Here is a 256692-nt window from a genome sequence, read left to right as displayed (position 1 = left end):
GAGTGATGGCACTATTTTATATCCTGATTGTGGTGGTGACTACACAAGTCTACACATGTTAAAACTTATAGAACTGCACACCAAAAAGCCAATTTGACTATATGTTAGTTATCAAGAACATACAAATTAAAACCATTATGAAATACCACCTTACACCCACAAGAATGGCTAAAATTAAATATACGGTACAGACAAAACCAAATGTTGACAAGGGTATGGAGCAACTAGGACTCTCATACATTGCGTGGAAATCACTGTAGCAAATTTCTCATGAAGTTAAATGTAACCTATTCTAGGCTAGTATCCAAAATCTATAAAGAGCTCATCAAACTCCACACCCGAAAAACAAATAACCCAGTGAAGAAATGGGCAGAAAACATGAATAGACACTTCTCTAAAGAAGACATCCGGATGGCCAACAGGCACATGAAAAGATGTTCAACGTCGCTCCTTATCAGGGAAATACAAATCAAAACCACACTCAGATACCACCTCACGCCAGTCAGAGTGGCCAAAATGAAGAAATCAGGAGACTATAGATGCTGGAGAGGATGTGGAGAAACAGGAACCCTCTTGCACTGTTGGTGGGAATGCAAATTGGTGCAGCCGCTCTGGAAAGCAGTGTGGAGGTTCCTCAGAAAATTAAAAATAGACCTACCCTATGACCCAGCAATAGCACTGCTAGGAATTTATCCAAGGGATACAGGAGTACTGATGCATAGGGGCACCTGTACCCCAATGTTTATAGCGGCACTCTCAACAATAGCCAAATTATGGAAAGAGCCTAAATGTCCATCAACTGATGAATGGATAAAGAAATTGTGGTTTATATACACAATGGAATACTACGTGGCAATGAGAAAAAATGAAATATGGCCTTTTGTAGCAACATGGATGGAACTGGAGAGTGTGATGCTAAGTGAAATAAGCCATACAGAGAAAGACAGATACCATATGGTTTCACTCTTACGTGGATCCTGAGAAACGTAACAGAAACCCATGGGGGAGGGGAAAAAAAAAAAAAAAAAAAAAGAGGTTAGAGTGGGAGAGAGCCAAAGCATAAGAGACTGTTAAAAACTGAGAACAAACTGAGGGTTGATGGGGGGTGGGAGGGAGGGCAGGGTGGGAGGGAGGGCAGGGTGGGTGATGGGTATTGAGGAGGGCACCTTTTGGGATGAGCACTGGGTGTTGTATGGAAACCAATTTGACAGTAAATTTCATATATTAAAAAATAAAAAATTAAAAAAAAAAAATTAAAAAAAAAAAAATGTAACCTATTCTATGACCCAGCAATTTCACCTCTAGGTATTTACAAGAGAAATGAAAACATGAATGTTCATAGAATCTTTATTGATAATCACCTGAAACATAAAATATTGTGCAAAAGGAGCCAGGTACAGAAGAGTATTTACTCTATTATTCCATTTATATGAAGTTCAAGAGCAGTCAAAACTAATCTATGGTAATATCAGAACAATGGTTGGCTCTGGAACAGAACTAAAGAAAAGAAGAACTGACTAAAAAGGGGTGTGAAGGGACTTCCTGAGGTCCCGGAAATGTGGTGGTTACACAGGTACATACACTGTCAAAATTCATAGAACTGTTCACATTTAACATCTGTGATTTAACTAGATGTAAAATTTACCTCAATAAAAATTTTATCATGTATATGATGTGTATCATATATATGTATATCAGTTAGAAAGCTGCTATTTAGCTTAAATAAGAAACCTGAATTGTGAGATGGTCTTTACACTCATGTTTTGTTGAACATTCAATCAATTTTTAATTTTTGTTTTGATGGTCAGAAGTGTTGAAAATCCCCACTTATAGATTTATAAAGATCTATTGTTACAAATGGAATTAAAGTTTCTAGAGTGTTTTTTAAAATCAAGGCAAGGATAATCCTATCTCAAAGAATACCAGAATTCTTCAAGTATGTTTCAGTTAAACTTCAATTGTAATTTTTTGTTCTAAAAATCAATGGATTAATCTTCAGTTAGGTCAACATCTTAACATCTTTGATTCAGTTTATATAAGAAAGAAATGGATTACATATCTATAGTTCAATTTAGGAGCCATCAAGATAGAAATAACTTTTGAAGGACTTCTGAAGTGTTCCAGAACTTTGCAGATTTCTCCTTTCAAAGAAATTGACAGAATTTTGTATTACAACTCCATCTTAGACAAGCATATCCTCCAGTTTCTTCTTTATTGATCGCTTAACCAGGAATGTTCTAAATTTTTTAGGAAGCGTCTATAATGTTGACTTCATAACATTGAATTGAAAGGTTTAACTGATTCAACATGGTTAAAAGTATGTGCCAGGTAAGCCAATACATAGATAGAACTCTTTTTCTCATGACCCAAGGGTGGATTTCTTTCTTTCTTTCTTTCTTTTTAAAATTTCAGTTAAAGTAAAACTTCTGCCCTTAGTTTGAAAAAGCGCTTGAAGGCATATCTTCACGAAGGCCAGTGAATTTCTGTGTGGTAGAGAACGAATTCATATTTTGCTTTCATATCTTTACAACAAATTTTAAAATGCATTTGACTCAAAGATCTGCCTCTGGTGAAGTTGATGACATTTCTGGCTATTGACAAAACTTCTTTTTCAGGGTTGTTAGAAAAATCTTGTTGTCAGTGTATGTCTGTAAAAAGACAATGAGTGATGTGAAAAGTTTCCTTTCTCGTGAGAGTAGCGAAACTAGGTGCATTACCGAGCATCTCAGGGCCTCCATCAATGCAGAATCTGAAGGTTTTCTTTCCAAAGTTTTATTTGGCAAAAAATATTTTTACTATTCTCCAAATATCCATAGCCTTTTTAATTTCTCAAAGCATTCACAAAATAAGAATTCTTCCTTGATGGCACCAACATGTGTACAGGAAACACAAAAAGGAAGTTGGCTACATTGAGAGATATCTGTGGAGAGACATATCTTATTTAGATGCCTTTCAGGCTGGACAGATGTGAGAGGCTCTTTCAATTTTGCTGACATTATACTTCCATTCACATTAATTTTTATACATATACACATCCCACTCTGGCCTTTGTGTTCCATCACATTCAATGATGCACATAAAATAATATAATACATGGTCTTCATCATCTGTCCTTTTCTTTGACATTTCATTTTAAATTGGGTTTGTAAAAAAATATACAAAATAAAGCTAAAATAAAACATTTGATCCAATTTACTTAGTTTTTTTATTTTGAAATAATTTAAAACTTATAGAAAATTTCAAGAATAATACAAAGAATTCCCATATACCCTGGACTATATTCCCCAATTGTTAACATTTTACCACATTTACTTTATCATTTTCTCTCTCTATATATATATACCTATACCTCTCTCTCTCTCTCTCTCTCTCTCTCTATATATATATATATATATATATATATATATACACACACATATATAGAATATATATAAATATAATTTTCTATTTTATCATTTCATACAAACATAACACATTCATCTCTATGTAAATATGTATTGTTTTCATGAACCATTTGAAAGTAAATTGCAGACATGATAACTCTTTATTCCTAAATACTAATGTATTTGTTTCATAAGAACAAGGATATTCCTTTACTTAGCCATAGTATAAGGATCAAAATCAGGAAGTTAACATTGATATGCTACTGTAATCTACAGACCTTATTTATATTTTACCAACTGTCCCACAATACCCTTTATAGTAAATAATAATTTTTTTGATGAATAGAATTTTTTAAATGTGCTAGTCTCTCACACACACACACACACACACAGGAATAAGGAAATCCTGCCATTTGGAATGACATGGATGAACCTGGAGGGCATTATGCTAAATTAAATAAGCAAGGCAGAGAAAGGCAAATGCTGTATGGTTATCACTTATATGTGGAATCTGAAAAAAAAAAAAAAAAAAAAAAAGCTAATAAAACCAGAGAGTAGAAAAGTGATTGCCAAGGGCAGGGAGATACGGGAGCTAGGGAGACGTGGTAAAAGGGTAGAAATTGTCAGTTATAAGATGAATAAAATCTGATGATCTAATGTATAACATGGTGACTATACTGGCTAATACTGTATTGCATAATTACAATTTGCTAAAAGAGTAGAGCTTAAATGTTCTCACAAAATAAAAGGTAAATAAATGAGGTGATGGATGTGTTAATTAACTTGATGGGGGAATCCATTCACAATGTACACATATTTCAAATCATCACATTGTACACTTAAATATCTTATAATGTTATTTGTTAATTATACCTCAATAAAGCTGGGAAAAAAATTTCTGGTCCAATCCAGGATCATTTGTCAAATTATGTAATGTCACTTTAGTCCTCTTTAATCTGGAACAGTTCCTAAGTCTTTGTCATTCATAGCCTTGAGGTTTCTTTTTTTTCTGGGTCCTGAATCAGCTTTATTTTTCTCTGCGTAGGGAACCCTGCACAGGCAATTCAAATTAAGACAAAATAAACGTATGAATATTTATGTAAAACTGTCCTTTCTAATGAACAACGATACACAATGTACAACTTCATGTTCACTGGGTGGGTTTACAAAAATGTACCATTCCCAACTGATAACCTTGACATTTTTAAAAAGGCATTTTGTGGAATGCTCCTCAACTGGAATTTGTCTGTTTCATGATTGAATTGAGGTTATGTACTTTTTTCATTTTAATTGTTTTTAATGTTTATTTATTTTTGAGAGAGAGACAGAGTATGAGTGGGGGAGGGGCAGAGAGAGGGAGACACAGAATCTGAAGCAGGCTCGAGGCTCTGAGATGTCAGCACAGAGCCCAACGCGGGGCTCGAACACACAAACTGCAAGATCATGACCTGAGCTGCAGTCGCCCAACCAACTGAGCCACCCAGGCGCCCCTGGGATTATGTACTTTTGAAAAGGATACCATAGAAATGATACTGTGCTAACACCACCCCCCCCCAAAAAAAAACCCCAAATAATCTAGTGAATGGGCAAAAGACATGAACAGACACTTTTCCAAAGAACACATCCAGGTGGCTAACAGACATACGAAAAAATGCTCAACACCACTCATCATTAGGGAAATACAAATCAAAACCACAGTGAGGTACCACCTCACACTGGCTAAATGTGCTAAAATGGCTAAAATGTTAACAACAGATGTTGGTGGAGAAAGAGGAACCCTTTTGCATTGCTGGTGGGAATGCAAACTGGTGCAGATACTCTGGAAAACAGTTTTGAGGTTCCTCAAAAAATTAAAAATAGAACTACCCTATGACCCAGAAATTGCACTATTAGGTAATTATTCAAAGGATATAGGTGTGCTGTTTCGAAGGGGCACATGTACCCCGATGTTTACTTATAGCAGCACTATCGACAATAAAGTATGGAAAAAGCCTAAATGTCCATTGACAGACGAATAGAGAAAGAAGATGTGGTAGCCTCATGCCAGTCAGAGTGGCTAAAATGAACAAATCAGGAGATGCTGGCGAGGATGTGGAGAAACGGGAACCCTCTAGCACTGTTGGTGGGAATGCAAACTGGTGCAGCTGCTCTGGAAAACAGTGTGGAGGTTCCTCCAAAAATTAAAAATAGACCTACCCTATGACCCAGCAATAGCACTGCTAGGAATTTACCCAAGGGATACAGGAGTGCTGATGCATAGGGGCACTTGTACCCCAATGTTTATAGCAGCACTTTCAACAATAGCCAAATTATGGAAAGAGCCTAAATGTCCATCAACCGATGAATGGATAAAGAAATTGTGGTTTATATACACAATGGAATACCACGTGGCAATGAGAAAGAATGAAATATGGCCTTTTGTAGCAACGTGGATAGAACTGGAGAGTGTTATGCTAAGTGAAATAAGTCATACCGAGAAAGACAGATACTGTATGTTTTCACTCTTATGTGGATCCTGAGAAACTTAGCAGAAGACCATGGGGGAGGGGAAGGGAAAAAAAAAAAAAGGTTAGAGAGGGAGGGAGCCAAAACATAAGAGACTCTTAAAAACTGAGAACAAACTGAGGGTTGATGGGGGGTGGGAGGGAGTGGAGGGTGGGTGATGGGTATTGAGGAGGACACCTGTTGGGATGAGCACTGGGTGTTGTATGGAAACCAACTTGACAATAAATTTCATATTAAAAAAATAAATAAATAAAATAAAATAAATAAAAATGAAAAAAAGATGTGAGATATATATATACACATACACACAATGTAGTATTACTAGGCAATCAAAAAGAATGAAATCTTGCCATTTGCAACAACATGGATGGAACTAGAGTGTATTATGCTAAGCGAAATTAGTCAGAGAAAGACGAATATCATATGACTTCACTCATGTGGAATTTAAGATACAAAAGAGATGAACATAAGGGAAGGGAAGCAAAAATAACATAAAAACAGGGAGTGGGGCAAAACATAAGAGACTCAAATGTAGAAAACAAACTGAGGGGTGCTGGAGAGGTTGTGGGTGGAGGGATGGGCTACGTGGGCAAGGGGCATTAAGGAGGACACTTGTTGGCATGAGCACTGGGTGTTACATGTAGGGGATAAATCACTGGATTCTATTCCTGAAATCATTACTGCACTATATACTAACTTGGATATAAATTAAAAAATAATTAATTTTAAAAAAAGAAAAAGAAAGCTGAAGTAATGGGAAAAAAAAAATGATACTGTGCTCCTCTTATTGGGGGGTGACATGATGTCAGTTTGTACCATTACTGGCGATGGTAACTTTTATCACCTGTTTAAGGGGGTGTCTGTCAAGTTTCTCCACAGCAAAGTTACTATTTTTCCCTTTGCAATTAACAAGTATTTGGAGGTGCTGTATTCCTCCTCAAAATTTTACTAACTAGTTTTTAGCATCTGATGATGACTCTTGGCTAATCAATTTTGACTGTGAGATCTACAAATGGTGACTTTCTAACTATGTCATCCTTCTGACTTTAATGGCTGGCATTCTATTGTAAGAGGTTTTCCTTCTCTGTAATATATGTATGTACATATGCATGTATGAATGTATTTGGTTATAATAGCATTCACTTATTATACATTACTGTTATTTATTTTCAGGCTCCAAGTGACATTTTTGAGACTCAATTTTTGTATGATTTTTAAGCAAATTGTTTTTCATGAACCTAGAAAGAAATAATTTGTTAAGTCAAATGACGTTCAAAAGATATGTGTAAGCTATAAAACAAGGCAAATTTTATACTTTATCTAGTTTTATCACCTTTACTTTTTTTTTAATTTATTTTTTAACGTTTTTTTATTTATTTTTGAGACAGAGAGAGACAGAGCATGAACAGGGGAGGGTCAGCGAGAGGGAGACACAGAATCTGAAACAGGCTCCAGGCTCTGAGCTGTCAGCACAGAGCCCGACGCAGGGCTCGAACTCACGGACCGCGAGATCATGACCTGAGCTGAAGTCGGCCGCCCAACTGACTGAGCCACCCAGGCGCCCCTCACCTTTACTGACTTTTAATCCTTACAATGGATTATAGCAGCAGTAGCTCAAGAATTATATTTTTCCAAGAATCTGGTTTGTTGAACATGATGTTGAATGGCTTTCTGTGCCTTCCTAGAAATAATGGTTCTTGTTTTTTATATCATTTTTTTTGCAAAGTTTTTATCATACACACACACACACACATCTGTTGCGGTAATACAGTGTTATAATAATTGTCTTTTATAATCTGTTTTTTAAGATAGTTAAGGAAAAAAAATGAGGAGGGGTGACTGGGTGACTCAGTCAGTTAAGCATCTGACTCTCAATGTCATGATCTCATGGTTTGTGGGATTGAGCCCTGCATCAGGCTCTGTGCTGACAGCTCAGAGCCTGCTTGGGATTCTCTCTCTCTCAAAATAAATAAATATTTTCAAAAAAAAAAAAAAAAAAAGAGGGATGGGGCCTGGGTGGCTCAGTTGGTTAAGTGTCTGACTTCGGCTCTCAGGTCAGGATCTTGCATTTCATGAGTTCAAGCCCCACAATGGGCTCTGCATTGGTGGTGTGGAGCCTGCTTGGGGTTCTCGCTCACTTCCTCTCTCTCTGCCCCTCCCTCACTTGTGTTCTCTCTCTCTCAAAAATAAATAAGTAAAACTTCTAAAAAAATAAAGATTAAAAAAGAAAAGAAATGAGGAAAACTAAGAAATGAGGAAAATTATATTTCTAAAGTCTTTCATATCAATCCACGTATTTACCATTTGTGATGCTCCTAATTTCTTCCTGTGGATTTGAGTCATTTTTTGGTGTCATTTCCTTTCAGTCTAAATGAATTCCTTTAGTATATCTTAAAGGCAGCTCTGCCAGTAACCAATTTTCTGTCTTTATCTAGGAATGTCTTTATGTTACTTTCCTTTTGAAAGGGTAGTTTTGCTAGATAGAGAAATTTTCATTCAGCCCACTGAATATGTCATTCCACAGTCTTTTGGCCCCCATCATTTCAGATGAGAAGTCAGCCAACAGTATTTATGCTCCCTGTATGTGATGAGTCATTTTTCTCTTGCTGCTTTCAGATTTTTCTCTTTGTCTTTCAGCAGTTAGACTCTGATGTGTCTAAGTATGAATCTCTTTGTGTTAATCTGACTTGAGGTTTGCTACATTCTTGCATGTATAGATTCATGTTTTCATCACATATGTAAAGCTTTTGACCATTATTTCATTTAAAAAGTCTTCCCTTGGGGCGCCTGGGTGGCGCAGTCGGTTGAGCGTCCGACTTCAGCCAGGTCACGATCTTACGGTCTGTGAGTTCGAGCCCCGCGTCGGGCTCTGGGCTGACGGCTCAGAGCCTGGAGCCTGTTTCCGATTCTGTGTCTCCCTCTTTCTCTGTCCCTCCCCCGTTCATGCTCTGTCTCTCTCTGTCCCAAAAATAAATAAAAAAATTTATAAAAAAAAAATAAATCAATAAATAAATAAATAAATAAATAAATAAATAAAAAGTCTTCCCTTTTCTCTCCTCTCCATTTCTTCTTTGGATACAACCATTAGACATACATTGGCATTCTTGATGTTGCCCCACAGGTCTCTGAGCACTGTTTATTCTTCTTCAGTTTTTTTTCAATCTTCAGATTGGGTAATTTCTATTTTATTCAAGCTCATGGGTTCTTTCTTCTGCTATCTAGCATCTGCTGCTAAATCCCTCCACTGACAGCACGGAGCCTGACAGTGCAGAGCCTGCTTGGGATTCTCTCTTTCTCTCTCTTTGCACCTGCCCCACTTATTCCCTGTCTCTCTCTCCCTCTTTTTTTCTAAGTGAATAAAATAAGCATTTTCAAAAATAACTGGAATCAGGGGCGCCTGGTGGCTCAGTCGGTTGAGAGTCCGACTTCAGCTCAGGTCATGATCTCACAGCTCGTGAGCTTGAGCCCCACGTCAGGCTCTGTGCTGACAGCTTGGAGACTGGAGCCTGCTTCGGATTCTGTGCCTCCCTCTCTCTCTGCCCCAACCCACTCACATTCTGTCTCTGTCTCTCTCAAAAATAAATGAACATTTAAAAAAATTTAAAAAATAAGTGGAATCATACCATATTTACCCTTTCGTGACTGGCTTGTTTAGCAGAATGTCTTCAAGGTTCATCCATGTTTATAGCCTGTGTCAGAATCTTCTTTCTTTATAAGGTTGCATAATACTCCATTGTATGTGTATACCACATTTTGTTTATCCATTAATCCATCAATGAGCATTCAGATTGCTTCTACCTTTGGGGTATTATGAATAGATTTCTTTGAAAATGTGTGTACTTGTATCTGTTCATGGCCTTGCTTTCAATTCTTTTGGATATAAACCCAGAAATGAAATTACTGAATCATATAGTAATTCAATGTTTAATATTTTCAGGAACTGCCACACTGTTTTCCACAGCAGCTGCACCATCTGACATAAATCCCCATCAGCAGTGCACAATGTTTCCAATTTCTCCACATCCTCACTAACTACTAGTTATTTTCTGGAGAATTTTTTGTGTTTTTTTCTTCTTCTATACTAGCTATCTTAATAGGTATGAAGTTATATCCCAATCTCATAGTGCTTTTTATTTGCATTTCTTTAATGATTAGTGATGGTGAGCATCTTTTCACGTATTTCTTAGCCATTTGTATATTTTTTCTGGAGATATATCTATTCAAGTCCTTTGCTCATTTTTTAATTAGGTTGTTTGGGTTTTTGTTGTTGAATTTGTAGGAGTCCTTTATATATTCTGGATATTAATTATCAGATATATGATTTGCAAATATTTTCTGCCATTCCATAAGATGCCTTTTCATTCTGTTGGTAGTGTCCTTTTTTTAAAAAAAAATTTTTTAACGTTTATTTATTTTTGAGAGAGAGAGACACAGCACGAGCAGGCGAGGGGCGGGGGGGGGGGGGAGACAGAGGACCCAAAGCAGGCTCTGCACTAACAGCAGAGAGCCCGATGCAGGGCTCCAACCCATGAACTGTGAGATCACAAACCGAGCCAAAATTGGACGCTTAACCAACTGAGCCACCCAGGTGCCCCAGTAGTGTCCTTTGATGCACTAAGGTTTTTAATTTTGAGTAAGTATCTATTTTCTCTTTTGTTGCCTGTGTTTCAGTGTCATATTCAAGAAATCATTGCTAAATCCAGTGTAATGAAGATTCTCCTTTATATTTTCTCTAAAGAATTTAATAGTTTCCACTCTTACATTTAGGTCTTGAATCCACTTTGAGTTATTTTTTGTAGATGATGTAAGAGTTCAACTTTATTCTTTAGCACATGGATATCCAGTTTTTCCAACACAACTTGTTGAAAAGACAGTCCTTTCCCCATTGAATAATCTTTGAATCCTTGTCAAAAATCATTTGATCATATATGCAAGGGTTTATTTCTGGGCTCTCCGTTCCATTGATTTATATGTCTGTCTTTATGCCAGCACCAAACTGGTTTTTTGTTTGTTTTTGTGTTGATTATTTTTAGATTTTTTAAAGTTTTAATTTAAATTCCAGTTAGTTATTAGTTTCACATGTACAATATAGTGATTCAACACTTAAATAAGCACCACATTTTTTTGATTACTCTAGCTTTGTACTAAGTTTTGAAACCAGGAAGTATCAGACCTTCAGTTTGTTTTTCTTTTTCAACAATGTTTTAGCTATGGGGTCCCTTGAGATTTCACATGAGTTTTAAGATGGATTTCCTATTTCCACAAAAAAAATGTTTTTGGGATTTGGATAGGGATTGTATTGAACATACAAATTGCTTTCAGTAGTTACTGTATTCACCTCCAGAATATCCTTTCATTCTTTTTTTTTTTTTTTTAAACAATTTCTATCTATTAAGAAACTCCAATGGGGCTCCTGGGTGGCTCAGTGGTTGAGTGTCCAACTTCAGCTCAGGTCATGATTTTGCGGTTCATGAGTTTGAGCCTCACATTGGGCTCTCTTCTGTCAGCGCAGAGCCTGCTTCGGATCTTCTGTCTCCCTCCCTCTCTCTCAAAAATAAACATTTGGGAAAAAAAGAATCTCTAAGGGTGTCTGGGTGGCTCAGTCAGTTGAGCATCCAACTCTTGATTTCGGCCCAAGTCACGATCTCATAGTTGTGAGATTGAGCCCCATGTTGAGCTTTGCATTGAGTGTGGAGCCTGCTTGGGATTCTCTCTCCCCCTCTCTCTGCCCCTCTCCCTCATGTGCACACACACACACACTCTCTCTCTCTCTCAGAATAAATAAACATTAAAAGCAGAATCTCTATTTGTTGATTCATTAGTGTAATGCTTTAATTCTTTAAACATAATTTCCTTAGTTCTTTGAACATAATTATAATAACCTCTTTGAAGTCTTTGCTAAATTCTATATCTGTGGTCAGTCACGGAGAGTCAATTTATATTGACTGTTTTTTTTTCTCTTGAGTATGGGTCACACATTCCCATTTCTTTGTGTCTTATAATTTGTTGTTTTTATTGTTGAAAATGGGCATTATATATTTTTTTAATGTTTATTTATTTTTGAGAGAGAGACAGTGCGAGCAGAGGAAAGGCAGACAGAGAGGGAGACACGGAATTCGAAGCAGGCTTCAGGCTCCAAGCTGTCAGCACACAGCCTGATGAGGGGCTCAAACTCATGGACTGCTAGATCATGACTTGAGCTGAAGTCAGATGCTTAACCAACTTAGCCACCCAGGGCACCCCCAAAACTTGGCATTTTAGATAATACCCTGTATCAAGTCTGGATTCTAATTCCCCCACCACAGGTTACTGTTATTGATATTTTTGTTTGTTTTTTGTTTCCTTGCTTAATAATTTGGGCAAAACCCATTAAATCTGTCTCTCCTCCAGTATATAGCACTGACGTTTCTGTTCTGTTCTGTTGTTTTTTATTCTTATTTTTATTTCTGGCTTCCTAAGCATTGCCCCATGTCTGTGTAGTTTAGTAGTTAGCCACTGATCAGAAAAAGGTTATGCTTAAACACTTCAAGCAAGTGAGTCTTCTGTCCTCTACTGATAGATCTGTATACAGGTAGGGGAGTGAATTCAAAGTTGAAGTCATTTTCAAGTTTTATCCAGCTTTTACTTTCTGTTGGGCCCTTTTGTGTCTCCTCTGCACATACACATAACCTCAGGGCTGGTCCACAGTTTGTTGTTAACTTGGGCCCTCTCTGATCTTCTCTGCATGCATGCAGCCTCAGTCTAGAACATGCTTGCCCCAACCCAAGACTACAGCCTCAAGCTAGCAGAGCCAATGGCCCTCCTCACTTGCCTGCCTCTGAGATTGTCACTTTCACCAACAACACTGCTAGGTGTGGTAACTGTCCACTGCTCCAAACTGAGTAAGGCCCCAATGACCACAGCAGAGATGTTTCTGGTCCTGATTGCCCCCAAATTTTGAACTTCTGTGTCAAATAAACAGAGGAGAGTGATGGAACAGCCTCAGGCTAGAACTCCACAGATTCCCACTATTCTTGCTGAAGTTCAGCAATTTTTCAAGCATAAATGCTTCTCAGATTGTTGTATGATTTTGTTTGGTTTCTGGGGAACCAAAATGGTTGTTTCTCTCCATTTTTCTTGTTGTCAACTATTGCTTTTGTCACTAGTTTTGTTTTTCTTTTTCTTTCTTTTTTTTTTTTAATTTTAACGTTTATTTATTATTGAGAGACAGAACATAAGCGTGGGAGGGGCACAGAAGAGGAGGAGACACAGAATCTGAAGCAGGCTCCAGGCTCTGAACTGCTAGCACAGACAGAGCCCGACGTGGGGCTCGAACCCACAAACTGCGAGATCATGACCTGAGCCGAAGCCGGATGCTTAACCGACTGAGCCACCCAGGCACCCCTAGTTTTGTTTTTCTTTTTGTTGTTTTGGAGGAAATGATATGCTGATCTTTTCACTTGGCGAAGTCCTGCCTCTAGTTTTATTAGTTTAAATGCTCAGTATTTTAGGGAGAAACAAGATACAAATACCACCTGTACAATATACTGTGTGTTTATGCCTTTACTCCGAAACATAGGCAATCTACAAAAGGGAGTTTAAGGAGTAAAGTAAAAGAAAGAGCCTTTGCTACTCACAGAACTTATAACTGTATATACACCTATATCATGTGTTAGCAATAGTAAATTATCTCAAATAATATCCTGAGACAGTTACCTAAACTATTAGACATGCTTTAAACTGCCTAGTCCATACTTCTAGACTGCATTCTTGTTCACATTACAGAGGGTCAAGGTGCCTTTTGGAGAGTTAAGAATTTGAGCTGTCTGGTTTGCAGAAGTTGAACCAATAACAGAAACAACTGACTTCCTTTGTTTGTTTGGTCAACAAAACAATTTTTGATAGAAACTCCTAAAAAGCAACATAGATATCTGGGTTATCAATGGGAGGAAACATGTTAATCAACTAGGTGCAGAGTTGCCCCATGGCTGCTATACCCCACTATACCCCAAAGCTGCCCCATGGCAGCTATACCCCACTAATGTAAGTAGATGGCAGACTGTAATCATGTATTATCCAGTGGTATATCTAAAAATACTATACTTCTAAAGTAAAGATGAGTAGAAATATTATGAAATGTCTACATCAACTTTGATGTGATATGAAAATAGCTATGGTTTCAAGAAACAGACTCAACTACAGAGAGCAAATGATGGTTACCAGAGGGAAGGAAGGTAAGGGGATGGGTTAAATAAGTGACGGGGATTAAGGAGTGCACATGTTGCGATGAGCACTGGGTGATGTATGGAATTGTTGAATCACTATATCATATACTTGAAACTAATATTACACTGGGTTAGCTAACTGGAATTAAAAACTTAAAAAAAATAAACTAAAAACAAAAGAAAATAGCTATGGTTTCTATTGGTGATAAAGTCTTAGATAATTACTATTACTGGGGTTTGGTGCTTACTATATTAGTTTACCTACTGCTGTATAACAAATTTCCCCCAAATTTAGTAGCTTAAAACAACACTGATTATTTTAAACTATTTCTAGGGGTCAGGAATCTGAATTTAACCTGATAAACATTAAACACTATAATCTTAGAAATGTTATAAAGAAAAAGGAGGAATCTCAGAGCAGCTTAGCTCAGGGTTTGAGTCTCTCATGAAGTTGAAGTCTAGCAGTTGGCCAGGACTACAACCATCTAAAGGCTTGGGGCGCCTGGGTGGCTCAGTCTGTCAAGCCTCCAACTTCGGCTCAGGTCATGATCTCACAGTTTGTGAGTTCGAGCCCCACATCGGGCTCTGTGCTGACAGCTCAGAGCCTGGAGCCTGCTTCAGATTCTGTCTCCCTCTCTCTCTGCCCCTCCCCTGTTTATACGCGGTCTCTCTCTCTCATTCTTAAAAATAAATAAACACACAAAAAAAATTTTTTTAAAGGCTTGACTCGGCTGGAAGATCCACCTCCAAGCTCACTCATGTAGCTGTTGGCACAAACGTCACTTCCTCAATGAACCCTATTTCATTCTGGGTGGCAATTTGTCCAGCTGAAAAAAAAAAATTATAATGCTAGCCTCCCTTGCATCTAGGTATGACTATATACATTTTAGCCAATGATGTGTAAGTAGACGTTGTTGGGTAGAATTTCTAGGAAGTCTTAAAACTTCCCAGATGGTTGCTGTCTTGGACTATCAGTCAACCACTAATAAGAGTGAAGAAAAAAGAAAAGAGCCTTATTCCTTAATAACAATAGAGCCTTGGGGCACCTGGGTGGCTTAGTCGGTTAAGCATCCGACTCTTGGTTTCGGCTCAGGTCATGATCTCATGGTTTGTGAGTTTGAGCCCCACATCAGGCTCCATGCTGGGGGTGTGGAACCTGCTTGGGACTCTCTCTCTCTCCATCTCTCTCCCTCTCTCTCAAAATAAATAAATAAACTGAAAAACAAAAAAGAAAATATCTTCTTAAAAAAAATAGAGCTTTCCTTTAGCTTCTTTTATGTGGGTGGAAAATGGCTTGTTTAAGGCCCTGTATTAGCCTAACCTAACTCTGATATGTATGTGTAATCTCATTTCATCCTCACAAAAACCCTGGGAAGAAATATTTTATTATCCTCATTTTATGGGAAGTAAATCAGAAGACAGATTAGTTGACTAGCCCAAGCTCGTGTGCATAGTACAGGCTGTAGTGCTAAAATTCAAACTTAGGTGTGTCTGACTCCTTAGCTAGTGCTCATGACCTCCAGGCCGCACGGCTGTTTTGCAACATGGGCAATCTAAGTCCTCTGCAATAGCAATAATGGCAATAATAACAATACTTAACACCTGAGCTCTTGGCATGTACCAGGCATTATGCTACAGGCTGCATACTTATAATTTCATTTAATCTTCTACAACAACCCCTAGGAGATAGATACTGTTATCCCCATTTTACAGATGAGGAAACTGACACTTGGAAATTTTAAGTCATTTGCCCATGACTCAAGCAGAAACGTAGATGGCCAAGACATGATCTCACATGTACTTTAGAAAGCTACCTTGGGGGGCGCCTGGGTGGCGCAGTCGGTTAAGCGTCCGACTTCAGCCAGGTCACGATCTCACGGTCCGTGAGTTCGAGCCCCGCGTCAGGCTCTGGGCTGATGGCTCGGAGCCTGGAGCCTGTTTCCAATTCTGTGTTTCCCTCTCTCTCTGCCCCTCCCCCGTTCATGCTCTGTCTCTCTCTGTCCCAAAAAAATAAATAAAAAACGTTGAAAAAAAAAAATTAAAAAAAAAAAAGAAAGCTACCTTGGGATAAGGAGTAGAAAATGGACTGAAGAGGGAAAGAGCAAAGACCAGAGACTCATTTAGAAAGCTATCAAAAGATTTTGATGCCTGTCCCAGATACCAACTTCTAAGATGCTCAGTATGTATGCTCTAAGGAAGCTCCTTATAAGAAGCCACCTGTAAGAGGGTAGGGCCTAGGACATGTCTGTCTCTCTGTTCCCTGAGCTTTATTTTTTTTTTAAGTAATCTCTATGCCCAACATGGGGCCCAAACTCACAACCCCAAGATCAGGAGTTGCACGCTCTAACCAACCAAGCCCTCCAGGGGCCCCTCCCTGAGCTTATTTGGGGAGCTCCTTCCATTCCCTCTTGTCTCTCACTTCCTTTAGCTTCTGGAATGTCCACTCTCCCAGTCTCACAGAGTTTGTGAGGGAAGAAAATGGATGGAAGAGAAGAGGTGATAAACCTATTTGCTTCAGGATGTTATGAACTTAAAAGAGAACCTCGGTGGGTGGGGGGAAAAGAGGGAAGGAAGGGAACCATCAATCAACAGTTCAACCTGTTGCTCACTACTCAGTAGAGACCTTTGAGGAGCCATCCAAATTCTATAACCAGAACAGGTCAGAGTGGGAAGTGCCCTCTTATCTGTTAGAAGAGGTAGGGTAACTGGCTAAAGGTCATAGAGTAAATTAAAAAAATAGACTCGAAACTCATACTCTTTTCCTCATCACATTTGCTACCCAGACAAGTAATGGACCCTGATGCTGACTCAAATCAAAAGAAAATGATTTGGAAGGATATAGGCTAGCTCAGAGAATTGAGGCAAGGCTGAACCAGGCTATGTCAGCTTTCTGACTTAGTAGTAGAAATGGATTCTGGGCACACTACTTAGAGAAGGAATATATTGACAGGATTGAAAGAATATATCAGAAGAGGCTTGGCAGCTATGCAGCCAGGAATAATACCCCAAATTTGTACTACAGAACCAGTTTGGTGAAGTCACTTCTGCCCCTAGTACCTGGGCACACATACCAAAGTTTGCATGGCAAATGCCTTTGACCATGGATAATGCTGAGCACCACTGCCACAACTGTTTCTAGAAACTGGACTCATGAGCCACCGTCTTCACAGAACCATGATTCTGCTGGTCCCAGCTTTTTTGGATCACATTTCCCATTCACAGCTTGAATGTGTCCAATTAATGGATCCTTGTCATGTGTACAGCTCTAGCTGCAAAGGATTCTGGGAAAGTTAAGTATCTGGTATTTTCAGCTTCCTTGTGAAGAGGTGGGCTTTGCTTCATAAGGAAGAGAACTAGTTAAAAATAAGAAAGTAGTTCTGGTGCTAGATAGTCAAAGAAAGGACAAATGTAGGTGGAACAGTTGCAGGAAAAGGACAGGAACCAAAGATTTTTGTGACAGCATTTTAAAATAATGCTTGGGGCACCTGGGTGGTTCAGTTGGTTAAGTGTCTGACTGACTTCAGCTCAGATCGTGATCTCACAGTCCATGAGTTCGCTCTGTGCTGACAGCTCAAAGCCTGGAACCCACTTCTGATTCTGTGTCTCCCTCTCTCTCTGTTCCTCCCCAGCTTGTGCTCTGTCAATCTCTGTCTCTCAAAAATAAATGAATGCTAAAAAAAATTTTGTTTTAAATAAAATAATGCTTAATTTGTTCCTACTGTTGCAGCTGGAGATTGAGAAAGAATGGGAGATTAGGGGTCCATAAAGATATACTCAAAAATGAACAGTTCTTATAAATATATTTAATAACATTTTAAATTAATATACTATGAGAATATATACATAAGAACAGAACATTTATATATATATATATATATTAATACACATAATTTTTTTTCAATTAACATACAATGTTATACTCAGTGCTCATCATGGTAAGCATACTCTTAATCCCCTTTATCTGTATCAATCCCCCCATCCACCTCCCCTCTGGTAATGATCAGTTTGTTCTCTGTAGTTAAGGGTCCATTTTTTGGTTTGTCTCTTTTTTTTCCTTTGTTCTTTTTGTTTCTTAAATTCCACAGATGAATGAAATCATATCCTATTTGTCTTTCTCTGACTTATTTCACTTAGCATTATACTCTAGATCCACCCATGTTGTTGCAAATGACAAGATTTCATTCTTTTTTATGGCTAATATTCTATTGCTGAGTAATATTCTACACCACATATATTCATATACACCACATCTTCTTTATCTATTCATCTATCAATGGCTACTTGGGCTGCTTCCATAATTTGGCTATTGTAAATAATGCTGCAATAAACATAGGGGTACATATATCTTTTTGAATTAGCGTTTTTGTATTCTTTGGGTAAATACCCAGTAGCGAAATTATTGGATCATATGGTAATTCTATTTTTAACTTTTTGAGGACCTCCATGCTGTTTTCCACAGTGGCTGCAAACTTCCACAGTTTGCATTGCCACCAACAGTGCATGACGGTTCCCTTTTTTCTACATCCTTGCCAACACTTGTTTCTTGTTTTTAATTTTAGCCATTCTGACAGGTGTGAGGTGATATCTCACTGTGGTTTCAATTTGCATTTCCCTGATGGTGAGTGATGTTGAGCATCTTTTCACGCATCTGTTGGCCATCGTATCTCTTCTTTGGAAAAATATCTGTTCATGTCTTCTGCCCATTTTTAAATTGGATTACTTGTGGGGGGGTTTGGTGTTGACTTGTATAAGTTCTTTATATATTTTGGATGCTAACCCTTTATTGGATTTGTTATTTGCAAATATCTTCTCCCATTCAGTAGGCTGTCTTCTAGTTTTGTTGACTGTTTCCTTGCTGTGCAGCTTATTTTGATGCAGTCCCAACAGTTTATTTTTGCTTTTGTTTCCTTTACCTCAGAAGATATATCTAGAAAAATGTTGCTATGGCTGATGTCAGAGAAATTACTGCTTGCACTCTTTTCTAGGATTTTTATGGTTTCAGGTCTATCACATTTAGGCCCTTAATCCATTTGAATGTATTTTTGTGTATGGTGTAAGAAAGTGGTCCAGTTTTCCCAATACCATTTGTTGAAGAGACTTTTTCCCATTGCATATTCTTGCCTCCTTTGTCGAAGATTAATTGACCATATAATTCTGGGTTTATTTCTGGGCTTTCTATTCTGTCCCATTGATCTATGCATCTGTTTTTGTGCCAGTACCATACTGGCTTTGATTACTACAGCTTTGTAGTGTAACTTGAAATCTGGGGCTGTGATACCTCCAATTTTGCTCTTGTGTTTCAAGATTGCTATGGCTATTTGGGGTCTTTTGTGGTCCTATACAAATTTTAGGGTTATCTGTTCTTAAATGAATTTCTATGTCATAAATTATAAATTTCTTAATTATTAAATTTATTGTACACATATAATGGCAATAAACGATTTTATAAATAAAAATATTACATTTAAGAAAAGCGTCCAAGATTATTTCCATAAAGGAGAGTGCTCATAGGGCAAATCCCATCATTTCATTTTGGGATGAGGACATCCATGTTTGGTTGTAGAACTGTTCCCGCCTTTAAATATTAAATCCACACATCAGTTCTCTCACTTCTAGCTCTTTCCTTCACATCCAATTCCTTGACTTTGCAGATACCTACTCCGGGCTCTAAACTCATCTACTTTCTACATGCCACCTCCCTGCTTTCTTCATTTTCCACTCCAATCAGTCTTGAATCCAAGGTCATCCCCTCTTCATCCCCATGACACCCTCTTATCAAAATCCCAACCCTGAATCCATGCAGCTCCATTTTCTCCAGACAGAGGAAGCTGAGCCATGCCAGGCTAAAACCACACAAAAGTACCTACTGGTGCCACAAGACATCCAGGTACACGCCTTGTCCACACACAGCCCAGCAGTTATTTCAAATCTTCTCCATCTTCTTCCAATATCCAATCTCAACACTTCCCCTTTCCTTCACTCTAGTCAGAGATCCTTTCCAACTTCATGAAATACATCAAAACCATCATTAGAAAAAGCCCTCAACTTCTCTCTACCATATTTTCAGACTTTTCTCTCCAACTGCATCCTTTTTTCTTCTTCTTCCCTTGAAATATTTCTCACTCACTTCCTAATGCAGAGCAAATGGTTGTTTTGCCCCCACCACGTCACTAAAACTGCTCTTCCAATGACCTCCTAGTTGCTAAACCCATTGGTATTTTCAGTTCTTATCTTACTTGACCAACAGCAACCTTTAGCCCTGTTAACCACTCCCAAATTCCTGAAATGTTGCCTTGCTGTACTAGTCAGTGTTCTCCAGAGTAACAGAGCCAACAATAGGATATAGGGAGGTAGGTAGGCAGGCAGATAGATAAATTGATTGATTGATTGACTGAGTATAAGGAAATAGCTCATGTGATTATGGAGGCTGACAAATCCCAAGGTCTGCTGTTGGCAAGCTGGAGACTCAAGACAGCTGACAGTGTAATTCCAGTCTGAAGGCCTGCAGGCTAGAGACCCAGGAAGGGCTGATGTTTCAGTCTGAGTCCAAAGGCAGGAAAAGAAAACCCATGTCCCAGCTCAAGGAAGTACAGCAGGAGGAAAGTCCTTCTCACTTACCAGGTCGGCGTTTTGTTCTATTCAGCTGATTTGATGAGGATTCCCACATTGGACAGGGCAATCTGCTTTACTCAGTGCACTGATTCAAATGTTAACTTCATCCAGAAGCACTCTCACAGGCACTCAGAATAGCGTTTGACTGAATGTCTGGTACCTCGTGGCCCAATCAAGTTGACACACAAAATTAACCATCACGTTTGCCCTCTGAGATACGTCACCATTTACTTCTCCTACCTTTTGCCTACTACCCTTTCTTGGTCTCTGTAGGTGGCTCCCCTTGTATGTCAGTGGTCCTCAGCGTTCTGTTTGGGGTATTTTCCCCTTCAGCCTACTCTCCCTGGGGGATTTTATTCTCTCTTATGATCCCAGTAACCATCTGTACACATTTGTATTACTAGCCAGGTCTCACCTCTGAGCTCTCAGCTCTATGTTGAGAAGCCTTGAAGTCCTCATGAGTCACATCATGTTGTCCATCCCAGAGCAATAGCTGTCTCATGTCCTGATGTGGGTGGCAATTTCATAAGATCATTTGATGGGGCATTTTTGTCACAAGTGTCAACCACAATGCTTACTTGAGTACACTTAACACATGGATTTTTCCACAGCTGTGTGTGAAAGGTCTTAAATCAACAGCTCTTCTGCTCCAGCACTTATGGTTTCCCAGTTTGTAAATATTTATCTTGACAGCCAATTTAGTGGATGTTGGAATGGCTGTAGCTCTGATATCGTGTAGTATGCTTCTTGCCTTCGGGTATCATGATAAATTCTCAAATCCGCCTGATAACAGTTGAATTCCTCAAAGCAGCTATCGAGGCCTACTTTAATGACTTCCAACCATTGCTCTGGAAGATAATGTCCAGAAGATTATGTGGCAGAAAAATTTAAATGTGTGTGGTCCATGGAGGGGAGTATATAATTAGCATGTGTAGGGACTTTGTAGTCACTCCATGCAATTTTCTTTTCAGCATTTTCAAATTCAACAATCCCCAAAAATAAATTCACGCTTGACTAGTATCTTCCCCCAAATATTTTCCTCTTCCTGAGTTATTTCCAAGGCAGAAACCCAGTCATCACCCTTAACTCCAGGATCTCCCTCATCCCCACAACCAATCAATCAGAAGTCTTGCTCAATACACCTGCTAAATATCTGTGAAATCTTCCACTTCTCCCCACCCACACTACCAATGCCTTACTTAATTCAGGCCATCTAACCTCTTGTGTGGATTATTGGAATTGCTTAAATGGCCTCCCTGGATACCCTCTGTCTTCCCCACTCTAACCTACCCTCCACACAGCAACCAAACTGATCTTCCCAAGACAGAGGAAAATGTCACTCCCCCCAATTATAACCTCCAATGATTGCTCACTGTTCTTAGGATAAAACTCCATAATAGGGGCTGATCACTTCAGCCGCATTTTCTCCTTTCCACTAATTTGTGTGCCCTTGAGCAAGCGAGTTAACTTCTTATTGCCTCCATTTTCTCATCTATAACATGGAATCATAACAGATTTGTTACAAGAGTTAATTCCTCTAAAGTGATAGTAACAATGTTCAACACATGTTATTGAGATATTGTTAGCCTATATTATTACATCTCTTTAGGAACTCTACAATCCAGCCACACAGAATGCGTTTCACTTCCACAAGAAGGCCATGCTCTCTCTCACCTCCCTGGCTTCCCACTCTGGTCTACCCAGAACACTTCCTTCTCCACCCAACCCCCAGTCCTCTCCTCTCCTCACCCGTAACCTGGTGATCCCTAGTTGTCCTTCAGGTCTTAGCTTAGATATCTAATGCTCTAGAAAGCATTCTATGTCCTTAGTCTGAGCTGGCTGCTCCCTTTCTGTGTTCTCTTGGTTCCCAGTACTATTTCTACTTAAACCTTAACCACCTGTTACTGTCTGTTCTCTAGGACAAGTCCTATAAAGTCAGAGACTGTGGTAATGCTAGAATCTAGCACAGTGCCTGGCACGTAGTAGGTATTCAGTAAGTACTTGTGGAACGAATGAATGCTGAGAACTATCCCAGGGGTTCAGAAGCTAACTTCTTAGAAGGGGTTAGATAACTCCAAAAGGGCAGGGGAAAATGAAAAATCTGGCCCCTCATATTTAGGCAACTGAAGGGGAGGTAACAGAGATTCTGTTTTCCATTTCCCAAATTTCAGGACCTGTTGCAGAAGGGTGAGGAGGTTCTTCAAATGGAAGTAGGAAGATAGCCGTTGCTGCTCTGTGAGGGTTGCACACTTGGAGACAAGATCTCATGACTAGAGACGTTCATTGGGAAATCAGCCCGCTCACAAGGTCAGGCCTTAAGTCGTACCTGGTGGCCTGAGTCAAGGGCACTGCCATCTCCAAAGTCACACCATGCCTGGGAAGGATTCTTCCAAAAATCATTAGGATGCTACCTAGGACAACCTGTGCCCGTGCTGTAAGAAACCAAAGCTGGCTTATAATCCCAAGAGGGAGGACTAATATCCAGATTCGTGTGGCTCAGGATGAAGTGCAGTTCACACCACCCAGCAACAAGGCTCCAGCCCTGGAGAGATGCCCAGTACCCCAGCCACGGTGCCTATTCCCAATCACTGTTAAAGGACTCCTGTAGGAAGATGGTTTGAGTAAGCATGATGGGGCATACTGACTGATGGCCCTGCTGAGGACTGAGACTCTGCTGCTGTTGATTACATCCCTGTCCTCCACCAAGCATCCAACTGCATTCAATGGCTATGAGAACGCAGGTCATTAAAGAAGTGGGGATGCAGCGGGTGGTGTAGCCTCTGTCTTCTCCCTGGACCTCTGGGATTAGGCCTAGGCCCCTATGGTTACGGGACTGATGGTCAGCAGCCATTTTGTTGAGAAACTGGAGATTCTTAAAGTGTCAGTGATTCCAAAGATGACTAAGTGTGGCCTAGAGTAGTGGGGAGGGCCGTTCTGCCTCTGCACGCACACCACTACCCTCCTGGAGCAATTCTAGAGAACCAGGAAGGAGACAGCACCCTTGGCCTGACCAGTGGCTTTTTCACCAGAAACTGGGAAGACCTGGAGTGAGAAGGCCTTCGGAATCAACCATGTTGGGAGGTGCCAGTGACGTTTTGGTAAATATTTTAACTGGCTATGCCAGCGGGGGCGAGGGCTCTGATTTGTGGCATTTTGCCAATTTCCATGGTATAAATAATCCCACCGTGACTGATTTCAGACTACCAAACATGACGTCGCTGAATGCAGAATTAGGAACAGACGCACACAATCAGCTCCTGAGAGCCAGGGCAGCACAGGGAGAAGCCTGCGTAAGGAGGTGAGGAACCAAGAAGAGCTACAAGGTCAGGAGAGTCCTCACAGCTAGGCATAAACTCACAAAGGCACATGTCCTGAAAATCTGCCCACTATCACCCACCAACTAGGTTAAGTTTGGTGTCAATGCTCACTTCAGAAACATTTGGTTGTGCCTACCTGGGCTGAAGTAGTGTCACCTGAAGCTCCCTCAGTGGTCACCCAGGTGACTGCCTGCATAGAACTGTGGTCGTCTTAGGTAGTTCAGAGGGGGTTCTTCAGGGCCTGCCTTCCATGCTGTGAGGGCCCAAACTTGCCTAGAGATGCCCTTGAAGGCCCCTCGAAAGAGCTGGTCCCTACATCCTAAGGGGTGGTAAATAGATGGAGGACCCTCTGGTCCTCCCAGACCCCAGGTCCTCAAGGTGTGAAATTCCAGCTTCATATCTTGCAGTGGATCCAGTCCCGGCCTACAGGCTCTTTGAGGAAAATGAAAACACATCCAACATACTAGCTCCACAGGCAGCATTGCTGAATCTGGCAAAACCTTTGTGGGAAGGTTTTGACCTTTTGACCCCTCCCAGAACAGACTATAGGCTCACAGCAGCTTTTTTGCTTTTTCAGTGCCATAGCCCAAACACCTAGAACTGTGCCTAGTAAAAAAATGGGCATTCAGTAACTATTGCTGAATTTACTGAAAACATCCAGAATTCAAATGGCCACTCTATAACAAAAAAGTTACATCAGATTTAAGTATTCACAGAACCCAAAGGGAAGTGGGTAGCAGAAACAGTAGGTCTGGAAATTAGATCTGAGGTGGGGATCTGGGTTAGACTTTGGTAAAGCAACCACAAACAGAAAATAACGCCTGGAGATTACATTAGTGAGCTCTGGCAACCCACAATGGGTACATTGCTTGGGGATGCTGCAGACAAAAGAATTAGAGCCATGTATTTATTGAGCACCTACTACAGATTCAGCCCTTTCCTGGGATTCATATGCTCTTCTAAACATGACAAAAAATCAAAAAATAGGCTCAGTCAGTTGAGCATCTGACTCTTGATTTCGGCTCAGGTCATGATTCCAGGGTCATGGGATCAAGCCCCACATTGGGCTCCACACTGAGCATGGATTTTCTCTCTCTCTCTCTCTCTCTCTCTCTGTCTCTGTCTCTTTCTCTCCCCTTCTGCCCCTCACCCCCACTCGTGCTCTCTCTCTAAAAAAAAAAAAGAAAAAAATTTTAAAAACGCAATAAAATCAGTTGAACAAGACAGTTCATTACTTTTCATCATACAAGCTCAATACAACACACCAATCTTCTCCCCAGAAGCCCCTATTCTTACGGCCTCAACTCTCATTTATCAAAAAAGCTAAAAGAATTGACCAAGTGGGAAGTTCAGAACAAGCCCTCGGCCTACTGTTACCAGTGGCAGCATTCTGCTCAAATCAGGCCCTGCACCTGTTAACAAGATCGCATCTCTTAGATTAGGGACAGTGATTACATGATTCTCTTAACTTTCTTAATTCTTAGGTTAGGACCACAATGCAAATTAGATGTTCCTTCTCTTAATTTTTGTGTTGAATAGAGTTAATTGTAGGATTCTTTAGAGGCTTAGAATGTGTTGTTGCAAAGAACATACTTAGGGCATCCCTAAGTTTTTCTAGGTTATCTTTAGACGTCAAGTGGGGAGATTTTATCCAGAGTCAGGATGTTAAAAGCTAATGGGTGGCTGGAGAGAATTGTCCATTCCAGGCACTCTTGCAGCTATGATGACTGCCTGGATAGTCCAGAGGAAAAAAGCGGTGAGAGAGAAGGGCTGGAGATAAGGAGAGGATTTAGGTCTTTCTGTAAAAACAGCAGCTTCCAATCAGAGAAACAGATGACGAGTATCCAGCTACCTAACCCTGCCTGGGCAGTCGGATTGCTGAGATGAAGCATGCTTAGAGGTAGAGTAAGCCCTTTCCAGGTTAACATAATCAGATGTATATGGGACACCTGCCACTCATTGCAAAGTGCTTCGCAGAGCTAGCTGGCTGCATTCATCTGTGTAATAAAGCCAGAATCTGAAACAAACCCTTTACCCAGTTTCTCAGAGCCCTGTTGTCGAGAACATGCCTTTAATTAGAGCTAGACTACACAGTAATGGGGCTCAGCTATACTGTGGTTTGGTGCTGCAGGCAGAAAAGTCACCATGTGTTTTTCTAGGCAAGCAAAATGTAGATGATGTTTAGTATCAGATATCTCTCCAGGGGAAGAACATACTGTAGCTCAGAGAAATAATGCAAAAGTTTGGGTTAGTTTTTGGTTTGTCTTTTAAAAATAGAACATTCAGATTTTTGTTTATGAGCAGTGCAATAACTGGGATAATTATTTAGGCCTCACAATAGCACATCAGGACATTCAAGGGATGAAGAAACGGAGGCTCAGAGAGATTGACTAACTTGCTCAAGGTCACATAGTTAGTTACAAATGGCAGGACTGGGATTCAAACCCAGCTAGTCTGACTTCCAAATGTTAAGTTTTCTTTTTCTTAGGTCTGTATTTAAGAGCTTACTTTCTTAACCTGTGTTAAGAACATGGTTCTTGAGAAGAACATGGTGTTCTGAAGGGAGAGGCTGTAAGTCACCCTGTGTGCAGGCGGAGGAGGGAATGGTCAGTCTGTGAGATTAGTCTTTGGCAGATGGCCTTCAGGCTCTTCCAGTCAAGATGTTCCTTCTTCAAGGATCTTTGCTCTAATGATAAGAGTGTTCACTGCAGCATTGTTGTTGTTTTTATTTTTTTAGCATTGTTTTTTTAAGAGTAAAAAGTGGGATGCACTGATCCATAACAAGCCCAACAGCTCTTGGCAGTCCTACGGCTCATGTCGGTTACCATGGAATCTTGGAAGGTTGCCACCACCACCACTGGGGGCAAGGAGATACAAAAGTGTGAGAACCTCAAAATGAGACAACGTATTTGTAAATACCTAAACCAACCAACCAACCAACAATGCTGTGGTAAGAACCAGATAACTGTACAAACTACACAGTTCATGCTCTGTTTTCTAGCGCCCAAGACAACTTATAAGGATTTCTGTGGCAATGTGAAACATATTTTACTGGAAATGAGGTTGATTTTCTCAAGCTCCCAAATGTAAATGTAAATGGCTATTCATTCAAAGTAATAATTGCACTGTCTTTTCCTTGAATGGTTGGGAGACCAATTTTATCTTGGATAGTCTGCCTTAGGTTTACTTTTGTGCTGTAGTGTTTTGTGGAATTGAGAGCCTAATTGATTTCATTCTTATTTCAGCGCAGACTGTAGGAACTTCAGATGGAAGTAGTTATGTTATAGATTCTTATGGAACCAGACTTAAAAGACTATCACTAATGAAACATTTAGGAAAATAGTTACAACCATAAATTTATTTACTTATTTATTTAACCATAAATTTTTTAAAAAGAAACACTGACCTTCCTTGATTTTTAAATTTTTAAAATTAAAAATAATGTTTATTTTTGACAGAGAGAGAGTGAGCACAAGCAAGGGAGGGACAGAGAGGGAGACAGAGGATCTGAAGCGGGCTCTGCACTGAGAGTGGAGAGCCTGATGTGGGGCTTGAACTCGCTAACTGGGGGATCATGACTTGAGCTTAAGTCAGATCCTGAACCGACTGAGCCACCCAGAGGCCCCTAACCGCTTTGATTTTAAAAGAGAACTCCCAGTACGTGGATTTCCAAACTTTCCTTTTTTCCTTCCTTGCATAACATCTTATGGGTTCTATGGAATTTTTTGTTATTTTTGCTTTGTTGTTTTAAAGTATAGAGTCCGAGATTTATTTAATAGGATTTTGAGAGCTGTATGAAAAAAAAAGGAAGTAAAAGGTTTAAAGCAACCTAGACCAAAAACAGACTGGAAAAACAAACTATGGTACAAACACACAATGCAATAATGGGAAGATATAACTAAGAAACAGCAAGTTCCTCATGTTCTGATATGGAACCATCACAAAGATATATCTGAAAGAAGCAAGGTATACAGAGTGTAGAGTCTCTCTTAATTCACGTGAAAGAAGGGAAAAGACTATGTGTATGTTTGCTTGTACAGTCAGAGATGTCTCGAAAGGTACCTAAGAACTAGTAACACCCATCACCTCAGTGCCGGGAAGTGGTCACTGGGGGGGGCAAGGGTGACAGGCTTCTCACTTTAGGTCCTTCTGTGCCTTCTGATTTTAAGGTATGTGACCATATTACCTATTCAAAAAATGTATATCTGCACTCTTCTAAAAGTGAATGTGTGAGCTTAAAAAACCAAATATACAAAAATTTATACATGCTCACGCCATCATATAAACAGAACACATGTACACGGGAAAGTCAGTGTTGCAAATCCACCATCCCTAGAAAGCTGGTGAGGCAACAGTTACCAATCCTTAATGAAAACACAGGGGTATAAATAAAGCATACAAAGTATGATTCTCCAGGTAGACAGTAAAAAGGGAGAGGAAAATACCTTTCCATCTGGAAGCAAATTGCTGAACGACATAATGCGCAGTTTCATAATCTTACTAGAGAGCTCCTCGTTTCAAATGACTACTCTTCAGCTTCCTGCATCTTCCCTCATTCTCCTCACTGGTAACCAAGGAGACCACAGGTTTTCCTAAGCTTCTATCTCCCAAACATCAAACTAGTTTTCTTTCTGTTTAAAAAGGAGAAGCAGTAAAAGATAAATGATTTTTAATAACAAATAAATAAATAAATAAATAAATAAATAAATAAATAAATAAAAAAAATAATACCACGTAAACAGATAAACAGATAAAACAGATTTGGGAAGTGCCTGGCTGGCTCAGTTGGTGGAACATGTCATTCTTGAACTCAGGGTCATAAGTTTGAGCCCCATGTTGGGTGTGGGGTTTACTTAAAAAATATATATAATAATAATAATAATTAATAAATAAAATAGTTTGGAAACCACTTCTAAACCTCAGCTGAAAGAGGAAACCAACCCTGTCTCAAAACCAGGTAAACAGTGACCCACCTCTGGAATGAAAAGGAAAAACAACAGTCAGGGCCTTAACAGAGCCCGTCTGCGATGGTCATGATCTTGGGCTTGGCTTCTTATGCTGACATTCACTTGAGTCTATCATCTGATACAGTCACTTTCTTGGTTGCAATTTATGAGCTGCCAGTGTTTACTTGTGAGACTGTGTGGGAGCTGGAAGGGAAGAAGATAAATACACCAAAGCCCAGCTGCACAACTGATAGGCTTTACATTTTATTTCCAGGAAATGACATCTTGTTTTCACAAAGAGGTATGCCATCTTCTCCAAGAGAAGCTGTCTTAGCTTTTAGGGGCAGCCGTAAGGGTACACCCAACCTGTCCAAAACAAATGTCGACAGAGGTGCTTCTGAGGTACCAAAACAGTAACAACAACAATAAATTTAAAAAGCAGAACAGAAATACATAACCCATTCAACGTGCAGTGAAGCCAAGTCTATTGAGTACCCTGAAGCAGTCAGTGCGGTGAGGACCAGTGGCTCTTCAGACAATGGTGGCCGCAAGGCTGGCCGACATGGAGGCTCAGGAGGACTTCCTAACTCAGTCTCTGTCCCACGTGGCTCCATCCCATGCTCTATCTCAGAGCGGCCCAAGACCTGTCCACAGAGAATCCTCTAGACCATCCCAAGCTCCAAGCTCCAAGCTCCCACTGCCTGGCAGTCCTTCAAATGCCTCTGGAGCATGGTCTTCAGGACAGTCTCTTTGCTTTGAAGAGAAAGAAAAGAGAATTAAAGGAGGAGCCTGCATTTCCCTGGCCTGGTCTCCCTGCTGCCACGCTCCACCTCTTCCCCACACAGTGAACCAAGAAAACAGACCTCAGAGTACATCACTCTGTTCAGAGCCTGATCCTCATTCGTCCCAAGAGTAAGAGTTCAAGTCCCATTCCTTCCAAAGGCCCCTGAGGTCCTACAAAATCTGTGCTGCTCCACCTCCTAGTCCTCCCCCATCACACGCTCCATTCCAGCCACACCGACAGCTTCGCTGTCCCTCCACCTCCCCAAGTGCACTCCCCACGTGACACTCTTCCCCACGTGGCAACACGGCTGCTGCCTTCAGGGCTTTACTCTAGTACTGCCTTATTGGTGATGCCTTCCTAGGCTACCTTATCAAAAATGGCAATGCTCTTCCCATCACTCCCTGATCCCTTGCTTTGTTTTTCTCCATAGCACTAATCACATCACACTTATTAGATTTTCACTTCTCTTTCTATTTCTGGAACCTAGAGCAGCTTGGCACAAAGCTGGCCCTCAATGAACATGTGTTGGAGAATGAAGGAATTATATACACAGCACTAGGCAGGGAGAGGTGGGGACAGTGGGGGTGGGAGGGACAATTTACTGCTATTTACTGTTTCTGCTTCCTCAATTCGGGGAAGCAGGGATCCTGGCCTAAGGACACAACAAAGCCACCAAGGAGACTGTCCCCTTCCCTGAGACTGAGGTCCTAAAGACTTGGTAGGAGGACTGAAAGGATTGTAAAAGTTCCTTTTCTCCACTTGTGGGCAGCCTTAGAGAGCTGAGAGAGCCAAGCAAGACTCTCTTGCATGCAGCTAATGGCCTCACCTAGTAGCTCACAGAAAAATACAGAAGCCACAAAAAAGAAATTCTCTCAAGCAAATTTCCTTGCCCACCCTCCCACATGAAGCCCTTCTCTCTAGAAGACAGGATGTACCCTTTCACTTAAAAAAAACTTTTTTTAATGTTTTATTTATTTTTGAGAGAGAAAGAGCGCAAGCAGGGGGTGGGGGCCGAGAGACGGACACAGAATCCGAAGCAGGCTCCAGGCTTCAAGCTGTCAGCACAGAGACCAACATGGGGCTCAAAACCATGAACCGTGAGATCATGACCTGAGCCAAAGTTGGAAGCTTAACAGACCGAGCCACCCAGGCACCCTCCCACTTTTAAAGACTAATCCCCCCATCTGTGCTCTGCATTCCCTACCCTGCCTTCCAAAGAATCTGGCCCTACCCACCATCCCAGGTTCCCAGCATCTCCTTCACAGGCTCAGCAACTGAACACCACACAGAGCTCTCATTTCTTTAAAACAAAACAAAACAAAACAAAACAAAACAAAACAAAACAAAACAAAACCTTCCTCCTCCAACTACAGCCTTCTCTTCATGCTGTCCCTATGGTCTTAGTCGTAGCCAAATTTCTTAGAAGACCTGGTCTATCTTACTTTTCTGTTTTCTCTACTCCTTAATCTCACATTCATTCTCCCAATTCACTGAAAACTAGCTCTGACCCCACCATTCCTCAAACTTGTACTAAATAAAGTCATCAGTGTCCTACATTCCTGCTGCATCCAAAGGGCAATTTTTCATCCTTATGCCTGCTCACTTTTAGCCTCAGCACCTAGCACTTAGTAGAAACTAAGAAGGAAGGGCCGAGAAGAAAGGAAGCAAGGAAGAGATGTTTTTTGGGGGTTGGTTCTGGTTCAGGTTTCATGAGACAAAGGTAAAAGAGGTCCAAACTCTCCAGAGTAGGAAAGCAGAAAGCAGTTAAAGCAGAAGCCCTAGCCAGGAATAGGACATGACAGGACATGACAGGTCTTATCAGATTTTTTTCTTTTTTTTAATGTTTATTATTTTTGAGAGAGAGAGTGAGGAAGGGGCAGTGTGAGAGATGGGGACAGAGGATTGGAAGCTGGCTCTGTGCTGACAGCAGACAGTCTGGTGCGGGGCTCAAACTCAAGAATCATGAGATCATAACCTGAGTCGAAGTTGGACGCTTAGCCAGCTGAGTCACCCAGGTGTCCCTGGTCTTATCAGATTTCTTAAGAACGCAGTAGTAGGCAGTTGGGCAACATATATATCCAGCTAGTGCAGAGAAGCTTCAATGGTGATATACCTGATTCTATGATATTCTATGGGAGCGGGAGGAAGAGGCATATTCAGTGACCCCAGTCACTCTCCAAGATCAGTTCACTGAAATCTAAACATGTTCTGTGTTTGGGGCTCCTGGGTAGCTCAGTCAGCTGGGGCTGACTGACTCTTGGTCTCAGCTCAGGTCTTGATCTCAGGTCTTGATCTCAGGTCATGAGTTCAAACCTCATGTTGGGCTCTGCGCTGGGTGTGAAGCCTACTTAAAAACCAACCAACCAACCAACCAACCAACCAACCAACCAACACGCTCTGTGTTCATCTAGAGTTAAGTGTAGGAACCAAGAAACGCTAAAGGAAAATCTGTTTTGGTTAATGACACTACTCTGTATTTACACAGGTGGTCTATAATAAGAAGTCCCTGAAAGTATTTCTATATAAAGCAAATCATTAAGTTACATGTTCACGGGGAGGGAAGATCCATTTTTTCAGAACACCAAAATAACTCTATTTTATCATTAAGAAGACACAAAAGCCCAGGAGAAACTTCTGCTGAGGAAAACAGCAATGAATGATCTAAAGTACCTCCTGCTACACCCCTAGAGATGGCCAGAGCTGCTCAATACTTACTTCTTTTGATGCTATAGCGTGTGCTCATGTTCTTCCTCCAGACCCTTTTCCCCAGGTGGACAAGCGCTGGCCAGTAAGCATGTCAGGGGCTCACCAGAGTTCCTAACTCAGTGGGCAGGTAGTCAAGGTCTCTTTGCTCTGGTATGGTATGGTTCCCTCAAACCAGTCGTCTATACATTTGGGGTACAGTGAAGGATTTTTAATTGCATCCGGGAAGGCCACTCTCCTAAACTTTCCCAAGGTTCCTACAGTAAGGTGCTTTTGGTGAAGGGGAGAAGACACTCCATGACAGAGCACTAACGTCAGCAACAGGCTTTTGACCTCTAGAGGGAAGGACACTCAGAAGTCTAAAGGACCATATAGTCAGCAAAAAATCTGAGGTTCTAGGACTTCATGGGCTGCTATTCCACATATTCCAATTAATCCCATAGCTGACTTCTACTAAGATCACATTCCCTTCCCCAACTGGGCGGACAGTTCCTGTGCTGCCCTTGTTGTTTCCAACTATGCATTCAGAGATGCCAATAAGGGTGATGGGGGAGACACCCATCAAAGGACAAGGAGAGGAAAGACAACAGACAAAAGAAGGGAAGGAAAGGAAAAATAAGGGGCAAAAACGGGGGGTGGTGATGGAGAAATAAGAAAAAAGCTTCTAGTAATAATTCTAATTTTGTATCCCATGACAATTTTGCAAAGGGAGAATTTTTAAAAGTCAAAAATTTTAAGAGTTCAGTGTTACACACTATTTGAGTGCATGCATATGGACACCCCACCCCATGCCAACCTTGTTGAGAGCCGTTTCCCCTAGACAAACTGTTGTAAAGCCAGCCAGGCATGCTGACTACATGCACACGAGTCTCTAGTGGCAGGACTGGGTGGATTAAAAGTACTTGCTAACAAGTATTCTCTCTGGATGAGGTCAACTTGCCAGACACTGTTACTGCCATTCCCACATACTCCTGTATAAGGCTTTTCAGCAACGGGTGATGGGCAATATCAAGGAAAGCGTTCCAAATGGGCAGGCAGATACTGTCTTAAGCGGCTGCCAGTTTCTCCTGTCCTGGGTCTGGATCACCCTCCTCATAGCCTACGGGAAATTGGCAAGAGCCACAGGCCAAGTGGTATGACCTGAGTCTATCTTCCTAGAGACCCTTAACCTCTGGAGGGGCCTCTGTCTCACAGATTCAGGAAAGCTGTGGCCTATACACCTTTCTCCCCACCTCAACATACCTGAAGGCCATGGCGCACTCCCACCAGTAGCCTTGGTTCAATACAACAGCATCAAGGGAGTCAGGGAATTGTAGTCTGAAAAAGCCCCTAGACTGAAAATCACTATTTTAAAGGACCAACAAGATTTTATTTCTAGATAATTTGGTTTCTTCTTTTCTGAGCACAACCCAAAGAAACTGCAAGGGAAAGCTAAAAGTGAGAATGTTAACACTCTGTCAACCAACATTTAACGAGAACAGAACAAATGGAGGAAGGGGAGGAGCCGACAGAAGACTCTGCTCTAGCTCCTCACCAGCTCCAGAGGGAGATCCTCCATAGGGAATGTCAAAAAAATGTCTTCCTTTCAGAAAATCTCATGTCAATATCCCAGAGAGCCACAATTACTCACGTGACAAGCACTTACTAGATGTTTGTTATCTGCCCCAGCTTCAGAGCATCCTTTCTCTAACAGAGGATCTAGTATCCTAATACTCTCCTCATGTCCTCTGTATAATCTGGCCTCACAGAGTTTACAAGGGATCAATGGCTCATCAGTCATGAGGCATCACTTCTCCCATGGGGATATGGAACTAGAAGACAACAAGCAGCCAGGGAGGCCTGGAGTGGGGCTGCCTTGGTGGAATCAGCATACTACGCTGCCACAAGACAGACAGGTTTCCCTCCCTGAATTTGTGATAAGAGCAACCCTTGTCCAGGAGAAAAATAGCCCTACCACAGTGTCAGAACTCTGACAATTATAGGCTTGCCAATCCTGGTTCCCAGATCCTTAGTTTGGTCCTTTTCAAAATTCCCATCCACTGGAGATTAAAGCAGTTTTCAGTTGGTAAGGAAGGTTGGTATTTGAACTAAGAATTTCCTCTAACTCCTACACTGCAGACCAGTGAAGCCACTGATGGCTCTGGCACATATTTCCCTAAATCGGGACTCAGAGCCTTCTGTCAGTCTCTGGAGAAAACCTCAAAGCTGCACTCCCTGTGGAGGAAACTGAGCCTAGTGCCATAGAGTGCAACAGGGAGGCTGCTTCAGTTTACTGTGTAGGCTCCTAGGTTTACCAAAAAGGCAGACAGGCACCCTCTTTAGCCTTTGGAGGGAAAAGGAGGGTGTGATATAATTTAATGTGCAGAATTAACTCTGTGTGAGGGGAGCCAGAGGTGAACTTAGGACATAGGGCTCTTCTTTCCCTTTCTAGTACTACATGAAGCCATCTACTGTGCTTGCACTTGTGAGAAGAAACCCAATCACTGGTTTGGGGGAAGAAAGTAACATGGGTGTCCCCACCCTGACACAGACCCAAGCCAAAGGCTGACCTTGGTTAAATCTGGGTCCCAGGTCACTGCTCCTCTCAGAAAGGGAAGAAAAAAGAAAACTGAAGGCATCTACGACGCCTCGGCAGACACTTCCTAGGTCTTGGCTGTCCTCATGCTGCTCCAGCACCATGTAGCTATTCTGTCATGTATGGGCCACCAGGGGGGCACTGCTATGAACATGTCACTGCTTCTCATGCCTGTGCTTTGTTTGTGCTGAAGCCTCTGTTTGGAAAGCTACAGCCCTGGGAACCTCTAAGACTCAGTTCAAGTGACACTACTTCCATGCGGCTGTCTACTGTACCTCTACCTGCCCAGGCCAAACTGTCTGCACCTCTGCAGTGTCCTAGCACCCTCGTGGGGAAATTGTCACACTACCGACCTGCCTTTCTACCTCCTCCATAGACTGAGTGCTGTGAGAACTGAGACGATGCCTTATGTATCTCTTTATCTTGGTTCCTGTAAAAGTTGATGAAGTAAAAAGTGAGGAGAAGAACAACAGGACTCTGCCAGAATCAAGTGGCTCCTGGGAGGTAAAAGATCTATGAGAGCTCAGACTGGCCACAAAATCTATTAGCACACAGCTGTCAGAACAGTGGAAAACATCCTGGTTCCAAAGAACCACCTGAGGGCTGTCCCACTCTCCCACAGGTCACAAAGCCTTCCTTCGGCAGAACAGGCTCAAGCATACTTCCTGCTCAGCACCCGCTTTGCCTGGCTCTGCAACAGGCTTGCTGCCTCCACTCTGGCTGACCAGCTGAGGTCCAGTTTCACACCACAGCTGCTTGCACATCAGCATCAGATTCCTGGCCCTACTCAAGGTGGCTGACATCTGTTGAAGGGCTAGAAGAAAAGAAAGCAGTGGACAGAAGATCCTACTCTTAGCAGTGTAGCTGTTAGGCCTTCTGTTCCTCTGGACTTAGAGAAAGGTTTATCCAAAGACACATATGAATATGGGTTATCAATGGCCAGGTGGTGGGAAGCACGTGTAAAGGCAGTGAGCTTCTTGGTTGTCTTCTCTGCTCAGCCTTTTTGTGCAGCCAACTGACTTCATGGCACTTTGGCTCTGGTGACTTCCCAGAAGGTAGTGCTGTGCTGGATTCTTAGAGGTACTGAACATGATAACCAGATCCACCCTGCTTCTATGCACTGTCGTCCCTGGCCAATAACCAACCAGTCCTTCCTCCTATCCATTGGTTTCCTTGTGCCCGGCCTCAGGACACATCTTTTGCCACAAGGATATTTGAGTCTCAAGCGGAGAGGCTCTGTAACCCTCAACACAGCAAGCTCCAAGCATGAGGAGATCACTCGTTTGAATGAACAGATATTCACCAAGGAAGAATGGTTCATTAGGGGAACTCACCCACCCCCACTTCCCCAATCTCTTTATCCCAATTCTTTCCAACTAGGAGACTAGTTGGAAAACATATTAGGATCCCCAAAGATTAAATTTATCTCTCTAGTTTAACATTATGTCCACTTTGTGTAATTAAGCTGTGACTTATTATAAAACCTGTATGTGTTTTCTTCAAGCATTCTCCAATTTGTGAATCTCTGTTTACCTCCTATTTATAACTGATAGTGTACCCAACCCAAGGTTTTTCCAACACTTGGACAGCAATTGAACTGTCTTGAACAACAGCACCATCTAGTTATCAGCACAACAAACCATCTGACCTTGTGTTTTCTACGCACATCCATATACTTAAGCCTCCCCCTTCCCCACTGCTCAAATACATGCACCCATTCTCCCTCAACTCTTAATCACATACTTATTACCTTTAACTCTCTTTATTTTTTCCCATTTCTCCCTCCTCTTCTTTGGCCTAAGAATCATTTATCTGACTCTCTTCCCCAGCCAAAAAAATCTGCTTAAGTTTGTAAGTCTTTTGTTGAGGGGACTCACCTTCTTGTTCACACTGACTCACCTTTTCGTTCCCTAATGAGGACAATTCGTCGTTCTTTCACTTCTGAGCTCAGATTATCTACCATCTTATTAATGCAATTGTCCAGAACCAGGGAGTGGGTTTGGGATTTGATGTCCTTCCGACAAATGGGACATTCTACCTTTCGCTTCATCCATTCACTGATACAGTAGGAGCAGAAACTGTGGGCACAGTTCAAGGTGACAGCCTACAATGGGAATGTGAACACACATAACAGAACCGTCATGCTTACTTTCCCAGGGCAGTTGTGATCTCAATGCTAAGACAGGAGTTCATTCCCAAGGCCAAATGGAAATTTAACAATAATCCCATCTACAGGGCTTATGGAGGGTATCAGAGTCATTCCTGGGGATGAGAAATTTTAAGGTTTAAGTTAGATGATTCATTTTCTTTCTCAAAGGTAAGTTCGTAGACACAGGCTGATTTGTCTATCTCGTTCCACCAATTCAGATGACACTGTCAACGCAGATTAGCTACCTTGCAAACAAATGTCACTGGACACAAGTAGGACTAGGAAACGAGTGAATGTACAAATACACCACTAATTCCCTCATGGAAAATAAATATATATCCTGCTGATGGTGAATCAGAACTTCAATTTTAATATACGAAAGGAAGCACATTCTAAATACTCAGTACATAGAATGGTAGGAGGCATATCTCTACTCAAAAGAAACTTAAAAAAGTAAAATATATGTAAAAAATGACTAAAAAATCTGGGGAGAAAGGAACCAAGATAATAGAAAAAATGTAATGGGTTCACTGACAGTGACTGAACTCTTAAGTAAATAAACCTGTCAGAAGAGGGAAAGCAGAAGGAGTAATTCCAATGGTCAGATTTCTTCTAGGGTCCTTTTCACTTCTAAAAATATAAACCATCCTCTTCAATAGTCTTGTTTAGGTACATCTCCTAAGATACAAGTTTTTCTGAGGCTCAAAAGTCTTCATTCCTGCTTTTAGGATGGCAGCGGAAAATAACAGAAATTATGCAGTTTTCAAATGCCAAGTTGAGCACAGAAAGCCAACTAGGAGATATTTTGTTAACTGTATGAAATAAAGCCTCACAAATAGGACTAAAAACCTGTCTGATTAAAGTAAAACCTCTTTCCAATGCTGACTTTAAGAGGTGACCGTAGAAAAAGTCAGGCAGTGTGCTGTAAACAAAGCACAGGTCAGGTTGTCTCTTAGATGTCTGTGCAGATGCCCTAGGTTGGCTAACTCATCTCCAATCCCAACCCCCCTTTCCTTGCCTTCCTCTAGCAGAATCCTGTCAAAGCAACACAGAGTTTCTCCAAACTAGGGAATCAAATGACTAGAAACTATGGAGGGAAATTATGACCTGAAGTCAAATTGGATCCAGAGCAAAAGAAACAGATCTGCTTGAGAGGGATTTCTCAGGAGGCTAATAGACTCAACTTCCCAAAAGACTACCAGAAAGAAGGAACGAGTGTGTGCATGCATTTTCCTTTTTAACGAAACCCGAAAAGCACAGTCATTTAACAAAACTTGAGTTTAAGATCAGTGTAAGATGAACTAGCCACAAATGGTAGAATTTGTGAAAAATAAGGTCTATGCAAAAATATGACAGGATAACAAATGGTAACCTAGGAGATGTTTCATTTTCATAGGGAGCCTCAGAGTCCCTGAAATATGTTCCACTTGGCTGCTGAATTCCCCAAGTGACCACACATCAGTGACATTTACCACCCTGTTAAAGGCTGCACTATACGCCCACTCTCAGAACTGCGTCCATTCAGAGTAAAGAAAGAGAAGCTTTAGTGAGCAGCTTTACCGATACTTCAAAAATCTAATGCCATGTGTCCCTATTTTCTCTGAACAGCAAAGAAATAAAGGCTTCACTGCAGCTAAAAATAGTGATTGTACCAAATAAACACTCAACACCACATGAAATAAGAAAAAGGATCAGTGAAGGTAAAGATGACTACAAAAACAAATGAGACATGGCCATCTCTAGAGGTCACTTTGAAGTCAAATAACTACAACAGGTTCCTAGAATAAAAATCTCTTCAGAATGTTTCCCTATAACAGAACTGGCGTAGCCAAGGCTCCATTGAGGGTTGAGAGATCAAGAAGACATAAGCCACTGCTGATAATTACCTCAATGAAGTATTCTGAGCAAATAATACATTGGAGCTCATTTTCCAGCACATCATTCACGTGGCTAAGAACTTCCTCCTTCTGTGCTTGCACCTTCTCCTTCTCCTCCTGCAAAGACACATAACCCCACCTGTCATGTGGATGACCCAACAAGAATGCAAAACAGGACAGGGAACAGGGTTAATTGTCTGAAATAGGATTCAAGATTCTAAATTAAAAATTCAACCTGGCACAGTGTCTTGAGAATAAAAACCCTTTCTCTAAGGGTGACCGTTCCTCAGAACGGCTTTCTAATATAGGGCATGGTCTTCCTTTCTTTCCTCTCTCCACTTTTTCTGTATTTGCTCCGTAGCTTCTGTCTCCTTTCCCAGAGCTCACCAAATGAGAAAAACTGAAGGCAGCGTACTAACCCCAGCAGCCACCCAAAACCAGAATGAGGCATTAAGTATCCTATAACTAACAGCAGTTTAGAGGTGATATAAAATCATCCCAAACAACCAAGGACTCACTAGACATGAAAGAAAACAATCCATAGGGGCAGGAAGCCTGAATTAGTTTATAAGGTCCCCTGTGTTCCTTGCAGCTGCCTCTTCTATAAAATAAGGATAATACTTATACTCCCTGGAGACGGGAGGCTGAGAGATGGCCTCCTCAAGTACCTTCAGGATCCAAACTCTATGATGCTTGCCACCTCCTACTCCTGCAGAGGTCTGCAGTCCAATTTCCCTGTGCTTTCCCCAAGAGGTCAGACCACTTATAGACATACATTTTGGGGAGGACCCTAGGTGTGCTCTCTTGAAGACATTTGTTTAAATTAGCTCTCATCCCTAAAACTGAAAGTGCCAGGAGCCCCTGAGGGGAAAGAAAAGCTATTTAGGGCATATTTGAGTGGCTAATTTTTCATCTTTTATTGTCCCTTCTAATCAAAGCAAAGACTATAACACTGCTTAGGGCAGTGAAGAGAGTATGTATGTACCCATTTTCATTAAAGTCCAGTTCCCTGAAAACCTACAAATTGCTAGGTTTAAAAAGATATGGTGGCTTTTTGGAAGTTAAGAAAGGTACTATATGATTTAAACCAAGGATAAGGATAGCAAACCAAATGAAAACTGAGTCTTCTCCTTTCTGTATTCTGCTGCAGGTCTGTCTGTGGGGAAGGGTGGGCTGAGAGATACAGACAGTCTTGGACATCAATTTCAGGCCAGAGGTTCCAAACTGGTGGCCTGTGGACTGGATCTACCTGGCAGATTTGTTTAGTTTGGTCCTCAGGTATTAAAAAACAAAATAGAGGGGCGCCTGGGTGGCTTGTCGGTTAAGCGTCCGACTTCAGCTCAGGTCACGATCTCACGGTCCGTGAGTTCGAGCCCCGCGTCGGGCTCTGTGCTGAGAGCTCAGAGCCTGGAGCCTGTTTCAGATTCTGTGTCTCCCTCTCTCTCTGCTCCTCCCCTGTTCATGCTCTGTCTCTCTCTGTCTCAAAAATAAATAAACGTTAAAAAAATATTAAAAAAAAAAACAAAACAAAACAAAAAAAAAAAACCAAAATAGAATAAAACTGAACTTGTTGCTAATATTTGAAAATTGGGATAGTTCACACAAACATTTGGATTTCTATCTTCTGTGGAAAAGTCAAAGGATCTGACAACACTGAGCTTGCATTTCTGGGCAGCAACAAGTGGCTCAGCAAAGAAGGGCTGTCTCTTCGGGGTGGGGCTGGGGAGGGGTGGCAAGTGCCCTTTCTGGTGTGTCTCTGTCCCTGCAGCTGCCTACTGTGATCTTTTTTTTTTTTTTAATTAAAAAAATTTTTTTAATGTTTATTTATGACACAGAGAGAGACAGAGAGACAGAGCATGAGCGGGGAAGGGGCAGAAAGAGAGGGAGACACAGAATCCAAAGCAGGCTCCAGGCTCTGACCTGCCAGCACAGACCCAACACAGGGCTCGAACTCACAGACCGCGAGATCATGACCTGAGCCAAAGTCAGATGCTCAACCGACTGAGCCACCCAGGCACCCCTTCCTACTGTGATCTTGTATCCAGGCCACTTCACTCACTTCTATTACCACTCTAACCCTGGGGGGCACCTGAGTTTATAACCCCTAATTTAAGCATTCCACTGATTTGATGTGAGAAATAATTACCCAAATGCATCAGGATGAACGGTGTTTTGACTACACTACCCCTTAGCTTGTGTCAGTGGACCACTCTGAAGGAGCATCTACCACAGCCAATGGACTAGACTGCAGGACGTGAGTCTCATTCCCAGCATTTCACTTCTTAATGAGGGAAGGAAAAAAATATTGTCTTAGAGGCAGACCCTTCCATAGGCCTGAATCATTTTACAGATTATTTCCCCTAAGGCAGGGAACAGCCATAATCTCTCTCTTTATTCACCACAGCAACCCTTGCATCGTTGGAAATGCTGAGTTGCATGTATTGACCAAATTCTAAACCTTTATCTTCTTTCTAGTACCTTGGTCTGTTCCAATTCTTTGTTCTTGGCTTGAATAATTGCTTCAAAGTCCTTCTTGCTGCGGTTTAGCTCTTCCATTAGAGCCCGATGCTGCAGAAACATAGCAGATATGTATTCAAAATGGGCTACACTGCATATTTCCTTTTCTCCATACATGAGCCTGCTCCTTCCATCAGTAGCTTTGGTTCAAGGGATCAAGGGATTGGCAATTTCAAGATAGCCTTTGTTCCTTCAGGACATCCCACTTACCTGCTGCTTTTTTTTTAGAGAAGGGGGGGAGGTAGGGAGGAAGGTCATCAAATCCATTAACCCCTCTGAAAATAACCCAACCTCAATGGCCATCCAAATCAACTAAGCAACTTTACACTGCCTTCCAGATTCTGTAGGTTTGGCTGGGGGCTCAGGAATGTGCATTTTTTTTTTAAAGCCACCCAAGTGATTCTAGGAACTCAGGAACTCAAGAACAAGTAAGTAAATCTGAGGCTACCCAGCAATGGGAGTGGCTTTTAATAATCAGGGAGAAATGGGATTTCTAGATCATTTTCATTGAAATAAAAAAGACCTTTAACCTATTTATTCTACAAATCACATACTACATACTTGTGAGGCAGTACTGCCTGAACCCTGCCTGTGTCTTCTGGAAGCTGACAGTTCATTTATTGTGACTTACTGCCTACAATGCATGTCAAGAGATTCCACATCTATGAGAATTTCTGAGCACCCTCACGCTTAAGTATAGCTTACACTTTAAATCTCACCTCCAATCCTTTTTTAAAGAAGGTGGGATAAAGGTAAGTATTTCTGAAAAGATATTACTCAATTAACAAATTTTAAAATTTGTGGTCTCCCAAAAAAAGTTATATCAGATGGCCTGGGTATTCATCTTGACCACTGATTAGATGTATGTGCCTAACTTTCTCATCTATAAAATGGGAAAACAGGTGCCCCCTCCTACATCAGTGTTGATAAGAAAATAACAGATATGAAAGCATTCAGAAGTTTTAAAAATTGCCTAGTAAGTAAAAAAGAATTGTCACAGAGGGACCAACAAGGTGGACCAAGAAACAACCACTGTTTCAGTTGAGAAAGTGGTATGTCCCCCAGGCATGTTGTTAAAAACCATGACCTAAAAGTTTCCCATTTTAGGCTAATGAATGGAGACTGGCCAAGCACCTCATGCTAAATATTTTCCTGTCTCTGGGGAAAGGGTGAGGAGTCGTGGGTACAAGGTACTCAATGATCACTTGGCGATTTCCAAGCAGCAGAACCTTACTCTTTTCCAGCCAATTTCAAAACGGTATTTCAATACAATTTAATAAAGCTCTAAATGAGAAATATACCTACCTTCCCACCCTAGAAAATAAACAAGCTTAGAAAATAAAATTCAAAAAGACTGAATAAATTTTCATCTAATTCTTTTCAAGGCTATTTGTGCACCCCTCAAGGAAATCAAGGCAGACATCCCCACAAAGATTACAATAATACAGGGCTGTTGGCACTCTATGAAGGTTGTGAAGTAGATATGCAATAAAAGACCATAAGGATAAATTCACCTAAACAAATTCTAATGCAACTGATCAAGGAGATTTGAACCATCTCACTAACCTCCTGACAAAACTTGCATGAAACTACTAATCATAAACACATAAAGTTTAGAAGATAAAGTGGGTTTAAAAGATGCAAAAGAGCTTGTAAAAAAATAATCAGATGATAGTCAAGTTACATGAAATAAATTACAGGCAACCTTTTAGGGGAATTTTATTCCTGTGAGCCTTGCCCTTTCAGTAAATCGGTATGTTCTGCTGACTGTTAAACTACATTCTCAACCTGACCTAAAACGCTTAATTGGAACATTCTTGAATGGTTTCTGGATGGCTTCAGCTCAGGAACAGTGAGGTAATAAAGGCCCTTGCAGGCTCTGGTGGCCAAGTCATAGCTTGAAATTCCCCTCTGCTGCCCTCACCTTTCTGGAAGTGCAGACACTTCCCCAGAGAGCCTCCTAATTGCTACAGGCTCAGTTCCATCTTCACTAGAGCAACTTCTGCTCAGATGAAGATGTACGTTTTCATGCTGAGGTCTGGCATGTCTGTGAGGCCAAATCTCCGACCTGATGGTATGAGCAGCTGTTGTCTGCAGACTGGAGATGCCACAGAGGTGTGTGCTAAGCAGAAGAGGCAGCCAGTGGCCATGTGAGGTCTGGCTGCCCCCCACTCCCCAGCCCACTATAATCTCAGTACAGTGGCAAGAGGTAAGTTACCTCCTGTAGAGCCTGGGCCAGCTGTTGCTTCAGGTCCTCTTCTCCTTGTTCCTTCTCCAAATCCTGCAAAGCCAAAAACAAAATGGAAAATTTCCCTGCAGGGAGGGGGGGGGAAAAGAAACAAAATCTAGCAACAAGCAGAGCAGACTGGCTCTTGAGAGCATCTGGAAACGATAGGGGGCAGGGAGCAGGTGGAAAACCTCCCGTTTCACTTCAGGCTCTTGGCAGGAAGGGATCTGAGCAGAGTTAACTGCTCAAACACTGCACACCTGAGGGCTGTCACCTTCAAGCTGCCACTCAGGTCGTTCTGGAGAGAAACCCTGGGGTAAACACTCCAAGTGTCCTTCACTGGCTAATGTCATGACCCCCAGAAAGATGTAAACTGAGAGATTCTAAGCCACGAAATATCTAAACTCGGGATATAATCCCCCAGGTTGACACTCACAAGCTCCACCATGTTTCTTCGCTCAATTCTGGCCACGCTGTCTTAGTGTGAGTATCTCTTCTAGACTGCTTCTCCTCCTTGCCTGAGCTTATGCTGTTTTCTCTGTCAGCCCCCTGTGATGTGGATGTCTTCCACATCATCATTGCCCTACATTCAGCACCTTCTACAAGAACCTCTGAGCCTTTCCCTCGTTAAGAACTGCCTACCCATTTGATATGCCAACTGGAAATTGTTCTCTAGGGGCGCCTGGGTGGCTTGGTCGGTTAAGCGTCTGACTTCGGCTCAGGTCATGATCTCATGGTCCGTGAGTTCGAGCCCCGCGTTGGGCTCTGTGCTGACCGCTCAGAGCCTGGAGCCTGTTTCAGATTCTGTGTCTCCCTCTCTCTCTGCCCCTCCCCTGTTCATGCTCTGTCTCTGTCTCAAAAATAAATAAACGCTAAAAAAAAAAAAAAAAAGTTAAAAAAAAGAAATTGTTCTCTAATTTAAATATATTAACTTAAAACTGTTCTGATTATTATATTTCTTAATGGCAAGAACCATTTATTAAGCCTCTTAATAACCACCTGATGTCTAAGTATACTGCCATAGGTGCTAAAAAAAATCTGTGTGAAGTAGTAGGAGAAGACTAAATCCCTAGGGCTTGGTGGCAAAGGGAAATGCAGCTAATAAACAAAGGACTAGATACATTTCACCATGAGCCATTTCTATATGACCCTCTAATACCCACAGAAATTCTCTAAGCCAGTCCTTTTTGCCTTTCTCTACCATTCTGATACAGAAAAAGATTTTATAACTATATCCTGAAGCACACCCAGAGCAGCCACAAATATTAATTAATAATAACTCTTGTTCCTGAACACATTAGCCTTTAAAGAGGCTTCTGCTCTGGTGAAGGTGTCATACACTAAATATGTAGAGATAAGCCTCCCTCTATTAGCTTCAAGAACTAGTCCAGGCTGGGTAAGGGAAGCAAAAAGGTACACATAAACAAGCAATGAATATCCTGAGAAAGACCTATTTAATCCATGGCCTTTGCTAATGCTACCAGTTCAAGTGGAAAGCAGAGATTAGAATGAAATTTTTAAATTGTTCCAAATTTAGTCAACACTACTGGTTGTTCCTCGCCCTGAGCAAAGTAAACAAAACAGAAAAGCTTATTCACTTCAATCCTGATTGGTCCTTTTTATTTCTAAGTCAACAATGGGGAATTCTTGACATTCAATATTACCTGAGCAAAGAGATGGGAGTAAAATGTATGCCAGATTGGAACTGACATTTTCAGCAGGACCAGAAATCAGCTCTAGCCTAGAGGCTTTGTGCAAGAGCTTGTCATCTAAGCAAATGACTCAGGGATGGGGACACATTTGGTCTTACCTTGACACAGCTAAGACAATCATTCTGCCTCCCCGCTAAAGGCACTGTGGAAAGTGGCTTACCACTCAACCCAACAACTGAGTCACAGTATACTTGTCCCCTCCAATGCTAGTTGCTTAGGATAGAAACAAAAACATTTTCTGCCTTTCTAGGCTCCCACTTCCTAGGTTAGCTAGAGTTAACTAACCATCAGAGCTAGTAAGTTGCCAGGTACAACAAGGGCAGAGTAACCACCTGACTCATAGCTGCCTTGAGGCTAACTGGTTTGGCTTTGACACACCAAAGAAAGACAATTCATAGGGACAACCACTGGTTTAGTTGGAGTGTACTGTGGCTCTGTGGCATCCTGACCTTCATCCAACCCCCCTCTGAATCTGCCTCAGTTCTCAGGTGCCTCAGCTTTATATCCTGAGATCAATTGCATCCTGGCTGGCTCTCCCAGCCCCCTTCAGCCAACACAGCACCCAAACTCTGGCTCTTGGTCATTGTGCTGAAGCCTTAACCCTGCACTCAACTCCCTTCTCCCATCTAAGTCTTCTTCTCCCATTCTACCTCCTGTTCCTGGCACTCAGCATGTGGTCCTTGACCCAGAAACAGAGAGCTATGGCCAGAGGCCCACCAAAGGCCTACCCACCCCTGAGGAGCACTGGTGTCCCTTCCTCCTATGTCGTACCTGGAGATGCTGTTCCTCTTCCTGGAAAGTCTTCTCTAGCTGTTCCACTCTGGCCTGTTGCTGGGCCTGCTCTGCACATAGCTGGGACTGTAAGTCCTGCAGCTCCTGCTCCATTTTTACGATTTTCTTTGAGTTCCCTTTTTGGGTCTGTTTTTTCACATTCAGTACAGCTACCTGTTTTTCCTGCATTTGTGTTTTCAGCTTCAGAATCCTGGACATGGTCACCTTGAACAGTGCTAAGCTGCTGTGCGATGCTGAAGGGTTTGAGGCTTTCTGCTTCTTATGATGAAGCTCTATGACTTTCGTGGAGCCAGGGTAAACATGAACCTCTGTGGCCTTCTCACTTGGCTCAAGAGAAGTCAACTTAGGATCCAAATATTCAGAGGGCTGACTGGCCACTTCACCTTTCCCATGAGACTTCACTGGTTGACCAGATTCACAAGATACTTTACTTATTTTGGATTTCAAATTTGAGGGGCCTTCAGCTCCAGGGCCCTCTAATTCATCCAAACTAAATTTCCTTTTAGTTCTCAATCCCTTATTTTTTCCCGTCATCTGGTCATTCTTTGGGGCAAGACAAGGATACATCCTGTCCCACTCTTCTTCAGTAACTTCATATTCATACTCTGCATTCTCCTTATTTTCCAGAGGTACCCCAAGCTGGATGTGGTCTCCCTTATGGATAGAATAGACATTTAAAGGTTCTAGACGTTGTCTGTTCAGCCAAACACCATTCAGACTCTAGAGAAAGGGAAATAAAGACAAAATAAGCTTCATGATTTTCCTCCTCTTAATGGAACGTTTCTCCTGATGCTACAAAAACTTCTGCCTTTTCAGAAGGAAAACCCCTGGGAACAAATAGAAAAGGTTGATAAACCATCACCCTTAGAAATAGCATTCCTGAAACAGCTTTGGCTTTTTACCTGTATTTCACATCCATGCCTCCACAGAGAACTGCCTGTGTAACAGGCAGGAATTACCTTATTACTGGCAGATGAATTACTCAAATGCAGCAGCATTAAAAGAAACTGCAACTGAATAGCTCCTATTGACCTAAACTGGGGGCAATGGCCCAAGACTGGAAAAATGGCTATTAGCGAAGGAAGTAGTATCTAATGATGAGGTTCAAAAGATAGGCTTAGCCAGGAAAATCACACAAGCACTGTCTCTAAATGTGGTCCCTGAACACATTGGTGAATGAGCAAAGCACTTCCCAGCACACATACATAAACCTAAAGAGTGTATCAATACCTTGTACTGGGGTCAACCTGCAGGTGGGATCTGACCCAATTAATAGCACCAAAGGTCCAGGGGGTAATACAGCACAGTAGTTAAGAGCTGGAGCTTTGGCTCAGACAGACTTGAGTTCATAGCCCAAATGCACCACCTTGGGTTTATTAGTTGCATGGCCTTCAGTGATTTACTTAACCTCTGTGTCTCAGTTTTACCTGTAAAATAGGGATAGTACAGTTCCTAACTCATACTGTTCTGTGAAGAATGAAATAAAATACATGTAAAACACTAAGCACAGTGACTCACATATAATAAATGCTCAATATATATTTACTTTAATGACTTAAATTAAGCCATAGTGTAGGGGTTAAGAGCATGGACCCAGGAGTCGGACTGCCTGGATTTATAATCTGGCTCCATCACTTAATAGCTGTGTAACTTTGGGTAACTTTCTTAACCTCTCCATGCTCCAGTTATCACATCTATAAAATGGAGGATAATAATAGTCTCTCCCTCATGGAGTCTGTGTGGATTTAATGAGATGACACATGTAATGTACTCAGAAAAGTGCCTGGCACATGGTAAGTATTATATAAGTGTTCACTACTATTATTATGTTCTGGCTCAATTGACTTATCAACAGTTATTTCAATTCTATGCTCAGCATCTTGCAAGGTAAATATACTGAGCACAAAAGTAGAAGATATGAAAACAACTTTTAGCAGCTGACTATGGAAAGGAAAACATGAGGGCACACATAAGTAAATGTGGGATTACACAGCACAGCCTATAAATGCAAAGGAGTATCATATAGAGCTGGGCTAGAGAAGAGATGCTAAACAGAGATGAGCATTCTAAAACAGACTTGAAACAAATGTAGCATTTAAAGTTTAAAGAGACAAGTGGGAGTGTGCCTGGTTGGCTTGGTCAGAAGAGCATGTGACTCTTGATTTCGGGGCATGAGTTCAAGCCCCATGCTGGGGGTAGAGATCAGTTAAATAAATAAACTTGGATGGAAGGAAGGGAGGGAGGGAGGGAGAGGAGGGAGGAAGGAAAGAGAAAAAAGAAAAGAGACAAGTGGACATTTTAACCCATAGGAAGGAAGGAAGGAAGGAAGGAAGGAAGGAAGGAAGGAGGAAGGGAAGAAAGAGGAGAGGGAAGAGAAGGAAAGAGACAAGTGGACAATTTAACCCATAATAAGAACGTATCTTTGGGACACAGGCCAGAGATGAAGGTCACATATGAACTGGGACTAAGACTATATTCAAGTTGGTAACGATAGCTACCTCCTCGTGGCTAGAAAAAATACCTGATCAGCCCAAATATGAGGGATGGGAGGCTTGACCACAAGGCACAAAGGATGAAGACTAGAGATTGGATCTCAGCTCTGGATTGGTTTTAGGCCCTTGTTTCTGGTTTTGTGTTATCTGGCCAGACTGGGGAGAGGGAGAGAAAGACGAGCATAGATACATACAGAAAGACTGGCTTTAACTCACTGCCTTGGCCCTAACCTGGCTTATCTGACCAACCTTCTCCCAACTTTTCTACTCATATTCAGCCTGAGAAATTATGGAGAGTGATCAGTTCTGATTTCTGAAACAACATATGCAGGAATAAAAAGGAGGGGGAGGGAGGCCAAAAGAATGTATTTGAGAACAGTTCTATAGCAGAATAGTCAATTACAGATTATACATAGGAAAAAGGTTTCAGGAAAAGTAGTATGACACAGGAGGCCACCTATTGCCAAGGTATAGACATTTAAGAAGAATCTCAAAGACAAAGAGAAGGTTAAGAAGGCTATAGAAGCAACCTAAGACTAGAGTGAACAAAACCCTAAAAAGCTAGGGTGAACTTTCAAGACGTATTGCAACCCTCCGCGAGATCCTCTGCAGTAACCTGCCTCCTTGAGAGCCCTTTGAGATCTGGAAAATAAACTCTCAAAATTTTCCCATCACTTTTTATCCCTGGATCCCTCTGTTTATCCATTCGTCACTCCTTGGTGACATCTAGTGGTATACTTTGGACCACAGCCCCAACTCAGGTCTGTTCACAAGGCAACGGTAGAAAAGGATGAAATTACCACGGCTGTATAAGAACAATCATGTACTGCTCAGGATATGATCTCAAATGCAACAGCTTAAATAAATCAAACTGGGGGCACTTGGGTGGCTGTCAGTTGACCATCCAACTTCAGCTCAGGTCACGATCTCCCTGGTTTGTGAGTTCAAGCCCCGCCTCGGGCTCTGTGCTAACAGCTCAGAGCCTGGAGCCTGCTTCAGATTCTGTGTCTCCTGGGCTCTCTCTGCCCCTCCCCCACTCGCACTCTGCCCCTAAGAATAAACATTTAAATATATCTATCTCAAACTGTGTTTAAGCCTTTTTTTTTTTTTTAATGTTCATTTTTGAGAGAGAGAGAGCGTGAGAAGGGGAGAAGCAGAGAGAGAAGGAGACACAGAATCTGAAGTAGGCTCCAGGCTCTCACCTGTCAGCACAGAGTCCGATGCGGGGCTTGAATCCACAAACCATGAGATCATGGCCTGAGCCAAAGTTAAACACTTAAGCAACTGTGCCACCCAGACGCTGCCAAGCCTTTCTTGATAGTTTTCACAATCACCAGTTTGAGCACTGTCAGCAGCAGCAAAGTGATAACCAAAGAAAAGCCTGCCCAGTGACTCTCAGCCATCAATGGGAAAAAAGTGGGATCACCTGCACCCCCTTCAACACCAATTACTTCACTTGATGCTCAATCTCTGTCCAGCATTTTTAATCCATTTGAGTGGAAACCCAAAGCCAACGGGCAATGTTTTCATGCAGTTCATCAAATGATTTATGTAACCCAGTGGTTCTCAACCCTGATGTACAGTGAAATCACCTGAAAATGTTTACAAGAAATAGTGACTGGGTTAAATGGTCTGAGATGGGGACTATACATCAGAATTTTAAAAATCCAGTTTATATACAAACACAGAATATGCAATTTGTATCAAGACACAGTGCCCCTTTGCAGTCGACCCTTCCCTCATTCCCAGGCAACTACTCATCTATTCTCTGCCCTACGTAGGTTTGCCTTTTCCAGAATGTTGTATAAATGGAACCACACCAGTATGTATCCTTTTGAATCTGGCTTCTTTCACCTAGCATAATGACTTTAAGATTTATCTACTTTGTTGCATTAACAGCAGTTTGACATTTTTACTGCTGAATAATATCCTAGGTCATGGGTGTTACCAGTTTGTTTATCCAGTCCCTAGTTGTTTCTTCCAGTTTCTGGTGACTATGAATGAAGCCACAAGAACATTCACATACAAGTTTCTGTAAGAACATAAGTTTTTATTAATTTGGGACAGGAAAAGGAATGTTGGATAAGTACATGTTTAACTGGAATAAACTGCCAAACTGGTTTTCAAAGTGCTGATATCATTTTGTATTCTCACTTGCAATTGTTAAGAGTTCCAGTTACTCTGCATCCTTACCAGCACTTGGCATTAGGAATTCTTTACTAAAATATAACATACAAACATAAAAGTGCACAAATCATAAATGTATAACTAGATGAATAATCACAAAGTGAACATCTCAGTGTAACTACCACAAGGTTAAAAAAAAAAAAAAATTACACATTCTCAGCATCCCAGAGACCCCCTGGGCTTCCTTCTAGTCACTAAGCCCTTCCCCCTCCATACATAAGGGGACTGTCAGCCTGGCTTGATGTCACATATTAGTTTTGCCTGGTTTTGACAATTATATAAACGGCATCATATAATATGTATTCTTTTGTGTCTGTCTTCTCTAACTCAATATTGTTTGTGACATTTATCCATGCTGCTGGATATAGTGGTAGCTCATTCACATTCATTCTAGTATAGTGTTTCATTTTAAGATTCTACCATTGATAAACACTTGGGTTGTTTCCTTGGGAGTGAAAATATTGTTGTGAGGTGTGTGTGTGTGTATACATACATACATATATATATATATATATATATATATATATATATATACACATATATATATGCAACTTTAATAAATAATGCCAAATAATTTTCCAAATTTGTTATGCCAATCTATACCTCTACCAAAAGACAACTTGATAATACCTGGCATCATCAGTATTTAATTTTAGCCACTCTGGTGGATATGTAGTGGTATTCCACTGTGGTTTTAATTTGCATTTCCCTTATCATTAATGAGGCTGAACAACTTCTCATGAACACTGAACATTTGGATATAATCTTTTGTGAAGTGTCTGGCTCTTGCCCATTTTTAAAACTGGATTATCTTTCTTTTTCTTATTGATTTGCAGTTATGTACATATTCAAATATAAAGTCCTTCATTGGTTATGTGCAGCAAATATCTTCCACTCTGAGTTTGCCTTTCACTTTCTTAATGGTGTCTTTTGATGAATGGAAGTTCTCCATTTTAATATGATACCACGAGTATTTTTTAAAAGAACCCCAGGTAAGCACAAAAACTGGAAACAGGGTTGACAATCACTGCTCCAGCTGCTGGAAGACCAGAAGTTGAACTGTCCCAAGCAACAAGGTGTGTTCACAGACAGTATAATTCACCAGAGACATGAAATGCCATAGTGTACAGAAGCATGAAGGTGGGACTCACCAGGGAGCAGATGAATAACAACACGATAGGAGGAGAAAGGTTCAAACTCCATGCCCAAATCTCTAGGACTGAAGGCAAGAAAACCCACCAAGGCATTTCAGATGGACCCTCAACCAACCAATTTTCTGAAACAGCTGGATAGGAATACCTACAATGAGCCATCTGAAGAGCTTTCCAACTGAAATGCACACAACTACAATATTTTGTGTGCAGAGTCAGCAGTCCTCCACGGTTTTTCTTTTTTTTAAGCCAATTTAAACTAAAATTGCATTTGTTGCAATTTTTGTATCTGTACTTAAGCTTTCATTTTCTGGCCATTCCAGCATATAAGAGAGACCATTTAATGAAGAGAGAATGCAGTTCTGAGTTTTGAATTCTTAGAAGTATCTACCTCTTGAAAAGACTTGGCAAATGACTTCAAATATGACCATAACAATAACATCCTGCACGTGAAATTCAAATCCTTCATCAGAAGAAGAGGACTGCCAAGGCATGGTGCCAGAAAAAAGCCACAAAGGAAAGGAGCGTTTGTTAAGGAAAAAAAAATGTGGGGGGAGTGCTTTTACCTGTAAGAGTAGTTGCTCCATCAAAACACTTGACTCACAGCTTCTCTTAAAAATCAGTTACCTCACAAATGGAATCAAAGCTAAGAGGCTTAAACCAGAAAAGGCTTGGAAGAATCAGGAGGCTACCTTTCCTCTGTATTATCTGTCTGAGACCTCAGAGAGGAATCTCATGGTAACAACAGCCCTGGAAGAAAACATACACAGCTAACACTGGAGAGCAGCCCAGAAGCACAGTCATGATCTGTCGCTGGCATGGGCCACCTCTGTCCCTGAAGCTGATGTTCAAGGAACAGTAAAATCTGTCAGTTGGTGGCTTCCCATCCTTTCAAAATCTGCTATCCCATAAATGGTGTATACCCATACTACACATCATCAAAGAGAAGAGCACCGGAGAACTTACCTCTATAATACTGCAATCCCATTTCTCAGATAGCCAACTCTGATAAGGAAAATGTCTTTTCCTAAAGTGGTTCGATATAAGCTATTGCAGGGGCTTTAAAACCTGACGTCTATGACTTAGATATGTATAATTAATTTTTTTAAATCATGCAACCGGTACAGGTTTCCCCTGCTATCCAAAAGGAGAGTGTTCCCTTGAAGCCCTTCTTCATAAGCCGCTGGTGCAAAGTAAAGATGCAACTACCATTAACTTATATGGGAAAATATTTTTATTGTTCTCAGACACATAATATAGCCTCTTTTAGGCTTTTCTGATACCTTAGGACATCACCTGCTAACGGAAACACAAAATAAATCAAGATTAAAACACTGATGCTCACAGACACAGTTCAAAACTATGGAACCTTGGGCGCTTGGGTGGCTCAGTCGGTTAAACACCCAACTCTTGGTTTCAGCTCAGGTCAGGATCTCGAGGTTTGTGCAACTGAGCACCACGTCGGCCTCTGCGCTGACAGCACAGAGCCTGCTTGCGATTCTCTCTCTCCCTCTCTCTGCCCCTCCTCCGCTCATGCACAAGTTCTCTCTCTCTCAAAATAAATAAACTAAAAACAAAAAAACAAAACAAAAAAAAAACCCCACAACTATGGCACCGTGAAGCTGAGATGCTGAGTGTAGCTCCCTGTGAAAGAGCTCCCCAGTGCCACTCTCAATGCTCTGGTGCGTGCTGCCTCTATAACAGCTCGCTGCAAAACAAATGCTAAGCGCTATTTTCGCCTTATTTTGTAAAAGTGAAAATCCTCTTCCGATTTCTTTTAGTTAGCAAATACAGGTACCAATGTAGGTCTCTTGTAAAAGCAAAATGTAGGATAGATAATGTGAACTTTCCAAAAGCAGGACATATCTGTATAGCAAATCACTGCATACCTCCCTGGTGTTTGACAACAGGACATAGTAGAGACTTATTTGAGTTCCAGCCCTGGTTCATTCATTCACTTCAACAGTCAGTTAGAAGGCCCCTGGGCAAGTCAATTTATCTCCCTGGGCCTCAGATTCATCTGTTCCCAGAAGAGATTAACCTTGATCATCTCTAAGGCCCCCTTTCAGTGCCAATTTCTATTCTGCTCATAATGTCTTGCCAAGAGTGCCAAACCAATTTACTTAGCACTTGTACTCTCTTCTTCAATATAGTGCCAACTCAACTTAATTCTAGTCAGGAAGGTACTTTCTCAACAGCTTAAATCTAGCAGTTTTAAGCATGCAAAATGAGGCAGGCCTGCAGGATACCTGTGAGACTGTGAATTATAATAAGAAATATATATTTGGCCTTTATCCCTGTTTCTAAGCACAGAGCTCCTAAAAACTCGGAATTTCCTAAGTGGTGAGACGGAAAGGCGTCTTTTGTTATGCTAATGAGGCAACTTTGGGACCATCCCAGGTCACCTAAGGATGGGGGTCTAATTGCTAGGGGAACCAACTAAGTAACTGGAGGGTTGAAACTTTCAGTCCCACCCCTCAACTTCCTGGGAAGGGAGAGGGACTGGTCATTGAAGTGATTACCAACAGCCAATGATTTAATCAATCATGCTGTGTTATAGAGCCTCCACAAAAACTCAAAAGGATGGGTTCAGGGAGCTTCTGGGTTGGTGACTATATGGAGGTGTTGAGGGAGTGGTATACCCATATAGGACATGAAAGCCTTGTGCCCTTTCCTGTATACCTTGCCCTACACATCTCCTCTGTCTGGATATTCATCTGAATTCCTTACCATATCCTTTCACAATAAACTGGTAAACTTAAGTAAATGTTTCCCTGAGTTCTGTGAGCCACTCTAGCTAACTAATCAAATCCAAAGGGGAAGGAGGTCATTAGAACCAGTCACAAGTGACTGGCATCTGAAGTCCAAGGAAGGGGTCCCTGAAGCCTCCAATCTACAGCTGTTGGTCAGGAGCATAGGGGTTAATCTATGGAATCTGATGCTATCAGAACTGAGTTGAATAGTAAGTAGGACTCCAAGCTGGTGTCCCAAGCACTGCTTGGTGGTGTGAGGGTAACTGCACCCACCTCAGAATTGGTCTCAGAACCATTTAATACCCTTCTTTCTAACAGGTGTCTTTACACTCCTTTCAACCGGAGCAATGTAAGATGGCATCTGAAGACATTTCATACTTCCTAATTCTTTAGCTATCAACATGAGAATTTCTCTCACGGCACAATCTCTATTTTCACCATATCCCTGAGTGCTTGTATATCTATCTGCACATTAGGCACTTCCTAATTGCTGGGCTTTACACACTATTTCACCTCCCTTAGTATTCACACCAGACCAGTGATTTTCAAAGTTATTCAAAGGAAATCTTCCTCAAAACATGAATATGTAAAACAGATTAAAAAGGGGGTGGGAAGTATTTGCTCTGATTGAAAGGAATAGGGAAGGGAAGGAGCTAAGTCCAGTCAGCTCAGCTCCCTCCTCCCCCCAGTGCTCTGAACCATAGGTGTACTCCAGAATATTCATCAGATTTCCAAGGTCTCCGGACCTATGACTCACAAAGGCCAATTCCCCCAGTAACTTAGTCTAGTTTCTGGAGCAGGACCTACTGCTCCAATTCAGGTATTCCCTTCAAAGTAACATACTTTCATTCAAGTCATTAGAAATTATTTTGGTATAATCTAATCCCTGGCAGCATACAGAAATGTCTGTCTCCAAAGAAGACAACTGGGTGGCTGGGGAGAAGATATTACTTTTGAGCCTTTTAACTTTGTATCATGTACTACCTATGCCAAAAAAAAAAAAAAAAAAAAAGGAATTTAAAAATAAACAAAAATTTAGTAAAGTCAACAGGCATCTATGGATTCCTGTACCTTGTTGTCCATAATTGTCCACTGGCCCTCGACATTCTGCTTCAAAACACAGTGGTTTCGGGAAATCATCAGAGGGCAGATTTTTGATACCAGTTGGTATGTGACACCAAATCCTCGCCCTATAGTCACCTAGGAAGACAACAATGTAAGAGACAAAATCAGTCATTCTGCTGAACAGGGAGGTCCTTTACAATCTTGTCAACAAGCAATATGCACATGTCCTGACTTATGAAACCAGACTCTCATGAAACCCAATCTCATCAGCTATCTCTTCAGCTACCATGGGAGCCACCAGGTAGAAAAAAGCAAGTTCTGACATGAAGAAACAGCTGAATGAAGTTAATCATGGAATGTCAGGGTTGGGAGGACCCTGAAAGGTCATGAGACGGAGGAAAACCTTTCCACACACCCCAATCAATTAGTCTTAAACACTGCCAATAACTATAACATCTATACAAGACCGCTGCTCCAATTTTTTAATGGTCCTGACTTGGCATCCTTCTCCCTATAAATTCCATCCTTTGGCCCTGGCTCTACCCTGAGCACCATGAAAAAATCTCCCATCCTCCTTCCACTTGACAGCTATAAAGTATCTACCTAGTCTTTTCTTGGCCCTATGTTCCCAGTTACTTCAACCTAACTCCCATGGCATATGTTTGAGTCTCTTTGCTATCCTAATAGATCTGTGAAGAGACTCCTGGTTTATTTTTATTCCTGGATGCCATATTAAAAAAATAATTTTTGTAACACAGTCAAATGCAAGTATCACTTTCCCAGTTCTAGATATTATCACTGGAGCATATAAATTGCATTAGCTTTCACGGCAGATCTATCACACTGCCAATGTATCCTCAGGCTTAGGAATGATTAAATTTCTTGGTCTAACCCTCCCCCAAGAATTGCTATGCTAAGTCATGTCTCTTCTGTCCTATACTTGACTAGTTGGTAAATTTGGATTCGAGTGCAGGACCTTACATTGATTCCTATTAAATTCCATCTTGTTAGTTCAGCCTATCACAGGAGCTTGTCAAGACCTTTCTGAATTTTTAATCTGCCATCAGACATACTCAATATCCCTTCCAGCTTTGACTCATCTACCAAACTGATATGAGACCCTCTCTACATTCATTTAGGGCACAGATAAAAATATTGAAACAGGATGTAGCCAAAGGCAAAGCTCCCAGGAAAGCCTAGTAAACATTATACCAAACAATCTGGGTATACCTTTAACCAGTTGTAATTCAACCAAGAGTCTTTGCATCAAGTTCATATTTTCTATCTTATCCATGAGAAGACATCATGAGAGCCTCTGGAAAAGGTTGCAAAGAAGCCTCAATTCCCATCCATCACACTTTCCTGATAGACCAGTTTAGTTTATAATAACTCTGTCAAGGAAGAAAATGAAATTCTCCCGAGATTTAGATCTTAGAATCAATCCCCTGCTTATTCTTCTTGGTGCACAAGCCACCTCTTTAATGACCCATACCACAACCATAGCTGAGAACATTAAGCCAAATGGTCTGTGGTTTGGTATAAGCTCCCCATTTTGCTCCTTTTGAAAATCTTTCAGAATCATGCCTGTCCTCCTCAGTCCCTCAAGGACCACCATGACTCTCCTTGCCCCAATCTATTCTTCCCCTCAAACTCTCATCTCAGTAACTGACACCACCATCCAAGCAACTGCTTAGCCCAAAACCAAGGAGCCATCTTTGATTCTTCTCTGTCCCTCACCCGGACATTAAAATCATCGGCAAATTCTGCTGGTTGTAATTCAAATATATCCTAAATCTGTTCATTTCTCTCTATGGCCGATACCTTGGTCCAAACAACCTGACCTCCACCAGTTAGGCTGTTCTTGTTCCTGCCCTGCTCTCCCTGACTCAGACCAACTTCGTTCTTCACACAGCAGCTGCAGTGGTATCATACAAACTCTAAATCAGATCATTTCCCTTCTTTTCAAACTACATTCATGATCCAAACTCCCTTCCATAGCCTATAAGGCCTGAATGTCCTAACCCCCTCCACCTCTTTAGTCTTACCTCACACCACAGACAGAAACACTCACCACTGCCTGAGGGTCTTTTCACAAGTCCCCTCTACTTGGAACACTCTTGTCTGAGACATCTGCACAGGCTCCTTCTCATCTTTCAAGTTTCAGCTCCCCAAGGGCCTATCCCGATTACCCTAGAGTTGTTGCCTGCTCCCTCCCCGACCACTGCATTCCTTCATGTTGTTAGCATGCACTTGTCACAATCCAAAATTACCTTGTTTGCTTTACCTATTTATTCCTCCCCCCTTACTAGAATATAAATTTCATGAGCAGGGACCTTATCTGTCTCGTGTACCACTGTTTCTGTACCTGGGACAACACTTAGTAAGAGTTTGTGAGTGGAAGAATAAAGAGCTTATGCATCCTCCCAGATTCTAGGATGAGCATTTTTTAGCTCAGAAGTTGGAAACTCAGTTATTACCTCTGAAAACTATGGAGCAGCAGCCAGGAACTCTTACAATCTGACTTAAGTTCTTTAGTTCTTCAAACAGTTTGCCAGAAATCCCATTTGTTATCCAAGTTCCTCAGAACTAACATATATACCCTTCAAAAATGGAATGTTTAGGGCCACCTGGCTGGCTCAATCAGTAGAGCATGTGACTTTTTAAAGTTTATTTATTTTGAGAGACAGCAAAAAAAAAAAAAAAAAAAAACAAGCACGCATGAGTGGGGGAGGGGCAGAGGGAAAGGGTGAGAGAATCCCAAGCAGGCTTGGTGACAGCACAGAGCCAGGTGTGGAGCTCGATCTCATAATCAAACCATGAGATCATGACCTGAGCCACAATCAAGAGTCAGACACTTAACTAACTGAGCCACTTAGGCACCCCTCAGTCAGTAGAGCACGTGACTCTTGATCTCCGGGTTATGAGTTCAAGCCCCATGCTGGGCATGTAGCTTATTTTTAAAAGTTAATTAATTTTTTTTTAAATGAAACATTTAAAGGTTTATCTGTCATCCATATTCAGTAAGAATTTTCATGTAGGTAGCTTTATTTCTACTAAAGGAAGTATTCCATAGCCTATTTTAATACTTATGGAGAGACAGCCAGACAGCCCTTGACAACTGCCTGGGTAAAGCATTACAGAAAAGGGAGATGAATGGCTATTTTTTTTGAAATTGCCTCCTGCAGACTCTGAATCCATGAACGTAAGGAACCATTCTTTTTTGTCCTTCCCTTTACAGTCTGGTCCTAGAATTTAACTTCGTACACCAAGGTTAAAGAGTCTGTGGTGAGTTTATCTGGATATTCCAGCACCATTTGCACATGAAAGTAAACTCTGCAAGGGAACTGAGTGCCAATAAACCACCAATGCATATGTTGGGGGTTGTTTCTATTTACAACAATTTTGCAATCCTTACCCACTTTTGCTGCTATCCCATTCCTCCCGGGGATGATTCCTATTGTTTCCCAAATGGCCAGCAAATACTGTACAACCGTCCTTTCCCTGTTTTCAACCCCTTTAGCCCAAAAAGCTTCATGAAAACCTAATTTGTTTTTCCACCAAACTCTCTGGATTGATTTAAGAAATTTAAGGACAGTGCTTGGCTAGCTCAGTTGGTGGAAGATGCAACTCTTGATCTCCGGGTCATGAGTTTGTGCCCCATGTTAGGTGTAGAGATTACTTAAAAAAACAAAAACAGGGGCACCTGGGTAGCTCAGTCGGTTAAGCTTCCAACTCTTGATTTCTGCTCAGGTCATGATCTCCTGGTTTGTAAGCTAAAGCCCCGCATCGGGCTCTGTTCTGACAGCTCAGAGCCTGCTTGGGATTCTCTCCCTTTCTCTTTCTCTCTCTCAAAATAAATAAATAAACATTAAAAAACAAAACAAACAAAAGCCCTCTTTGAAAAAAAGAAGAAGTTTAAGGACTTCTTCAGTTGACTTCAGTCAATTTACTACTATGTTCCATTCAGTGAAATGAGAGGAATCTTGTTTTATTGTTTTATCTGGGAAATCTAAGACTTTAAAGGGAACTGGAAAGGCAGGAAACTAACTCCGTTATAACTAAATGCTATCAGCACACTTAAACCTTGTGCACACCGCTCACCACTTTGTGTTATGGTTTGGGGGCCACTACGATAAGTAAGACTTCATCTCTCGCCTAGATTCAGACTTCATACACACTGCAGGCTACGCTCCAATGACTTCTTAACACCTGACCTTGCAGACAGCCAGGCCTGGCAGGTCGCTCACACATGCCCCTAGAGCAAGTCGGTCTTCCCACTATGTCTTTACCTTTCACGATGGTTCGTATGGGTCTCTTCCCATAGCGGTGGCCCTACACAAAATTAACCAAGAGTTTAAAATATGTGTAGGAGTACTTTACAATTCCTCTGGTCTTTGCTGCAGCAGCTTTCATTCTTTCTGCCCCCGACTCCTACTCCCACTCCTGGGGCTACCAAGCTATTGACAAGTAATGAATTAATCCTCATCAATTGAACCTGAATGTTAACATTTGACTAACTTTACAAGGCTGAGCGTGAGTGTGGTACACTTGCGAGGCTCACATTAAGTAACACATGTAAAAGCCCAAACCCAATACAAAATAAGGTGCAGCTCCCATTATCCAGGTGTTGGCGTCTTCATTTGCTAACTTCATTTGTTAACCCTCCCAAAGGGAAAATGCTTTTGGAAAAAGGCGTGCAGGGGAAGGTCAATGCTCAAAGCTAAAAGAAGGAAGCAGCTGCTGGAGGGGTTGATTAGTATGGTTAATATGGACTTTAGGTACCGATACCTGGATAGAAAAAGAGGGCAGGGGTGTCTTTCTGGTGTTCTTCAAATCACAGCACACAAGGAACCCTTTTAAAACCTCCTAACCCAGCAAGTTAAGGCTGGACCTGAACCCCTCCTCCGACCGGGGGAGCCACTGTTCTAGGATAGTACTAAGTAATCCATATCTTGGTACTTGATTGGACAGCCTGCGTGGATGTTCTCCGCCTTCCCAGTGTAAAACTGCGCTTCCCCATTCAAGCAATAAACTCTGAGGGCAAAGTCGCTATTATCTGTCCGTCTCACCATACACGAAAAACCATAAATAATAAATACGTGGAAGACTGAACTGAGACTATACTGCTTAGAGAAAAAAACCTGATCAAACACACATCACCGTCAAAAGACTTATCTTTCATACACACTATTCCCCGCATCCAAATCGTCGCCAGTCACCACAAGCTGGTCCCTGATCCAGCTCTGCTTCCCAAGCTGACTGAACCCTAATCCGCTCAGCCCCCTCTCCGAACACCCTAAGCCACCACCCCAACAAGCCCCCAAGTGGAAGCGCGCCTCGTCCGTCCTCTTTGTTTCCCTGGTGTGCACGGAGGAGCGCACTAGAGAACCCCACAGGCGGCCTCTGGCGAGGACAGCTCTGGTGTTTCCGAATCCCCACCCCCAACCCGTCTGAGGGGGCGCCGCTCGCAGCACCGAGACGCGCGGGACGATTGCAGACCCGCCCACGGGGTCAATTTACCTCCAGAGATGGGAACGCAGGCATTTTTACGTTAAAGTTGAGGCACCGTAAGGGACGTGACCTGCAGCTCGGGTCTTTTTCGACACAAAACTTGACAAAGTTCCTGCTCTCCCGCTGCCCCCCCACCGCCTCCCGGGACACCGCTCCGTGCAATCCACACGGGGGCTGTCCCAGGGCCCGCCCCCTCGAACCCCCAGCCGGTCCACACGTCCCCCACGCCCACCTCACGCCAAGCCCCTCCACCAGCTCCTTCCGGCAACCCCGACTTCAGCCCCGGCTCGCCCCGCAGGCCCCGGCTTCCCTCAAAGGGACCATCTTCTCTTCCGCGCGGTCCTACCTCCGCACAAACACCTCGCCCCCCTCAACCGCCCGCCCCAGAACCCCTTTCTCCCCTCCCCCAGGACCCCCCCTCCTCATATCCCTTCCCTCTAACCCGCTCCCACCTCCCCTTCTCCATTCATCTCTCCCACCCGGACGCCCCGGCTGCCTCCCGGCCCTGCTTCCTCAACCCCCTAGGCTCCCTCAAGGACCCCCTCCTCCTCACCTCGTTTCCGTCCTCGAGCAGCAGCCACTCAGCGTCCATCCCCACTCGTCGCAAGCACCAACTCCGGCCACCGGCGCGGTCTCCCGTGACCAACGAGCCGGGCTCCCCCATAGCCCACTCGGCCCCGGGATCGCGGTCAGCACAGAGCGAGACCCCCACCCGGGTTCCCGCCGCCTCTCGGCTTCGGCTCCGGCGCCATACCTAAACAACAGACAGAAGCAATCGCTACGCGCTCGCGATCGATGCGAACACCCGCTAGGGCTCAGCGCCCCCGCCCGCCCAGCCAGCAAGGCCGAGTCACTGCGCCTGCGCCGGAGCGAGGGCTGCGAGGACGGCGCAGGTGTGAAAGCTATCTAGCCCCTGGTGGGGCGGGGTCGCCGTGGAGCTGCGTCTCTCGCGCCACGCGCGCCTCTGCCGCTGCAGCCCCACCACCCTAGTAGTAGCTGCCCGTGACCGGAGCCTCTTACCCGCTCCTCTTTGAAATTTTTATTTTGCTTTATGACGAGTTTTCATGATCTCTAAAGCTGTAACCAACTTTTAAACAACTTGTGATCATTTTAAAATATGTTAAGTCTGGGGGCACCTGGCTTGCTCAGTGTGTACAGTGTGCGACTCTTGATCTCCGCGGTGAGTTCAAGCCCCCCGTTGGTTGCAGAGCTTACAAAAAGAGAGAGAAAGAAAGAAGAAAAGAAAGAACCACAATGAGTCGAGTCCGTTTCCGAAGTAGCATCTGTGTTGCATGACCTCCTTTTACTACTGAATTTTTCAAAACTTATAGTAAACAAATCTATGAGGCAGAAATCAGTTACTGAGACCTGAGAGAATTTGAGGGGTGATAGAAGTGCTCCGAAACGATTGTCGTGATTGCACAGTTGTATACATTTAGTGAAGAGTCATAGAAGCATTACATACACTCCCAATCGACGAATTTTATGGTATTTAGATTATCCTCAATAAAGCTATGTTAAACACACACACACACACACACACACACACACACACACAAATCAAATTCTTTCCTTTGATTCTCCAGTATAGCGTGGTAGCTCTTCCCTGTAATGAGTACCTCTGTGATAACTCAACACCCCCTTTTGTCTTCTCCATTTGAATCACACAAAGCACAACAGTAAAAGGCTAACATTTGTGGAGAACCAAGTGCCAAGGACTGAACCACGCACCCTCCACACCGTATCTTACATGCTCCTCACAAACAGTATGGTCATGGTTACAATTATAGTTCTTATTTTAAGGTTCATGAGAAAAGAGGCACAGAGAAGTTTAGCAACCTTCTCGAAGTAACAAGTTACATGGTAGAGTAGAATGCCAATTCAGTTCCGTTTCCAGGACCCGATTTTCTAACCATGGTTGCAAACCCAGCGTGGAGTTTTATCTGGGTGGCATTGTCAAGAATGTTTGGCCTGTGAGGTCACAGAGGGCCAGGAAAATTGGTGGGAGCCACAACTGCACTCGTGCAGATGCTCCCCTAGGCTCTGGATTCCATGTCTGTTGGTGCCTTCATTCCAGCTTAGCATTCTGTCCCAGGGACAGCAAGTGCATCTAGAGGCCATCCTGACATTTAGTTGGCATGTCTCCTTAAGCTCTTCTTGGCTGTGACAGTTTCTCAGACTTACTTTGTTTTTGATGACCTTGACAGTTTTTGAGACTTACCTGGCCAGGTATTTTGTAGAATGTCCCTCAATTGAGATTTGTCTGGTGTTTGTTTGTCTGGCATGAGAAGCCTAGACTGAGGATATAGGTTTAGGGAAGAAGACCACAGAGGTTAAATGTCATTCTCATCACATCATACTGGGGGTGCATGCTATCAACATGAATTATCACTATAGGTGTTAATCATGATCATCTGGCTGAGATAATGTTTGTCAGGTTTCTCTTCTGTAAAGTTACTGTCTCTCCCTTCTTCTAATACTGTGCTTTTTGGAAGTCACTACACACAGCCTACACTTAAGGAGTGGGTGGCCCAGTCGGTTAAGCATCCAACTTATTCAGCTCAGGTCTTGATCTCACAGTTTGTGGGTTCAAGCCCTGCATCAGGCTCTGTGCTGACAGCTCGGAGCCTGGAGCCTGCTTTAGAATCTGTGTTTTTCTTTCTCTGCCCCTCCTCCACTTGTTCTCTCTCTCTCTCTCTCTCTCTCTCTCTCTCTCTCTCTCTCTGTCTCAAAAATAAATAAATGGGGCTCCTGAGTGGTTCAGTCTGTTAAGCGTCTGACTTCAGCTCAGATCATGATCTCACAGTTCATGAGTTCCAGCCCCACGTAGGGCTCTGTGCTGACAGCTCAGAACCTGGAGCCTGCTTTGGATTCTGTGTCTCCCTCGGTCTCTGCCCCTCCCGTGCTCACTCACGCACGCACACACTTTCTCTCTTTCTCTCTCTCACAAAAATAAATAAACATTAATTTTTTTTAAATAAAAAATAAATATTTAAAATAAAAAGGAGTGGGGATTTATGCTCTACTTCCTGAAGAGCAGGGTATCTACATAAATTGCTTATCATTCTGCATGGGAGATTTGCCTCTTCTCCCCCATTTATTTATTGAATCATTTATTCATATTGGTATGGACCCATGGATGCTTATTTTATACTTTGTGTTATAATCCAATACCACTTTATTTATTTTGTTACTCAGATTGTTCCTACTTTGGCTACATTGTCCCTCTGACATACTTCCATCACTGTGTTTTATTTTGAGCACATCCTTACTTTCTAGCGCAAGATGCTCTAGACCTAGAATCAGCCATTTCTCCAAGGAGGCCTGCTTCCTTTTATTGGGAAATGGTGCTCTAAACCAAGATCTGGACACTAGGTGTGCTTGTTGCCATTGGAATGTTATTACTTCTAGTTTGTCTCAGCTGACAGGGAAGTAAATATTTGTATGAATACTAACTCCTCTATAGCCACATATCTATGAATGTTTACTATATATGTATGCATTTATTCATATTATGTTATGTGTATTTATGTATATATGTAGTAATACATATATCCCCATCTGTAAGTTAAAGGTGTGCATACTGATGTCTTACAACTCTAATGCATTACCACCTGGCACCTAGATCATTCTAGTCATCCCCCACCCTTGTTTATCTGCAACCTTCCACTCCAAAAATGCCATCCATTTACTTAATTTCCATTAAGCATGTCATTTCCTGTATACATGTATAGTGTTTTCAGAATTGCTAACCAATACACCCTTGGGAAACACTCTATTAACTAGAGTACACGACCCATGAACAAGTCTTTAGCTTTTAGTCTTAAAGACTTCACTCATTTCCAAAGTTACTTAGGTCAGCACCCTATTCCCCCTCCCCTTCAAAGAGGTTGTTTCCTAGTTAGATTCTTTTGTCACAGTCTGAATTCTATCTGGGATCCCCTGACCTCCCACAATGATCTTTTAAAATGCATATACATCGAGGGTGCCCTGGTGGCTCAGTCAGTTGAGCTTCCAGCTTTGGCTCAGGTCATGATCTCACGGTTTGTGAGTCTGAGCCCCACATCTGGCTCCCTGCTGTCAGTGCAGAGCCCACTTCAGATCCTCTGTTCCCCCCCCCCCCGCCCCTCCCTCACTCATGCTCTCTCTCTCTCAAAGATAAACACATTTAAAAAACAAAATAAAATTCATATACATTAAGGCTCACTTTCATAATGTAAAGTTCCATGAGTTTTTGGCACATGCATAGTGTCATGTTTTATAGTATCATAGAGAATAGTTTCATCACCCTAAAAAGTCTCCTGTGCTCACCTATTTGGCCCTCCTCCACCCCTGTACCTTGTTTGTTTTATTTAACAACATATCCTGGAGATCACTCCATAGCAGTATAGACCTATATTCCTTCTTCCCCTTTATGGCTGTGGATCACTCCATAGTACAGATGTACCATTGCGTCTTCCACCAGTCCTTGAATGATACACGGTTTGCCTCTTTCTAGTCTTTCGTTATCGTAAATAGCCCGGCAATGAACTAGTAGGTGCCACTTATGAGTATTAGATGCTTTTCACATATTATCTTACTTAATCCTCACCACCATCCTACAACATAGCCCCACTTACCTATGAGAAACCTGAGACTACTAGGTTGCCCAAGGTCTTCTCACCGTGAACTTTTTTTTTTAAACGTTTATTTATTTTTGAGACAGAGAGAGACAGAGCATGAACGGGGGAGGGTCAGAGAGAGAGAAAGACACAGAATCCGAAGCAGGCTCCAAGCTCTGAGCTGTCAGCACAGAGCCCGATGCGGGGCTCAAACTCACAGACCGCGAGATCATGACCTGAGCCGAAGTCGGATGCCTAATCGACTGAGCCACCCAGGTGCCCCATCCGTGAACTTCTTGAGAGTCATGTCCGGTTTTCAGTTGTATTCCTGACATTTTAATTGACTAAATAAATGCAACTCAACTAGTAAGTGGCAGTGCTGGGAACTGAAGCCATGGCTTGAGCTTGGACTTACCTACTCCAAAGGCTGAACACCTTACAGTCTAGCAGTGATCTCTAAGGTGGAATGGTCCCCCAGGGAGTACACAAGATGACCCATTTGCTTGTGGGAAGAATATGTTAGGATGTCTAATTAGGTTATTATCCCATCCTTTAAAAAAAAAGTTCATTTTTGTGAATATTCTATATTCACATAAAAAGACAACATAGAGGATACAGACTTTATACGAATAAATAAATACACATATATTGGGCTTTTTGCTCAGACCTTCTTTTGCTGCTAAGAATGCATGGTCAAAATGGTTTGGAGATACTGCCTTCTAAGATTTGGGGACTTTATTAACTCTACCTCCCCTGTTTATTCCCTTATAACAGTGAATCTCAACTGGGGGCAATTTTGCCCCCCCAGAGGACATTTAGCAATATCTGGGAGCACTTTTTATTGTCATGACCGGGGCAGGGGCGTTACTGGCATACAGTGAGTAGAAGCCAGGGATGCTGCAAAACATCCTACAAATCACAGGACAGTCCCACAACAAGCATCATCCAGTCCAAAATGCCAATAGTGATAAGGTTGAGGAGACTTGCATTATACCCATCTCAAGAGGGAATAATGGAGAGGAAAAGAAAGAGCAGGATGCAGAAAAGGAACTAGGGTGTTATCTGTATCCGTGGATCTGACACTTACCTCGTTACATACGCTCAATTTTTGTGAATCAAACTGAGCTGAGGAGTGTTAGAAAGAGTTGATAGTGGAGAGGCTTGGGAAGTAAGAAAGGAAAACAAGAAGAGGAGAAAGCACAAGGCAAGAAGAAGGAAGGAAAAGGGAGGAAAGAAATACGGAAAGGAGGGGTACCTGGTGGCTCAGTCGGTTAAGCGTCCGACTTCAGATCAGGTCATGATCTCACAGCTTGTGAGTTTGAGCCCCGCATCGGTCTGTGCTGACAGCCCAGAGCCTGGATCCTGCTTTGGATTCTGTGTCTCCCTCCCTCACTCTGCCCATCTCCTGCTCACGCTCTGTCCCTCTCTCTCAAAAAACAAGCATTAAAAAATATTTTAAAAATATGGAAAGGAAGTGGGGCAGACTGTTTTCCAAGATGATTATAAGATCTCCCATCCCACATACTCTTAACAATGTGACATCGACACTCCTAACTTGGGAGATGGCATCAATATTTCCTCCCCTGGAATCTAGGTGAGCATGTGACACCAGCAGAAGTGATGTTATGCCATAAAAGATAATACAGTTTCCACATGACCTTTTATGGGATGCTCTTGGAACCCAGTCACCAAAAGGAAGTGGAGAGAACAAACACATGAAGAGGCCATGTGTAGATGTTCTGGCCAATAGCTCCAACTGAGGTCCCAGCTGATAACCAACATCAACTGCTACACATGGGTATTAAGGCACCCCTAGATGACATCAGCCCCCAACGGTGAATCAACCCTAGCCTTTGAGTCTTTCCAGCTGAGGCCCCAGACCTCATGGAATAGTGATTCCTGAATTGTCATCCCTGTTGTACCACACCTGAGTTCCCGCCCCAGAGTCTGTGAGCATAACACAATGGTTGTGTTAAATCACTTAGTTTTGGGGTGGTTTGTTATACAGCAATACAGAACTAGAACAGGAAAGGTGGGAGGGGGGTGCTGCTGGCCAGTCGTTAGTTATCTGTTTATATATTAGGGTAATACTAGCAACTGTAACATACAAACCCTGAGTTTCAGTGGTTTAGTACAATAGAAGTTATTTCTTACTCACATAAGTGTTCAGTGCAGTTCCTGGTTTATGGACAGCCTGTCATTAAATCATTCAGGATGGGGCTCCTAGGTGGCTCAGTCAGCTAAGTGTCCAACTTCGGCTCAGGTCATGATCTCACGGTTCATGAGTTCAAGCCCCACATCGGGCTCTGTGCTGACAGCTCGGACCCTGGAGCCTGTTTCAGATTCTGCGTCTCCCCCTCTCTTTGTCTCTCCCCTGCTTGTGCTCTGTCTCTCTCTTTCTCAAAAATAAACATTAAAAATTTTTTTAAAAAATCATTCAGGAACTCAGACCTCTTTCATCCTGTGGCTTCTCTACTTCCAAGAGCTTGGAGTGTTCTGTATCTACAAAGCAACACAGGGGAAAGACAGAATGAAGAAGGCACACCTGCTTCTTAACTGTCTTGTCCCCAAAGTTACATTCCCTCTGCTCATATTTTATTGAAGAGGATTGGTCACATGATCCTACTTAGACCCAAGAAATGTTGGGAAATGTAATCCCTGGTTGATCAGCCAGTTCACAGAAACTATTCTACACCGTGGAAAGAGGAACATGAATTCTGATGGGCAGCTAGCTGTCTCTGGCAGACTTTAGAATTCAAGTTTATGAATTGAAATGATGATCCTAACAAAGCTTTCTCTTCCTCTTCTTCTCTCCCATCTCCTTTCTTTTTATTTCCCTGGAATAGAGGTGGAATAGAAGGATGGAGTATCAGTGATCACATTTTGGCCACTCTGTGGATTTTGTGAAAGGTCAGCCCTTAATTTGGTGGGAAATTAGATGCTATTGTGGCATGACAGTGAGATGTGTGGAGGTTGGAGCCAAGTTTCCCAAGTTCTAATCCTGGCTCAGCTGCTTACTAGATATGAGACCTCGGGCAAGTTATTTGACTTCTTCAAGCCTCCATTTCCCTATTTATAAGACAAGGGTGATGATAAGGATAACACTCAACTTATAGGATTGTTATGAGGATTAATCTGGTGGATTCCTATAAGATAGTTTTGCTTGGTACCAAGTAAGTACCCTATAATTGTTAGCTACTATTATAGAAGAATGGAGCTTCAGCTTCTGCGGAAGCCACCTCCTATAGGTATAAAGTCTATCTCCCTGTGCCTTCCCTATGTTTTCTTGTCTAAAAGACACGGAAACGAAATGTTTCCCCCTCTTTAAATTGACTTATTATAAAGTTAGAAGTCCCTTGAATCAGTTTTAGACTTTTATTACCCATCTCCAAGCAAGATGGTTTTGTGTTTTGTTTTTTTTTTAAACGTCTAAAGCAAATAGTTCCCAATGTGAGCAAGCGTTGTCCACTTTGGGGGCACAGCTCTGCCGGTTGATTTAAAGCGTGGTTCCCCTGTGTGAGGTTCAATAAAGGTGAAGTGGGACTTTTTTATTATGATTTCAAAAGATGGAGCAGAGAAGAAAGGGGTCTTGATATAGCATCTCAAGCAAAGTCCTGTGTTTCTCCTTCAGTCTCTCTAATCCTGAGATCACAGGCCAACTTTTCAATAGACTGCTACATTTAGTCATTCTGGGGGTGGGGTGGGCCGTGATTACACAGATGGGTTCTCTAGACTTGGAGGAATTCAGGGTGATTGAGGGGAGGTAAAATCCCAGATGGAGTGATCCAGCCTTAGTGTGTGTGTGTGTGTGTGTGTATGTGTGTGTGTGTGTGCGCGCACGCGCGTGTGCATGTGATGGGGAGGTAGGGTTAATGGCTCCACAGTCTCATTCACTCTACCTTTTCTTTTACTCATTTATTCTACTATTTCTTCTCTGCCCACCCCCAAATGTAAGACTCTGTGCTGAAGGAATCAGGGAAATATGTCTCTTATTTTTGAAAGGGAATGTTTTAGAAAACCAGAAGTAGGTGAGGAAGGAAAAAGGCACCATCTGCTTTGGACAGCTTGTGTATTAACTGCTATTTTATGTAAACAGGGTTTTAAGTATAGGGTTTGTAAGATATTTCTGATACCTTTAATCAAGTTTATTATATTTTGGAAGTGCTTATAATGACTCATCGACTTTACTGTATTCTGGAGGTATTGTGATCAGGAATGAAGGTGGGTGTTTTAGAGGTTCTTGAAAGCAGTGCTGTGGGAAACCACCACATTCCTTTCTGGTTGCGGCTCTGGCTGTTTCTTTAAGCATCCTTTAACTTGCCAAGGATCAGTATCCATTTCAAATATTTATTACCCATCTGATTTTACTGAAGGGGAGAGGGAGAGAGGAAAAGAGGAGGTAGATAAGAGGGAGGGAAAGAGGCAGCAGGAATCAGGTATCAATAATTACTACCTCGTTTTCTTCTTCTGACAGAGTTGGCTTCAGGCTGTTTATTTTGCAAGTAATACGTAGGATTAGGTAGCTAATATAAAATAGGCTTGGGGTGACTTACAACTGAATCCTATCACTCTGAGTTGGCTATATTTGGACTGCAGAAAAACCCAAAAAGCAAAAATCCCTAATTCAACTCACCTTTGTCTAGGGTTGGGGAAAGGTGGGGAGAGAGTGGAAATGTTTCTCACATGGAGAACCTTGAGTTCTATAATCCAAGGTTATAATGCAATTCTCATCACACTTTTTCGACTTAACAAATTCACTGCATTATCAGCTGTGGCATTTATTATTCAGGACTTGTGGAAATGTGCTTATTTTAGCCAGCAGCAGGTTTATTTCTTCCATTTCAGTAATAACACACAGAGTTGTGTTTTTCAAACTCAAGTTAACACTCAGTAATGAGTCTTAACCAGCATTAAAAAATTTTTGTTGGTTTATTCATTTTTTAAAAAAATGTTTAACATTTATTTATTTTTGAGAGACAGACGTGGGTGGGGGAGGGACACACACACACACACACACACACACACACAGAATCCAAAGCAGGCTTCAGGCTCCAAGCTGTCAGCACAGAGCCCGATGTGGGGCTTGAACCCAAGAACCCCGAGATCACGACCTGAGTCCAAGTCTGATGCTCAACTGACTGAGTCACCCAGGCGCCCCCATGCTTATTCATTTTTGAGAGAGAAAGAGAGAGAGAGAGAGAGGCAGAGAGAGAGGGAGACACAGAATCCAAAGCAGGCTCCAGGCTCTAAGCTATCAGCACAGAGCCTGACGCGGGGCTCAAACTCACAAACTGTGACATCATGACCTGAGCCGGAGTTGGACGCTTAATCAAATAAGCCACAAGGCACCCCTAGCATTTGAAAAAAATGGAATAAAACAGGTCACAGGCCACCATGTATAGGAACAGTATGTACTGTTGTGAAATGTTTGTTGTTCATATTTGTGTGTGTGTGTGTGTCTGTGTCCTGGGCTCAATGTAAAATGTGTTTTTTACTGTAGGTTTTGGTCAAAGACGTTTGGAAGATTTCTGGTGCTAGACAAGAAGGAGTAAGCCCACTGCAGTCTCTCTCTGCTGCTTATTATGACTAAAAATTCTGGACAAACTAACACTGAGAACTCTGTAAACAAGCAGGGAAATTAGGGAGGGAGTCAAAGCTTGAAGAAGCTATCTGTAGGGGGAGAGTTTCTAAAAAATTTTCCATCTTGGGGCGCCTGGGGGCTCAGTAGGTTAAGCTACTGACTTCGGTTCAGGTCATGATCTCATGGTTCGTGAGTTCAGGCCCCACGTTGGGCTCTGTGCTGACAGCTTGGAGCTTGCAGCCTGCTTGGGATTCTGTGTCTCCCTCTCTCTCTGCCCATCCCCCCTCATGCTCTGTTTCCCCCTCTCTTAAAAATAAACATTAAAAAAAGTTTTTTTTCCATCTTTACTCTCACAGCTTTGACTTGAGATTAGGTCCCAGTTAAGTGGCTTCCCAGTAGCACTGACAACAAAAAATGAGAGAAACCCAAAAGAAAACAACTCTTGTTTCTTCTACTCTATTCACACTTTTGACACCATATGTGTGGGGTTTTTTTTTCCCCCACATCAACCAATTCCCCAGCTCTCTGGATGGCAACAGGATGTCCTACAACTCAATTCTGACACTACCCGGAGCTAGCACAGACCCCACAGGTTATGGGCTCCATCCCAAAAGACTGCCCCTACTTCAGATGCCAGTCATATGCCCCAGGTTGTCACTTGTGTCTTTTCCAAGTGGCTACAAATTAGGGGGTTCCCATAACCCCTTCCTCAGGTTTGATAATTTGCTACAATGGCTCACAGAACTCAGAGAAGTACTTACTTACACTTACTGGTCTATCACAAAGGAACAGCCAGAAAAAGTACACAAGGTGAGGTCTGGAAGAGTCCTGAGCACAGGTGCTTCTGTCCCTGTGGAGTCGGGATGCATCACTCTTCCTAGCACATGGATGTGTTCACCAGCCCAGAAGCTCTGTGAACCTCTTTGGTAAGGGTTTTTAAAGCAGGTTTCATCGCGTAGCCATAACTGATTAATAACTCAATCTCCAGCCCCTCTCCCTTCCCCAAAGGATGAGGATGCGCTGAAAGTTCCAAGCTTACAGTCATGGCTTGATCTGATGACCAGCCACCCATTTTGAAGTTATCCAGGAGCTCACCATGAGTCACCTCAAAATATAAGGTGAACAAAAGACGCTTCTATCACTCAGGCAATTCCAAGGGTTTTAGGACTCTGTGTCAGGGACTGGGGGAAGAGACCAAATATATATTTCTTATTATGTCACAAACCACATCTCCCTGACCCGGTGACTTGGTTAAAGGGTCTCTGCGAGCCAGAGAGTGTGGGGGGAATTACAATTAATTTTTTCTCTTCTGGACCTGTCGCAAGGGCAGGACTAAATCGTGCAGCAGTGGTGGCACTAGTGTGGGCAGCAGAAAATTCAAGAGAAACACTGTCATTCCGGCTGACTAGGAAACAGAGCACCGGTGAACCAAAGAGTACAAGAGGGAATCCCAGAAAGAAGCCAGCTAGAGAGGGGATCCCAATTCTGTGTATGAACTGGCACGAGTTTTGCATGGTGAAAATGAACCCAAAGTAGCATAGCAAAGCCTCTGAAAAACTGAAATGACACTAGAACAATGGCCCTCAGAAGATGAGAGAGAACTTGCCGTTTAAACCTAACTGGGTTGCCCGGTCTTCAAGCTGTATTACAAAGCTGTCATCATCAAGACAGTATGGTACTGGCACAAAAACAGACATTCAGATCAATGGAACAGAATAGAGAACCCAGAAATGGACCCACAAATGTATGGCCAACTAATCGTTGACAAAGCGGGAAAGAATATCCAATGGAATAAAGATGGTCTCTTCAGCAAGTGGAGCTGGGAAAACTGGACAGAGACATGCAGAAAAATGAACCTGGGCCACTTTCTTACACCAGACACAAAAATAAACTCAAAATGGATGAAAGACCTAAATGTAAGACAGGAAGTCATCACAATCCTTGAGGAGAAAGCAGGCAAAAACCTCCTTGATGTTGGCCGCAGCAACTTCTTACTCAACATGTCTCCAGAGGCAAGGGAAACAAAAGGAAAAATGAACTATTGGGACTTCATCAAAATAAAAAGCTCTGCACAGTGAAGGAAACAATCAGCAAAACTAAAAGGCAACTGACGCAATGGGAGAAGATATTTGCAAATGACACATCAGATTAAAGGTTAGTATCCAAAATCTATAAAGAACTTATCAAATTTAACACCCCCAAAACAAATAATCCAGTGAAGAAATGGGCAAAAGACATGAATAGGCACTTCTCCAAAGAAGACATCCAGATGGCCAACCGACACATGAAGAAATGCTCAACATCACTCATCATCAGGGAAATACAAATAAAAACCACAATGAGATACCACCTCTCACCTGTCAGGATGGCTAACATTAACAACTGAGGTAACAACAGATGTTGGTGAGGGTGCGGAGAAAGAGAGCCTCTTTCGCACTGCTGGTGGGAATGCAAACCGGTGCAGCCATTCTGAAAACAGTATGGAGGTTCCTCAAAAAATTAAAAATAGAACTACCCTATGACCCAGCAATTGCACTACTAGGTATTTATCCAAGGGATACAGGTATGCTGTTTTGAACAGGCACATGTACCCCAATGTTTATACCAGTACTGTCAACAATAGCCAAAGTACGAAAGAGCCCAAATGTCCATTGACAGAAGAAAAGCAAAAATAATATAAAAACAGGGAGGGGGACAAAACATAAGAGACTCTTAAATATGGAGAACAAACAGAGGGTTGCTGGAGGGGTTGTGGGAGGGGGGATGGGCTACATGGGTAAGAGGTATTAAAGAATCTACTCCTGAAATCATTGTTGCACTATACGCTAACTAACTTGGATGTAAATTAAAAAACAAAAAAAAACAAAACAAAAAAAAAAAACAGCCACATCTTAAACTTACCAAGTTGTGCACATTAAATATGTATAGTTTTTTGTATGTCAATCATTTGTCAATAAAGTGGTTTTAAAAAAGAAAAAAAAAACTTAACTGGGTTGCCTACTAAAACAAAGCAAAATGAAGTCAGTGCTTTCTAGAGCAGAGATCAGCAAACTTTCTCCATAAAAGACCAGAGAGTAAATATTTTTAAGCTTTGTGGGCCAGTCTATCGCAACTACTCAACTCTGCTACTGGAGTGTCAAAGAAGCCGAAAACAAGATGTAATGAATAAGTATTGCTGTGTTTCAATAAAACTTTATTTATAAAAAGAGGAAGAGGATTGGATTTGGCCCACAGGCCATAGGTTGCTGACCCTTGCTCTAGGGGATTTTAGTAAGACCAAGACTCTCACATATAACATTCAAAATGTCCGGGATACAGTCCAAAATTACTCAACATTCAAAGATGTAGGAAAAGGTGGTCAATTTTTATGAGGAAAGCCAATTGAAAGATGCCAACCCCAAGATGAGACAGATGTTAAAAATGCCAGACAAAAATGTAAAACAGGTATTACAACTATGCTTCATGAGGTAAAAGTAAACACACTTGAAATGAAGGGAAAACTCAGGAGAGAAACAGGAACCACAAAAAAAAAAAAAAAAAAAAAAAAAATCAAATGGAAATAGTAGGACCAAAGCCTGCAATATCTGAAGTAAAAATTCATGGGGCACCTGGGTGGCTCAGTCCATTAAATGTCTGACTCCTGATTTCGGCTCAGGTCATGATCTCACGGTTTGTGAGTTCAAGCCCCGCATCGGGATCTGTGCTGATTGAGCAGAACCTGATGGGATTCTCTATCTTTGCCCCTCCCCCACTCATGCACTGTCTCTCCCTCTCTCTCACAAATAAATCAATAAATAAACTTAAAAAAAGTTCACTGTAAGGGCTTGGGATGCCTGGGTGGCTCAGTTGGTTGATTGTCTGACTTCAGCTCAGGTCATGATCTCCCAGTGTGTGGGTTCAAGCCTCGCATCAGGCTCACTGTTGTCAGTGCAGGGCTTGCTTTGGATATCCTCTGTTCCCCTCCCTTTGCCCCTCCCCCACTCATGCTCTCTCAAAATTGAATAAACTTTAAAAAAAAATTCACTGTGTGGGCTTAATGTAGAATGGAGATGACAGAAAAGGAGTCAATGGACTTAAAGATAGACAAAAAGAAAGTTCTTAATCTGAAGAACAGAAAGGAGAGAAAGTGAAAAAATAAAACAGAACCTGAGGAAGTATGGGTCTAACATTCACATCATTAGAGTCCCAAGGGAGGATTGAGACTGGTGCAGAAAAATACATATATATTTGAAGAATAATAGCTGAAGGCTTCTCAAACTTGGTGAAAGACATACAACTATAGATTCAAAGAACTCAAATCCCAAGTAGGATAAATGCAACAAAACAAAGCAAAACCAACCAAAAAACACACAAAAAACCCAAAACTCCAAAAACAAAAATAACCCCCCAAACAATCCACAATTCAGATACACTATCAAACTTCTGAAACCCAAAGGGAAAAAAAAAAATCTTAGAAGCAGTCTGAGAAAAAACATATTCCTCAGAATATCAAAAATAGAATTACCGTATGGTCCAGTAATTCTGCTTATGGGTATATACCCCAAAGAACTGAAAGCAAGGTCTTTAAATATTTACACACCTGTGTTCACAGCAGCATTATTCTCGATGGCCAAAAAATGTAAGACCACTGACGGATGGAAACAAAATACGGTGTGTGTGTGTGCCCACGCGCGTGTTGGAATATTATTCAGCCTTAAAAAAAGGAAGGATGGGGCGCCTGGGTGGCTCAGTCGGTTAAGTGTCTGACTTCGGCTCAGGCCATGATCTCACATTCTATGGGGCTCTGTGCTAGCAGCTCAGAGCTTGGAGCCTGCTTCGGATTCTGTGTCTCCCTCTCTTTCTGCCCCTCCCATGCTCACGCTTTCATTCTTAAAAATAAACATAAAAAAAATTTTTTTTAAAAGGAAGGATATTCTGATACATGCTACAACATAGGTGAACCTTGAGGACATTACGGAGTAAAATAAGCCAATCAAAAAACCCCCATATACTGTATTGTTCACTTACATAACTTACCTAGAGTCGGCAAATTCAGAGAGACAGAAAGTGGAATGGCGGTTGCCGGCTGTAAGGAGGAGGAAATGGGGAGCTGTCGTTTAATGGAGATGGAGTTCTAGTTTTGCAAGATGAAACGAGTTGTGGTGACGGTCGCACAACGATGCAAATGGACTTATCCCTACTGAACTGTACACTTAAAAATGACTAAGATGGCAAGCTATGTTCTGTGCATATTGCCACAATTTTTAAAAACACAGTCTGAGAAAAATAATGGAATTAAACATAGAACAGCGATCTCAATGACTGTGGATTTCTCATCAGAAACTGTGGAAGAGACAGTGGAACGACATCTTTAAAGCGCCAGAATAACTATACCTAGAGAAAATATATTCAGGACTGAAGGCAAAATAAAGACCATTTTCAGATGAAGGAACACTAAGAGAATTTCTCGAGAAAGTTTTGCAGGCAGAAGGGAAATCAATTTCAGAGGAATGAAGGAGGAATCGCTTCTCGGCCTTTTGGCTAAGATCAAGCGGAGGAACGAAGGAGGGACATAAATGGTTAAGTGTCTCCTCTCAGGTTCTTTAAGATATGTGTATCGACTGAGGGCAAAAATTGTTGATTTTGAGCCAGGCATATGGCCGCCTGGAACAGACTATTCCTCCAACCTCCCTTACAACGAGGTGTGACCTACTGTGGGACGAAGTTCCGCTCCCTGAGTTGTAAAAGGAGGTATTAAGGGGCAGCTTTCTGGAACATTCCTTAAGATACTGCTGACACATTTTTTTTTCATTCCTTTTTCTCTGTCCCTTCTTTATCCATCCTGTTGCTTGGAAAGTGGATGCAGTGGCTGGCGTGGCAGCCCCATCTTCCCCGGTGAAGACCGCGAGGCGGAGTCCAGATTCCTAAAGACTCTGTGAAACAGACCCATCATCCTAGCCCTGGGTGGTCTACTTTTGGACTTTGATGTGAGGCAGAAGGTATGCTCCCTTGGTGTGTAAGCCACCGTTACGTCTGGGTTTCTGTAGCGTGTTGCTGCATTTGACCCTAAGACAGCTCCTAATTGCTGAAACCAAGCAACACTCTCGAATGAATTCAGGGAGAAGTTCTGGGTGAGGAAACCATCCAAGTGTTTCTCACAGCACTTGGCGTATGGCGAGGTGCTCTGTAAATGTCAGTGGTTAGGTACCATGTGGCTCAGTTTTGTATTTTCCACAGTATCCAGCACAGAGTCGATGCACCATCCTCCGAGACCGCCTTCTGACTCTCTGTCGATCCCCAGCTTGCCCTACGGAAAATGTGTCCCCCATCCTTACTGGCGTCAGCAAGAAAAACCCGACCAAAGGGCACAGCACGCCTTAGGTTCCAGGTTCCACAAACCCATGGGAGAAAAATCAGCAGTGGAGGAGGAAATACACTATTTATTTACAGTTCTTTCACTTTATCCACAATTTCCATACAAACATAAAAACTAAAAAAATAAAACCACCACTTGGGAACACAAGTGTCTTTCTTTAATTAGTCCGGTTGAGGGAGGGTCACCGCCCTCTTGCTCTGTGAAGGAGACTATTGAGGCACACGGAAGGGGAACAGGAGAAGGTTGGGAAGAATGCCTGAGAAACAGCTCCAGATGAGAAATGTAACATGCCAGCGTGGTGGAGCTTCACTGGCGGAGACTCAAGGGCGTCACCCACTGGGGACACTGACCGGCTTCCCAAGAGGACGACGGCTCCTTGCCACCATCCCCCCCCCCCCCGCCGCCTCTCTACTACGGAACTCTAGAAATCAAACACGCCTCACGCATCTCATGAGCGGTGTGGGGTATGGTGGTGACAGTGGGGGACGCTGGATGCTTCTCTCGGAGAAGAGCCCTCAACCCCAGGGAGACACAGGAAACCCCTTTCCTTGGCACTGATGAGTCAGTCACAGCTTCTGTCTTGAATACAACGCTGACTTAAAACGGAAAAACAAAAGCTCTCCCCCAGCATCCTGGGGAAAGGGAAGGGCTGAAAACATGCTCTCTGGGAGGTGGCTAGGGGTGAGGGGTGGGGGGCAGGGGGGCTCTGTCTGCCCAACAGGGGGAAGGAGTGGGGCTGACGCTCCACCAAGACCCGGGGAGGGGTGGGGAGGGGGGGAGACAGAAAAACTCAGCCGCTGACGCTTGGGACGGCCACCGCTGGTTGCCAAAGCAGCTCCATCTGCTCAGCGCCACTTGCTCTGGCAGACGCCCACCTGCTCCCTCACAGGGGGGCGCCCAGAAACCGACCTGGAGGCGCTGGGCCCACCTGCCTGGCGACGTCATCTGTGCTAGTGACCTAGATTGCTTTCACATGTTGATGCACATTATAAATATAAAATCATATCTGCTACAAAGAGGACGTATATTTGTACATCTTTACCCATATACATAATAACACAATTTACACATAATATCTTGGAGTGGGTCATCATGGAAAAAGGGTTTGGAGAGGTAAAAAGCCCCTTCTCCCTCCCCCTGCCCTGATCCTTCTCAAGGGATGCTTATATACTTGGTCACCGGGGGGCCCTTCCCAGCGGGTCGTGACAGGGCTGGTCTGGACACATGAATTCGGACATGTAACTAAATGCCGAGGGGTGTGGATACTCACGTACACACACGAACGCAGGCACACATACAGACATCTGGTGAGAAAAGGAAAACTAAAATTCCTAGCCCTTGGGTGTAGGCCTCTGCCCAGACTTATAAGCATCAGTGCCTCCTCTATCTGAGAACAACAGTCTAAAACTGCCCCTCACCGGCTCACACGAGGGCAGAGGGGGAAGGGCTAGGAACCAGGGAGGGAGGGAGGGGGGGAGGGGCCAGGAGTCTTTTGAAAACATAAGGCGTTTTTTGACCTGTGATCAAATGAAACCATGTCACAAAAAGCAACGGCATCAGTTGGGGCCGGGAGGCAAGAGACAGTCCGTCCATGTAGGGACAATGTGAGTTGAGACCCTGAGCCTTCCCCTTCTTCTGTCCAGTTTCTTTGAAAGGGGCAGACAACCCTGTACCTCCTTTCCTGTCCTCTCCCAGAGCTGGGCCCATCCACATGTCATGGAATACTGACAGTGGTCCAAGAAACATATCCAGAGACATGGAGTGGTGGACAGGCACGCCAAAGAGTTAAGACCTGGGCGGCGGATGTGAGCTTTTTACAGCAGGAGTGGTTCCTGGCCTGAGTCCACGGCTCGCACAGTGGCCACAGTGATCAGATTGCCATCAGAGATGGGGACAGTCTGGGTCCCCCCTGGGGAGACAGCACCTATCGGCGGTAGTGATTGGGGGCATCGGCAAACATGTACTTTAGTCTGTATGCCTCGGCGAGCAGCAGCCCAATCTCTTCGTTGCCCCAATGGATCGTAGGTAGGTTTTGTAGCAGCATCAGGAGACCCTGGAATGCAAGAAAGACGTTTTTATCATCCCGGGACTACAGACCAGGGGACCAGCAGGCCCTGGGATGGGGTCCCTTCCTCCTGGATCACACACATCCCGCAAGGTCGGGCTCCCTCCTCCAGAGCAGCACACATCTCCCGGCCCCCAGTTCACCTTCAGAAAGCCCTGAAAAGCCTCTGCTAATTTTCCGATATCCACTAGCACCTGCCTCTTTGAACAATACTATAAACAGAGAACGACACCGACAAATAAGGATATTTAAAAGAGAAAAATAATCTCCCTCATCATCCAGACATACTCTCTTCATTTCCAAGTACTGCTTTTCAGTCTTTTTCCCACACGCATATTTCTTTAAACAGCTGTAATCATAATTATGATTTTATGCTTTTTAATCATCTTCTTTCTCTAGAATTTTAGTGTCTTTCCATGCAGCCTTCAAAACTGACTATTCTCAGGGTTAGTATGTAGCTATACCCAAATGTACTCAACCATTTATCTTTTGTTAGATACTTAATTTGCTTCCTTTAAAAATAACATTTATTAAAAAAACCCCTCATTTATTCATATTCATAAATGCATAACCTTATGCATTTGACATATTTCTCCTAATCGAGTGTTCACTTGTAATCACTATATTTAGCTTCTTCCTTGTTCTCCAAAGACTGTCCTGTCCTCAACCTTCCGGTCCAGCTCATTTCCTACTATCCCAGTATACATGCCTCCTCCAGCTAGGCCCATTTCAGCCAGATTTATCTGTGCCTCCGTGGTTTAGTTTACTTGGTTCCTTTCACTTGGAATACCTTTCCTTTTCCCCTCTTCCTACCTCAATCCTATTCAGTTCTCAAAGCCCAGGTCCCTCAAACAGTTCCCATAGAGACACCCTATTAAAGAGGATAACAGAATAAAAAGCGAATGTGAGGTTTTCTCTGTAATTTATTTACCCATGTTGTTGCTGCTGCTTCATGTTGTTTTTCTTTCTCTTTTTTTTAAGTTGATTTACTTATTTATTCTTAAATAATCTCTGCACCCAATGTGGGGCTCGAACCCACAACCCCGAGATCAAGAGTCACATGGTCTTCCAACCAGGCCAGCCAGGCACCCCTGTGTCTCTTTTTGAACTGGATATTTTTCTTCTTCTTTTTTAAAATTTTATTTATTTATTTTGAGAGAGAGAGAGAGACAGACAGACAGACAGACAGCGGGAGGGGCAAAGAGAGAGAAGGACAGAGAATCCTAAGCAGGCTCCATGCTGTCAGTACAGAGCCAGATTTAGGGCTTACTCTCATAAACTGTGAGATTGTGACCTGAGTTGAAATCAAGAGTCAGACATTTAACCCAATGAACCACCTCGGTGCCCCATCAACTGCATAGTCTTATTTTTCTGATTATAAAAGTAATAGTAGCAAGACAAAACCCAGAGACACAAGAAGACTGGCAGACTCGATTACATACAACTTCAAAATGTCAAAAGGTGCCGAAAACCAAGTTAAAATCTAAGAGACTGACTATAAGTTATATGCTAACTAATTTCGATGTAAACGAAAAAAAATAAAACTAATAAAAAACAAAGAAACTGACTGTAAGAAAATATTTTTAACACCTATAAAAGACAAAAGGTTAATATCTATAACCAAAAAGGGTGCCTACAAATCACTGAGAAATAAGAAAAACACCAAATAGAGAAACAGGTGAGTAATATGAATAGGTAACAGGCAGAGTGCCTATGGCCCAACACACATGCGGTGAGTACTCTTGCTTTTAGCTGCTCTGAACACCCAGCAATGTTTTGTAGTTTTTAGTGGAAAGGTCTTGCATATCTTTTACGAGATTTCTTCCTTTAGAAATAGAAACTTAGCTGTGCACAAAGCTGCCTGTGGTACATCACTGTTTAAGAGCCCTGTTCTGGGACAGTGTATGTTCTTGGTTCTGCCCTAAAACCTCTCCCTCCCCACTTCCCAGAAAGTGGGTGTGAGTGGAGGAGGGGAACAGTCATCTCAGACCATAAGATTACAGCCATGCATTGAAGGCAGCAGAGGGAGAAGACAGAAGACATCTGAGTCCCTGCCACACTGGAGCCGGGATGTCAGCCCTCGACTGCTTATGCTGAAAGACTGTGAACTGTGGGGAAGTCAACAATGGTCTGGTTTTAAGCCACTGCTATTCTAGGGTCTTGGTTACAGGGGACAAGCTTATATCATCTTAACAAAGACAGGCTGTAGCTATCAAAATCAGAAATGCACATGGTCTTTGATCCAGCAACTCCACCCCTGTATCCTGTCCTAGGGAAATATTCGCAGTCCGGCAGGAGGGTCTTCCCGGCATGCACCACTGCTTCAAACAGTGGGGAATCGATCGCTGGATAAACAGTGGTCATCCACATCGTGAAATACACGGCAGCACACGGCACAAATGAAGTCGCACTAGGTGCACCGAGGTGGAAAGATAACAAAGGCAATTTTACAAGTACCAAAGAAAAGTAAGTTGTAGAAAAATACAGGATGATCCCACTTAGGTAAATGAGAAAACACAATATATTTGTATATGCACATATGTATACAAAAAATTTAGAAGGTGAGGTGGTAAACTGTTAACTGTAGTTACCTTCAGGGATGAGAGACCTTCACTTTTTTCCCGTTATACTTCTGTATCTTTTGGGCTCTGTGTTTTCAATTTTTACAATAAAGTGTTGATGCATTACTCGGGTGATAGAACTTTTTCTCTTTAGTAATACATGTTCTGTGGTAGTTTTGTTTAGTAAAAAGTAAAAAAGCAGAAAATAAATCACCCGTAATTTCATAACCAAGATGAAGCCACTTTTTTTGTTAAAATATTTATTTACGGGGGCGGGGGCGCCTGGGTGGCTCAGTCGGTTAAGTATTGACTTTGACTCAGGTCATGATCTCCCGGTTCGTGGGTTCGAGCCCCGCATCGGGCTCTGTGCTGACAGCTCGAAGCCTGGAGCCTGCTTCAGATTCTGTGTCTCCCTCTTTCTGCTCTCTCTCCCCCATTCATGCCCTGTCTCTCTCTCTCTCTCTCAAAATAATAAACATAAATTAAAATAAAATAAAATAAATAAAATATTTATTTATTGGGGCATCTGGGTGGCTCAGTCGGTTAAGTGTCTGACTCTTGGTTTAGGCTCAGATCATGATTTCGCAGTTTGTGAGTTCGAGCCTCGCATCAGGCTCTGTGCTGACAGTGAGGAGCCTGCTTGGGATTCTCTCTCTCCCTCTCTCTCTTTGCCCCTCCTCTGCTCATGCTCTCTCTCTCTCAAAATAAATAAATAAACTTAAAACAGATTTTAAGTAAACTCTACACCCAATGTGGGGCTTGAACTCATGACCCCAATCTCTCTCTCTCTCTCTCTCTCTCTCTCTCTCTCTCTCTCTCTCTCTCTCGCCAAGATCAAGAGTCATATGCTCCACTGGCTGAGGCAGCCCAGAGCCCCAAAAGGACGTCACTTTTAAACACTTTGGCATATTTCCTTCCACTCCTTTTTCTGCACACTTTCCATAGTTGAAACATTTTATCTACATAATTTTGAATCTACTTAGCATTTGTCATAAGCATTTCCTTTGATATTAAAAACTCCTTGTAAATATTTTCATGGCTAAAGAATTTCTCACGATGCAGATGCACCAAATTTACTTTACATCTTCCTGTTCTGAGTACTTAATTATTTCTGGTTTTTCACTATAATGAAATTACAATGAATAGCCTTGTGCATAGAGCCATATTTTAGATTATTTCCATGGGCTGACTTCCTAGGATTGAAATTACTGTCAAAGAACATGAACATTTAAAAGGTATTTAACGCTCATTCAGAAAGCGCATTCCAGAAAAATGCTCATTTCTGTAGATCTCCACCAGCACTGAGTACTCTTACTAAACAAAGTTCTCTAATCATAACCCTTTTCCCTGAGATTTCCAAGCCTGAGAAGAGAGCTCAAAGCCTTAAGTCAACATGGTGGTGAATGCACAGGATGAACACACTGAGAAAGGAATCAGCCTATATGCTTCTCTACATATGTTCAACCCTCCTCCCCAACCCCCCATCCTGGTTGCCATCAACCTCCTCTCTTCCCCAAACCCTGTAGGTTAGCCACCCTCTACTATCCCAACGTTGTTACCGAAATTCATTCAACCAGACAGCTTACTCAACCAGTTAATGATTTTCACTCAACCCACCCAGATGCTAATGTTGCGTTTAAATACACTATTAGCTGACCTAATGTCTCTGGAGGGCGCTTTTCTCATGGTTAACAATTCTCCCTGGGATGTCTTGGCCTCTCTTCTAGGTCTTTCTTTCTTTCTTTCTTTTTATTATTTTTTTTTAATGTTTATTTATTTTTGAGAGACGGGAAGAGAGCACAAGCAGGAGAGGGGCAGAGAGAGGGGGAGACACAGAATCTGAAGCAGGCTCCAGGCTCTGAATTGTCAGCACAGAGCCCAATGCAGGGCTCAAACTCGCAAACCGTGGGATCATGACCTGAGCCGAAGTCAACGCTTAACCAACTGAGACACCCAGGTGCCCCTCAGGGAGTCTAGTTTTATTCTAATTTGGGCAGCTTCTCTACTATAGAGGTCCTCACCTTTTCTATACCTCAGGATCTTTGGCTATCTGGAGAAGCCTATGGATCCCTTCTTAGAATTATGATTTTTTAAATACATAAAATTAAATACATAGTACCATGAAGAAGGCCCGTTAAATTGAAAGTTATCAAAATATTTTTAAACAAATTTATGATACTGCTGTATATGTACTTTATTAATATATTCTGTAACAGGATCTAATGGCAGATTAAATAACTATCACTATTTCAAAGTAGCAATGAACATAATGTTTTCAGATATCTGTAACAACTTAATATGATATGAAAATACCTGCAGTTAGTGACAAAGGAAGGTACCGCTAATATTACTGTGCTTTCCTGGCTACATTTGTTAATGTAGGAAATGCCAACTTTGAATTTGGGGTTACCGAAAATAAAACTGAAAATTTTTTTCCATTCATGTCTAGGGGTCCCGACTTTTTTTTCTTTTTTCTTTCTTTTAAATTCGTGCGTGTGTGTGTGTGTGTGTGTGTGTGTGTGTGTATTTAAATTTTATTTATTTTGAGAGAGAGAGAGAGAACACACAAGTAGGTGACGGTCAGAAAGAAGGAGACACAGAATTCCAAGCAGGCTCTACAGCATCAGCACAGAGCCGGAGGCGGGGCTTGAACTCACAAGCCGTGAGCTGAGATCAACAATCAGATGCTTAACTGACTAAGCCACCCAGGCGCCCTGGGATCTCCTGACTTCTAAACTTAGACCCTAAATGAAAGTGTTTACTCTTGTAGCTTGCCCTTCTCTTGATTCACACCACAGTCAACAAGAATTCTTATTATACTTTCCTTCAGAGGTAAGTTTAACACCCAAGTATCCATATTAACATTAAATTTTTAACTTAATTTATTCATTGGAAAACTTTTTTCTTGCTTTCCTTTTCCTTCCTTCCTTCCTTCCTTCCTTCCTTCCTTCCTTCCTTCCTTCCTTCCTTCCCTCCCTCCCTCCCTCCCTCCCTTCTTCTCCTTCTTCTTTTTGGTTCAAATTGCTTTTGTCATTATAGAATTTCAGTCCCATTTTCAATCAGCTTGCTGGGTGAGGTCAAATCGTTATCCTTTTTCTTGAGGACACATTTCATTGACTCAGAACCAACCCCTGCCTTCCATGGAAGGGGAGCTGAAGGAATGGTACTTGGTTACCCTCATCCGGAATATTAGCAAGCAGACGCTGGGAACTTGGGAGCCTCAACAAAAACCCTTGGGTTCGTCCTGTCATCACAGCCAGGAAGTTCCAACCAGGCTGCAAAAGCTGAATCAACTGTAGGACCTCTTAGAAAAACCTGAGCCCAAGCCTCATCCCTGGAGTTTTTTTTATTCTAAAACCCTGGGATGGGACCTGGTAACCACACTTTCCCAATGATTCCAGTGGGCAATCAGGTGTGGGCTTACCTCTAGGGGGATTAAAAAGCTCTACAGGAATAAGAGCATATTTGGGATGCCGGCCTCATGGTGAGATCCTAAGGAAGGAAACCCCTAGATGTTACACAGAGAGAGACCTTTCATTACATAAACTAAGATAAATCTATAAAATAAAAATAGCTTGTAGCCAATTTATTTTAATGTTTTCACAGTTTTTGTATGAGCATGTACTCATGTGATGTGTAAAAGATATAAAAATGGCGGAATTTACAGTTTTTGACATGATAGGATATCCACCATATTTTGTAAAGTGATAAAAAGAGGTTACAAAACAAGTTATAAAATGGTTGCATTAATGGCTATATACATACAGTACGTATTTGTGGAGATCTGTATGGGGAAACATCTGGAAGAAAATAAAGCACCTTTGTGTGGCACAACTTCAGGTATTTAGTTCTTTTTTTCTTTTTGCTTATTGGTATTTCTAATTTTTTTTTATAATGATTACAACCCGTGCACAATTGACAAACAACAAAAGAGTAATATCTCTAGATGGGAATATTCTTTGCTGGGATAGAATCTACCTATAATTTCCAATGCCTCTAACCTTGCTAGAAACCTCCGGTAAATCTTGAAATAATTCTAACACTGCACAAGTTAACGTCCCCGGATGCCCCCTGGGCAGTAAGGCATCGCGAGGGAGCACTCTGCCACCTGGTGGCTATGTCTAGGAACTGCATCCCTTCGCACAGTGCTGCAACAGTGGGAAACCCTGCCCAACGCATTGATAAATCTGGGATGATAGAAAAGAAGCAGAAACCAAATGGCTGGGGGAAGAAGGTGTTAATCACAAGTCAGGGGCTTTTATCTAATGATAGGGAAGAGACAAAGTTGGAGCAGGGAATAACTGAAGATTTGTTACAAAGCCAGCCCATGGGAGCACTAAGCATGACAGGCAGTCAGATGAAACACTGAAGCCATGAGAAGACAGCTTATGAGGCAAGCAGCAGTGAGGAGTTCCAAATTAATGGGAAGGGACCAAAGAAAAGTTGGAAGTGGCTAAAATAGCAGAAAACAACCTGACCTAGATGCCAGCTGAGAATCCACAGATCCTAAAGGAAAAGGAATATGGCAGAAAAGAAATTAGTGCCATGGTGGGTAGGGGGAGGCAACAATTAGATAAGGGGGTCAAAGGAGAAGGAATAGAGGTTATAGCCAAAGAGACCCTGTAAGGAAAAGGTATAGGGGAAACCTCTTAGAGGATGTCCAATAGATGGAAGAAGTGGAGAGCAAGAACACCAAGAATAATAATCATTATAGTGACAGCTACCATTTATTGAGCACTTACTACACACCAGATGGGGCTCTACATGCTTTACGTGTACTCTGTATTAACTCATTTAATCTTCCCACCAACTCCATGAGATACATAATATTATCTCCACCTTACAGATGAGGAAATTGAGGCACAGAGATTAAGGAATTTGCCCAGGGGCACAGAGTGGTACTGGGCTGGAATTTGAACCCAGGCAATCTGGCTCTAGAGCCTGTGCTCATAACCACTATATATTTCAGCGCTTGCCCTGGAGTAAGAAGAGAAATGGGGCATAACGTAGAAGGAACCAAAAGAAAGGAAGTCATGGCAGACGCTGTTTGAAGGAAATGTGGAACAGTTGCTTGATTTTACTCAGTGGTAAGAGCCAAGCACAACCAAAGATAGGATGTGTAGTAATTAACAGCAAAAGAACTTAAAGACCCCATAAAACATACACTATTAAATAAGATACTGTGTGTAGAATCACTTAGCAATATTGGAACATCCTTTGCAAATGTAAAGTGTACTCAGGCATGTAAAAATATTTTCCTAGTCAAATAAGCAGTTCTTTAAAACAAACCCCCCATTCTGAGAATCAGTGAGTTAGCAAACCAATTCCCCTGGTTACAATAAAAATTTTCAAAACCATGTCCTTGTATGTAAACTTTCTGAGAGTCAAACTTATTCACTGGTTTTCTCCCAAAGTGTGTTTAGCAACTTTCCCATCAGAGAAGGCCGGGTTGAGTTCTTCAATGGCTTGTGTTATGTCTAGGGATCGTGCCCTTTCTCACGCCAGCTTGCTGTGGGTGAAAGATCTTCAGTTCCCAGGGCTCCCTCTGAACCCTTCTTCTGGGCAGGATTCACACCGACAACTCACTGGATGTCTGTAAAGATGAGGCCTGCACTGGCCAATGCTCCAAAATCCTACCCTTGAGTTCCTGCAGAAGTGGTGGGTGGATGCCATCTGATTCAAGGGATTTATTTGCATTTAGTTTCTATTTAGGCCGCGAGCTTCTTATATAGGCTTAGCACTACTGAACTGAACAACTCTGACCTACCTCCTACAAAAGACGCTTTCAGAATAGGAGTCTCTCCAAGGTGTTCTTCTGTAGGATGGAGGCACGGGATTCTGGGATCAGCTGGCCCCACTGACTCCCTTGCTGGTCCCCATTTTATGTAAAGGAATTTTGATTATTAGTCCTCAGAGTCCTCTGTGGGGTGCTTCTCAAAATCAGTTCTGAGACCTCTGAGGCCTTGTTGGCCCTCACATCTTGTGGGGTCCCATAACCTTCTGGGCTCTCACAGATGCTGCTTTTCCTGAGATGACTGTTTAGACTGTGGGACGAGGGAGCAGGCATTCACTCAGGTGCCTGTTCTCTCTGACTCAGGCACATACACTTTTCCCAGATATGTTATTCATAGTGGAACAGTTTTCAGGCTTCCTGTGGGTTACTTCATTCAGTACAAATTTTCTTTCTTTTTTTAATATAAATTACGAGTTTATTACAAAATACAACATGTTAGTTTCTCATCATCAGCGATTCAAGAAAACAAAGCCAGGAGCTCACCCTGGGTGGGGCTGGAGGCCAGACGCCGCCAGGCTCAGGAGCTGGCCACAAGTCACCGGTTTACAACCCCCCGGCAGATGGGTGTTCTCCGGGGTAGCCGCCACCCAGTTCTTGTCGCTTGCACACCGCGAGCTCCAAGGAACGAAACCCCGGTGCAAAGTGTACGTCCATCGTGAAAAGCTGGGGCAGGGATCACAAGAGCTTGACCGTGATGGACAGGCCAGTAAGGGTGGCCGTGCTGCAGTATGGAGGGTAGGTGCGAAGGCCACGGCCACCGTGTCCTCAGGGTCACTCCCCTGAACCTGGACTTGCTCTGCTACATTCACTTCTTCTTGTGTCGCTGGCTGCTCCAGGTCACTGACGCTGACGGAGCAAATCAGATCAAAGGTCCCGTGCACGCCACCGCTGCTGGGAACCTACTTGTCCTCTTTGTCCATAGTTACCAGGTGTCCCCAGAGTGCTCAGAGACGACGTTACTCACCTCCGGTTCTCCAGGGAGCTGCCCCCACCACTGGGAACCACCGCGGGCCTGTACAAGTGCTCTGCGCACGTTTTTTCCTGAATACCCACATTTCAGCATAGCTCATATCCTTCCAATGCACACTGAAGTTCTGATTTTTGAGGTGCTCCACTCCTTCGCCCCGGCAACTCCTTTGGTTTTGGTTGTGATTACGGGGTGGTGCACCGGCCCACGTTCCCTCACGCACAGAACTCACTCAACCATCTCCTGTCCTTCTGGGTTTGACACGCGCCTGCTCTGGGAAGTCTCCCCCAGAGTCTGACGCCCACAGCCTGCCCTGATGGTGTTTCTGCCACTGGGTGTCAGGAATAAAGATGTCTTCCGGCGACCAAATTCTGTGGCTCTCCAGGCTCACTTAACGTGCCAGGTTCAGCCTTGGCCAGAGGACGGGAGAGTCCACTGTCACTGCTATGATTCTGTCACTTCACAGTGGCGTGTACACCCCTGTGATTCCCTAGTTCACTCTGCCGGCCTTGTGGGGTGGGACCAAGGCACCCCTCTTCATTCCATCTCCAAAGAGCTAGCAGCACGGGTCAAGGCCCAGACATCCCTGGCCAGGCTTTAGGACGGAGGCTGTTGGTCCAACAAGGGATGGGGGTGAAAGTTCCTCCCCAATTGAGGGTCAAGCCCAATCTCTCCACAGGCTTCTCCACAATCAGGTCTTGCGGCACCACCCCTCACCCTGTGACACTCCGGCCACACTGCCTTCTCTCTGCCTCTTCCCTCCCCCCACCCCTCAACCTCTTACCCTGGCAGGGCTGCTCCTCACCGCCAGGGAGATGGCACCCAGCAAAGCACGGGCCAGGGGCAGGCGCTGGGAAGGGCTGAGTGGGACAGCAGGCCTCCCAGCTCTTACCTGCTCAGCCTAGGTCCCCAGACAGTCCCCTGTGCTCACCTTCTCCTTCAAGTGCCTATGGCAGCTATAAGAGATGCGGACAGGCAGACAGAACTCTTGGGCAGACAGAACTCTCTCTAGGCTCACGGCTGGGGAGAGAAGCCCCAATCCCTCCCTCGGCAGGTGCACAGCCACATAGGAGACCTGCCGGTTCTGATTAGGGCGCTCACATCCAAGGCAGATCTCGCTCTCCCTGACCACCACTGAAGCTTCCCCTTTGCCAGTTTCCCACCGTCACTGCTCCCATCCCCAACACCCTCGGTCGGCATCACACAGCCTCTAGCACGGCCGCTACCCCTACAGCCAGCAGCCCTGAATCCTAGGGTCACCCTTTGCCCTTCTAGCCCCCACGATGCAAATAACATCAAGATCCTCACTCAATACCAAGATTCCTATGTGAGAAAGGACTCATTTACCCATTTTGTTTTGGGTGATTTTTACACAGTCAACTGGCTACTTAGTATGGAGATTTTAGTGTATTGGTTGTGTTTAGTTGTATTTAGTGTCATTGCACTTTCACCTTTCACTGGTGACCTTGCAGCAAACTGAACCATGTGCTCTTGTCCTATCACGCACTCTGTTGTCAATCTTTTTTGTTTTTTTCAGTGAGGCATAACTTGTACACAGTAACTACGCAAATCTTAAGTGTACAGCTGGACAATTTTTACATATGTAACCACCACCCAGAAGATTCATGTTCCTTCTCAGTCAATACTCCGTCTACAACCAGTGACCTGACATCAGAAGTTCGAACTTCACATAAATGCTTTCCTACAATCTTATTTCCAAAGTTATCGTGATACTTCTGAATATTTTTTAGTGGCAAAAAACTGGCTTAACCAGGGCTCCTTGGAGAATGGTTGATTCCAAGGTAGGGCAAAGAAAATATAAGCTGGGAGCATCTCATGGCACCAGAAAGTAAGGAAGTGCTTTAAAAATGATGGGATCAGGGGTGCCTGGGTAGCTCTGTCAGTTAAGCCTCCAACTCTTAATTTCGGCTCAGGTCATGATCTCACGGTTCATGAGTTTCAGCCCTGTGTTGGGCTCTGTGCTGACAGCTCAGAGCCTGCTTGGGATTCTCTCTCTCTCCCTCTCTCTCTGTTCCTCCTCTGCTCAAATTTTCTCTCCCTCACTCCCTCTCTCTCTCCCTCTCTCCCTCTCTCTTTGTCCCCTGCCCCTCTCTGGCTCGTGCTCTCTCAAAACAAACAAACAAACAAACAAACAAACAAACAAACATTTTTTAAAAAGGTAAACATGATGGGATCAAAAAGACATAGGAGACAACTTGAAGGAGAACCCAAGGGCCAAAGCTGGGACAACCTGAACAGCAAAATAATGACAATGTCAGATAACCCATGAAATAAATACCTGTGAATCTATACTGATATAAATAGATACATGAATACATAAACGGGAGAGAAAGGACAGCTCTCCCTTAGGTTAGAATAGCAATTAATAAATATAGAAGCAGTGAAAATAGAAAATCACAATTAGGCAAACATCACAGTAATGACTGTTACAGGCAAGAGCCATTCATGAATGTTAAAAAGTGGGTGAACGGATGATGAGAAACATCAGAATTGCATAGTCTCAGACTGTCTCTACAAAAGATACTTACCAATTACCAAAGGGAAAATAGTAACTTCACAGGGGAGAGACTCAGGAGACCCCCCTGAGTCAAGCGATCGAAGGCGGCAGGAATGAGACCTGCCCACACCAGCTACCTCCTCATACAGACATCACCTCTGTGGTTTCTTCCCCAAAAGGCATGACCCTCAGTTTCGTCATAAGAAAACATTAGACAACCCCAAGTTAAAGGACGGTCTACAAAATAACGAGTTTTGAAAATTTTGTCCTGGAAGACAAAGACGGAGGAATTGTCCCAGGTTAGGATCCTGAATTGGATCCTCATCCAGAAAAGGACATTAATGGGAAGACTGGTCAAATTCAAATAAAGTCTGTAGATTGCTAATATTTTATCGACCTGAACGTCCTGGTTGGTTAATCACAGTACGGAATATAAGATGTAAACATTAAGTGGATATGGGTAGGCTATTTGGGAACTCTACTATTTCTGCAACATTTTGTAAGTATAAAAACTATTGCAAAGTAAAAGAGAGAGGATACTTTTTTAAAAACCTGGTTTGCGTGGAGTCCCTCCTCCCCAGCCCCTCCAGAGTCTGGCATTCAGCCCCTAGAGCGCCAGTGGCTCCTAAGCCTGGGGGCTCTCTCAGGGCCTGGGCGGAGCTCCAGGACTTCCCAGACAGAGGCCCAGACCCCCCCCCCGACCCCCCAACCGGGCTCCAGCAACGTGTACAAGTGCCCAGAACTCCCTGTTGCCTCCAGGTGTGGTGGTCTTTCGGACTCCACCTTCCCACAGAGGCAAGTGCCTTAGTTTCCTCCTGGGAAGGAGGGCATGGAAAGGAATGAGGAGGCCGAAGGCCCTTCTGGCAGTGGAAGGAGAAAAACCCAGGAGCCAGAATAGTAGACCAAAAGGAGGACCTTAGAGGACTTCTTTCTCAGTTTTAAAACAACCAATCTTTTGTTAAACATTTACTTCATGAGAAGAAAGCCTGTGAGCAATTATCAATGAAAGGTGAGGGGTGGTAGAGGGCAGAGGAAGCCCTGGAAGGAGGAGGGGAAAGGGGGAGGAGGGGGAGGACGAAGATCCTTGCCCGGGATCCTGGAGTACTGCTATGTGAATTCAGCTCAAATGCCCCAGGAGGTGTCTGGCCAGGCCCCAGGGTAGAGGCAACAGAGCACAATCCATGTGTGGGGCACGATGCTGGCTGTCTAACTCCCTGGGTGACCTTGAGCCAGTTACTTAATCTTGCTGTGACTCAGTTTGCTCATTTGTAAAATGGGGGTAGTTATTATGACCTATTCTGTGGGACTATTGCAAGGATTAAATGAATTAAACACAAATAAGCATTTATTTGTTTATTATTTATTTTAAGATTTTTTTTAATTTATTTTTGAAAGTTTATATATTTATTTTGAGAGAGAGAGAGAGACAGAGTGAGCATGCACAGGGAAGGGGCGGGGGGCGCGGAGAGGGGGGAAGAGAGAGAGAGAGAGAAAATGAATATCCCAAGCAGGCTCTGCACCATCGGCACTGAGCCTGATTCGGGGCTCAAACTCACAAACTGTGAGATCACGACTTGAGCTAAAGTCAGACATTTAACTGACTGAGCCACCCAGGCGCCCCAACACAAATAAGCGTTTAGATTAGTGCCTGCTACATTAAAAGTGCTAAGAATTAGTTATTATTAGGTCGAACCTTATGAAACTGCCAATATCTGACATTTGGACCTATGAAAACAATGTTGTAAACGTCACCCTAATATAATCATCATTATTCCACTACACCAGGCCAGGCTGAGGGCCAGAATTGCCGAGGGCCCCTCAGACCACGGCAGAGCCTTGGCCCAGCACTATTAGAAGCTCTCACTTCAAGTGGCCCATGGCTCACAGGACGGGCCACTCTGTCCCTGCAGCACCTGTGCACACATTGCCTCAGGTTCCCTTGCTCAGAGGCCTCAGGAAGGAAACATCTTCAAGTGATCCTCCTGTCGTCAGTTCTGGGGCCCCTCTCCCAGGCAGTATGAGCCCAGATATCTGCTCAGCCAAGGAGAAGCAGGCGCCCTTCCTTCTGGGGGCTTCTGCCACAGCTGGGACACTGCCTTTTACCTCCGCAAACTTTGACACCCCCTCTCTAGTCCTGTTTGTCCATCTAGCTCGGCAGCTTTGCCCACGATTAGCCTAGCATGGTTTACTCTGGTAAGTTACACACCACTTAGAGACTTGGGTTCCTAAAGCTTTGTCTTCACTGCTTCTCAGACTCGGGAGTACATTTCAGCAAACAATATTAATGATAATAAGCACCCTGTTCTGAGGCCGTAGGCCACGTATACCATTCTAACTGCTTCACACGTATTAACGATTTAATCCTCACGGTAGCCCTGGAGGTAGGTACTCACCCCCATTTTACAGGCAAGAAAACCGAGGCCTACAGAGCCAAGTTACTTGCTTCTGGCTGCACACCTAGAAAGGTAGCAGAGCTCAGATCTGACCCGGGCAGTCTGGCTCCACAGACCGTGGCTTTACCACTGCACTATTCTACATAGTCCCCAACTTTCGAAGGAGGGTCTCTGCTTCCCCCTGATGTCCCTCCACTGGCTCCCCTAACCGGGGGCTCTTCTTCCCTGTCACTAAGGGTGACCAATGGCCGGTCTGCTGAAACCACCACAACTCTCTTTTATTTCTGCAGTGGCTTCGCCTAGTTTTTCTTCGAGTCGCTGCAGCTGTTCAGCCCTCAAACTTCTCTCATCCAGGCTGGGCCAGTGTGGCTTTCTGGGGTACCTGTGTTCATTTACAGAGCTTCCTTTGCAGCGACTTAACCACAGGTGGCCCTTCAGCAGTCAGGCTGCACATGCCTTCTTTCTCTGCACAGGTCACGGGCCGGTAGCTCACAATCTCGCACAACGCTCTCGCACCTGCACCACGCTTCTGTCTCCTAAGGGACCCTGCCCATCGATCTTAACACAGCTGGGCACAGGTTTTCTCTTCTTGGCCATAAAATTATGGAACAGTGGGGCTGGGAGGAACTTTGAGGACTGTCCACCTTACTTGCCCATTCCACTTCGTCTATAAGAGAGAGGTGACAGTCCTCGAGTAGTCTCACCGAAGTGTTAATACAGCAGCAGGCACAAATCCTCATTGTCATTCTGTGGGTTACTGAAGAAAGACCTCAAATCCACCAGATAATCGAATATGCAACCCGGTAAAGAAGAACATCTCTAGTTTTAAAGTCACAGACTAGTATGGCCCTATGTTCTGCCGGGATTGTGAATTGCTGAAAGCCATTCCAGGAATCACCTCCACCTCTCAGAGCTAATCTGGGAAGCACTTTCATCACATATGACAAGGCCCACTGAGCCTGGCTCATGATAACTAAATTAGACCTCGTGCTCTTGATGTCCTGCTCCACCTCAACCACATTATCAGAATTGATAGCTCACCCCAGCACGCGGCCAATCCGGCCCCCTTGTGCTCATTCATCCTAGGACGTCGCATATGCCGCTCGTTGGCAGAAGCCGTGGCTCGTGGTCAGCTGCCGCGGCCTCTCGGCACCACAGCCGGCATCTGCTCACAGAAGCCCACTCTCTCCTTTTCCTTCCAAAGCCCTTACTTGGGCAGGCTGGGTCCCGTCTTTCCGTCTATCTGCTAAAGAGACTTCTGTTCTTTAACCACCTAACACCAATTACGGAGAGGTCCAGCCCAGGGGTCACAGAGAGACGTTGCTGCTCTTGAGAACACCTACGTTATTAGTTAGAACTCAGAAGAACATTCAACCTTCTTTGGCTTTCCCCCCCCCAACCCCACCCCTGCTCTTAAAAGAGCTTTATGCCCATTAAAAAAGAAAGGGAGAAAGAAAGAGAAAGGAAACTACTTAGTCCAGAAATGTGCAAAGCAGAAAAAGAAAAGCCCATCGCTGCCCCCCAGAGATAACGACCATCGAACAACCTCCAGGCCTCTGTGTCTGCGGACTGCAGAGCCTCGCAATCTGTCCCCTCGACCCCTAATTCCCCATTCCCCCTTTCCTGGGCCTCCTGGAGCAGCTGCCTGGCTTTCCACCACCCAACGTGTGCCCTCCAGTCTTCTTCACGTTCCCCAGCCAAGGCTTCCCGGCCGCCTCACTCTCCCCGGCCGTCCCCTCTGCCTCCTTTGCTCTGTCCACCTCTCCCCACCAGCCTCCTCGGGAAGGTGTGCCAGGGCTCAGGCCCGGGGCTCTTCCCTCCTCCGTCCACACTCACTCCTCATCTACTGTCCTGGTTTCAAGGACCATCTAGCCAAAGGCTCCTAAACGTGTGTCCAAGCTCTCTCCTTCTCCAGCTCCAGACTCCTAAGATTTGTTTGCCTACTCTAGATCTCCATTTGGGTGTCTAAAAGCACTTCCGATTTGGCATGCCCAAAACTGAACTCCTGAAATTCCTCCCTAAGCCTGTTCCTCCTAGACCCTTCTCATAAACTGAGTCATCCTGACTCATCCCTCTCTGTCCTACTCTGCACTCGACACGTCAGGAGATCCTGTTGGCTCTATTTACAAAATATAAGCAAGATCTGCCCACTTGTCACACCTCCACTGCCACCATCCAGGTCCAAGCCATCCTCGTGTCTCACCTGGAGGACTCTAACAGCCTGCTGGGCAGTCTCCCTGCCTCCACCTTCGTCCACACCTACAGTCTACATAGAAGCCAGAGTGACCCTTTGAAAATGTAAGTCAGATCACGGCCCTCCTCTGCTTAAGACCCTCTTGTGGCTCCCCTTCCACTCAGAGTAAAAGCCAAAGCTTACAGTGGCTCCAAAGTCCTCTGTGATCTAGGTCCCTTGTGACTTCTCTGGCCTCACCTCTTCCCACTCTTCCCCTGGACCACTCTGTTCCAGGCCACCACCATGATTCCTTAAGTAGCCCAGGGAACCCCACTGTTCCCTCTGCTTGGACACTCGTCCCCCAGATGTCCATGACTCACTCTCTCACCTTCCCTGAGCCTTTGCCCAAACATCTCCTTCTCAGTGAGCCTATTCTATTGTATTTGAAATTGTAAACTATCTCTTCCCTACCACCTAATAATCCCTTTATCCTGCTCTACTTAAAAAAAAAAAATTTCCTACACTTTTGTTTATTGTTAAGTCTCTTCCCAACCAGCATGTAAGCTCTATGGGAACAGGGATCTGTCTATTTTGCTTTCCAGTATATCCTATGCCTTCACCAGTGCCTAGCACATGGCAGGCATTCAGCAAATGCTTGTCAATGAATGAATGAGACATCTCTTAGGCCTGCCTAGCTGCTCTGCAACCTTTCTAGCACTAATACCTATTAAAAAAAAAAAAAATATATATATATATACACACACACACACACACACACACATATGTATATACATACATGTATATGTATACATATATATTTTTTAAGCTTATTTATTTATTTATTTTGACAGAAAATCCCAAGCAGGCTTGGTGCCGCCAGTACAGAGCCCAACTCCAGGCTTGATCCCATGGACCGTGAGATCATGACCTGAGCTGAGATCAAGAGTCAGATGCTTAATTGACTGAGCCATCCAGGTGCCCTAAAACCCTTTTTGTACTGAAGAACTCTGGGGCTCACTGACTTGGCCCATTGGCCTTCTGAGCACCCTGTCTCCTTTCCTCCTCTCGGCCAGGTACCTGCCATTGCACCTTCTCCCTGTGCAGCCCCACTAACGGAATGGCTCCCGCTCTGATGCTCATCCCAGCCCAGGCTAAGCTCTTGGTCACTCACCTGAAAGTCCTCCTCATCCAAGATCTCTTTTCTCCACTTGATCAAGAAGGCTGCACACACGTAGAGATGAAAGTGGGAGAACCCTTCCGGTTCAGACTGGGAAGGGAAAGAACAGTTAGGTCTCCAGGCCCTGACAAGGAGCCGGCTCTAGTCCTCTCGGTCCCGGTCCTCCTGCAAGGTAGGAGCACAGCAAGGCACTCCTTTCACGGCTGGGCACACGGAGGCCTGAACAGACTCTGTAGAGGCCCTGCCCACGAGGCCAAGGCAGACACAGAAATAGAAAGGAGGTAGGGGATTCTGAGCAGCTACTCTCCACCAGGGCAGGGAGCTGGGGGCCTCAGGGACAGCCTGGCATGGAGAGGGCAGGGGTCCCCGCATACCTGGTATGTGTCCCATAGGCGGATGGTGCAGCGAAGGGGAAGCTCCCGCATGAGCAGGTTGTTCATCCAACGAAAGGCAAACTGGAGGTATTCGACCTCGTACCTCCTGAAGTGATTATGTACCTGCTCTGAAACAGAAAGTGTCATTGGCCCCAAGACCACAACCTAGGGGACTGACTGGACCCTGAAAGGGTCACATGAGCCAAAAAAGCAGTTTCCATCTCCTTCTCCCCCCTTCTCCTGGGGAATACAGGCACAGAAGGGCCGAACTGGCATCCGACTGTCCTTTAGGTTGGATTCTGCCATCTCACAGCCACACCACATGGGTAACCCAGTCCCACACTCGGCAAAACTATTTTAACACCCATGGTGACGCTCTGGGTACCTTTCCTCCTTCACAGGGCTCCTGTGGCCATAAAGCGGCAGACGTGAGGTTCACTTGGCTGCTTGACCCCATTACTCTTCAGAGGAGGAGGCAGAATGGAACAGAACCATGGGGGTCACCTTGGCCATCCTCCTGCCAGTGAGGACTTCCTCCTCAGCATCCCTGACAGATGGCAGCCAGCAGGGACTTAAACACTGCCAGAGAAAGAGGTTCACTGACTCCATCAAGGGCAGCCTCTCCCACTGATGTATTAAGTGATTCGCCAGAAAGTGCTTCGCTGTATTCAACAGAAACTAGCTCCTTCCTGACTCCCACCCTTGGTGTTTGTGTGGTGTTCTGGAACAACCCCAAACAAACCTGATCCCTGTTCTACATGACAGCCCTTTAAATAGTGCTTAACAGCATTAAAAAAAAAAAAAAAAAAAAAAAAAATTATTATCCTCCTCAGTTTCCTAATCTAGAAAATGCAAATAATTATTCGTACCTCAGAAGATTCGGGGGAGGAGAAAATGAGAAAACAAAAGTGCTCACAGCAGCACCTGGCATGTGGTAAATGCGTAAGACACATACTTTTTGAAAGAATAATAACAATAGTTATTTCTGGGGAACAGGATTTAAGGAGGAGGGAGGATGTTTACTTTTCATTTTGTGCTTCTCCGAATTGTCTTAATTTTTACAATGTCTATTGCTTCTATGATTCAATGAAACAATAAAGATATATACATTTACCAATCCAATATCCTAAAGTACTATGTCTTATCAGGTAATTCGCGAGGGCAGAAAAAACAAGGAGAGGGCAGACGGTGGCAGAAACCACAGCCTTCTGCCCTCCGGGCCCACGCTGAAGCTCACGGCTAGGTCAGGGCGGCTAGGTCAGGGCGAGAAGGGGGAAAAACCGCCTCCGGACGATGTGTCGGAAACAACCGTAAATCAGCAAACAAGACAGGAAGACGGAAATCTTGTCATGAAAGGAATCTGGAGTGAGTGGCACAAACCAGGGAAGGTTTTCAAGAAGAGAGAAGCTGGGGAAGGAGAGAGAAAGATACGCGGTTTTTGTATGGGGGCGGGGTGAAAGGCGATGCCTTGATGAGGCACAAAATCCACACAGAAAGCCAGGAAATGAGGTTTATTAGTTGTGTCGTGTCTGGTAGAGTCCTAAAAAAGCTCTACAGTGTAAATGGTGCTACGGAGCCCACTTAACAGAAGACCTTGCTGTGAGGTTCTAGGCTATCTTTATGAAACTTAATTCTGACTTTCTCTTTCTGGGCCTCGGTTTCCTCATCAGTCAAGAGCAGGGCTTCCCAGCTTGCCTTTTAGTTCTAACATTCCACGATTCCAAGCCAGAGCCAAGGAATTACTGGAGGGCTCTCGCCCCTCAGAGACCTTCTGTGCCAGGAAGAGTCATGTCTCACTTCTTGCCCCCGCCACCAGCCCAAACTAGTCGCAGAGAGCTGTGGAAAGGCCTGCCGGATATCAGCCAGACTAGAGGACTCTGCGTCAAGTCCAGGAGTTCTGAATGACATCACCACCTGAAGGACAAGGTCAGAGTACAGCTTGATGCTAGAAGCAACGGAGAGCCACAGGAGGCTTCAGAGCAGGAGAGGGACGGAACCAGGATGGTGCTCTGGAAAGATGCAGTCGTATCACAGAAGGTTTAGAAGAGGAAAGAGTACAGAGGAGGCAAGTCCTTATAGGAGGAAGCTGCAGAAATCCAGGCATGGCTGGATCAGAGCTGTGGCCAGGGAAATGGAGAAGAAAGGGCAAATTTGAAAAGAAGAAAAAGGGAGGAAGGGTTGGAAAAAAGAAAAAAAAAGGGTGAATGTGATGAGAGATGCTAAAAAGAATGGACGGAACTTGGTGACAAAAAACAAAGGGGGAAAAAGAACTCGAGGGGCCCGCAGACCTCTCACCTCCCCTTCCTGCCGACGTGTGGAAGGATGCACACGCGCCAACAGCCCGGACGGAACTGGAGAGGGTGGTGGCAAAGAAGCGGGCAGAGGAGAGGCCCCCACCAGCACAACTGGCTGTGTCGGAACCATACCGTGCTGCTACCAGAGAATCCCTCTTCTTCCAACCTACCATCAATCCGGCTGACGAGCTCTTCCAGCGCCTTGACCTTCTTCTGGATCCCTGGTTGTGCAAAGGTGTAGTTATCCTGCAAATGACACAGAGCCCGGGATGAACAGGGACTCCAAAGGCGTGCTACCGCTCTCGACTTCACTGAAACACGTTTAAAAGCACAAGCTGTTTTCCACAGCTGGTGCCGGCGTTCTGGAGAACAAAGGAATCTACAGAACAGCAGAGGGTGGGCAAATCCTGATGGAGCCCTGTGCTGTGGAGGAACGAGGAAGAGCCGTGCTGGGCATTGGGGGGGCGGGGGGGGGGGGGGTGCTTCTGGCTGACACCGAGGAGCAGTAAGGAGCTCAAAGGCCTGCAGGGAGCCCCTGGACCCGGGCAGCCCGCATGGGCAGAGCCGGCTCACCTGGATCCCATCTAACAGCTTGCTCATGCACCAAAAGCTGTCGGCTTCAATGCTTCGAAGCACGTCCTGAGACAAATTGGTCACGTCAAAGTTCTCCACGTCCTCTTCTGTAAAACAAAAGGTGAAGAAAGTCCAGAGGTCTTCTCTAAAACATGGAGAAAGCTAGAGACTGGGATCTTCTACGGGGTCCTTCAGGCCAGGGGACAGCCAGGCTAAAGTGATGCGAGGAGTAAGGGCCTGTCCTCCTCCCCTGGTCAGGTGGGCAAGCGGGTCCCAGGAGAGCTCTTGAGGATCCCGTTCCAACACAGAACAGGCCACTTCTCACACTGGTTCCACCGGGTCCAACATATCTTTCTCGGCTGTATTTGTTCATTCGGCTTTAGGAAAAGATATTTCAGTCCTCATGCTCAGTGAGCTACATACCCAGACCCTTGGAGATGGTCTGGAAAAATTCTTGATTTCAGAAATTCAGTGACCTGTCTAGCATACGCACACCTGCATGGACTGAGAAAGGTGGGATCAGATGGACCCTGTGGTTCACTTTTTTTTTCCTTTGGCCCCCCATAGTTCATTTTAAAGACAGAATCTCCATATTCTGACAGACCCACTGCTGAGACCACTCAGAAATGAAGATGAGGGTGTGAAGGCAGATGGCTCGAGCCTGACGGAGCTTCTGGGACTTAATTTCACCAGGCTGGTAGTACCTAAGCTGGGTTCCGTAAAACATCAAACCTATAGGGTACTCCAGAAGAAGGGCGTTCCGTAGACAAGTACGGTTGAGAAATGGCAGTCTTATCTTGGAGATTCACAAAGATCATAGCGAACAAATGGATTTGGGAAATTATAACAAATTTTGCATTAAGTAAATCTATTTAACCTTTTTTATCCAGGACTTCCCAGGCTTCTTTAGCCACAGGACCTCTTTTATTTATTCTATTTTTTTTAAAGTGTTTTTTTTTTTTTTTTCTTTTTGAGAGAGCGAGAGTGCATGTGTGCATGCAAGTCGGGGAGGGGCAGAAAGAGAAGGGGACAGAGAATCTGAAGCAGGCTCTGTGCTGACAGCACAGAGCCCGATGTGGGACTCTAACTCAGGAACCATGAGATCATGACCTGAGCTGAAGTTGAACACTTAACCGAATGAACCACCCAGGCACCCAGGGACCTCTTTTAGAGACCACTTTTAGCTTCTCGTGGAAACCCCACACTAAGTAATAGTAGTGGGAACTAGTCTGTCTCTGAGATCCAAGTGGGGAGAACATCAGAAGTGCTCTAGAAACCTGAAGAAGGAAAAGGCCATGGGATGTGTCCTTCCTGCCACAGAGGTGGGAGTACTAAGAAGGTTCTGCTTGCTAACATGACAGGCCACCTCAACCCACAGGCCCCGGCATGCCTGGCAGAGGCCACACATGCAAATGTTCAGGCTGGAATTCTGTGCCAAAGGCGGCTTTTCTCCTTAGACCCACAGCCTTATTTTGAAAACAGGATGTTCACTGCAGTCCCATGTGCTGCAAAGACACAGGCATCTGACAACATATATTCAGAATCCAGCCCTTTCATTTATGAGAATTATTACCACGACCTACAACTAACCCCCCTTGGGACAACATGTAACAATTTTCAGATTTTCATTCTGTATAAACAGCATTTTTTAATGGACATCAAAGACTGTAAAAACCCTTTTGAGGGGGTTAGGGTGCTTTGTTAGAAAAGCTATAATCCTGGGGCGCCTGGGTGGTTCAGTCAGTTGAGCATCCGACTTTGGCTCAGGTCACGATCTCACAGTTCGGGAGTTCGAGCCCTGAGTCGGGCTCTGTGCCGACAGTTCAGAGACTGGAGACCGCTTCGAATTCCGCGTCTCCCGCTCTTTCTGCCCCTCTCCCACTCGCGCTCTGTCTCTCTCCCTTTCAAAAATAAATAAACATTAAAAAAAATTTTTTTAAAGAAAAAAGGAAAAGCTATAACCCTGGAAACAACCTAAAAGCTCAACTCCAAGTACAGCTACAGTTAATACATGTAAAGTGCTAACTATCGGGCCTGGCACACAGTGGGTACAATATAGTCTATTTCAGATGAAGCTTATCAAGAATTTGTAACGACAAAGGAAAGTGTGTCACAGTGTTAAGGGAAAAGAGCAAGATACAAAATTATTTATGGTATACTCTCAACTACTCTACATACAATATTTATGTGTGCTTATATAAGCACAGAGGAAAGACAAAATATACCACAAGGTTTACAGTGTTTATTCCCTAGGCAGTAGAGATAAAAGATTTTTATTTTCTTTAAGCTTTACTCGACTTCTCAAAATTTCTACAATAAGCGTAATTTTTATAGTAGGGGGAAAAACGTACATTATTTTAGAAAAGAAAGGGCTACAATTGACTACACCTGTCTTTTATCACCAAAAAGGAATAAAGGCTTTGTAAACTAACACTAAGCTTGCAGAAACTAAGACTTCAGATAACATATAAGGGTCCATTTGAGAAATCACATGAAAAAAAAAAAACCACAACCTTCTAAAGAAATAGCATCCGCCCCCCCCACCAACTTAAACACCTACTATGTGCCATATACATACTATTAAAGAATACTGAGCTCTAAGACTCAGTTCAGAACCTTCCTCTTTCTTTTTGCTTCCTATTACATTTCTGAGACCATCCCGTACCTGCAGCTCGCTGCTCCACACGCATTCCACCACTTTACATGTCCACCCCCCTAGGGACAGATAGCAGGTGGCTCTGACTCCCGCTACCACAGACAAGGCCCTGAGAGACGACCCCCTCCGACCCTGTACAGGAAGTGCTCTGAGCCACAGGTACAGGCAGCGAGCGCGCTCCCCGGGGCCAGCCCAGCAGCGACGAGGAGAGTGCCGCCTCCTGGATCGAGCGCGGCTGCTCGGCAGGAGCCCCCCTTTCAGAACGGGGCTGGAAGAAAACCGTAAGACCCACAAGGAAGGCTCAAGACCAAAACCACTCCTGCCGCTCCCACGCATTTCCCAAATGAGGATCCAGAACTCCATGATCATTCGAGGAGTCCTCTCCACCCGGGGCACTCTGCAATTCCAGAACACCACAGTGGAAATGTAACTGGGAGTGGGAACTATCCACCGCAGAGTAGCAACGGGGGGAAAAGAGCCTGGGTCCCCGAGAACGGGGAGCACAGCTACCGTATCAGCCCTGGCAGCCTGTGGCGTTTTTGTCAGACTGAACGGCACGTGGCTAAGAGTACCGACTCTGGAGCCAGACTCAAGTCCTGGCTCCGTCACTCGCTAGGTGTGTGGCTTTGGGAAAGGACTTTACTTTGGTGCCTCAATTCCTTCTCTGTTAAGGTGGTAATATCCTACCAGTGTCACAGGATACTGCAAGGATTAATACATGAAATGTGCTAACAACAGTGCCTGGCACGAGAAGCGTGACGTAAATGTTAGCTGGTATTATCGTTATTAAATGAGGCCCAAGCAAACTTCCATCTCTTTGGAGCCTCTGTTAGTTTGGATCTCTGTTATTCGCAGCCACCCCTCACCTAACTCCAATATGTACCTTAAAGATTAGCTAATTTTCAAAGCCTTCCGTTTCCCCCATTTGGTCTAAAGGAGGAAAAATCTAACAACGTAAGGTCTTAAGTCGGTAAGATGCCACTCTCAGGAGCTGAACCGATTCCAAACCATTAGCTGTCCAGGAGCAGAGGGACCAACAGACAAGATGCTGAGCCCTCTTTGGGGGCCTCGAGTCAGGGGCTCTGTCTCCCCGTGTGCCTGGCCTGCGCATTAGACCTTTGTTTTCACAGACGGTGGGACAGTTCACCAGCCTTTCAGGGAGTGGGAGGAGAGTTTTATTCTAGTGTTCTGCCTGCTGGGAGGATAAAATTCACACATTCAGTCAAAAACTGTGAGCTGAGTGCACCAGCAAAAAAGCAGCAGAGAAAGGAAGGCCCAAATGCTCTCTGAAGAGCTTCATTCAGCATAAACAGTCTGTTCAGGAGGATCATTAAACATTCCACTTGAGAAAATTCAACATATAATTGAAGCTGGAACGGGAACCCATGCCAGCAATGTAGTCTCGAATGGGGGCAGCGTCTTTGGTTGTCATTACAGAGCGTACAACAGCCAGGACTCCGACTGGAGGCAATGAGATTTGAAGGATATTTTCTGGCTATTTTAAAAGGCAAAGCATCCAAAAAGAGGAAACCCAAAAGCTCTTGATAAGAATCAAATTGCCCACTCTGGGCTCGACGAGAACATGTCCATTTATTAGCTGATAAAACGTACTTGAGCGGTGACTCTAGTCGAGTGTTTATTTTTCTGAGAACCCCAAGTCCTGGGCCCGACATCAGGCTCGTGTATGCCTGAAATACTCAAAGACAGCTTTGGGAAGAACTAGTTCTGCTTAAACTGACAAGAGTAACTCGTCTCTTTGCCGCTCTAGGCAGTTCCCAGGAGCCATCTGTGATTGCAGGGCAATTTCTAGATTCTGTGATCTGTTGGGGCAGAACGATTCGGCCCGACTGGTGGGCAGGAGAAGATTCAAGGCATCAGACTGCAGATAGCCTTTCTACTTCCTAAAGCCTTTGGTTGCCTGATTCCTGTCTTTATAGTTTTAAAACTAGACACAATACCTTACATAATATTTTCTGAACACAAAAGTAAGGAAAGGGAAAAATAAAATTTTGGTCACCCATCTAAAGCAGCTCATAAAATCAGAACGTAAATACTACATCCAGAAAAACACCGCTTTAAGAAAAGTGTCAAGGGATTCAAGGTGTCACTTGCACGTAATTATTTTTAAGTGGTTCAAAATGCGACATAAACGTATTACGGGGCACTATTCACCTGGCATTTGCAGGCAGGTACACGATGGCAGCAGCCAAGGTGAGGATGTCACTGCAAACCCTAGTACGGGGAGGGTGGAGGGGCTCCCGGCTCATTCCTGGAGGGTCAGACGACCCGGCAGAGCAAGGAGGGTAAAGAGAATTGGTCTCCTGCAAGGAGGAGGTCAGACGGAAGACTTCTTCTGAGGCTCTGACAGAGCAGAGACCCGCAGGGAGTCGACTCTGGTTCGTGAGGACCACGCCGCAGACCGTGAGAGAGGCGGCGTGCTGTCTCAGAGATGCAGGGAAGCAGCTGACCAGCGAGCCCTTCCTGACACTGTGCCTGACGGTGCAGTGACTAAAAGGTAACTGTTAACTCGGAACGACACACGATCTCTGGCTGTTCACTTCTTAGCGTGGAGCAGCCTGAGCACACGTGCATCATGAGACCCTGGTTAAAATTAATTTTAAAAATCAACACACCACCCCATTTTTTCTACTTTCCTGTATTACTTTTACTGAGCAAACGTTACTGACTCGGGGTTACCCCAGCCTCTTGGCACTGGCTGTGGGAGCCCAGATTACATAAACCCAGACTATGTATTTGGGTTAATGGGCCAACGAAGGGCCAGGTCCAGCAAACACCTAGCCTTCTAGGACCTGTCCAAAGATCACCCACAGAGACAGGCAGCATGTCCCCAAGACACTGTGGATGCGAACAGGCTTGGGGAGTCCAGGGCCCCCCAACGTCAGCTGCTCTGAGGCTCTTCATCTGGGCTCAAACGCCTTAAGTATGTCAGCTGTCACCATCTCTCCTCTGTTACAATTTCTCGCAATAATTATTCCTGGGTCAGATGCCAGGCAGACAGAGCAAGCAAGCAAGCACGTGCCACTCAGCTCACTGCCCGCGAGAGAGCAGGCTAGGTCTCAAGGTTCCCGAGGTGATAGGCCACAACCTGCCCTTGGAGAACTTCCCTCTGACATGAGAGGAAATCCAGCACTGGACATCCCACTGGACATCCCACCAAATGCACACACTGCTCTCAAGTGCCAGCTGGAAGTGGCTCAGCTCAACACGCTGGCGGGGCTACACCCACATATATGTGTGTGGCCGGGAAGAGCCTCAAATATTCCTCAACCGCCTATCATGTACAAGGCTGCTTCATCTAGGAAGACCGGGCCAGGAGGCACCTTGAGGAAAGCATCCAAAAACGGGGGGCACTAAACAATTCAACATCAGGGCACCTAGGTGGCTCAGATGATCAAGCATAGGACTCTTTAAAAAAAAAAATTTTTTTTTAATGTTTTTTCATTTTTGAGAGAGAGAGAGAGAGAGAGAGAGAGAGACAGAGTGTGAGCAGGGGAGGGTCAGAGAGAGAGGGAGACACAGAACCTGAAGCAGGCTCCGGGCTCGGAGCTGCCAGCACAGAGCCCGACGCGGGGCTTGAACGCACAAACTGGGACATCATGACCTGAGCCGAAGTCAGACGCTTAACCGACTGAGCCACCCAGGCGCCCCTAAGCATATGACTCTTAATTTCCGCCCAGCTCATGATGTCAGTTTGTGAGATGGAGCCCTGAGTCAGGCTCTGCGCTGCTTGGAATTCTCTCTCTCTGCCCCTCCCCCACTCTTTCTCTTTCTCTCTCTCTAAGTACATAAATAAACTTAAAAAAAAGCTTTCTTAACAAAATGTATATTAGGCTTCACATTAAAAAGCAAACAAGTAATGTCCTCTTAAGACAATAATGAAAACCCACCATTACGAAATAAGTTTGTCCAGTTTCATCTTTGGCCTCCACTCCTCACCAGACAGGGGACAGGATGAGCAGGGTGGCTATTGCAGGCAAAGGCTCAGATATGAGATAGAGAATAAGGCCTCCCAGGAACTGAGAGCGTGGAGCTGGAGTATAATCCACAACAGCCCAGGACCAAGACAAGGAGGCAGTGTCCGTGGTACCTGGGGGAGTGCAGGGACTTACTAACAGCACCCCCTTTTCTCTGAAAGTGAGTGTTAACTATCAGAAACTAACTGCACGGCCAGCCCCTCACCTCCTTCAGGACCTGGCACAAACACCCTCTCCTCAGCGTGACCCTGGCTCACTACCCTGTTTAGGGCCTGCTCCCGTTTCCACGCTCGCCAACAGGGCATATATCTCTGCTTCACTTTTCTCCATAGCACTTATCACAATCCAGCAAATACTTTACCTGTTTTTCTATTCATTGTCTGTTTCTGCTCATCAGAAATCTATGAAGGGATTTCTCTTTATTTTTTTTTAATTGTTTTTTAAACATTTATTTATTTTTGAGAGACAGAGAGAGTCAGAGCACAAATGGGGGAGGGGCAGAGAGAGAGGGAGACACAGAATCTGAAGCAGGCTCCAGGCTCAGGGCTGTCAGCACAGAGCCTGATGCGGGGCTCGAACCCACAAACTGTGAGATCAATGACCTGAGCCAAAGTCGGACGCTTAATCGACTGAGCCACCCAGGCACCCCATCTTTATGTATGATTTACTTACAGTAGACGACACGTAAGTGCACAGTTCTGTCTCGACCCACGTATACATCTGTGTAAAAGATGCCTCAGTCCTTGGGCACCTGGATGGCTCAGTCAGTTAAGCATCCAACTTCAGCTCAGGTCATGATCTCACAGTTTGTGGGTTTGAGCCCTGCATTGGGCTCTGTGCTGACAGCTCGGAGACTGGAGCCTGCTTCAGATTCTGTGCCTCCCTCTCTCTCTGCCCCTCCCCCACTCACACTAAAATTTTTTTTTTTTTAATTTTTCAACGTTTTTTATTTATTTTTGGGACAGAGAGAGACAGAGCATGAACGGGGGAGGGGCAGAGAGAGAGGGAGACACAGAATCGGAAACAGGCTCCAGGCTCCGAGCCATCAGCCCAGAGCCTGACGCGGGGCTTGAACCCACGGACCGCGAGATCGTGACCTGGCTGAAGTCGGACGCTTAACCGACTGCGCCACCCAGGCGCCCCAAGATTTTTTTAAAAGATCTCGGTCCAAATAGAGAACATTTCCAGCACCCCAGAAATTTCCTTATGTCTCTTCCCAATCTCCCACCATAGTCAACCACTGCTTTGATTTCTACTGCCATGGATTATTTTTGAACTCCATTTACGTGGAATGATACAATGTGTCCTTTTTTGGTATCTGACTTGTTCAACACAGTGGTTTGGGGATGGTTTCTTCCATGTTGTTGTGTTTATTGACAGTTCATTCTTTTTATTGCTAAATACTAATCCACTGAATTTTCCTGTTAACAGATATTTGGGTTGTTTCCAATTTTTGTCTATATGAATATAGTTGCTATGAATATTCTTGTACAGTCTTTTGGATACTGTAAGCTTTCGTTTTCCTTGAATAAATACCTAGCAGTAAAAGACTGTGCTTTTTCTCTACTTTATTTATTTATGTTTGTATCCCTAGTGCCCAGAGCAGTGCCCAGCACAGTACAGATGCTCAATGAATACTCGCTGAGTGAGTAGTGCTACTCCTGTCTCCATCTCTTAGAAGAGATAAAACTTCCGGCTAATTCAGCATAGTATCAAAATATTGTAATTCACTGCCCCCTGGCGGCCAATCCTGGCAATGCCATACTAATTCCTAAATCTCTTACAAAGTTAATCGTGAACTCTTTATTCTCTCATTTACCTAGACATGTATGGAGTGCCTATTTTGGACATCAAAATGAAAGCACTAGGAATCTAAGATATTTAAAATAGCCTCTAGTCTTAAAGAATCATATAATCTGGTGGCAGAGGGCAGGAGGACAATACAAACAACAACCAGCATGATGAAGTGCTATAGAAGAAACGTACGGGGGTTAGGGACACAGCACTGTTGTGGGGGCGGGGGCAAGGCGAGGGTGAGGGCAGGCTTCCTTTATAAAGGAGGCACAAAGATTAGCCCAGGGGAGAAGAAGGGCATGGTGCAGGACAGGCTTTAGATTAAAAATGTCAATTTGGAGCGGCTGAGTTTAAGGGGTGTGGGAGGGAGCAGATCCCACAGGACCTTGCACAAGCTAGGCAACCTGGACACACTTGAACCTGTACGTGAGGGGATGTTACTGGAGAGCTTTAAGTAGAGGAGCCGCATGGGCAAGTCTGTATTTGAATGGTGTGTAAGATGGACTTGAAAGGGGATAAAAGCAGAGAAGGGGAAACACACGTGGCCATTTCAGCAACCCAGGTCTGACCCAGGGCAGTCACAGAAGAACAGAGAGCAAGGCACATGCAAGAAACGTTTAGGACATAAAATCATCAGAGGCTTGTAAATGATTAGATAGAGAAGGGTGAGACTCACGCACAATTCTTAGCATTTCTGACTGAAGAGTCAAAAAACTCTGCCAACTGTGAGAAAAGAGTGGCTGGGTCCGGGAGAGAAGGAGTCGGTAAAACACGGAGTGTGAGGAGCCTAGGGGTAGCAAAAATTGCAGGCTGTCCCCAAATAACTGTTCCCTTTTACGTCTTGGTGAAGGGACCCCTAAAGAGTACTGGCCACCTGGCATATAGACTGTTTTCTGGCCAGCTATGCTCACATGACCAAGTGTAGACAAAAGAGATTCAAACCTAAGCACCATATACAACTTTGGGAAGTGTCCTTAAATGGAAAGAGTATTCCTTTCTTCCCTTCCTTCTCCGTACTGGATGGAATACAGACGTGATGGCTGGAGCACAAGTAGCTATCTTGGATCACAAGAAGGAAACCACATGCTGAAAACGGAAGAACAAGAGTGAGAAGCCTGGGTCCCTGATATCTTAGGGCAGGCTAAGCCCTAAGATACAAGCCCTGGACTACTTACCTTTTTTTTTTTTTTTTTTTAATTTTTTAAAATGTTTTTATTTATTTTTGAAGGAGAGAGAGAGAGAGAGACAGAGGATGAGCAGGGGAGGAGCAGAGACAGAGGGAGACACAGAATTCAAAGCCAGTTCCAGGCTCTAAGCTGTCAGCATAGAGCCCAATGCGAGGCTCGAACCCACAAACTGTGAGATCACGACCTGAGCCGAAGCCGGACGCTCAACCGACTGAGCCACCCAGGCACCCGACCTCTCGTCTTTTTATATGAGAGAAATTAAATAAGCTTTTCTATCTTGCTTAAGATCCTATTATTTGGGGTTCCCAGTCACACGCAGCCAAGCTAGCCCTAACTGATCATCTACGACGCATCCAAGTGGAAATGTCACACAGGGGCCAGGACTCGTAAGTCAGAGGTCTGGGAAAGACTTCCCTTCTGGCAGTTCCATCGCCATGACGCTTCTGAAAACATCACGCTTCAAGTAGAACTTGAAATGAAAATCCTACTATGCTGCTTCATGCAGACGAGAAGAGGGAGAGCTATTCGATACCAAGGGTTTCATTTTGTACTGATGGAAACCACCAGACAGATACCACTCTGCCTTTGGAAACAAGACGGGTCATGAGCTCCGCTCTTCTACAGGATTTTTTCATATGCATCACTCAAAAGTTGCCAGTAAGCAGTTTGTTTTGATGAGGACCACACTATCAGGTATGGTGGACCTTAATATGTTTGGGGCTAGATCAATAATATTGTGTAAGCACAAACGTTCTGGTGGATGAGAGTTTACAGGTATTCTGCAGTCTCAGGGATCACAGGCCAGAGACTAGATCTCCTTTAGCACTGTCACCCTGGGCCCAGACACAGCTGGCTTATCCAGAGATAAGCTTCTATGTGAGCAGCTGTCTTCAGCAGATAAAGAAGCTGTGTGGGGGCCAGGCTAGCTATAGACAGCTTCTCTATCAACTCAGAGGGAGTCACTGGATCTCCGTTTTTAACTCTTTTTACAACAAACATGACATACCACGAAGCAAGCTCAGGTGCTACTTTATAGACATGACGGAGTGCAAATAGGGGACGAGAAAGGAGAGAGACTCTGATAGAGCAGACCCTTCAAGCTATGGTTCAGGGAGATGGGGCAGTGGGCCAAGGCTGCCTGGTGGCACCTGCCCAGGATGACAAAGGCAAGAGCCTGGCTTATCCCACAGGTGAAAGATACCTGAGGCCTCCTGAAGCAGGGGTGTCATAGCAAAAGACTTTTTACAGTAGCTGCCTTATTAGGACACAACACCATTAGAGAAGGGGAGGAAAGAAGCATTATTACCTAAACAAGAGAATTATTATTTTTTTTTAATGTTTATTTATTTTTGAGACAGAGAGAGACAGAACATGAACAGGGGAGGGGCAGAGAGAGAGGGAGACACAGAATCTGAAACAGGCTCCAGGCTCTGAGCGGTCAGCACAGAGCCCGACGTGGGGATCGAACTCACGGACCGTGAGATCATGACCTGAGCCGAAGTCGGACGCTTAACCTACCGAGCCACCCAGGCGCCCCCCTTTTTTTTTTTTTTTAATATAAGCTCTATGCCCAACGTGGGGCTTGAACTCACCACCCCAAAGAGTCACTTGCTCTACTGACTGAGCCAGCCAGGCACCCCAAGAATTATTCTTAAAGGTCATAAACAATATTGTATCTCTGTTCAAGACGACCTTGAGGCTGGGGAGAAGACTGAATGCCTTATTTCTTTAAAACGTAACTTATATCCATCAACTGGTGAATACATAAATAAAACGTGGTATATCCACACAATGGATATTTGTATTTGACCAAAAAAAAGAATGAGGTACAGACAGATGCTACAACATGGATGAATCTCGAAAACATGCTAAGTGAAAGAAACTAGGCACAAAAGACCACACACTGTAAGATTCCATTTACATGAAATGTCCAGGAAAGGCAAACCCATAAAGACAGAAAGTCGATTAGTAACTAATTAGGGGTAGAGGGGATGGGAAGCTTAAGGGTGATGGCTAAGGGATACAGGCTCTCTTTTGGGGGGTTATGAAAATGTTCTCAATTGATTGTAGTGATGGTTACACAACTCCGTAAGCTAAAAACTACTGAACTGTACATTTTAGTGGGTGAATTGTATGGTATATGAATTACATCTCAATAAAGCCACTACAATGAAAAAGCCCACAAAACTTAATTTATAAACTCACTGTAACTCCAGTAAAAATTCTAAAAGGTTCCCACTGCCTGAATTTGGCAGGTTGATTCTAAAGTTCATGTAGCGGACAGAAGAAATGAGTGGACATTTCACTAAAGAAGACATCCAAATGGCCAATAAACACATGAAAAATGCTCTACATCATTCACCACCAGGAAAATGCAAATCAAAACTGCAATGAGATACCACCTCACACCTGTCAGAATGGCTAAAACCGAAAACACAAGAGACAGCAAGTGTTGGCGAGGATGTGGAGAAAAAGGAACCCTCACGCTCTGTTGGTGGGAACGCAAACCGGTGCAGCCACCGTGGAAGACGGTATGAAGGTTCCTCAGAAGGTTAAAAATAGAACTACCCTATGATCCAGCAATTGGACTACTCGGTATTCACCAAAAAAATACAAAAACACTAATTCAAAGGGATACGTGCATCATCATGTTTATAGCAGCATTATTTACAATAGCCAAGATATGGAAGCCCAAGTGTCCATCAACTGATGAATGAATAAGGAAGTGGTGTATACACACAATGGAATATTATTCGGCCATGAAAAAAAAAAGAATGAAATCTTGCCATTTGCAATGACACGGATGGAGCTAGAGTGTGATCATGCTAAGTGAAATAAGTCAGTCAGGAAAAAACAAACACTGTATGATTTCACTCGTACGTGGAATTTAAGAAACAAAACAAATGAGCAAAGGGAAAAAAAGAGAGAAAGGCAAACCAAGAAACAGACTCTTGACTGTAGGGAACAAACTGATGGTTACCAGAGGAGACATGGTGGGGAGGATGGGTGAGACAGGTGACGGGGATTAAGGGAGCACTTGTCATGATGAGTACCAGGTATTGTATGGAAGTGTTGAATCGCTATATCGTACACCTGAAACTAATGTAACTGTTAACTATACTGGAATTTTTTAATGTATTTTTTAACACTTATTTATGATTGAGAGACAGAGACAGGCAGAGCATGAGCATGGGAGGGGCAGAGAGAGGGGGAGACACAGAATCCGAAGGAGGCTCCAGGCTCTGAGCGGTCAGCTCAGAGCCCGCCATGGGCCTCAAACTCACAAATCGTGAGATCATGACCTGAGCCGAAGTCAGATGCTTAACCGACTGAGCCACCCAGGCGACCTTATACTGGAATTTAAAATAAAATTTAGAGGGGCACCTGGGTGGCTCAGTTGATGGAATGTTCCGTTCTTGGTTTCGGCTCAGGTCATGATCTCATGGTTCATGAGATCGAGCCCCACATCAGGCTCTGTGCCGACATCACGGAGCCTGCTTGGGATTCTCTCTCTCCCTTTCTCTCTCTGCTCCTCCCCTGCTCTCGCACTCTCTGTGTCTCAAAAACAAATAAATAAACATTTTTTAAAATAATAAAAATTAAAATAAAATTTAGAAAGGAAGGTAGAAACATGAAAATAAATTAAAGTTCACATGGAAGAAGAGCCAAACCAAGTTGTTAAGAAAGGTGTTGAAAGGGACTGGCCCTGGAATAATGACAAAACACACTACAAAGCTCAAAACCCCAACTGTGTGCTGTTGGCATCGAAATGGAAATAAGTGGAACAGAATAAAGAAGGAGAGCCATGTAAATAAAGGAATTTATGTTGTATTACCAAGAGGGATTTCACACCAGTGAAGAAAGGATGCATTATTTATAAATGGTGTTTGAAACAATGAACCATTCAGTTGCACAGGAACTTTAATCTCAACCCTCACCATTCAGGAAAACAAATTAATAATGAAATTTAAAGAGCTAAATGTAAAAACAAACCCACAAGAGTATTAGAAGAAAACAGGAGAGAGTATTTTCATAATTTTGAGGTGGGGAAGGAAAGACTTCCTAAGCAAGATACCAAACCCCCAAACTAGTGGTCTCCTTCGCGACCTCAGCACCATTTGCCAGGACTGGTTTACTTGTTGTTTGCGAGCCCCTCCACTAGAGGGCAGGGCCCACCTCTGTCATTTTAGCCTCTCTATCCCCTGGCAGGCAGCAGGAGCTCGATAAACACCTGTCAAACGGGCAGATTTGACTACATAAAAATCAGGATGTTCTATATAAGGAGACACAATCAACAAAGTTAAAAGACAAATGATAGTCTGGGAGAAAAACAATATTAGGCTGAACCATATAAAATTCTCATTTGGCAGTGGGGGGTCAAAAATGGTTGAATATTAGCAATTTTGTGTGGTATAGCCTACTATTTTTAACACATACCAGGTAAAGGAGGAATATATCTAATCTACAAAAGTTTTTACACAAGACCAACAATCCAACAGGAAAAAGTGGCAAAGGATCTGAACAAGCAGATCCCCAAGAAACAAATGCTAATATGTACACAGAAGAAAAGATAAACAACCTCACTCACGAACAAGCAGAACAAAAACAAACACAAACCATGGTTTATTTGCCAGATTGGTGAAATAGAGTTAGATTAGGATATCTAGTTCTGCTAAGGATATGAAGAAAAGTGCACCCCACGCTAGTGGCTGGAGTATAAACTGGTACAAACTTAGAATTTAGACGTGTAATTTAAAAGTACCTAAGGACGCCTGGGTGGCCCAGTTGGTTAAGCATCCAATTTAGGCTCAGTTCATGATCTCACAGTTTGTGAGTTCAAGCCTCATGTTGGTTGGGCTCTGTACTGACAGCTCGGGGCCTGGAGCCTGCTTCGGATTCTGTGTCTCCTCTCTCTGCCCCTCCCCCACTCATGCTCTCTCTGTCTCTCAAAAATAGATAAATATTAAAAATAAATAAGTAAAAAATAAAAAAAAGAAGTACCTATTTGGCATGCTCTTAGGACTAGCAATTTCACTTCTGGGGCTCTCTTTCAGAGAAATAAGGTTTGTTTTTTGCTTGTTTATTTATTTATTTTTAAGATTTTTAAGTAATCTATATCCAACGTGGAGCTTGAACTCATAACCCTGAGATAAAGAGCTACACGCTCATCTAACTGAGCCAGCCAGGCACCCCAGGAGAAATACGTAGTTTAACACAAATGCACAAGAAAATATATATAAGGATATTCAAAATAGGTATATTATTTATAATAGCTAAAAACTGTAGACAACTTAAATGTCCTTCAATAGAGGAATCGTTAAATAAACAAACTGTAGTAAAGCCTTATTAGGGGAACAAATGTCATTGCTGAAAATGATAAGGTAGATCTGTATGTCCAGACTTGGAAAGCTGGCCGTGATTTTTTTTTTTTTTTTTTTTTTAATGAAGACAAACAAGATATAGAAAACTATGGATAGTTGGGCACCTGGGTGCCTTAGCTGGTTAAGCGTCCAACTTCAGCTCAGGTCATGATCTTGCAGTTTGTGAGTTTGAGCCCCGCATTGGGCTCTGTACTGACAGCTCAGAGCCTGGAGCCTGCTTCAGATTCTCTTCCCCCTCTCTCTCTGCCTCTTTCCTGGTCATGCTTTCTCTCTTTCGCTCTCTCAAAAATAAATAAATATTAAAAAAAATTTTTTTTAATAAAAAATAAAAAAAGAAAAGAAAACTATGGATAGTTGAAGCACTGGGCTGGCTCAGTTGGTAGAGCTTGCGACTCTTGATCGCAGGGCTGTGAGTTCGAGCCCATTGGGTGTAGAGATTACTTAAGAATAAAATCTTTACAAGCAATTTTTTTAAATTTTAAGTAGGCTCCATGCCCAACACGGGGCCCAAACTCCTGACCCTAAGACCAAGAGTCATACACTCTATCATTGAGCCAGCCAAGCACCTCCCCCAAATAAAATCTTTAAAAGAAAGAAAAGTATGAATAGTTTAAACCCATTTTTTTCTCAACACAATAAAGAAAAATAGTATGTGCAGTACACACAGGGAAAGGTCTAGAAGAATATACACCAGATCAGAGTGGGAAGTAAGGGAGGTAACAGCATTTCTATACTGTTTTGATTTTTTTCAATGAGTATGTACTTTGTACCGCAATTTTTTTTTTTTTTTTTTTTTTTTTAAAGGCAAGGAGCAGTAAGAAACGTACTGCCTGCTTTGGAACAGAGAATGGAGTAGAGGGAGCCATTAGAAGTCTGAAAACAGGGATCTAAGTTGAAACAGCAGCAAGTCATATTAAGAGGACAGGTATTAAGGTCAAAAGACCTAGGTCTGAGTCTGGAAAGCTTATTAAATCCTTGAGCCTGGGATTTCTCCCTGTAAAGTGAGTTGTGCATCTACCTTAAAGAGATACTGGGGCCTACTAAATGAAATCTGGTAGGCCACAGTGCTTTGCAAAATGGTAAAGTGCTTTAAGAATCAGGGTGTTATCCCTGGTTGGCGTGGTAAAGCCCTAAGCTGAAAACCAGAAAAACAAGGGCTAAAGCTACAAACTCCTAAGGAAAAAAAGAGGGATGGGAACTGATGGAATAAGAGAGATTTAAGAGACACATCAACCAATTAGAATGTGTGGACCCAATCTGTACCCCAATTCAAACAAACTATTAAATATATTTACAAGAATCAGAAAAACGTGTATGTTGATTATATATGAGATTATACTATGGAGCTATTACAACTTTTTAGATGTAATAACTGCATTATGGCTGTGAGTTTCTTTAATCACTATCCTCTAGAGCTACACATAGAAATATCTATGGGTGAAATGATATGATGTCTAATTGCTTCCCAATAATTCACAAAGAGGAAAGGATGAAGAGAACGGATAGAGGGATAGATAAAACAAGCCTGGCTGGGAAAGCTGGGTGAGAGCTATATGGAGATTTATGGCATGATTTTTTCTACTGTTACATCTGTTTGAAACTTAACCTAACAAAAGTTTTCATAAAAAAAAAAAAAAAAAAAAGAATGGGCCCACCTTCCTCAGTCTAGGAGGAGGTACCAAGACCTTTCTAAAGTCTGTTGCAGCAGTAAAACTGGGCATGGCCTTGCCAAGACTGCCTCCAAGGAAGGGTGGAGAAGCCCACGCTTTAGTGCATAAACGCCGTGGGTCAGCAGGTGCGGCTGCCAATACCAAGATCAGAATGCTGGCATATCTATCAAAGAAAGGCACAGTACTTGGTGGGACCAACAGAGCTGTGCCTACAGAAAGGAAAGGAAAATCTGGCATACAATATAAATGGCAGCTAACGAGATAATTAAATATCCAATTAGAGACTGCAGCTGCTGAGGGTTATTTGTAACTGGCATGATACTGTTACCGAGATTCCACGCCAGCATTTACACTTCAAATGTAGATTAGTGAACGGATTACTACCTTCTTAGGCTCATCCTTTAATAGTGTTTTAGAAGAGTACTATTGCAAGGAAGCAACCCCCAAATCCCAACAGATTAGCTGCACTGCTCTTAATAAAGTTAAACACACAGAATTAAGCTGCCTCCGAAAGCTGACCCATTAATGTGAAAGGGAAAATGAAAAGTCCTCTAGCAAAAGCATTACCTATCTGCTTTTCGTAGCTACATTTTTTTTTTTAATGTTTATTTATTTTTGAGACAGAGAGAGGACAGAGTATGAATGGGGGAGGGTCAGAGAGGGGGAGACACAGAATCGGAAGCAGGCTCCAGGCTCTGAGCTGTCAGCACAGAGCCCGACGCGGGGCTCGAACTCACGGACCGCAAGATCATGACCTGAGCCGAAGTCGGCCGCTTAACTGACTGAGCCACCCAGGCGCCCCCGTAGCTACATTTTAACTAATCTTTCTTTTGCTTAGGACCCCCAGATAGAGTGGGCAAGAGAGACCTTCCTCCCAGTCCTGCTCAGCTTGCTGCCAATAAAGGGAATGGGGGATGGTGTCATTTAGTTGTCTTACTTTTCGGAAACTGCCTCATAAAAGACCAAAACACCATCCATTGAGCCCTATGAGAAAACAATGAATGGGATGGATCGAGTGAGATAGTTTCATGCCCTTACCCTCCAAGGGGCTCCACTCTGGTCTACTTCTCATTACCCTCTTCCTCTCCCACACCGGCTTCCTCCAACACCCGCAATAACCTACCACCTCCAGCGCCTACAGAAAGGCTTCTAGTCTTTGCTCTGCCACCAACAAGGAGACAGGGCATCTCACAACCCATTGGTGAAATGAGAGGATAGATGGATGATGTTCTGAGACCCCCTCCAACATTCTGATTTCCACATGAGCTTCTCCTTAACTGCCTGAGCAAACACACATGACACATGGGTTTTCTTGGGAGTCTCTAAGCACAAGCGGATAAAGAAATCAAAAGGAGAAGGGGAGGATCCTCAACCCCTTTTAAGACTCTGCCCAATTCAGGCCTGGCCAGAGGAGGAGGCTGGAGCTGTAAGAAAACCTAACTGCCACCACGGTATCCAATCACCCTATCCAAAGTGACAAGAACCCAGTGGGATTAGAGGAGCAGGAGGAGGGGAGAAATCAAGGTCCTGGAGCTCTCCTCGGCCTGTTCCAGGACCTCCAACGTGCGCTTGATTCTGATGCCAGCACCTTTCATGCTGCCAACATACAGCATGTGAACTGGAGTGTGGAGGCCTGGTGTACAATCTAAAACTCCAGCTTCCACGATGAGGGCCTGTGTCTGAGACGAGTTCAATATAATCCTAAAAGGACCTCAAATAAAGCATCAAACCATCTGCTTACGGTAGAACAAAAAAGGTATCCATTTGGTCATTCTGGAACCAAGTGGGTCCTTTTTGGGTGACGTCTGTGGCCATCTCTAGAGATAAATTCCAGGCTGCTTCTGCTGTCAGACAGGTTTAGCTGTGTATTCGAAGGCCACTACCTCTTTTTTAGCAAGACTTGCCTACTGGCTGCACTCTTGGGAGAAACAAACAGACCGCAGATAAGAAAGAGCAATAGTTTGTTCAGCTTGGTACTCATGCTTCTTACCCACATATTCTGAGAGGAAGACGACAAAGAACGGAGTGACCAGGTCATTAATTCCCTGGACGTACCCACTGGCAGGGTGTCGGATGGCCCAAATAAATAGAATTCTTTCGAAGATCTAGGAAAAGGAGAGAGAAGACAGGACTGTTAAATCATAGGGATACCCTCCCTCCCTCTATTTACCTATGTCACAATTTGCCTCAGGGATGCTGCCAAATTTTTAGGAAAATTCTAAAGCTACTCTGGGACAAAGGAAGTTTATAAATGCAGAAAGTTTCTAAGATGCTGGTTGTTTTTAAGCAGGGGTGGATAGACAGTTCTTGCCTTTGTTTCTCTTTTCAGTATCCAGCCACTGTGATATAAAATGGGGAAAATGGGGGGGGGGGGCCTGGGGGGCTCAGTCGGTTAAGCATCTGATTTCAGCCCAGGTCATGATCTCATGGTTTGGGGGTTCGAGTCCCATGTCGGGCTCTGTGCTGACAGCTCAGAGCCTAAAGCCTGCTACGGGTTCTGTGTCTCCCTCTCTCTCTGCCCCTCCCCCACTTGTGCACGCACGCTCTCTCTCTCTCTCTCTCTCTCTCTAAAATAAATGGATGTTAAAAAATAAAATAAAATGAGGAAAACGGGAAGGGCAGGGACACAAAGGGCTTAGGAAAAGGTCTGCTTATCGATGTCCCTAACCCAGGCCACCCCACTCTCATTTGTAGATAACGATTTCTTGATTTCCAGAAGCAAGATGGTAAAACATCTAAGTTCTGATACCTTTTTGACACCTTTTTTTATCATCATAGGATGTGGAGTAGAAACGCCTTCCCCACCACGCTCCCCTTTCTCCCCGCTGAGACGGAGGAAAACTTATACCTAGACTTACTCCTAGCCCGACCTGACTGAAAACTATCAACGCAGGAAGTCATTGTGTGTATCAGGATGCAACCCAGACATTTGCTGGGGAAAGGAAAGCAAATAAACCAAATCCTACAGCTGGGAATTTGAGAACAGAGAAATCAGCCTGGGCCTCCATGAGGAAGCCACCGGGGTTAAGTATATTAGCCACAAGAGACCAGAGACCTAGACTGGGGAGAAGGAAAAGATGTTTAGGGTCCCTTTTCAGAGTCTGGTCCTGCCCCATTCAGCTACACTCCCTCTGCCTTCATTAGGCTCTCAGCTATCCCCCCGTCTTCTCTGATACTATTCATCCCTGGGCTTCATCCTGTGGCCAAAACTGCCAGTCCGACACGTTCCTTACACTGGCTTTGACTGGGCTGCCTCGTGTCTCTGCGAGCCACACCAGAGGGACGGCAGAGCTGATGGTGACCACGTGTGGGGGCACGGGAGATGAGAGGGCCTCCACTGCACACACACGGGCTCTGGGGGCAGACTGAAGAGGCCTTCTTAGAGGTCAGGTGCAAGGAAGAAAGCCCCCCAGGGAGAACAACGGGAAGGAAATGCTTGTATGGTTTTGGAGTTGGTAAGCTAGCGCAGAAGAGAAGTAGAGAATCTAGAGACACAATAAAGGATGTGTCCCAGCCCCCGTGTTGAGTCTGCCTTCCAGCTGCAGAGGGAAATGAGACACACGCCCATTGTCAACACTCTTGCCCTTACAGGCAGTGAGAACAAGCCCTACCAGGAAGCAAGCTGGCCTCTCTGCCTCCACTAGACTTGCCCACTTGCTCTCTGGGGCTGAGGGAAGGGCGTGACATCCTCACGTGGGTTAGGCCCAACACTTTAACGGGGGCCCTCTTACATTCTTTCCTCCCTCCCTTGAAACACAAGCCCAAGCTCAGGCTAGACCCACCACGTTCAGGAAGATCCCAAGGGGCTCCTGCCTGCCTCCTGTGGCCTGTGTCTGTCTGGACGTCTCTGTTAGTTCTGAGAGAGGAGGGGAGGGGCAGAGACAGAAAGAAAGAGAGAATCCCAGGGCTTCTGCTCCACACTGTCAGCTCCTCGTGAAAACACAGATCCTCGCTGACTGGTTTCAACAGTGGCCAAGGGCATGGAGGCCAGCAGCTCACAATCAGGAGACCTGTGACAATCCCTGCTTAGTAAGGATGGGACAATGCAGGTGCTCACACACTGTACAAGTGAAGATGCCACAGACATGGCCTGGCACCAGGCCTGGTTACCAGGGAGACCGTGGAACCTTCATGACAGAAAACAACCTGGGATAATCTTGCCTTGTGGAGAAGAGTGGAAAGGATAATCCCTGAAGGTTTTTCTTGCACCTCTTGTACTTGGGTAATTCTGCCTTACTGTAGTCAATTCTCAAGTTACCTTTCAGATATGCAAAGCAAGCCTTTCAGTATTCTGTGTTGCTTAGTTCTCTGCTCCTTGGTCGGCATTTTAAGTAATACTCTGTGAGAGGACTATAGCCAGCTAGAAGCAAAGATGATTCAAGACAAAATGGAAAGAATGTAGTTTGAGTTCCCTTCTTTGTATTCAGATTCTACTACTAGAAGCATGTTAAACAAACTGCGTTCCCTGTCTCCAAGTTTATAGTAAGCACGCGCAGGTAAAAGAGAAGTATCTGAACATCTCCAAGTTAAAGCATAAGCAGGGCTGAGCCGTGGGAAACAATGGGAGGCACAAAGGGACCCTCAATGGGTCTTCCGCTTCCTTTGAGCTGAATCTTAGAGTTAAAATAATGCTGTCACCACGCCCTTCAAATCTTCTTAATGCTACTGGTAAGTCATGAGGGATCCCACCAGTGGAGATCTGCATTTAAATAGAATTATGAATATAATCTAAAGTCAAATAGAAATTATTTTGAGCATTTTTACCACCATCCCTCTCTATTCCAAGGAAAACTGAAAACAGGATTCAGAGAGCACTTACACCCAGCGTCCTAGCTACCGTGAAGCTGCTAAGGAAATCCCTAGTCTCAAGGAGGTTATAATTACTGCTCGGATCAAAAGATAACAGTCCCACTGAGACCTTCTATGCGTTTCGTGGACTTGTCAGGTTTCACAATATCATGACTACTTCAACTTCTGGGTATATTCTCAGAAGGATTTAAAACAGGGACTCAAACAGACATAATACCCAAAGTGGAAGCAATCCAACTGTCCACAGACAGAGGACAGAGTAGACGGACAATATGTGTTACATACATATAACGAATATTATTCAGTTTTAAGAGGAAGGAAATTCTGACACATGTTACAACATAGATGAACTCTGAAGATATTATCATGCCAAGTGAAATAAGCCAGTAACGCAAGGACCGACAATATATGGTCTTACTTGTCTGAAGTACCTGAAATATTCAAACTCATAGAGACAGAAAGTAGGATGGTGGTTGTTGGGGATGGAGAATTATTGTTATTTTTTTAATGTTTATTCATTTTGAGAGAGGAGGGGAGGGGCAGAGACAGAAGGAGAGAGAAAATCCCCAGCAGGCTCCCTGATGTCAGCACGGAGCCCAACATGGGGCTTGATCCCATGATCCTGGAATCACGATCTGAGCTGAAACCAAGAGTCAGACGCTCAACTGACTGAGCCAAAAGGCGCCCCCAGAATTATTATTTAATGGATACAAAGTTTCTGTTTGGGCAGATGAAAAAAGTCATAAAGACAGGTGGTAGTCATACCACAGTGTGAATGTACTTGATGCCGCTGAACTGTGCACTTAAAAAGGGTTAAAATGGGACATTTCATGTTACACACACTTACCACAATAAAAAAAACCATCACTAGCTCAGCTTGATAAAGTAGAGCAAACACAGGACTAGGAATTCTGAGGTATGAGCTCTAGCCTTCATCCTGTTCCAGTGTGGCTTTAAAGCCCCGGATAAGTCCCTTAACTTCTCAGAGTGTGACCTGGCCCATAGATTTGTCGAGGAGAACAAACGAGAATGCACAAGAAAGAGCTCTGCAGGGACCACAGCTCCGTATCCGAACAGAAGGTACCCCCATGATTAGCCACACACCTGCCCACGGCCGGAGGGAGGTCTAGGACACACACATGCAGAACAGGTGCTGTGGAGGCATGGAGCGGAGAAGGGCCGAGAACGGTTAAGTACTTCCCTTACCTCCTGTACAAGCGGCTGCTGGAACAATGGAATGAGAGGATTTGTCCTTGGAATGTCGATGTGAATCTGAAAAAGAGAAGTCATGTCTAAAAACACAAATGCCAGTTTGTTCTTTTGAGAAGCTATTTTCTTAAGATCTGCGAATCAAGGGGGTAAGAGTGACAGCACAGTATCTTCAGAAAGAACTGAAGGACATACCAGAAGAGTCTAATTAAGCCCGCCTGTCCATCTGGAATACGTTTCCATGACAGCAATAGCTTACTGAAACTGAGGAAACCTCCGCAGGTAAACCACTTATGTCGAACAGCAACGGGCTTCACGACCTAAGAGAACCCACGGCCTAAGAGAATCGCCCTGGAGTCTCTTTCACTCTGGGCTGGTGCTTACTCAACAGGCATGATCAAAATGTGCATCCCTCTTTCAGAGTCTTACTCATCAATAGTTCCCAAGAGCGGAGAGAGCTCTGAAAGTGGCAGACACGTGACTGGATTGGGAACCAGAGGGAGCCGGCATTCAGTAACTGTCACTGCCAAGCCCTCACTTCTGTTACCAAAGAGGTCACGACAGCTGGTTTCAGCTTCAGGATTTCTCCGAGCCTTAACGATCGATCCCAAGGACCGTGGCGGCGACAGCAGCAGAAGCTACTTTGGCTCTTGAGGCTTCCTGAAGACAGCTGCCAGCAACCTGGGCTTTTCCCCTCGCCCCTCTTCTTCCTCCCCTCCTCTTTTGGCAGGCGGTGGGGACCACCGTGAGGGTGGTGGAACACTGCCTGCCGAGCCTGCTGGTAACTACTGCTCCTGCAGACACACGGGCCGACATGGGTGCTGAAACGGCACTAGCTGCCAGGTGGACATACTAATGTCACACAGTCTAGAGGGGCTGGACCACTCCTGAGTGAGCTTCTCTTTCACTCTGTGCCCGGGGACCCTTACTACTTGCGGCCTGGGACCAGTAGTGTTGACACCGCCTGGGAGTTTGTCAGAAGTGAAGGTCTCAACCCAGACCCACTGAATCAGAATCTGCATCTTATCATAACGCTTGGGTGGGATTTTACCAAGACCCTGGATGATTTGTATGCATGTGGAAGTTGGAGAAGCAATGCCACTGATCAGTGCAAAAAAAAAAAAAAAAACAAAAAAACAAAAAAAACACACAAAAAAAACAAAAACTCTATTTAAAATGGCTAAAATCAGAGCTACTCATTAGAAACAGGGGAAGCAGTTCTGGGAATAAATTTAATTCCTAACCAGCATACCAAAGCCTGAAGACTCGGAAATCCTGCACTATGACAGTTCTCCCAGGAGATACACCTGACAATTATGATTCGTAACCAAAAAGGTGACGACTGTACCTGTCGGTAGGTATCCTGGTGATGTTCCTCATTTCGAGAGTCATAATACTGCTCAATGAAGCCAAAATATTCCTCCCGCTTCCGCTGCAGGGTCAACTTCCTCCTCTCGGTGTTTGCTGGGAGATAGCCCTACAGACAGGACCGTGGTTAGACGGGGACACACGTTGGTTGCACGAGTCCTTAATTTTTATTTTAGCCTAAGGATTGGCTTGGCAACCGTCAAAGGGGCGGAAGGACAGCTGCCAAGAGCACAAGAATCCTCCCTTTTTGGGTCCGGCCGCCCAGCGTCTGCTCTCTCCTTCTTCAATGAGACCCACATGTGGGCAGATGAAGCCAGGCCAGCTTTCCCAGGGTTACGTGCACACTCCCACAGCCCTGCACTGTAGTTGCAGTGCGTGCTGCTGGTGAGCGCCCCGGAGCTGGCTCAGCAGAGCAATGGATCTAGGTCAGTGGGAGGGAACTGGACCCGAGTGGGGGCCTCTGGAGGGCTGCGTGTGTGCAAGGCGATACTTCCGGGAATCCCAGCCCTACGGCCACCTCTACGGCACATCCCAGGGGTGTGCCTTGGAAGTCTGTGCCAGTCACACATTCTTCTCCACGCTAATATTCAGAACTGCCAGCTTAGAAAGCTGAATGGAATCTGTGACACGGGCAGCCACAACGTGCAGACACGGAACTTCTGGCAGCAGCCTCCCGCCTAGCCAAAGCTTCAGGCCAACTTTCCTTCTCACTCCTGGTCTAGAGCCCACTCTCAATTCGTGCGGCTCCCGTTCCGGAGACCACGACCAAATCTACTCTTATTGGCATTCAAACTTATTAGAAGTGGCGGAGGCAGTGATTACATGGCCGCAGGATCGGGACTCGTGGGGAACACTGAGGAAAGAGTCACTTCCTCTCGCAGACATTTATGTAATACATTCCCCAGGCAGGGCCTGCAGAGCAGGGACCAGGCTTCATTCATTGTTGTGTATCCTCGCAGCTGCTGGCACCATGCCTGGCAGACAGCAGGCCCTCAATAATTCCTTGCTAGATGAATGAATGAATGAATGAACGAACGTGACAGGCTCAGGAAGTCCGAGCGTCCCTATCACAGAGGCTGGCACAGTGCTCTGCCCTCAGTGAGAGCGGGACTGGTGCAGGCTCCTGGGGGAGGCCCATGTCTCACCTCCTCACAGTGCCAGAGTCGCTTTCCACCACTCTGGTTATTCCTACTGAGGAAAGAGTGAAGTCTGGGGAGTGTGGGAGCCTGTCCAAACAGGTGCTGAGATCCCTACCTCACTACGCTCTTTCTCCCTGGCGTTGAGCAAGGGGGGATACACCAACAGGGAAAAGCTGTGCTCTTCTATACGTGCGTGAATAACTCGCAAGGATGTGTTTATTTAGGCGCAGAAATAAGATGACAGTCCCACAGATCTGCCACACCCAGTGGGACTGGAGGAGTCTATGCAGTAAGATGAATGTGCCCACACTAACCTCAGCAGGTAAGAAGGGCTGTGTGAGGCTCACGCTTCTCTACACAGCGGGCAGAACTCACCGACAGGAGTCTCCAGGTTATGGGTCGAACCTCCCTGGGAACCCCCGGCCAGCTACACTTCCTCAGTTCATCTGCAAACGGACAACGGCTTGATTGGATTAGCCCTTCCCACAAATGCCCTAAGACAACCCTGAGCCAGCACTGCCTGATTCCTCCCACCATTCAAGAAAGACCACCACCACCAGCAGCAGCAGCGGCTACCGACAAGCACGGGGAGAAAGCCCCAGACAACAGCCCTGAGCAGCAAAGTGGCGAAGACACGGCTCTGCAGTAGTGATGCAGTCAGCTCGGAGATCAGACTCAGGGGGGGCAAAGAGAGACCCGTGGGTGTGGATTTGAGTCAGAGTTGCCTTGAGGCAGAGGAGACCAAAGCCAGAACAGCTACACTATGGTCTACGGGCCGCAGAATCCAGTCCCACCTAATTTGGTCCCTAATTTCTAGTAACATACTTCTGACTTAATACCTGCATGTCACTGCAATGGGCACCAGATCAGGAGATGCTGGAAAAGTAAAAGAAGGAAGAATAAAGAGCAATAGCTTCCAGGTCTCTGAGAATTCCAGTCACCAAGAGGTCCTACCTTGCCCGGGGCTCATGGGGACTCACCTAAGTCAGTGTTGTGGCTGGAGAGAAGCTGACGGAATTTTTCAAGGCGGGTTTTCTCCCGGACAGTCATCGGGGGCGCCCCGGAAGCATTCTGGTCCGAGATGCGGGCAACCAGGGGGATGATGGGTCGGAGAGGGAGTGACTGCTGTTTGTGGAGTGGATTCCTCAGGCATGTGTCACCTGTGATAATGAAAGAGAAAGAGAACAGGCGGCAATGTAGAGCATGGACGTGGAGGGACCCTGAGCTGGCTGTTCAGTACTGGCCCCTCCGCCAGAACCGGGTCCGAGCAGCTGGTGCGCTGCCCCAAGGCGCCCGCTGAGGGCAGCCAGGGGATGGAAACCATCTGCCCGGGGGAAGGGCTGCATTTTTATCACAGGCTCCCAAGGCATCTTATGTGCTAACAGACTCCAGAGGCCGTAGCAACTGTGACAACTTTTTTGGCAACTCTGGATGGAAATCAAATGTTTCCTTTCTACCCCAACCTGGGATGTGTCTTCATGCCTAATATTGAATGTGGGGGCAACACGGTCTAAGGTAGTGTTTGCCTTCTCTTTCCACATCACAGAGCACGTAAGCAGTGCGTTAAATTCTGACTGTCCTTTCATAACTGTTTCATATTCTGTATCTATCTGGGCCTTAAAAAGCAGGAGTCACAGGGAACCTGAGTGGCTCAGTCAGTTAGGCATGTAAGTAGGGCACATGTAATAAAAACAGGTGGCTGCTTGCCTGAAGCCCCAGGCCCCATGCAGCTGGCCCAAGGGCTGAGAGGATCAATATCCACGGCACAACCCAAAGCTGTTCTTGGCCCATCAATGTGCCCTGCACAGCAGGTGAGAGGCTCTGGCCCCAGGCAACCCTGTTTTGGGTTCCTCTGTGCTCCTACATTTCCCACCAAGGTGAGCCAGCTTTTAATTATGCTGGGATATGACTGAAATAACAGGAACACAGACCCCAGCAGAACCACATGGCTGGTTCTTGACATTTCTAACCCAGATGATAGGAAGGAGAAACGCGCAGTATAGGACTGACATTTCCTGAGCTCCTACTACGTATAAGGCATCATGCTGGTCACATTTACATAGGATCTCTCATTTGATTCTTGCAACATATGGTAGGAATTATTACTTTACAGATGAAGAAACCACAGCTCAGAGAGGTTAAAAGCGATTTGCTAGTGAGACCTGAGATGCCACCTTAGGTCTGTCTGATTCCAAAATCCTTATTTATTTTACTACCCCAAAGTAAAGTCAGTTTTAAATTCTGACTGTCCTTCCATAACTATTTCATGTTCTTTTATCTATCTGGGCCTTAAAAAGCAGGAGTCACAAGGAACCTGAGTGGCTCAGTCAATTAAACATCTGACTTCGGCTCAGGTCATGATCTCGAAGTTCATGTGTTCAAGCCCCACATCTGGCTCTGTGCTGTCAGCACGGATCCTGCTTCAGATCCTATCCCACTGTCTCTGCCCCTTCCCCACTCATGTTCTCTCTTCTCTCAAAAATAAACATTAAAAAAAAAAATGGGCTAAATGGGTAAGGAGCATTAAGGAATCTACTCCTGAAATCATTGTTTCACTATATGCTAACTGATTTGGATGTAAATTTTTAAAAATAAAAAAAAAAAAAAAAAAAAAAAAAGGCAGGACTCACAACAAGAATTAAATGATGAGGGGTTCCTGGGTGGCTCAGCTGGTTAAGCATTTGGCTCGGGTCATAATCTCACAGTTTGTGAGATCAAGCCTCATGTCAGGCTCTGTGTTAACAGCATGGAGTCTGCTTGGGATTCTCTCTCCCTCTCTCTCTGCCCCTCCCCTGCTTGCATGCATGCTCTCTCTCTCTCTCAAAATAAATAAACATTTTTCAAAAAATAAAGAAAGACAGGGCGCCTGGGTGGCTCAGTTGGTTAAGTGTCCAATGTGGGCTCAGGTCATGATCTCGTGGTTTGTGAGTTCGAGCCCCGCGTCGGGCTCTGTGCTGACAGCTCAGAGCCTGGAGCCTGCTTTGGATTCTGTGTCTCCCTCTCTCTCTGCCCCTCCCCTGTTCATGCTCTGTCTCTCTCTCAAAAATAAATGAACTTAAAAAAAAATTTTTTTTAAATAAAAAATAAAGAAATCCTCTCTTGGAAAAAAAAAAAGATGAGCACTCAGCAACATGCACAACTAGAAGGTTTACAGAAGCAACAGTCACAGGGTATTTGGCTGGGATGCCTAGTGTAACATGGGGCCTAGGAAACACAGACCACACACTGGGGGCCTGAGAGCGATGTGCACCTCTGATATCACAGATTAACACATGATGTTCACAGGAGGGGACCTCATAAAGGGAATGTTCTGGACGGTCCTGGCTGTATGAGGGCTGCACCTTTACTAGGGATGGGGGCGGGGAGGGGGGTGCTTCCTCACACTTGAGATCCTTTAACACCCTCAATCACAGCACACAGACACTTCCAACAGCCTATAGCTACGGCCAGTCAGTCAACACCGAACACCCACGTGGGCAGGGCACTGAAGGTGGAACCTGGAGCCCGATCGGCGATGGAAAGTGACTGTGGCATTTTAACAGCCTCACAGCCTAAGTTCATGACCACGTGCTTATTCTGAAACTGCAGAAGTTGTTCTCTTAGAGCATGAGTCGGGACACACGCCAGGCTCTGACATTCTTCCACTTCCCTTCGCCCTTTACCAGTCAGCCATTCTAACTTTCACTGGAATAATGACACTTCCCTCTCCGACTCAGAATAACTGGCTTCCGTAAAACCCTCTAGAGCAAAATTACATACAGCAATGGATAGTTAAGAGGGTACACTGAGAGACCCCAAACATCTGATAAAACCACCATTACCTCAACCACTTGCAGAAGCCAGTTTCCCAAAAAGAAACAGAAGGCGTGTCTCCTCCCACCCCGCCCCCAACCTGAGGCTGTGACCCAGAGCCTCCGGGCACATGTTGCTCCATTCCTTAGGAACAGGAAAGGAACAACCTTACTAGTGACTGCTCCCCAGGGCCGAACAGGCCAAACAACAGTGCCACACGTTTGTGAAATTCAGCCACTAACAACTTTACATACATGAGTCAATAACCTTAAACCTGACCAGGCCCAAAGAAATGTGAAGCAACCAAAGAGCAAAAGTTCTAGACCCCATCACAGGGGAAGGAAGAACAAAACGGCAGGCAAAAATGGGGTGTCAGCAAGCGAAGCCCCAAGTAGCCATCAAGGTGTGGGGGCAGAACAGGCAGAGTCTATGACCCATTGGGCTCAGGCTTGAGCTTTCACATTTACCATTCAATGGAAGATCTGAGTAATGCCCTAGAGAAAAACTGTTCATTTGAGGTGCACTCTGCTGAAAAGGGTGAGGCTGTGGAAGGGAGCAGGATGGACTTACTGGAATTTCTGGACAGCTGAGCGTCACTGCTGGACTTTATGACCTTGTAGCTGGCAGGAACATCGGATGTTGTTGACTGGGAGCGTTCTGGTTTCACCCTCAGCTTGCTGTGGTTTTCTAGGACTTGGGCTGCGGTTGCCAGAGCAACTTTTGAGTTTAGAGTTTGGAAAGAAGGGGAGGAAAAGTCCTCTTCCTCATCATCGCCAATGTCCCAAGCATCACTGGTATTCCGGGCAAACTCATGGAAACTGGAGGCCTTCTTGTTCTTCAAAGGAACTGCGTTGACTTTTGACCGTTCTTTGATGAAGCTTTAAGAAAGGAGACATCATTACCAGGGAATGATCTGACACTTCTGACCACCTTCACTGGCTTAATATGAACAGTATGACAAACTAGTTGATATATAATCTTTACCTTCTACAAATAAAAACAGCTGTATCCATTCCTCATCTAGAGGCATCTAGACCAGCACTATACTGCAGAGACTGATGGAGCAGAGACAACAATGCTCACCAAATATCCCATGTGCTCCCCTATACTTCCCAGCCCCCCCACCCCCGCCCCGTATTCAGACAAGGCTAGAAGACTAGTTCTGGCCAATAAGCTGAGGAGAGAAATGAGGAAATCACTCCAAAGCCAAAGTAGACAAGCACAGGGATGAGTTCTCTCTCTATAAGCTTTCTTCTACTGTGGTAACTGGCCAGGCGCCTCCCTCACCTGGGAAGCAGAGTGACTGCGTAGGGTAGAGCCTGCCCTCCACTCCCACTCAACTCCACTCTGGACACGTAGCATGAGAAAGGAATAAATGAACCTTTGTTGTGACAATCCACTGAGATTCCAGAGTTAATCTGCTACGGTAACATAACCTAAACTATTCCTTAGAGTAGGACATGAACTCCTGGCAGAACCAGAGATAATTTTAGGCAGTCCATATGTAGCATGAAACATCAAGTTCCAGAATGAATGAGATGTTCCTTTTTCATTCTGTTAAAGTCCTTCAGCTAGCCTAAAGGAGACAGTCTCAGTATGGTGCTACTCTGTCTTTAAGGCTATTTTTTAACAAAGAGGACAGCCTCAGATCAACATGTTTGCAAGCAACATCAGCTGGTTTAGAATTTTCTTAATAAAAGAGTTTTGTTTTTTTCACTGTGTTTACTTTTAAGGTTACTTCTTCTATTTTTGGCAAATGATAATTAGCTTTCCACTTCTAATTTACAGAAGTGATGAGGTTTACTTTAAAATATCAATGTGGGGCGCCTGGGTGGCTCAGTCGGTTAAGTGTCCGACTTCAGCTCAGGTCATGATCTCATGGTTCATGGGTTGGAGCCCCGCGTCGGGCTCTGTGCTGACGGCTCACAGCCTGGAGCCTGCGTCGGATTCTGTGTCTTCCTCTCTCTCTCTGCCCCTCCCCCACTCATGCTCTGTCTCTCTCTCCCTCTCAAAAATAAATAAACATTAAACAAATTTAAAAAAAAAAAAAGATAAAATATCAATGTGGAATTATGGAAAGAGCCTAAATGTCCATCAACTGATGAATGGATAAAGAAATTGTGGTTTATATACACAATGGAGTACTACGTGGCAATGAGAAAGAATGAAATATGGCCTTTTGTAGCAACGTGGATGGAACTGGAGAGTGCTATGCTAAGAGAAATAAGTCATACAGAGAGAGACAGATACCGTATGTTTTCACTCTTATGTGGATCCTGAGAAACTTAACAGAAGACCATGGGGGAGGGGAAGGAAAAAAATGGTTAGAGAGGGAGGGAGCCAAACCATAAGAGACTCTTAAAAACTGAGAACAATATGAGGGTTGATGGGGGGTGGGAGGGAGGGGAGGGTGGGTGATGGGTATTGAGGAGGGCACCTGTTGGGATGAGCACTGGGTGTTGTATGGAAACCAACTTGACAATAAATTTCATATTAAGAAAAAATTATATATATATTTTTATATATATATAATTTGATATATAATTTGATATTATATATCAATTATATATATATATAATTTGATATATAATTTGATATATATATATATATATCAATGTGGGTCACCTGGCTGGATCAGTCGGTAGAGCATGTGAATCTTGACCTCAGGGTTGTGAGTTCGAGCCCCACATTGGGTGTAGCAATTACTTAAAAATAAAATCTTAAATACACACACACACAAATCTAATTGAGGTTTTTTAAGAGGCTATTTTTAAAAAATGCATTCAGTAAAATAACAGAACAGACTTTGGCAAAAAAACGCAAAGATGGTACATGACGACAGTTTGGGAAAACTAGATTGACGCACTGAGGAAAGAGAGCTTAGTCCTAGGAGTCATGCGAATCATTCCTACTTTCCTGACCGTCTCCTCTTCAGGTCTCCCCTTTAACATCTGTGGGCCCTTATTCTGGATCCTGGGGACTACCTGGTTGGGACGTTTCTAACTCAGTCTTGTCTAACATCCCTCAAATCCCAAACCTTGTGTACATTTACACCTGGAGCCTGAATGCACTGGAGTAAAGACATCACTTGGGAATGCAAGCTGGTGCAGCCACTCTAGAAAACAGTATGGAGGTTCCTCAAAAAACTAAAAATAGAACTACCCTACGACCCAGCAATTGCACTACTAGGTATTTATCCAAGAGATACAGGTGTGCTGTTTCAAAGGGACACATGCACCCCCATGTTTATAGCAGCACTATCAACAATAGCCAAAGTATGGGAAGAGCCCAAATGTCCAGCGATGGATGAATAGATAAAGAAAACGTGGTATATATACACTAGGGAGTTATCCTCAGCAATCAAAAAGAATGAAATCTTGCCATTTGCAACTACGTGGATGGAACTGAAGGGTATGATGCTAAGTGAAATCAGAGAAAGACAAATATGATATGACTTCACTCATATAAGGACTTTAAGAGACAAAACAAATGAACATAAGGGAAGGGAAAGAAAAATAATATAAAAACAGGGTTGGGGGGCGCCTGGATGGCTTGGTCGGTTAAGCGTCCAACTTCGGCTCAGGTCATGATCTCACGGTCCGTGAGTTCGAGCTCCGCGTCAGGCTCTGTGCTGACAGCTCAGAGACTGGAGCCTGTTTCAGATTCTGTGTCTCCCTCTCTCTCTGCCCCTCCCTTGTTCATGCTCTGTCTCTCTCTGTCTCAAAAATAAATAAACGTTAAAAAAAAAAAATTTAAAAAAAAGGGAGGGGGACAAAGCATAAGAGACTCATAAATATGGAGAACAAACAGAGGGTTACTGGAGGGGTTGTGGGAGGGGGGATGGGCTAAATGGGTAAGGGGCACTAAGGAATCTACTCCTGAAATCATTGTTGCACTATATGCTAACTAATTTGGATGTAAATTAAAAAAATAAAATTATGTATTATGTTGAAAAAAAAAAAAAAGACATCACTAATTGCCTCCCTGTTTCCTCCAGCAAAGCACAGTGATACTAGAGGGGAAACAAGGTTCTGCCAGAAGAGCTGAATCTCCCCATTTCCAGGAGCTGTTTCTTCCCTTTGGATAGAGGTGGGTGGTCTAACAACCCATCTCATCTCCCTCTATGAGTCCAACGCTTATCCTAAAAGATAATTGTTATTAACACTGATAAATACAGTCTGGGAGCTCATACAGTTCAGCTCATCAATATGTCCTTACTATTAGCATCAGAAAAGGAGTAAGATTTTAACTGAGGCATTGCTTTCAAAGCTGGTCTTACACAGAGTAAAGGAAGAGAAGACATCACACAAAATACAAGGGAGAAAACTAGATTACAAGATGTAGCAGTTCAAATGTGATAGAAACAAAATACCATTTTCTACCCGCCAAGTTAGCAAAGATCTAAACAGCATTCTCTTCAGTGTTGCCAAGGGTGCAGTGGGACCGCCATCTAATGGTGCAGGTGAGGGTGTATGTTGTACAGCCTTCTGGAAAACAATCTGGCAACATACATACCATAAGCCCGAAAATGGTTTATAATTTCTGACCCTAACATAATAACCAGAGGGTCAGAGGATCTAAGACAGTTTATCATGGTGTTATTTTGGTTAAAAACTAAAAACAGCATAAACATCTAGAAATTGGAATGATGAAATTTGTTCAGCCACCAGATGAAATGTTATAATGCCACTGAAAAGCACATCTCACAGGCTATTAAGTAACACTAGAAAACGATCTCAATAAAGTGAAAACTGGAGCCAAAAAAATATATTTTTATAATCTCTATATTAAAAAAAAAGTATATGCATAGAAAAGACCAGAAAGAAAATACATCAAAATGTTAACAGTGCTTATCGCTAGGCTGTGGATTATAGGGGATATTTCATTTCATTTCTATAGGTCTCTGAATTATTTGTGTCTTCTACAGTGAGCATATTATTAACCAGTGGATAAGGTTGTTGGCTTTCATCAATCCCCAAAGTAAGGGTACTTATAAACTTACTAAACAAACGATCAGAAACGAGCAAGAGCTCAAATCAAAGAAAATAAAACTGGGACAACACATTGTGAATATCTGCTGTCAAAAATCCATCCACGAGCCAGAAGAGGCAAAGTACTCGTCTGTGGACCTGCTGAGGCTGCAGGTTCTGGACCCATCACTATGACTGTTTCTCTTTTGTCAAGGGGGATGTAGAATCCATTGCCTGTAGAACATACCTTAGATGGTCCACTGTCAAGAACAAATAGGCAGATGTGTAAGAAAGCTCTGCCACCAATAAAATACTGCATACAAGTTCGTGGTTACTGTCGTTTTCCTTTTTGGAGGCTATGTGTACCTCAAGATTGCACACAATGAACCCAACTGATTGATATGGAGTACCTTGGATACCAAGATTAACCACCATGTTTTTCTGGTTGATGTTTCCTAAATACTCTCTCTCTCTCTTTTTTTTTTTTTTAGAGTAGGCTCCACACCCAACATGGGGCTTGAACTCACGACCCAGTAATCAAGAGTCACATGCTCTACCAACTAAGTCAGCCAGGCGCCCCTCTTAAATACTCTCTTGATATTTTTAAGATTTTTAAAATAAGCCATCAACTCAAGAAGCTAAATTTTTTTTTATTTTTTTTATTTAAAAAAATTTTTTTTAACATTTATTTATTTTTGAGACAAAGAGAGACAGAGCATGAACGGGGGAGGGTCAGAGAGAGAGGGAGACACAGAATCTGAAACAGGCCCCGGGCTCTGAGCTGTCAGCACAGAGCCCGACACGGGGCTTGAACTCACAGACTGTGAGATCATGACCCGAGCTGAAGTCAGACGCTCAACCGCCTGAGCCATCCAGGCGCCCCAAGAAGCTAAATTTTAACTCAGGCCAAAGAAGTGACTGGATGCTGATAGTTTAACACTGGGTGAAGCACACATACACCCTGCACTGGATGGAAACATTGCACCAAGAGATGGGACGTGCTAAGACTCAGGCTCTAACACATCCGTACAAAGGAGGTAAATCAGCCGAGTGGTGGGTACATGAGGATTTGTTATATTTTTCTTTACATCTTTTTAAGCATTCAAATATTTCATTATATTTTTTGAAGGAGATGAAGATTCAATATAAGTCAACTATTGAGATTAAGAATTGGAATTACTCAGGTGAAGACTTCTGCAAATAGAAACTGGAAGGACATATTCCAACACACTGAAGAACAAAGAAAGGAGGAAAGGCTGTCATTCCCTGTGACAGGAAGACAAGAGACTCAAAGCAGACCATCTTGAGGCCACTGGAAATTATTTTAGAGATGCCTATTCCACAAAACCCAGAATGCAACCAACCAGTTAAAAAAAGTCAGCTCCGTCTTCTGGAAAGAGGCCTTCATGGAGGAAGGGGTTGGTACCACCAGGAGGGGTAGGTGTGTGAGGACTGAGGGTTGGTGAGAACCAGTTACAGAATGAAAGAGGCAGGTCAGAGTGAAAAGGTTCCTGGGTTGCCACTGAGAGGAAACAAGAAAATCTACAGACCAGCAACAACGGTGGGATGATTTAAAGTTGAAGCATTTCCATGTTTATTCATTTTGTTCTCTCCAAAGGAGAGAATATAAATTTATACATACGTTAAAGTGTGAATGTATTGGCTGTTTACTAGGTGCCAGGTTCTGTGCTAATATTTATATATACCCATTTTCTGATCAATGCTCATTCATAAGGCTATAAGGTACTATTACTTTTTGAGGTATTATTATTATTATTATTATTATTCCTATTTGCAGATCAGGAGACTGAGGCTTACTGAGGTCATGAGCAGGCAGCAAAGTCTGGGCTCAAATCTAGGTCTACCTGACCTGACGGCCTGCATACACTCTTTAACTAATCTACCTAGAAAAGGAGGTCTAGTAAGATCTGCAGCCCAGGAAGAAGAGTTGCCAGGCAAACGGAGCACATACCACCACAGCCGTAGTGCCCCCGTGTGTGCACAGCTGACAGCCCTAACTCTCTAGCCTTGTGCCAATCGTCTCCTGTTTACACGGAACGGGCTGTGTGCGTCGGTAGCCGGAATGGGAAGAGGCTGAATTCAGGAATACAGTCCCTGGAGGAGACATACCACTCTTCTCTTTTGACATCAGGAGGCCCAGTGAAAAAACCAATCCAGGTGATCCCAGCTGGGGGTACCTCTGGTTTATAGGCTGCCTCATTTTAACATGGCCCCAACTAATTGATAGCCAACCTGAGGTATCCTAACAACCACAGTGTGGCTTGAAGTTCAGCCAAGGTTGTTCAAACTGATCTGTGTCAGACTTACAACCAAACTGGCCTGTCACAGACACCTCCATCACGCCTCCTTACGACCGAATGCCAAATTATAGCTTCAAAAGCACTTTCACAGAGACCTCTTAATTCTGCCAGTAACTCTGACCTGAGTCTTATTACTTCTATTTCACGGATGAGGAGACTCAGAGAGGTTAAGTAATTTGTCCAAGATCATGGAGCTACAAAGTGGTGAAGAAAAAGAGATTCAAGGAGTGCACACGACCCTAAAACTCCTGAAAACGTAATTAAGTGGCACATTTGAGAGAAATCAGTTGTTTGGTGAATGGTAACTTGTTGAATGCTGACACGAGCCCCAAAGGATGTTTTGAACAAGAGTGGCTACAGGTTCTACTGGTTAGGAAACAAAAGATCAATCATTCTGTAATCTGATTGAGGCTACACTGTTTTACTGACATGGTTGCTCGCTTAACAGAAACAGTACACAAATTTACTCAGAAAAATAATGTCTGACACTGGTGAGGGGTGTGAAACAAGCGGGGAATTCGGTGACATTCAAATAAATCCAGTCATCCCGATAACTAGTGTGGCTGCGTGTGAACCAGCTTCGTGACGCGCAACCAGGATCGTACTTTAGTGCAATTCAGAAAACAATAAATTTAGAGGCTTGTCGTACCATCAAGTGGCCAATGGGGCCACTCTGCAGTAAGGCTAGCTTCATCCGAGCTGTAAAAATTATTGCTGGCAATATTATCAGTAATGGTAATAATTTGGCAAATTGAAGTCAGTATATACAGACAGGAAACGATGTACTGTGCTCATGCAGTTTAGATGATTGAAGACCCCGTGTAAAGGCTTCTGCTATGATGGGGCTTAACCACACGGTAATTAATGGCAGTCTGAAGTGGAATGATAATCACACAGAGGAGAAAGTAATAAAAATGTCCCAACAAAGGTACTAAAATAAGGGCGATAAATGTTTTATAGTAACAATCTGGAACTGTAAAATGGTCCAGTGCAGACCTAGAGGTTGTCCCATGTTGCAGAGTGCTAACAAACCACCGAGTGCATGAAAAGAGGCGGCAATTTATTCAGTGACAATTCTATTCCTCCCAAATTGCAGAGCTAAGTGATTACTTCTATTGAAAGTATGATTGCAGGGGCGCCTGGGTGGCCCAGTCGGTTGAGTGTCCAACTCTTGATTTCAGCTCAGGTCATGATCCCAGGGCTGTGTGATTGAGCCCTGCATCAGGCTCCACGCTGAACGTGGAGCCTGCTTGGGATATTCTCTCTCTCTCCCTCTGCCCTCTCCCCTAGCTCTCACTCTCTCTGAAACAAAATTTTAAAAATAAATAAAAGGAGAATGATATTGAAGTAAGATACATGAAGAAAAAATTAAACCTATAAACAAAAAGAAAATAAAGTTGATTCCAACTCTCCTGAATGATCAGTGAAAACTTTTGTGGTTTTATATAACTAATAGTTGGGAAAACAAAAGTATATAAAATTTGTCTTGGCAGTTTGGAATATGGGAATGTTCCTCAAGACCTGTCCTCAATACAGAGCCAGGGAAAATGCACTCGATAACAGATGCAGACAAGGTGTGGTGACTCTGACATGAACATAAAATAGAGGACAGTACCCTCGACTGCCTTATGCATGGGTGGACTGAGTGATTTCTGTGTTAGCCACGTATTCATCAAAGGCAATTATAAAATGCGCTGGAATGGATCTACCAATCAACAAATCCTGGCTGTGAACAGAACTGGCTACAAGGAACAGAATCCTCAACCTCTGGGAGCACCTCGGTGGCTCAGTTGGTTGGGCTTCCAACTTAGGCTCAGGTCATGATCTTGCAGTTCGTGAGTTTGAGCCCCATGTCCGGCTTTGTGCTGACACCTCAGAGTCTGGAGCCTGCTTCAGATTCTGTGTCTCCCTCTCTCTCTGCTTCTCCCTGGCTTGTGCTCTCTCTCTCTCTCTCAAAAATAAATAAAAACACTAAAAAAAAAAAAAAAAAAGAATCCTCAACCTCTAATGCTTTAATTGTAAAGACCCATGATGCCAAGGCACTACTCGGCAGGTGTCTGAGGGTCTCTTACCCGTTCCCTCAGCTTACAAGTTACCTGCTACAGCTTTCAGCATCTATTTTCACACCACCACATTCAAAAGCAGGAAAGGTGAGTAGAGACAAAAAGAGGCTCTCTTCACAAAATGATCTCTCTCTGATCGAACAGGAACATCTTTCCAGGTACCCTCCCTCAGGAAACTTTTACATCTCATGGGCCGGAACCAATGACATAAGCCCACTGCAGGCCAGTCACTGTGATTACCAAAAGATTATTATAAAAGGCTTAAACTAATACAGATACCTGCTCAAGAGCTGAATAAAATTATAGTTCTTGAGCAAGGAAGAGGCAGGGGCAGGGAAGACTGTTAGTTAAGTAGTGCCTGCTATATCGACCGACAGACCAGATAGTCTGCTATTGGTAAAACCAGGAAAGAGTATCCATTCTACTTAATGTGAATGCCACAAAACTGTCACAGAAAACATGCTCCCCTATGAAGAGCGAGGTACAAACTAAGAAGCACTAAAGTAAAGCTCACTGTCTAAGTGCATGCAATGATTTCATTCCTTCAACCCATAAATGCTTACTAAGTGCCTAGTACGCGCTGCGTGCTCTTCTAGGTACTAAGGGTACAGCGGTGAATAAAGGAAAATCCCTGCCCTCAAAGAGCTTATACTGTGGCTTCTGGTGTAAAAACTGTGCGTTATAGAAAAGAATAGCAGTCGCGCTTCCAAAGTGATTCAGGAGACCATACCTTCCACATACCGGCCAAATTGCCATCTTTTTGCAATGAGTTGGTAGAATTACAGAAAGTTCACCACATATTCAGCTAAGTTATTATTTTTTTTTAATATTAAAATGCTGGGGTGCCTAGGTGGCTCAGTCAATTAAGCATTTGACTCTTGATTTCGGCTCAGGTCATGATCTCGCGGTTTGTGAGATCAAGCCCCGCACTGGGCTCTGTGCTGACAGTGCAGTGCCTGCTTGGGATTCTCTCTCTCTCTCACTCACTCTGCCCCGACCCCCGCTTGCATGCACACACATGCACTCTCTCCCTCAAAATAAACATTAAAAAAAAACTTTAAATATTAAAACATTGATAATGTACATCTGTTATGGCATTTTTGTAGGTATTCAAAATACTTTAATATACATTATCTTTACTCCTTCCTTGACTGTTAAGGAAAGAAAGGGTAGATATTATTACACGGGCCCCAGAAAGATGACAACTTAGGTCTCCTGTACGTCTCGAATCATTCGGCTTTCACCACAAACTACAGCTTTCCTGGAAATAAGTCTTAAGATGAAGCGTGCCCAGAGACAGAGCCCAAAATTCTTAGAAAATCTGAGAAGATGATGCATCTCTTCATTTAAATTCACTGTGGCTGATTGATGGCCCATGAGAGAAAGGAGCGATGAAGTGATAATTGGGGGTATGAATACACACGCACACATCTTGGATTTGACCAGGGTTTCTATTGTGTTCAAAAATAACTTATTAGAATCTTACTAGAGAAATAACCTCCAGGGAGCTTTTAACTCTACTGTATGGCTAGATTTCTTTGAGGCTGGAGAAAGAGGACCTGAAGAATGCCAGCCCTACAGTTACATTCTATTCGCCCCAGTCCTCATAGTATAAGTGAAGACAAGTTGGCAGACCTATATATATTCAGAAGCAATGAAACCCAGAAAGGAGGCTCCTACAAGAAGAAGGTCATCAGTCATCCAATTTGGAGACGATATTTAACCAATGAAGACCCTTCCATCAGAACAAAGGGTCCAACACCAAACCCTGCATATACCAGCTTCCAATGCAGGAAAATAAATCTCTGGTGTGAGTTAATTTCCCACTTAATAATAGATCATTTAAAGGTAAGAAGATTGCTCATCTCTTGATCCAAAATAGAGCAGGGGAGAAGCTAGAAAAGATCAAAGTAGAAACTGTCATTTCAACAAAGTAGGGGAAGGTTTGAGAGTTTTAAAAGAAGTACATGCATGAAAGGAAAACTATCTTGACTTACTTTTTGGTGAGCCGAGGGTCCAGAGGGGGGTGTTGTGCTCCGTACACAGGCTGGATGCTGGAACCAAGAAAAAAAGAAAGAAGAAAATTGTCAGGAAGCTAAATATGTCAGGTAAGTATCATCTGCATCACAAAATTGGAAGGGACTTTGGGAAACAGGTCTCCTCCAAGACAACCACATCCAAGCCTTTCAGCCTGGGGGCACCTGGCTGGCTCAGTTGGCAGAGTGTGTGATTCTTGAACTCGGGGTCATGAGTTCAAGCCGGACGTTGGGTGTACAGATGAAATAAACATAAAAAAAATTAAGTCTCTGGAGAATGTTCATTTTCCACTGGGGCTTCAGCACCTTATATACCTGACAGACTGGAAGTCCTATCGGTAAAGACGGCAGCACAGAAAGATAACAGACTTTTGAGCTGGAGACAGCATGGTTTGAACCAGAACTCGAGTTCTGGCGTCCGCCACCTCTGTAAACTTGCGCGAAATTACTGGACCACTTTGAACCAGTTTTCTCGTCTGTAAAATGAGAGGATCACCTACCCCAAAAGATCACCTGGGCTAAACAACAGTGAAGCAACCCTAGGTACCAAGGGAAGGGTGACCCAAGTGACTCACTGATGGCTGGTGGGCGCATAAAGTGATACAACCCACTTCAAAAAAACAGGTTGGCAATATCCAGGAGGAACGAAATATGCATACCCTAGAGCCTAGCATATTCTTCTCAAATCTGTATCTTAAGAGAAATACATAGATATGTGTATCAGAAGACATATATGGGGCGCCTGGGTGGCTCAGTCGGTTGAGCGTCCGACTTTGCTCGGGTCACGATCTCACCGTCTGTGAGTTCGAGCCCCGCATCAGGCTCTGTGCTGACAGCTCAGAGCCTGGAGCCTGCTTCCGATTCTGTGTCTTCCTCTCTCTCTGGCCCTCCCGCCGTTCATGCTCTGTCTCTCTCTGTCTCAAAAATAAATAAAAATGTTAAAAAAAAAAAATTTAAAAAAAAAGAAGACATATATAAGACTATTCATAGCATTATAGTTCCTTTTAGCCTAAAACTAGAAATAACCCAAGTGTCCAACAGAAAATAAACTGTAATGTGTTCGTATAATAGAATATTATATCGCAACATAAACATACAAAATGGGGCACACAAGTAATAATGTGCATGAGTCTTCCAAATGTGCTGAGCAAAACAAGCAAAAAATAAAAGGGTAAATACTGTATTGTTCTATTTATATACACTTCAAAAACAGCAAAAAGGATTTATATATTTAGGGATGCATCCATAGCAATAACCCCATAAAGGAAGGAGGGATTAACACAAAAGGATGTGGTTACTTCAGAGGGAAGGAGAGAGTTGTGGTCGAGAACAGATCCAGGGGCTTCTGACCTGCTCACTTCTGGGGTGTTCACTTTGTGATTATTCGTCAAGTTATCATACCACACAACTGTTTTATGGAATAGGTCACAATAAAAAAGAGTGACTTGAGGGGCCAGGTGCCTGGGTGGCTCAGTTAGTTGAGAGACCAACTCCTGGTTTCAACCCAGGTCATGACCTCACGTTTCGTAGGGTTGAGCCCCACATTGGGCTTTGTGCTGATGGTGCAGAGCCTGCTTGGGATTCTCTCTCACTCCTCTCTCTCTTGAAATAAACACTCACTCTTGAAATAAACTCACTCACACTCACTCTTGAAATAAACATTAAAAGAGTGACTTGAGAATAATTATATATCTAGCCAAACTGTTGTTCAAATACAAAGGTGAGAGAAAAACATGTTGCAAGATGCAAGAACCCAGGAAATATGGTTTCCTTGACTCCTTCCTGAAGAAACTACTAGAAGAAAAACTTCAATGAACAATGAGATAGAGAAACTACAGTGAAAGGACTCGTGTAAAGAATTTAATGAATTTAGCCTTAAGACTAAGTCTTAAATTTGAGGCTTCATGATTAGAGAAGGTAAAAACAATGTAAGTGGCATAGGTTAAAATGGAACAGAGGATGGAGTGGCCAAATAAGTATGTTGGCTGGGGCACCTGGGCAGCTCAGTTGGTGAAACGTCCAACCCTGGCTCAGGTCATGATGTCACGGTTTGTGAGTCTAAGCCCCTCGTCAGGCTCTGTGCTGACAGCTCAGAGCCTGGAGCCTCCTTCAGAATCTGTGTCTCCCTCCTCTCTGCCCCCACCCCCCAGCTCACATTCTGTCTCTCTCAAAAAATAAATATACATTAAAAAATTTTTTTTAAAAAAGTATGTTGGTTTCTTCATCTTTCACAGACAAGACTCAAAAGATATTTAAAGGTGATAGCTCAAGTCATAGAGGCATAAGTATGTTTTAGGACAGGAGATAAACTGAGAAAAATAGGGACACCTGGGTGGCTCAGTTGGTTCAGTGCCTGACTCTTAGTTTCGGCTCAGGCCATGATCTCACAGTTTGTGAGTTCAGGCCCCACACTGGGCTCTGTGCTAACAGCACAGAGCCTGCTCCTTTCTCTGCCCTTCCTTTGCTCTCGTGCTCTCTCTCTCCCACTCTCAAAAATAAATACATAAATTAAAAAAAAAAAAAAACACTTTAATTGAGGGGTGCCTGGGTGGCTCAGTTGGTCAGATGTCAGACTTTGGCTCAGGTCATGATCTTGCAGTTTGTGGGTTCGAGCCCCGCATCAGGCTCTGTGCTGACAGCTCAGAGCCCGGAGCCTGCTTCGGATTCTGTGTTTCCTCCCTCTCTGCCCCTCCCCTGCTCATGCCCAGTCTCAGTCTCTCTCTCAATCTCTCTCTCTCTCTCTCTCTCTCTCACACACACATACACACACACAAATAAATAAACATTTAAAAAAATAAAAAAAAACATAAATAAACATTAAAAAAAAAAGACTGATGATGTTGAACATCTAAAAAAAAAAAAAAAGAAAAAAAAAAGAAAAAAATAAAAAAAACTTTGAGAAAAAATAATCAAGTAAAAGCAGATGAGGAAAGGGCAAGAAATGTAACTACCAATTTCATCATTGATCATGGTAGGCGGTCAATAGATGTCTCAAGAAATACAGTATAGAGTTATAAATGCAATCACTAGAATAAAAACACAAACTTTCCCAATTATCAGAATACACACACACACACCCTCTCCCAAAGCAAGTAGTCCTTACAGTGAAAGATTTTTTTTTTAAGAAAACATTAAAAACAGAGCTACAATAAAATATATCAGTCATTCCAGCAAATATAAAAGGGCTGAACTTACCTATTACAAGAAAATTATTAATTAGAGGGGACTGATTAAATAAATGATGGTACATCTGTAAAAAAGAATGGGGCAATTCTATACCCATTGGCACGGAACAAACTCTAAAACATTAATTAAATGTTTTAATTAAAAACATACGCAGGGGCACGCTGCTGTCCGTGTCCCCCCCTCTCTCTGCCCCCTTCCACTTGTGCTCTGTCAAAAATAAACAAAACATTAAAAAAAAAAAGATGCAGAACTGTATGCATAACATGCCGTCATTTCTGTGGAAAACCTTTAAAATAAAACAAATCCGCATACTTCTCTATGATTAGAGATCTCTGAGAGAATACACACGACACCAGCAGCAGGGGTTTGGAAGAGGAACTGGAGAACCCGGCAGCAGAGAGGCTGAGTTTTTACTACAAACTTTCTTGTGTCTTTCTGAATTGGTATCATGGACATGTATCACCTTTTTAGGAAATAAATGAAGCAATCTTAAGAGAGTTGGGAGGTTTAAATGAGTCAATGTGTAAAAAGCCCTTTAGCACAATTCCTGGCAGGTAGTAATATACTAGCAGGTAATGAGGTAGATTTGCAAACATCCAGAATGCCACCTGGCACACGCTCAGTGCCCAAGAAATGTTGGCTTTCTTCCTCCCTCCCATTTTGGTAATATATTCCTTACCAACATTTAGAAAGTAGAACAAATTTACCAACTATCTTGTTTGACATAACCAGTGTGATCCCAAAGTTGCTTTTAAATAAAAATGCAGCCAATTCAATCATTTTCATATTGATTTCTACTAAGATTCCAGCGGGAATGTTCTTATGTACAATCTTTATGGATATAGCTCTGACCTTTTTAGCTATTAAGAATCTCTAACTCCCCAAACTTTTCTGAAAGGTTATTCAGTAATTTGTAAACAAACCATTACCTATACCACTATAGAGATACAAATACAATTTTAACATGTTTACAGAGATTCCTAGGCAGAGAAAAAGGAGAAAGAAAATAAGAGGGATCAAAGAATAACAGGAAAGTCTGGCATACAGAGAGAAGGCTGACACAAAACAAAAATGAAAACACAAGCAAAAAAGCCAAAAGGCACAGATCAATGGAACAGACTAGAACACCCAGAAATAAACCCACAACTATATGGTCAATTAATCTTCAACAAAGCAGGAAAGTATATCCAATGGGAAAAGGACTGTCTCTTCAACAAATGGTGTTGGGAAAACTGGACAGCAATGTGCAAAAGAAAGAAACTAGACCACTTTCTTACACCATATACAAAAATAAATTCAAAATGGATTAAAGACCTAAATGTGAGACCTGAAACCAAAAAATCCTAGAAGAGAACATAGGTAGCAACCTCTTGGACATCAGACATAGCAAATCTTTCCTAGATATGTCTTATGAGGTAAGGGAAACAAAGGCAAAAATAAACTATTGGGACTACATCAAAACAATAAGTTTCTTTTTTTTTTTTTAATTTTTTTTTTAACATTTATTTATTTTTGAGACAGAGACAGAGCATGAACAGGGAAGGAGCAGAGAGAGAGGGAGACACAGAATCTGAAACAGGCTCCAGGCTCTGAGCTGTTAGCACAGAGCCCGAAGCGGGGCTCGAACTCACGGACCGTGAGATCATGACCTGAGCCGAAGTCAGATGCTTAACCGACCAAGCCACCCAGGCGCCCCTCAAAACAATAAGTTTCTGCACAGCGAAGGAAACAATCAACAGGACTAAAAGACCATCTACTGAATGCGAAAAGATATTTGCAAATGACCTATTTGAGAAAGGGTTAGTATCTAAAATATAGAAAGAACTTATAAAACTCAACACCCAAAAACCAAATAATCCAATTTAAAAATGGGTAGACGACATGAACAGACATTTCTCCAAGAAGACACACAGATGACCAACAGACACATGAAAAGATACTCATCAACACTGATTATCAGGGAAATACAAATCAAAACTATAATGAGATATCACCTCATACCTGTCAGAATGGCTAAAATCAACAACACAAGAAATAATAGGTGTTGGTGAAGATGTGGAGAAAAGGGAACCCTCTTGCACTGTAGGTGGGAATGCAAACTGGTGCAACCATTGTGGAAATGACTATGGAGGCTCCTGAAAAAGTTAAAAATAGGGGCACCTGACTGGCTCAGCCGGAAGAGCATGTGACTCTTGATCTCAGAGTCGTGAGTTCAAGCCCTACGTTGGGTGTACAGATTACTAAAAAATAAATATAAACTTAAAAAAAGTTACAAATAACATTACCATATGACCCAGGATTCATATTGCTGGATATTTACCCAAAGACTACAAAAACACTATTTCAAAGGGATACATGCACCCCTATATTTATAGCAGCATTATTTACAATAGCCAAGATATAGAAATAGCCCAAGTGTCTATCAATTGATGAGTGGATAAAGAAGATGTGGTGTGTGTGTGTGTATATATATATACACAACGGAATATTATCCAACCATAAAAAAGAATTAAATCTTGCCATTTGCAACATCATGGATGGAGCTAGAGAATATAATGCTAAGCAAAATAAGTCAATCAGAGAGAGACAAATAGCATATGATTTCCCTCATATGTAGAATTTAAGAAACAAAACAAACGAGCAAAGGGAAAAAAGAGAGAGACAAATCAAGAAACAGAATCCTTTTTTTAAAACTTTTTTTTAATGTTTATTTTGGGGGGGAGAGAGAGAAAGAGAGAGAACACAAACAGGGGAGGGGCAGAGAGAAAGGGAGACGGGGGGTCTGAAGTGGGCTCTGTGCTGACAGCAGAGAGCCCGCTGTGGGGCTCAAGCCCACGAACAGCGAGACCATGACCTGAGCCGAAGTCAGACGCCCCAGAATCTTAATTATAGAGAACTGATGGTTACCAGAGGGACAGAGGGAAAGGTGGGGGGGGGGGGTTAGTTAAGTAAGTGATGGTTTAAGGGGATTAAGGAGTGCACTTGGCATGATGAGTAATGTACGAAACTGCTGAATCACTATGATGTACACCCGAAACTAATACAACAGTTAACTAACTGGAATTAAAATAAAAACTTTTTTAAGGGCCACTTATTTGTATTTTAATATTTGCAAACACTCACAGATGAGTACGCTTGAGTTCTCAAACTCCACAAGCCTCTTTACAGTAAAATATAAAGACCAGAGGATAAACCCTGCAGGAAGATTTCAACAGGCTGGTTAGACTGGGTGAATGGATAGAAAAATAAGAGACGGTCCTTAGAGTCTCCCTTTTAAAAGAGTAACACCACCTGCCAGTAGTCCATGCAGAAAAACAAGCAATCCTAATTGTGCGGGTCGATTAATTACCATCCAGGAAGGAGATCTTAAAATCATGGTAGGCTGTGTTTTATTTCTATTTGTTTTTGTTTGTTTTTTTTAGTATAATTTATTGTCAAATTGGCTAACATATAGTGTGCACAGTGTGCTTTTGGTTTTGGGGTAGATTCCCGTGGTTCATCGCTTCCATACAACACCCAGTGCTCATCCCAACAAGCGCCCTCCTCAATGCCCATCACCCATTTTCCCCTCTACCCCATATTTTTAATTTTTTAAAAGTGTACTTATTTTGAGAGAGACAGACAGCAAGTGGGGGAGGGGTAGAGAGAGGGGGGCAGAGAGAGAATGAATCCCAAGCAGGCTCTGCGCCACCAGCACAGTGTGGAACCCAGTGGAGCCCAATGTGGAACTCGAACCCACGAACCATGAGATCACGACCCAAGTTGGACACTTAACCAGCCGAGTCACCCAGGTGCCCTGGTAGGCTGTTTTGTCTATGTCAGCCTCAAGGTGTCGGCACAGCCAGAAAGGCCAAGGTAAGTGATGGACTTCTTCAGCAAAGGTATCAGAGCCCGTGTTGAATTTGTTAACGTACTCTTGAACTAAAAAACCATGATGCATCTGTACCTAAAACACTTTAATTAATCAGTGTACGGAATCTCAAAAAGTAGCCAAGACATTTGAAAAGAAAGAGAAACGAAGATGAAACAGAGACTAAATGCAGACTGACTGAAAGCCTGGTGATTAAGGTGCTCAATTTCCCACCATTTATAATTCACCTGTCAGCCTGGACCATCCCTACTCCTCCCAAACCACACTCAACTCTAGAGCGGGCTGGTCTCCACTCTGCCTTCCAAATATTTCTTAGCTACTGAATCAGGCTCTTCTCCCATTTCAATATCATATCCAATCTGAAACATTCCCTTCAAATTCTATACTTCCCGCCATGAGATTTTCCCGGACGCTACCCCACAGCATCCATTAACCCATGCCTTCTCTGATTCCCTAAAATATATAAATCAGGGCTTATACTACTTCTAATAAGTAAGTAACTTTTTAAAAAAATTTTTATTATTTATTTTGGAGAAAGAGAGACACACACACACACAGAGTATGAGCAGGGGAAGAGAAGAGAGAGAGACACACACACAGAATCCGAAGCAGGCTCCAGGCTCTGAGCTGTCAGCACAGAGCCCGACACGGGGCTCGAACTCACAAACCACGAGATCATGACCTGAGCCAAATTAGACGCTTAACTGACTGAGTCACACAGGCACCCCATAAGTAAATAACTTTTTTAAATGAATTTGATTTAGATCATAATATAAGGCATACCGACATCAGTGCTCCACTCGTACATAAGAAATAAGACATCATTGGGAATGCAAGCTGGTGCAGCCACTCTGGAAGTATGGAGGTTCCTCAAAAAACTAAAAATAAAACTACCCTACGGCTCAGCAATTGCACTACTAGGCATTTATCCACGGGATACAAGGGTGCTGTTTTGAAGGGACACATGCACCCCCATGTTTATAGCAGCACTATCGACAGTAGCCAAAGTATGGAGAGGGCCCAAATGTCCATCGATGGATGAATGGATAAAGAAGATGTAGTATATATATATACAATGGATTATTACTCAGCAATCAAAAAGAATGAAATCTTGCCATTTGCAATTACGTGGATGGAACTGGAGGGTATTGTGCTAAGTGAAATTAGAGAAAGACAAAAATCATATGACTTCATTCATATGAGGACTTTAAGAGACAAAACAGATGAACATAAGGGAAGGGAAGCAAAAATAACATAAAAACAGGGAGGGGGACAAAGCATAAGAGACTCATAAATATGGAGAACAAACTGAGGGTTGCTGGAGGGGTTGTAGGAGGGGGGGATGGGCTAAATGGGTAAGGGGCACTAAGGAATCTACTCCTGAAATCACTGTTTCACTATATGCTAACTAATTTGGATGTAAATTTAAAAAAATAAAAAATAGGGGCGCCTGGGTGGCTCAGTCGGTTAAGCGTCCAACTTCGGCTCAGGTCATGATCTCACGGTCCGTGAGTTTGAGCCCCCCGTCAGGCTCTGTGCTGACAGCTCAGAGCCTGGAGCCTGCTTCAGATTCTGTGTCTCCCTCTCTCTCTGACCCTCCCCCGTTCATGCTCTGTCTCTCTGTCTCAAAAATAAATAAACATTAAAAATAATTAAAAATAATAATAAAAAATAAAACAAGTTAATAAAAAAAAAAAAAAAGAAAGAAAGAAGACATCATGGGTTTCAAACCCTGCCAACCTCTTCCTCCCTCCCGTCCTCAGAAGCCACTTTACTGCATCTGGCATTTTTCACCCTTATTTTTGTCTTCATGTTTTTATTTTCCAAACAATATTCTAAAGAATATTATAGTATTATAGTATTTTTTCCATGTGTTTTAAAACTTTATATAAATGGCACCACACTATACATATGACTTATTTTGACCCTAAGTCATAAATGCTACTTTAAATATTACTTAATTTCATGGCTGGCTAACTGGTCTCTCCAACACAAAATTTAAAAAGCATTTGCTCCACACAAGTGCAGAAAGCACTTTATTCACATTTTCAAACAAAAAGACAAGTACAGAGAAAAATTAACAAACATCTATGAGCCCATCACTCTGATTTAACAAATGTTAATACGTGTCACATTTCTTTTTTTAAGAAAATAAAATTGGGGAAGACTACTGAAGTCCCAAGTGCAGTCCCCCGTCCTGTTCCCCTTTGTCCCCAAGAGACAACCACTCTCCTGAAGTGGGTATGAAATCCGTTCCATCTGTTTTTATACTTTTACACACACATGCATACATAAAATACTGTTTTGTGTTAAAACCGTACACAAAAGCCCACACGCCACTTATCTTTCCACGTCTTGCTTTTCTCACTCAACAGTGTGTTTTCACCCCGCTGCACTTTTCAGTTTTTCTGATTACAGAGTAACATATGTGTGGTGGAGAAACCCAAGAGTCAATGATACACAGCGTCCTCACGGGGGAAGCCACGGTGCCAAGCAGACTTCCCGCTTCTAGGGAGCAGTGGTGATGCCATGTCTTGTTTTGCAGTCCCCTCACCACCCGGCAGAGTGCAACACACTCCAGCAGGCACTTACTAACAATACTTAACGAGGGGCGCCTGGGTGGCTCAGTCGGTTAAGCGTCCGACTTCGGCTCAGGCCATGATCTCGCAGTTTGTGAGTTCGAGCCCGGATCAGGTCCGCACTCAGCGCCTGCTTGGGATTCTCTCCCTCTTCCTCTCTCTCTCTCTGCCCCTCCCCTGGTTGTGCACGTGTGTGCACTCACTCTCTCTCTCTAAACGAACAAAAAATAAACTTCAAAACACACACACACACACACACACACACACACACAAAATTTAACGAGCGAGGACTGGAACTCTACAAACCCCAGGTCTCTGCTTAGGCAGACTAGTGGCTCATTAAACCTCAACACTAGAGGCAAACCCGGCATCTTGGGAGAAATCACACTGCACATGCAGAGAAATGAATGCCATAGCACGTACCGCAATGGAGACAAAAGTGAGCAAAACTCCTGGTCAACCTCCGACGTTCTCCTTAATAAAACCGACACCACAGGGTGTATTGGCATAGAGCTGGTTTGCATCGTCGCCATAGTGCAAAACCGTTGGTAGGAAAAATCAACAGGTGTTTGCTGAGTGCTGACAAAGGAGCAAAAGCAAATATGGGAACAGACCTATGGGATTTAAAGCCAAACATGTTGGCAACTGATTCAGGTTCACACACTCATTTGATGGAAGTCTTCCAGAACTGGGGTTCTATGCTGTCTCTGTGATAATTTAGTATCTTCTAGCCACTTAATTTTATCAGTCACACGTTTCCAAACTAAGAATAGGTTGTAATACAGTGTACGTGCCCAGACAGGCTGGGACCATAACACTGAGTCCACTATCAGATTCATAAATGTTATGGAAAATAACCAAATGACAGAGGTTTTTAGTTGCAAATCTGCAAGCTCCTAAATAATTTGAGTGATTAGACACTTTTCTCAACTCCATTTAATACTAAAAAGCACTCCCTAATTTTTTTTTTTAGTATTTATTCATTTTTTGAGAGGCAGAGAGAGACAGTATGAGCAGGGAAAGGACAGAGAGAGAAGGAGACACAGAATCCAAAGCAGGCTCCAGGCTCTGAGCTGTCAGCACAGAGTCTGACACGGGGCTCAAACTCATGAACAGTGAGATCATGACCTGAACCGAAGTCGGACGCTTAACCGACTGAGCTACCCAGGCGCCCCTCCCTAATTTTAACAATAAACACATTTGCTTAAAAAGAGGGAGAAGCCCTTCCCAGAAGGACTGGAAATAAGAATGTGGGAAACTAGCTGGGCTTTGGCTCACATTGGTCTCTCCTATTCCAGGTCTTATCTACATCTTTTCACTGGAAGCGTCTACACCCCTGGCCTGGATGAGGTGCCTTGACAGGTGTCCTAATCTTGGCAGAGACTGACTGAGGGAAGAAGTAGCAGAAAAAGCACCGGACCCAGAGTCAAGAAATCTGCAGCTATACAGCGTGATTTGGGGCAAGTCACTTTCCCTCTCTGGCCTCAGTTTCCTTACCTGCAGTGGCCTTAGACATTCTACAGTTTCACGACACTCAGATGCTCATGGGGCCAGCAATTTGCTACTTCCAAAAGCACGAGATAGAAAAGCCCACCTTCAGTGGCCCCCACACCATCTACTCTTACCTACCAGTCATGCCGGGTGTGAGTGACAAAGCAAAAGAGAAATACCCATGGACATGAGTTGAAGCTAGTTGAGTACTAGTTGAACTTTAAACTTAATCCTCAGCTTCAGCCTTAGAGGTCACTCAATCCAAAACTCTCATTTCATAGATATGGAAACTGAGCATAGAGTATTTAAGTACTTGGTCCTAAAACTTGGCTTTTTCTCTAAGTGTATGACATCACACTCTTACCTGACCAGCTAAGTCAGAAACCTGGGAATGGCATCTCCTTCTCCCTCACTCCCTAAATCCAGTGGTTTACCAAGTCCTTTGATATTCTCAAATTTGACCCCTATGTGCCATTGCCCTAGTCCAAGCCATCATCACCTCTCCTTCCACTGACTGCAGTGGCCACCTAACTATACTCATCTTGATCCCCAGTGGGGGGCAGGGGTGGGTGGTGACTGGAGTGTTTGGAAACTTGTATGTGGGAAAGGTGTTTGTCCCAATAAATGGTGGGTCTTCCTGGCACTTAGTGGGCAAGGGCCAGGGGTGTTAAACATCCCACAGTCCAGTACAGCCCAGATTTAACCCACCCAAAACACCAACTGTGTGTCTCCCATCCCTAACTGTTGAAAATGCTGGTCCAAGCCATTTTCCTCAAGGCAGCCAGAATATTTTTTTATACATGCGAATCTGATCGTGCCACAGCCCCCACCAACCTTCTAATGGCATCCCACTGCTCTTGGGATAAATATCAAAGTCCTTAACTCAGCCTATCTTTCCAACACAAAGGGCCTGGAAGACATAGAGAGTTTGGATTTCGTTCTAATTACAAATGAGAGAGAGGGGCAAGAAGAGAAACGGGAACACCAGTTAGAAGGCTAACGCAGTAGTCCAGGCAACAGAGAGGAGAGAACGGCTCAGACCCACAGTATATTGCGACGAGCCAACAGGACTTGCTGATGAACTGAATGAGGCAGGAAAGGAAAGAGAAGGATCAGACGTTAGGATTTTGGTGAATGGCGGGACCATTAAATGAGATGGAATGAGTGGCTTGGCAGGAGAGGGCACATGTGGAAATCAGGAGTTCTGTGTGGGTGTGTTCAGCATGAGACACCTATCGGACAGCCAAGCGGAGATGCGTTAAATGTTCAAAATCCACATGGCAAAGGCTCCCAACGCTGGAACTCAGGCTGCTTTCAGTTTGATTCAGGGCTCTTATCCCAGTGGTTCTCAAAATGCAGCCCCGAGATTAGCAGCAGCAGTAATCACTTGGGAACTTCTGAGAAAGTCTACTTCTCAGGTCCCATCTCAGACCTACTGGATCAGAAACCTTGGCTACCTACGGCTACCTTGGATCAGAAACCTGGCAATCTATGTTTCAACAAGCCCTGCAGGTGACTCACCAAAGTCTAAAGTTTTAGGACCGCTGCTCACAATCATACTCCTCGGTGATAATGAACACCTGATAGCCACAGCTGCCCTGCATTAGGCTTCTTTGCGTCTCTGTAAATCTTCTGCCTGATTAGCAATAGGGGGTGCTTTGTTTGGGGTTTTCTTCTTTACCCAGGACTCACTGGGGGCTCCAGACATACCACTGATCAAAGTTTTTGAATTCCAGTCTCAATGTTTATCTATTTTTGAGAGAGGGAAACAGAGTGTGAGCGGGGGAGGGGCAGAGAAAGAGGGAGAGACAGAATCTGAAGCAGGCTCCAGGCTCTGAGCTGTCAGCACAGAGCCCGACGGGGGGCTCAAACTCGCGAACCGTGAGATCATGAACCAAGCCCAAGTCGGACACTTGACCGACTGAGCCACCCAGGTGCCCCAATTTGAATCCCAGTTTCAGAAACTAGAGCAAGGGGGAGAAACAAATTAAAAAGGAGCTACTACAACCATAACTATCATTTTCATAATAGCTAATGTTATTGAGTCCTTCTTATGCACTTTCTGTGTATTATCTCATTAATCCTCCTAACAGCCTCATGAGATAGGTACTCTGCTCCCATTTTATAGATAAGGAAATTGAGGCACAGAGAAGTTATGTATCTTGCCCCGGGTCACACAGCTAGAAAGTGGCAGAGCTGGGATTTGAACCCAGGCAGTCAGGTTCCAGAATCTGCATTTTTTTTTTTTTTTGAGATATAATTGACGTAAAACATTGCATAAGTTTAAAGTGTACAGAGTGCAGGGGCACCTGGGTCGCTCAGCCATTTAAGCATCCGACTTCAACTCAAGTCATGATCTCAGTTTGTGCATTCAAGCCCCGGTTGGGCTCTGTGTTGACAGCTCAGAGCCTGGAGCCTGCTTCAGATTCTGTCTCCATCTCCCTCTCTCTCTGTCCCTTTCCCGCTCGTGCTCTGTCTCTCTAGTATAAATTAAAAAAAAAAAAAAAATTTAAAGTGTACAGAGTGTTTACCACCTTAGCATTAGCTAACACCTCTATCAAGTCACATAATTATCATTTCTTTTTTGTGGTGAGAACAATTAAGACCCAGTCTCTTAGCAACTTTGAAGTTTATAATACGGTGTTGTTGACTATAATCACTGTGCTGTACATGAGATCTCCAGAACTTATTTATCCTAGTTGCAAGTTTCCAGAGCCTAAACTCTTAACCACACGGTATATAGTGTTGCCTATCTTTCTAGGCATCTAGAGAAGAACCATTTGATGTCATAAGTACATAAGGCTCTTATAAATAACTGAGAGAATCTTAAAAGATGTTTAAGGAGTACCTGGGTGGCTCAGTCGGGTTGAGCATCTGACTCTTGATTTCAGCCCGGGTCATGATGCCAGGATAATGGGATCAAGCCCCCAGCCATGCTCTGCACTGAGCATGAAACCTACTTAAGAGTTACCCTCTCTCTCCCTCTGCCCCTCTCCCCTGCTCAAGCGTTCTCTCTTTCTCTTTCTCTTTCTCTCTCTCTCTCTCTCTCTCTCTCTTTCAAGAAATAAAAAACAGGGGCGCCTGGGTGGCTCAGTTGGTGAAGCGTCTGACTCTTGATTTTGGCTCAGGTCATGATCTCATGGTTTGTGACTTCAAGCCCTGCATCGGGCTCTGTGCTGACAGTGGGGAGCCTGCTTAGGATTCCCTCTCTCTCTCTCTCTCTCCCTCTCTCTCTCCCCCCCCTCACTTGTAATCTCTCTCTCTCTCTCTAAATAAAATAAACTTAAATAAATAAATAAAATTTTAAAAGATGTTTAATTCTATCTAGTTACCATATAACTTAGCACTTCTACATAAACTCAAAAAAATGGAAAACACACATCCACACAAAAACCTGCACGTGAATTTCATAACATTGTTTACAATAGCCCAAAAGTGGAAACAACCCAAACGTCATCAACTGATGAATGGATACACAAAATGAAGTATAATCGTGGAATATTATCTAGCCATAAAAAGGAACAACATATTGATACATGCTACAACATGGGCGAGCCTTCAAAAACAGAGCCAGCACAGAGCCAGACACAGGGTTTGAACTCACAAACTGTGAGATCAGGACCTGAGCTGAAATCGAGAGCTAGACGCTTAACCAACTGATCCACCAGGCGCCCCTCACATTATTCCATTTACATGGAATGTCCAGAAAAGGTAAATCCATTGAAATAGAAGGATTAGTGGTTGCCAAGGGCCGAGGTGAGGGGACGAATACAAGGCTTCTTTGTGGGGTGATGAAAATGTACTGAAATTGGTGGTGCTGGTTGCACAAAACCATCTATACTTTGAACGAATATACCAAATACCACTGAACTGTACACTTTAAAAGGACGCATTTTCATAGTATGTGAATTATATCTCAATAAAGCTATTTTTAACAAAGGATGTTATTTTTAAAAAGGATGTTTCATTCATTTTGAACTTAGGCTAATTTACGAAATAAAATTCCTATTTGTTGTCATTAAGGTTGCTAGACCATGATCAAAGAAACTGAAAGGAACTGCCATCACTTTGAATTTTTACCTTTCAATTTGCAGAGAAAACTAGTTTCACTTCTAGGCTGCCATGGGCCTAGAAAGTTACTGATGTCATTTCCCCACCCAGGAGAAAGTTCTTCACTAACACTGAAAGAGTACAAATGCAAAACTTCTATTCTTGGGGAAATGCCCTAGTCTTTTCCTTAAATCAAAGCACCTTCTATCTAAAAAAACTTTAATTTTCTCCCATAACCAACAGCTGCTAGGGCTCCCCACTGAAAGAACACAGCTAAACAATAGTTCTCTTCAACCAGCAAGGTACTAAAAACTGTTATGAGCTGTGCCAACATTTTAATGCCTTAAGATAAATAATAAACATAAATACCTAGTACTGGAGTAAGGAGCTGAGAAACATTCTTTTAAATGTTTACTTGCTCTAATAACAAGAATCCTCATAACTAGTATTTATTAAGCAACTATAATGTGCTAAATAAACATCGTTCTAGGTTCTTTACAAATAGGATGTTTAATTTAGTCCTGATAGTAACCCCGAGGAAGTATTTTTATCCTCATTTCATAAATAAGAAAATTGAGGTCTAGAGAGATTGAGTAAATCATTTGTCATTGATCACACAGGTAAGAGTCCAAGTAATAACTCAGGCCTTTCTGAACTCAAATGTTCTCTCCTCTATTCCTCTTCGAAATGAAAAAGGAAGCCAGAAACTTGAAGAAACAGAAAAGACTCCTCTTACTTACAGAACACAAAAGCAATGCTCTGAAAAAAGCTGACTGCTCCTATAGTCCAAAAGAGGAAATATGGGGGCACCTAGGTGGCTCAGTCGGTTAAGCGTCCGACTTCGGCTCAGGTCACGATCTCGCGCTCCGTGAGTTCGAGCCCCGCATCGGGCTCTGTGCTGACTGCTCAGAGCCTGGAGCCTGTTTCGGATTCTGTGTCTCCCTCTCTCTCTGACCCTCCCCCATTCATGTCTGTTTCTCTCTGTCTCAAAAATAAAAAAAACGTTAAAAAAAATTAAAAAAAAAAAAAAAAGAGGAAATATGGAAAACAAAAAATTGTTCATAACAATCAGCAGTCAGCAGGCGTAAAAGACCCCACCATATCCCACATCTCAAATACTGCTTCCTGATTTAACAGTTTTCCCACTGATTCTGACTATAACCTTAGGATGTCAAAATTGAATGATCTCACCATGGAAAACCCCAGAAAACAGCAGTTGTGACACTGGAGAGCTCCCTAGACCAGGAAGGAAAACAAATCAGTTGGCAGGAAACGGTGCCTATCTAAAAACATAGAAGTCTTTAGCATTAGTGTTAACATTGTAATTCCACAGCACTTTAATCTGAAGCTATTTCTGCATTCTCTTGCATTATTCTAATAATGTGTTACTAAAAGCTGATTCCCATTCTCCATATGTCTAATAGGATCCTAAATAAGACTGCTACATAGCCATCACTGACCCTAATTTCCGTTTTGCTATTAAAAAAAAAAAAAATCCACATATACACACAAATTCAAAGGATTGTCCCTGAAGGAAAAGACCTCTAATCCATTAAGAAAAGTAGCATGTGGGGCACAAGCAAACATGTATTTCATCACCCAGTGGCCTATGGCTGGTGGAAATCTTAAATTCCTGACTGAGATATACATTCCTTATGCTCCTCAGGGCTCTGCCCAAAACAAATTGAAACTATAAACCAACAGCAGGTTGATGGATGTACAAATGCTAAGCTCTCAACCTACATCAAAAAGGGGAAGGGAGTCGAGTAGCTTAAAAGGTCTGCTCTCCAACTAAACTACTGAAGAATGAAAGAATCTCGTGCATTTGCACAAGAACATTACAACGCAGAGGAAAGAGGTCACTTGGGGTTAAACAAATCCATAGAAAATGCTGAAGAAATAACCTCGATCCTTGAGTCACTCTGTAATAATTCCTAATGGGAAGCAGCCAACTTAAGATAAAGCAAGGTCGAGCTGGAGAATTTTCCTCACTTTTTCTGTCCCCCTGGATACGATCCCAAGCTCCCACCAGAATCTTTTGAGAGTCCAAGAAAAGATTCATACGTACAGATCTGGGGAAGCAAGGGAAGGGGCCAGCCCTTATGCAAGCAACCACCTGTGCGTGATAGAGACCCCCAAGAAGGAGTTTTATTTAAAGTGAGAGACAGCTTTGGGGATGACCCTCCAAATCCAGGACCGACACTGGCTATTCACCCAACTCCACTGTCCTTTACACCCAGACTCCGGCCACCTCCGGCGGAGGGCACCGGCTTCGGCGCCCTCCGCCCCCAGACCCTGGTGTGCTCCCACACCCAGCCATTCCCAAAGCTCGCTGCCCGCTACCTTTGCTCGACAGCTGCCCCGCCGCCACCAGGCAGTCCCAGCTCCCCCAGCCCAGGTTCCCCCAAACCGGCCTTTCGAGGTCGGTGGCGCCCCAGGGCCGCGGGATTTAGGGCTTAGGATCTGGAAGGGTTTGGTCCAATCTCTTCCTCTCGGCGTCCTGGGCTTACCTCCCTGGCAGCTTGGCGCTCCTCTTCCAAAACTGCTTGCTGTTCTCGGCGGCCATTGCTCTGGCCGGGGAAGGCCTGGCAGGCGGGCCAGGGGGTACCCGGCGAGATGCCCCCAGGACCCCGTAATCGGAGGGCCAACCCAGGCCGCTTCCCCGCCGCCGGTCACCCGCTCCCAGCTCCTGGGGGCGCCATCTTGGATGTGGGCACCCCCCCACCCAGCGCCGCTGCCATTGGTGGGTTGCGCAGGCCGTGGTCAGACAGACCAATAGAGAGCCGGAATCCTGCAGGCCGCTGAAGCCGAAAAGTGACATCAGGCACTGGGCACACAGGTGGACCGGGAAGGCGGAGCTTGGAAGAGCAGGGAGGCGGGGCTGAAAGTTCCTTAACCCTGGGAGTGGAAGAAGCAGGTAAAGAAAGGGACCTATGGGGAAGGAAGAAAGAGTACTGTTTTCTTTCGGGAGGGAATGAGGTTCCTGAGCCTAATATTTTTTGGAAAGACAGAGCATATGTATTTATACATATAAATCTTTGAACTAAAAATAACGGCCATGTGGTGGTTGCAGCCCATTTTTAACATCTCCCAAATCAATGTTACTCTGGTTATTATCCTCCTCACCTTTCCCTGTTCCGTTTGGAGTCCTTTTTTTTTTTTTTTTTTTTTTTTTTTTTTTTTTGTTAAATCTATGAAGGAAGATCAATACGTATCCAATAGCCCAGGGTTGCTAACTGTTCAACACGTGAATAACGGTTGGTTCATAAGAGTCTTCCATTCGTCTGGTAATTGATCACTAGTAAAGGATTTGTTCTGGGGGTAAAATTCAAATGATTTAATCCGTGTTTCTATCATTAACTGCCACTTTCTGACTATGAGAAGCCAGATACTGACTGTTTAGGACATGCTCTTATTTTTTCCATCCAATTCAGACTACTAAGTAACATTTCCTGCCGGGACATAGCATATCTCCAAGGCATGAATCACAAAGATTAAGGATATACCCACAAACATCTTTAATCCCCTTTATTAATCTATTATAAATCTATCACCCTTGAATTCATTTTCAATCTAGTTTTCACTTGGAATGAGATTTGATACAGCGTTTTGAATCCTTTGAATGTCTTGTCAGTGTTTTTTGCTCTTTGTGAGTTTCTGTGGTTGTATACTACAGTGATTGGGGTGGGCAGGGAGAATGAGGGGGTGGGCAGAGAGCACACCCTAGTCCAAAGTAATTTTTGTCCTAAAAAAGAACTGTTGACGTGGGCTGCTTGTCCTCCATCCCGGCTTCTGTTTGCTGTTACAACACATCCTCCCACATATTGGAGAACATTTAAGGACCCCCTGTCTAAAAAAGAACATATGCCCTCCAATGGCCTTTTTCTATATAGACATTACCCCCATTTTCAAGCTTCTTTTGTAAATTTTGCAACCATGATACTGTATGAAACGGGCTATTTTACTTTCTGTGAATTTTTCAAGTTTTCATAGACTTTCATAGTCTCAGATAGTCACCTTTATGGGCATTTAATCCAAAAAACAAAAGCCCTTCTAGCCTTTTAATCATTTTAGCTGCCTTTCTTTGGCTTTTCTTTTTCTTCGAATGCAGTGACCAGCACTGCATACTGGGCTCCACGAGGAGTTTCCTGAGGTTTTTGTTGAAACTGATGCTTTGTCTTTATTCTAGACAGCCAGAACTTTTGCTGGCATTTTGGACTTTACAAGAGCTGGCATCTCAAAGGAATAATGTACAGCAACTTCTAGATCCCTTTCTTTGGTGGTAACTGGAAGTTCAGAATTGTGTCCCCCTGTGTTAGCTGCCTTATACTGTCCATGTGGCAAGTCACCTGCCACTTTCCAGCCTACTCACATAGCTTTAGAAATATTCCAGAAGATGCTCCCTATTGACTTGACATTTCACTATGTGGAAAGCAGAGTATAATGTGTACACCAAAAAATGTCTTAAAGTATTCCTTTTTCTTAATTGTTTATGAGATGTTAAATAACACTGATTCCCAGGGGATGCTGTTAACATCGTTCAATCCAGAGACGTGCTATTATTCCTACTCTTTGTTTTCCACATCTAAGCCAGTTTCTCATCCAAAGGGGAAAAAAAATCACTCTTGTCATCTGACAAAAACTTTTTAAATAGTCTTTTTTTATGTTTATTTTTTTTAAGTTTATTTATTTTGAGAGAGAGAGAGTGATCAGGAGTGGGGTGGGGGCAGAGAGAGAGGGAGAGAGAATTCCAAGCAGGCTCCATGCTGTTAGCACAGAGCCCAGTGCAGAGCTCGAACTCATGAACCTATAGATTATTACCTGAGCTGAGATCACGAGTCACTTAACCTACTGAGCCACCCAGGCACCCCAGTGTTTATTTTTTGGGGGGGAGGGATAAGAGGGGGGTTTCTGTGCTGACAGCAGAGAGCCCAATGCGGGACTTGAACTCACAAACCGTGAGATCATGACCTGGGCTGAAGTCCAACCTTTAACCAACTGAGCCACCCATGTGGCCCTTTAAATAGTCTTTCTTAAGCACCCAGCCACCTCAACCCAAAGTCTCTATTAAGATAGTTGAGATTGTTGGGCCCTTTCTCACCACCACCACCACCATCATTATCAAAATCTAAACCAACCACATCTATACAGCAGCCTCCTATTGGTCTTCCCTGCTTATACTCTTTCCCCCTTAGAGTCTCTTCCCCAGAGAGCATCCAGAGAGAGCCTTCTAAAATGTTAGTCACAACGGACAACAGCCAAAGTATGTAAAGAGCCCATGTGTCCATTGATTGATGAATGGATAAAGATGTGGTATATATACAATGGAGTATTACTCGGCGATCAAAAAGAATGATATCTTGCCATTTGCAACAATGTGGATGGAACTGGAGGGTATTATGCTAAGCAAAATAAGTCAGTCAAAGAAAGACAAATATATGATTTCATTCATATGTGGAATTTAAGAAAAAAAAACAGATGAGCATAAGAGAAAGGAAGCAAAACTAAGATGAAAACAGAGAAGGAGACAAACCATTAGAGACTCTTAAATACAGAGAACAAACTGAGGGTTGCTGATGGCGTGTTGGGTGGGGGGATGGGCTAAATGAACAACGAGCATTAAGAAGGGCACTTGTCGGGATGAGCTCTGCGTGTCATATGTAAATGATGAATCACTAAATTCTATTCCTGAAATCATCATTACACTATATGTTAACTCACTTGGATTTAAATTTAAAAAAAATAATAAACATGTATATTTCAGGGGAAGAAAAATAAAATAAAATGTCAGTCACCTTATGTCACACCTCTGCTCAATACCTTGCAATGGCTCCATCACATTTGGCATAAAATCCAAGCTCCTTAAAGACCCCTCCATGGGGCGCCTGGGTGGCGCAGTCGGTTAAGCGTCCGACTTCAGCCAGGTCACGATCTCACGGTCCGAGAGTTCGAGCCCCGCGTCAGGCTCTGGGCTGATGGCTCGGAGCCTGGAGCCTGTTTCCGATTCTGTGTCTCCCTCTCTCTCTGCCCCTCCCCCGTTCATGCTCTGTCTCTCTCTGTCCCAAAAATAAATAAAAAACGTTGAAAAAAAAAAAAAAAGACCCCTCCACTCTCTTTCTTGCTTAATCTGCTCCAACCGCACTTACTGGCAGTTTCCCTGTTCCTTGAATCCTCCCAGCATGTTCCTACCTCCAGGCCTTTGTATTAGCCATTTCCTCTGCTTGGAATTCTCTCGCCACAAATATCTGGATGGCTTGCTCCCTCAGTGTCTTCACAATTGGGGATGCCATCCCTGACCACTCATCTTAAATAGCGGTCCCCACCACTCTATTTTTCTTTAAAACCCTCTCGGGGCGCCTGGGTAGCTCAGTCGGTTAAGCAGCCGGCTTCACTCCGGTCATGATCTCACAGTCCATGAGTTCGAGCCCTGCGTTAGGCGCTGTGCTCAGAGCCTGGATCCTGCTTCAGATTCTGTGTCTCCTTCTCTCTGTGCCCCTCCCCTGCTCATGCTCTGTCTCTCTCTGTCTCAAAAATAAATAAAAACATTTAAAAAAAAAAAGACATGATCACCACCTGGCCTATTATGCACTTCTCTGTTGCCCATCTCCATCCCTAGAATGTAAGCTCCACTGGGGCAGGGATTTTGTCTGTTTTGTTTCCTGCTATTCTCACCTGGGATAGCACTTGGCACATAGTCGGTGCTTAATATTGACTAAGTAGGAAAATGAAAAGTATAAACTGTTCTTGTCTTTTGGCTCTATGTTGTTCATAAACATTTTGCTGTTGTTGGAAAACATGTTACAAACCATGTTTTCTGACACCTACTAGGATGCGTCCACTTTACCAAAGACGACAAGCTTGCCTCTACTCTTGGTTGAAGAACAGTCTCCCTTCCTATTTGGAAAGACTGTCCTCTTCAAACTCTTTTGCAGCTTCTAGGCCAGTCTTCTCATACTTTAATATACATGTGGATCGCATAGAGATCACGTTAAAAGCCCAGATTCTGATTCAGCGTGTCTGGGCTACAGCCTACGATTCTGCATTTCTTTTTGGGTTTTTTTTTTTTATGTTTATTTATTTTTGAGAGACAGAGAGAGACAGAGAATGAGCAGGGGAGGAACAGAGAGAGAGAGAGAGAGACAGAATCTGAAGGAGGCTCCAGGCTCCGAGATGTCAGCACAGAGCCCGACACGGGGCTCGAACCCATGAACCGCGAGATCATGACCTGAGCCGAAGTCAGTTGCTTAACCGATTGAGCCACCCAGGCGCCCCTACAATTCTGCATTTCTGATAAGCCCCCCGCCCCCGTGACACTGATGCTGCTTATCTGTGGACCTCCCTTCATAGATCTGTTTCAAGCACCTTATGGCCTTTGACCCTTGAGTTTATCTCAAGGATTTGATTATTTTTTAATGTATTTTTTTAAAGTAATCTCTACACCCAGTGTGGGGCTCAAAGTCACAGCACCGAGGCCAAGAGTCCCATGCTCTACGGACTGAGCCAGCCAGGTACCCCAGGTTTGATTATTTTGAAAGTATGAGTAGAAGACTCTCAATGTAATCTGCCCTCAAGGTTTAAACCTTTCCCTCCTTAACTGCATCTTCATTCAAAGGAGAGTAAAACAACTCAGTCGGGGGCAAAGTAGAGTTAAGGGAATGATCCACGTGTGGGTTGCAGGTGGATTCAAAAGAGGTGGGTGTATCCCAATCCTTAGAGAAAGTTCTGTGAAGAGATAAGCCCTGAGTAGAGACACCATAGGAAAAAGAAAGAGAGGGAGAGAGGGGGAGAGAGACTTGAAGAATAGTAAAAAGGAGCCTGGTTGGGGAAGATAAAAATCGAGGAAAAAGCCTTTGGACTTAGTTACCAGGAGATCACTGGCAGACTTTAACCTCTGCAAAGGAGTGGAGTGGACCCTGTGAGGAGAAGAAGGGTTAAGACAGGAGAGCAAGGAGCAGCCCTCACAATGCACCACAGAATGTTCTGTTGAGTTACCAAAGGGATGGTGAGGTCAACCTGGGATCTAAAGGCAACAGAGCTTTCTCGATATCTAAACAACCTCTAGAAAGAGCAAAATGAGAGAAATCAGTTATATTAGAGAAGGCAAAGCGATAAGCAAAAAGACTGAAGGAACAAGAGGTTGTTGGAGTAAAGGGAGTTAGAGTGGTCACAGGGGAGCCTGGGTGGCTCAGTCGGTTAAGTGTTCGACTCGGTTTCGGCTCAGGCCATGATCTCACAGTTTGTGAGTTTGAGCCCTGCATCAGACTCTGTGCTAACAGTATGGAGCCTGCTTGGGATTCTATCTCCCTCTCTCTCTGCTCCTCCCCCACTTGCACTCTATCTCTCTCCATCTCTCAAAAATGAATAAATATTTTAAAATTTTTTTAAAAATAGATGGGTTTTGTCAGACTGAAGAAAACATAGGAAAATTAAGGAAATTTTGTTAGGTGGTGGAATTATATATCTTTCTATTTCCAGAATTTTTCTTTTTTGCTATTTTGAAATATATGTCAGATATTTAACCTGGGGTAGGTAAACTTTTTCTATAAAGGGCCAGACTGTAAATATTTTCCACTTTCCCAGCCATACGGGCTCTGTTGAAACTGCTCAACTCTGCCCTGTAGCATGAAAGCAGCCACAAACAATATGAAAATAAACTAGTGTAGCTGTGTTCCCACAAAACTTTATTTTTGGATGCAGAAATGTGAATGTTATATAATTTTCACATCATAAAATATTAGTTTTTCAGTTTTTTTCAACTATTTAAAGATGTAAAGACTAAATAATAATAATGATATAATAATAATTAAAAAAATAGGGGCATCTGGGTGGCTCAGTCAGTTAGGCGTCCGACTTTGGCTCAGGTCGTGATCTCACAGTTTGTGGGTTTGAGTCCCACGTCAGGCTCTGTGCTGACAGCTCAGAGCTTGGAGCCAGGTTCAGATTCTGTGTGTGTGTGTCTCTCTCTCTGCCCCTCCCCCACTCACACTCTGTCTCTCTCTCTCAAAAGTAAATAAACATTTAAAAAAATTTTAAATATAATAATAATAATAATAATAAATAATAATGTAAAAACCATTCCTAGCTCACAGGCCATACCAAAAAAAGCATGACAGATTCGGTTCATGTGTGGTAGTTTGCCAACCCCTGCAATAAAGAATAAATAATAGGGGCACCTGGGTGGCTCAGTCGGTTAAGTGTCTGACTTCGGCTCAGGTCATGATCTCACAGTTTGTGAGTTCGAGCCCCACGTTGGGCTCTGTGCTGACAGCTCAGAGCCTGGAGCCCACTTTGGATTCTGTGTCTCCCTCTCTCTCTGCCCCTCCCCTGCTCACTTTCTGTGACTCTTTGTCTCTCAACAATAAATAAACATTAAAAAAAATTTTTTTAGATAAAATAAACATAAAAAAGAATAAAGAACACATAAGAACAAGGTTAAGAAACAAAAAATTTACAGTAAACCTGAAGTCCCCTTTTTGTTCCTCCTTGGTCCTGTTCCCCTCCCCTTCTCCGTGGAAACCACAATCCTGAGTTATGTGTTCAGCTTTCTATGCATGTTGCAAACTTTCACTTTACGTATGAATGTCCATAATCATGTTTTTCACATTTTGAAACTTTATAAATAGCACCACACTACACATAAACTTCAGCCACTGGCTTTTTTCATTCAGTATTCTGTTGATAAATGGAGCTTTAGTTGATTCATAGTAGCTCTAATATTGTGTTCCACTCTGTGAATATTCCTCAATTGTTGTCTCTAATTTTTTTTTAATTTTGAACAGTGTTCAGTTAACATTCCCCTTCCTCCTCACTTTAGGTACAACCACTGTGCAGGGTTTTGTATTGTCCTCTTGTCTTTCTTTATACTTTTCCACCTATGTTCATAACCTTAAATAATGTTTTCTTTATAGTAATGACATTGTATTGTACCTATTCTGTTTCTTGCTGCTTTAAAAAAAAAAAAGATTTTTAACGTTTATTCATTTTTGAGAGAGAGACAGAGCATGAGTGGGGGAGGGGCAGAGAGAGAGTGAGGGAGACACAGAATTGGAAGCAGGCTCCAGGCTCTGAGCTGTCAGCACAGAGCCTGATGTGGGGCTTGAACTCACGGACCGTGAGACCATGACCTGAGCTGAAGTCAGACGCTTAACTGAGCCACCCAGGAGCCCCTGTGCTTGCTGGTTTTAGACAACACCGGGGTTTTGAGATTTAGCTTTAGTTCACATTGATGAGTGTAGTTTGCTCATTTTCACTGCTGTACAGTATTCCATTTTATAAACAGCACAGGTTCAGGGAGACTGGGTGGCTCCGTCCGTTGAGCGTCCGACTTCGGCTCAGGTCATGATCTCATGGTTCATGAGTTCGAGCCCTGCGTCAGGCTCTGTGCTGACAGCTTGGAGCCTGGAGCCTGCTTCAGATTCTGTGTCTCCCTCTCTCTCTGCCCCTAACCCATTCACATTCTGTCTCTGTCTCTCTCAAAAATAAATAAACATTTAAAAAAATTTAGAAATAGCACAGTTTATCTGCGTGACTACTGATCAGCACTCAGTTGCTTCACATTTTGTGCTAGTGTGAACTCTGCTGCTATGAACACTCTCATCCATGTCTCCTGGATAAGTGGACAGGGGGAAGGGTTTCTCTAGGACATCAATGTAGGAGTGCAATTGCTGGTCTGCGTGCATGTGTTCAACTTTGCAAAATAGTGTTCAGTTGTGTTTCTTTTTAAAAATGTTTATTTTTGCCCTGCAAGCAGAGGCAGGGGGGCAGAAGAAGAGAAGGACAGAGCATCTGAAGTAGGCTCTACACTAACAGTAGTGAGCCCAAAGTAGGGCTCAAACTCAGGAACTGTGAAATCATGACTTGAGCTGAAGTTGGACACTCAACCAACTGAGCCACCCATGCACCCCTCAATCATGTTTCAGAGTGGTTGTACTACTTTATTCTTCTACCTGCATGGGATGAGAGTTCCATTTTCATCGCCTACAACATGGTTTCAACAGTAAATAAAAATTGAGGAGAGAAAGCTGGTTCAAAGCCAGATCCTTCAAAGTTGGGTTGAACAGGAAGCAGAAAAATAGAAATCTTAGTGTCTGTTCAGTCACATCCAAGTCTCTCTTCTTTCCTTCCTTTTTCTCGCCACCCTCTTGTGTGAGTGCTCCGTACTGAAAGCAAATGTTTTGTTGTTGAAAATTATGGGGATATCTTGAAGAGAAAATCATGGAGATGGGAGGTATTGGGCTTGTAATCAATAACAGGAATGGACCACCTTGGTTTGAACTATTAGGAATCCTAGAAAAAAAAATCTCCTACGATTCTGTCAAGCAGGTCCTTCCTTTTTTCCTTCCCTTCTTTCCTCTTTCCTATCTTCCTTTCTTAAACTTGCACATGATACCAATTCAAGACATCCAAATAGGTATGTAATAGGTTGAATGGTGGCCTCCCAAAAGACATGTCCGCATCCAAATTTCTGAAACCTATGAATGTTACCATATTTGGAAAAGGGGGTCTTTGTGGAAATAATAACGTTAAGAATTTTGAAACGAGATTGTCCTGTTTTACTTGGTTGGGTCCTAAACCCAATGACAAATGTCCTTACAAGAGAAAAGACACAGACAGAAGAGGAGGAGGTGGTGTGACTATGGCAGCAGAGATTGGAGTGATGCAGTCACGAGTCGAGGAATGCCTGGAGCTACCAGAACCCAGAAGAGGCAAGAAAGGATTCCTCCTGAAATCCTCAAAGGGAGCACGGCCCCGCCAGCACTTTGATTGTGCTCTCCCAGCCTTCAGAACAGTGAGAGTACAAACTTGTGTTGTTTTATGTCACCAAATGGCAATTTGATGCAATAGTCCTAGGAAATTAACCCAGGATGTAAAGAAAAAGCTGGTCTCCCTCTCATCTTTGCCCCAGAGCCACCCATATATCCTTCAGCGGCAACCACTGTTGCCAGTTCCTTCTGTGCCCCCCTTCTAGAGATATTCTTACAGAGCCCCTTAGTAGGGGCAGGGACATTCAAGATCACTTTACAAGTGAGGAGTCTGAAGTTCAGAAGAAGAAATTGCTCAAGGACCTGGTGAAGAGGAACAGGAACTCACATTTCCTATCGCTTGGTTTAATCCTCCTTTGATGTAAAAGAAGTTATCTAGGAGCAGATTTTGATGTAAGGATAGGGAGAGAGAAGAGGAGGATATTGGGCGAAGGAAGGGTAGGTAATGTCATCGAGATGAAAAGGAGCGTAAAAACCGCTATGATTTACCCTCAGGTTGGCCACAGTTCAATGTAGCACTCCAGCAGATCATCGCCAGACTCTGTAGACAGAAATTAATGCTTCCATCCAACTAGCTTTTCCTTAGCATGTACTATATTCTAGGCACCAAACTATATTAAAAGCTGTGAAGTACAGCTCTTGCCCTTAACAAACGTATAATCTAGTACGAGAGTCGGGCTCATAAGTAAAGCAGCGTGATAAGTAATAAAAGTAAGAAGTGTGCACTATATCCAAAAAAAAACCAGAGTGAAGTGTGGTCCTCTCTGTTTAGGAAGCTGGGAAAAGTCTGGAAGGATGAGTAGGAGTTTTGCAGGTAGAGAGGGCAGGAAAAGCATCCTAGGCAGAAGGATGAAACATTTATGGAATTGTGGTCTACAAGAGAAGTTGCATTTGAAAAACTACATAGGAGACGCTGTCAGTGCCTCACCCACATCCCTCGACCTCTATGTATGCTCTCTTTGCCCAAAGGCTCTTCTTCCAACTCCCCAAAACTGGAAAGAAAAAAAAAAAAAAAAACAGTTCACAAACTCCCAGTGTACTATTAGTGCCTAGGAGTTAACTCCTCCCGGGAGCAGCCCTCAACCAACAACTCTCAGGAGTTGGTGTGTAAATTCACCAGCTCCTTCACCCCTCAGATGGGATCATTCTGAGGCATGCGTTGCCCAGTTTCTTAACAGGATTAAGCTCCTCTTAGTCACTGTGGTAGTTAGCTTAATAGCCCATCCTTTATGGGCTACATTCCTCCCCTGTATCACTTTCCACCTCTTCTCCACTGGTGTTTCCATCACCTCCCAAATAAACTACTGGCTCTCAAGTCCTTGTCTTAGAGATTGCTCCTAGGAGAGTCCAAACTAAAATAAAATCTAAGTGGCACTACATGGGAACAGCAAAGAGTGCGCAGAATGGGGTGCAGTGATGGTAGATACTGGAGCAGGGAACCATCATGGTGGACTTCTAATGCCACGTGAGAGTTGTGGTACATTTTCCTGTAGACAAGTGGACATCCACTGAAAGTTTAAGTAGGGGCATAGCACGACCAGATTTGCATTGCAGAAAGACCACATATTCAACCACTAAATGGCTTTCACTACACTTAGTATAAAACCCAAACTCCTAACCATGCCCGAAAAGGTACTGCTGGCCTGGCACCTGCCTGCTCCCCCATCCTCTGAAAACTGTTTGATTTGGCAATTGTAGAGTTATTATGGACCCAAATGGCTCAGCTGGGCAGAGCCAGATGAAGAGCTACGGTAGACTGGATTATTGTCCTCAGTTCTTTCCTCCATCTTTCTACGTGACCTTGCATGCATGAGGGTGGATGGAGTATATAGTTCCCCGCTAGACTTCTTCCGGCCGATGGAATGTGAGCAAAAATGCCAATGTACCTGAAGAGGCATCATATATTTTTGTTCACTCCGCTGCACTCCTACCATTCGCCATCGTAGCATACTCTGGGAGCTGCTGGTCCCAGGTGGAGAAGAGACGTGTGTAGCAGACAGAAACCCAGACTGGAGCCTGGAACTAAACCCAGCCGACATGCAGCCTGAAGCATGAGTGAGAAAAATAGGTGCTCGTGGTCGTAAACCACTGGATTTTGCCTCATTAGTGTGGTAGTAACTGATTACGACAGAAGTGAAGTGGGCCATGAGAAAAGCGAGCCAGGGGTACTCTTGCAAGAAATTTAGCTGTGGGGGCGCCTGGGTGGCTCAGTTGGTTGAGCGTCTGACTTCAGCTCAGGTCATGATCTCGCCATCTGTGAGTTCGAGCCCCGCGTCGGGCTCTGTGCTGACAGCTCAGAGCCTGGAGCCTGCTTCGGATTCTGTGTCTCCCTCTCTCTGTGCCCCTCCCCTGCTCGCATTTTGTCTCTCTCTCTCCGAAAAATAAACAAAAAAAAATTTAAAAAAAAAGACGTTTAGTTGTGAAAGGAATGAGAGCCTAGTGTCCTCCTCCTCCTCGTTGTTGTGGTTCCCTTTCGGTTCTTTAGCCGCCCACGATATAAGCCCCTTTTCCATGTATGGAGAATTTTCCAGTCTATGAAACCTTGTGGGAAGCACAGCCCACCTCCCAGGACTGTGTAGCCCAAAACGCCCGCTCCTCACTTTCCCATCTTTCCTGGTGAACGAAGTCATGCACTTGTGTCATAGGCTTTGCTAATAAAATCTGCCCAGCCTCGGCTTTGAACGAGGAGGAGTTTGTGAGGCGAAGAAACACTGGCAGAAAAGAATCATTCTCTGGGTGAGCAGTGCCAGTTGTCACAGCCACGCTCAGTTTGGGGGGGGAACAGCCAATGGCAGCGGCACCCGGGGTCGGTGCCCCAAGGTCTGTCGGTGGGACTTGAGCGTCAAATGCTCCTCGGTGGCACTAGCAGCGTCTGTAGTAGTCTGGCCCTGTGGTAAGATGTTGGCAACCCCCCGGACAGAGCTCCGAATGTGGGGCGGCGGGCTGACTGCATTCGTGGCCTCAGTTCTTCGCCTCTCCCTGCATCCATGTTGTCTTGTCAGACCTTCCCATTCTGAGGCCGGGCTCACCCCTGGGACTTGCTTTGGTCAAGGGATATTAGCAAACCTGACAGAAAGAGGCTTGAGAAGCGCCTGCGTGATTGTGCTCGCTCTCTGTTCCAGCCTGTCTGGCAGCTGGAACAGCACACGGCAGCCTGGGGGGCTGACACACGGCAGAAATTGACTTCTCACCGCTCCGGAGGCCGGAAGTCCAAGATCGGGTGCCAGCATAGGTTGGGTCCGGTTTTAAAGGCCGTCTTCCGGGTTGCGGCCTGCTGACTTCTTGCTGTGCCCTTATGTGGTGAATGAAGCGAGAATCTCCCTGGGACTTCTTTTATAAAGGCACTCATTTTGGGGGTGCCTGGGTGGCTCGGTCTGTTAGGCAGCGAACTCTTGGTTGCGGCTCAAGTCATGATCTCACAGTTGGGGAGATCGAGCCCCACATGGGGCTCTGCGCTGACAGGGTGGAGCCTACTTGGGATTCTCTCTCTGCCTCTCTCTCTCTCTCTCTCTCTCTCTCTCTCTGCCCCTCACCTGCTCTCAGCTCTCGTGCTCTTTCTCTCTCAAAATAAATAAATAAACTTAAATTTTTTTTTAATTAAAAAAATAATAAAGGCACTAATTTCTTCATCTCTTCACGAGGGCTTCACCTTCATCATCTAATCACTCTCCAAGGCCCCACTTTCTAATACCATCACCTTGGGCATTAGGTCTTCAACCGGTGAATTTTGGGGGCGTATAAGCATTCATTCTGTAGCACTCGCGCTGGTGTCCTCACCATCGCGGTTAGAATATGTCCAGGCTAGCCTGTTGACCGATGAGAGACACGCGACATTAGGCCTAGTCTCCCCGAGTCATCCCAACCGAGTCCATCCTAGATCCGCCAGCAACCAGTTGAGCCTCAGAATATGAATGAGCTCAGCCAAAATCAACACAACTCTCTCGCCAGCCAACAGTTGACCCCCAGACACTTCAGTGAATTCACCCGAGCCCAGCTCAGCTCAGCCCCAGATAAACTGAGCTCCATGGACTTATGAACCAAGTACTGTTCATTGTTACATGCCACCGGGGTTTTGGAGTTGTTTGTGTGGCGTTATTGTAGCAAGAGATGACTGACAGTTCTCTAGCCCTCTCCACAATCTATGAGCTATGCCCTCTTCTGCTTAAATCAGGCAAATGATCGGTATCTTTTGCCCTCTCCGACTAACACAGAGAAAGACTGAATGTAAATTAGAAACACAGGATCAAGGGAGAGATCAAGGTGGGAGAGATTTTAGCATGCTCTCAGACAGAGGATTGGAGGCAGTTGTATTTGTTAGGATGTAAGTGTGCCTGCAAAATAACAGTGCTTTATTTATTTTTTTAATGTTTTTTTTTTCTTAATTTTTGAGAGAAGGAGCGTGAGCAGGGGGTGGGAAGAGAGAGAGGGAGACAGAGGATCCAAAGCGGGCTCTATGCTGACAGCTGAGAGCCAGATGCAGGGCTCAAACTCATGAACCATGAGATCATGACCTGAGCTGAAATCCAATGCTCAAACGAATGAACCACCCAGGCGCCCCCAAAATAACAGTGCTTTAAAGATGATAAAAGTTGGGGTGCTGGGTGGCTCAGTCAGTCGGGCATCTGACTTTGGCCCAGGTCACGATCTCATGGTTCGTGGGTTCGAGCCCCACATCAGGCTCCGTGCTAACAGCTCAAAGCCTGGAGCCTGCTTCGGATTCTGTATCTCCCTCTCCCTCTGTTCCTCCCCTGCTTGCACTCTGTCTCTCTCGCTTTAAAAAATAAATAAACATTAAGAAAAATTTAAAGATGACAAAAGTTTATAGTTTTTCTCTCTCATGTAAAAGCCTAAGCTAGTGTGGGTATCTCTGCTCCGTGAAATCTTCAGAGACCTAGGCTCCTTCTGTCTATGCTCTACTATGCCCTTGCCCGGCGAGTCCAAAATGACTCCCAACCACATCAATGTTCCAACCACTGGGAAGAAGGAAAGGGAGAACAGGACTTTCTCCTTACTATCTGGTGCACTTTTTTTTTTTTTTTTTTTTTTTTGAGAGAGAGAGAGAGAGCATGCCCATGTGAGCAGCTAAGGGGCAGAGGAAGAGGGAGGGAGAGAATCTTAAGGGAGCTTCATGGCCAGCACAACCCATGCAGCGCTTGATCTCACAGCCATGAGATCGTGACCTGCGCTGAAATCTAGAGTCAGACGCTTAACCGACTGAGCCACCCACGTGCCCCACTCTCTGGTACTTAGGTTCATTTTGTCCCCTTTCAACTCCTTTTTAGGAATTGGTCACATGACCACATTCAGCTGCAAGGAAAGTTGGGGAAAAGCAAAACTTCTCCTGGCCAACCGTGTATATACCTAAACATTCTGCTTCTGTGAAAGAAGGGGCGAACAGGTAGCCCTGCTTCCTTCTATGTCAGAGGAGAAAAAGAGTAGTTAACAGAGCAAGATATGTATGGCAGACTTTATCAGCCACTTCCTTGCTTCTCCTTGTTAAGGGGACTCTGGGCGGGGGGGTGGGTTGTGCAGCTGTATTCTGGGCATAAATCACAATATGACTAAACCAGTTATGGCAATTCTACTCAGCTTTGCCAGGAACTGGCTTCCCCAGCCTCTCTTGAAACTATGGGTGGCCACGTGAACCAGTTCTGACCGACAAGCCATGAGAGGAAGGCTGCTGAGGGGTTCTGGAAAGTGCTTTCCTTCCTATGAAAGAGACGGACACGGGGGAGAGCTTACTGGCACACTCCTGCTTGGGATATTGGTGCGAGGCGCTGTGGCCGTCGGCTTATGACCACAAAAAAAAGGCCAAGAGAATTACGGATGCCATCCGACAGCCCGACACCTTTCTGAGGATTTGAATGACCTTGAGAGGACTGCAGGGTCTCAACACCACCCATCACCTACACGGCCACCTCTGTATTTTCTTTCTTAACAAAGAGTAATACCTTTATCATATAAGAAACTCATACAAATTGGAAAAAAATAACTAACATCTTAATACACAAATGTATCAGGTAAAGGACATAAATAACTCATAAGAAGTAATAAAAGTAGTTAACAAATACTTTTAAAATATTCAACCTAAAGAGTCATCAATAAGATGTACAAATCAGAACATGAATTTTCACTTACTGTATAGATTGAGTAGAAAGAATACATTTAAAAAATTAGTGTTTTTTTAAGTTTATTTCTTTTGAGAGAGGGAGCAAGAGAGAATCCCAAGCAGGCTCTGCACTGTCAGCGCAGAGACCAACGTGGGGCCTGAGGTTACAAACTGTGAAATCATGACCCAAGCCGAAATCAAGAGTCAGACGTTTAACCGACAGAACCACCCAGGCGCATCCCCCCAAAATAATTTTTATTTTTTTTTAATTTATTTTTTAATGTTTATTTATTTTTGAGACAGAGAGAGACAGAGCATGAATGGGGGAGGGTCAGAGAGAGAGGGAGACACAGAATCTGAAGCAGGCTCCAGGCTCTGAGCTGTCAGCACAGAGCCTGACGTGGGGCTCGAACTCATGGACCGGGAGATCATGACCTGACCCGAAGTCGGACGCTTGACCGACTGAGCCACCCAGGCGCCCCCCCAAAATAATTTTTAAATAGTACTAAAGGATGGCCTGCCTGGCTGGCTCAGTCGGAAGAGCACGCAACTCTTGATCTTGGGGTCGTGAGTTCAAGCCCCACCTTGGGTGTAGAGATTACTTAAAAAAATAAAACATTTAAAGAAAAAAGAAAAGAGGAAGATGTAGGGATGGTGTCGGCCACATTTCCCTCTTTTATCAAGAAAAGCAGGGGTTCCTTGTTGGCATCCCACTCCTGATGTTGGCTCCAGATAGGCACGGTTCGTGAGTTCCAGCCCCGAGTTGGGCTCTGCACTGACACCACAGAGCCTGCTTGGGATTCTCTCTCTCCCTCTCTCTGCCCCTGCCCAGCTCGTGCTCTCTCTCTCTCCATAAAGAAATAAACTTAAATAAATAAATAAATAAATAAATAAAATAAACTTTAAAAAAAAGGGAAGGAAATGAGTATTGAGAACAAAGCTTATGGTGTCTGCTACAACACAGCTTAATGAGGAGTAGTTTTGCGTGCATAATAAATAGTTACCCCTTGGCATAAAGCAAAATGGTGGCAAAAATACTTACACAGTGGAATGCTTACTAGTTTCCAGGCACTGTTCTGAGTGTTTTCAATATATTAACACATATATTAACTCATTTAATCTTCACAACGACTTGGAGGTAAATGCTATTGTTATCTTTGTTTTATGTATTTTTTATTGTACCTCATATACTCACAGTTAGATTTAACCATAATCCTTGGGGCATGACATATTCCTCATTGGTCCATTCATGGCTCTTTTATTTATTTTTTAAGTATTAGTTATTTTTAGTAATGTAATAGGTACCTTCAAATCCTCCACCCAAAATAAAATTAGGATCTTGTCAGTAATTCATACCTTATTGTCTGGTCTGCTTAAGCCATTTCACTTCCTCCCCTGGTCTGAGGTGACCATCATCTAGAATCCTAAATTCATCATTCCTCTGCTTTCCTTATATAGTTTCCTCATAGAGGTTTGTAAGTTTTTGTTTTTTTTTTATCATTTATTTATTTTTGAAAGACAGAGACAGAGCACAAGCAGGAGAGGAGCAGAGAGAGAGGGAGACACAGAATCTGAAGCAGGCTCCAGGCTCTGAGCTGTCAGCACAGAGCCCAAAGCAGGGCTTGAATCCATGAATTGGGAGATCATGACCTGAGCCGAAGCCAGACGCTTAACTGACTCAGCCACTCAGGTGCCCCCGTAGGGGTGTTTTTTAAGATTTTTAAAAAAGTAATCCAGGGGCAAGAGGTTAGAGTGGGAGAGAGCCAAAGCATAAGAGACTGTTAAAAACTGAGAACAAACTAAGGGTTGATGGGGGGTGGGAGGGAGGGGCGGGTGGGTGATGGGTATTGAGGAGGGCACCTTTTGGGATGAGCACTGGGTGTTGTATGGAAACCAATTTGACAATAAACTTCATATATTGAAAAAAAATAAAAAATAAAAAAAATAAAAATAAAAAAAAGTAATCCAGGGGCACCTGGGTGGCTCAGTCGGTAAGCATCCGACTTCAGCTCAGGTCATGACCTCCCGGTTCGTGAGTTCAAGCCCCGCATCGGCCATTCATGCTCTGTCTCTCTCTGTCTTAAAAAATAAATAAAAGGGGCGCCTGGGTGGCTCAGTCGGCTAAGCGTCCGACTTCAGCCCAGGTCACGATCTCACAGTTCGTGGGTTCGAGCCCCGCATCGGGCTCTGTGCTGACAGCTCAGAGCCTGGAGCCTGTTTCAGATTCTGTGTCTCCCTCTCTCTCTGACCCTCCCCCGTTCATGCTCTATCTCTCTCTGTCTCAAAAATAAATAAACGTTAAAATTTTTTTTTAAATAAATAAATAAATAAAATAAATAAAATACTAAAAAATTAAATAAATAAATAAATAAATGTAAAAAAAAAAGTTTTTTTAAAAGTAATCTCAACACCCAATATGGAACTCAAATTTACAACCCTGATATGCAGAGTCGCATGCTCCACTGACTGAACCCAGGCACCCCAACAGTTTTATAGTTTTATTGCACCTATACATATAGTCATAAAATGTGTGTATGATATAGATCTATAGTTGTTGTGTTTTTTTTTTAACGTTTATTTGTTTTTGAGAGACAAAGCATGAGCAGGGGAGGGGCAGAGAGGAAGGAAGACACAGAATCAGAAGCAGGCTCCTGGCTCTGAGCTGTCAGCACAGAGCCAGAAGTGGGGCTCAAACCCATAAACCGTGAGGTCATGACCTGAGCAGAAGTCCGATGCTCAACTGACTGAGTCACCAAGGCGCCCCCATCTATAGTTGTTTTTAACTATGTATCTTCTTTTGGTACTTTTCCCCCTTATTACTACCTAAGATCCATTCATGTTGTATGTTGCCACAGACATTCATCTTGATGACCATTTAACATAGCATTGTGTGACTATGTAGCAGTTTTATTCATCCTCATACCTTCTTTACTGAAGTACCTTTTACACGCTTTTTACATTTTTTTCTTTTCTGGTTATTAACTGGCCTAACTCTGTTTCATATTCTCACTAATAGTTGTGTGGGATCTCAGCAGTTTTTCTACATCGTTTTAAAAATTTTTTTTCAATGTTCATTTATTTTTGAGAGAGAGAGACAGAGACAGAGCATGAGCAGGGGAGGGGCAGAGAGAGAGGGAGACACAGAATCCCAAGCAGGCTCCAGGCTCTGAGCTGTCAGTGTAAGGGTTAAATTGTAGTGTAGGGCTAATGCTTAGCTTGAAAAATAACAGCTTTGTGTTGACACTGAAGGTTAAGAGATAACAGCCTTGCTTTGCTCTGGTAAACTACGCCTCATACCCTTGTAAATTAGGCTTCACCAATTAAGGAAACAAAAGTTCAAAGAAAAGAGCATCAGAGGCAGGGTCAAGGAGATCCACTGGTTGCAACTTAGAGGCAGAAAGTCTAAAGTAAACACCTCATTAGGCAACTGTTAACTCATCTGGAACCTGTTTCTTTGTTTTGTTCCCAGGTGATGATAAAACGATGTGATTGGTTATAAAAACTCTGTCCCCCGGCTGTTCGGGGCCGCACTCTTATCAAGAGTGTTGGTCCCGATAGGTCGGCCTTGCCTCTCATTGTAATAAACTTTGTTGTGACTGTCACTGGTGCCCGTAGCATTCTGTTTCAGGAGTCGTGTGGATGCAACATTTGGTGCATTGGCCGGGAAAGTTAAAGGTCTGAAACAGGGCCCTTTCCTTGGATTGTTCCGTGGGAAAGTTAAAGGTCTGAAACAGGGCCCTTTCCTCGGATTGTTCCGCCAGAAAGTTAAAGGTCTGAAACAGGGCCCTTTCTGCGGATTGCTCTGCCGACCCCTGGGAAGAAGCTCGGGATTGGGAGAGGTAAGGAATTCTTGGGGCGCGCCATTTGGATGACTCAGGAGGGTCTGCTGGACGCGGCTATAGACCCAGAGTCAGGGATCCTACCAGGACGCTGGTGGACCCCATTTGGTTTGGTTTTTGTCAATGAGGATCCTGTTTTCAGGTGGCTGCCACGGCCTACTGGCCTAGAGATCTCAAACTTGTGTTTTCTTCATGTCTTAATTGTCTTCTTCCTGTTGACTGTCTGTGCGTCCTTGTCAGTTCTGCCTATCTTTGTCATGGGTCAAAATCAGAGTACCCCCACCCCTCTGAGTCTCATACTAACCCATTTCCAGGACTATAAGAGAGCTACCTCAGTTTTCGGCCTCCACGTTAAGAAGCCAGTCCTTCGAATTCTCTGCGAGGTGGAATGGACCAGCTTTCAGGTGGAATGGCCTCCACAGGGGACCTTTGACCTTACATTGGTATATAAGTTTCATGATATTGTCTTTTCTAGGCACGAAGACCAAATCCCATATATTGGGGCATGGAGGACCCTCATCGAAAACCCTCCTGATTGGTTAAAACTTCTCCTTCCCCTTCCCCCTTGCCTCCCTAAAGTACAGGCTTTACCACTCAAAGGCAGCCCATCTGGAGCTCAAAATAAGAATCTTAACGGGACTAAGCGGCTGCCCCCTCTATCACCTGCACCGGAGGAAGAAGAAGAAACTTACCACCCGCCACCCTATAGTTCTCGCCCAAAAAAATACGGGTCAAGATGCTTCAGATCAGGAGGCAAGCCCGAGTCGGGACATTCCCCTGAGCTTGTCTCACACCCAGTCAAGGACTCCCTTCCACCCCCCTCCCGCTGCCCTACCCCTTTGTCCGGGGTCACCCCTGCAGGGTGATATCCAACCCTTTATGACTTATGTACCCTTCTCCACTAGTGGCCTTTATAATTGGAAGCTTCAAAACCCCTCGTTCTCAGAGAAACCCCAAACATTAATTTCTCTTCTTGAAACTATATTTGTGACCCATCAGCCAACCTGGGATGACTGCCAGCAGCTCTTGCAGGTTCTCTTCACCACTGAGGAGCGAGATAAGATCCGTCGTGAGGCCCAGAAATTAGTGATGGGGCCAAATGGGCAACCCACCGAGGATCCTGCTGTGCTGGAGGAAGTTTTTCCTTCCTCGCATCCTGAGAATTGGGACCCAAACACTCCTCACGGTAGGCGATCATTAACCCTATTTCGCCAGACTCTACTGGGAGGTCTCTGAGCGGCCGCCCGCCGGCCCACAAACATGTCTAAGGTAACAGAAGTAATTCAGGGAGCTGAGGAAAGCCCCTCGGCCTTCTTAGAAAGGCTCATGGAGGCGTACCGCACCTTTACCCCTATTGACCCTGAGGCTCCTGAAAATAGTAGGGCATTAAATCTGGCTTTTGTCTCACAGGCAGCCCCAGACATTCGGAAAAAATTACAAAAATTAGATGGGTTTGAAGGAAAAAAAAATTTATCTGAGTTAGTTGAAATAGCCCGAAAAGTTTTCAACAATAGGGATTCTCAGGAAAAAAGACAGACAAAAAAAAAAAAAAATTAAGCAGGGTGGTGGCAGCCGTCCTGGATGCCCGTGAGGGAAGAGGACCCAGAACGCCCAAAGAATTCTGGTCTGGACAAAAGAAAAAAGATAAACAAAGGGTTAAAGTGTCACTAAGAAAAAAATCAGTGTGCATATTGCAAACAAGAGGGACACTGGAAAAAGGATTGCCCCAACTTAGCCCAACGCAAAACTTGGCCACCCCAGGTATCTGTGATGGGAGTCAATTTCAACTGACGGGGCCGCAGCTCGGTGGCCCCTTCTGAGCCGTTGGTTACTGTTAATATAGGGGGACAACCTAAGACCTTCTTGGTGGACACTGGGCCAACATTTTCAGTTCTAAAACAAGATCCGGGCCCCACCAGGCCAGGGGCAACCCTGGTGCAAGGAGGAACTGGGTCCCAGACTTGTAAATGGACCACTGACCGACAAGTAGATTTAGGCCGTAAAACTGTTACACATTCTTTCCTAATCATGCCTGAATGCCCCTACCATGGATTACTAGAGACCTACTGCATAAACTAACAGCTTCTTTGAAATTCACTGAAGGGGGTATGCATATTAAAGTCGGCCAGGATGGCCCAACAACAATAATGGTGACTGTGCCACTTGGGGAAGAGGGCCTGCTCACTCCAGTGCCTAATGAAAATGTCCATGCTGTCAATCCCCTCCTTAAAAGCCTCCAAGCGGATTTCCCCCATGTGTGGGCTGAAACCAATCCACCTGGGCTGGCAATTTATCAAGCTCCCATAATAGTGGAACTTAAGGCATCCGCGCTTCTGGTAAGAGTAAAACAATATCCCATGTCCCGGGAGGCTAGGCGGGGAATCGCTATTCACATCAAGCGTTTGCGCGACTCTGGCATTTTGATCCCATGCAAGTCGCCATGGAATACTCTGCTTCTTCCTGTCCAGAAGCCTAACTCATCCGATTTCTGGCCAGTTCAAGACCTAAGAGCAGTAAACGCCAGGGTAATGGACATTCATCCCACTGTACCCAACCCTTATACTCTCCTTAGTCTGCTTCCCCCTTCTCAGGTGTATTATACAGTTCTGGACTTAAAAGATGCCTTCTTTGCCATCCCGCTGGCCCCACAAAGCCAGCCACTATTTGCGTTTGAATGGACTGATCCTGAAGAGGGAAAAGCCGGACAGCTCACCTGGACACGACTCCCCCAAGGATTTAAAAATTCTCGTACTCTTTTTAATGAAGCCCTGCACCAAGATTTAGAGCCATTTCGGATCTTCAACCCACAGGTAACTCTACTGCAATATGTTGATGATATCTTGTTGGCAGCCCCTTCTCATCTGAAATGCCTGAGTGCCACCAAAGAACTCTTGAGTCTTCTACAAAAACTGGGGTACCGAGTGTCAGCCAGAAAAGCACAGATCTGTCGTACTGCAGTGGCCTATTTAGGTAAGCACTATCTTGGTGAACAAAGAATTCGGCCTATACTCGATATTCCTCAATCTAGAACTCGCAAACAAGTCCGCGAGTTCCTTGGGGCAACAAGCTACTGCAGACTCTAGATACCTGGTTTTGCTGAACTGGAGGCCCCTTTATAAGCCACTCTCAAAGGATCTCCAGAGTCCTTCACGTGGGGGGAGACTCAAACTAAAGCCTTACAAGATGCTCTCATAACCCCACCAGCTTTGGCTTTGTCAGATCCCACCAAGCCATTCCATTTGTTTGTAGCCGAAAAAGGAGGGGTAGCCAAGGGAGTTCTGACTCAGCGCCTAAGACCTTGGCACTGACCGGTGGCTTATTTATCCAAACGGCTGGGTCCAGTTGCTTCCGGATGGCCCCCATGCATTTGACAAATTGCCGCCACCGTGCTTCTAGTTAAAGATGCAGACAAACTAACCTTAGGGCAAGCATTGTCTATCACGGGGCCCCATGAAGTAGAAACTTTACTGCGGGCTTCCCCAGAGTGATGGCTGTCAAATGCTTAGATTACCCAAAAATCAAGCATTGCTACTCGACCAGCACCGAATACGTTTTTGTGCTCCCACAACCTTAAACCCAGCCACTTTGCTGCCCGAAGGCCAGAATCCCCCTGTACACCCTTGCCCAGAAACCTTGGCTCTGATCTTACGGACATTCCTTTACATGACCCTGATATCAGCATGTTTTCAGACGGCAGTAGTTTTGTGTTTCAAGGGCAAAGGTATGCCGGTGCTGCGGTGATGACAGACCGTGAAGTTTTATGGCAACAGACCCTTCCCCCAGGAACTTCAGCCCAATGCGCAGAGCTCATCGCACTAACAAAAGCCCTAAAACTCAGAAGAAACAAGTCAGTTAACATTTATACGGACAGCCGCTATGCTTTTGCAACCACGCATGTACACGGATCCATTTATCAAGAGTGCGGTCTCCTCACAGCAGAAGGCAAGGCCATCAAAAATAAAGCTGAAATTTTAGATCTTCTAGCAGCCATCTGGGAACCTGCGAGGCTGGCAATCATTCACTGCCCGGGACATCAGAAAGGCGACTCCCTACAGGCAATCGGAAACCGCCTGGCTGATGCAGCAGCCCGAGAAAGCTGCCCCAACTAAAAGTAAAAGTGCCTTGGAGCTACCGATCTTGACAGACCCCCTGCTTCCACTGGAGCCCAGTTACACTCCTAAAGATTTGGAGTGGATTTCCAGAAAAGGGGGAAGCAAGATGCCGGGACAAAAGTGGTTTCAAGATCCTGAAGGTAAGATACTCTTACCGGCGGCACTCGGGAGGCACATGGTGGGTCAGCTCCACCAAGGGACTCATCTGGGAAAAACGAGGATGGCGGAATTAGTGTGGAGAAAGTTCAGGGCACAAGGGCTGGGAAAAGAGACTGAAGAGATGGTTGAAAGGTGTGTAAGTTGTGCCCAAGTAAATCAGGGTGCAAATAGGAAGGTTTCAGAAGCTAAAAGAGATAGAGGAATTGAGCCAGGCCGCTTTTGGGAAATAGATTTTCCTGAGATTAAACCAGGGAAATACAGATATAAATACTTGCTTGTTCTTGTAGACACCTTCTCCAGGTGGGTCGAGGCGTTCCCCACCAAATCAGAAACGGCTCAGACGACAGTTAAGAAATTATTAAATGAAATAATTCCTAGATTCGGGCTGCCTTTGAGCATAGGATCAGACAATGGCCCGGCCTTCACGGCGCAGGTGTCCCAGGGTCTAGCCCAGGCATTGGGAATAGATTGGAAATTACATTGTGCATATAGACCCCGGAGCTCGGGTCAAGTAGAAAGGATGAATCGGACCCTAAAAGAGACCTTAACCAAATTGTCCCTTGAGACAGGCGAAAATTGGGTTGATGTCCTGCCTTTTGCCCTTTTGTGAGCGCGTTGTACTCCATTTGTCAAGGGATTTTCCCCTTATGAAATTTTATTTGGCAGACCTCCACCTATCCTGCCGAGGCTAGGAGACGACATAATGGAACAGTTGGAATGGGACCATTTGCTGGCTTCGCTCATGGCCCTGCAACATGTACAGAAGGAAATAACCAGGGCCTTGAGAGAAGCCTTCGCTCATCCTCCTGTTCTTCCCCACCCCTTTCAACCAGGAGACTTAGTCTGGGTCAAAAGGCATGAGCCTAAAACCCTGGAGTCGCGCTGGAAAGGACCACACACCGTGATTCTGACTACGCACACGGCCGTCAAGGTAGATGGTGTCCGAACCTGGATTCATCACTCTCAGGTTAAGAAAAACTGCGTGAAGGCGGGAGCAACCCAGACCGATACAGAACCAGATAACAAACAGCAACGGGAGTTTCAAAGGCACCCAGAAGATCCTTTAAAGCTAAGACTGATGCGAGCATAATAATTTTTTGGGTTTGTATGGTGTTAAGTGTGGGGGACTGTATGGAATTGCATCCCCTATCTTTTTGGCCATACAAATGGGAACTCAGGGACACTGTCATGAGGAAGGTGATAGCATCTAATACCTCTTCCACTGTGCCTTGGTTTTTTTGTTGTTGTTGTTGTTGTTGTTGTTGTTTGTTTGTTTGTTTGATTTATGCGACTTGGTGGGGGACTCATGGGGGACTTTAGTTACTAATTATAAACAGCCAACGGGCTTTGCTCCTCCGGTCCCTGAAAACCCCTATATGGTTACCTATGGATGTGGACACAGGGATCAAGAACAAAAATTGGCTAACATACCAGGGTAAAAAGGGCAGCACCAGTCCTCATTCCACTCCTAGTGGGACTGGGAATTGCGGGATCCACAGCTATTGGAACTGCTGGACTCATTGTGGGGGACCAAAACTTCAAAACTGTAAGCAAGTAGACCGAGACCTAGGCTACTTGGAAACTTCAATTTCTCGGCTAGAACACCAAGTAGACTCTTTAGCCGAGGTTGTATTACAAAACAGAAGAGGGCTTGATTTACTCTTCATGAAGGAAGGGGGCCTCTGCGTGGCCCTCGGAGAAACGTGCTGTTTTTATGCAAACAATTCCAGAGTAATCCGAGACACTCTCAGTTTGGTCAGGGATAATCTTAGGACCAGGGAACGTGCCAGGGAGGCCAGCAATAATTGGTATCAGAGTTTATTCTCTTGGTCCCCCTGGCTCACATCACTGCTTACAGCTGTAGCTGGGCCACTGCTGTTGTTACTTCTCGGGTTAACTATTGGCCCGTGCCTTATCAATTGGTTAGTACAATATGTCAAGAAGCGAGTTAGTGAAATAAAAATTATGATGTTCAGGTCCAATTATATCCCCTTAGTTCCTAATGATGAATCAAGGGATTGATTCACTGACAAGAAAAGGGGGAAATGTAAGGGTTAAATTGTAGTGTAGGGCTAATGCTTAGCTTGAAAAATAACAGCTTTGTGTTGACACTGAAGGTTAAGAGATAACAGCCTTGCTTTGCTCTGGTAAACTACGCCTCATACCCTTGTAAATTAGGCTTCACCAATTAAGGAAACAAAAGTTCAAAGAAAAGAGCATCAGAGGCAGGGTCAAGGAGATCCACTGGTTGCAACTTAGAGGCAGAAAGTCTAAAGTAAACACCTCATTAGGCAACTGTTAACTCATCTGGAACCTGTTTCTTTGTTTTGTTCCCAGGTGATGATAAAACGATGTGATTGGTTATAAAAACTCTGTCCCCCGGCTGTTCGGGGCCGCACTCTTATCAAGAGTGTTGGTCCCGATCGGTCGGCCTTGCCTCTCATTGTAATAAACTTTGTTGTGACTGTCACTGGTGCCCGTAGCATTCTGTTTCAGGAGTCGTGTGGATGCAACATCAGCACAGAGCCCAATGCGGGGCTCGAACTCACAGACCTCGAAATCATGACCTGAGCTGAAGTCAGACGCTTAACCAAATAAGCCACCTAGGCGCCCCTAAATTTTTTTTCAGCATTTAAAATATCAATATTCAAGGCACCAGGCTGGCTCAGTTGATGGAGTATGTGACCCTTGATCTTAGGGTCGTGAGTTGAAGCCCCACGTTGGGCATGGAGCCTACTTTTAAAAAAAAATGTCAATATTCAAAGATGGAATCAGAATCACTTCTAGTGGTGTACTTGTTGAAATAATGTCTCATTTTCAGAACATTTCACAAATAAACAAAAAAGACTGTTGGGATCACTTTTTTTTTTTTTTTTTTTTTTTTTTTTTTTTTTTTTAAGTAGGCTCCAGGCTCAGCACAGAGCCCAGTCCAGGGTTGAACTTACGACTCTGAGATAAAGACCGGAATGCTTAACTGACTGAGTCACTCAGGCACCTCATGGCACTATTACCAACTACTTTTCATGGTAACATTTGTAGCTCTTGGTTTAGACGACAATTATCTGGCTGTCCTTCCGCAATGCTGGCTTAACCATTTGGGGGGCTACAAAGATACTGTATTAAAGAAAGCTACCCCGACAACATAAAGGGAGCCAATGGGAGATACTTAATGATCTGATTTATTAGACTTAATAAAATAATTATATTTTCATAAACCCATTTTTATTAAAATTGTGTGTATGTGTAGCACTAGTTAATATTGAAAGGCTTATAGTAAACACAGCAGTCCTCTGCCCCCCACTTCCAGTCATAGTTCCCACAGGCATCCACCTTCAGTTCGTCTACTTCCCCTCCTACTGACCTCATTATCTCTAAACTATACACTTGTATTGATACTTCTTGCTTAATCATTTTTAGACAGTATCTATTGGCTTCCCACCCTGATAGATGAGGACTTCTTACCCCTGCACACATATCCACTGTCTTCCTCCCCACTCCCTGTAGCATCATTCATGACTGTATCAAGACTATAACTGGGACGCCTGGGTGGCTCCGTTGGTTAAGTGGCCGGTTTTGGCTCAGGTCATGATCTGGTAGTTTGTGAGTTGGGGCCCCCCGTGAGGCTCTGTGCTGACAGCTCAGAGCCTAGAGCCTGCTTCGGATTCTGTGTCTCCTTCTCTCTCTGCTCCTCCCCAACTCATACTCTCTCTCCCTCTCTCTCCCTCTCTCAAAAATAATAAATAAGCATTAAAAAAAAAAAAAAAAAAAGACTGTAACTTCACAAGTGGTATCAGTCACAGTAGTCCAGAGAAGAACATGATGGTGATTGGACTATGGTGGTGGCAATGGAGGTGGGAAAAACAATGACTGATTCAAGAGATATGTGGGAGGGAGAGGAGATGGAACTTAGTATTTGGGGATGTAGGATAGGAGAGAGAGGGAAGGTACAAGAGTCGCCTCATTAACATAACAAAGGAAACCTCTATCATTCTCTATACTTAGGAAGTTCCAAGGGCTTGGGGAGCTGTGAGCCAGAACCAGGGATGAAGACCAAATATATATTTCTTTTTTTTTTTTTTTAATTTTTTTTTTAACGTTTATTTATTTGAGACAGGGACAGACAGCATGAATGGGGGAGGGTCAGAGAGAGAGGGAGACACAGAATTTGAAGCAGGCTCCAGGCTCTGAGCTGTCAGCACAGAGCCTGATGCGGGGCTTGAACTCATGGACCGCGAGATCATGACCTGAGCTGAAGTCGGATGCTTAACCGACTGAGCCACCCAGTTGCCCCCCAAATATATATTTCTTATAATAAATCACAATATCACACTCAGCTATTACCTCTCCAAATATGCTACCCTATTCTTCTGTCTCCTCCCTTCCTTCTCCTTCCACCTCCTCTTTCCTCCCTCTTCCTCCTCCTCCTCCTCCTCCTCTTTCTTCTCTTCCTCCTTCTACTCCTTCTTCTTTCTCTCTCCATCTTTCTTTCTCCCTCCCTCTCTCTCTCTCTCTCTCGTCAGACCATCTTATTATATTCTTCATGTCTCTTAACTTCTCATCCATATTTTCCATCTTACTGCCTCTCCGTGCTACGATCTGGATAATTTCCTTTGACCTCTCTTCTGGTTAACTAATCATCACTTTGTCTGTGTCCAATCTGCTACCAAATACACCCATGAAATTTTAATTTCAGGTCTTGAGGTTTTCCTCTCTAGAAATTCTATTTGCTTCTCGTTCAGGTCTGCTAGGTTATTTTCTATGGATTCCTGTTTTTACATATACTTTCAATATTGCCTTTTATTTACATAAGTGTGTAATCAAAGGGAATTCTGATATAAGCTATAACATAGATGAGCTTTGAGTAAATTACACTAAGTAAAATAAGCCAGAAACAAAAAGATAGATACTGTATCATTCCACTTTTCTACTCTGAATATATATCATCCAAGTATATTATGTATTATATCCAGAATAGTAAAATTCATAGGAAAAAAAAGTAGATGGGGCGCCTGGCTGGCTCAGTTGGGACAGCATGCAACTCTTAATCTCAGAGTCATGAGTTCAAGTCCCACATTGGGCATAGAGCCTACTAAAAAAAAAAAAAAAAAAGAATTGTAGAATGATGCTCATCAGAGGTTGTAGGGGAGGGGAAATAGTTGTTTAATGGGCATCCAGTTTCAGTTTTGTAGGATGAAAAAGTTCTAGAGAATGGCTGCATAACAATGTGAATATAGTTAACATTGAACTGTACGCTTTAAAAATGGTTAAGTTGGTGAGGCACTTGGCAGGTTCTCTTGGAAGAGCATGCAACTCTTGGTCATGAGTTTGGGCCCCACATTGGGTGTGGAGATTACTAAAATAAATAAACTTTAAAAAATGATTAAGGTGGTACATTTTATGTGTACTTTACACGTTAAAAATAAAATATAAATAAAATAAAAATTTAAGAAAATAAAAATTTTAATGCAAAAAATGTAGTAACTATAATTGTTTCATAAGTTGATATTTTTCGCAGTTCTGTTTCTGCTGTTATTTCTGCTGGTTCTCACTTGCAGTGCCTTGTTCCTTGCATGCTGGGTTCTTTTTTACTGTGTGGTACCCATCGTCTATGCAGTGATTAACTGCTGGAGATTCTTTGAGGACCAACACAAAGATGCATTCCTCCAGAGAAGATGTGAATTTGCTGCTACCAGGAACTTAAGAGAATTCCAGTTCAGGACTACTTTATTTTATTTATTTTTTAATGTTTATTTATTTTTGAGAGAGAGACACATATACACAGAGTGCAAGCAGGGGAGGGGCAGAGAGAGAGGGAGACACAGAATCTGAAGCAGGCTCCAGGCTCCGAGCTGTCAGCACAGAGCCCGATGTGGGGCTCTCACCCACGAACTGCAAGATCATGACCTGAACTGAAGTCCGACACTTAGCTAACTGAGCCACCCAAGTGCCCCTCAGGACTGCTTTAAACTAGACTCCTGGTAAATTAAAAGCTTTTTTGAAAACTTCATAAAATTTGGGCTACAAATCCACAAAAAGATTAGCTATGGTTACAATGTCTCAAGGGGAGTTTTCTCCCCTTTTGTGCAGTGTAGTACTAAGTTGTCTTCCTTGGAGCTCTTGAGAGAAAGATGTGGGGTCAGGTTTACTTCTGATTCACATTTAATCATAGCCCTCTGGGGAACGGGCATGACAAATGCAAGGAAGGCTTTCTAATAGACTCCCCACCTTGGTGGATCCTGAGTTTTGATTTCATTCACCCTTAGCCTACAGCACATAATGTAATTCACATTTGCTCAGACTGGTAAATACCCTCAGAGCAAAATCGACTTCCATGCTTTCTTACCTCTCCCATAGACTGTCTTCCCACCTCCTACTTTGTCAGCTCTTCTGTGCTTTTAAGAATATTTTAAAACTATGGTGTCTAGCATTTTTTAGTTGCTTTAAGCAGCAAGTTGGCCCCGATAACCTAACCAATCAGAGATCCCTCTATCTTTATTTCCTTTTCATTGATTTCTGCTCTTCTGTTTATTTTCTTCCTCCTATTTTTTTGTTGTTCTTATTATTGGGATTTTTTTCCCCTTAAGTTTTTTAGTTGAACACCCAGCTCATTGTTGCTTTTTCTTTTCTATTGTTAGGCAATCCTCTCCTGAAGGCTCCAAATTTCCCTTAAAGTATACCTTTCTTGTGTATTCTTTTATTTTATTTTATTTTTTAAGTATGAACTTTATTGTCAAATTGGTTTCCATACAACACCCAGTGCTCATCCCAACAGGTGCCCTCCTCAGTGCCCATCACCCACCCTCTCGTCCCTCCCACTTTCTTTGTATTCAGTTTTGATACGTAGTGCAGGAGTGATTGCGGAAAGCCAGTTGGTGTCCACCTGTTTTCGTCAACGCCTCACGCCAGCGGCGACACTGTACTGATTTTCTCCTGAGACACCTGCACTCAAGGTCTGGCAAGTGCCGCCAATTTTCCCTACCAGGGTGCAGCAGTGCTGGGAGAAGAGAAGAGCGTAATTTAAACTACCTTCTCTACCCAGTGTTTCCTACTACTGGCTACCTGTGAAAATCACCAGGAAGTCATGAAAAATACCGATTTCTGAGTAGCACACGCAGGATGTTCTAACTGGTCCGGGGTGGAGCCTGGGCCTGGGTACTTCATTGATTCTAATGTAAAGCCAGGGCTGAGAACCGCTTCTCTAATCACCTGCTCCTTGCCACCCGCCCCAGACTGCATCCTCCCTCCTCCCCACTCACACTCCCAAGCGATTTTATTTTTTTTCTTTCCAAAATTTTATTTAAATTCTAGTTAGTTGGGGCACCTGGGTGGCTCAGTCCATGAAGTGTCCGACTTCGGCTCAGGTCATAATCCCCCGGTTTGTGGATTCAAGCTCCACATCAGGCTCTCTACTGTCAGCATGGAGCCTGCTTTGGATCCTCTGTCTCCCTCTCTCTCTCTGCCCCTCTCCCACTCGCACTCATGTGCTCTCTCTCTCTCTCTCTCTCTCAAAAATAAACATTTAAAAATAAATAAATAAATTCTAGTTGTTAACATATGGTGCAATATTGGTTTCAGGACTAGAATTCAGTGATTCCTCACTTATATACAACACCCAGTGCTCATCACAAGTGCCCTCCTTAATACCAATCACTCATTCAATCCGTCCCTCACCCACCTCCCTCCATCAACCCTCAGCTTGTTCTCTATGGTTAAGAGTCTCTTATGGAGGGCCCCTGAGTGGCTCAGTCGGTTGAATATCCAACTCTTGATTTCCGTTCAGGTCATGATCTCACAGTTCATGGGTTCGAGCCCCACATCTGGCCCTGCGCTGACAGTGTGAAGCCTGCTTGCGATTCTCTCTCTCTGCCCCTCCATCGCTTGTGTGCACACACGCACTCCCTCTCTCCCTCAAAATAAATAAAAACTTAAAAAAAAAAAGCCTCCTATGATTTGTTTCCTTCACTTTCCCCCCTCCCATATGTTCATCTGTTTTGTTTCCGAAATTCCACATGAGTGAAATCATACGGTATTTGTCTTTTTCTGACTTATTTTGCTTAGCATAATACAATCTGGCTCCATCCACATCACCACAAATGGCAACATTGCATCCTTTTGATGGCTGAGTGATATTCCATGGTATCAATACCACATCTTCTTTCCGTTCATCAGTCGATGGACATTTGGGCTCCTTCCATAGTTTGGCTACTGTTGATACTGCTGCTGTAAACATTGGGGTGCACGTACCCCTTTGATTCGGTACTTTTATAAACTTGGGGTAAATACCTAGTAGTGCAATTGCTGGGTTGTAGGGCTATTTTTAACTTTTTGAGGAACCTCCATACTATTCTCCACAGTGGCTGCCCTGGTTTGCATTCCCAGAAACTGTGCAAGAGGGTTCCCCTTTCTCCACACCCTGACCAACATCTGTTGTTTCTTGTGTTGTTAACTTTAGCCAGTCCAACAGGTGTGAGGTGGTATCTCATCATGATTTTGATTTGTATTTCCCTGACGATGAGTGCTGTCGAGCACCTCTTCATGTCTGTTAGCCATCTGGATGTTTTCTTTGGGAAAATGTCTACTCCTATCTTCTGCCCATTTCTCAACTGGATTATTCATTTTTGGGGTGCTGAGCTTGATAATTTCTTTACAGATTCTGGGCACTGAGCCTTTATCAGATATGTCATTCACAAGCAATTTTAAAGCCTTCCGTCTTTCCAAAGCTGTTGTTTCCTTGTTTCCATATTTCTCTCTATTGTTTTTCCAGGGTGCATTTGGGGCAGGAGGCAGAAACTGTGATCATTTATCACATTGGCAGGAACCAGAATTCTCCTGTATCTTGTTCGTCATCACAGGAAGTCTCAGCATGAGACAGCAGCACTGGTTTGGGATGACTGCCAAAATGGGCACCGTGTTATCAGGGGTCTTTACCATCGTGGCCACCAACATGTACCTCATCTTCGAACACAGATACATAAGGAACAACAATTGCACTGATAGCCACCTACAGAACAAGAGTGCAAGTGTCCTGATAAGCCAGTTCATCATCTGCTGGGCTTTCAATATGGTCTTCTTCCTGTCTTTCATTACCCTCATCATCAGCTGCTTCCTCCTGTACTCAGTATATGCTCAAATACACAGGGGCTTGGTGACCTACATCATCTGGATCCTTTTCTATGAAGCTGTAAACATTATAGTACAAATCTTTACCAACAATGACTCTGTCATTGAAGAGGTCAGAGTCGTGCGCTGGTTTGGCCTGATGTCCCGTATTTTCATGCACTGCTTCTGGATATTCTATGTCATCTCCTATGCCCACACAATCTATAAAAGTAAAAGCCCAGGGAATATAATTTCCTACAACAGACGTATTTCAACAGGCAATGGAGAGTTCCTACGACGGAAATCAAAGATCATCAACTTTACCCGACACTATCATGGATGATGTTTGCCCTTCTCTCCACTGATGGTCATTCTAGTTCCATCTCTTTCACTTTTGCTGATCTGTTCAGAATAGAGGCCCTACTGCCATCTTTTTGGGAGAAGTGGAGAGAAATGTAATTATAATCCCAATGGGGACCACCTGCTCAGTCCATAAGGGCGGTTAGTGAAAGGCCATTGTTACTTGCCAAGCACTTCTTGGGTTCCTCCTTCGTCTTCTGGTCAGTGCCACCTTAGAGGTCAAAATAAAGAGGGTAAGGGAATGAAATGAAGCTGAGTTGCAGTCTGGCAATCCTTTCACCTTGTTATATACCTTCATCAGCCTTCGACCCACAGCTCTCTAATTCAACCCTGGGACACGGGCATATCTGTATTTATACCTCAGGTAGCTGTAGTGTAAGGGAGACTGGTGGTGTCTTGGGGTAGCTTTGTGCCATGGTCTTTCCCCCTCTGTCCTCTGTGCTATATTCCAGATAAATAAAAGAATAAAAGTAGAGAAAACCGTTTTCCATTTTCTGTCTTGAGTACCCCCCTCCCCGAGATTTGTCAAAGAGTGCAAAATGCACTCGGTTAGCCAAAAGGTATTTGCTAAACTTTTCTGTGTCCATCACTATGCTGGACTTAGTAGAAGGATACAAAAAAAGTACAAGATACAAGGCCTGACCCTGAGGATTTTGCAGTTTAGTGAGAGAAACAAAACCACTGCTTATGACTTAATAAGCTTAATAGCTTTCTTGAGGTATAATTGACATATAATAACTGCACATGTTTAAAGTACATAATTTGAGGGGCGCCTGGGTGGCTCTGTCGGTTAAGTGTCCGACTTCGGCTCAGGTCATGATCTCGCGGTTCGTGAGTTCAAGCCCCGCCTCAGGCTCTGTGCTGATGGCTCAGAGCCTGGAGCCTGGAGCCTGTTTCAGATTCTGTGTCTCTCTCTCTCTCTGACCCTCCCCCATTCATGCTCTGTCTCTCTCTGTCTCAAAAATAAATAAACGTTAAAAAAAAAGTCATAAAGTATATAATTTGATAAGTTTTGACATAAGTATATCCCAGTGACATCATCACAACTGAATTCCTAAACATATCAACCCCAAAAGTTTCCTCTTAACCCCTGCTCCCTCCCCTTCCTGCAGCACCCCCTACCATCACAAGGCACGGATTTGCCATCATTATCTATTAGGTTTGCATTTTCTAGAATTTTACATATATAGAATCATACAGTATGCACCGTTTTTTTTTTTTTTTGTCTTGCTTCTTTCACTCAGCCTAATTCATCCATGCTGTTATGCGTATCAAGAGTTCATTCTTTAAGATTCATCCACGTTATGTGTGTTGAAAGTTCATTCTTTATCACTGAGTAGTATGCCATGGCATGAATATACCACAGTTTTTTAATCCATTTGCCCTTTGAAGGACATCTAGTGATTTGCAGTTTGGGGCAATTACAAATAGGAACACTATAAACATTTGGGGATAAGACTTTGTATAGACCTATGATTTCATTTGTCATGGATAAATACAATTTTAACTTCTTAAGAAACTAGCAGATGTTTTCCCAGAGTGGTTGTCCCATTTTATATTCCCACTAGCAGGGTATGAGAATTCTAGTCCCTCCACATGCTTGCAAGCACTTAACACAAACAATAAATTTTTCATTTTAGCCTTTCTAATGGGTATAGAGTGGTTCTCATCGTGGTTTTTGCTTGCATTTCTCTCATGACAAATGATGTTGAACATCTTTTTATGTGTTTATTTAGCATCCTTGTATCTTTTTTGGTACGGTGTCTACTCAAATCTTTCGTCTATGTTAAAAATTGAGGTTACTGGGGCACCTGGGTGGCTCAGTCGTTTAAGCATCTGACTTCAGCTCAGGTCATGATCTCACAGTTTGTGGGTTCGAGCCCCATGTCGGGCTCTGGGCAGACAGCCCAGAGCCTGGAGCCTGCTTCAGATTCTGTCTCCCTCCCTCTCTGCCCCTCCCCCACTCTCACTCTGTCTGTTTGTCTCTCAAAAATAAACAAACATTAAAAAAAAACTTTAAAAAAAAATTGAGGTTATTGAGCACCTGGCTGGCTCAGTTGCTAGAGCATGCAATTTTTTTTTCTTTTTTTGAGAGAGAGAGTGTGAGCATGGGCAGGGTAGAGAGAGAGATAGAAAGAAAGAGAGAGAGAATCCCAAGCAGAATCCACACAGTCATAGTGGAGCCTGATGAGGGGCTTGAACTCACAAACTGTGAGATCATGACCTGAGCTGAAATCAGGATTTAGATGCTTAACCAACTGAGCCACCCAGACACCCTGAGCATGTAACTCTTGATCTCAAGGTCATGAGTTCAAGTCTCGTGTTGGACATAGAGCCTACTTAAAAAAAAAATGAGGTTGTTTGTTTTTTTTATTACGGAGGGGTTTTTGTTTTGTTTTGTTTTGTTTTTTTATTACTCAGTTTTGGAAGTTCTTTATATTTTCTGGATACAAGTCCTTTATCATTTTTCTCCAGTTTGTGCCTTGTCTTTTCATTCACTTAGTGTCTTTTAAAGAGCAGAGATTTTCAATTTTTTAACTGAATTGAATTGAATTGAATTTTAGAGAGAGAGAGAGAGCAAGCACAAATATGGGCGGGTGCAGAGGGAGAGAGAGAAAGAAAGAGGGAGGGAGAGAGAGAGAGAGAGAGAGAGAGAGAGAGAATCTCAAGCAGGCTCTACACTCAGCATGGAGCCCAGAGCGGGGCTTGATCCCACAACCCTGGGATCATGACCTGAGCCAAAACCAAGATTCTGATGCTCAACTGACTGAGCCACCCAGGTGCCCTAAAGAGCAGAGATTTTTAATTTCAAAGAAGTCCAATTTATCAATTTGTTCCTTCATGGCTCACATTTTTGGTTATCATATATAGGAAATCTTTGCTTACCTCAGGATCATAATGGTTTTATGTTTTCCTCTAGAAATTTTAGCTTTCACACTTAGATATATAATCTCTCTCTCTCTCTTTTAAAGATTTTATTTTTAAGCAATCTCTACACTCAATGCAGGACTCAAAATTATAACCCTGAGATCTGCAGACTCTACCAACTGAGCCAGCCAGGCGCCCCTATAATCTCTTTTGAGATATATTTTTTATATATATGGCAAGAGATATAGATCAAAGATCCCTTTTTTGCTCCTGGATGTCTAATTGTTCTAATATTAATTGTTGAATAGGTTATCCTTTCTCTACTGAATTGACTTTATATATACACACACACCTATTTCTGGACCCTATTTTATTCCATTCATCTATTTGTCTATCTTTATGCCAATGTCATCATGCCTTGATTATGGCAGTTTTATAAGTCTTTTTTTTTTTTTAATTTTTTTTTTAACGTTTATTTATTTTTGAGACAGAGAGAGACAGAGCATGAATGGGGGAGGGTCAGAGAGAGGGAGACACAGAATCTGAAACAGGCTCCGGGCTCTGAGCTGTCAGCACAGGGGCCCGATGCGGGGCTCGAACTCACGGACCGCGAGATCGTGACCTGAGCCGAAGTCGGCGCTCAACCGACTGATCCACCCAGGCGCCCCAGTTTTATAAGTCTTTAAGTCGCATTCCTCCATCTGTATTATTTTACAAAATTGTTTTGGCCATTCTAGGTCCTTTGCATTTCCATGAACTTAGAATCAGCCTAAAATTTTTATTTTAAAAAATGCCTGCTGGGGATTTGATTGGGATTACATTAAATCTATACATCAAATTGGGGAGAACTGACATCTTAATAATATTGAGTCTTCTAACCCCTGAGAACAATATCTCTCTTCATTCACTTTTCTTTAATTTCTCTCAGCAATGCTTTGTGGTTTCAATGCATGAGTCTTTCACATCTTTCATCAGATTTATCTCTAAGAATTGTGTATCTTTTATGGTGTTGTAAATGGTATTATTTCTTAAATTTCATTTCTGGTTGTTCATTGTTAGGATATAAAAATAATTTTTTTGCCTGTTGATTTTTTTTATCCTGCAACACTGTTAAACTCACGTATTAGGCAAAGTAATGTTTTTGTGGATCTTCTGTATACTCGATCATATGGTTTGCAAATAATGACAGTTTTACTTCTCCCTCTTCTTTTTTAAATTTTTTTTAACGTTTATTTATTTTTGAGACAGAGAGAGACAGAGCATGAACGGGGGAGGGGCAGAGAGAGAGGGAGACACAGAATCAGAAGCAGGTTCCAGGCTCTGAGCCATCAGCCCAGAGCCCAACGCGGGGCTCGAACCCGCGGACCGTGAGATCGTGACCTGAGCTGAAGTCGGACGCTTAACCGACTGAGCCACCCAGACGCCCCTACTTCTCCCTCTTCTTGCCTTACAGGGCTGGCTACCACTTCCAGGGCAATGTTGAGTAGAAGCAGAGAAGGGACATTATTTTCTTTAAGATTTTATTTTTTAAGTAATCTCTACACCAGACATGAGGCTTGAACCCACAACCCTGAGATCAAGAGTTGCATGTTCCACCAACTGAGCCAGCCAGGCACCCTGAGAAAGGACATTATTGTCTTGTTCCTGATTTTAGAGGGAAAGCACTCAGTCTTTCTCTGTTAATAATGGTGTTAGTTGTAGATTCTTCATAGATATCCTATATCACGTTGAGGAAGTTCCCTTCTATTCCAGGTTTGCTTAGGTTTTTTTATTTATTTTTTATTTTTTTATTTTTTTTATTTTTTTTTTAATGTTTATTTATTTTTGAGACAGAGAGAGACAGAGCATGAACGGGGGAGGGTCAGAGAGAGGGGGACACAGAATCTGAAACAGGCTCCAGGCTCTGAGCTGACAGCACAGAGTCCGATGTGGGGCTCGAACTCACAGACCGCGAGATCATGGCCTGAGCCGAAGTCGGCTGCTTAACCGACTGAGCCACCCAGGCACCCCAGCTTAGGTTTTTTTAAAATCGGTAACAAATGCTTCATGTTGCCAAATGTTTCTTTCTACATGACATGATCATATGGTCTTTATTTTTTAGATTGTTAATATGGTAAATTACTTTCATATATTTTCAAACATTAAGCCAAACATGATATTCCTGGAATAAACTCTACTTGGTCATGCTGTATCATCTTTTTTATATACTGTGGGATTAGATTTGTTCAATTTTGTTTAGAATTTTTGAATCTATGTTCATAGGAGATGTTTGTCTGTAGTTTTCTTATAATGTCTTCATCAGGTTTTGATAGTAGAGTAATACTTGCTTCATAGAAAGAAGTATTTCTTCCTTTTCAATTTTCCTTAAGAGTTTATGTACACGGTATTTATTTCTTCCTTAAATGTTTGGTGGGATTCAGCAATGAACTTATCTGGACCTAGAATTTTCTTTTTTTCTTTCTTTCTTTCTTTCTTTCTTTCTTTCCTTCTTTCTTTTAGAGAGAGGGTGCAAATGAGCAAGGGGCAGCAAGAGAGGGAAAGAGATAAAATCCCATGAGGGGCAGAGAGAAAGAGAGAGAGAAAGAGAGAGAGAGAAGCAGGGCTCACCCAAAGCAGGGTTCAACCAAAGTGGGGCTCGAGCTCACCTGATGCAGGGCTCAAACTCATGAACTGTGAGATCATGACCTGAGCTGAAGTCAGATGCTTAACCAACTGAACCACCCAGGTTACCCAGGACCTGAAATTTTCTTTGTGGGAAGTATTAAACTACGAATTCAACTAAAAGAAAAACAAACAAACAAACAAAAAAAACAGATATAGGACTACTGAGGTTATCTATTTCTTCTTGAGTAAGCCTTAGTAGTTTGTGTCTTTTAAGAAATTTGTCTGTTTTATCTAAACTGTAAAGTTTATTACTATAAAGCTATTCACAATATCCCCTTATTATCCTTGTAACATCTTTAGAATGTGTAGTGAGGTCATTGATCTCATTCCTGATATTGTTAATCTGTGTTTTCTCTCTTTTTCTTTTTCTGATCAGCCTGACTAGACATTTTTAAGTTTTTAATAAAATCAGCTTTTGGTTTCATTGATTTTATCTCTTCTTTTTCCTGTCTTATGTCCCATTGATTTCCACTCTGATCTTTATTATTTTCTTTCTTCTACTTTGAGTTTAATTTGTTCTTCTTACTATATCTTCTTAAGGTAGAAGCTGAGGTCATTGATTGAAGACCATATTGTTTTCTTTTTTTTTTTTTTTTAAGATTTAAAGTTTACTTATTTATTTTGAGAGAGAGAAAGTGTGTGTGTGTGTGTGTGTGTGTGTGTGTGTGTGTGTGCGCGCGTGCACTGGAGGGGCCGGGAGAGAGGAGAAAGAATCTCAAGCAAGCCCTGCATTGTCTGCACAGAACCTGACACAGGGCTAAATCCCACAAACCATGAGATCATGACCTGAGCCAAAATCAAGTCGGACACTCAACCGACTGAGCTACCCAGGTGCCCCAACTTTACTTATTTTCTAATATAGTCACTTAGTACTATAAAGTTTCCCCTAAGTGCTACTTGAATGGCTTCATACAAATTTTGATATGTTGTGTTTCATTTTTAGTCAGTTAAAAACACTCTCTAATATCCTTTTGATTTTTTCTTTGATCTATGGGTTATTTATAAATGTGCTACTTTGTTTCAGTACTTGGAGATTTTCCAGAAAGCTTTCCGTTATTAATTTCTAACTTATTTCAGTATAATCAGAGAACATAAATTTATTATATGAATCATTTTAAATTTATTGAAAATAGTTTTATGGTCCAGAATATGTTATATCTTGATATATGTTCCATGTGCTTTTGGAAAGAATATTTATTCTGCTATTGTTGGGTGCACTGTTCTCCAAACGTCAAGTAGATCAAGTTGGTTGATGGTATTATTCAAATCTTTTAATATATTTTCTAATTTTCTGTCTACTTGTTCTATCAATTACTGAAAGCGATGCATTGAAATCTCTGATTATAATTGTGGATTTGTCTATTTCTCTTTATAATTCTATCAGTTTTTGCTTCATGTATCTTGAAATTCTATTAGCGGGTACATAAATGTTTAGAATTGTTATATCCTTCTGACGAATTGACCCTTTTATCATTATGAAATGACTTTCTTTATCCCTGAGATTACTCTTTGCCCTGAAGTTTTCTTTATTTGATATTAATGCAGCCACTCTAATATTCTTTTAATTTGTGTTGACATGGTATATCTTTTCCCATCTTTTTATTTTTAGTCAATTTATGTCTTTATGTATGAAGTATGTTTATTATAGGCAGTAACTAGTTGGGTCTTCCTTTTTTAAAAAAAAATTTTTTGGGGGCGCCTGGTGGCTCAGTCGGTTGAGTGTCTGACTTCAGCTCAGGTCACGATCTCACGGTTTGTGAGTTTGAGGCCTGTGTCGGGCTCTGTGCTGACAGCTCAGGGCCTGGAACCTGCTTTAGATTCTGTGTCTCCCTCTCTCTCTGCTCCTCCCCTGCTCACACTCTCTCTCAAAAATAAATAAACACTTTTTTTAATTTTTTAAAATATTTATTTATTTTTGAGAGAGAGACAGAATGTGAGCAGGGAGCAGGCAGAGAGAGAGAGGGAAACACAGAATCTGAAGCAGGTCTCAGGCCCTGAGTTGTCAGCACAGAGCCCAACGCAGGGCTTGAACTCACAAACCGTGAGATCATGACCTGAGCTGAAGTCAGCTGCTTAATCGACTGAGCCACCCAGGTGGCCCCCACCAAAAAAATTTTTTTTTTAATTTTTTTAAGTAAACTCTACCCTCAACATAAGGCTTGAACTCACGGCCCTGCAATCAAGAGTTGCATGTTCTAGTGACTGAACCAGCCAGGTGTTCCTGTGTCTTCCTTTTTTATCCAATCTAACAACTTCTGCTTTTTTGTTGGAGTATTTAGATCATTTACATTTAGTAGCCATCTTGTTATTTGTTTTCTATTCGTCACACCTTTTCTCTTTTCTTTTTCCTCTTTTTTTTTTTTTAACCTCCTTTTGGATTAATTTGATATTTCTATGGTTTCATTTTGTCTCCTTTGCCAACTTATTATAGATATGTAATTCTTTGTTGTGTATTTTAGTGGCTGTTTTAGAGTTTATGGTATACAGCTTTAACTTAGCACAACTCCCTTCAGGTGATATTATGCTACTTCACATGTAGTATAAGACTTTTTTTTTTTTTAATTTTTTTTTTTAACCTTTATTTATTTTTGAGACAGAGGGAGACAGAGCATGAATGGGGGAGGGTCAGAGAGAGGGAGACACAGAATCTGAAACAGGCTCCAGGCTCTGAGCTGTCAGCACAGAGCCCGACGCAGAGCTCGAACTCACAGACCGTAAGATCATGACCTGAGCCGAAGTCGGCCGCTTAACCGACTGAGCCACCCAGGTGCCCCAAGACTCTTATAACAGTATACTTCCAATTTTCGTCTCCTATTTGTGCTATTGTTACCATACATTTGACTTTTATAAACCTCCTCATATATTGTTATTATCTTTCCTTAAATTATCTTTCAAAGAGCCTTAAAAAACAAGAAAAATATCTTTTTTATTTTTATATTTGCCTATGTTGTTACCATTTCCAGGGTTATTTGTTCCTTTGTATAGATCCAGATTTCTACTGGGTACCATTTTTCTTCTGCCAGAAGGACTTCCTTTAACATTTCTTGTAGTGCAGGTCTGCTGATGATTAATCCTTTCAGCTTTTTTTATGTCTGAAAAAGATTATTTCACTTTCATTTTTAAAAATTTAAATAATTTAAAATTTTTAAGTTATAGTGAAATACACATAACATAAAATTTGCCATCATAACCATTTGCTAAAAGTTTATTTATTTAGAGGTTCCTGGGTGGCTCAATCAGTTGAGCATCCAACTTCAGCTTCGGTCATCATCCCATGGTTCATGGGTTCGAGACCCACATCAGGCTCACTGCTGTCGGTCAGAGCCCACTTCGGGTCCTCTGTTCTCCTCTCTCCTCCCCCACTCAAGCTCTCTCTCTCTCTCTCTCTCTCAAAAGTAAAAAAACATTTTTGAAATGTTTATTTATTTATCTTGATAGAGAAAGAAGTGCACGTGCACAAGTGGGGGGGGGGGCAGGCAGATAGAGAGGGAGAGAAAGAGAATCCCAAGCAGGGTCCACACCATCAGCACAGAGACTGATGTGGGGCTTGAACTCATGAACTGTGAGATCATGACCTGAGCTGAAATCAAGAGTCAAATGTTAAACCAACTGAGCCACCCAGGCACCTCCCATCATAACCATTTTTAAGTGCCGAGTTTAATAATGTTAAGTACATTCACATTGTTGTACAACAGATCTCCAGCACTCTTTTTATCTTGCAAAAGGGAAACTCTATAACCATTAAACAACAGCTCCTCGGCCTCTCCCCTCACCCCCTGGCAACCAACATTCTGTTTTCTGTCTCTATGAATTGACTACTCTAGCTATCTCGTGTAAATGGAATAAAAAAGCCTTTGTCTTTTTTTTGAGTGGTTAATTTCACTTAGTATACCATCCTCAAGGTTCATCCATGTTGTAGCATGGATCAAAATTTTCGTCCTTTTTAAGGCTGAGTAATATCCCACTGTATGTGTATACATGTTGTTTATCCAGCTCTCTTCCCCCCCACGCCCCAACAGAGCATTCAGTTCCTAATGCAGGAGTGTCCCTAAGACAGAAGCATATAATTGTCCTCACTCACGGTTCCAAAGCCGTGGCTCAGAGATTTTGGCTGGGACAGGAGAGAAGTAAGCCATAAAACAGATTGTTCACAATCTCTTCCCAAAGGAACTGGATTCATTTCCAATAGAGCATAGAGAAGTTCAAACCTAAAGACATTCTTTAAAACAGTAAAGGTTGGGGGCACCTGGGTGGCTCAGTCGGTTAAGCGTCCGACTTCGGCTCAGGTCATGATCTCACAGTCTGTGGGTTCGAGCCCTGCGTCGGGCTCTGTGCTGACAGCTCAGAGCCTGGAGACTGCTTTGGATTCTGTGTCTCCCTCTCTCTCTGCCACTCCCTGCTCTCTCTCTCTCTCTCTCTCTCTCTCTCTCTCAAAAGTAAACATTAAAAAAACAAAAAAACAATTAAAAAAAAAAAAACAGTGAAGGTTGTGGCAAAAGGCAATTGATAGGAGATGTGTAGCTCCAATGAAGATAGAGGCTAAACTTTAGGCCAGCTAGTTTTCAGGAGAGAACCAGAAGAAGAAATAACTAGGAGGGGACACCTGGGTGGCTCAGTTGGTTAAACGTCCGATGTTTGATTTCAGCTCAGGTCATTATCTCAGTTCATGAGATAAGCCCTGCATTGGGCTCCGGGCTCTGTGCTGACAGCTGGAGCCTGCTTAGGACTCTCTCTGCCCCTCCCCCTTCACCGTGCAAGCATGCGTGTGTGTGTGTGTGTGTGTGTGTGTGTGTGTGTGTGTGAGAGAGAGAGAGAGAGAGACAGAGAGAGAGAGCAGGCTCTCTCTCGCTCTCAAAATAAATGAATAAACTTTAAAAAATAAAACAAGCAACCCAATTAGAAAAAAAAAAAGAAAGAGGGGCGCCTGGGTGGCGCAGTCGGTTAAGCGTCTGACTTCAGCCAGGTCACGATCTCGCAGTCCGTGAGTTCGAGCCCCGCGTCAGGCTCTGGGCTGATGGCTCGGAGCCTGGAGCCTGTTTCCGATTCTGTGTCTCCCTCTCTCTCTGCCCCTCCCCCGTTCATGCTCTGTCTCTCTCTGTCCCAAAAATAAATAAAAAACGTTGAAAAAAAAAAAAATTTAAAAAAAAAAATAAAAAAAAAAAAAAAGAAAGAAAGAACTAAGAGAAACCCTCCTAGGGTCAGGAAAAATATCAAACACCAGCTTCTTTTCCCACTCCCCCCAGCCCCCACACACACACCCTCAAACACTGACTTCTGAAACTATTCCTTCAGAGGAGCCCAAATTTTATTGGATTAGTCTGTAGAGCAATTTATGCCCTAGGGCATTATTGAAAACAATAGAGCAATCAGCCAGAGATTAGTGAATTTTAACAACTAAGGCATGGCTGGAGAAAGAGGAAAGACAGCACTTCCAAAACCATTGTCATCCTAGAGTGACTGTGGGCATACCCTAAGCTGCACCTCCCTGACAAACAATATCAGAAGCTTCACACTGTGGGATATGGGGGTGCAGGGGAGAATATAGTTTACCAAAGTAATCCAGCCAGTCACTAAACAAGTAAACAAGCAAATAACAAGCCTAGGGGAGGGTTGGGGCATCCCATTACCCAGAGTTGCTACAGTATATTGTCTACAATGTCCACTTTCCACCATGTCTTACATCGCACACAAAAATAAACTCAAAATGGATGAAAGACCTAAATGTGAGACAGGAAACCATCAAAACCCAAGAGAAGAAAACAGGCAACCACCTCTTTGACCTCAGCCGCAGCAATTTCTTGCTCAACACGTCTCTGAAGGCAAGGGAAGTAAAAGCAAAAGTGAACTATTTGGGACCTTGTTAATATAAACAACTTCTGCACTGCAAAGAAACAACAAAACTAGGGGCGCCTGGGTGGCTCAGTCAGTTAAGCGTCTGACTTTGGCTCAGGTCATGATCTCGCGGTCCGTGAGTTCGAGCCCCAAGTCGGGCTCTGTGCTGACAGCTCGGAGCCTGGAGCCTGCTTCCGATTCTGTGTCTCCCTCTCTCTCTGACCCTCCCCGTTCATGCTCTGTCTCTCTCTGCCTCAAAAATAAATAAAACGTTAAAAAAAATTAAAAAAAAAAGAAACAACAAAACTATAAGGCAGCCAACGGAATGAGAGAAAATAATTTGCAAATGATCTATCGTACAAAGGGTTAGTATCCAAAATCTATAAAGAATTTACCAAACTCGCCTGTGACCCACCGGCTCGGCGTTCGGAGCAGCTGTCGCCATGTTGTCGGTGGCCACCCGTTCGGGCCTGTTCGCGCCCGTCCTATGGGCCACGTCCCGCGGGGTGGCGAGCACGTTGCGGCCTCTGGTTCAGGCTTCGGTGCCCGCCACCCTGGAGCCGCCAGTGCCGGACGTGAAGCGGCCCTTCCTGTGCCAGGAGTCGCCTCCGTGGGCCTCAATGTCCCTGCTTCTGTCCGTTATCCCCACACAGACATCAGAGTGCCTGACTTGTCTGACTATCGACGCACCGAAGTGTTAGATGGTACAAAGTCTTCAAAAGAGAGCAGTGAGGCTCGAAAAGGTTTCTCCTATTTGATAACCGCAACAACGAGTATAGGTGTCGCATATGCTGTCAAGAATGTCGTCTCCCAGTTTGTTTCCAGCATGAGTGCTTCTGCTCACATGTTGGCCGTGTCGAAAATCGAAATCAAGCTCTCCGATATTCCAGAAGGCAAGAACATGGCTGCCCAATGGAGAGGAAAACGGATGTTTGTGCGTCATAGAACCAGGAAGGAAATTGAGCAGGAAGCCGCAGTTGAAGTGTCCCAGTTGGGGGACCCACAGCATGATTTAGATCGAGTAAAGAAAAACCTGAACGGGTTATCCTGATAGGTGTTTGCGTTCATCTTGGTTGTGTACCCATTGCAAATGCAGGAGATTTTGGTGGTTATTACTGCCCTTGCCATGGGTCACACTATGATGCTTCTGGCGGGATCAGGAAGGGGCCTGCACCTCTCAGTCTTGAAGTTCCCTCATATGGGTTCACCAGTGATGACATGGTGATTGTTGGTTAGAGATCTGGACTCAAGTCCAAGGCTCCTTTCAGTCGTCTTGTCACCTCAGAAGACCTATGAGCAAGCCTTCTATACTTAAGTGAGTTGATTTGAAATATTTAAGAATTGCTAATAATGTATTTGCAAACATTAACGTGAAGTAAATTGGGGCGCCTGGGTGGCTCAGTCGGTTAAGCTTCCGACTTCGGCTCAGGTCACAATGGTTCATGGGTTTTAGTCCCTCATGAGGCTTGCTGTTGTCAGCGCAGAGCCCGCTTCAGATCCTCTGTCCCCTCTCTCTCCGCCCCTCCCCCACTTGTGCTCTCAAAACAAAATTTAAAAAAAAGAAGAAAGAAAGCCTCCCCTGATTTTCATTCTGGATTAGATCTTTTTTTTTTTTTTAAGTTTATTTTAATTGCAGTTAATTAACACAGGGTGTTATATTTGTTTCTGGTGTACAATAGAGTGATCTGGATTAGATCTTGCTACATGTTGAGGACGTTGGACCACCTCCTCCGTGGCATTTATCACAACGCATCGTAAGTTTTCCTTAAAAACATCGAAAACATTTTATTCACATTTTGTTTTGTTTTTGTCTAGCTTCCTCACTAGAATGTTTACCTGTGCCAAGCTCAGTATCCAGCACATAGTTAATGCTCAGTACGTGTTTGCTGAGTGAATGCTGAATGACTAAAATGGGCCAGAGGAACAGGACAGGAGGCAGAAAGGGAAGTCAGGCAGTTTTTATGGTGACCGTGGGACAGCGTTAAAGGCTAAGCCCAAGGCTGGGGTAGCAGGGACAAAGAACCAAGGGGATTTACAAAGACAAGCCTTGAAATCTGCAAAACAGTCTTAAACCAAGGGAAGACACCTGTGTGGCTTGGGGCCTTCCTTTTGAATGATGCAGGAGAGTACCCCTCTGGAAGCTGTTCTGTGGGCAGGGACGATGGGAGGTTTGCTCGGCGGGGGCAGGGAAGGATCAGCGCAGTTCTCCACCAGCCAGCACAAAGCTTCTCCCACCCTACCTGGGAAACCACTGGGGCCTGGAGTGCAGCAAGAGGTTCGTGTACCAAGGACTAAACTCTGGAGACACACGGAGTTGGGAGGATAGTGGGGAATAAGGTACAAGAATATTTGGGATGACCTTGAAAAACATTATGCTAGAGTTGCCTGCGTGGCTCAGTCGGCTAAGAGTCCGACTTCGGCTCAAGCCACGATCTCACGGTTCGTGAGTTTGAGCCCTGCGTCAGGCTCTGTGCTGACAACTCCAAGCTCGGAGCCTGGAGCCTGCTTTGGATTCTGTCTCTGTCTCTCTGCCCCTCCCCCACTGGCACACTGTCTTTCTCTCTCAAATATAAACATTTAAAAAACTAATTAAAGGGGGTGGCTCAGTCGGCTGGGTGTCCGACTTCAGCTCAGGTCATGATCTCGTGGTTTGTGAGTTTGAGCCCCGCATGGGGCTCTGTGGCTGACAGCTCGGAGCCTGGAGCCTGCTTCAGATTCTGTGTCTCTCCCTCTCTCCACCCCTCCCATCCTCATGCTCTGTTTCTCTGTCTCTCAATAATAAATAAACATTAAAAAAAAAAAAAAATGTTAAAAATAATTTTAAAAAAGAAGCAAAATATGCTACATGAAATAAGGCGGGCACAAAAGTGTATGATTGCACTTCTATGAGGTGCCTGGAGTAGTCATAATTCACAGAGACAGAAAGTAGATTGGTGGTTAGCAGGGGCTGGGGGTAGGGGAATGGGGAGTTAGCATTTTCTAGGTACAAGACTTTTTCTTGGGGGATATATAAAAGTCTGAAGATGGATGGTGGTGATGGTCGCACAACAATGTGAATGTACTTAATGGCATTGAACTGCACACCTGCAAAGGGCCAAAGTGGTAAAAATTATGTTATGTATATTTCACTACAATAGAACAATTGCACTGACCAAACAAACAAAAACAAAAAAAATCAGGGGTCATTCCAGGCCCCCATTCAAGGAGCCATGCCAGTTTTCTGACTTCACAGAAACAAATATCCCAGAGCTGCCTTCATCATCATTCCAGATACAGGAGCCTCCTAATTCCCACAAGCCTGGCACTGACAGGAGCATGCTTTTTGCCCCCTTAAAGCATAGCTGCCTCTGAAACAGCAGAGCTGTGAGCTATCCCAGGGGTATCCTGGGCCAACGACGCCCTCAATTCCCAGTGACTTGGTCGCCTATAGCTAGTCACGTCAGAGCAGGGGCCAGACGCCCATGTCCCTTGACCTCTGGCCCACTGCCTATCCATATACCAATCTTACTCTTAGCTCTCTTCCATTTACATCCGGGGGCTCAAGGAATTTGTCTAGGGTTACCTCTACCACCGTATCATTTATCTCCATTTTTTTCCCCTGCAGCAGGTGCTGTGATAAAACATGTATAAAACGAACAACAAGACGGTCTCCCTCGTGGTGGGCATCTTCTCTCTCCTTAACACCATCCAGTTCCTCATCTTTGAGTTGAACCACATTACGTACTTTGGCTACGAGGACAAAGTCAGTATCTACATGGACACAAACTCTGAGCTGGTGTCTTGGGTCATGATCCACAAGAGGGGCATCAACGTCATCTCATCCACCATCACCCTCGTGTTCAGCGTGTTGCTTCTCTATTGCATCCGCGTGAACAACTACGTGGGGCTGCTGTGCTATGCCCTGTGGATCATCACGTATGAGCTCATCAGTGTCTCCGTGACCGTGATCATCAACGGCATCATCAAAGATGAGTTCAAGGAGGTGACGTACCTCTACCTGATCTTCCAAATCTCCCGTATGCTTCTGCACTTCTTCTCTCTGCCTTTTGTCACCAAGTATACCTACGTCCTTTACAAGGACCCCAAGATTTCAGTTAAAATAGGCCGCCACAGGCACTCCTCCATCGGTACTGTCGATTCGTGGCGGCCTGTCGGGCTGAGAACCTTGTACCGCAAGTTAAACTGAACTGTGCCAGGAAGGAGAGAAATAAATAAACAGTGCTCCCCAGCGATAGCTCCCCTTTTCCCTGCTTGCCTTCTGTTGCTTCTGCTTACCTTTTCAGGGTCCTTGAGTTTTATGCACCTAAGAGTATTCTTGGGGGAGGGACGTTTGCATGGATCAATTATTGTGCATGTGTGTGTTTGTGACTTGTTTTAGCCTTTAATTATATTCTGCCTTTGTTCTTACTTAGCCGTCTCAGTATATGCCATTACTTCTCATGGTCCCCTCCTCCCTGTGTGTCCCTAGTTTCTAATTTTTCTCTTGCAGATTGTCTCACCCATGCCTGGTTCTGCTGAGGTTTTTTTTTGTTTTTTTGTTTTGTTTTGTTTTGAGTAGTGCTTATCCTGTAGAACTTTCTGTGCCGATGGAAATGTTCTATATCTGTGCTGTCCACTAGTCACAAAGTTACTAAACACTGGGAACGTGGCTATTTCAACCCAGGGATCAATTAAAATTTTTTTTCCCATTTTAAGTAATTTCAACTTCAATAGCCACACGTGGCTGGCGCCTGGCTACCATACTGGAGAGCACAATAATCTGGACCCTCATTTTGCTCCTGCATATAATCGTAGAAAGAATCCCTTTCCAGCTTCATGCATCACTCTGCTTTTCTCTTACTTTTCAGAAAGAAATTCCTCGTGTTGGGCCATACATGGCAAGAAGAATCCTCATTTTTAAAAACTCCAGGATTTTTTCATTTTAAGCACTATTGACATTTTGGACAGGATAATTCTATCCTGTAGGGGCTGTTCTATGCATTGGTGGATGTTTAGCATCTGTGACCTCTACCCATTAGATGCCAGGAGCATCCCCCCTATCCTTGTGACAACCAAAAATATCTCTAGACATTGACAAATGTTCCCTGGGGAGCAAAATCGCCCCCCGTTGAGAACCACTATTTTATTTTATATTTTTTTCAAGTTTATCTTTTTTGGTAATCTCTACAGCTAACATGGGGCTTGAACCCGAAACCCCAAGATCAAGAGTCCCACACTCTTCTAACTGAGCCAGCCAGGTGTCCTGAGAACCACTGTTTTACCATACACCCCAGCGTTGAGAGCTGCTATGTCACTACTATTAACTCTCTTTTACTGAGAGCCCTTTACATTCACTGCCTGGTGTACCTTTAACGCTAACGCTCCCATTTTATGGTTTGATGAAACCGAGACTCAGGGTGCTTAAGGGATGTGATCAAGGTCACACAGTGGCTAAAGCCGGATTTGAATCTAGATCATCTGACCGTCTACACAATGTCCTACTTGGTTCCCTGAAACAGTCTTATCTTCACCAAGATAAAAAAGAGGGACCTCCTTTTAGAGCATTTGCTTTTCGCTCAAAAAAATGTTGGGGGTGAGGGGTACCTGGGTAGCTCAGTTGGTTAGGCGTCCAACTTTTGATTTCAGCTCAGGTCATGACTTCACAGTTCTGAGATCAAGCCCCAAGTAGGGCTCTGCACTGACGATGCTGAGCCTACTTGAGATTCTCTCTCTCCCCCTCTCAGCCCCTCTCTCACTTGCAATCTCTTTCTCTCAAAATAAATAAACATTAAGAAAAATGTTGTAAGTGAAATCAAGGGACACTTCTTTTTTTGAGAGACAATGAGAGGGCACAAGTGGGGGTGGGGCAGAGAGAGAAAGAGAGCAAGGGACAGAGAGAGAGAGAGAGAGAGAGAGAGAGAAGGGGGCTGCCGGAGGAGGGGGTTCTTGTTTACCTGAAGTGGGACTCAAACTCACAAACTGTGAGATCATGACCTGAGCTGAAGTCAGATGCTGAACGACTGAGCCACCCAGCGCCCAAGGGACACATTTATTTTAACCACACTCCTCCAAACCAGGAGCATAACGACAGTAGCCCACTTTTACCAAACACTTAATAAATGCCTGGTGCTACTCGGAGAACTCATTAAATTCTTCCCACCACCCTACCCCGTCACAGACTTGGATCCAAACCAGTTCCCAAAATGTCCACCAGATGGCAGTCAGTCATAAGCTTTTGCTTCGCGCTGTTCGCCTTCCCAGCCAGTCCTCTAAGTGGGGAAGATGAGGGATTTGGGGAGCCTCAACCTGATAACTGAGGACTAACAGTGTGCATCCCCGCCCTAGTCTCACAAAGCACGTCTTGACTGGTACCAGATAATAAAAAATAAAACATGGGCTGACAACAGGCTCTAATCCCCCCTTCCCAGCTGGGGTGGCGGTGGGGAGGTTGGGAGACCCGAGACGGTGTGCAGAAGAGGTGGAGAGGGAAGCCAAGCTCCAAGAATCAGCTCAACTCAGAGTTACCTGGTGCAGGAAAGCTTAAGATGCTCAGATACAAGGCTGTGCGCCCCTCCACACCAGGACTCCTCGGAAGCGCCGTTCTGTCCGCCTCCCGCTTCCCCGGTCCCAGCTTCCCATTCTCTCTAGAACCCCCTCCACTCCACCGAGTCTGTTCCTGTTAAGGTGGTCTCCACACTGCCCAGTCCTGAGCTCAGCCTTCTCTTGCTAGACCTCTCCATGGCTTTTGACCAACTGATACCTCCCGGACCTGCAAACAGCTTTTTCTCACCAGGACCATCACTCTCCATTCACCACCTGCCTCACTGGCCTTCATCTCCCTGACCTTCAAACATTGGAAATGCTTCCTGTCATCCTTCTGATTTCCTTTCTCACCATCGTCCTCCCTCCCTCTGCTCCAGCCACATTGGCCTCCTTGCAGTTCCTCCTACACGCCCAGCACACTCTAGCCTCAGGGCCTTTGCACCCGTTGTTCCTTCAGTCTGGAATGTTCTCACTCCAGGTATCCAATAGCTTCCTCTCTTTCTTCCAGGTGTCTGCTCAAAAGTCATCAGAGACGCTTTCCCTACTGACCTAGGAACCCAGCCCCTCCCCACTCCCTCCCTCTGTAACCCACTTACCCTGGTTTATTTTTTCCATAACACATCGCCTGACTTACTATAGTTAACCTCCACTGCCCCCCAAAATATGAGGGCCATATTTTCCTCATCGCTGTTTTCCCAGCACCTAGAACGACACCTGGCGCATACATGTGCTCCACAAATATTTGTGAAACGGGGGCACCTGGGTGACTCCGTCGGTTAAGCATCCGACTCTTGATTTCAGCTCAGGTCATGATCTCACGGTCGTGGGGTCGAACCCCACATCAGGCTCTGCACTAGGCATGGAGCCTGCTTAAGATTCTCCCTCTCTCTCCCTCTCTCCCTCCACACCCCGTCCCTTGTGCGCACACACACACTCTCTCTCACTCTAAAAAAGCATTGTGAATGAGTGGACACAGACCCTCAGCAGCATAGAATGAGCCATTTTTGCCAGCTCCCCCCCTGGTGGTTATAGCAGGCGGGCCAGTGAGGAGCAAATTCTTATGCCCTTCAGCCTGCTCTTCCTGCTCCTTTCTTCTCTCACTCCCTTCTGGAGTCTGCAGATAGTTGCAGGTGGGAAATACTCACAAGGGGTATGATTTCAGCTTCCTTGTCCCTCTCCTTCTTCCCTCTTTTCCTCTGCACCAGCTGCTGATCCTAGAAACACCACCCCATCTTCCAGCTCACCTCACCAAGCCTACAACAAGCCTTTTGAACAGTGCAGGTGTCCCTGGGAAGGGTATATTCTGAGAGCTGTCGCCATCACCTCCTTATCTCCCCTCGGCCCCCGCCCCCATGAAGATCTCTGGCCTTCCATCCCCCCCTGCTTTACTAGGTTTGCTGAGTGCCTACTGTTGTAGCAGGCCCTGAGCCAGGAACTGGGGAATACCCTAGAAAGTAAGATACAGCCCACATTTCAAGAGGCTGACAGCCTCGGGAGGGCTGAGTCACTCAGGGCCATTTGGATCCATAAGATGGGTGCTGAGGGAAGCACTGGGGGGACCGTCGGAGGAGGCCTGATTCTTGGAGACTGGAGAATCAGGGAAGTCTTCCTGGAGGAGGAGACATTTAAGCTGCAGCTGGAAGAGAGCCCTGAGAAGGGAGGGGAAGAAAAGGAAAGGTGGCAGCCTGAGAAGGTGCAGACACCCCGGGATAGTAGAGCTACCCCAGGGTGAAGGAAGCTACTCTGTGTGGGAGATGATGGTGTCAGGAGGAAGCAAGCAGACGTGAACTTCCCCAGAGAGAAGAGGGTCTCCCCTTTTCCCACGGCCTCTGCTGGCTGCTCCCAGAAGGCGTTCGCTCTTAAGTACACAACCACTGAATATTTCTGAGCACCGTTCCCACCTCATTGCTGTCACCTATAACTCCAAGTTTCCCCTAGCAGCCATGTCCTACAGACTTCATTCTGCGTCCACTTCTCCCCATCTGTTTCGAGATGTGTCAATGTTTCCATCTGTTTGACTTCTTTTTTCCCCAGGATCTAGGTTTCCATTTCGTTTGCCTCCTTTCCCCTAGAACTGCCCACATTGATTGCTACTGTCCTCAGCCTTCAAAGCTCTTTTTTCCCTTTCTTTGGTCTCTCCTGACAGCCAGTCTCTACGTATCGTCTGATGCTTTGCTGTTTTTTCCAATTCATTTGGCCACCGGACAAGAGGTTAATGAAGGCCTCTGAGAGCCAGGCCCTGACTCTCAAGACAGCCTTTCCCGTGGGTGAGCGGCTCGGCGAAACTCGCCTCAGCTTCCTTTCTCTTCTCTCCCATCCCCTCACCAGTTGTTAGTAAAATAACTTGTTTAAATCCTTAAATTGGGGCACCTGGGGGCGCCTGGGTGGCTCAGTATTTGAGAGTCCGACTTCGGCTCAGGTCATGATCTCACGGTTCGTGAGTTCGAGCCCCGTGTCGGGCTCTGTGCTGACAGCTCGGAGCCTGGAGCCTGCTTCGGAGTCTGTGTCTCCCTCTCTGCCCTTCCCCCACTTATGCTCTGTCTCTCTCTCTCTCTCTCTCTCTCTTTCTCAAAAATAAATAGACATTAAAAAAACTAAAAAAATAAAAAATTGGGGCACCTGGCTGGCTCAGTTGGAAGACCATGCAATTCTTGCTCTCAGGGTTGTGAGTTCAAGCCCCATGTAGAATATAGAGATCGCTTAAATAAATGAAACTTTTAAAAAATGCTTACTTTCTTATTTTCATAAGTGAATTATGATTTTCTTCCCTGGGAAATGGTTTTCACAAATGCCTTCTGTGTATGTGTTTGTGTGTGTGATTGTGTGTGTTTGTGTATCTGTGTTTGTGTATGTGAATGTTCGTGTGTGTTTGTGTATGTTGTGTTTCTGTGTGTGTGTATTTATGTATCTGTATTTGTAATGTGTGGTCTTCATGTTTGTGAACATGTAATGGCTGAGTCAAACAATTATTTGCTGGTGGTCAAAAATAACTTACATATTGGAGCTCCTGGGTGGCTCAGTTGGTTAAGCATCCAACTTCGACTCAGGGCATGATCTCACGGTTCGTGGGTTCAAGCCCTGCATCAGGCTCTGTGCTGACAGCTCGGGGCGTGTAGCCTGCTTCAGATTCTGTGTCTCCCTTTCTCTGCTCCTCCCCCACCCATGCTCTATCTCTCTCTGTCTCTCAAAAATAAATAAACATTAAAAAATAATAATAAATAATAATAAAAAAATAACTTACATGTTAAAGACATAAAAAGGTCAAAGAAATGCCCAGGCTTTATGCTCTTCTAAAATTTGCTTCTGACTCCTACCAACACTGCCTTTCCTCTTCAGAAATACATCCCAAAAGGGGCAACACTAGAGGGCATCTTATTTAAAAGATGTTTGGGGGGGTGCCTGGGTGGCTCAGTCGGTTGGGCGTCCGACTTCGGCTCAGGTCATGATCTCACAGTCCGTGAGTTCAAGCCTTGCGTCGGGCTCTGGGCTGATGGCTCAGAGCCTGGAGCCTGCTTCAGATTCTGTGTCTCCCTCTCTCTCTGCCCCTCCCCCATTCATGCTCTGTCTCTCTCTGTCCCAAAAATAAATAAACGTTAAAAAAAAATTTTTTTTTTAAAGATTAAAAAATAATAATAATAAAATTAAAAAAAAAATAAAAGATGTTTGGGGGCACCTAGTTGGCTCAGTCAGTGGAGCATGAGACTCTTGACCTTAGGTTTGTGAGTTCGAGCCCCACATTGGGTGTAGGGATTACTTCATAATAAAATCTTTAGGGATGCCTGGGTGGCTCAGTTGGTTGAGCATCTGACTCTTGATTTTGGCTCAGGTCATGATCCCAGGGTCCTGGGATCGAGCCCCTTGTCGGGTTCCATGTTGAGCATGGAACCTGCTTAAGATTCTCTCTTTCTCTGCCCCTCTGCCTCTCTCTCTCTCTCTCTCTCTCTCTCTCTCAAATAAAAGAATAAATAAAATCTTTTTTTTCTTTTTAAATTTTTTTTTTAATGTTTATTTATTTTTGAGACAGAGAGAGACAGAGCATGAACAGGGGAGGGGCAGAGAGAGAGGGAGACACAGAATCTGAAACAGGCTCCAGGCTCTGAGCTGTCAGCACAGAGCCCGATGCGGGGCTTGAACTCACGGACCGCGAGATCGTGACCTGAGCCGAAGTCGGCCACTTAACCGACTGAGCCACCCAGGCGCCCCAATAAAACAAAATCTTTAAACAAATAAACACAACCTTAAAATAAAATAAAAATAGGATACTTGGTTTTTCTCTTGCCCCAACAGCATGACACTGACAAGACATAGTCTATGAATGATGCAGAGAATGAAACTTGAGCAGTCCTGCTTCTCAGAGTTTTAGGGGAACAGATGATCCTTTTCAGAGGGATTGGGAGAAAGCAATTATAAAAAGTGCCCAAGCAACTAGAAAGCCTCTCAATTCTGAAAGTGACCTTTGCAGCTCCAAAGCTTCCCTAGCTCTTTGCCTCTTCCTCTGCCCAGGCTGAGCTCCCGCCAGCCACCCTGAACTCAGCCCAACCCCACCTGCTCTACCCTCTGACCCAGGGATAGCTTGCGTTTTCTGGACGAACTGAGGCGATTTTATCTAGCATTGTGTCACCCTTGTACAGTCACCACCCTCTTGGGGCGCCTGGCTGGCTCAGTCGGTAGACCATGCAACTCTTCTTTTCTTTTTAATGTTTCTTTATTTTTGAGAGAGAGCGCATGAGCAGGGGAGGGGCAGACAGAGAGGGGGACAGAGGAGCCGAAGCAGGCTCTGTGCTGAGAGTAGAAAACCCGATGCGGGGCTCAAACTCACGAATTGTGAGATCATTACCTGAGCCGAAGTTGGACGCTTGCCCAAGGCTCCCAGGTGCCCCAGAGCATGCAACTCTTAATCTCAGGTTCCTGTGCTCAAGCCACATATTGGGTATGGGGCCTACCATAAAAAATAAATAACTAACCACCCTCCTTCCCTACCTTTGGCCATCCTGGAACACACCTATGCTTCCTAAACACTCTCTTTCTTTTCTTTCTTTTTTCTTTCTTTCTTTCTTTCTTTCTTTCTTTCTTCCTTATTTTTTTACTTTTTAAAATTTACATCCAAATTAGTTAACATCTAGTGCAACGATTTCAGTAGATTCCTTAATGCCTCTTATCCATTTAGCCCATCCCCCCTCCCACCACCCCTCCAGCAACCCTCAGTTTGTTCTCCGTATTTATGAGTCTCTTATGCTTTGTCCCCCTCCCTGTTTTAATATTATTTTTGTTTCCTCTCCCTTATGTTCATCTGTTTTGTCTCTTAAAGTCCTCATATGAGTGAAGTCATATGATTTTTGTCTTTCTCTGACTAATTTCACTTAGCATAATACCCTCCAGTTCCATCCACGTAGTTGCGAATGGCAAGATTTCATTCTTTTTGATCGCCGAGTAATACTCCATTGTATGTATATACCACATTTTCTTTATCCATTCATCCATCGATGGACATTTGGGCCCTCTCCATACTTTGGCTACTGTTGATAGTGCTGCTATAAACATGGGGGTGCATGTGTCCCTTCAAAACAGCACACCCGTATCCCTTGGATAAATGCCTAGTAGTGCAATTGCTGGGTTCTTTCTTTCTTTCTTTCTTTCTTTCATTTCATTTATTCAGTCACCAAAATGCATGGTTTGCCAACTATATGCTGGGGCATTGTGTGAGAAGTGAGGCAAAAACGAAAAATGAGACGCAGTCCTGGCTGTGAATCAAGGAGAGACATGTTGGGGCACCTGGGTGACTCAGTCAGTTAAGTGTCCGACTTGGACCCACGTCGTGATCTCACAGTCCATGATTCTGAGCCCCACGTTGGGCTCTGTGCTGACAGCTCGGAGCCTGGAGCCTGCTTCAGACTCTGTGTCTCTGTCTCTCTCTCTCTTTCTCTGCCCCTCCCCTGCTCACACTCTGTCTCTCTCTCTTAAAAATAAATAAACATTAACAACTACAACAAAAAAGATGGGGCGCCTGGGTGGCTCAGTTGGTTGAGCGTCCGACTTCAGCTCAGGTCATGATCTCGAGGTCTGTGAGTTTGAGCCCCGTGTCGGGCTCTGTGCCGACAGCTAGGAGCCTGGAACCTGCTTCGGATTCTGTGTCTCCCTCTCTCTCTGCCCTTCCCCTGCTCACGCTCTCTCTCTCTCTCTCTCTCTCAAAAATAAATAAACATTAAAAAATTAAAAACAGGGGCGCCTGGGTGGCTCGGTCGGTTGAGCGTCCGACTTCGGCTCAGGTCATGATCTCATGGTCCGTGAGTTCGAGCCCTGCATCGGGCTCTGTGCTGACAGTTCAGAGCCTGGAGCCTGTTTCCGATTCTGTGTCTCCCTCTCTCTCTGCCCCTCCCCTGTTCATGCTCTGTCTCTCTCTGTCTCAAAAATAAATAAACATTAAAAAAAATTAAAAACAAAAAGAAGAGGGACATGTGAGGAAGTTAATACAACATTATATGATAAATCGGGTAATGGAGGTAAGTGCAAAGTGCTATGTTATCTCTGTTTCTCAGTGGTTCGTTCAACAAATGTTTGTTAAGCACATGCTATGCTACACATCAGGCTCTGTTCGAGATGTTGGAGCTTCGGGGAGAAGAAAACAGATAAAGTTCCTCTCCTCATGAAACTTACATTCTAAGGAGGGAAGACAAGGGATAAGCAAGTGAACATGCAAGTACCTACAATAATTTCAGGGGCACCCGGCCGGCTCAGTCAGAAGAACATGCGATTCTTGATCTCAGGGTTCTGAGTTCGAGCCCTACGTTGTGTGTAGAGATTATTTACAAATAAAATCTTTAAAAATAAAAAAATAACGATAACGATTTCAGCCAGTGATGGATGCTAAGAAAATGAAACGAGGTGACGTGATAGAGCTTCATCCCAGATAGTGAGACTTAGCCAGTCCTAGCATTGCAGCCTCTTATGATTGAATGTTTCAGGAACAGGTCCAAGACCCAGTGGAGGGGGGCATCTAGGGGGCCTCCGAGTAAGGAATGTCTCTCTGGAGAAGTGATGCTTAACAGGACTTGGACAATCAGTGGGAAGGGCGTTCCAAGCAGAGGGAACAGCAAATGCAAAGTTCTAAGCAGGGGGAGCAAATTTAGTGTGTGCAAAGACCAGTCAAAAAGCCAGTGACTAGAGCACAGCGGGTGACAGCCTGGAGGATATGGTGGCTCAACTGGTCCTGTGTTCCTTTCAACTGCTCTGGCGTGCCTCCCTGTGTCTCAGAGCGGAAACCTAACACCCAACGTTCCAGACTCCCTTGCAGCTACAGTCCTGGAGACTGGCCACGGAGTGTGAACTTGAGAAGGTAGGAGTGTGACAGAGGGTGTGGGGGTCAGGCAAAATGGGTGAAGGCGAGTGGGAGATACAGGCTTCCAGTTATGGAATGGATAAGTCACGTGAACAAAAAGCCCATGGACTAGAACCAACGATATTGTAATAGCGATCTATGATGGCAGACGGCAGCTATGTTGTGATGAGCGCAGCATAATGTATCAACTCGTCGAATCACTACGTTGTACACTTGAAACTAAATGTGCCGTGTCAACTGTACTCAAATATACCAGAAGTGAGGCAGAGGCCATGCTCCTGCCGCCATTGATTTGCCACTGGCAATGGGGTAATGTGTGGAAACCCTCTCTCTCTGCAGCCACCTTCCAGGGTTTGGTCAGTAGCCTTGGTATCTGCTGTAACTTCCTGATCCCTGGGTTACAGCTGTGGTGTTTCCTGAAAATCAACAGTGCCAAGGGTGGCCCCTGTTTCCCACTTTAACGAGGGGGCAACGGCAACCGCTCTCCCAGTGGGGCGGTTCGGCACTGTTATTCCAGGAGTCATCCCAGAGGCCCAGCCCGAAACCTCTTGCACCCTTCCAAAGATTGTGAAGGAACCGATTCCTTATATTCAATCCCTTCCTGCCTCAAATACCCGTGGGGGTCTCCAGTTTCCTGCAGCTGATCCTGATCCTTGGGAGGCCCAGCTCTGCCCCTCGGGAGACCCCTCTGTTACACAGACAAGCACCTGTCTACCTCTGCCCACTGTTTCCCAGCCAACTCCACGCTTGTAACAAAACATTTCCCCTCACTCCCCCAGGGTAGTTCAGACTTGGTCAAAGAATTGTTGCAGTCTGGGGCGTCTGGGTGGCTCAGTTGGTTAAGCATCCGACTTGGGCTCAGATCATGATTTCACGGTTCGTGGGTTCGAGCCCCACGTCGGGCTCTGTGCTGACGGCTCAGAGCCTGGAGCCTGCTTTGGATTCTGTGTCTCCCTCTGTCTCTGTCCCTTTCCTGCTCACACTCTGTCTCTCAAAAATAAGTAAACATTAAAAAATTGTTGGCAGTCTTAATAAACAAGTCCACAAGTTTTCCTTTGTCTGCCACGCTTGTTGAATGGCTAAAAAAAATGTGAGTAGATGTTGCAGGCTTGGTTTCCTCTGGCCACCTTTCCCTGAGTAGGTCATACTTGGCAAGATATTCATTAACCTGCCCTTTATCACAATTCCCACAGGCTAACCAGACCTGGAAACGACACTGGTCTGAACTTCCAGGTGATTTGCCAATTAAAGTCCGCATTTAAGGAGTGCGACTCTAAGCAAGCCTGTACAGAAAGCACCAAGGGAGATAGAGGGCTTCCCTCCAGGTGCCGAACGTCCAGCGGAGAGAAATGCACGGATAGACCACATAACTAAGGCTAGGTGAGTGTCTCCTAGGCAGTGCTCCAAATGAACGAACCCGTTTGATTCTCACAGCAATGCTATGAAATAAATCACGTTGTCCTCCCCATCTCACAGATGAGAAAACCAAGGCCCGGGAAGGTTAAGTCTGTCTTCTGGATTAACGCATAGAGTACACTTCTGGGATTTGAGCCCAGGCAACCTGGCTCCAGAGTGTCTGCAACTGATCAGATCCAGGCAGCATGTGAGGCTCCATGAAGGCGTTCCGAGCGCAAAGCAAAGACACAAGTAACTCAGCCTAAGGGGATCAGGTCAGGCTTCCCTTCCTCCAAAAGAGATCGGAAGATCTTCTGGTCAGTTTGGCAAATGTGCATTGGACCTGGACTTTGTGCTGGTCCTTGAGAAGGGTACTGGTTGTAGAAGAATGAATGAGACCTGCCCTCCTGCCCTTGAGGGGCTCACAGGCAGGAGGGGAAGCTGACAGCTGACATTCACAACATTAATTGTGAAGCTGGGCAAGAAGTGGCTTCTACGCAGGGGGGAAGCAGAGATACCACCAAAGGAGGTACCAGCCCTGCAGGGGACTTACAGGTAAGAAAAGTCTTCTTAGAAGAGGAGACATACGAGTTGGGCTTTTAACAATGAAGACGGTTTGCCAGGCTGATAGTCTGGTGGGGGAGGGGGGCGGTTGGCGTAGGCGAAGATTGAGGGAAGGGCAGAAGGCATCCCAGATGGAGGGAACAGCCAAGTGCAAAGACAAGGAGGTGGGGAACATGATGATGTGTCTGAGGGTGTGGGAGCTCCGCGGGGCTGCCACAGTGCTCGTGGCAACAGCCAGAAGGGAGGTGGCAGAGCGAGTGGCAGCCGTGTCTTGAAGAGACCACCGCACTGTGCCAAAGCATTTGCACTGTGCTCTGGGAAAGTGTTGCTCACGCTGAGGGTTGTAACCCATCTGAGTATGTGAAATCAGGTAGGTAGGTCAAGACCAGTACTTTTAAAAATGAAAAGAAAATTGAGTGGAATAGACGAGAATAAACAGACACAATACTCTTTGCGTGAAGAGTAAGCAGCCTTTTAGGGGTGCCTGGCTGACTCAGTCAGTAGAGCACGCAACTCTTGGTCTTGGGGGTCGTGAGTTCGAGCCGCACGTTGGGGGTGGAGATTACTTAGAAAAATAAATAAAGGGGACATCTAAAAAAATTGTTTAAAAAGAGTAAGTACCGTTTTGTGAAACTGTTATCTCATTTATATACATTGACCCAGATGCCACAAGTTTTCCATCAACCCATTCTCGTCTTTGTCTTCATATCGGATCCCCAAGTGCTGGCACATGGCTGCCGAGCTAAAAGCCACGTTTTCCAGGCTTGGGGCACCTGGGAGGCTCAGTCGGTTGAGCGTCCAACTTTGGCTCGGGTCACGATCTCGCGGTTTGTGAGTTCGAGCCCCACGTGGGGCTCTGCTGTCAGCGCAGAGCCTACTTTGGATCCTCTGTCTCCCTCTGTGTCTGCACCTCCTCCGCTCTTGCTCTCTCTCTCTCTCTCTCTCTCTCTCTCAAAATTAAATAACCATTTTGAAAAATTTACATTTTTCAGCCTCTTTTGCAGTCGGGTGGGTCCATGTTAGTAAGTTCTGGCCAGTGCAGTGTGAGCATGGTAGGGAGTGCCACCTCTGAGTCATGCTCCTAAGAAAGAATGGACTTCTTTGCCTTTCCCTTTTCCCGCTGGCTGGGATACAGACATGATGGCGGGAACTGGAGCAGTCACTTTAGGCCCAGAATTAGAAGCTATGTATGTGTTCAGTGTGTCAGTGCCCTGAAAAGCATACCCCCGGATTATGAAAGAGAAGTCAAGTTATGTGAAAGAGAAGTTAACATCTATCTTATTGAAGGCACGCTAACATTTCTAGTACGTTATCTCAGACCAATCCCTAATACACATACGTGTGTGTATGTCTATATGCATGGGTATGTGTTCATATGTGTACATGTGCTTATACACACACCCCAGGCCATATTGTAAATGACACTCATTATGATGGATTGTATTAAAAAGAGGGAGCGAGAGAGAGAGAAACTTCCTGTCCTTACAAGAGGTTTTAAGCAAATGAGCAATGTGATGTTTTGTGTTCCCAAGCTGAAAAAAAATCCTAAAGATCATTTAGCCCACTTGCTGCCCCTTCTAATTGATGGGGAAACTTAGACTCATAGAGGTTAGGTAACTGACTCAAGGTCCTGGGGCTATACATGGCAAGCGCTGGTCCTAGAACTCAGATCTCTGAATCCAAGACTGGGCCCCTTCAGACTTTTTTTTAAAGTGAGCTCGACACCCAATGTGGGGCTTGAACTCATGACCCTGACAGAGTCACATGCTCTATAGACTGAGCCAGCCAGGCACCCTCAAGCCGGGGCCCCCTCAATGTCACCGTCGACAAAAATTCCTTTGTCTTGCTTTCTTTCAATCTTCAAACACTTTTCTGCATCACATTGTTCTCTAATTATCTAATTAATGCAATTCAAATCAGAAAATATTTATAGTAAACCTACTATATACTACACTGTAAAGACAGGAACGACCTTCATGAAAATCTCCTTAAGTGGCACCTGCATGACTCAGTCGGTTAAGCGTCCGACTTCGCTCAGGTCATGATCTTGCGGTTCTTAAGTTCGAGCCCCGCCTTGGGCTCCGTGCTGACAGCTCAGAGCCTGGAGCCTGCTTCGGATTCTGTGTCTCCCTCTCTCTCTGCCCCTCTCCTGCTTGTACTCTGTCTCACTCTCTCTCAAAAATAAATAAGCATTGGGGCGCCTGGGTGGCTCAGTCGGTTAAGCGGCCGACTTCGGCTCAGGTCATGATCTCGCAGTCCGTGAGTTCAAGCCCCGCGTCGCGCTCTGTGCTGACAGCCCAGAGCCTGGAGCCTGTTTCAGATTCTGTGTCTCCCTCTCTCTGACCCTCCCCCATTCATGCTCTGTCTCTCTCTGTCTCAAAAATAAAATAAATGTTAAAAAAAAATTTTTTTTTAATAAATAAATAAGCATTAAAAAAAAAAAAAGTGCTCCTTAATCGGTATCACGGATAGATACAGAAGTAAACACAGATCTGTGCTCATGCATGGATGAGTATGTATGCATGTATTTCCTAGCTCTGACCCCTGAGAAGGTGTAGAAGCAGTAACACCCCAGTAGCAATTGAGCACATCTAGGGCCCAGATTTTGCTTTTAAAGATTTTTTTAAGTTTACTTATTTATTTTGAGGGAGAGAGAGAGAAAGTAAGGGAGAGGCAGAGAGAGAGGGAGAGAGAGAATCCCAAGTAGGCTCCACACTGTCAGTAGAAGAACAAGATGCAGGGCTCGATCTCACAAACCTTGAGATCATGACCTGAGACAAAATCAGGAGTCGGACACTTAACCAACAGCACCACCCGGATACCCCATAAAGATTTTGTTTTTTATTTGAGAGAGCGAGAGCATGAGCAGGGGAAAGGAGTGGAGGAGAGAGAGAAAGAGAGAGAGAGAGAGAGAGAGAGAATATCTATCAGGCTTCATGCTGAATATGGAACTCCACTCAGGGCTCAATCCCATGACCCTAGGGGTCATGACCTGAGCCAAAATCGAAAGCTGGGCACTCAACCGCCTGAGCCAGCCAGGCGCCCAGATTTATTTTTTCAAGGCCTTTCTTCAGGGAAAGAAACCAAGGTTCCTTGGAGAAGTGGTTGATTCCAGGGCTGGGAAGGGAAAGCACCAGATGAGCCTGGAGCACCTGAGTTCCTGGAAAGGACACGAGAACCAACCTGAAAGCACTCTCAATGGCCAAGGCGGGGTCAAGGCTTGAGCCACAAAATAAGTAACAATCGTATTGGATTTTGTAACCCACAAAATAAATACCCGTGAGTCCATGCTGCTATAAATAAATCATTGCAGAAACAAACGACTTCCTTCACTGAGTCTCTAGATGACTGGAAATATAAAGATTTCAAAATTCAGTTGAGTAGGCTTGAATAATGACACTTTGTGGTAACCGAAACCAAAATACACTTGTGGTGGACAAGTCCTGGGATAGAAGGGTAAAATCCTGGCACTAGTCTTATCTCTGACACTCGAGCCTTGTCACTCTAAACATTTATAAAGTGCGGAGACGACCATTGTCCTTGGGGCGCCAGGCTGGCTCAATCAGGGGAGCATGTGACTCTTCATCTCAGGATCGAGTTCGAGCCCCAGGTTGGGTGTAGAAATTACTTTAAAAAGAAAAAGAAGGGGCGCCTGGGTGGTTCCGTCGGTTAGGCATCCGACTTCGGCTCAGGTCACGATCTCGCGGTCCGTGAGTTCGAGCCCCGCGTCGGGCTCTGTGCTGACAGCTCAGAGCCTGGAGCCTGTTTCAGATTCTGTGTCTCCCTCTCTCTGACCCTCCCCCGTTCATGCTCTGTCTCTCTCTATCTCAAAAATAAATAAACGTTAAAAAAAAATTTTAAAAAAGAAAGAAAAAGAAAAGAAACAAAACAAAAAGGGGGGGGGGATATCATTTCCCTGGCCTACCTCATGTTTCTCCAAAGAAACAAAATATATGAAAGAAAGTTCAAATGCAAAACAAAACAAAATGAATCAGTATTTGTGATATATTTACTGCTGTGTTTTTCACATTTTTGTGCTTTTCAAAAAAAACATTTATTTATTTTTGATTGAGAGAACATGAGCAGAGGAGAGGCAGAGAGAGAGGGACAGAGGATCTGAAGCAGGCTCTGCACAAATAGCACAGAGCCTGATGTGGGGCTCGAACTCACGAACCATGGGACCATGACCTGAGCCAAAGTCGATGATCAACCAACCAAGCCGCTTAGGTGTTGCCATTTTTGTGCTTTTTGTTGGTGACATTGTTGTTTAAAACTGCCCCAAATGTGGTGATGAGGTGCTGTCTAGTGTCCCTAAGTGACCATGCCTCATGGAGAAAACACATGTGTTGGATAAGCTTCCCTCAGGTGTGAGTTACAGGACTATTGGCCATGAGCTCAATGTGAATGAGTTAATATATACATTAAATAAGATGTCTTGGGGGGCGTCTGGGTGGCTCAGTCAGTTAAACGTCCGACTTCGGCTCAGGTCATGATCTCGTGGTCCGTAAGTTCGAGCCCCACGTCGGGCTCTGTGCTGACAGCTCAGAGCCTGGAGCCTGTTTCAGATTCTGTGTCTCCCTCTCTCTGACCCTCCCCCATTCATGCTCTGTCTCTCTGTCTCAAAAATAAATAAACGTTTAAAAAAATTTAAAAAAATAAATAAGATGTCTTGGGGGGTGGGGGAGGAGATGTCTTGGGGCACCTGGGTGGCTCAGTCCGTTAAGCATCTGACTCCTGGTTTCAGCTCAGGTCATGACCTTACAGTTTGTGGGATCAAGCCCTGCATGGAACTCCATGCTGAGCAAGGAGAGTGCTTGGGATTCTCTCTCTGTCCCTCCCCTGCTCTCTCTCTCTCTCTCTCTCTCTCTCAAAATTAATATATAAACATTAAAAAAAATAGATGTCTTTAAGCAGGAAAACACATGGAATGTTTGTAATCAGAGGCTTGTAGGAACCCGTATTCCCCTAGAAGCAAGGTGGTCCAGGGTTCACAGCCACTTTCTAGAACACAGCTACCATGAATAATGAGAATTGATGGTATTCAGTAACACCTTCTGTACGTCGGGCCCAGCCTGTGCTTTCTTTGACATGGTCTCAAATACTTCTTACAACAACCTAGAGAAAGGGTTTATGTCTTAGGCTCCTACCAGTCATGTAAGTGTTGCAGTTGGCTGGCTCTTCTCTCACGCTCTTGCCCCTGATAAATGTCTGACGAGCTGGGTACGTCGTGGTCACGTTTTTGTCAAGAAGGCCAATAATTTTTCCCGATGACTATATTCTGTCCTTGCCAATTTCACAGAGAAAATACTCACTTGAAATTTTTCCCAAAATCTCCTACAACTTTTTGTTATGAAAAACGTCAAACACACAGGAAAGGTGAAAAAATAGAAAAATGAACATTCATAAACTCTTTGAAGACTGGACTGGTCACATGAGAAAGCGATCGGGTTCGTATGGAGTCTAAGAATGGAGCTAGGACCAAAGAGGGGAAGGTAGCAGAAGACAAACTTCAGCTTGAAACCAGGGAGAATTTTCTATCTAGCAAGAGGGATGGGACCCGGTTAACGCAGAATGCGTGTGGACAGGGACGCGGTGGAGCAGATCCCCATACCGTGTAGGACGGAGGTCTAGACGACAGCTTAAGTTGTCTACGAGTCCACAAGCCACTGTTTTGTCTGAGTTCTAGAATTGCCCCTGCACTGTTTTCATAGCGGTTGTATAGTATTTCAGCCACCTCGTGTGTTAACTCAGCATTTGAGGGAGGATCTGAGTGCCCAACATCCATTTGTAATGCGGTTTCTCTGGGAAGATGTGTTGAATCCCAAACAAAGGATATACAAACAAACTTCTGAAACATGACCCTGTAGAAGCTGGAGAATTGTCTCTTCTTTTCACTTGTCCTTAAACTCCTTGAAGTGTCCCGGCTGCCCTCCTCCTGCCACTGTTCTGGGGTTTGGGGACTAGGTCTGTGTTTGCCTTATTAAATTATGATTCCAACATGGGTTTGACCAGACAGGAAGGAAGAAGACCTGAGATCCACCCCTGCCCCCGCCTGCACGAGTCAGATTTTCCCAGCTTGGCTTCGTGATTTTGTCCAAAGTAAATGTCGAGGGTGATAGATGGATAACCTCACTAAGAACCTGCCCTGACAGTTTAGCCAACCCTCTCCTCTTAGACCTCCAGCAGCTGTTTGTATCTGTACAATCAGACAACATATTTGTGGCGCTTGGTTACAATGCATTTAAAACATTTGATTACTGTAGCCTCTTGTCTGTTCTCCAGGTGTTCCATGTGCCTTACTCTTGCTTCTTCATGATTGTAAATATTTTTTTTAATTTTCTTTAATGTTTATTTATTTATTTTTTTTTTTAACATTTATTTATTCTTGAGACAGAGAGAGAGAGCGCACATGAACAGGGGAGAGTCAGAGAAAGAGGGAGGCACAGAATCTGAAACAGCCTCCAGGTTCTGAGCTGTCAGCACGGAGCCTGACGCGGGGCTCGAACACACAGACCGCGAGATCATGACCTGAGCCTAAGTCAGACACTTAACCGACTGAGCCACCCAGGCGCCCCTAATGTTTATTTATTTTTGAGTGAGAGAGAGAGAGAGAGAGAGACAGAGACAGAGTGTGAGCAGCGGAGGGGCAGAGAGAGAAGAGACATAGAATCCAAAGCAGGCTCCAGAGCAGAGCCCCATGTGGGGCTTGAACCCACAAACCGTGAGACCATGACCTGAGCGAAAGTCGGATGCTTAACCGACTGAGTCACCCAGGTGCCCCTGTAAATTTTTTTTTTAATGTTTATTTATTTTGAAAGAGAGGGAGAGAGAGAGAGAGTGTGTGTGTGTGTGTGTGTGTGTGCTCGCGTGTACAAGAGCGGGGGAGGGGCAGAGAAAGAGGGGGAGGGAGGATCTGAAGGCGGCTCTGTGCTGACAGCACAGAGTGGGCCTGATTCAGGGTTTGAACTCACGAACTGTGAGATCATGACCTGAGCAGAAGTCAGACACTTAAACCAACTGAGCCACTCAGGCGTGCCCCGCTTTTTCGTGACTGTAAACTTTGACTTTCCATCTGCCCCTAACATATTAATCTTTTAAGACGTTTGCAAAACCGACAGTGGCGGTGTGGTGTATAAGGAAAGGCCCTAAACTTGCAGACAGAGAAACTTAACCAGAATTCTACTCTCTGCCATTTACTAGCCCTGTGACCTTGGTAAATTTTATTTCGTTCCTAAGCTTGGTTTTCTCACTTCTGAAAGAGAAATGATTATACATTTGTAAAGTGTCTGTCGCCCAATAAATGGTCATCCTCACAAATGAGCCCATGCTGTTTGACACCGTTTAAATGCAATTCTAGAACAGGCAAGACTAATCTATAGTGATGGAAAGTGGATCAGTGGTTGCCTGGGGCTGGTGAGGGTGGGATGGACAGATTGACTGCAAAGGACCAGGCGAACCTTTGGGGGTAGTGGAAGTGTTCTATACCTTGATTGAGATAGTGGTTACATGGGGTGTGCATGTTTGTGAAAATACATCCAATCATGCACTTAAAATGGGTACTATTTAGTGTATGTAAACGATCCTTCAATAAAGTTGGTTTAAAAAAAAAAAGAGGGGCACCTCCTGGGTGGCTCAGTCAGTGGGGCACGCAACTCTCAATCTTGGGGTGATGAGTTCAAGCCCCTGTTGGGCATAGATCTTACTTAAAATAATAATAATAATAAATTTTTAATTAAAATTAAAGATAGATCTATATTAAGGAAGGTCATGTGACAAGCTAAAAATCAGGGGTTCTGTTACCAAGAAAGAAAGAATAATGGATCTTGGCCTAGGCAACCATTAATCTCTGCCCAAAGCCTTATCCGGTAACAATATTTCATATATAATGGTAGAAAATTGGAAATTACACAAATTAATAATGTACATCCATATTATGGCCATATCAAAATGATTATATTTATCTATAGTTTTTTTTTAATTTTTTTTAATGTTTATTTATTTTTGAGGGAGAGAGACAGAGTGTGAGTGGGAGAGGGGAGAGAGAGAGGGAGACACAGCGTCCAAAGCAGGCTCCAGGCTCTCAGCTGTCAGCTCAGAGCCAGACGTGGGCCTCGAACCCACAAACTGTGAGATCGTGACCTGAGCCAAAGTCGGATGCTTAACCGACTGAGCCACTCAGGTGCCCCTCTATAGTTTTGTTTTGTTTTGTTTTTTTTAACGTTTATTTATTTTTGAGACAGAGAGAGACAGAGCATGAATGGGGGAGGGTCAGAGAGAGGGAGACACAGAATCCGAAACAGGCCCCGGGCCCTGAGCTGTCAGCACAGGGGCCCGATGCGGGGCTCGAACTCACGGACCGCGAGATCGTGACCTGAGCCGAAGTCGGCGCTCAACCGACTGAGCCACCCAGGCGCGCCTAGTTTTTTTTAAACATTTATTCATTTTTGAGGGACAGAGACAGAGTATGAATGGGGGAGGGGCAGAGAGAGGAGGAGACACAAAATCTGAACCAGGCTCCAGGCTCTGATCCTGTATAAGCTGTCAGCACAGAGCCCAATGCAGGGCTTGAACTCACAGAATGTGAGATCATGACCTGAGCTGAAGTTGGACACCCAAACAACTAAGCCACCCAGGTGCCCCTATAGTTCTTTTTTTTTTTTAAGTTTACTTATTTTGAGCAAGAGAGAGAGAGCGCAGGAGGGGTAGAGGGAGAGAGAGAGAGAGAGAGAGAGAGAGAGAGAATCCCAAGTAGGCTCCTCACTGTCAGTGCAGAGCTGATGCGGGACTTGAACCCAGGAACTGTGAGATCATGACCTAAGCCAAAACCAAGAGTTGGATGTTTAACCTACTGAGCCACCCAGGAGCTCTGGAAACTTTTCATTAGTATGTTGTTAAGGGGGGGCGGGCGGAACAAGTTACCAAAAATTAACCTCTGTTCCGTAAAAGCATATATAGTAATACATGTGTATGTATAAAAATATTATACATATATGTATGGATGGATATATATGTATGATGTCTGGATGTGCTAAAAAGATTTCATCACATAGCTTTTAATCCCCTTTATACCATTATTTTTACTAAAAAGCATGTGTCATTTTTATAAGCGGAAAAAAAAAACTATTTTTTACCTGGGAAATATGTGGGCATCTGTGTCTCTTGGAAACTTCGTGAGTGGATCTGGGAGGAGAGCTATGGCCGGGTGGGATTCAGAGGCTGGAAAGGTCACAGTCATTTTCCTGCGGTCACACGAGTGATATTCAGCTCCTGGGCTCCTGGGAGATCCTGGGAGTATATCTGGAAGGCTATGGATCCCCTGGCCTGGAGCTCAGAGCGCAGTCTGTACTGGCTTCATGGGCATCATCACGGAGAAGATGGTCAGTGAAGCTAGGGGACAAGGCACGGTCCTGCCATGACGGTGCGGGCACCTTCCTCTGCCTCCCCAGCGCCACTCCCCAAGATTCTCCATCTTGCTCTGCGCCCCCACACGCTGATCCTCGAGGACTGCATCACTTCAGACTCCCTGCCTTCTGGCTCCGCATTGGGTTCAGCCAAGGGGTTCAGATCCGAGGGTGGAAAAGAGAGAGCTTCCAGGGCACTTAGTCCTCTGGCTCCCTCCACGTGGGGTGATCACAGGCCAGACTGCTTTTCTCCCATGAAGGTCACAGCTCCTGTCAGGCAGGCTTCTCCACACTGATCCGGTTCCAGTCCCTGCCCCCTTCTCTATTCCTCAGGCCCGAGCCAGGTAATTCTCCCACTGTTGCTAGCCCCAGGGTATAGCACTGCACCTCAGGGTTTCCCAACACCTGCCCCACACACCTTTGTAAATCGCTCTTTTTCACACTCTCCTCACATGACCCAATCTGCCCACGGCACGCCATCTGTTTCCTGCAGGGGTTCTACCCACACAGGGCACTTGGGGGTGAGGAAGGGAAAGAACACCCCAATTTATTTATTTTCTTTCTTTTTTTTATATCTTGATTTTAATTTTTTTTTGAAATGTTTAAAAATGTTTATTATCTTTGAGAGAGAGAGACAGAGACGGAGAGAGCACGAGGAGGGGAGAGGCAGACACACACGCAGACACACACACACACACACACACACAGAATCCGAACCAGGTTCCAGGCTCTGAGCTGTCAGCACAGAGCCCGATAATTGGGCCGAACTCACACACTGTGAGATCATGACCTGAGCTGAAGTCGGATGCCTAACCGACTGAGCCACCCAGGTGCCCCGAGAACACCCCAACTTAAAGGCAAGGCAGGGTTAGGATGAGCACTGGGTAGTCTACGTAGGGGATGAATCCCTGGATCCTACTCCTGAGATCCTTATTGCACTATATGCTAACTACCTTGGATGTAAATTTAAAAATATAAATAAATAAATAATAAGTAAATAAATAAAGGCAAGGAGAGGGAAAGGAAACTGGGCCTAAGGGGCAAAGACGTCTAAGGCAAAGCAGGGGTTATGAAACCAGAGGAGGGAGTCTCCAGAAGGAGGGAGGGGCCAACAGCTCTTGGAGGTTGCAAAGGTGGACCTCAAAGGTGTATTGAGATGGGCCACCTGGAGGAGGGAGCGGGGGACAAAATGAAGAGAATTGGGAGGGCGGTTATGGAGGAGGGGACTGAGTTGGAGATTTGGAGGAAGATAAGAGATGAAAAGAGGTGAGAGAAGAGAATGGGGCAGACGTGGGGCAGAGAGGCAGCCAGGCCACGTGGTGAAGACACAGAACTCTCTTCCACGTGGGGTGAGCAAGCAGTCGCTCCAAGAATGAGTGTGCATGTACAGAGGCACACATGTCCACACACACCACGTACACACCCACCTCCTGCACCACACACGCTACCTCGCACACACATCACACCACTTACACACCACCAGTCACTGGTTGATCTGTAGAGCTTCCTGGGAGCCCGCACGACCACAGATCTTCGCTTTGCCCTGACACTCGTCTATTTGCTGGCATCACGCTGAACGCGGAAGGGGACAGATGAGAGAAGCCTGGTTCTGTCTCCTGATGCATAAGGAGTTCTCAGTGTTTACAGCGCGACACCTGGAACAATGGTAGGTGCTCCGCGGATAAATCTGGAATAGCCACACAGTCACTAGCTTTCATCCTGGGGTATGGGGCAAGGGCTACGCCTGGTCGCACGCGCTGACCTCCTAAGTAATTTAACCTAGGCCTCCCCTAAAGAGTGGCCTTCGCTAACCACGATCCAAATGCCTGTCCATACGGTGGAATATTCTAGCGTGAAAGGGAACCACGTGCTACAACTGCATGAATCTTTACAACATGATGTTGGGTGAAAAGAACAAGTTCCAGATCACTACCTACATACGTGATACTCTTTTAATAACGTTCAAGAACAACGAACACTAGACATTACATAATTCGGGAACATGTGCCCATTAAATAGAAAAATTTTAGGGGCGCCTGGGTGGCTCAGTCGGTTGGGCGGCTGACTTCGGCTCAGGTCATGATCTCGCGGTCCGTGAGTTCGAGCCCTGCGTCGGGCTCTGTGCTGACTGCTCAGAGCCTGGAGCCTGTTTCACATTCTGTGTCTCCCTTTCTCTGACCCTCACCCGTTCATGCTCTGTCTGTCTCTGCCTCAAAAATAAATAAACGTTAAAAAATTAAAAAAAAAAAAAAAAAGAAAAATTTTAGAGAGATGTAAGAGACTGCTAAATACAAAATTTAGGACAGTGAACTGCATCTGGGAAAGGCAAAGGGTGGGCCAAGAGAGGATCATCTAGGTAGCTGGATGTCATTGTTAACGTCTGCTTCTCGAGTTGGATGGTGAGTTCACCTAGTGTAATAAAATATAATAATACAGTAGGTCATGCTGGGAGCTTGAGACTGTATCATGAACCGAGGATTACGATTAATAAAAATTCTGTACATCGGATATCCTGTTACGATAAATAAAAATAAGGACTGTCCCCTCAGCTTGACCCTAGTTCTGCTTATTTTTGCACTTCCTCCCACAGCGATGCTGAGGGGTCACTGCAACCTTGCTCTTGGCAATCGGGGTTACTAGCGCAAGGCTGGGCAGGAAATGAACTGGGGGATGAGGCCATATCTGCTTTAACACTGTTGTCGATAGGTCCTTTGTGGTGAGGGTTTCCAAGAACCAGCAGAGCAGTTGAAGGAGCTGAGCAACATTTACAAGAAATGTGCCCCTGCCCCACCCCTAACCCCCGCTCCCTGCTCCTCCCCACCCCATCCTCCTTCTCCTCCCTTTACCGCCTCCAACTCTTCCTCCCCACCCAGGCTCAAGCAAAGGGCAGCTCACTAGAGCCAACAATGAATATTTCCACAGAACAGAACTGCTTACCCGATTCTCTGAAGTCTGGGGAAGAACTTTCTTGACCTCCAGATCCTGGGCCCTGAAAGAACCTTGAGTTGACTAATTCATACAAACAGTTTTTTTAAGTGGCAGTATGACAGAGTGGTAATGAACATGGACTGCCTGGGTCCAAACTCTGACCCGGCCACTTCTTAGGCAGGTAACCTTTGACACGGTACTCAACTGCTCTGTCCCTCAGTTTTCCCCATCTGTAAAATGGGAATAAATAGTATCTACCTCATGGAGCATTGAAAGATTAAATAAGTTAATATATGCAAAGCATGCAGAACAGTGTCGGGCACACAGTAGGTACTGGATGAATGTTAGCTCTTCTCCCCTAAGTGTTATGAAAAATGTAGGTCTAGTGCAGGGGTTAGCAAACTTTTTTTGTAAGTGCCAGGTAATAAATATTTTTCCTTTGCCAGCCATAAGGTCTTTGTCGAAACTACTCAACACTTCCATTGTAGCATGAAAGCAGCCTTAGACAATACCTACGTGGACGAGCTTTATTTATGAACACTATTAAATTTCATATAATCTTTACACGTTACAAAATATTATTCTTCGTTTGATCTTTTTTCAACCATTTAAAAACATAAAACCCGGGGTGCCCGGGTGGCTCAGTCGGTTGAGCGTCGAACTCTGGCTCAGGTTGTGATCTCTCGGTTGGTGAGTTTGGGTCCCACATCAGGCTCTCTGCTGTAGGTGCAGAGCTCGCCTCTGATCCTCCTGTCCCCCTCTGTCTCTCTGCACCTCCCCTGCTTGTGTTCTCTCTCAAAAATAAACATTTATATATATATATAATATATAATGTATATATATAAAATGTATATATATAATGTATATATATATAATGTTATAATTTATGTGACATATAAATTATATATATATAATAAAATGATATATAAAATATATTTATATATATATAAAACGCAGCCTTGGCTTGCAGGTTATATAAACCCAGGTGCTGTGCCAGACTTGGTCAGTAGGCCGTAGTTTACTGATCCTTTGTTTAATAAGGAAAAAAATTAGCCTCTGGATTTCTTAGCTCAGTCTGCATGTTCAATGCCTTACTTTACAGATGAACAAACTGAGGCTCATCCTTCAAAGCCAGTTGAAATGCTGCTTCCTCTTTTAAGCCTTCCCAGATCACCTCAGTCAAGGGCAGTAATAACTCGACCTTCTGCCTCCTATGTGATAAACACAAATTTGTTTGTTACTTTTTAAAATCTATCATGGGGGCCCCTGGCTGACTTAGTGGGTAGAACATGAGACTCTTGATCTCAGGGTTGTGAGTTCAGGCCCCACGTTGAGTGTAGAGTTTACTTTAAAAAAATTAATTAATTGGGAAAACAGTGTGGAGGTTCCTCAAAAAACTGAAAATAGAACTACCCTATGACCCAGCAATTGCACTACTAGGCATTTATCCAAGGGATACGGGTGTGCTGTTTTGAAGGGACACACGCACCCCCATGTTTATAACAGCACTGTCAACAATAACCAAAGTATGGAAAGAGCCCAAATGTCCATCGATGATGGATGAATGGATAAAGAAGATGTGGTATATATATACAATGGAGTCTTACTCGGCAATCAAAAAGAATGAAATCTTGCCATTTGCAACTATGTGAATGGAACTGGAGGGTATGATGCTAACTGAAACTAGTCAGTCAGAGAAAGACAAAAATCATATGACTTTACTCATGTGAGGACTTTAAGAGACAAAACAGATGAACATAAGGGAAGGGAAACAAAAATAATATTAAAACAGGGAGGGGGACAAAGCATAAGAGACTCATAAATATGGAGAACAAACAGGGTTGCTGGAGGGGTTGTAGGAGGGGGGATGAGCTAAATGGGTAAGGGGCATTAAGGAATCTACTCCTGAAATCATTGTTTCACTATATGCTAACTAATTTGGATGTAAATTTTAAAAAATAAAAAATTAAATTAAAAAAATTAATTAAGGGGCGCCTGGGTGGCTCAGTCGGTTAAGCGGCCGACTTCAGCTCAGGTCATGATCTCGCGGTCCGTGAGTTCGAGCCCCGCATCAGGCTCTGTGCTGACAGCTCAGAGCCTGGAGCCTGTTTCAGATTCTGTGTCTCCCTCTCTCTGACCCTCCCCCATTCATGCTCTGTCTCTCTCTGTCTCAAAAATGAATAAACGTTAAAAAAAAATTTTAAAAAATTAATTAATTGGAATGCTTGGGTGGTTCAGTCCGTTAAGCATCGGATTCTTGATTTCCACACAGGTCATGATCTCACGGTTCATGAGATGGAGATGTGCTGTCAGCACAGAGCCTGTTTGGGATTCTCTCTCTTCCTCTCTCTCTTCCCCTTCCCCATTCACTCACACTCCCTTTCTCTCTCTCTCTCTCTCTCAAAATAAATAAACTGTAAAAAATTAAATCAAAATTTAAAATTTATCGTGCAATATTTAAGACCAACCAAAAGCTATAAAGAACAACACAGGGGGGTGCCTGGGTGGCTGAGTCGGTTGAGTGTCCGGCTTTGGCTCAGGTCATGATCTCACAGCTCGTGAGTTCGAGCCCCCGCGTCGGGCTCTGTGCTGACAGCTCAGAGCCTGGAGCCTGCTTCAGATTCTGTGTCTTCCTCCCTCTCTGCCCCTAACCCACTCGCATTCTGTCTCTGTCTCTCTCAAAAATAAATAAACATTAAAAAAAACTTTTTAATGGAACAACGCAAGGGCACCTGGCTGGCTCAGTCAGTAGAGCATACCATTCTTGATCTTGGAGTCATGAGTTCGAGCCCCATGTTGGGCTTAGAGCCTACTTTAAAAGGGGGGGGGGATCATGCAAATATCTTCATCTTTATCATCTAGCCTCTGAAAGAAAGCATCACCCAGTCAAAGGCCCCCAGATACTCCTCACCAAACCATAGCTTCCCTTCCTCCTCCCCAGAAGTAAGGACCACTATCCTGTCTCTATTGCCCTCCCCACCTCCATACTTTCATCACATCTATTTGGCATCCCTAAGCATAATCCCTAGTGTTTGTTTGCAAGTAGTACACCCCTTATTTAATTCCTTCTTCCTTACAATCCAATCAAGAAATATCTCTATTTGCAGATTAGAACTTGCCCAAGGCATCCAGGTAATGGTGATGGAATCAAAGCTCAAGAGTGAGTCCCAAGCTAGTGCTTCTAACCATCACTCCCCCAATATTCCTGTGGCCACAGTCTTACTAGACATGGACTCCCTTTCTTCACTAGATTGTCAACTGCCAGTAAGAAGAGACTGTGCTTTCTCCCTTCCCATACAACCCCTAAGATCCTGCACCCTGTAATGGGAGCACGATATTGTATTTCTTTAAAGAGACACTGTCTTCCATCACCCCTAGCAGTCCCAGTAGGGGAAACTGCCAGAAATTCACTTCAAGGGAGGGATGGGTGGGGTTTTGCAAGATTTCGTTAGAAGTTTGGAGCAACTTTTGAGTGTTCAAGTGTCAACTTTACTGGAAAGGATGAGGCATCCAACATTCATGCTCCAAGAGATTGGGAGTTTGTGTGTGTGCTTGGGTAGGGGTGGGGAGGAAAGAGGAACTCAAAACATCGGCCCCCAAAACCGACAAATACTTCCTTTCCCACAGCCACGGTGGGGCTGAGCTAGGGCTCGGGGTCTAGTTCAAGCTTAAGGGCAGACAATGAAAAGTATCGTGACCCCGGACCCTCAAGCAACCTGACAAGACATCTGGCCAGCGTCCAAAGGGTGTTTGCGAGCACTGAGGGGAGGGAGCAAGATGACCCATGGGGAAAGAATATTAGAGGCGCTTGCTGATGCTTATGCAGAAAAAGAAACCAACATTTACTAATACTTAATATGCAAATTAACAGCAGCACACGCTCCAAAACGTGCTTGCTGCCTATCAGGGTGTATTCAGGCCACGTGCACTAAGTGGATTCATAGGTTCCACCATCCAGTTTACACTAAACTCTGACAGGGGCCCCTGGCTGGCTCATTGGTAGGGCCTGCGACGCGAGGTCTTGTGAGTTCGAGCCCTCCGCTGGGGGTAGAGTTTACTTGAAAAACAAAAAAAAAGAAAAAGAGAAAAGAAACTCAAAAAAGGGGCAAGGGGCTTGAGCAGATTCCTGCAAAGAAATCATAGACTAAAAATACTAATCCCAGAACAAGCAGTAAAATGGCAGAGCTAACTTTTCATCTACTCCCATTATAAGCTCTGTGTAAAGCACATCGGAGGGGAAAACCCGGTCTGCTTAAGTCAAAAACATTTCCACCCACCTGCTATTAATGACTCAAGCCCACACGAAAGGCGAAGGGACCTCGAATCGGGAACTGAGAGCAATACAGGTATACAGGTTTTCAGGAAGCTGAACACGTCAGGTATGCGTGCTCAGAATGTTTGGCTGGTGGGAACGACGGCTGAAAAAGAAGCTTCCACTGTCAGTTTAGCAATAGAGCGGTTTGCTCTCTCTAGGTCAGCCCTGTCCAATAGAACTTTCTGCAGCGATGAAAATGTTCTGTAGTTCCACCTCCACTAGTCAGGAGGAGCTATTCCAGGAAACGTGACTGACACCAACTGACTAGGCCGTATAGTGTGTTGAGGGCTCTAGAACCTGCATCAGAAATAGAGGTTGGACCCCTCAGGCCGAATTTGCCCACCGAAGGCTGCCCCCCACCAAGCCTTTGGCCGCATATTTATTTCAGAAAGGCTACTAGCCCACATGTCCTGTTGAAGGAAACCCAATTTAGGCTTAACGCTCTCTTTTCTCTCAGGAGATTGAGGCACCCGCCAGGAATTCAAGAAATGAGCCTCCCCTCAGCACGGACAACACTTTAAAAGCCACAAGTTAAGACAAAGGTTTTTATTCAAAAAACGCCAAGTATAAAAAAAAAAAAATAATAAGATCTCTTTTATTCCCCTGTACAGTATTTCACTCAGATAAAACCAGCAGGCTACATACTGCTCAAAACACAGCCCCAGAGAGGATCCGGAAGGCACACCATCCAGAACTGCTTTTCATATATCTATCCTATGTACACCAGTCAGCAATGCCCCTTCCCCTCCCCCACGGAACCCATACCCACTTGGGTGAGTAGGTGAGGGGGCCCCGCAGCAGTCAGGGAGCCGCAGCAGCTGCCCCGCCTGAGTCCCCGTCACCCTACAAACAGAGCGAGCCCTCCCCTAAAGGTCCCCAAGTCAGAGGAGGAAAGGAGGAAAGAAACTATGGCAGCAGCCGTGGAAGCTTGGAGCAGGAAGGGAACCAAATAAATAAATAAATAAATACATAACGTTGACCTCCAGGTTAGAATGCGCATCTTTTCCAAAAAAAAAAAAAAGAAAAGAAAGAAAAGAAAACAAAAACAGGTAAAATAACTTAAAGGCAAAATTAAAAAAAAAAATTCAATCAACTACAATCCTTTTGTACACTACCCATGCCGACTGTACACACATTTACAGTTTTTCTGTTGATTTGCATTGTTTGTGCATTTTTGTGTGTGTGAGGTCTTGGCTTTGAAACAGTTAAGTAAAAACCAAAAAGGAAGACCAGTTCACTCGGAGTTTTACTAAAGGAGGCAGAAAAAGGGCAGGTGGCTCAGCGTTTGGCCCTGTAGCCTCTTCCATGGCACCTTTCATAGGAAGGATGGGGGGAGGGGGACAGGAGAGAAAAATAGGGAACCAAACCCAGGCAGATTTTTGGAGAAGCAGCAGGTAAAAGAGGCAAGTTCAAGTATTTCTCCCAGCACAGCCGGAGTCCCCACAGAAGGCACTCAGAAGAGTCGGAAGAGGTGACAGGGACTTCAAATGTTGCTAGTCCTATCCTACCCCAACCCGTTTCCCCCCTACCCGACCCATCGCGGCATTCAGCAGAACTCGTGATGAAGGGAACAGTTCCATGGCAGGGTTCTGACCCTCCCCCCTCCCCCCCCCCCCCAGGATTTTGCAGAGTCCAGCCAAGCCGGACCTCTTTGAATAGGAGAGAGCATCTACGGGAGGAGTTGAGGCCTAGGACGCCTGGAGAGGAGTCTCTTCCCCCACTGTTGGGAGGCAACCTCCAGGGGCCTGGGGTCTGGAATGAGTTGTAAATGTTGTTCCTGTTATCAAGCACTGTCCTGCTTGGCGAGAAGTGTCACTGGTACTCTGGGAAGCTGGAAACAGAAGCTTCCCCTCCCTCGAGCATCTGAGGGGGAGGGGAAGACCTGCCAGAAAAGCTGCTATTTGCTGGGCCCTGGTGACAGGCTGTGCAGATGGATCTCGGCTGTTTCCTGGGGCAGGAGGACATCTTGCATCCAGGGATGGTTCTGGATTTCTTCGAAGGATGGCCGATCTGACGGTCTCAGGGCCAAGCACCATCTAATGAGATGCTGACACTCTGCAGAAAGCAAGACAGACAGAGGTTACAAATGACTCAACCTGTTTCTGCGATGCAAAGGTCTTGCTCATTTGCTTCCCAGGGGCCCACTACAGTCTGGGGTCCAACAGAGACCACGAACCTCCTAGTTTTCAATGGGAAGGTATTAACTATAAGAGCTGGATCTTCCAACTTGCTTTCAGCTAAAAAAACAGCTCCCCTCTTAAACCTGTGGTTTTCAAACTTCAATAGCTGGGGCCTTTCCCACGACACCCACTCACTAGAAATAGGAAGAATGATGACAAGGGATTTTGATGAGACATCAGTGAGCATGATGAGGTGATTCAATTCACCTACAACTTACAAATATGAACACCACCCACAATGAGGTCACTGGAACCACAACATTTAGAGAGTCTGCCTTAAGGGAGAAGGCTCAAAGAACCCTCAACTTTTCACTCTGTGGCAAAAGAGCCAGGAGTTGAGGGATCAGGACTGCTGGCACAAAAACAAAAAACAAAATAACAAAAAAAACAGCTTTCGGCCAAACGAGATGGTCTTTTCTTCACAATATTCTCACACATGGTCTTCCTATGGCCTCCCAGGGAATGCTCAACACAAACCATTCAATTCCTGAGCGCCAGCCCTCCGGAATCACTGGCCTACGACTCTGCTAAGCCAAGGGTTGCGGCATCCCCTGGAGAGGTGAAGCTCTCCAGAATTCAAAGACTGTCCTCTGAGGCCTAACCGCCTTGTGATTCCTGCTTCTCTTCAACAAGGGGCTTCCCAAAAGTTACCTGAAGAGACCCTCTGCCTGAAGAAAACTTGGCCCCTGATGATCTCTTCATCATGCTCAAAAGGAATATCTCCACAGACCATATCATACAGCAGGATCCCCAGAGACCAGACGGCGGCCGACCTGCCATGGTAGCGATGGTAGCGGATCCACTCTGGGGGACTATACACTCGGGTCCCTGCGAGCCGGGGGAATAGAAAGGAAAACACGCTTTTAGCAAAAAAGAAACAAAGCAACGCATATAACGAATGACTCTTACAAAATAACAGCACCACTCCACTTCTCCCGGGACAGGAGCTGGGCTAACTCTATTTCCCCCCTAGGCTAAAAGGAGTGGATGAGTGGCATCTTTCCAACACAAAGCCTTCCCCACCTCTCTACCAGCCCAGACCATACATCAAAATTCTTTACAAACTGCTCCTACAGACAAACAGCGCTGGCCACAAACCCCAAGCCTGAGGCCCGCATGCGCTAGGACCACCCACAATGGGACGAAGGGATGAAAGTCTGCACAACCCAGGGAGGTATCCCAGAATATCCTGAAACTGCATGAAGGTGTCCCGGGAGCCTGGGTGATTCTCTTCTCAGCTGCCATCCAGTCCAGGGCCCTTATACAACATACTACATCCTAAAAGACAGGGTGCCCTTTGAGAGGCCTTCCTCCCCTCGCTCTGAGCGCCGCGACAGACATCCACACCCTGTCTTCCCCCCACTGCAAAGGTAGACAGCGCTGCAGAGCCGGTTTCAGACCACGTGATTCCTGTTTACAAACTTTGGGTTGTAAAAAAAAAAAAAAAAAAAAAGGTGGGGGCCATCCCGCTTGTGCTCACCAGGGGGCAGCAAAGACTCGGAGGAAAAAACAAGGGAGGACCCGGCCAGCCATTAACTGTTAAATACAAAAAAATGCTGCCCAACCCAGCGTCCTCCAAGGGCAAATAAACACAAACCACAAGCCCCAGTCACAAGTTTTGAAAGGCTGTAGTTGGTTAGGTTAAGCCGCTCAGATGATGACCCACCCTCCTTTGCTTTGATCTCAGGCTCTCTATTCCATCTTTTCTGAAAGAACCCGCTCCAAGCCCCTCCCTAGGGTAGGTTTTCATCCTCTCTGCGGAGACACCCAACTAATTTTCAAACCAGCAAGAGATCTTATTTCACAACATTCATTCCCGACTCCCTCACCCCACAATGACAAAAAATAAATAAATAAGGAGGAAGCACAATAAAATGAGTTATTTAGTGAAACTGTTTCTATCCCTTTATCCGTCCCTAGATCAAAGGGGAGAGAAACTGCAGCTCTAAAAACTACATCACAGAAAACTCCTTTTAAAACAAAACAAAAATTACAAAGCCGGCGTCAATTTTCATCTCTCCCGCTCTCTCCTCCCTTCCTCCCCCCCCACCCCATCCCTTTACTGGCGGGGAAACTGGGTCAGACTTCAGAAATCTGGGCTACGGCCGGTTGCCCACAACCTCTTATTCATCGGAAAAGCTTGGAACCCACTGAATTCCACTTAAAAAATAACATCATGCCAGAAACATGACAGGTTCAGCTGGCTGGAAATCTCCGGCTTTACTACGCTGGGAAGCTCTTCTTCGCCCCACCCCTGCTAGCACCGAGCCAGACGGCCCGATGACCTTTACAAAGGGCCGAAGAGGGAAGCCGGCCGAGGCCTCCAGGCAAGGCCAAGTCACCTGGGCAGCTCCCTCCCCGGCAGCTCCCTCCCAGGCCTGGCTCACCATCGAAGTCCGTGTAGACGGTGTCCTTGAGCAGCGCCCCCGACCCGAAGTCGATGAGCTTGAGCTCGCCGCGATTGAGGTCGATGAGGATGTTCTCGTCCTTGATGTCGCGGTGGAGCACCCCGCAGTTGTGGCAGTGCCGCACAGCCTCCAGCACCTGCCAGAAGAAGCTGCGGGCCAGCTCCTCCTGCAGAGCCCCCCTTTCCGTGATAAAGTCGAAGAGGTCTTGCACCGGCTCGGGCCTCTCCAGGATCAAGACGAAACTGTCGGGCCTCTCAAACCAGTCCAGGAGCCGAATGACGCCGGAGAAGCCCGAGCTCACCTTCTTCAGCAGGACCACTTCCATGGGCACTCGGGTGCCATTGGGCTGCAGGGGTGAGGAGGCTACGTTAGGGCGGGAGTCGGAGGGGACCCCTCACCCCACCCCATCCTTCAGGGTCGCTCACTCCAAGGCACTCACCAGCTCTCCCCAATCGGAAATCCGGTCCTTCTCCACGTGCTTGATGGCCACCTGGAAACCCCCCAAAGAGGCTCCATTAGGTCCTCTCGCCGGGGCCAAAGCACACCCGAGAGTCTCCCGCCCGGCGCGCCCTCCCCACGGCGGGGCGCCCACTCACCGGCAAGTTGTCGGCGACCCGGATGCCTGAGTAGACCGAGCCGAAGCCTCCGCTGCCCAGTAGCGGGCCCACCTGGTACTGCGACTCCAGGGGCTCCTTCTCCTTGCCTAGGAAAGGGGGAGGCAAAGGGGACTCAGTGTCGGCCCGTGAGGGCCCCCCCCCCCAGCTCCCAACCCTAGGGGTCTAGCCGCCTCCCCATCCCGGGATGGGGGGTGGGGGGTGGACGCTCACCGGGCGCCAGCTTGGTGGCGTGCAGGTCGTTGCAGGGCGCGGTGCGCAGGTGGGCAAGCGAGTTGATTTTGGACAAGAGCATCCCAACCTCCAGGGTGTCGGCGTAGGGACTGTGGAGGAGCTGCAGCAGGAGCTGGGGCTGGGGTTATGCCGGTGGCTGTGCCGATGGCTGGAGCTGAGGCTGCGGCTGGCGTTGCGGCTGCGGCTGCGGCTGGCGCGGAAGGCCGAGGGCGAGTCGGAGGACGACTGGGGGCGCTGCCGGGGCTGGCGGCTGGCGGACACGCCGGCGGGGTCAGTCAGCGCCGAGGGCGGCGGGGTGGGCGGCTCGTGGCGCTCGTGCGGCAGCGCCGCGGCACTGGGAGCTTGTAGCTGCTGCTGCTGCTGCCGGTCCCGCCACCGCCGCCGCCGCCGCCGCCGCCGCCAAGTCCTGTCGGGCCTCCTCCGCCACCGCGGCCGCTGCAGCAGACGCCCGGCTCGCCCAGCCGCCAGGAGTAAAGGGGCGGAGCGCGCCGGCGGTGGCGGGGGGGGTCGCGGGCGGGCGGGGATGGGGCGGGGCCTCTCCGGGAGGCCTAGGCGGGGAGCCGGGCTGCCGGGCCGGCTGAGGGAGGAGAGGGGGTGGGGAAGCGGCGGGACAGGGCGACTCCCCTCGGCCCCCGCCCCGCGCGCTCCTTCGCCGCGCCCCGGCCCCGCCCCCGCCGGCGCGTCTCCAGCCAACCAGAAGCTGACTGATCTGCATAACGCGGCGCGCCCCGCCCACGCCCCGCCCCGCTCTCGCGGTCAGAATGGTCTCTACGCCGCCACGACGTGGCGGGAAGGAAAAGGCGCCAAAATGGAGGGGGAGGGGCGCGGGGCGTGAGGGGAGGCGGGAGCTGGGTGTCGAGCCGCGAGGGAGGAAGGATGGGGAGGGGCGTATCGATTCAAACCCAAACAATAACAAAGCCATCAAAGGCCGCCGGAGGCCGGCTCTGCGGCTCTCTGTTTCTCGGAGGTTTTTGGGTCAAGGGCTCGAGCTGGAGCATAACAAGTTGCGCGGGGACGACGGGCGTCGGTGTGTCAGGCGGGGAGGCCGGCGCGCCGGGGAGTGAGGGACTGTGTGTGTGTGTGTGTGTGGGGCGGGGTGCCGACGAGGGTGGTCCTCCTGTGTGACTCAGACCCGAGACCTCCAAGTCGGCTTGGGCGGCTTCACGAGGCGCTGTGGGCTCGGGTTGGGTCCCCGGGGGTTGTGTGTTGGGGGCGCGTGGGGGGCGAAGGAGCTGCAAAGATGTGAGTCACGGCGGTTTCACCGAGGGAGTGGAGGTGTCACAGGCCTGGAATAAAACCGGGGGAGAGCTCGGCTTATTCGGGGGAGGGGTCCAGATCGCGGTTGTTCCAGCTGGTGGAAAAAAAATCAGCCCCCAGATTCTCGAGCCGGCGTTTATTTTAAAAATGCAGACAAGTACCAGTGAATCCTGATTCCTGAGAAGTGATGTGTGTTAGCGTGCCCGGCAAAGAGGAATCACGAAACAAATGTTGGTATTATGATGCCAGATGCTGTCTCAGCCCCTCCTGTGAGGGCGGGAGAAAGAGGAAAATTCCTCACCGAAAACGAGGGTGGGAGGGCGCGCTTGATTTAATCAGAGTTTTCGCGTTGTGTTCACCTTTTCATCAGCCTGTTATTACCAGTCTGGCAATACTAGCAATTATTGGCTGCACCGAGTCTTGTCTCAAAGGAAATCCCCCCACTCTCTGCCCCACCGTGGAAATAACGCGGAAAACTGGCCAAATCCACTTTCAGCCTTTGTCCTTTTAAACTTCACGTAGAGTTGATAACGACGTGTGAAATGAGTCCATTAAAATTCTGTGTAATCCATACATTGAATTGTCGGTGGCCTAAGTCATCGAAAGCTAACTGCATCCCGTTTTAATATTTTTCAAGTGCCTGTCACTTAAAGGAGAAATGGAAGTTCGAGGATCTTAGCTGTAGCGGCAGTCACTAGTGAATTTAGGTGTTTCGTTAAAAGTTTTCGCCGGCGCTTGTTTTAGAAAGATGTGCCCCGATAGTTCAGCTTTTACAAATCTATCTTATAAAAGATTCCATTCTCCTTTTGTTTGTGTTCTGTGGCCTAACTCTTATGGTTGATGACTAGGAGAAAACCCAAGAGAACAAGAATTGCTCCCTTTTGTTCAGACAGGAAAATGAAACATAAATAGGATGACACAGGGTCATACAACAATGACCCAAATGCAACTTGGAGTGTTCAAAGATTGCCTTTTATCAGGGTCTACGACTGTCCTTGGTACTAAGACATCAAGTGTAAATGTAAGTGACCCAGCTCTTCCAATCCCCTATACCCTGTTCTCCTTTTTCGAGCCCTACAGGACAACCCCGACATGCTCCCACTCACCCAGCACTTGCCAGACTTTCTGCCTCTCCAGAGGCATCCAACCTATTTCCGAGGGCATCCTAGGGATGCCCTCACCTCTTCACTTTTATTTAAAGCCTTTCCAGCCTCCAGGACACCAGACTGTTAAACAACGCCAAGCATTCTTCACTGTCCACTCCACTCATCTGACAATCATGTGTTTGGCTTTTTATTTTTTTAGATCTCCTTGTTGATTAACTCCTCAATTAGTTATACCTTGTTTCCCTATTCTTTGAACATTATATATATTTATATATTTTTAAAGTATTTTATTATTATTTTTTTAATGTTTATTTATTGTTTATTTTTGAGAGAGAGAGTGTGAGAGGGGAAGGGGCCGAGAGAGAGAGGGAGACACAGAATCTGAAGCAGACTCTAGGCTCTGAGGTGTCAGCACAGAGCCCGATGCCGGGCTCGAACTCCTGAACTGCAAGATCGTGACCTGAGCCAAAGGTGGATGCTCAATGCACTGAGCCACCCAGGCGCCCCAAACGTATATGTTTTTGTTGTCCAACATCTGTTGGACAACATGTGTCGTTGAGGAGAAGGAGAAGACCAAAATGAGTCTCAACAAAAAGGTCATGAGAAAAGTCAACTGATACTAAATTTAAGTGAATTAAGCGGGCTTGGGTAAAATAAAGGGAAGATGAGGAGCAAGGGGCTTAAAAATATGGGATTTGGCACCTACTAGTTCTGTGACATTCGTCACGTTACTTAACCTTTCTAAGCTTTAGACTCTGGATGGAGATAATAGCACCTACCTCATAGGACTGTTGTAAGGCGCAAATAAAATTCTACATGTAAAGCACGTAACCTAGCACAGAGTAAACTTCTAATAAATGTTAGCTGTGATGACAATAATGACGATTGTGATTATGACAATAATGATTTTGGAATGGTCTTGTACCTTGGAGGTTCCAAAGGTGAAATACTAGATACATCTGATTGTAATCATCCAGGGACAGAATGTGATTCAAAATAATTGCATACATTAAATCAAGTTCAACCTTTTTCACTTTCTCTAGATCTTTGCAGGGTTAAATATTTAATTAGGTAGAGCTAAAGTGATTAACATTTAATATGCTGCTTCGTATGGTGGCTGCTTCACAGCTGGAAATTACAAAACATGGACCTTGCTTGGCAAAGAGCTTTTATTTACTTAAAACTGCTTTTAAAGATAATTATTAAACATTCAAGTATGTATTGCATTAAAAGTTACTCTTCCAGGGAGGGTAGGGAACTTGATGTGTTTATTCATCAAAATGTAGTTTTAATAATAAAAACAATCGCGGTCTGTGCTGTTTCAAAGAATCTAACAAAGAATCAGAAAAATCGTGCTAATAATTAAATAACAAGAGCTTTTGGAAAGATAAAGGCCATAATTATGCTTACAATTCTCTGTAAAGGGAAGAATTTGTTAATGTTAATTTGAACAATAGCCACATTAATCCTTAGGTAGTTTCCATATTCCACCTGATACAGAGTTGATTAACTCTCATTGTCAAAAGGAATGACTTAAAAAAAAAAAAGGAATTACTTAAGCAATTTCTGTAATACCAGAAGCTTAGAAGAAGTAAGTTTGAAAGGGATGCCTGTACACTTTTTTAAAGTACTTCCGAGTCTAGTTGAGGCACTCATATAATAAGTAGGTCTGTATAGCATTTTCTCTATAAGCTATTTGCAATTAATCGGGTGGAAATAATTGGGATCTATTTCTTTCCTAAAAAAAGAATTACTGTATTTTTTTTTAATTGAAGTTTGGTTGGCACACAATGTTACATTAGTTTCAGGTGTACGAATTACTGTATTTTTTTAAATGTTTAATGGTGAAACACCACTATTTTTTATTTTACTCTTCCTTGTTTGGGGAAATAAAAAGAAAGGAGAAAATTTGGAGAACGCCAACCACCTCAACAGTTTAAAAATAACTCCAATCACCTCAACAGTTGTAAGATTATTTAGAAAAATTTAAATTTCACATGTATTTCCTATGTATGGAATATATGTAAAAATCCACTACAAACTGTAAGTCATGGAACCGTAAATTTTAAAAGATTGAAGTAAAGCCTCTTTTTTAAGTTGTCATAATCATGATAGTAGTGGACAGCTAAGACATCCACAGTGTCCCAAATTCAGAAAGCTCAGGGAATCTATGTTGTCAAGCTAGAACTGGTTCTTGTCCTTGATAAGATGTGACATTTGTTTCAAGTATATAAATCACTTGGTTTTCAGTTTCCTCAGCAAAGTTGGAGAAAGAAAGTGTTTTTATTATCTGGCGAAGTGATCTAAGTTCATTACCAATTCATCTTTTTTTTAAGAAATTAAAAATAACCTATGGGAACGCAAGCTGGTGAAGCCACTCTGGAAAACAGTATGGAGGTTTCTCCAAAAACTAAAAATAGAACTACCCTATGACCCAGCAATTGCACTACTAGTCATTTATCCAAGGGATACAGGTGTGCTGTTTCGAAGGGACACATGCACCCCCATGTTTATAGCAGCACTATCAACAATAGCCCAAGTATGGAAAGAGCCCAAATGTCCGTCAATGGATGAATGAATGAATAAAGAAGATGTGGTATATATAAATGTGTATATATGTGTATATATGTGTATATATGTGCGTATACACACACACACACACACACACACACACACACACAGTGGAGTATTACTCGGCAATCAAAGAGAATGAAATCTTGCCATCTGCAACTACGTGGATAGAACTGGAGGATATGATGCTAACTGAAATTAGTCAGTCAGAGAAAGACAAAAATCATATGACTTCACTCATATGAGGACTTTAAGAGACAAAACAGATGAACATAAGGGAAGGGAAACAAAAACAATATAAAAACAGGGAGGGAGACAAAGCATAAGAGACCCATAAATATGGAGAACAAACTCAGGGTTGCTGGAGGGGTTGTGGGAGGGGGGATGGGCTAAATGGGTAAGGGGCACTAAGGAATCTACTGAAATCATTGTAGCACTATACGCTAGCTAATTTGGAAGTAAATTTTAAAAAATAAAAAAAAATTAGGGGCGCCTGGGTGGCTCAGTCGGTTAAGCGGCCGACTTCGGCTCAGGTCATGATCTCACAGTCTGTGAGTTCAAGCCCCGCGTCGGGCTCTGTGCTGACAGCTCAGAGCCTGGAGCCTGTTTCAGATTCTGTGTCTCCCTCTCTGTGACCCTCCCCTGTTCATGCTCTGTCTCTCCCTGTCTCAAAAATAAATAAAACGTTAAAAAAAAAAATTAAAAAAAAATAATAAATAAAATTAAAAAAATTAAATTAAAAAAGAAAGGAAAAAAAAACCCTCTCAATCAGTACCATACTAATAAAGGAGATATAATTTGTTTACACACACACACACACACACACACACACAAAGAAATAAAAATAACCTAGATTGGGGTGCCTGGGTGGCTCAGTCGGTTAAGCATCTGACTTCACTCGGGTCACGATCTCACGGTCCGTGAGTTCGAGCCCCACGTCGGGCTCTGTGCTGACAGCTCAGAGCCTGGAGCCTGCTTCCGATTCTGTGTCTCCCCCTCTCTCTGCCCCTCCCCCGTTCATGCTCTGTCTCTCTCTCTGTCTGAAAAATAAATAAACATTTAAAAAAAAAATAACCTAGATTTATTTTTGGAATTTTACACATTCAGCACTGAAAATTTGAGCAAAAATAGCCAATATTTATTGAAGGCACTGTATACAAAGATTTTACAGTTCTTGAGTATTTATTGGATAGGTTAAAAACAAAAAAGAGTAGTTAAGAATATAAAGGCTACAGAGAGCTTGGAGACTGTTATAAGATACCTTATTAGACTACGAAAATATATGCCTCAGATGAAAAAGACCAGGCACATGAATAAAAACCCTGCATGTCTAACTGATAAAGAAAAGGGGCCCGGGCACCTGGGTGGCTTAGTCAGTTAAGCATCTGATTCTTGGTTTCCGCTCAGGACATGATCTCACAGTTTGTGAGTTCAAGCCCCGAGTCGGGCTCCACACTGATCGTGCAGAGGCTGCTTAGGGTACTCTCTCTCCCTCTCTCTCCCTGCCTCTCCCTCTCTCACTCTCATTCTCTCTCAAGAATAAATAAATAAATTTTAAAAATAGGGGCACCTGGGTGGCTCAGTTGGTTAAGCTTCCAACTTCAGCTCAGGTCATGATCTCACAGGTGGTGAGTTCGAGCCCTGTGTGGGGCTCTGTGCTGACAGCTCAGACCCTGGAACCTGCTTCTGATTCTGTGTCTCTTTCTCTCTCTGCCTCTCTTTTGCTCACACTCTGTCTCTGTCTCTCAAAAATAAATAAACATTGAAAAAAATATTTTAATAAATAAAATACATTTGAAAAAGAAAAAAGAAAAGGGGGCATCGTGTATGTGTGTGTGTGTGTGTGTGTGTACAAGGGAGAGAGAGAGAGAGGAAGCAGGCATGAGAGAGAGAGAATGTCGTATATTTGGAAGTTGGTGAGGGGATTGTCTGCCATGTTTTAAAAAGTATAGAACTGTTGGGCACCTGGGTGGCTCGGTCCATTAAGCATCCGACTCTTGATTTTGGCTCAGGTCGTGATCTCACTGTTCATGGGTTTGAGCCCTGCATAGGGTTCTGCATTGACAGCGCTGAGCAAGCTTGGGATTCTCTCTCACTCTCCCTCTGCCCCTCTCTTGCTCACTTCCTCTTTCTCAAAAATAAATAAATAAACATTAAAAACATAAAATAAAATTGCTGATGTGAAACTTGGAAAAGCCACAGAAAGCATCTAGGTAAGTGAAAAAGAAAATTTCTCACAAATATTTCATAAGATATCTTGCTAAGGCACTTAAACAGATGCTACTGAAAAACGTGTTTATTGTATATCTCATTTGTCATTTAATAGTAAGCAGCCTTACCTTTCTGTACGTGTTTCGTCTCTACAACTAGATTATAAACATACTAAGGGCAGAAATCATCCTTTCATTGAACATAAAGGCTAAGTGCTAAAAATGGGTCTGGTGAAAGGGGCAAAAGACATTGTAATAGCAGCCAACATTAGCTGAGCATCAAAAATGTCTTAGGCATATTTCTAAGCACTTTATGTGGATCCTCATATAAATCTTAGGGTTTGGGGGCAGTTTTACTGTCTTCACTGGTTTCCAGATAAACAGAAACTGAGAGAAGTAATTTGCCCAAGCCTATATGGAAGAGCTATCTGCTACCCACCATGACATTCCACTTTTCCAAGGAACACAAGATGAGTTTAAGGGATCTGGCAAGTATTCTATGATTAAGTTCTGAGGATATCATCCACAAGGGCAGGGTTCAGAGGAGGCCGAAGGCAAGAAAGTCTCCATGAGGATGTAGAAACTTAATGTGGATTTTTTTTTACGAAGTTTTGTTTTTTTTTTTTAATGTTTATTTATTTTTTAGAGAGAGAGAGAGGGGGCAGGCAGAGAGAGAGGGAGAGAGAGGATCCAAAGCAGGCTTTCTCTGCTCTACCCTGACAGCAGAGAGCCCAATGCAGGGCTGGAACTCACAAAATGTGAGATCATGACCTGAACCAAAGTCGGACACTTAACCACCTAAGCCATCCAGGTGTCCCTGAGCTTAATGTGGATCTTAAAGGATGAGTAAGATATAAATAGGTAGAAAGGAGAGAGGGAATGGGCTGAGTAACATCAGGAATTGAAGCAAAAGTTGCTTTGTATTATGTTCTTCACATTCCCTATAACATGAGAAATGAATGAGTAAAAGTTTCTTTAAATAAATCAAAAGCAGAAAGCCAGAGGAAGAAATCAGTAGGACCTCCTGATGTCATGATGCAAAAGGTGAAAGATAAAAAAAGATGGAGACTTTATTTCAGTCTTTATTGAAGAACAAACTAGGAAGATTCTCTATTCAAATAATCTCTTAAAGCTTAAGGTCTAAGAATAATAGTTTACTCTGTGGTTAACACATAGAGTGTTCAAGATCCAAATGTCAAAGACAATATGCATTAACATGATTGGATAAAATCCACTCGATAATTTGGAGAAACATTTTCTTTTATATATGTGTATACACACACACACATATATTTTTACATTTAGTTATTTTTGAGAGACAGAGAAGGACAGAGCACAAGTAGGGGAGGGGCAGAGAGAGAAGGAGACACAGAATCCGAAGCAGGCTCCAGGTTCCGAGCTGTCAACACAGAGACCAACGCGGGACTCGAACTCACAAACCATGAGATCATGACCTGATCCGAAGTCGGACGCTTAACCGACTGAGCCACCCAGGTGCCTCTGGAAAAACATTTTCAACATATACATCCTATTTTCCAGCTCTGTTTTAGTGCTCATTTTCAGTCTGGATGCTGCTAAAACAAACATAGACAGGTCCCCACAGCCAGAAGTAAAACAACCGTACTACAAACATGGAGTCATTTTTTACAGCCTTCAATGTATCACTTTGTCAAAGATTCTTTTTAACGTACAGTCTTGCTCACTCTAGGGTGAGCTGTGTTGTCGTCTTTATAGAAGTGATGTTACTTTCCCCTGGATAGGTTAAGCTCACGTCTGTGTTCAGTGATGCTACTTTATTAGATACCCACTCACTAAATGAGAATCAAACTTCTCATTGGCAGTCATTAGCGCTGTCTCCCAGTCATTCTTATTAAGGGGAGTTATACTGGCAAATAGCCAGTCCTCTCGGGTAGGGCTATAAAGGCAACACAGATTGCATACTTTGCCCAAATTACACACACATCCCCAATTTCAGTCTACCGTGTCTGACCAACTCAAGTCCGTTTGGACTTCTTGTGGTTTTTCCTGATCATTCCAGGAAGTAGTTTGGAAACTCACAGCAATGATTTGTGCTGGTGATCTGACACACTCATATTCTTCTACCTGAGTGTTGGTTGTTTTCACAGCATCATCTTTAAGAGCAGCGAGCATTGAGCGTCTGTGGTGAAAGAACCCATGTTTCCCCAGTGGAACCATAAGCTCTTCATGTGCAGAGACTATATTGTAAAAATTTTAAGACCACATAGCTCCCTTTGGGAGATACTAAACAGATAATTTTTTTTAATGTTTATTTATTTCTGAGACAGAGAGAGACAGAGCATGAGCGGGGGAGGGGCAGAGAGAGAGGGGGACACAGAACCCGAAGCAGGCTTCAGGCTCTGAGCTGTCAGCACAGAGCCCCACACGGGGCTCGAACTCACAGACTGCGAGATCATGACCTGAGCTGAAGCCGGACGCTCAACCGACTGAGCCACCCAGGCGCCCCCAAACAGATAATTTTTTTAAAAACTAAATTGAGGGGCGCCTGGGTGGCTCAGTTGGTTGAGGTTCAACTTCAGCTCAGGTCATGATCTTGCGGTCTGTGAGTTTGAGCCCCGCGTTGGGCTCTGGGCTGACAGCTCAGAGCCTGGAGCCTGCTTCATATTCTGGGTCTCCTTCTCTCTCTCTCTCTGCCCTCTCCCTCTCATGCTGTCTCTCCTGTCTCTCAAAAATAAATAAACACTAGAAAAAAAATTTTTTTAAATAAAAAAATAAAAAAAATAAATAAAAACTAAATTGAGGAGAGCCTGGGTGGCTCAATCGGTTAAGCATCCGACTTAGGCTCAGGTTATGATCTTGCGGTTCAGCACAGGCCCCGCGTCGGGCTCTGTGCTGACAGCTGGAAGCCTGGAGCCTGCTTCAGATTCTGTCTCTCTCCCTCTCTCTCTGGCCCTTCCCCACTCATGCTCTGTCTCTCTCTCTCAAAAATAAACATTAAAAAATTTAAAACAAAACAAAACAAAACAAAACCCAAATTGAAAGGTGCCTGGGTGGCTCAGTTAGTTAAGCATCTGATTCTTGATTTTGGCTCAGGTCATGATCTCATGGTTCATGGGATTGAGCCCCATGTTGGGCTCAGTGCTGACAGCAAGGAACCTGTTTGGGATTCTCTCTCCCTTTCTCTGCCCTTCGCCCACTTGCCCTAGTGCTCCCTCCCCCTCTCTCAAAATAAAAAAGCAAACATTAACAAATAATAAAATAAGGGGCACCTGGGTGGCTCAGTTGGTTAAGCGTCCAACACTGGCTCAGGTCATGATCTCGCAGTTTGTGGGTTTGGGCCCCGTGTCGGGCTCTCTGCTGACTGCTCAGAGCCTGGAACCTGTTTCGGATTCTGTGTCTCCCTCTCTCTCTGCCCCTCCCCTGCTCATGCTCTGTCTCCCTCTCTCTCAAAAATAAATAAACACTAAAAAAAAAAATTTTTTTTAAATAATAAATTGAATGAAACCCTAAAGAGAGCACATAAGACCCTGTGAATTTCCCCTGCCTTAATCTTTGCCCCTGCCACTATTTACTATGTGTTATAATGAAAAGACAGGTGACTGCTCTTTGGAGAATATGGACGTCAGAGAAAATTTTTGCCTTTCTCAGAAAAGCACCTTTATAAATTAAGATTGCCAGATTCCCAAACCAAAGGCTTAGAGAAATACGTATAGTCAAATTTATAGAGATAACATCTAATATTAATTGACAATTTACTATGTGCTAAGCACTAGTCTAATTAATCACTTCATATACCTAATATACGGTACTTATATAGTATATATATAATAGATATTCATGTGGCACATATATTTATACTTTTCCTTTAATCCTCTATTATTTTTAAAAAATTTTTTTAATGTTTATTTATTCTTGAGAGAGAGAGAATGAGAGAGAGAGAGAGAGAAAGACAGAGCATGAGCGGGGGAGGGGCAGGGTGAGAGAGGGAGACACAGAATCTGAAGCAGGCTCCAGGCTCTGAGCTGTCAGCACAGAGCCCATTGCAGGGGTCAAACTCACAAACCATGAGATCATGTGACCTGAGTAGAAGTTGGACGCTTAACCAATTGAGCCACGCAGGCGCCCCCTCTTTATTATTATTATAATACCTAGGAAGTTAAATAACTTGTCCAAAGTCCACAGGTGAGAGAGGCACGAGCCATGATTCATGGGACATAAACTGATTAAGAGAATAAACAATGTTTCAGGTAGCTCTTTTTGTTGTCGTTGTTGTTGTCTTTGTTATTGTTGTTATTGTTTCAGGAGTAGAATTTAGTGATTCATCACTTACATATAACACCCAGTGCTCATCCCAACAAGTCCCCTCCTTAAGGCCCATCATCCATTTAGCCCATCCCCCCACCCAACACCCCACCAGCAACCCTCAGTTTGTTCTCTGTATTTAAGAGTCTCTTATGGTTTACCTCCCCCTCTCTTTTTATCTTATTTTTCCTTCCCTTCCCCTATGTTCATCTATTTTGTTTCTTAAATTCCACATATGAATAAAATTATACGATATTTGTCTTTCTCTCACTGACTTATTTCACTTAGCATAATATGGAATTCTAGTTCCATCCACATTGTTGCAACTGGTAAGATTGCATTCTTTTTGATCACCGAGTAATAATATTCCATTGTATATATAAATGACATCTTCTTTATCCTTTTGTCAGTTGATGGACAATTGGGTCTTTCCATACTTTGTCCATTGTCAATAGTGCTGCTATAAATATTGGGTTGCATGTGCCCCTTCAAGTAAGCATTTTTGTATCCTTTGGATAAATACCTAGTAGTGCAATTGCTGGGTCATAGGGTAGTTCTATTTTTAATTTTCTGAGGAACCTCCATACTGTTTTCCAGAGTGACTGCACCAGTTTCCATTCCCATGGGGTAGTTCTTTGTGTGTTAGAGGTAATACCCAGAGCACAGAGTGCCATGAGCCAGATTAAATAAAATCAGGAAGCAAGGTAATGAATGGAAAGACAATGGGATCCATGGATAATTTCCTTCAATATTGTGCCCAAGAGAAATGAATGGGGATTGAAACAATGTTGAAAGTTAACCGTGTGCATGAGTGGTGGCCAGGAAGAACGGCTGCTGAAAACCAGAGCTCCTGGCAGCTAAGCTTGTGTGGTAAGGGTTAGCCTGAGGGTAAGGGGAAGCTATAATCTTTACAACAGTGAGGCAAGAACCTCTTGTGTCTTGCATTGGTCTTGAGTGATTCAGTCAATTGGTCAAATATTTCCTGAAGAGCTACTAGGTTCAAGGTACTGTGTTAAGTACTACTGAGATGCATGGAGACAAAGGATATGGTCCTAGTTCTGTTTAAGGATATTTTTTTCCTGTTAAAGCAAGATATAGAATCATGAAGATTGAGCTGTTGGGAAACTTAAAAATCTTCCCAACTAATCCTTTTAGTTTTACAGATGACCAGAACTAAACCTCACAGACAGGGACTTTGCAAAAGTTCCCATAGCATTTTCGGAGCAAAGATAGAGCCGAGACTGGGTTGCTACCCCAAGCATTTTCTATTTTCTTATATAGATATAATTAGTAATAAAAGGTAGTATTTACCAAGCAGCTAATTACTGGTATAGACAATGCATTGCTTCTTACCATAATATGTTTCCAAGGTCAAGGTCTAAAAGCTAAAACTTTTTCTGGGTAATTTTCAGGTGCAAAGGGACTTTCCCAGTTGTCTCCTCAGCTGTTTTAGCATGAAAACAGAAAATGGCCCCTCTTCTGTGCTCCCTGAACACCTGTGCCACCTCAATCATATACGTCACATGTGATCTTGATAGGTCTAGCTCCGTAGTTCTGAAAGTATGTGGTCTCTCCAAACTAGCAGCACCTGGAAACTTGCTAGAAATGCAAATTCTTGGGCCCACTCCAGACCCACTGAATCAGAAACCCTAGGGGCGGGGTCCAGTGATCTGTTTTTTTAAAGTCTTGAAAAAAAATTTTTTTTAATGTTTATTTATTTTTGAGAGAGAGAGAGAAAGCCTGCGTGTGAGCACACATTAGTGAGGGAAGGGCGAGGGGGTGGGGAACAGAGGACCTGAAGCGGGTTCTGCACTGACAGCAGCGAGCCTGATGTGGGGCTTGAACTCACAAACCACAAGCTCATGACCTGAATCAAAGTCAGATGGTCAACCGATTGAGCCACCCAGGTGCCCCAAGCCTTTTTTTTTTTTTTTTAGTTTATTTATTTATTTTTGAGAGAGAGAGAGAGAGAGAGAGAGAGGGCACAAGCAGGTGAAGGGCAGAGAGAAGGAGAGATAGAATCCCAAGCAGGTTCTGTGCCATCAGCGCAGAGCCCAATGTAGGCCTTGAACTCACGAACCGTGAGATCACGACCTGAGCAGAGATTAAGAGTCTGACTTTTAACCAACTGAGCTGCCCAGGTACCCGCAGTGATCTGTATTTTAACAAGCCCTCCTAGTGACTCAGTTGGGCAAGCGTCTGACTTTGGCTCAGGTCATGATCTCACGGTTCGTGGATTCTAGCCCCGCATTGGGCTCTTTGCTGACAGCTCAGAGCCTGGAGCCCACTTCTGATTCTGTGTCTCCCTCTCTCTGTCCCTCCCCTGCTTGCACTCTTTCTCTCAAAAATAAATAAAACGTTAAACCAAAACAAAACAAAACCCTCTGGTTTCTCTGAATGGCTCTCCAGAGAGATTGTAAGCTCCTTGAAGGCAGGCACCATGTCCTCCACAGTTTTTGTTTTCTTAGCTTAGTAACAATTTTTGAGCACAGCGCATGTGGCTCGGTCGGTTAAGCGTCCGACTTCGGCTCAGGTCATGATCTCACGGTTCGTGAGTTCGAGCCCCGCATCGGGCTCCGTGCTGACAGCTCAGAGCCTGGAGCCTGTTTCAGATTCTGTGTCTCCCTCTCTCTCTGACCCTCCCCTGTTCATGCTGTCTCTCCCTGTCTCAAAAATAAATAAACGTTAAAAAAAATTTTTTTTCTGAAACAACTATAGGAGTGAACGTGCTAAGGTAAGATAAAAGGCATGATAAGGATACTATTATCCAACTCTCTTCATGTAACGATTAGCACCTTTAGTTTTACCTTATGTTATGGGCTAAATTGTGTTTCCTCCACTTCAAAATTCATATGTTGAGCTCCTAACCTCCCAGCACCTCAGAATGTGTATTTGGAGATAGGACCTTCCAAGAGGTAATGAAGGTAAAATGAGGTCATCTAGGTGAGCCCTAACCCAACATGCCTCGTGTCCTTATAAGAAGAGGAGATAGGGACATAGGCATAGAAGGAAGGCCACACGAAGACAAAGAAGGAAAGAGTGCCATCTACAAGCCAAAAAGTGAGGCTTCAGGGGCACCTGTGTGACTCAGTCAGTTATGTGTCCGACTCTTGATTTCAGCTCAGCTCATGATCTCATGGTCATGGGATTGAGCCCCACAACGCTCACCATGGAGCCTGTTTAGGATTCTCTCTCTCTCTCCCTCTCTCCCTCTCTCCCCCCCCCGCCCCTCGCCCCCAAAAGAGAGAGAGAGAGAGAGAGAGAGGCTTCAGAAGAAACCAACCCTGTCAATACCTTGATCTCCGACTTCTAGTCTCCAGAATTGTGAGAAAAAGAAATTTTTGTTGCTTAAACCACCAGATTATGGTACTTTGTTATGACAACCTTAGACAGCTAATTCACTTTTTTTTAAATTTATTTTTCAATTAAACTCTACCCCCAACATGGGGCTTGAACTCAAAACCCCAAGATCAAGAGTTACATGCTCTGTCGATTGAGCCAGCCAGTTGCCTCTGAGCTAGTATGCTTTGTAAAAAATTTACAAAATTACTGGCTCTGAAATCCAGGAATTCTCATCCAAGCCTCTGACAAGACAATCTTATTTTTAGATGACTCTATAACCATCTTTGGATGTTAACCATTAAAGTGTTTGTTTAAGAAATTACTCTTTCATGCTCAATATGAGCACAGATTTTGGAGTCAGACAGAGATAGGTTTCAATCCTGACTCAGCCACTTAGAAGTTATGTAATCTTATCCTCTAAAGACTCAGTTTCCTTGTCTGTAATTTGGGGCTAATAATAGCTCCGTCCTAGACATAACTCAATAATTGGCAAGTACATCGTAGGCACTCAGTTTATGGTGACTTAGAAATGATAATTAACCAAATTATTCAGATTGGCCTCTGAGAGATAGAATTGCAACAAAAATTTTACCGTAATGCTTGAATCAGTTTAACAAACATAGTACGGTGGTGCCTTTTGAAAAGACTGTATAAAATGACAGATTAAGATTTTTTCAAGAGAGGGGCACCTGGGTGGCTCAGTCAGTCAAGCCTCTGACTTCGGCTCAGGTCATGATCTCACGGTTCATGATTTTCGAGCCCCGCATCA

The 256692-nt window shown here is 44.1% G+C and overlaps 4 protein-coding genes, 1 long non-coding RNA gene and 2 pseudogenes across 6 annotated transcripts; 3 read left to right on the top strand and 4 right to left on the bottom strand.

Annotated features, from left to right (window-relative positions):
• Positions 1-26802: 26802 nt before the first annotated feature.
• Positions 26803-29005, top strand: LOC102966171 (annotated as a pseudogene).
• A 177-nt stretch (positions 29006-29182) lies between these two features.
• On the bottom strand, positions 29183-62337 carry RNF8 (ring finger protein 8). Of its 2 annotated transcripts, none has more exons than XM_042986243.1 (8): positions 62016-62337; positions 55958-56086; positions 46283-47023; positions 43791-43853; positions 41534-41623; positions 39065-39172; positions 37068-37133; positions 29183-29720 (listed from the first exon to the last, which is right to left on the bottom strand). In XM_042986243.1, exons 1-8 carry the CDS (start codon positions 62124-62126, stop codon positions 29595-29597), a joined length of 1434 nt encoding a protein of 477 aa, XP_042842177.1. In that variant the 5' UTR covers positions 62127-62337; the 3' UTR covers positions 29183-29594. The 2 variants fall into 2 exon arrangements, with proteins under 2 accessions (XP_042842177.1, XP_042842176.1); XM_042986242.1 differs by having other exon boundaries at positions 29617-29720; positions 36929-37133; positions 62016-62335.
• Positions 62338-78043: 15706 nt separating this feature from the next.
• On the bottom strand, positions 78044-159156 carry TBC1D22B (TBC1 domain family member 22B). Its single transcript, XM_007085240.3, has 13 exons — positions 158966-159156; positions 141240-141296; positions 130459-130766; positions 127077-127256; positions 126472-126542; positions 124938-125066; positions 123587-123652; positions 119562-119676; positions 100889-100995; positions 100486-100561; positions 98022-98149; positions 97642-97737; positions 78044-80052 (listed from the first exon to the last, which is right to left on the bottom strand). Exons 1-13 carry the CDS (start codon positions 159019-159021, stop codon positions 79924-79926), a joined length of 1518 nt encoding a protein of 505 aa, XP_007085302.1. The 5' UTR covers positions 159022-159156; the 3' UTR covers positions 78044-79923.
• A 144-nt stretch (positions 159157-159300) lies between these two features.
• LOC102960445 (transmembrane protein 217) lies at positions 159301-192448 on the top strand. Its single transcript, XM_007085241.2, has 2 exons — positions 159301-159372; positions 191201-192448. The coding sequence occupies exon 2, from the start codon at positions 191300-191302 to the stop codon at positions 191876-191878; it is 579 nt and encodes a 192-aa protein (XP_007085303.2). The 5' UTR covers positions 159301-159372; positions 191201-191299; the 3' UTR covers positions 191879-192448.
• On the bottom strand, positions 192032-228990 carry LOC122238618. The gene is made up of 3 exons (XR_006217617.1): positions 228208-228990; positions 200382-200519; positions 192032-192106 (listed from the first exon to the last, which is right to left on the bottom strand). It is a non-coding gene; the product is annotated as an uncharacterized LOC122238618 (long non-coding RNA).
• On the top strand, positions 203618-204590 carry LOC102960171 (annotated as a pseudogene).
• A 7958-nt stretch (positions 228991-236948) lies between the features above and the next one.
• On the bottom strand, positions 236949-241618 carry PIM1 (Pim-1 proto-oncogene, serine/threonine kinase). The gene is made up of 6 exons (XM_042986239.1): positions 241136-241618; positions 240905-241011; positions 240748-240798; positions 240288-240654; positions 238552-238728; positions 236949-237775 (listed from the first exon to the last, which is right to left on the bottom strand). The coding sequence occupies exons 1-6, from the start codon at positions 241215-241217 to the stop codon at positions 237618-237620; spliced, it is 942 nt and encodes a 313-aa protein (XP_042842173.1). The 5' UTR covers positions 241218-241618; the 3' UTR covers positions 236949-237617.
• Between the last annotated feature and the right edge of the window lie 15074 nt (positions 241619-256692).

Source organism: Panthera tigris, chromosome B2, assembly GCF_018350195.1.
Source record: "Panthera tigris isolate Pti1 chromosome B2, P.tigris_Pti1_mat1.1, whole genome shotgun sequence".
Classification (NCBI taxonomy): domain Eukaryota; kingdom Metazoa; phylum Chordata; class Mammalia; order Carnivora; family Felidae; genus Panthera; species Panthera tigris.
This window is presented reverse-complemented; position numbering and strand designations above follow the sequence as displayed.

Excerpts from the sequence above, each read along its gene's own strand:
- RNF8 (XM_042986242.1), bottom strand. The coding sequence starts at position 62,126 with ATGGGGGAGCCCGGCTCGTTGGTCACGGGAGACCGCGCCGGTGGCCGG. Across the intron at positions 43,854-46,282 it reads AAGAGGAACAGCATCTCCAG|GATTTGGAGAAGGAACAAGG; the intron begins GTACGACATAGG and ends TTGGCTTTGCAG. Across the intron at positions 41,624-43,790 it reads TGGCCCAGGCTCTACAGGAG|CATCGGGCTCTAATGGAAGA; the intron begins GTAACTTACCTC and ends ATGTTTCTGCAG.
- TBC1D22B (XM_007085240.3), bottom strand. The coding sequence starts at position 159,021 with ATGGCCGCCGAGAACAGCAAGCAGTTTTGGAAGAGGAGCGCCAAGCTG. Across the intron at positions 127,257-130,458 it reads TCAGCTGTCCAGAAATTCCA|GTGACACATGCCTGAGGAAT; the intron begins GTAAGTCCATCC and ends TCATTATCACAG. Across the intron at positions 100,562-100,888 it reads AGCTGTTAGATGGGATCCAG|GATAACTACACCTTTGCACA; the intron begins GTGAGCCGGCTC and ends TGTCATTTGCAG.
- LOC102960445 (XM_007085241.2), top strand. The coding sequence starts at position 191,300 with ATGAGACAGCAGCACTGGTTTGGGATGACTGCCAAAATGGGCACCGTG.
- PIM1 (XM_042986239.1), bottom strand. The coding sequence starts at position 241,217 with ATGCTCTTGTCCAAAATCAACTCGCTTGCCCACCTGCGCACCGCGCCC. Across the intron at positions 241,012-241,135 it reads CGCCACCAAGCTGGCGCCCG|GCAAGGAGAAGGAGCCCCTG; the intron begins GTGAGCGTCCAC and ends CCCCTTTCCTAG. Across the intron at positions 238,729-240,287 it reads CGTCTACACGGACTTCGATG|GGACCCGAGTGTATAGTCCC; the intron begins GTGAGCCAGGCC and ends CCCGGCTCGCAG.